This window comes from Panthera leo, chromosome F2 (assembly GCF_018350215.1).
Source record: "Panthera leo isolate Ple1 chromosome F2, P.leo_Ple1_pat1.1, whole genome shotgun sequence".
Lineage (NCBI taxonomy): Eukaryota > Metazoa > Chordata > Mammalia > Carnivora > Felidae > Panthera > Panthera leo.
Window position 1 is genome coordinate 82,777,801 of NC_056695.1, and position 272,306 is coordinate 83,050,106.

At 52.8% G+C, this 272,306-nt stretch overlaps 17 protein-coding genes and 2 long non-coding RNA genes across 67 annotated transcripts in view; 8 read left to right on the forward strand and 11 right to left on the reverse strand.

Annotated features, from left to right (window-relative positions):
• Positions 1-3,498: 3,498 nt before the first annotated feature.
• CYHR1 (cysteine and histidine rich 1) lies at positions 3,499-15,967 on the reverse strand. Of its 2 annotated transcripts, XM_042924027.1 has the most exons (7): positions 15,590-15,609; positions 12,955-13,076; positions 9,420-9,500; positions 7,916-7,983; positions 6,813-7,051; positions 5,860-6,071; positions 3,499-4,257 (listed from the first exon to the last, which is right to left on the reverse strand). In XM_042924027.1, the coding sequence occupies exons 2-7, from the start codon at positions 12,995-12,997 to the stop codon at positions 3,866-3,868; spliced, it is 1,035 nt and encodes a 344-aa protein (XP_042779961.1). In that variant the 5' UTR covers positions 12,998-13,076; positions 15,590-15,609; the 3' UTR covers positions 3,499-3,865. The 2 variants fall into 2 exon arrangements, with proteins under 2 accessions (XP_042779961.1, XP_042779960.1); XM_042924026.1 differs by lacking the exons at positions 7,916-7,983; positions 9,420-9,500; positions 12,955-13,076 and having other exon boundaries at positions 15,590-15,967.
• A 176-nt stretch (positions 15,968-16,143) lies between these two features.
• Positions 16,144-19,411, reverse strand: LOC122210989 (cysteine and histidine-rich protein 1-like). Of its 4 annotated transcripts, none has more exons than XM_042924053.1 (3): positions 18,546-19,411; positions 18,199-18,296; positions 16,144-17,987 (listed from the first exon to the last, which is right to left on the reverse strand). In XM_042924053.1, the coding sequence occupies exons 2-3, from the start codon at positions 18,289-18,291 to the stop codon at positions 17,502-17,504; spliced, it is 579 nt and encodes a 192-aa protein (XP_042779987.1). In that variant the 5' UTR covers positions 18,292-18,296; positions 18,546-19,411; the 3' UTR covers positions 16,144-17,501. The 4 variants fall into 4 exon arrangements, with proteins under 4 accessions (XP_042779987.1, XP_042779986.1, XP_042779985.1 ...); XM_042924052.1 differs by having other exon boundaries at positions 18,199-18,337; XM_042924051.1 differs by having other exon boundaries at positions 18,199-18,379.
• KIFC2 (kinesin family member C2) lies at positions 19,307-26,913 on the forward strand. 2 transcript variants are annotated; one of them, XM_042923924.1, is made up of 18 exons: positions 19,307-19,639; positions 19,882-19,963; positions 20,138-20,289; positions 20,408-20,546; positions 20,708-20,832; positions 20,916-20,981; positions 21,071-21,199; positions 21,634-21,711; positions 21,827-21,941; positions 22,019-22,128; positions 22,561-22,669; positions 22,779-22,936; positions 24,706-24,810; positions 24,893-25,014; positions 25,103-25,226; positions 25,362-25,491; positions 25,581-25,837; positions 25,923-26,913. In XM_042923924.1, the coding sequence occupies exons 1-18, from the start codon at positions 19,541-19,543 to the stop codon at positions 26,175-26,177; spliced, it is 2,355 nt and encodes a 784-aa protein (XP_042779858.1). In that variant the 5' UTR covers positions 19,307-19,540; the 3' UTR covers positions 26,178-26,913. The 2 variants fall into 2 exon arrangements, with proteins under 2 accessions (XP_042779858.1, XP_042779859.1); XM_042923925.1 differs by lacking the exon at positions 21,071-21,199 and having other exon boundaries at positions 19,526-19,639.
• LOC122210993 lies at positions 19,444-24,037 on the reverse strand. 2 transcript variants are annotated; one of them, XR_006198401.1, is made up of 4 exons: positions 23,903-24,037; positions 20,370-20,543; positions 20,096-20,280; positions 19,444-19,816 (listed from the first exon to the last, which is right to left on the reverse strand). It is a non-coding gene; the product is annotated as an uncharacterized LOC122210993 (long non-coding RNA). The 2 variants fall into 2 exon arrangements; XR_006198400.1 differs by having other exon boundaries at positions 20,370-20,540; positions 23,903-24,022.
• On the reverse strand, positions 26,889-31,071 carry FOXH1 (forkhead box H1). 5 transcript variants are annotated; one of them, XM_042924012.1, is made up of 6 exons: positions 30,642-31,032; positions 30,162-30,226; positions 29,060-29,139; positions 28,439-28,598; positions 27,977-28,081; positions 26,889-27,888 (listed from the first exon to the last, which is right to left on the reverse strand). In XM_042924012.1, exons 1-6 carry the CDS (start codon positions 30,694-30,696, stop codon positions 27,046-27,048), a joined length of 1,308 nt encoding a protein of 435 aa, XP_042779946.1. In that variant the 5' UTR covers positions 30,697-31,032; the 3' UTR covers positions 26,889-27,045. The 5 variants fall into 5 exon arrangements, with proteins under 5 accessions (XP_042779946.1, XP_042779945.1, XP_042779947.1 ...); XM_042924011.1 differs by lacking the exon at positions 30,162-30,226 and having other exon boundaries at positions 28,439-28,642; positions 29,060-29,150; positions 30,954-31,071; XM_042924013.1 differs by lacking the exon at positions 30,162-30,226 and having other exon boundaries at positions 28,439-28,642.
• A 22-nt stretch (positions 31,072-31,093) lies between these two features.
• On the forward strand, positions 31,094-71,676 carry PPP1R16A (protein phosphatase 1 regulatory subunit 16A). Of its 4 annotated transcripts, none has more exons than XM_042924002.1 (12): positions 31,094-31,176; positions 65,851-66,171; positions 66,270-66,892; positions 68,120-68,190; positions 68,268-68,413; positions 69,566-69,669; positions 69,760-69,884; positions 69,973-70,098; positions 70,187-70,262; positions 70,336-70,465; positions 70,618-70,783; positions 71,041-71,676. In XM_042924002.1, exons 3-12 carry the CDS (start codon positions 66,628-66,630, stop codon positions 71,413-71,415), a joined length of 1,584 nt encoding a protein of 527 aa, XP_042779936.1. In that variant the 5' UTR covers positions 31,094-31,176; positions 65,851-66,171; positions 66,270-66,627; the 3' UTR covers positions 71,416-71,676. The 4 variants fall into 4 exon arrangements, with proteins under 4 accessions (XP_042779936.1, XP_042779933.1, XP_042779935.1 ...); XM_042923999.1 differs by adding an exon at positions 44,063-44,196 and having other exon boundaries at positions 31,095-31,176; positions 65,851-66,892; XM_042924001.1 differs by lacking the exon at positions 31,094-31,176 and adding an exon at positions 31,277-31,294 and having other exon boundaries at positions 65,851-66,892.
• Positions 71,677-72,577: 901 nt separating this feature from the next.
• On the forward strand, positions 72,578-76,678 carry GPT (glutamic--pyruvic transaminase). Of its 2 annotated transcripts, XM_042924003.1 has the most exons (12): positions 72,578-73,340; positions 73,832-73,997; positions 74,142-74,231; positions 74,311-74,419; positions 74,601-74,734; positions 74,900-75,143; positions 75,272-75,351; positions 75,432-75,568; positions 75,672-75,846; positions 75,942-76,097; positions 76,211-76,323; positions 76,394-76,678. In XM_042924003.1, the coding sequence occupies exons 1-12, from the start codon at positions 73,297-73,299 to the stop codon at positions 76,482-76,484; spliced, it is 1,539 nt and encodes a 512-aa protein (XP_042779937.1). In that variant the 5' UTR covers positions 72,578-73,296; the 3' UTR covers positions 76,485-76,678. The 2 variants fall into 2 exon arrangements, with proteins under 2 accessions (XP_042779937.1, XP_042779938.1); XM_042924004.1 differs by lacking the exon at positions 75,942-76,097.
• Positions 76,679-78,316: 1,638 nt separating this feature from the next.
• MFSD3 (major facilitator superfamily domain containing 3) lies at positions 78,317-80,543 on the forward strand. Its single transcript, XM_042924022.1, has 5 exons — positions 78,317-79,315; positions 79,689-79,836; positions 79,922-80,046; positions 80,114-80,223; positions 80,325-80,543. The coding sequence occupies exons 1-5, from the start codon at positions 78,634-78,636 to the stop codon at positions 80,496-80,498; spliced, it is 1,239 nt and encodes a 412-aa protein (XP_042779956.1). The 5' UTR covers positions 78,317-78,633; the 3' UTR covers positions 80,499-80,543.
• A 176-nt stretch (positions 80,544-80,719) lies between these two features.
• On the reverse strand, positions 80,720-87,058 carry RECQL4 (RecQ like helicase 4). Its single transcript, XM_042923909.1, is given in 23 exon segments — positions 80,720-80,956; positions 81,045-81,153; positions 81,303-81,450; positions 81,533-81,713; positions 81,793-81,962; positions 82,044-82,173; positions 82,253-82,529; positions 82,627-82,889; positions 82,994-83,108; positions 83,181-83,360; positions 83,439-83,618; positions 83,701-83,784; positions 84,236-84,372; positions 84,450-84,542; positions 84,627-84,758; positions 84,863-84,976; positions 85,106-85,232; positions 85,304-85,477; positions 85,480-86,076; positions 86,321-86,464; positions 86,677-86,777; positions 86,866-86,899; positions 86,964-87,058. Coding segments are annotated over 23 exon segments (3,699 nt in total). The 5' UTR covers positions 87,048-87,058; the 3' UTR covers positions 80,720-80,831.
• Positions 87,059-87,246: 188 nt separating this feature from the next.
• On the forward strand, positions 87,247-91,316 carry LRRC14 (leucine rich repeat containing 14). Of its 8 annotated transcripts, none has more exons than XM_042923991.1 (5): positions 87,269-87,300; positions 87,709-87,845; positions 88,952-89,305; positions 89,487-90,071; positions 90,164-91,316. In XM_042923991.1, exons 2-5 carry the CDS (start codon positions 87,841-87,843, stop codon positions 90,729-90,731), a joined length of 1,512 nt encoding a protein of 503 aa, XP_042779925.1. In that variant the 5' UTR covers positions 87,269-87,300; positions 87,709-87,840; the 3' UTR covers positions 90,732-91,316. The 8 variants fall into 8 exon arrangements, with proteins under 8 accessions (XP_042779930.1, XP_042779927.1, XP_042779925.1 ...); XM_042923994.1 differs by having other exon boundaries at positions 87,291-87,300; positions 87,709-87,739; XM_042923996.1 differs by lacking the exon at positions 87,709-87,845 and having other exon boundaries at positions 87,247-87,300; positions 89,085-89,305; positions 89,470-90,071.
• Positions 91,317-91,459: 143 nt separating this feature from the next.
• Positions 91,460-96,833, reverse strand: LRRC24 (leucine rich repeat containing 24). 4 transcript variants are annotated; one of them, XM_042923950.1, is made up of 6 exons: positions 96,465-96,527; positions 95,068-96,037; positions 94,151-94,486; positions 93,717-93,995; positions 93,384-93,552; positions 91,460-92,704 (listed from the first exon to the last, which is right to left on the reverse strand). In XM_042923950.1, the coding sequence occupies exons 2-6, from the start codon at positions 95,137-95,139 to the stop codon at positions 91,776-91,778; spliced, it is 1,785 nt and encodes a 594-aa protein (XP_042779884.1). In that variant the 5' UTR covers positions 95,140-96,037; positions 96,465-96,527; the 3' UTR covers positions 91,460-91,775. The 4 variants fall into 4 exon arrangements, with proteins under 4 accessions (XP_042779884.1, XP_042779886.1, XP_042779887.1 ...); XM_042923952.1 differs by lacking the exon at positions 95,068-96,037 and having other exon boundaries at positions 96,465-96,833; XM_042923953.1 differs by lacking the exon at positions 95,068-96,037 and having other exon boundaries at positions 94,151-94,401; positions 96,465-96,784.
• On the reverse strand, positions 96,833-98,501 carry CF2H8orf82 (chromosome F2 C8orf82 homolog). Its single transcript, XM_042924047.1, has 3 exons — positions 98,340-98,501; positions 97,636-97,684; positions 96,833-97,368 (listed from the first exon to the last, which is right to left on the reverse strand). The coding sequence occupies exons 1-3, from the start codon at positions 98,499-98,501 to the stop codon at positions 96,923-96,925; spliced, it is 657 nt and encodes a 218-aa protein (XP_042779981.1). The 3' UTR covers positions 96,833-96,922.
• A 770-nt stretch (positions 98,502-99,271) lies between these two features.
• Positions 99,272-209,139, reverse strand: ARHGAP39 (Rho GTPase activating protein 39). Of its 9 annotated transcripts, none has more exons than XM_042923918.1 (12): positions 209,066-209,139; positions 159,837-160,002; positions 142,703-143,137; positions 125,411-125,494; positions 118,367-119,690; positions 116,294-116,855; positions 107,143-107,235; positions 103,827-103,900; positions 102,235-102,434; positions 101,395-101,486; positions 100,895-101,064; positions 99,272-100,804 (listed from the first exon to the last, which is right to left on the reverse strand). In XM_042923918.1, exons 2-12 carry the CDS (start codon positions 159,914-159,916, stop codon positions 100,610-100,612), a joined length of 3,309 nt encoding a protein of 1,102 aa, XP_042779852.1. In that variant the 5' UTR covers positions 159,917-160,002; positions 209,066-209,139; the 3' UTR covers positions 99,272-100,609. The 9 variants fall into 9 exon arrangements, with proteins under 9 accessions (XP_042779852.1, XP_042779851.1, XP_042779853.1 ...); XM_042923917.1 differs by lacking the exon at positions 209,066-209,139 and adding an exon at positions 208,539-208,613; XM_042923919.1 differs by lacking the exon at positions 209,066-209,139 and adding an exon at positions 200,422-200,550.
• LOC122210978 (glycine-rich cell wall structural protein 1.8-like) lies at positions 195,728-197,821 on the reverse strand. Its single transcript, XM_042924037.1, has 2 exons — positions 196,690-197,821; positions 195,728-196,659 (listed from the first exon to the last, which is right to left on the reverse strand). The coding sequence occupies exons 1-2, from the start codon at positions 197,180-197,182 to the stop codon at positions 196,229-196,231; spliced, it is 924 nt and encodes a 307-aa protein (XP_042779971.1). The 5' UTR covers positions 197,183-197,821; the 3' UTR covers positions 195,728-196,228.
• A 19,542-nt stretch (positions 209,140-228,681) lies between the features above and the next one.
• COMMD5 (COMM domain containing 5) lies at positions 228,682-231,195 on the forward strand. Of its 2 annotated transcripts, none has more exons than XM_042924042.1 (2): positions 228,682-228,753; positions 229,994-231,195. In XM_042924042.1, the coding sequence occupies exon 2, from the start codon at positions 230,047-230,049 to the stop codon at positions 230,719-230,721; it is 675 nt and encodes a 224-aa protein (XP_042779976.1). In that variant the 5' UTR covers positions 228,682-228,753; positions 229,994-230,046; the 3' UTR covers positions 230,722-231,195. The 2 variants fall into 2 exon arrangements, with proteins under 2 accessions (XP_042779976.1, XP_042779977.1); XM_042924043.1 differs by lacking the exon at positions 228,682-228,753 and adding an exon at positions 229,201-229,578.
• Positions 231,196-234,092: 2,897 nt separating this feature from the next.
• Positions 234,093-252,373, reverse strand: ZNF7 (zinc finger protein 7). 10 transcript variants are annotated; one of them, XR_006198396.1, is made up of 5 exons: positions 251,651-251,741; positions 249,766-250,305; positions 244,548-244,664; positions 238,098-241,080; positions 234,093-236,144 (listed from the first exon to the last, which is right to left on the reverse strand). XR_006198396.1 is itself a non-coding variant. In XM_042923937.1 (5 exons), exons 2-5 carry the CDS (start codon positions 250,287-250,289, stop codon positions 239,282-239,284), a joined length of 2,103 nt encoding a protein of 700 aa, XP_042779871.1. In that variant the 5' UTR covers positions 250,290-250,305; positions 251,962-252,346; the 3' UTR covers positions 234,093-239,281. The 10 variants fall into 10 exon arrangements, 8 of the variants coding, with proteins under 8 accessions (XP_042779871.1, XP_042779869.1, XP_042779867.1 ...); XR_006198395.1 differs by having other exon boundaries at positions 234,093-237,390; XM_042923937.1 differs by lacking the exon at positions 251,651-251,741 and adding an exon at positions 251,962-252,346 and having other exon boundaries at positions 234,093-241,080; positions 249,766-249,925; positions 250,263-250,305.
• A 4,621-nt stretch (positions 252,374-256,994) lies between these two features.
• ZNF517 (zinc finger protein 517) lies at positions 256,995-264,219 on the reverse strand. Of its 6 annotated transcripts, none has more exons than XM_042923961.1 (5): positions 264,202-264,213; positions 261,848-261,986; positions 260,405-260,531; positions 260,006-260,119; positions 256,995-259,219 (listed from the first exon to the last, which is right to left on the reverse strand). In XM_042923961.1, exons 2-5 carry the CDS (start codon positions 261,899-261,901, stop codon positions 257,880-257,882), a joined length of 1,635 nt encoding a protein of 544 aa, XP_042779895.1. In that variant the 5' UTR covers positions 261,902-261,986; positions 264,202-264,213; the 3' UTR covers positions 256,995-257,879. The 6 variants fall into 6 exon arrangements, with proteins under 6 accessions (XP_042779895.1, XP_042779897.1, XP_042779896.1 ...); XM_042923963.1 differs by lacking the exon at positions 264,202-264,213 and adding an exon at positions 261,208-261,271 and having other exon boundaries at positions 261,848-263,928; XM_042923962.1 differs by lacking the exon at positions 264,202-264,213 and adding an exon at positions 261,208-261,331 and having other exon boundaries at positions 261,848-263,928.
• LOC122210994 lies at positions 261,449-264,624 on the forward strand. 2 transcript variants are annotated; one of them, XR_006198403.1, is made up of 4 exons: positions 261,449-261,556; positions 262,635-262,744; positions 263,610-263,681; positions 263,880-264,624. It is a non-coding gene; the product is annotated as an uncharacterized LOC122210994 (long non-coding RNA). The 2 variants fall into 2 exon arrangements; XR_006198402.1 differs by having other exon boundaries at positions 261,450-261,556; positions 262,662-262,744.
• A 5,306-nt stretch (positions 264,625-269,930) lies between these two features.
• RPL8 (ribosomal protein L8) overlaps positions 269,931-272,306 on the forward strand; it is a 2,684-nt gene continuing 308 nt past the window's right edge. The window contains exons 1-5 of the mRNA XM_042924039.1: positions 269,931-270,022; positions 270,254-270,400; positions 270,480-270,621; positions 271,149-271,367; positions 272,071-272,186. Coding sequence (XP_042779973.1) covers positions 270,263-270,400; positions 270,480-270,621; positions 271,149-271,367; positions 272,071-272,186 — 615 coding nt within the window. The 5' untranslated portion in view covers positions 269,931-270,022; positions 270,254-270,262. The remainder of the gene's footprint in view (positions 270,023-270,253; positions 270,401-270,479; positions 270,622-271,148; positions 271,368-272,070; positions 272,187-272,306) is intronic.

Here is a 272,306-nt window from a genome sequence, read left to right on the forward strand (position 1 = left end):
CGCCTTCATATAAAAGGAAATGAAGGGATCTACGATCTAATACCCTTGAGTACTTGGATATGTGCATGTAATCAAATACGCCCCTTTTCACAGAGCCCGCGGAACAGCCGCGAATGCAGCCCCAGAGCCGTCGCGTTCAAGGACACAACCCCCCGTGTTTTGGGGGAAAAGGGGGGATGGATGTGTCTTCCAAAGTGAACAAAGTACTTCTTCCTCAGTGCGCACACAACGAACTCTTGAGGGCTTGGTGCACCCAGGCCTCAGACCTCTAAATGCCTGTCCTGTATCCACTGCTTTGAGGAACCAACACCTGCCATGCCTTAGAGGTTTCAGTCCCCACTACACAGCACATTCAGCCCCGGATGCAGGGTGATGAGACTGGTGTCCAAAGACCCCAGGGGAGGCCCGGAAAGAGTGTGAGGTAGCTGCATTTATTTTCTGTGGAAGTCAAAACAGACCCAATAGGGTAGAACTCTCAGCCAGTGGATGAACCATGAGGCCCACAGTGGAGGAAGTGAGAGAGGGGGTAGATGGGTCTGTGGGTCTAGGGAAGACTGCCCAGGACCGGTGATGAGGCTGCAAGGAGTGGGGGCAAGGGCAAGTCTGAGGAACTGCAGGAGATGGGAAGTTGGATCCAGGGAACCCTCTTCTCTTGGAAGGGTGAAGGGCTCTGCAGGTCCCTAGTTGGGTCTGGTGGGTGGGGAGCACAACAGGGAGGCCCTGAAACCAAAAGAGCTGCTTGGAGGGCAGGCTGCTGGAGTGTAAGGAGCACAGTGAGGGGTAAGTGGAGATGTGGTAGGGGTGAGAGAGCGAGGCCAATGGGGGTAGAGACTGGCTCAGCTCAATAGGCCAAGGGCAGAGACTGTGTTGGGGCTCCCCTTCCAATGTCAGCATTCACAAGACAGCCCAGAGAGGACCCAACTTCTCTATGCCTCAGCTTTCCCACTGGTCAGACAAGATGTGTATGTGGGGCAGTACTGAGCAGGGTCCAAGGAGTGGGGGCCGGTAGGGGCAGCAGCTGAGTCCTGCCCAGGATGCTGGCTTCACCCAGGGAAATGCATCCATGAGGCTGGCTTTTCACATAAGGAAACACAGACAAAACATGGTTTGGAATTTTTTTGAAACTATATAGTTACATACAGAAAATATCCAAAGAGAACGCAGACCACAATAGTGACATGTAAGTCATTTCCCACAATGATAAAAACACCTCTCGCTTTCCTCTTTAAAAAATTATTTTTATTATTTTTGCAAATGTCTCACTTGGGTGAACTGAGGGATGTAGTGCACATAGGGGAGTGGTGATGGCGGAGGGGGCAGCCTGCTGTGTGCCCCCAGGCCTCCTCCACATCTGCCAAGGTTGCACCCCCACTCTCTCTAGCTCAGAATGCCAAATGCCAAGGGGTCCTGGAGACAGACCACTGGTGTTCTCTCCTAACAAGGAGGTTGGGAAATCCCCAGTAAATCAATGACCCCGGTGAGATGCCACAAGTAGGTTTGTGGCATCAGCTTCCAAGAGTGGCCACGACACACTACAGTCTCCCAAGGTACCTGCCTCCACCAGGATGTAAGGCTCAGCTGCTGGGGTGAATGTCAGAGTGGGGGCTGTGTTGGGCAAGGCGATGCTGGGATGTATTACTACTCCTCTTGGGCACCCCCCAGACATGCCCTTGGGCTGCCAGAAATAGTGGACTGTATGCCCCCGGCAACCCGGGAGCCCTGGTGCTGCAGAGCCCAGCCCATCTACCACCCCCATCTAAGAGCTGCTAGCCCTAGGACTGTGGGGACAGGGCGCAGAAGGCCCAGCTGGCCTTGGTTTCTCCCTCCTGTGGCCCCTGGCCTGGTCCCCTCTGGCAGCCACATACCTGACCTGCATAGAGATGTTGCCTCCCACCCTACCCCACCCAGGAGAGCCTTCGGGCGCTGCTCCTCTGCCAACTCAAATCTTTCACACACAAACCTAAATTACAGGCAGACCAGGCAAGCCTGCCCCTACCCTGACTTCTCCCCAACATGGTCACTTAGAAATCCAGAACCCCTACACAGAGGGTGTCCATCCTTGAGAGATGCGGAGATCCAGGGACATGGGACCATCCCCTCTACACACAAGACCTAGCACACGGCTACCTGAATCTCATCCTCTGTATCTGCCAGGTGTGTGTGTGTGGCGGGGGGTGGGGGGGGTGGGGGGGGTGCGGTGGGCAGCACTTGAGGACAGGGGGACTCATGCCAGGGTGTGCTCCCAAGGATGTGTTGGGGGCCAGGGCACGGGGTCTTTGTGGAGGGTAAGAAACCAAGTGTAGCACCTCTGGGTGTCCTCAGTGGCCAGGCACAGGTGGCCTTGCAGGAGGGGGTTGCCCCATAAGCCCCACACCCTAGACTGGAAACAGGAAGCTAAATAGTCTTCTCAGTAGAACTAAGCGAGCTGCCCTGGGGTGAGAATTGGCTCAGAGGGCTGCCTGAGCTAGGCACTGGAATGAGACTCTCACTCTACCCCATGCATGGCTCCTTACCTCTATTTTTCAGCCCCCAACTCTCAGGCCAGGAGAGGGAGGGACCACAGGGAAAGGCCAGGCCTGCGGCTCTGCACGCTTACTGTCAGGGCTGCCCCAAGTGCTGAGCCTACTGGGCCCTGGAAATGGGGAGCGAGGCTGGTGGAGGAGGGCAGAGACTGCTCTGAAGCGTGGGGTAGGCCAGGCCTGGGTCAAAGGAAACGGTTCTTTGGTATTGAAGCAGCAGAACCCTATCGCAAAAGAGATGTGTCTCCCAAGCAAAGGAGGGGAGCCAAGCTTTCCCCTTTCCAGCGGCTCCGAGGGTCTCAGGGTCCTCCACACAGGGCTCCTACCCTCCCTGTGAGGCCCCCACACAGGGCCTGCTCACTGCTCACTGAGGCCGTGAAGAGCTCCCTCCAGTGAGGAGCCACGTCGCCCAGGGACTGACCTCTGGGAAGTGGCAGCCAGTTCCTGATAGCAGCACGGGGATGGCCAGCCCACTGGAAACCTCCCAGCCAGGCTAGCTCACTGCCTGCGGCCCCCACAGCTTCCCTCACAGGCTGGGGATGCTGCGCTCTCAAGGCTGAATACAGAAAATAGATTCTCTCTTGCTAAATTTACATAACTTATAGAAGAGCCTATGAAGAGTTTAATTTTGTTTTCCTGGAAAGAGACAGAATTTCACCCTGCATTCCGAAGCATCTGCTGAGCCCTGGCGGCCAAGTCCTATCTCTCTGGAGCAGCTGGGGTGTGTGTGTGTGTGTGTGTGTGTGTGTGTGTGTGTGTGTGGTTGCGCGCATGTGTGCGCTGGGGCTGCTGCAAGACCCGGGTCCTGCCTGCTCCCCTGCCCAGGCCTGTGACAGGGGGGCAGTGTCTCCGAGTCTCTGGCGGGGGGCGTGCATGGAGGCGTGATAACAAGGACCTGCGGGCTCTGACCCCCAGGCCAAACCAAAGCTCCCCCGATGTCCAATTACAGCCACACCTTTCCCTCGAACAAAACAGAAAGTAGGAAACAAGGGTGCCTTTTTAATTGCAATCAAATATGCCGTCTGAAGTCAGCGTGCTCCCTGAGCCCGGCCCAGGGGCCGGGCGCAGCCCAGAGCAGACGGTGCGCCTCACTGCGCCATGGGGGCCAGGGCATGGCCACGGGCTTAGCCCCATTGTGTCCCTGAGCCACCGTCTCCTCTGCAGGTGGCCCAGCCTCCGGTGCCTGGGACAGGGGAGGCGGGGCGGAGGGCGAGGTGAGAGCACTCACACCTTCGCACACGCATGCAGACCTTCCCAATGTTTGCATCTGTTCCTTCTCCTCTGCTAAAACGGTCAGACGGCACTGCGAGGCCGCTGCGGGGCAGGCGCGGGCAGCGCGGCGCCGCCTACTTCTGTATCTGGAACAGGAAGAGCCGCAGGTTGATGTTCTTGGCGGCTAGCAGCTTGTTGCACTCCACAGAGTCGACGATGGGCAGTGGCACGTAGTCCGTCTCGTTGCTCTCGTTGGTGAAGACAAAGTGGTAGATGACGGGGCTGATCTTTACATCATCGTACGGGCCCTTGAGCAGCAGGAAGGAGCACTCCAGGGGCGCCGTGACCTTGCTCTTGAGGAGGAGCTGGAAGGAGAGTGTGCGCTTGCATGACAGGTTGGGGTTCCGCTCCGAGTCGTTCACGCGTGCCTTCAGGACCCACGTCTGGTTCAGCACCGTGAACCTTGGCGTCTCGTAGTACAGGCGCGTGATGAAGTCATCTGTGCGGTATGGCCGAAACTGGACCTCTGTGGAGACAGACAGGCCGGGAAGAGCCGGCAGTCAGTGTGGGTGGGGCCGGGTGGCGGTGCCTTCCGAAGGCCGAGGATGCAGGCTCAGCCAGGGAGGAAGGCGACTTACCGGGAGGACACAGCGTGCTCTACTTGTCACAAGGCAAATCAAACGCAATTATGGCAAATGGAGGCGCACACAAGCTTTGGGGGAAACAACTACAAACAGAAGTAACACGCATTAGCTGCAGGGAGTCCAGAGGCTGAAAGAAGTGAGCGGCCCGACCCCCGCTGGCCTCCCTCTTCGCCTCCCCCAGGGCCCAGCCCAGGCAGAGGGAGGCCCACCCAGGGGCGTGGGTAAGCAGACACACAGACAGGATGCGTTCTGAGAACAAGTGCACTTTATTGGTTCTGATACAGAGCTGCCAGAAAAGCCGGCGGGCGGTCGGGCAGGCAGGCACGTGGCACGTGAGCCCGCACGGGGCGCAAGGCAGAGCGCTGGCGTGTGGCCCAGTGCTGGGCTCCTGTGCTGTCACACAGTTCTCTCAGCACAGCCCGGGGCCCACGGCCCGCGAGTCCCTCCATGGAGGTGGCCAGTCCTTCCTGCGTGGACGAGGATCCCTGCCCAGCCACCGCCACAATCATGATGCCTTGGCCTGCCCAGACCCACAAGGCCCGGCCCGGACTGTCTGTGCCATGGCGCCCACCGGGGCAGCTGAGGCTGCAACTAACCAGGGGCCGTGACCTGCTGCTGCTGAGGCTGCTGGCCCTCGGCCTCCCGGGCCTGTGCAGGCCTACACCTAGCCAAGGCCTAGTCCAGGCAGCATGGTGTGACCGGTTGCCTGCGACCGCCCTTGATGCTCTGAGCCGGCTGCCTGGTGTGGGCTGAGTAGTAGAGGGTCGTAGTCTCCCTGAGTGGCCCCAGTGGCAGCAGGTGCTTCTCGCTGTTCTCTGTGTCTGGACCAGGCTCTGGCCTGGTTCCTGCTCCCCAGCATGTCCAAAGGCAGTGGCCGTGGCCAGGAGAGCCCATGAGATCCAGTGGGCCTGAGTGCCGTCCAGCCTGCCCGTCTCTGGGCGTCCACTCCCGGCTCTGCATTTTGAGCCGGGCACCCTCAGCTCATTCAGGAGCCCCGCCCCTGAGCATCTTCTCGATGGCCTCAGGAAGCCCGTGGCCACTGCAGTAATTGCCTGCAGGCGGGACCGGATGTGCTGAGTGCTCTTCTTGCCTTTGGCTCCACAGGACAGGCCTCTAGCTCCCGGGCCCTCCAAGACACACCCACCTTCTGCTTAGACCCTGACTGTCCCAAGGCTGTGCAGCCCCACTGTGTGCAGTAGGATGCCACGTCATTAGGGTGGCAGGGCCGGGGAGGGGAGGACAGGTGAGAGGGCCTTCTGAGAGCCATGCAGGTGCCCCCGGGGTCCTGCCTCGGCCCATCCCCTGCTCGGCCTCTGGCACATCTTCGCCCCCAAGGTGTCCTCCCATTCGCCAAAAGCTTGTCCAGAGCCTGGCCACCCAGCATGGCCTGTGCTCGCTGCTCAGAGCCCACTGCTCCCCAGGCTCCCAGCGGCCGCACCCCCCCTCACCCCGTGTGGCATGCAGTGGGCCATGGGGCGCCTCACCTGTGTAACCGATCTTCTCAAAGCTGAGCAGGCTGAAGATGCTGTTGTAGAGCTGCATCTCCTTGCGGTGGCTCTGGTCCATCTCGTCTAGGATCTCCATCAGCTCGTTGCCCGTCTTGGTTGGGTGGGCGCACGCAGCCTCATGCACCGTCAGCTCGTGGAAGGGGCCATGCCACGGGCAGCCGATGCGCTTATATTTGCACTGGGTCACCCTAGGGAGGAGGCGAGCACCGTGGTCACGGCCTGCGCCCTGCGGGAGGTGGCTCTGCCTCTGCCTAGCCCTGCTCATACACAGACTACCCCCCGAAGGCCATTTTCCCCATGTGCCAGCTCTCAGGAAGGGGTCAGGGTGTGTGTGAAAGAAAAGTAGCCCATGAGAGCTGTGGCTACACAGGCCACCTACACCCTTTGCTGTGAGGACTCTCCTGCTTAATAACAGTGGCCACTGACCATGGTCTTGCACCCTATGCAGCTTCACACCAAGCAAGGCTCGGTGGCCTGGCCCCACTGGGCAGATGGCAGTGTCAACCAGCAGGGGCTGGGTGGGGGTGCCCGTGCAGCTTCACACCAAGTTCCTAGAACTTGTCATGCTCTCCTGGGCCCCAGGATGCCAAGGACAGATAGCCTCTAAGAGGCCACCATGCAGCCAGAGAACCCTGGAGAGCCAGGGTGCTGTCCAAACAGGCACCGGGTCCAGATCCAAGCCCCCTGCCCTCTGTGGGGCCCCGCCCCCACCCCAGCCCCCCCGAGGGCCTGGGTCCTGTGTAGCTCCACCCTAGCCCACTCCTTCTAGGCTGTCACCGGGCCATGTGTGCAGAACCCAAGGCCAGGGCAACACAGCCAGAGCATCCCACATGCTGCGGCCTCGCCTGCACCAGGGTGGCCTCCAGACCCGTCCTGGGCCCCACACGCGTGGCTAAGCCTCGGGTGGGCAGGCCGGCCCAGGCGGTTACCTGTCCTGGCACTCTTCTTTCTGGTGCCTCTCCAGGAGGGAGCGGGGAAACTGGCGCAGGCAGAAGCCACACTCGGAGGGCAGCTCGCTCACGGCTTTCTCCACAGCCAGGTTGCGGCAGCAGAGGCTCTTACTGATCTCACAACGACAGTTAGGGCACGTGGCCTGCTCCTCCTTCAGCCGGGCATCTGCTAGTAGGTGGATAAAACAGCCAGCGCACATCAAGTGACCGTTAGTACACTGCGAAGAAGGAAAGGGAGATGAGCTCACAGACTTGCAGGACGTGCACACACGCACGCACCAGCATGCCCCGCCAGCTCCAGCTGCAGAAGGGACTGCTGGCGAGGAGAGGCAAGGCACGCTGTTGTTTAGCAAACAGAGCCACTGCTCAGGTAGGACAGGCCTTTTTCCTGGAACACTGCAAAGACACGGCCGATGGAGCTCCTGTGGAGAGGTGGGTGACTCAAAAGTGGCCCCTGGTGGCTTACAGAGGTAACAGATCTCCACCGAGGCAGGCCCACTAGTGGTGATTGGTTTGGCCACACTGGGGCTTGAAGCCTGGCCTCTTCCCATCCCAGGAGCTAGGGACTGCCTCGAGAGTCCCCTAGAGGCCCTGATTTCGGGACGCCTCCAGGAACACAGGCTCTTGTCTGGGCATGGCTGTGGCACTTGGCCCGCAGCTGTCAAGTGGGGCAGGAGACACTGCTCCCCTGTGCTGGCGGTTGGGGGCCTGTCCCCTCCACTCCAGCCCTCCTTGGCCAGCACGGGTGAGAGTGTAGTTGCCACCCACGCAGTAAGGCTGGCTACCGGCAAGGGACTTCCTAAAAACTGCACAGAGCTGTGGCAGGTGAGGAGGCCCAGTTGGCCTGGGACAAGGATGTGTGGGCACAGTGCATGCCTGGAGGGGAGAATGGGAGCTACAGGCAGGACATATCGCTGAACTAGGTCGGTAGGAGCCGGGCCCCCTCCTTTTGTGAACCCGCAGATCTGAGGCCCAGACACTGTCTGCCAGCAACCTGCGCCTTGCTGGGAGTCCTTGCGCATGTGGGCAGTGGGCTGCCTGCTCAAGTCCTGTGTTGGGTCTCTGACTGATTCCACACATACCTCCTGAGTGCTCACTTGGCGCCGTCGAGAGAGATACACAGGCTGTGGGGTTGGCCCTCCAGGGGCTCCTAGTAAGAAGGGCAGGAGAGGCCCACAGAGAAACCAAGAGACACAAGAGCAAAGCCTTGAGCTGAGCATCCCCTGAGGGCAGACACACCTTCCCTAGACCTGATCCTGACTAGTAAAAACCTGCGGCAGCAGCAGATGGGGAGGAGCAGAGGTCAGGGAACATTGAGGGGACACGTGGGGGTTCTGCCAAGGGTGGCTGGATTTCCACTTGGAGACTCTCCCACAGCCAGCCGGGGGTAAAGGGGCAGACAGCGCCATCAGAGGTCTCGCCAGCAGCTAGCCTGGGCTCACCAGCTGTGGCAAACCTCCAGAAAGCCACTGGGCCACAAGCTTCCCTTGAGGTCCGGGACCCTTCTGGAGGGGGGTGCAGTGCAGTAACGGCCTGGCCACATCCACACACACGGGGCCCTCAGTAAACACCCACTGCCATCCCACCAGTTCAGGGGTCTGTGCACCCAGAGCTGGGGAGCTAGGGTAGGCTGTGAGCTCTTGGCACCCATATGCCAGGCCTGGGGTCTAGTGAGTGGTGGGACTTACGTGCTGAGGACCGGTGGGGGTAGGCTGGTTGGGGACAAAGGCCTCACACGTTGAATCCGCGTCCACACAAACGCCCCACAGATTATCTGCACTGAAATCTCAATTTCTAAGTCAGGTCAAAAATTAAAATGTGCAAGATGTGGAGGAGGCGCTGGCTGGGCTCAGGTTTGGAGGAAAAGGGTCTGACGGGGGTGGGCCTGTGCCAGCACTGGACACACAGGCTAGCTGCAGAGTGCTGCTGGCCCAGCCAAGGGACAAGCCAATACCCACATTCAGCCAGCACCTTGCCAGTTACCCAAGGGATCCGACAAGTAGTTGGGAAGGGCTGAGGCCTGCTCACAGGAGCAGCAGGCTGGAAAGGCAGTCTACCCTGTCCACCCCCAGAGGTCAGTGGAGAAGCCAGAGATGCGGTGACTGGAGAGGAGGGGGACACAGATGCCATAGGCCCCTGCCACCCTGTAGGAGGCACAGAGACCAAGGGCCTGGGGCATACCTTTAATCACAGCCCCCACCGCGGGCCTGAGCCCGACAGAGGCCTGGGTTTGCCAAACCCGAGCCCCAGAGAGAAGACTGCTGGGGTGTGCAGAAGGCACAGGGAAGCTGAACACGCGATCTAACTACTAACTCACAGGAGGGGGAGACTTCAGGCCGCCCCCTGGAAGGGAGGCCAAACCACAGAGAACCACATTCAGTGAAGCCACGACCAGTGCCCGGCACCCTCAGTGAGGAAGCCTGGCCAGATGCACACTATGAGACCCTGCCCCCCCACCCCAGGGCCCGGGGCCCCACACCACTCCATATGCACCCTAGTTCTCGATGCTGCCTGGTGAGAGGTTGCCCGGGCAGGGCTCAGCTCTGCAGTCACCACTGGCCTGAGCGGAACAGCGACAACACCCACCTGGCATCTCTTCTATTTCAGGGTGGCCCAGCTGGGGGTGTGTGGACCTGAGGGTGAGAGGCTTGGATGGCATCCTAAGACCTGAGGAACACCAAGGTTACCACGTGTGTGACTGCTCACCTCCCGGCACTGCCCTGAAACCCCGCTATTCTGAGGCAGAGAGAGGGGGCCTGCATACCCCTCCCAACAGGCCCCTCCTTAGAGTTCGGGGGCTGCAGGAACATCCAAGCTCTCACGCCAGCTCCCACCCCTCCTCCTCCTGGAGCCTCTAGACCCAACACGGGTTTAGGTGATAGGACTCCACAAAGAAGCACTGAAACTGGCCCTCCTTGGGGGAAGGTAGGGCCCCTGCCCCGTAGATCCCAACAGCTCAGGTGAGAGCTGGAAGACAGTGAGCCAGCAAGATGCTGCAGCCCGTCCAAGAGACAAGCTGATACCCACACACAGCCAGTGCCTCACCAGGTACCCACGGGATGCTCCTGGGTGGAAACAAGGTGGCTGGCCCGGGTCCAGCTGACACCCAGCCCAGGAGATCTGTCCACAGCAGGGCAGTCACCAGGCTCCAGAGCCCTCCCTGCTATCCAGGCCCTCACTGTCCTCCCAAGCAAGACCCTGACTCCACATGCAGGCCTGGCCACATGCTAATGTAGACCCAGCCTCCTCAGTGGCTAGGCTGGACTGCACCTACCCTGATTTGCCCAGCCAGAAGCTGAGTCCCAAAGGGCTTTGCACAGTATCAGCTGCCCGCCAAGCCTTTGATGGACAGCCCCAGCCAGAACAGGCCAGAATGTCCCACTCCACATGCTAGAGCCAAGCTCCCAAGAGCCTGGGTACCCCAATAAGCAGCTCCTGAAGCGCCCACCCGGGCTGCCGGTAAGATCCTGATAGGAGGAGGGGCAGGAAGAAGGGCCTCCCAACTCAGAACATTACAGAGCCTCCCAGGACAGATGGTGGCTTAGACTCTAGCCTATAGGTCACCAGCAGCATAACCCTGGCTTGTTGCTTCCCTCTCTGGGCCTCACTCTACTCAGGCACAAAGAATGACAAAGACCGACTCACTTCATCATGTGGGGTGAGACAACACGTACAACAGCATGGCTTGGCCCCCAACACATGACAGGCACAGAATAAACACTCACCATGGCCATCACAGAGCAGAGCCTGGCCGGCCAGTCACATGGCCACCACCTGCAGAGCCTCAGAAGGGACTCCTGGCACAGGTGTGCAATTTCAGCAAAAGCCCCTCCCTCACCCCTGAAGTCCCCAGCCGCATCCAAGCCACAGCAATCCCCTCCAAAGCGCTCCGCAAATGGCCCAGGAATGGGCATTTGTACCTGTCCCTGCAGGACATCACCCAGCAGTCCCTCCCTCTCTCTACCTGGGCACAGGCAGCTTACAGGCACCCAGGTCAGCTTCCCCCTGGGCTAAGGAGGAGCTGAATGTACCTTCCAGACTCATGAGTGGGGAGCCCTGACCCCAGGCCTTGGGCTATGAGAGGGTCTTAGAAAACACCCAGCCACCCCACCCTGTCTTCTGGAAACCAAGCCTTGGTCAGTCGGCCTTTCAGGCCCTCTTTCAAGCCTGGCATACATCGTCCCCTCAAATCCTAGGCCCGTGAGAGCAGCTCACCATCAAAAGCATAGCTGAGGGCACTAACCGCAAAACTGCTCCTTAGCCCAGCTGCAGGCCCCCCTTCATCATGCCCATCAGGGCTGCAGGGCACCCCACACCCCCCATGTTTGGCCTGAAGTCTCCTCAATCTCTTAACTCAGGTGGCCTAAGAGGGACCTCACTGTGTCCAAGGAACAAAGGGGTTTTAGGTAAAGCCAGGACTCTTAGCTCTCCGCCACATTTCCGGTTTTAAGCCCCGGACCTTGGGCTCCTGTCATCATGCTAACCCGAGTCAGGACTGAGGCTCTTGCTCAGAATGTGGATACGCCCTGGATCAAAAGGCAACTCAAGTGACAAACCACCACCACGAAAAAATAAAACTTCTCATGCGGCCAGAGTCCGGAAACTTTGCCCTTTCTATGCTCTTGTTTTAGATACCTAGGCAGATACATTTCTGTAGCTCTTTTCTGCTACCTTTCTCACCTCAAGGCGAGAGCCAGGAGCTAGAGAAGAGAATCCCAGGCCAGGTGGGCAGGCAGCCCTGCAGGGGATTCCTTAAACATCATTTAGAATAGAGCCTGCAGCATCAGGCATGCTGACAGTGACGGGATGCCCCCCAAGGCCTGTGAGCACACTGGCTGGAGCCTGGACAGAGGTGGACCCACCCCCGTTTCCTAGGTTTTTTTTTTTTTTTTTTTTTTTTTTAACCAACGTGACTGCCAATCAAGTATCCAGTCCCCTTGCGCCAGGGCATGAGGCAGGTCCTGGTGGAGACCGGAGGCCTGGGGGCGAGAGGCACAGCAAGACATCCCCTGTGCTCCCACAGGGCAGAAACTGGCAAGTGACCCGTGAAGCAAGGACAAGCATCCTGTAGCAGGGAGAGACAATGGCTACAGAACAGGGTCACGGCCTCTGTAGGGCCCCAGAAGAGAAGTAGGAGTGGGGACGGGGCACGCAGGCGGAAGGGGCACAGGAGCAAAACGCTGGAGTGGTGAGGTGTGTTGCTGGCAGGCCAAGGTCTGAGGCTAGGAGTGGTGGGTCAGAAAGCCAGTTGGGGCCACGCCCTGTGAAAGACCCCCCTGCCTACTCCTTCACCCTGATGGAGGTCACAGGGAACTTTTTCTGGCAGAGAGCCCAGCGAGGGGTTGGGAGACCTTGTGGCCCCTCCCTCCAGATGCTGGACCACAGCTGAGGGCCTCGGCGATGTCTGCAGGGTCACACCAGGTGTGTCACACAGAGGACACACTGGGCCTTGTGTGTAGGGTTGGGGGACAGCCTGGGAAGGAGATCAGGATAAGGTTGCATCTTCAATGCTCCAGTCACCAGAAAGGCTGCCTTTGTCTCCCCCAGAGGAGGTGCTCCCATATGCCGAGGGGGCCGGGTCACATCACCCTAGCACCACAGTTCTGTATCTACAGCAGGTGCCTGTTGCGCACTCCTGCATGAGTGTCCCTGTTGCAACTCCAGTCCTCCTGCCCCCACCTGGGTGCTGCCCAGGACTCTGGAGATGTCAGGCCAGTCACCAAGGACACACCCAACACCCACACAAAGAACATCAAAGCCAGCATCTGCTGAACCTACTCTGTCCTTGATCTGACCTGACCTACCTTAAAGTAGGCCATGGCGAAAACCATTTGCATGACTGCCTTGCTCTTATACGAAAGCAGGTTTCCCAGCCCAGGTGTGTGGTTTAATGTGCTAGATGTGTGGGAGAGCCAGCTGTGTGAAGCCAGGGGCTCAGGCTCCACAACAGCCGGAGACGTCCGCTCCGGGTGAGCTCTTGCCACCACCAAGGCTCCCCTGGTGGCATGGATGTGGGGGCTGGTGGCCACAGCACTCTCAAGTTGCCGCGCACTCAGCCAACTCCAGAGGCCCACGGAATTGTCCCCTGCAGACCCAGCCAGGCACAGTGCACTGGGCTCACCATGGCCACTGGTAATTCTCCTCACCCCAGAGCTGGGCACCATCTGAGACAGTCCCCAGACGCACAGCGTGGCTGGTGCCTGCTCCAAGCTGTGTGTCCTGGCGGAGTCAGGAGAAACGTCGCTGGTAGGAACAGAGAATGGAACACGTCACATGCCTGAGACCAGCCCACCAAAAAAGGACAGTCAACATGGCATGCCAAAGAAGACCCCCAGAAATGGAGGGGCTGAGCCCAGGCCAAGAGATAATGGTCAGTAGTGGGACCCAACCAGGGACATGAAGAAGGTTAGGAGACAGCATGTATAGGGCCTACGCCATTTAGGACCAGATCCTCCTGGGAGGAAACCCAGCTCAGATGCATCCAGGCTCGTCCCCACCCCTACCCTCAATGTCCCCATCCAGGTCACATGCAGCGGGGAGCCACCAAGAAGCCTTCCCTCCTTCCTCCAGCTCATCCCTCAGGCCCCTCGTGGGCACTGCTATGCATCCATGCCAGGCATGCCCCCACCCACGGCATGGCTTCCAGCAACCAGAGCATGTTCCGATCCGTGGCAGGACTCTAGTCAACCCTTCTAGAGCCAAGGGCTCTACCGCTGATCACATGTTCTAGAGCTTTCTGTAGGCATCCAGAGATGAGAGAGAAACAACTCCCTATCAAGGCCCAGCTGTCACTTTGGAAGAATGGAGGTAGGGCAGGGGCCGGTGCTAAAGCCTACAGTTCAGCGTCATGGTCTCTCCTTGCTCAGCAGGCCTGTTTCCAGGGAAGCTGCTGAGCAGAGCCCACTAGGTCATGGGAAGGCCACAGGTCAGGGCTATCTCAGCTCCTCTACTCTCTCCATCATCACAGCTGTTTAGCTGCCTGCCTCCAGTCTGCCCAGGACGGAGCTCAGCTCCCAGCACACTGCAGGCCGGTTTGAACCAGCCAGGCTCAGAGGCCCCATCACCGGTAGCTCTGGCCAGAGGCAGAGCTTTGGCTCTCTGTGCTGAGTGGACCAGGAAGCAGCACCATGTGGCCTGTCATCGTGCCAGGGCCAGGTCTAGCCCACTCACAGGATGGGGGGAGAACCCCAAATTCCCCTGGGACCCTCCCCCACAACCCATCATTGGCTTGGCTTTTTGGGGCTCTCATTTAAGACCCAAGAAAGGAAGACTTCTTCCACCTGAGAGGATCAAAAGGTCACGGGCAAGGAGAAAATGGGCTGGAGAGGGGACAATTCCTGAAGGGTCCCTCCAAGGCTGAGGGTCCATGGGAAGTGCTCCTCCAATTGGGTCAGAAGGCCTGTGGTATTCCTGAGCTAGGGCCTCTGGCCAGGAGGTTAGGCAGAGAGCCAGTGCCCTCATCCCAAAGAACTCAACCCACTTCCCTGCCAATGCCTTCTCTTTCCTCTGTCACCTGGGTACACCAGGGTCCTCCTAAGCTACGTCATGCCAAAGCAGGAAAGGATTTGGAGATCTAGAGGCGGGGGAGATGGCAACCCAGATTAGCCCGGTACTGCTTACTACAAAAACGGCCCTCTTGCCCATGGCCCCCTGTTTGAGTAACAGAACAAAGCCCCATCAGCCATCACCAGTCCTGTAAGTGCAAAGAAAGGTGACCGAGAACCTGTTCCATTCCTCAAAAGGATTCTGGGAGGAAGCCTATCAGAGGGGTGGGGGTGGGGAGAGAGACAGGTGGACAAAGAAGAGAGCACACTGTAAACTAATTCTAGGGCCAAGGTGTGGCCCCTGCTGCTCTGTGACGCCCATGTAAGATCCACCTGGGCCAAGTCCCCTCTCTGATGGCTGTGGCTGGTTAAGGATGGAGTCCAGCCAACATTCTGGATTCTCAGATGGTAAAAGGAGGGTGGACACACCTCCTGGAGTGCTGGTAGCCTGAGAAGCCAGGCCTGGTGTGGGTAAAGTAGAAAGGGGTGGGAATCTAACTTAAGGCATAGCATATACAGAAAGCATAAGGTCAGCCTGGGAAGAGAGGAGGGACCCAGACTGTGGGGTTTGATGCAGGTAGTTCACCCAGAGGAAGAAATGAGGGGAAGGGAAAAGAGGTGATCCACTCCTTTCAATTCTCTTCCAAAATGAAAGGCAAAGAGAGTTCTTTCAATAAAGAGGTAGAAGGTACACGACAAGAGCTTGAAGGCAGGTTTCGGGGGTGTGGCTACTAAAAGAATAGAGAAAGAGCTGTTGAGTGAAGAGGAAAGACCAGGGTCTCCCCAAGCCCAGGGAGCTCAAGAATGAGGGGAGCAGGCTCGGGGCGAGGAGGGGGGGGGGGGGCGGGAGGGGGCGGAGGGAGGAGAGCGAAGGGGCGCGGGATGTGGGTATCTGTCACCAGCTTTCTCTGGGGGCAGCTTGAGAGGGTGAGCTGGGGAGTGCTGAGGTGGGGGCAGTGGGGAAACCCGGAAAGTAAAGAAGCGAAAGATTCGGATCTGGGAACAAGAGAAGTCAGTACGAGAAGCTGGTTACCAGTAGGAAATAAAGTGCTAACAGAAGGAGAATGTAAAGCTTCCGAAGAGCCGCCGGTATCCCGACTGCTGGGCCCCGGAGCTCAGACCTGCCTTCCGAGGATACGCGGTGCCCAGGGAGGGGGGCGGCCGCGGCGGGGCTGCAGCCGGGCTGGGTCGGGGTCGGGCCGGCGGCCCTACCTGGTACACGGAGGCCTTAGGCAGGTCCAGGCAGACGGTGCAGCACAGCACCGAGTAGAGACGCTCCTCCAGCTTCCCGCTGCCCGCCGCCGCCGCCGCCGCCGCCGCCTCGGCTGCCTCGGCCGCCCGCAGCCGCTTCTTGGGCGGCGCGTCGGGGTCGCCGGCCGCCTCCTGCAGCTGCCGGGCGCCTGCCAGGCCCGCCTCGTCCGGGAGCCCGGGCCCCGCCGCCTCGCCCAGAGCCGCTGCCGCCGCCGGCCCCGCGGCCGCCCCTGGCCCGGCCCCGACCCCGACCCCAGCCCCGACCCCGGCCCCAGCTGGCACGGCGCCGGCAGGCCCCGCGGCCGGCCCGCCCCCGCCGGCCTCCTCCGCGCCGGACATCGCGGCCGGTCGGCCCGGCGGGCGGGTGCCGGCGCGCACCCGCGGCTGGAGGTTAGGGGCGCCGCGCGCTCCCGCCGCCCTCTCGCTGCCGCCGCGACCCCGCAACCCCGCTCCCTGCGCCGCCGCCTCAGTGGGTCTGGCCCGCGCGTCGCCCCGAAGCTGCCGCGGCCACCGACCCCGGCGCGGCCGCCATCTTTGTTTTCGCTGCTCGTTCCCCCTGCCGCCGCCACCGCCCCCTCGGTCTCCCTGTCACGTGAGCCGCGCGGGGCCAATGGGAGAGCCGCCCAGGGCTAGATGGCACGTCAGCCAGACCCAATGGGCGCGCAGGGACGCCCGAGGGCCCGCCCCTGCAGAAAGTAGGCAGGAAGAGGGCGGGGCCCAGGGCGACCTGCGGAGGGGCGCGCGCTCGGGGCAGGGAAATCCTAGGGTTGGGGGCGTGCGCGCCGCTTCCGGTCCGTCTAGGGTGCGGCCCACTAGCCGAGGCCACCCGGTTGGTGGGCATCCCTGGACCGCAACGTTGGGGTGTGCTTGCGCTTTTGTCCCCCAACACTCATGCTTGCGTGCAAGAAGCTCTGGTCTGGCTCGCTGGAGTGAAAAACCCCGTCGGCCACTCAGGTCCTTCTTGTGTGGGACCAGGTGTGCTTCCACAGGAAGCACGCATAGAATAGACGCAAGCATAGAATATCTCGAGAAAGGACTCTGGACCCCGAATCTAACCCACTGTTCTGCCCAAACCCATTTCCTAACCCTGGGGTTAGGAGCTGAGGAGGGGTCCATTGAGAAAAGTGAGGGTCTTGGGAAATCAGGACCTGCCTTACACAGGCGAGCGGGCAGATGAGTACATGTCAAGTCAGCTGAGTGGGATTGTGCAGTTCTGAGGACAGCTGTAATACAGCTGTAATACAGCCCTTCCCTGCCCCCACCCCAACAGGCAGCCCGTGAAGGTCACTGACCCAGAGTGCCACCTGCCAGGTTGTACCAAGGATATTCAGAACTCTACTATGTCCCAAGAGAGCAAGGGCCCAGAAATAGGTCTTCTCAATCTAGGGGCCCTCCTGACAAAGGTGACAGCAGGAGGTCAGGCTGGGTGATGCCCCAGGGCTAGTTCCAGGGCAGCCCCTTTCTTTGCACAGGGAAACCAGTTGCTGCCCTGGAGCTTTAGAAAACTCACTGGAGGACCCCTCCCTCGATCCCTTTCAAGAATGGGCAGATTCCATATTCCTGCTGAATCCCTAAGGTTTATTGGAGACCAAGCCTCTCTCTGAATCCAAAACCATGGCCTGCCCAACATCAGGCCCCAAAACGTGCCTGGGGCCCCATCTCCTTAATTCTTATCTAGGTGAGTCCCCAAACTCAGCCAGAGGAGGGACAGTGCCCAGACTCTGTCTCCTGGCCAAGGCATCCATCACCGTGCAGCAAGCTCTCTTTGGGAGGCAAGAGAGTCCATCCTTAGGGGAGGAGGCCCATAGGAGCAGGCCTGTGGGAGGGGAAGGTGGTAGCCAGGGCAGAAGCCCCACCTTGCTGTCTGCAAACATCACTCCCACTGCAGGCGCTGTGTGTGCAGGGCTCGGTGGTAGGCCCAACTGCCTGCAGCCAGGGCACAGCGACAGACATCCTCCTTTGGAAGCAGCAGAACTTTGTCCTCCTCCAGCCGGCTCAGGAGGCCTGCAGCCCCCAACATTGCGCCCCCCCACATTCCATAAGTGTTGGTCGTGAAAACAGCCACAATGAGGATCGTCACTGCAACCACCAGCACCACTGCCTGACCAGCTACAGAACGGCCCTCAGCACCAAGGTGGTCACCAGCCACTGCCAGCACCATTCCTCCTCCCAGGAGTAGGTTGGCAGAGGAGCGGTCCCCATTCACCCAGTGGAAATCGAAGGCCAGAAGGGGCAGCCCGATGACAGTGGCCACCCAGGCTCCAGCAAGACAGTCTTCATCTGTGCCCAGCCCTGGGGCCAGCAAGGTGGCAGAGGCCAAGGCCTGGAGCAGGAAGCCAGCAGCGGCCCCTCGACTTGCCTGTCAGCACAAGGATAGGAGGAGATGGGGGGGGGGGGGGAGGGTAGCCAGGACTTCCCTTTAAGGAGGGAAGAGTGTGGAAGTCTCATGCAACCCTGGCCCCCAGAGTCAACCTCCCACCACCCTTTCCCTGATCCGGGGAACTGGACCTGATCCAGGTCATTGCAATCTGGGAGTGGGATACACCCCTGCCTGGCCCCAGTGTACTCACCTGGGCAGTGCTCACCGCTGCATGCAGAGACACCACTCCCAGCGCTAGGTGGGACAGGGTCGTGCTCCACTCACTCCACGGCTTGGGGGCCATGCCACCTCGGGTGGTAGTAAATGTGAAACAAGAAGGGGATCCTCAACTTTGGATTGGAAGAAAACGCAGAAGCCGACGACCAGGAGCCCTAAGCGAGACTCTCCAGGACTACCAGTTTCCAGAGCCCCATTTCTAAATATTGGGAAAGGCTCATCCAAAACTTTCCAGAGCCCTGGGGCCACTGGACACAATTATGGGGAGGAAGAACCTAATTTGGCCGGGAAAAGAAGGGAAAAAGCGGCGCAGGGCCTGACCTGGTTAGACGTGAGTTCTGGGGCCCTGGAATCCAAGTCGGGGTGCCAGACCTTGGGGAGAGTTGCGCGCAGGCCCACTCGGCCTGGTCTCTGCGCTCTGGGAAGCGCCGTTTTCAGAACCTGGCCTGGAAGGAGCTAGGGCGCAGGCCCTCAGCGGTGGCTGAGCTGCGAGGCCCCACCGCAGGGGCGAGCTGTAGATTGGCGTCGCCCGCCACCCTGCCACCCTGCCACCCGCCGGCTGCCGCCGGGTCTCCGGCTTCCTCCCAGCGCTGTCCGGGCGCGAACCAACGAGAGGAGCGGAGGCTAGAGCGGCGGGTGGGGGGGGGGCGGGGCCTGGACGAAGAGGACGTTCTAGGACAGCAAGAAGAGGTTGTCAGGGCGGAGAGGCGACTAGGAGGAGGCCGCTCTGTACCGCGGCCCGGGTGCGATAGCCAAGTGGTTTGGAGGGACTCTGTGGTGAGGGGAGGAGCTGTGAAGGGATGGGCCCGAGAAAGGGGAGGGTCGTGGGCGGAGCCTTGAGGGGAGGGGATTGGCTGTGAGCGGTATGGGCGGAGCTGGGAGGGGAGGGATGAGTGGGGAGGGGCTGTGAAGAGATCTGGGCGGGACTGGGGCGGAGCTATGAGGAAGGGGTTACGTGGGGAGGGGCGCTTGGATTCCCCGGGGCTGATGGCTCTAAGGGGCGAGAGCTGTGGGGGCCTCCGCCGAGGGTTAGGAAGGATTCCGAGGAGGGGGTGTGTGGAGGCCGTGGGCGCTTTCAGCCCGGGGTCTCCGTGAAGTGGGAGTGGGAGGCGCGGGGCAGGTGGCCGGGTGCAGCCCCGGGGGCCCCTGTTTCTGGCATCCCCTTTCCTCGCGCGCGCGTCCTCCACCCGCGGGAGCGGGGCCGTGGGGGCGGCCGTCTCGAGCATGCGCACCGGCTTTGCACCGCGCGGGCGCGGAGTCGGGGCGCCGGGACGCGGGGCGGCGCGAAGCGGGGCCCTCTGCCGCCCCGCGCTCCCATGTACGCCTTCTACTCGCTGCTCATCTACATCTTCTACAGCCTCTTCCGTAGGGATGGCGGGGCTGCGGTGGCCAGCGACCCCGGGGACCCCGCCCAGGTGAGCGGAGCGGGCGCTGCACAGCCCGCGACCCCCTTCTCGAGAGCGGGTTTTGCGGGCCCGCGCAGCGTACGTTCCCAGGGCGCCGACGCTGGGGAGGAGGGCCGTGCCGAGGACCCCGTCTCTGTTCTGGTGTTGGAAGCGGAGACCTCAGCCGCAACTCCCTTGGCCAGGTTCCTGGGGGGAAGGAGCCCCACAGGCTGCCTACCCACTCCTTCGGGGTCTCGCTGCTCCCTCCCTAGAGTGCCGGTGGCAAGCCCGGGGGTCGCCGCCGCCCCGACCAGCCCACGGCAGAACTGTGGACCGAGCTGACAGGCCTGGTCGGTAGGTGCTGTCGGTGCATCGGGAGAGCTGCGTCCCCGGGACCGTGAGAGAACCCCGCCGTCGGAGAGAGGGAGGGGTGCCCGTGACCTCTTTGGGAGGGAGGAACACAGCTGGTGCCTTCTGGTGGCCTACCCTCCAACACGTGAACCGCAAGCCTCCCTTTCCCGCTATCAGGCCTCACAGGCTGCTCTGAGGATGGGCCGGAAGAGGGAGCCGAGGGCCGCTCTACCGAGGTCTCCCTGGAAGAGGCTCTCGTGCGTCTTGCTGAGTTCCTCTCCGTCCAGCTGGGGGCGGAAGAGAGCTGCCGGAACCCTGACCTGAGCAAGGTGAGCGGTTTGCCGAGCGTCCTTCCTCGGGAAACTCATACTCTATCCATAGTCCTGGGTCTCCCCATGGCTGTCATCACCTCAGTCTCCTTCGCTCCGATTCTTATCTCCTTTACAGCCGAGCGATGTCCCCCCACTGTTGACGGTGACCGGTCAGCTCTTGGCCCTCCTGGCATGGATTCGGAGCCCCAGGGGGAGGCAGGCCCTGCCCCAGGGTATTCATCCAGCCTCGGAGGTGCAGCCTCCCACACCTGCTGGTGCGTAAGGAGTAGTGAGTTGAAAAGGGAGTGGAGGGAGTGAAACCCAGCAGAAACTGAGTGGCTCGTTGTTCGGGGCCCATGCCCAGCCTTGCTCTCGAGGTGTCCCCTCCTTCAGGTTAGAGACCTGATCGGTCCTAACTGGGTCCACCCCACCCCAGGATCCCCACCTCAAGAAGAAAGCCCTTCCCTTTCACCAAGAGGTGAGGCCCAAGGGCAGAACCCTCCCCAGTTGGAGGAGGACCAGAGAGCTTGGCAGCGGCTGGAGCAGCTCATCCTTGGACAGGTGAGGGGCCCGGAAGGGCCCAGGACTGGGGTGGGAGGGAGTGGAAGGACATGCTCCACCCTGTGCCCCTCCCTCCTTCCCAGCTAGAGGAACTGAAGCAGCAACTCGAACTGCAGGAAGAGGAGCTGGGCCGCTTGCGCCTGGGCGTGGTAAGGCTGCTGGGGGTGGGGCTCCAGGAGGGGGACACGAGAGGGGGCCCCAGCTTTCAGGTGAGTTAGAGGGCCTCTTTCTCCGCCAGGGGGCGACAGACTCAGAGAAAAGGGTTCAGCATCTAACCCTGGAGAATGAGGCTCTGAAACAGAGCCTGAGCCTCACTCGGGACCTTCTGCTGCACTGGGGCCCTGGCCCCTCCACCAGGCCCCCCCAGGTATCCTCCTTAGCTGCTACCATTTTTGCAGTCTGGGGCTCCTGAACACACTTGGCTTCCTGCAACACTGCCCACGCTTCCTCAGGATCTAACGCTGCTGGAACGGAGGCAGGGAGACATCTTTGACCTTTAAGGGTCAGAGACTAGGATTGTGGACAGGCCCTGGGACGGTCTGTGCAAAGTTGCCCCAACAAGGTACCAATGCCCATGGGAGAATACCTCGACCCTGTCCCATGGCTTTCCAAGTGATGGACCCCAGAAGAGCAGAGGGACTTGGGAAAAGGAGTCCTGTCTGGGGTTGGGAGACATGAATTCATGAGCAGCTCTGCCCGTCTCCGTTTGACTTCCCCATCCATGAAATGGGGCTGCTGGAGTGCCCCTCCCTGAGTTCCCTCCTGGCTCCATAGCTGACACAGCTCTCACCCTTCCCACAGGAGGAGGCAGAGGCATTGGTGGAGCTCCAGAGTCGGCTTCAGGAAGCCCAGGACACCACAGAAGCACTTCAGGTCCAGGTGGGCGCCGAGCCCAGGGGCCGGGAAGTCTTGGTGCACTGGGAGGGGGGTATCTGAGGCAGGGCCTGGTAAGTGCCTATTTCCTCAGTGACAGGGGTGGAATTGGGTGGGACAGCTGGGGGTGCAGGAGGTGCAGCTGCAGGGCCTTCGGGGGGCCCTTCGGCAGCTCCAGCAGGAGACTGAGCAGAACTGCAGACGGGAGCTGCAGCAGATGCTTGGGCAGCTGGCAGGTAAGGGCGGGGTCCAGAGGGCTCATGGGAAGGCCATGTGGTCTGGGCTTTCCCTCACAACAAACTCTCCCTGCCAGGACTTCGGGCACGTATGGCCAGTCTGCGACAGGGCTGTGGGGACCTCCGAGGACTGGTCAGCACATTTACCCAGAGCTGTCAGTGTTCGCTCAGTGAGGCCCGGGGCCAGGTCAGGACCATCTGCCCTCTCTCCAGAACATGCTCTCTAGGCAGCCCAGTCACTGTTCTTCCATGGGGAGCCCTTGTTCTTTCTTCCTTCCCAGCCCCCGGGAGCTGCCTGCTCTAATGGAGGTTGTAGGCTCTGGAACCAGAACAGCTTGTGATCTCACACACCCTGGGTGTGATCTCATTTCTGTCTGTGCAAACTGGGGGGACTGTAAACCCCTCATAAGATGGCCAACCCCAGAGGAGACAAAGGTCTTCCCATGATCCTCCTGAGATTCTGAGTCTCCAACCTGGGCCCACTGTATGATGCCCCTAGGGGCTCAAAGCCACTGAAAGTTGTAGGTCACCACAGCTGGTGGTACCGTATTGCCCTCAGCACCCGCCCCACCCCCAGCTCCTTTGCTGCCCCCACTTCCTCGCATCCCTATTCCACCAGGTATCCTGGGCCCTTGGGGCTCTGTCAGCTGGAGGGGCTGGGACTCAGCTCCCTGAGGAGCAGCAGGGGCCCCCAACTGGATGCCCGGGGCGGCTGCTGGAGCTCAAGGGTATGGCAGGCTTGGGAAGTGGAGGAGTGGGGCGGCAAGCTGGAGGAAGTGGAGCCTCTGCACGCTTCGGGGCGTGGGAGGCAGCCTACTGATCTGATCTCCATCCCAGGAAATATCCGTGTGCTGTGTCGCCTGAGGCCAGGGACACCCTCCAGCCTGGTGAGCTTGGAGCCTGGCCCCAGCGGCACTGTCACCACCTGCTATCGAGGGCGCCAGCGTCGCTTCCGCCTGGACTGGGTCTTCTCTCCAGAGGCCAGCCAGGAGGAGGTGATGCTCCGCCCTTGCCCTGTGCTGACCTTCCCTCATACTGCCCCAGAGTCCGAAGAGGCTTCGGGTTCCCCCTTTCATCTGGCTTCCCCAGTGGCTGGACTTCAGCGAAGGGAAGGGAGCAGGAAGATCTGGGAGGCAGGAATGACAGCCTAGCTGGGTACCTCCTTTCCTTCCAGAAATTTCCCTCTGCATCCCCCCACCAAGCTCTGCAGTTCCAGTGGAAACAAGCCTTTTCTGATTTAACAGGAAGGTCAACATTTTAAAAAGTAACTTTTTTACCAAGAAACTAAGGAAGACGAACTTGTCTGAGATGATGGTTACTGCTCATGCAGAGCTGGCTGCAGAGCACAGCTAGGGTGTTGCTGTGGTGGGGACACTGCTGTGACCTCCTTCCCCCTCTTCCAGCCCTGGGGGAGTGGGCCAGCTTTGAGGGTAGGCTCACCTCCTTGCCCTGTGGCCAAGAAGGCAGTGAGGGCGTAAGGGTGAGCAGGTGGCGTCCAGCCCCAGTGCTCTCCCACTGCCTGGTGCAGACCCTGCTTCCTTCCCTCCTCCCCTTTCCTGCCAGGCCCGCCAGCCACCTGGCCTTCGCACACTCCCTGTCTCTGTCTACATGCTTCCCCATCAGAACTTCCAAAGCTCAGGAAATGGAGGCTCAGAGCTGGGAGAGGATTAGGGAAGGGGCAGCGCTAACAGATTCCAACCTGGCCTCACAGGGACACTGTGTGATGAGTATTTGGCAGGTGGTCGGGGCTCCCTCCCCCACTTCCTGGAGCACCACAGCTGTTTTTCACCTATTTCTCTATTTCACACACTTCCCCTGGCCTCAGCCTGCATCCCAAGCTTTAGCAGCCCTGTGCAGGCCCCCCTTGTCCGCTGCTTTCTGGGCAGCCCTCTGGACAGGGCTCTCCAGTTCAATGGGTCTGAATAAAGGAAACAAAGGCATCTTTCACTGAGCCCCCTCACCTGTGTTTCCCATCTCTGCAAGGGCACCACAGTCCCTCCATCACGGTTACCCCCAGTGCTTCCTTCCGTTCATGGAATCTTGGTGACCTCACTGGCAATTCTGGATTCTGCCCTCATTGTTGGCAGCCAACGCATGAGGCAGAACTCACAGGCTATTCAGTTGCCAGCCCCCCGGGGCACAAAAGCTGGCCATGTTGCTGCTCAAAAGGCTGCTGTTGGGGTCCGGTTGCCAACAGGATACAAGTCCCAGCCCCGCCTCCCCCTCAGTCGCCTCTCTGCACCCTTGCAAGGCCAGGGTTCCAGTGATCTTGGCTGGCCACCAACCTGCACACCTGTGGAGCCTTTCTGGGCTGATCATTTGTAAGCCAAATGCTGCTAGGCCTCTTGGTACATGCTCCCCTTTACTCCCTACAGGAGGTGCCACTATAGTCATCACATTACAGAGGGAAAATCTTGGCCTGAAAGGACGATATGTGCTTTGCTTCCACTCACACCTGGGGTTTGAACCTGGCAGCCAAGCCCACCATTTGGGCTCTTGGCTGCTGCTCCCTGGGCCTCCCTAGTGGACCTCAGAATTCCAGTGCCCTGTGTCTCCTGTTTCTTCTTTTGTCACATCCCTTCCCTTCTTTGCCTGGCAAATTCTTGTTAAATGCCACCTTCTCCAGGGAGCGTCTTCTACCTGTTGGGAGATCCACACTTCCACCATGCTCCCCTAGGGCCAACCTCCCAGGGGAATCAAGCTTCCTTCCAACTGTGTCTCAGGTCCTGGGGCTTAGGACTCCTCCCACCCCTCCTACCCCTAGGTCTTCAGGGAGCTGGAGCCAGCCGTGCTGTCCTGCCTCCAAGGCTACAGTGTCTGCATTTTCACCTACGGTCAGACAGGGACAGGGAAGACCTACAGTATGGAGGTGGGAAGGGGGGGACCTTGGGTGGCTCCTGGGGCCAGGGGCTCGGATGGGAGCCTGATGTGGCACCCCACCCTGTGCCCAGGGCCCACCAGAGGACCCTGGCATAGCTCCTAGGGCACTGCAGTCACTGTTCCAGGAGATGGGGACTGAAGGGCAGCACCGTGTGACTCTCAGCATGGTGGAGATCTACAATGAGGCTGTCAGGTCAGGGCCTGCAGCGCCTCCTCCGCACCCTGTGCCCTGTCAGTGACCCTAGGACCCTCAGAAACCAAGCCTTTCTCTTTCTCTGCAGGGACCTCCTAGCCCCAGGGCCTCCTGAGCGCCTGGCCGTGAGGCAGGGCCCAGCAGGCCAGGGGGGCATTCAGGTGGCTGGCCTCACCTACTGGGACGTGCCCGACCTGGAGATGCTTCACCAGGTAAGGCTGCCCGGGTGGCATTGCACTCACCCCACCCCCACCCACCGCCTCCCAGCAGGCCTTCAGGGCCCCGCCTGTGCTCCCACCTGGGGAGCAGACCCGGCAGCAGGCAGGCCCTATCGCTCCGCCCTCCAGATGCTGAGCCTGGGGAGGAGCAACCGGGCCACCGCCGCCACCACCAAGAACTCGCACAGCTCACGGTCGCATGCCCTGGTCACACTGACACTGCGTACGGCGTCCCCGCCGCGCGGTCCAGGCACCGCAGGTACCGCAGCGCGCGCCTGAGCCCTGCGGGGGGCCTCGCAGCACCCGAAACCAGGGCTCCCTCCACGACGGGCTCGCTCGCCCCTGCAGGCACACTGCACCTGGTGGACCTGGCCGGATCGGAGCGTGCCTGGAAGGCAGGGGCGGCCGGCCCGCCGCGCGGAGGCCGAGACGGCGCCCAGCGCCTGCGGGAGGCCCGGACTATCAACCGCTCGCTGCTGGCCCTGGGAAGCGTGATGGCCGCGCTGCGCGCCCGCCGGCCCCACGTGCCCTTCCGCGATTCGCAGCTCACGCGCCTGCTGCAGCCGGCGCTCGGGCCTGGCGCCACCGCGGTGCTGTTGTTGCAGGTGGGCGGCCGCAGGCGTGGGAGGGTGGTTTGCAAGCCCGGCGCCGCCCGCCCCGGGCCCGCCCACCAGCGCCGCTTCCCCGCAGATTTCCACGCGGCCCGAGGATCTCGGCGAGACCGTGTGCTCGCTCAAGTTCGCCGAGCGAGTGGGCCGAGTGGAGCTGGGGCCAGCCCGGCGCTGCAGGGCCCCGCGCTCCGGGACGCCCTCTTCGCTCAGCACCGACACGCCACTTACCGGGACCCCCTGCACTCCTACGCCGTCCCCCGGCAGCCCTCCGGGACCCGGCCCGGGCAGCGGCTCCAGCTCGGGCCTCGGGACCCAAAAGGACGCGCCCTTGTAGTTTAGCCCCTGGAGTTGGAGTCCGCCTCTGCCGGCAGAGGCAGCAAATCTCTTACGCCCTCACAACCTCCTCGATCTCTGGGGGGGCCCGCTGCCCCCTCCCCCCCCCCCCCCCAGAGTTGGCTCCCCTGCCCCCGCGAGGAGTATCAAGCCTAGGGGCGTGATTGGCCCTCCCTCCCCCGGGCCCTCAGTTCCCTCCTTATCACCATTTGCTGTTATCTCGGCCCACAGCAGGGGATGAGAGAGCCCTGGGAGGTAGACCCCCGACGACCAGACCCCTGACGACCAAGTGCTTAGCCTCCAGATCACCACCCCATCACCAAAAATCAGACTTGGCATTAAAATGTTGTCTACTCCTTTACTGTTATCTTCCCCACTACCACCACCCAAAACAAGTAGGGTCTTGATTTCTTTTCCCCAAAAAGGTGCTACCTCATTCCCAGGCAGATGAGGGAGGACAGGACAGGCTGGAGCCACCATTAGGTTCTCCCTCCCCCAGCGTGGAGCCAGGGAGAGGAAGTGACACATGGTGATGGATGGATGGAAGGAAGGATGGACGGACAGAGAGGGTCAGAGAAAGTGGGATCAGGAAGGGGCTACTGCAAGCAAAGCCCCCACTCTTTCCAGCCTTGCCTCTGGGGGTAGGAGAGGCATGACGGACCCTGGGGGCCAGGGTGGTGCCTAGCCAGACCACCACCTTCGTGGGGTAGTCCAATAAATATCGTGGATTCTCAGCATCGCTGGTGCCTGGTGTTTCAAAGCTGCTGTGGCCACAGAACACCTCTGGGTCCTCTTGGCCTTGGTTCCCCAACAAGCCAGTGGTGGCAGGAAGGGGTAGGAGAAGGAAGCAGCCCCTGCCCCGGGGGACCTCACAGGCTGTACCAGGAGAGTAGCCAGCCTGGGCTGGAAGCAGCTGGATCCTGGGAGTGGCTAACCCACACATCGTAGATGCTCTTGTTGGGTGGCACCCCCTGGAAGAGGGCATCTAGATCCCAGAGCAGCCCTGGCGGGGCATGGGTTTCAGGGGCCACCCCCCAGAAGGCTGGGTTAGTAGAAGGTGGGCACTGGGGACAAGATGTGGGTGGTAGCGGAGCCAAGGGCATTACCACATTGGGAGTGTAGATGGGCAAGTAGGAGGTGGGCAGCTGCCCCCAAAGTGAGGCCCTGTGACTCCCACTAGACAGTCCCCCAGCATCTGGGGAACCCTGCAGTAAGTGGAGGGGCCAGGCTCTGTGCTCAGGGGAGAGGGGTGAAGGCCTGCTGGTTCCCCCCTGCGAATTAGTCTCTCTATCTGTTTTTTTGGACCCGGGAAGGGGGCAGAGGGGCCACAGCGGCCTCTCAGAGGGCAGGGGTGGAGCAGGCACCACCTTCTCCCCACTGTGCCTAGATCCTGTGTGACCCGGACTGCTCTGTGGCACCCCCTCCCTGGGGTCCCTTAGCAGAGACTTTATGCTGAAGCCCTCACTGGGCGGCTGCTGAGGACTGGGTGGTGGCTGAGGACTGGGATGCGACTGAGGACTGGGCGGCCGGTAGGGCCAGCCGTGCAGCACGTAGGGGCCCAGGTCCTTGGCGAAGGCTCCCCGCACGCCCCTGCTCTGCCAGCGACGGCACAGGGCCGTGTTCTGCAGCCGCAGCGCCTCGGCCGGGATCAGGCTCACGTCGACCGCCCAGAAGTTGCCCTTGGCCTGGGGTTTCGCAGGATCTTTAGGCACCTGGAGGGGGTGGGGAGGCTTGGGTGGGGCCGTCCGACCCCAGATACTCAGGATTTCCGCCCCGGCTCCGACCCTCGCCCTACCCCACCTTGCGGAAGCATCGGTTGGAGGAGAGGTTGTGGCGGATGGAATCCTTCCAGCCCTCGTAGTCGTCCCTGAAGAAGGGGAATGCAGCCTGGACCTGACGGATGATCTGAAACACGGACCGGGGGTGGGTGGCTGGGCCGGCGCCCTGAACCGGGACGCAAAGTGGGGCAGCACCGCCCCTCCCCCACAGCCTGACTTAGGAGCGTCGCGCCTCCCCCCCCCCCCCCCCCCCCATTAACAGAACACCTCTGCGCCGGAGGGAGAAAAGGACCGAGGGAAGGGTCCTGCCCGAGCACCTCAACTCCTTCCCCCCTGGTGCCCAGGCCGGGACTGGCCCCACTGACTTAGCTGGGTAGGGTAAGGTGGGGTCGGAGGCCGGAGCCTGAGCTTAGGAATAGGTGGGGGACGGGTCTGGAGAAAGGTCCAATCACCGAGTGTGAGGGAGAATGGGGGTCCCTCTCACCTGGGCCAGCTTCAGCCTGCGGGAGGGTGCGGCCTGGATCACCAAGGCAATCATGGCCAAGTAGGTGTAGGGGGGCTTGTCATGACGCAGGTATCTCTTCTTCCTCCTCTTGGGGGGCTGCGATGACGACTCCGACCCAGGAAGCCCCAGGCGTGGGTTGCTGCAGGGCCCCATGCAGGGGAGGCAAGCAACGTGGGCAGGGGCCTGGCCCCGTGGACGGCACAAGGCAATGGGGCAATGTAGCCAGAGGCAGGGCTGAGGGCCTGAGGCCCGCGGGTCTGGCGGGCCAGACCCTTTATCATTCGGATGGAAGGGGGAGGGGAGGGGAGGCAAAAGGAGGGACGAATCGTCGGTGGGGGAGGGGAGCATGCAGAAGGCTGCCACAATTAGCAGGTTTCAGTTAATCTGGAAGGGAGGGGCAGGGAAGATTCCAGTGGGGGCTGCAGGCAACCACCCAGGGCCTCATTCCTCACCCCTGGGCTGCCTTAAGCACCCCCTACAAGCTGGGAGGAAAAGCCTTTGGAAGGGGCCAGTGACCCATAGTTACTTTATCCTGTCTGTCTGGGGTGGCCCTCAGGCTCCCATTTAATAGATGAGGGAGTTGATTTACTCAAAACTGACCTGCCAAGAATGGGTGGGGCCTGCCGGGAGTTCAAGGCTGAGCAGCTTCCAGGGCCTAGATGGTGGTCTGGGAGGGCTTCCTGGAGGAAACCTCAGAACAAAATAGGGAGATAGTGGATTCAAGAAATTTTCCCAGGGGTTGCTGCAGGGCCCCAGCAGATTCCCAAGGTCTTGGAGGCCGCTTTCCTCACCTCCATGGTGCGTGTTAACAGTGGGAACTGAACAGCTCTCATTGTTAACTGTGCACCCCTCTGGCCCTAGGTGAGCTGGACCTGCCTGGCTCCAGAGGACTTCTTGGAGGCAGGCTTGCCTCTCTCCTCCTCTTTTGGTCCTCTGGGTCCAATCCTCTTAAGGCTGCTACCAGGACGATGCCTCTCGTTCTTCTGGGGGCACTTGGGCAGTGCTCCTGGGTGTGTGTGTGTGCGTGTGGGGGGGAAGAAGTCTAGCTGGAGGGGTTTAGGGGTTTACTGGACACCTCTTGGCGCCAGACCTTGAGGATAGAGCTTCATGGGTCATAATTCCTGCCCAGGGCAGTGTGCAAGGACCACCTGGCTTCACTCTGGACAGGAGTGAGTGCAGGTGCATTGCATGAGTACACAGGAAGGGATTCTCAGACAGCCACAGGGCCATGAAGCTTAGTCTAGATAGAAGATCTAGGCAGGTGGAGGCTGGCCTGAGTGGAGATGGGGCACTCTAGGTAGGAGAGTGGAGGCTCAGGCTGGGGAGGTCTGAGGGGTCAGCACTCGCTGCTTGGGCCTGGCTAGAGCCTCTGAGGGTTTTAGCAGGCACAGGACCTTCCCTAGAAGTGCGGTTCCAGAAAAATGCCTTTGGCAGGTGCCCTGATACTGACTGGTCCTCTTAACTCCCAGATCCTATTCTTCTCTTCTTACTCTTTAAGTTGGCTCCACGCCCAACATGGGGCTTGAACTCATGACCCTGAGATCAAGAGTCACATGTTCTACTGACTGAGCCAGACAGGTGCCCCTCCCACACCCTATTCTGTCCCTTCACCTTCTCTCTGGCCATCTGATCTGTTAAGGCCTTTGAGTCCGTCAAGACCTATGCTCTGTACCATGCCCCAAGGCCCAGCCCTGCTCCTTACCAGCAAGTTTGCCCAAGGGGGTATCAGGCCCAGGACACTAGCAGTGGTGGCTGATGCTGGTATCACTATGATATGAAGTATATCACTACTTCAAGAATTCAGCTTTTCTTGGGCAGTCCCCCCCCCCCCCCGCCCACATTATACTCTTAAATGGTTGAAAATCTGCAGTAGGTACCCAACTGATGGAAGGTGCTGAGGGAAGGCATGAGTGGTAGAGGTGCACTGGAGGAGGAAGTTTGGGGCTGAAAAGGATGATGTAATGTGAAGTTCCACACACTCCCCTCATTCTCAGACTCTCCCTTCAGATGTCACATGGATTCCCTTGAACTCCGATGTCACCTCTTTTAAGTTCCCAGAGCTCTAGTTGAGGGGGTCCTTGTGTCTAACCATGCTGTTGCTATCTATGGCCTCCTAGCCTCACTCCATCAGCAAAGACGTCTTTCTCTCCTACAAGTCTTAAGTCACCCCTCCCTCCCTTACGGGTCCTCCTTTGCTTGGTTTGACGTTCAAGGCTCCTTGTGTCCGGACTACTCATATCTGACCATTCTCCTCCGCTCTTCCAAACCACCACCTTCCCGTTGCTCCCATGCACCGGGTCCTTCCACCTATAGGCATGCTTCCCCCTCTGTTCGTGATGACTCTGCTTTGTCGGGTGAACCCCGACTTTTCCTTAAAAGCTCAGCATAAACAGATGACCGCCTCCCGAGAGCCTTTTGACTGCTTGCCCTTTCCACCCTATCCGCGCCGAGGATGCCCCCGCTAGAGGTTCACACAACACCGCGGACCGCCAACCTCCAAGGGCAATCCCCGCCCCCTGGCAGCTCGGCCACGCCCCCTGGCTCCCAGGGGGCGCCGCGGCTTCCGGCTCTGGGCGGTGCGGCCCGGAAGTGTAGCGTTGCCATGGCGAGAGCCGGGCGCGGGGCCCGCCCCCGCGGCGCCCAGAGGAACGCGGGGCCGACTGACCGGTCGCCGGGATCTGATCGTCTACGCTGCGGCGGGCTGCGCGAGGCGGAAGGTGAGGCGCGCACTTCCGGGGCCTGCGGCGGTAGAGGGGACCCGGCCCGGGGGAGAGAGGGGCGGGGGGAGGGGGCAGAGCTGAGCGGGCAGAGGGGAGACGAGCGCGGTAGAGCAAGGTGAGAGGTACCGAAGGCAGGGCGCCGTGTCTGGCCGGCACACGGAGAGGCCAGGCCCAGGGCACAAGTCTGTCCAGGCTCCAGTCGGGTGCCGAGGGCGCCAAGGGGTCAGGACCGGCTTCTGGAAGTGGCCGCCTGTGAAGGCCGCCGGTAGGGCTTTTCACGTTTTGTCTGTGGAGTTTTCATTTTTGCAACCTGTTGGCCAGGTGGGCAGCGCCAGACTTATCTCCATTTGCAGCCAGGAAATGAAGGCCGGCGGGAGTGACACGCCCGGGCTTTGTGTGGGCTTTGGAGTTCGGCCAGAGGAGAAACTGGAGCCTCTCAGGGCTTCGGGTGACCTCACTCGTGGGGATCCTGGGCTCCTCCTCACAGACTGGGGTCAGAGTGAGAAGCTCTGCCGTGCGGAGAGTGCCGGGCCGTGTGCTCCAGGCCCGTGGCGGAGTATCCGTGACTGGTTTGGGCTCCTCTGGGTCCTGGAGCAGAGGCTGAGGCAACCGTGGGATTAATTTCCATGGGTGCAGAGACGAGAGGCGTGCATGGAGCCATGCCAGGCTCAGGGAAGCCTGAGAAGGGCTGGCCCTCCTCAAAGCTCCGGCCTTACTTTTCCTGGAGCTTTAACTTGAGGGGGGAGGTGGCTGTGGGAGCACCGTGCTGCCCTTGTCAGTCCCTGTCTTGGCCGAGCAGTGAGCCCTCGTGGGTGTCCTCCCTGGGCAGGATTGGTGTGTTTCCCTGAATCCCAGAAATGCTGAAGAGGCCTGTGTGCTCCTGGCTGTGCTGCCTAGTGCGCTTCAGGGGCACGGAGGGGAGCCCCTGCCTGGAGCTCTCGGGCCAAGTTACGGAAGGGGCTGGTGGCTGCCTGAAGGAGCCTGCACAAAGGCTACCTCTGGGCTCCTCATCGTGAGGCTGTGTCCCCCTTTCTCTGCTCCCCAAGCTCTTGCTCAGAGCTGGGATGGGGAAGCTTTAGAATGTGCTTCCTCCCTTCCCTTCCTGTGCAGGGGCTGGATTTCCTCCCTGTTGGCTGGAGCCTCCTCCCCTGGCTCCGCTGGTCGGTCATGGCCTCATCCCTCACCTGCTGGTCGGTCATGGCCTCATCCCTCACCTGCTCGGGGTGTGCCTGGACTTTGCTCTCCCTGCCAGGCACCTAGGAAGAGGGCCGCTGTGCCTCTAGGCTCTACACTGGGATCTGTGTTCTAGGGATTTGAGTCCTTGGTCTCTTCCGACAGCCTGTCTCCACTGTGTGTGTTTGGGAACTTCAGCCTATAGCACACCAAATACAAGGACGCATTTGGCGCGGTGGATTTTGGCGGCAGTGGTAACATTGATGTGTCCCCACTCTCCCTGAGAGCGCTGTCATGAGCACGCTGTGAAGGCACACACACGGGTTGTGTCTTTCCACAATGACGGCTTTATTCAGTCACCCGACAAGGCTGACACCATCATAGAGCAGGTTCTGGGTTCCAAACGCAGGGACATTTCGCCACGTGATTAACTTGGCTTCTTCCACGGCACCCGGAGCGGAACACGAGACAGGCCACACGACAGGCAAGGCAACGGAAGGGGGTCAGACGCCAAGTCAGTCTGCGGGCGCACAGTGGAGAGGAAGCCTCGGTCCCGTCCGAGCCAGCTCTCGGCACTCACTGCTCATCACGTTCAAGCCCTTGAAGGATCTCGGGGCTGTTCGGAGACCAGTCGGGCAGAGGCCTCGGCCGCAGCTGCCCTTTTGAGGTGGTCACACATAGAGGGGTCGTGTCTGAAGAGTCTGACGGTTTGCTGCAAAAGTCTGCCCCTTTTAAGGGGGTTTAGTTGGTCCCGGGGCCCCAGCGGACCTCCTCTGCTTCTGCTTGTCGTCGGTTCCGGGGTGTCCGCTGATGCTGGTCTGGCCGAGATCTCGTGGCGGCGGTGTCCTTCACCGCCTGTGTCGCTGCTTGACACAGGCCCCCGCTGGACCCGAGTGACTCCACCTTGCTGTCTGCAGCACCCCACCCTGGTGCCTGTGCCACGGTTTACTCGTTAGCCAAAGTAAGACATCTCGGAGGCTCTTCCCTCACCTCCAGGCTCTCTCAGAACTTCTTCCTAGATATTCTTGATTCTGGCTCTTCCTGTCCATCCCTTCCACCACATAGCCTGTCTCTGGGATTATAGCAGTTGCCCCTCACCGGCTTGGCTCTGTTGTAGCCCCTTGCCCCCCTTCTTCTCATCTTAGAGTGATTGATCTGAAATGCAAATCTGATTCTTGTACTTTGCTTCTTGAAACTTCCTCATGGACTTCTGAATAACACTCACCTGTCTGTGCAGACTAGTTCCCATCCTGTGCCCCTTCAGTTGACCCCTGAGCACTTTTCCATGTGTGTGTTATGCCGCCGCCATACTTAACTCTTGTGTGGTGGTGGAAGGGAGAGAACAAACCTTCCCCCACCCCTTCTGAGCTCTGTGACCTTGGGCAAATTCTCATCAACAGAGCGGCTGAGAAAGAAGGACAGAGAGATACGGGAATGTCCGGCTCTCCAGATGCCCAGGGGAGAGGGTCCCGTGGAGCAGGCACCCTGTTAGGGCAGGTATAAAAAGGTCCGACGGGGGATGTTGGATTCTGGGCTGTGTCCTTCCTTGGCAGCTGTGACAGACAAAGCACATTGGTGCTGGCGGAGAGCACGTGGGAGGTGGGGTCATGGAGATAAGGCCCGCAGACAAGTCTTCAAGGAAGTTTCTGTGTGAAGTAGAGGAGAGTGTGGGGGAGGTGGAGGGATGGGAGTTGGCTTGAATAGGGAGGTCCGCGGAAGTCCAGGAGGATTCGGACCTGGGCAGAGGAGTAACTGACGACTTCAAGGTCCCTGCAGAGAGAAGGGGGCGGGGCTGCAGAGTGGAGGTGGTTGCACTGAGTGCAGAGTGGCTTGAAGAGGCCTGTGTCTTCTCCACGCTCAGCCCCAACTTGCCATGCCAGGATTCCCTGAGGCCTGGGCCTTTCTTTGATAGGACCATTATGGTTTTGTTGACTTTGCGTGATATGCTGTGTAAGCTTCACCTCCCCCACCCCCCTACCCAGAACCTCTTCCTGTTTTGAAGGAAGGGAGGATGGTGTGGATGCAAGGGACTCCCTGGGAGCCTCCAGGCCTCAGATGAAGGCTCAGTCTCCTGCAGAGCCCTCCCGTTGTACAGGTAGGTTTCAATGTCCCTCCTTGTGCATCAGGGCCGGGGGCAGAGCCTTGCCATGGCTGATGAACCTCCTGACACACCCATATGCGCCGCTGAGTGACGGTCTCTTCCATCACACCAGCTCCCCGACAAGCTCAGAGTCTCCTGGGCTACCTTCGGTCAGGAAGTGCCAGGAACCCAGTTACTGAGCACTTCCTGAGAGTCAGGCATGAGGTTCAGTTCCAAGAACATGGGGGGGAAGGACATGTCAAACGTTAGAACAGAGTGAAAAGATAGGAGAGTGACAAGGTGACCACAGAAGACCTCTAAGGAGGTAACGTTTCAATTGCAGTCTGAGTTACAAAAAGGGAGTGAGCTACCTAAGATCTGGTGGAAGACCCTTCCAGATACAAGGAACAGCTAATGCAAAGTGGGACCGACGCTGAAGACGGACACATGCTAGACCAGAGGTTGGCAGGGTGGTGGTGGTTTTTTTCTGTGAAAAGCTGGATAGTAAATACTTTAGGCTTTGCAGGCATGTGGTCTCCGAGGCAGCTTCTAAGTCTGCGACTTTGTGGGAAGGGAGCCACAGACAGTACAAATGCGAGTGTTCTCTTTCAACAAAACCTTATTCGTCGATGTTGAAATTTGAGTTTCATATCATTTTCATGTGTCAAGAAATACTTTTTCCCCAGTTATTAAAAGATGTAAAAGTAAGTCTTAGCTCATGGGCCGTATAAAACCAGATGGCAGGAAGTAGTATGCCAGCCCTGTGCTAGACACCAAAAGTGCTGTGTCAACTCGCTGAATCCTCCTCAGGACATTGTGAAGAAAGGACTATTATCATTCCATTTATGGGTAAGAAAACTGAGGAAAAGAGGTCGAGAAACTTGACCGGTCTCCTCAGCTTCCCACTGCTTCAAACCCAGAGTTTGAGTCTGGTTCCTGAACTCAGCTCCCAGCCACTGTGGTCTCTGGAGCTGGAGGTTTCCGAGGTGTAGGAAGCAGGAAGCAGGAAGCAGGAAGCAGGAAGCAGGAAGCAGGTGGAGACTGGAAGGTGGAGAGGGAGGCGTGCAAGGAGATGGCGAGGCCAGCAGGGGCCAGACCACGTAGGGTGTAGAGGCCAGGATAAAACTTTGGGAATGGGTACTTTTTTTCACATCAAACTTTATTGAGGTATAACTTACATATAATAAAACATCTATTTTAAGTGTGGTCTGCTGGGTTTTGGTAGATGTACACATCTTTGTAAATCCACCATAGTCCAGATGTACAACATCCTCCCACCCTCAGAAGTTCCCTCATTCCCCTGTGGCCAGTCCTCCCTCCACTGGGCCCCAGGCAACTACTGATCTGCTGTTTCTGTAGATTCAGTGTCCCTTTTCTAGAATTCACGTAAATGGAATGCCATGGAGTGAACACTTTGTGTTTGACTTCCTTCACCAGGCATAATGTTTTGGAAATCGAGGTGGTACAGGTATCAGTAGGTCACTCTTTGCTGCGCGGTTCCATCGAATTGACATACCATTATTTGGGCTATAGGTACGTCTGTCGATGAGCATTTCGTTTCTCTCCAGTTTGGGGCTATTGTGAATAAAGCTGCTGTGAATATTCATGTATACAAGTCTATATGTGGATGTATGTTTATTTCTCTTGCTGAAATGATAGAAATGATGGGTCGAAGTGTATAAGTAACTACATAAGAAAGTGCCAAATTATTTACCAAAACGTTTGCTATCATTTTATGTTCCCAGTTGTTCCTTGTTCTCAATTCAGTGTTGCCATCCTCTTAAAGTTTAGCCATTTTCATGGATGTGAGATGGTAACTCGCTGAAACTTTAATTTACATTTCCCCAATGACCATGGTGTTGAGTATCTTTTCAAATGTGCTTATTTTACTGGCCATTTGTATATCTTCTTTTGTGAAGTGTCTGTTCAAATCTTTTGCCCTTACAATATGGATCATTTATCTCATCAAGTTTTAAGAATTCTTTACATATTCAGGATGCGAGTTCTTTGCCATATATACATATATATGTACATATATACATATACATATACATATATATATATGTATATGTGTATGTTGCAAATTTGTTCTCACAGTCTATGGCTTGCCTTTTAATTTTCTTACCAGTATCTTAAGCAGGGGACACTTTTAATTTTGATGAAGTCCAGTTTGTCAGTGTTTTTTCCTTTATGGTGTGAGTAGAGGTAAAGGGTCGTAGTTTTCCACATGTATATGCTGCCATTCTAGCACCATGTTTTGAAGACCATCCTCTCCCCATTGTGTTACCTTAAGATCTTTGTTAAAAATCAATTGAGATGGGAATGCAAGCTGGTGCAGCCACTCTGGAAAACAGTATGGAGGTTCCTCAAAAAACTAAAAATAGAACTACCCTATGACCCAGCAATTGCACTACTAGGCATTTATCCATGGGATGCAGGTGTGCTGTTTCAAAGGGACACATGCACCCCAGTGTTTACAGCAGCACTATCGACAAGAGCCAAAGTATGGAAAGAGCCCAAATGTCCGTCGATGGATGAATGGATAAAGAAGATGTGGTTTATGTATACAATGGAGTATCACTCGGCAATCAAAAAGAATGACATCTTGCCATTTGCAACTACGTGGATGGAACGGGAGGGTATTATGCTAAGTGAAATTAGTCAGAGAAAGACAAATATCATATGACTTCACTCATGAAGACTTTAAGAGACAAAACAGATGAACATAAGTGAAGGGAATAAAAATAATATAAAAACAGGGATGGGGACAAAGCATAAGAGACTCTTAAATATGGAGAACAGAGGGTTACTGGAGGGGTTGTGGGAGGGGGGATGGGCTAAATGGGGGAGGGGCATTAAGGAATCTACTCCTGAAGTCATTGTTGCACTATATGCTAACTAATTTGGATGTAAATTAAAAAAATAAAATAAAATTAATTTAAAAAAATCAATTGAGGGGCACCTGGGTGGCTAAGTTGACCATCGGTTCTTGATTTCAGCTCAGGTCATGATCTCATGGTTGGGAGATCGAGCCCCACCTCGGGCTGGGTGCTGACAGCAAAGAGCCCACTTGGGATTCTCTCGCTCTTTGTCTCTCTCTCTCTCTGTCTGACCCTCCCCTGCTCTCTCGCTCGCTTGCTGTCTCTCAAAATAAATAAATATTAAAAAAAAAATCAACTGACAGTTTTTTCGTGGGTGTATTTTCAGGAATTTTCTATGTTGTTCATTGATCCTATACTAATATCCCACAGACCTGATTATTAGAGCTTTATAATAATTCTTGAGATCAAGTAGTGTAAGTTGTCCAACTTGTCTTCTCTCTTTTTTATTTGAGAGAGAGAGTGAGCGAGCATGAATGGGGAAGAGGGGCAGAGGGAGAGAGAGAGAAAGAGAGAATCTTAAGCAGGCTCCATGCTCAGTGCAGAGCTTGATGTGGGGCCCAATCCCACGACCCTGGGATCATGACCTGAGCTGAAATCAAGAGTCGGATGCTCAACCAACTGAGCCCCCCGGGCGCCCAGCTTCTTCTCTTTTCCAAGTCATTTTGGCTCTTCAAGATATTAAGCAGTTCTATATAAATTTTAGAATTAGCTTGTCAGTTTTTCCAAATGGCTCTCTGAGATTTTGATTGGGATTGTATTGAAGCTTTAGATCTATTTTGGGGAGAATTGATATTTTAACAATATAGAAAATAGTATATTTCTACATTTATTTAGTTCTCGGTTGTTAACCATAAAAGTAAAAATGCCATTTATTTTGCCAGCAAAAATGCGTTTGTGTATAGCAGAGAATTGCAATCTGGGACAAGCAAGCCACAGGCAAGTGTACACAAGGAAGGGGAGGAATAGAGCAAAGCAGAGGACCGCCGTTTTATAGAGGAGAGGGGGGTTGGAGCAAACTGGGGGTTGTAAGTATACTGGCTTATCATTGGCTGGGCTGTTGCTGCAGGAGAATGAAATCTTCCTGCTAGGGTAGTAAAGCAGTAAGGCTGGGCACGGTTTGTCTCCTCCTAAGAGATGTGCAATTGACGAGGAGTGGGGCGGGGTCAGCGAGGGCTCCCCCTGCTGGCCTCCCGACTGCCTTCTCATTACTGATCCTCACATCCCCTTTTGATTAAAATCTCTCTTTGCAGGCGTCACTAATCAAGAGGCAGGTTCTCCACATTTGCTGGTTTTGCCCCTTAGTACCAGGGAAGACTTTTCCTGATCGTCATGTCCTATGTGAGAAGGAAACTGCACAGCATTTCACTTAAGGCCACATTTGAGTAACAAAGAAGGTTAGGACAGAGAACCCAAAGGTACTTCCCATCTGTCTTCCATATATATATTTTTTTATTAAAAAATTTGTTTAAGTTTATTTATTTATTTTGAGAGAGAGTTAGAGCAGAGGAGGGGCGGAGAGACAGGGAGAGAGAGAGAATCCCAAGCGGGCTTCACACCATCAGCACGGAGCCTGATGTGGGGCTCAAACTCATGAACCGTGAGCTCATGACCTGAGCCTTACACAACTGAGCCACCCAGGCGCCCCCATATTTTTCTAAGTTTTTTTTTCTAATGTTTATTTATTTTTGAGAGAGAGACAGAGTGCAAGCAGGGGAGGAGTAGAGAGAGAGGGAGACACAGAATCCAAAACAGGCTCCAGGCTCCAAGGTGTGAGCATGGAGCCCGAAGTGGGGGCTCGAACTCATGAACCGCGAGATCATGACCTGAGCCGAAGTCGGACACCCAACAGACTGAGCCACCCAGGCGCCCCCACATCTTCTTTATCCATTCATCCATCAATGGACATTTGGGCTCTTTCCATACTTTGGCTATTGGTGATAGCACTGTTCTAAACATTGGGGTGCATGTGTCCCTTCGAAACAGCATACCTGTATCCCTTGGGTAAATACCTAGTAGTGCAATTGCTGGGTCATAGGGTAGTTCTATTTTTAGTTTTTTGAGGAACCTCCAGACTGTTTTCCAGAGTGGCTGCACCAGCTTGCATTGCCACCAACAATGCAAAAGAGATCCTCTTTCTCCACATCCTCGCATCCTTGCCAACATCTGTTGTTGCCTGAGTTGTTAATGTTAGCCATTCTGACAGGTGTGAGGTGGTATCATCTCATTGTGGTTTTGATTTCTATTTTCCTGATGACGAGTGATGATAAGCATTTTTTCATGTGTCGGTTGGCCATCTGGATGTCTTCCTTGGAGAAGTGTCTATTCATGTCTTTTGCCCATTTCTTCACTGGATTGTTTTTTGGGTGCTGAGTTTGACAAGTTCTTTCTAGATTTTGGATACTAACCCTTTATCTGATATGTCGTTTGCAAATGTCTTCTCCCATTGTGTCGGTTGCCTTTTAGTTTTGCTGATTGTTTCCTTTGCTGTGCAGAAGCTTTTTATTTTGATGAGGTCCCAATAGTTCATTTTTGCTTCTGTTTCCCTTGCTTCCAGAGACGTGTTGAGTAAGTTGCTGTGGCCAAAATCAAAGAAGTTTTTGCCTGCTTTCTCCTTGAGGATTTTGATGGTTTCCTGTCTTGCATTTAGGCCTTTCATCCATTTTGAGTTTATTTTTGTGTCTGGTGTAAGAAAGTGGTCCAGGTTCATTCTTCTGCATGTTGCTGTCCAGTTTTCCCAGCACCACTTGCTGAAGAGACTGTCCTTATTCTATTGGATATTCTTTACTGCTTCGTCAAAGATTAGTTGGCCATATGTTTGTGAGTCCATTTCTGGGTTCTCTATTCTGTTCCATTGATCTGAGTGTCTGTTTTTGTGCCAAAAATGTTTATTTATTTTTGAGAGAAAGAGAGAGAGACAGAGTGAGAGTGGGGGATGGGCAGAGAGAGAGAAAGAGGGAGACACAATCTGAACCAGGCTTCAGGCTCTGAGCTGTCAGCACAGAGCCCAATGCGGGGCTCGAATTCCCAAACCGCAAGATCATGACCTGAGCCGAAGTCGGATGCTTAACTGACTGAGCCACCCAGGTGACCCCACCCCCCACTTTTTTTTAGTGTTTATTTTGAGAGAGAGCAAGTGCGCGTGCACATCCCAACACAGAGCTCAATCCCACGAACTGTGAGATCGTGACCTGAGCCGAAATCAAGAGTCTGACGCTTAACCGACTGAGACCCCCAGATGCCCCTGGAGGTCTCCACCTAGACCTTCATGAAGGCAGAGGAGCACACTGAGGAACTAACCAGGTGCATTTGAGAAGGTGCAGTGGCGGTATAAACATGAAGCGATAGCTGATGAATTTTGTGCAAAACAGCAAAACTTCAAAGATGGTTTAAAACAGAATTGTTATCTCAAAAGAATTGTTTGGAACCAAACGTGTTACAGATCAGATAGTATAGCCTATAGGGTTACAAATTCAGAGACGTGAATTTGAATAAGAATCCAAAGTCAGTTAATATTTCAGTTGAAAGAAGACTTTTGTGAATTCTGAACCTTCTAGCCCTTCAGAAAAAGCAAGTGAAAAATTAATTTCTCATGGGATCACGATGAGGTTGTTTCTGAAGGGCCATAATCATCGAAGTTTCCCCCTTTCCCAAGGGCTTGGGAAATGCAGACAAGGGCATTGTCTTTCCATGAAAAAGAGATAAGAAACAACAGGGAGAAAAAGGCACAGAGGCCTAGTCTGGACGTCTTAGGAAAGCTGTCTCTTCAGATGCCGTCTGCCTCAGTTTGGGGGGGTCTTTATTCCAGGTGACCAGATGTGCAGGGCTAGGCAGGCCCTGGTGCTTTCTTTAGATGTATCACGTGAATCCGAGAGTCTCTTCCGAAGACTTTGGTGAACAAAGGGTGGTTACAGGACCTGATAAGGGCCTTTTCAGAGAAGTTAGAGTCTAAAATGTTCAGGTTACAAGGTGTGATGCTCCAGGCCATTGTCTCCTGGGAATGCACGGTGAAGAGGTTATCAAAGCATGGTTACTTCTTTTTTTTTTTTTTTTAAGATTTTATTCATTTTTGTTTAAGCAGTTTCTACACCCAGTGTGGGGCTCAAACTCATAACCCCGAGATCAAGAGTCACATGCTCTACCAACTGAACCAGCGAGGCTCCCCAAAGCATGGTTGCTTTTATTAGAAGCAATTATAGCTTTACAATATTGAAATACATCTTCTTTTTTCAACTGTCAGTCAAAGGAGGGAGAAGCCAAGTGCACTGGATGTCTTATGACTACCTCAAAGGCTAAAAATTTGTGAGTTTCCAAGGGAGTGAATCTGAGGTTTAGAAGGACTAATGGCAATGCTTTTAGCCAAGGTACTTGGAGGGTCCCTACCAACGGTGCTAGTTGAGTTTCAATGCCACAGTTAGTACATCCAGCCAACTCTGAGGATTGAAGGTGGGGTACAAACTGAATGTGTTGTTGGACTGGCCAGTGAAATGAGTTCCCTGATGACTGCAAAGTTCAAGAGGAGATCCCTGGGTAGGGATAATCTTTTCTAATAGAATGTAATTTTTTTTTTAATGTTTATTTATTGTTGAGAGAGACAGAGCATGAGCAGGGGAGGAACAGAGAGAGAGGGAGACACAGAATCCGAAACAGGCTCCAGGCTCTGAGCTGCCAGCACAGAGCCCGACGCGAGGCTCGAACTCACGGACCGTGAGATCATGACCTGAGCCGAAGTCGGACGCTTAACCCACCAAGCCACCCCGGCGCCCCCAGGCGCTCCCTTTTCTAATGGAATTTTAGCCACAGAAGAAGCATTGGCCCGTCCAGAAAAGAAAGCTTTGGTCCAGTGAGAAACCATACAAACCATGACTAAAACATATATATCTATACCTGTGAGATGGGAAAGCTGTGTGAAATCCACTTGTGTGAACAGATTTCCCTGGATTACACTTTGGATTGGTGGGAAAGCAAGGTAGACGCTATGGGCACCCTTTCTTCTCTTTCTCCACAAATAGTGGTTCATGAATGCTACCATTCTGTCAGTAGACCATGATTTAATGCACGTATGGAGGGAGGTAGTGCGAACTTTAGAATTTCTGGGAAGGCTGGATTGTTATTTGGTTCAAACCAGAGTTCTCTTCTTGTTGAGCCAGTAATTACTAGATTTCCAATACTGTTTTTCATCTCTGGGGCCAATTCTTGGCTATCTCTTATCAACTTTTCCAAATCATCATTTGGGAGAACATCCTTTTGGACCATGACAAAGGTTTTGACCATTGGTTTCCTTGAAAGCAGCATTTTTTCTATGGAAAATGTTTCTGGTTTTGTCATGGATGAAGATACAAGCTAGAGTAAGCTGCAGAGCTCAGGCTGTCGTGTTGGAGTGGCCAGAGGTCAAGGTGCCGTCTCAGTGACTTCAAGAGGGTGCAGTAGTATACCCAGCACCATATTTACCATTTTCATCCTTCATCGTTTTAACATTTAAAAAAATGTTTCTTAATTTTTGAGAGAGAGACAGAGACAAAGACAGAAAGAGACAGAGCGCGAGCAGGGGAGGGGCAGAGAGAGAGGGAGACTCAGAATCCGAAGCAGGCTCCGGACTCTGAGCTGTCAGCACGGAGCCCCTTGTGGGGCTCGAACCCACAGACCAGACTGCAAGATCACGACCTGAGCCAAAGTCAGATGCTCAACCGACTGAGCCACCGACGCCCCGTTTTTTTGTTTTTTTTTTTTAAGATTAAAAAAAAATTTTTAAATACTCTCTACACCCAACGTGGGGCTTGAACCTATGACCTTAAGATCAAGAGTCACATGGTCCACTGACTGAGCCAGCCAGTCCCATTTTCATCCTTTAAGAACCATTAGTAGACTATGAAACATCTGTATTGGCTAAAGGAGTTTCCCGCAAATTGTCATGGGGGTCAGAAGGTGATCTGTCAGCATTAAGCAGTCATGAGGGGTTTTGTCTGGGTCCAAATGTAGTCTTTGCTTCAAGATCAGATGCCCAAAGTTTTGAACCCGAGTTTGAGCAAATTGAAGGTTTTTTGTGGGGTTCAGGGAGACTATGTCTCTCCCTCTCTCTCTTTTTGTTTTAATTTGGAGATTGAACAACATTATTTTATTTTACTTATTTATTTTTTAAAATAATTTACATCCAAATTAGTATATAGTGCAACAATGATTTCAGGAGTGGATTTCTTAATGCCCCTTACCCAATTAGCCCATCTCTCCTCCCACAACCCCTCCAGTAACCCTCTGTTCTCCATATTTATGAGTCTCTTATGTTTTATCCCCCTCCCTGTTTTTATATTCTTTTTGTTTCCCTTCTTTTATGTTCCTCTGTTTTGTCTCTTAAAGTCTTCATGAGTGAAGTCATATGATATTTGTCTTTCTCTAATTTCACTTAGCATAATACCCTCCCGTTCCATCCACGTAGTTGCAAATGGCAAGATGTCATTCTTTTTGATTGCCGAGTGATACTCCATTGTATACATAAACCACATCTTCTTTATCCATTCATCCATCGATGGACATTTGGGCTCTTTCCATACTTTGGCTCTTGTCGATAGTGCTGCTGTAAACACTGGGGTGCATGTGTCCCTTTGAAACAGCACACCTGCATCCCGTGGATAAATGCCTAGTAGTGCAATTGCTGGGTCATAGGGTAGTTCTATTTTTAGTTTTTTGAGGAACCTCCATACTGTTTTCCAAAATGGCTGCGCCAGCTTGCATTCCCACTTTATGTCTCTTTAAGGCCAAAAGTTTTAACATGTGGATGCTGTCTCCTGTGAAGTGGCAGGAGGAGGGGAGCAGAGAAGCAAATCATCTACATATTGCGACAAAGTAGAGCCTGCAGAAAACTTGCTGTCATCCAAATTGGCTTTTAAGGTTTGTGAAAAGTAAGAAGTCTCTGTAGGCCTAGGGCATTACTGTCCAGGCAGATTCCTGTTCTTCCCAAGTGAAGGGAAACAGATTCTGGCTGGCTATCCTTATCGGCTGGAAAACTAAATGTACTCTTGGGTCAATTACAGTGAAAAATTTGCTTTCATTGGGAATGGACGTTAGCACATGTGGGTTAGGAACAAGAGGGTGTTGAGGGATAACAGTGTTATTTATTGCTGGGAGGTTCTGGACAAACTTCCCTTCTGTGGCCATTGGGTTTTCTTACAGGTAAAATGGTATTACAGGGACTAGTGCAGGGGATGATGGGGCCCTAAGCCTCCTAACCTGTTATGGGCTTGATGCCTTCCAGGGCTTACCTATAGGTATTAATTCTGGGGAGAGGGTTTGAGGTGACCTATTTTTTTTTTAACATTTATTTATTTATTTATTTATTTATTTGAGAGAGAGAGAGAGAGAGAGAGAGAGAGAGAGAGAGAGAGAAAATGCATGAGTGCAAGAGGGGCAAAGAGAGAGGGAGACACAGAATCTGAAGCAGGCTCCAGGCTCTGAGCTGTCAGCACAGAACCCCACGCGGGGCTCGAGCTCACAAGCCGTGAGATCATGACCCAAAGCCCCCCAACACCCCTTGAGGGATCCATTGGAATCTTGAGGGGAGGTGCCTTGTGGATTCTGCCAATATCAGTTGAGGATTTTGCCCATAAACAGAGTGGCAGTGAGAGTCAGAAACAGAAAATAAAAGACAGCAAAGCGTGATTTAACTGCCCTGGTTGGCTATTTTGATTACTGTTGTAAAATCCTAGAATTATTTCCCTCCTTTGTGAGAAAAAAATTCTGGCGTGATACTTTTCTAAGACCTCAATCCAATAACTGAATAGGTTGGAAGAACTAAGGAGAAAAGGGTAGGTGTCTCTCAGAGGCCTAGACAGAGAGTGGGCTCAGAGACAGGTTTATTAGAAGTTTCTTAGAGACCCCCACTGTCTGAGCTGTTTGAGTACCTCAAGGCAGGTAGCCGGGCACCAGGATTGTAGCTGTGCTGTCCGTTAGGACAGAAACATTCATTCCTGATCTATGGAGTGGTTTCTCCAAGCTGATCACAAGAGGGAGGGCTGTGAAGAGCCTTGTAGTCCCTCAGAGCCCCACCATGGGGAATGAGGACTTTGCAAAGGCTGGCGAGAGGGCTGAGGGCACCTGGAGTGCTCTGCCGGTGTCCTGGCACTCTGCGGTGACAACAGAGACTTGAGGGGTTTGGTTTGTTCCGGGAGCTTCTTTCCCAGAGTTGAAAATTAAGAATTTTATTGGTCTTTCTTTTATGTGACTCATCTAGCATATGACTGATGTGGTCTGACAGATTAAATCTGGGGCTGACATAGTTCCATCCTGGTCCTTTTAACTAAAGGAGAAAGACCACCTTAGCCTGTTTGTAACCGCAGAGTTGAGCGCTCCCTGGGTGGATCCAGTTGCTGAAGGAGGACCAGAATTTTTTTTAAAGACAGTTTGGAGCCAATTGTAATTATGAACAGGTTCATCAGGCTTCTGTGTACAAGCCTGACTTTGATTCCAGTCTGCAGGCTTGAGAAAAGCTGTTGAGGGCCATCTGGGTGGCTCTGGCAGTTAAGAGTCCAAATTTGGCTCACCTGTCCTTGCTCTGTAGAGGTTTCTAGCTAGTGTGCTGGTATCTTGCCCACAGCTAGGGGTTTGTTTCTCTAAAATCCCTTCAGGATGTTCCCTTTTGGCTAGCTTTATCCTACATTTGGCCTGGCACTCACCAATATATGTGGCCTAATTGATAAAAATCTGCGAGACCAGGTAGAGAAGTTTGAATAACTATGTTAAACTCTTCAGCAAACCCAGGAGAGTCTTCAGTTACTTTACTTTTTGTTTTTAATGTTTATTTATTTATTTTGAGAGAGAGAGAACGGAGGAGAGAGGGTGGGGAGGGGCAGAGAGAGAGGGAGAGAGTGAGAATCTCAAGCAGGTTCCGTGCTGTCAGCACAGAGCCTTACATGGGGCTCGAACCCACAACCCTCGGATCATGACTTGAGCTGAAATCAACAGTCGGATGCTCAACCCCCTGAGCCACCCAGGCGCCCCCAGAAGACTTAACTTTGAAGGGCCAAGTTTTAATAGGTTCAGGAGAGGAGGGAGAGGGGAGAGGTTCAAAGGAAAAGGGAAGTTTGGCAGAAAGAGGAAAAAAGCACTGGGCGTAAGTAGCTGCTGCGTCTGCAGACAAAGAGGATGGGGAAGGGGCAGGAGGCCTCAGAAGCCATTGTGACTCCTGTTAATTGTTGGTTTGCCTCAGTTAACTTAGAAACAGTATTTTTCGGCGCGCCTGGGTGGGCCCGTCAGTTAAGTGTCGGTCTCTTGATCTTGCTCAGGTCATGGTGTCCTGGCCAGTGAGTTTGAGCCTTGAGTCGGGCTCCATGCTGACAGTGTGGAGCCTGCTTGGGATTCTCTCTCTCTCCCTCTCTCTCTGCCCCTCCTCTGCTTGTGGGTGCTCTCTCTCTCTCTCAAAATAAATGAATAAATTTAAAAGAGAAATAGTATCTTTCTTTTCTTTTTTGTAACGTTTATTTATTTTTGAGAGAGAAGGTGTGAGCAGGAGAGGGGCAGAGGGCGGAGGGCAGTGGGGGACAGAGGATCTGAAGCAGGCTCAGCACTGACAGCAGACAGCCTGATACGGGGCTCGAACTCTGAAACCATGAGATCATGACCTGAGCTGAAGCCAGACAGTCAACTGACTGAGCCACCCCAGTGCCCAAAATGGTATTTTTCAAAGAGGCAAATTTAGAATCCCGAAAACATTTGGGAGCCTCAAGATACCATTTAAAGTAGGCATCCCAAGGGGTGCCTGGGTGGCTCAGTTGGTTGAGCGTCCGACTTCAGCTGAGGTCATGATCTTGCGGTCTGTGGGTTCGAGCCCTGCGTTGGGCTCTGTGCTGACAGCTCAGAGTCTGGAGCCTGCTTCAGATTCTGTGTCTCCCTCTCTCTCTGCCCTCCCCTGCTCATGCTCTGTCTCTTTATCTCTCAAAAATAAATAAACATTAAAAAATATATTTTTTTAAATAATAAAATAAAGTAGGCATCCCTGGGGCGCCTGGGTAGCTCAGTCGGTTAAGTGTCTGACTTCAGCTCAGGTCATGATCTCACACCCTGTGAGTTCGAGCCCCGTGTCGGCAATGCTCTGTGCTGACAGCTCAGAGCCTAGAACCTGGTTCAGATTCTGTGTCTCCCTCTCTCTCTGCCCCTCCCCTGCTCATGCTCTGTCTCTCTCTGCCTCAAAAATTAATAAAAATAAAATAAAATAAAATAAAATAAAATAAAATAAAATAAAATAAAATAAAAATAAAGTAGGCATCCCTTCCCTTCCCTTCCCCTCCCTTCCCCATAATGGCCATTAAAGTTCTAAATTACTTTTGGTTAAGTCAGTCCATTTACTTATAAATGAGCATGTGGAGAGACCATAGTTTTTATTTTTATTTATTTTTTAAATATTTTTTTTAACGTTTATTCACTTTTTGAGAGACAGAGACAGAGCAGGGGAGGGGCAGAGAGAGAGAGGGAGACATAGAATCTGAAGCAGGCTCCGGGTATTGAGCTGTCAGCACAGAGCCTGACGTGGGGCTCGAACTCTCGAACCTGTGAGATCATGACCTGAGCTGAAGTTGGATGCCCAACCAACTGAGCCACCCAGGTGCCCCCCACCCTTATTTTATAAATTTTTTATTGTTTCTTTATTTTTGAGACAGAGAGACAGAGCATGAGGCGGGGGAAGGGGAGACACACACACACACACACACACACACAGGCAGAAACTGAAGCAGGCTCCAGGCTCTGAGCTATCAGCCCAGAGCCCAACTGGGGGCTCGAACTCACGAGCCATGAGATCATGACCTGAGCCAAAGTCGGATGCTTGACCAACTGAGCCACCTGAGACCATAGTTTTTAAATGTTTGTTTATTTTGAGAGAGAGTGAGCACAGCAGAGAGGCAGAGAGAGAGAATTCCAAGCAGACTCTGCTCTGTCAGCATAGAGCCTGACGTGGGGCTCAAACTCACAAACCGTGAGATCATGAGCTGAGCCGAAATTAAGAGTTGGATCCTTAACCAGGTGAGCCACCTGGGTGCCCTGAGACCATAGTTTTCAAACTTAAAACCAGTAGGGAGGACATTCTCAAAGCACTTATGATCCCTAGGATCCCATTTCTTAGAGGCTTTTCTCTAGAGCAAAGAGAATAATCCCTAAACAGCACACTTTCAGTGGGAACAGCCTGGCTCCAGAAGGAATCAGACCAAAGGCCAGCATGGTTCCAAAAGGAACAGTCTAGTTCCAAGTGGGAGTCGGACCGAGGCCAAATGGGTTATTCTCAGAAAAAAACAAGGCCTTGAAACAGACACTGAACAGCATCGAGAGCTCGAACAGAGAGCAGAGCTTGGAATCCAGGAGAAAATTTCCCCTCACACTTCAGGGTGGGTAAGAAAGCACTGAGCTCAGTTGGCGCTGTGGGTACGAGTACCTGCTTGCCCAACAGCCTCAGATTTGTTGGGGGTGTTCCGGGCCTCACTTCTGATCACCAAGTAATGTTAACCTTAAAGATAAAACTGCCACTTTTTTTTTTATTTTTTTAAAAAAATATTTATTTATTTTTGAGACAGGGAGAGACAGCATGAACGAGGTCAGAGAGAGAGGGAGACAGAATCTGAAGCAGGCTCCAGGCTCTGAGCTGTCAGCACAGAGCCTGATGCGGGGCTCAAACTCACAGACTGCGAGATCATGACCTGAGCCTGAGTCAGATGCTTAACCGACTGAGCCACCCAGGCGCCCCAAACTGCCACTTATTTTATCCGTGAAAATGGGTTTATTTGGGAATAGCAGGGAATTGCATCCCGGGGCAAGAAAGCTCTGTCAAAAGCAGAGGCAGGTCTGCAAAGCACAGGCTCTTTAGGGAGGAAAGGGGGTGAGGAGGAGGGGCTGTTGGCAACTAAAAGTCCTGAGGCAGGCAGAGGCAGGAAAGCAGTAGCCACCTGGAAGGTTCCTGGTGGGTGCGTAATTGACATGAGAGCTCCCTCTGCTGGCCGCCAGACTCCATTCTAAATAAGGTTTCGTTTTATTAATTTTCACACTGTATTGTCTATTGCTGTGTATCACGTTACCCTAAAAGATAGAGGCTTGAAACAGCAGACATTTGTTATCTAACAGCTGCTGTAGGTCAGGAATTCAAAAATGGCTTAGCTAGGTGGTTCCCGTTCAAGTTATCATGTGGTTGTGTTAGGATAGCCAGGGCTGCATCAGCTGAGGGCTGGACTGGGGCCGGAGGACCTGCTCACAAGCTAGGTGTCCCCAGCTCTCGCCCATGGGCTTTTCCATAGACTCCTCAAGTGCCTCAGCATACTAGCTAATTTCCTCCAGCCTCAGAGATCCAAGAGAGGGCAAGCAAGAGGCTGCATGACCTTTTATGACCTAACCTCTGAAGTTATCCACTGCCGTTTCTGCTTTTGTTTGTTTTCTGTTTGTTAGAAGTGAGTACCTAGGGGCTCCCGGGTGGCTCAGTTGGTTGAGTGTCTTGATTTCGGCTTAGGTCCTGATCTTGAGGTTTGTGAGTTTGAGTCCCACATTGGGTTCTGCACTGACAGTGTAGAGCCTGCTTGGGATTCTCTCTCTCTCCTTCTCTCTCTGCCACTGTCCTGCTCATGCTCTGCCTCTCTCAAAATAAATAAATAAACTTAAAAAAGAAGTGAGTAACTAAATCCAACCCATACTGAGGGAGAAGTGGATTAGGCTCTACCTTTTTTTGTTTTTAATTTTTTTTAACATTTATTTATTTTTGAGAGAGAGATGGAGTATGCATAGGGGAAGGGGCAGAGAGAGCGGGAGACACAGAAGCCAAAGCAGGCTCCAGGCTCCAAGCTGTCAGCACAGAGCCCGACGCGGGGGTCAAACCCACAAACCGTGAGACCATGACCCGAGCCGAAGTTGGACGCTCAGCCAACTGAGCCCCCCAGGCGCTCTCTAGGCTCTACCTTTTGAAGGGAGTTTCAAAGTATTCCATACTTTGTGATATTAATTTTGTAGGTAATAATGAACATTTTACACTTTCCAGTTGTTCGTTGCCAGTACAGACATACAGTTAATTTTGACATTGTCCTTGTATTTCACAGCCTTGCTAAATATACTTCTTTATTCTAGTATCTCTATTGTAGATACCTAAGGATTTTCTTAAGCTTATTTATTTATTTTGAGAGAGACAGAGCACGAGTGGGGGAGGGGCAGAGAGAGAGGGAGAGAGAGAATCCCAAGCAGGCTGTGTGCTGTCAGTGTAGAGACTGACTCGGGGCTCAAACCCCCGAACTGTGAGATCATGACCTGGGCTGAAACCCAAGAGTTGCCTGTTTAACTGACTGAGCCCCCTGGTGCCCTCCTAAGGATTTTCTACATATCTTCTACATACCTTTCTACATGCTTTCTGAATCTAAAGAGTCTTACGTTTTCCTTTCCAATTTGCATGCTTTTTGTTTCTTGGCTTAGTGCACTGGCTGGGACCTCTAGTACAAGGTTGAACAGGATTGGTGTCCCTGATCCTAGGAGGAAAGTGTTCGTTCTCTTCCCATTAGGCATGATATAGCTGAGGAATTTTCCTTCTATTCCTAGTTTTCAAAGTTTTTTTGTTTGTTTAATTTTACAGAGAAAGTGCAATTGAGGGAGAGAGAGAGAGAGAGAGAATGAATGAGAATTTTAAGCGGGCTCCACGTTCAGTGTAGAGCCTGATGCAAGGCTTGATCCCATGATCCTGGGATGGTGACTTGAGCTGAAATCAAGAGTTAGATGCTCAACTGACTGGCCACCAGGAGCCCCAAAGTTTGTTTGATTGTTATCATGATCAGATGTTGGATTTTGCCAAATGCATTCTCTACTTTTATTGATTTGATTGTATTTTGATTTTTAAAGTGTTAAACCAAATTTTTATTCTTGAAATATACCCGACTTGGTCATGACGTATTATTCTTCTTACATATTGCTGGTTTCAATTTGATAATAATGTTAAAAGGATTTTTGAAGCTATTCATAAATAAATTGGTGTGTAGTATTTTTTTTTTAATGTTTGTTTATTTTGGAGAGAGACAGGGTGGGGGGGAGTGGGGGAGAGTACGTGCACACACAAGCAGGGGACGGTGAGGAGTAGAGAGTGAGGGAGACAGAGGATCCAAAGCAGGCTTCATGCTGTCAGCACAGAGTCCCATGTGGGGCTCAAACTCACAAACTGTGAGATCATGACCTGAGCTGAAGTCAAGATGATTAAGCCACTGAGCCACCCAGGCGCCCTGGTATATAGTATTCTTAACTTGTTATGTCTTTGGTTTTAGTGTCAGGGTAATAGTGGCCTTACAAAATTACTTAGGGACGTGTTCCTTTCTCTTCTATTTTTAGAAAGGGCTTTTGTAGATTTGGTATTATTTCTACCTTAAGTGTTTGATGTAATTTACCAGTGAAACCATCTGGGCTTAGAGTTACTTTTTTGGGAAAGTTTCTTACTGTAAATTTAATTTCTTTAATAGATACAGGGCTATTCAAATTTTCTGTTTCTTCTTGAATTCATTTTGATAATTTGTTTCATTCAGGTAATTTGCCCATTTATCTAAGTTAAACATGGCAATTTTTTTCCATACAAGGCCAAATGGTAAATATTTTAGGCTTTTCAGGTCATGTGGTCTCTGTTGCAGCTACTCAACTATGTTGTGGTAGCACAAAACAGCCATAGACAATACATAAACAAGCTAGTATAGCTATATTCTCATAAAACTTCAGTTATAGTAACATGTGGTAGACCAGATCTGGTCTATCGGTTATAGTTTGTTGACCCTTGACCTAAGTTGTTGAATTTATTGTCATAAATTGTTCAGAACACTGTCATTTTAATCTTTTTAATGGTCTGTAAGATCTGTAGTGATGTCCACTTTTTCATTCATGACGTTGGTAGTTTTTGTCTTTTCCTTTCTTGATCAGTTGAGTAAGAGTATCAATTTTATTGAGATTTTCAAAGGAACAGCTTTTAGTTTCAACATTTTCCTCTGTTTGTCTATTTTCTATTTAATTATTTTCTGTTCTTATTAGTATTGTATTTTACTTACTTTGGGTTTAATTTTCCTCTTTTTTATTGCTATTACTACTACTACTACTACATTATTTTGTTTTGTTTTAAGTAAGCTTCACACCCAGTGTGGAGCCCAAAAAGGGGCTTGAACTCACAACCCTGAGATCAAGACCTGAGCTGAGATCAAGAGTCTGACGTTTAACTGACTGAGCCACCCAGGTGCCCCAATTTTCCCCTCTTTTTTCTAGCTTCTTAAGTGGAAGCTTAGGTTATTGATTTGACCTTCTTATTTAAACTTTCAAAGGTAAATATTTCCTTCCAAGCACTGCTTTAACTGCATCTCACATATTTTGATATGTTATGTTTACATTTTCATTCAGCTCAAAATATGTTCTAATTTCCATTTTGATTTCTACCTTAGCCTGTAGGTTATTTAGAAATATGCTTTAAAGCTTCCAAATATTTGGGAGTTTTTCTAGATATATTTTTGTTATTGATTTCTAGTTTAATTCCATTGTGGTTGGTAAACATATTCTGTGTGCTTTCATTCCTTATGAATCTGCTGAATCTTGGATTATGTCCCAGCATATGGTCTACCCTGGTAAAATAAAAAAAAATTTTTTTAGCTTTTACTAATGGAAAATTTCAAATGTCTATATATGTAGACAGGATATAATGGTCCCCACATATTCATCACCCAACTTCAACAATTACCAACTCATGACAGTTTTGTTTCACCTAAACTTTTTATGTTATTTTGAAGCAAATCTCAAATATGTCATTCACTCTGTAAATATTTTTTAAATCTTTTTGTAGAAAGAAAACTTTTTTTTTTTAAGTTTTTATTTATTTTGAGAAAGGGCATGCAAGCAGGGGAGGGGCAGAGAGAGGGAGAGAAGAATCGCAAACAGGCTTCGTGCTGTCAGCACAGAGCCCAACGTGGGGCTCGATCTCACGAATTGTGAGATCATGACTGGACCAAAATCAAGAGTCTGAGGCCTAACTGACCTAGCCGCCCAGGTACCCCCACATTACAAGTTTATATGGGGGCTTCCAGGTCATATATAGGACCACAGGAACTTTACCTCCTTACTCTTACGTTTGTATCTTTTTTCTCCCATGCCAGGAATCTTGGTTCTCTGTGAGCCAGGATGACAGAACTGTTATCTTATAAGTGATAGGTGTGAGCTACTTATCTGTTGCATCCCACAATAAGCCTAGGATGGTCTTAGGGTAAAAATACCAGCTTCACTGCCAGTAACATGATTATTGCAAACAGGATGTGGGGAACCTCCATCCTGCCCCAGCAGTTCTCGGCAGACTGGCCTGTCTCGTGCAAGGGGGGGTTTGGAGCTGGCCCTTTTCCTCCTCTTCCTCTAGTCCCCCGTGCCTTTTACTTTGTTTGTTTGTCTGATTTTCTTAATGCGGAACACCTGGGTGCTCAGTGGGTTAAGTGGCCAACTCTTGATTTGGGCTCAGGTCATGGTCATACGGTCAAGAGTTTGAGCCCCGCGTTGGGCTCTGTACAGATAGCGTGGAGCCTGCTTCGGATCCTCTGTCTCCCTCTCTCTGTCCTTACCCCACTTACACTTGCTCTCTCTCTCTCTCAAAAATAAATAATCGTTTTGAGAAGGAAGACAGAGGATCCGAAGCAGACTCGTGCTGACGGCACAGAGCTCAATGTGGGGCTCGAACTCCCGAACCGGGAGGTCATGACCTGAGCCAAAGTTGGATGCTTAACCAAGTAGACTACCCAGGCACCCCTACTGTTTTTTTCCCTTAATTGTGGTAAAATGTACGTAATATAAAATTTAACATTGTAACCATTTTTAGGTACAATTCAGTAGCATTGAGTACATTTGCAATATTGTGCAGCCATCATCAATATCCATTTCCAGAACTTTTTAACCAACTGAAACAGAAACTCTGTCATTAAAAAAAAAATTTTTTTTGATGTTTATTTGTTTCTGGGACAGAGAGAGAGAGACAGAGCATGAGTGGGGGAGGGGCAGAGAGAGAGGGAGATACAGAATCAGAAGCAGGCTTCAGGCTCCAAGCGGCCCGATGTGGGACTCGAACTCATGAAATGTGAGAGATCATGACCTGAGCTGAAGTTGGACACTCAACCGACTGAGCCACCCAGGCGCCCCAGAAACCCTGTCATTTTTAAACAATTCCCACCCCTGTCTGCCAGCCCCTGACAACCACCATTCTTTCTGTCTCTGTCTCTGTGAATTTACCTATTCCAGGTACTTCATAGACGTGGAATCCTACTACATGTGCCCTTTGGTCAGATACATTTGTAGCATGTATCAGATTTTCCTTCTTTTATTATGACTGAATACTCCCTTGTACGTATATACCACATTTGGTTTATCTTTTCTTTTGTCAGGGGACATTTGAGTTGTTTCTGCTTTTTGGCTATTGGGAATGATGTTGCTGTGAACATTGGTGCACAGATATCTGAGTCCCTGTCCTCAGTTCTTTTGCGTGTATGTCCTAAAGTGGACTATGCCACCACGTTTACAAGGCAAGTGTGGTAGAAGTTACATTGTCACGTTGTTCATAATCCTGTGTTGCAAAAGTTGGAAACGATGTCAGTCTTTCTGTTGCAGAGTTAGGCCAGATGCAGAACTATGTGCTCTTGTCTGTGTGTCCCGTCACCCAGGTCCTGTACCCCTAGAAGAACAGTGTTCTTGCTGGCTTCAGGCTCATGGGGATTCTGCTGTTTTATGTGTCACCTGTCCCCTGTATCATGTCCTTGAGTTTTTCTGACCTCCATTGTTGCATGGACACACCGTCTTGCCGTCCTCTCTGTTCACCATTCTTGCCTCCAGCTTCCAGGAATCTGTATGCTAATCATGAACTCCCTTTCTCTCTGATGCCCCTCTAGTTCTCCCACTGGGTTTATGGGGGGGGCGGGGTCTCACCCTGGGCACGTGTGTGCTCAGATCCGCACATCTCTTGCTCTAAGGCTGTGTGGCCCCCATGCCTCTTCCACCCCTCACGCCCCCAGCTTCCCTTACTTCCGAGGCGCAAGGGTCATTGTCTGTTGGGGAGAGGTTTGAGTCAGAGCAGACCCAGGGTTACAGCGTTGTGGTTTTGCCCTTATTGTATCTGACAGACTTTACTCTCCAGATCTGCATGTTTGGGTCCTGGCCCATTGGAGGGACTAGGCTAACCGAGGCTACATGGGACAGTGTGGCTGCTGAGGGACTGGAGCCTGTGTTGGCCTCCAGGTGACCTGGAGCTTCTGGAAGTCCTTTCTGTCTCCTAGCCAAGAGCTGGCTTTTCCCTTCAGTCCTCAGTGAGCCTCTTTTCAAGTGCAGATGCCTCCAGCCAAGTTTCTTTCATTAGGGCGTCTAGGCCCCTGACACCTTGCTGTTAGTTTATTCAGTTTATTTTGGAGCTGGGTGGCAAAGGGTGAGGAAAGGGGAGAGGGAGGCTTGGAGCCTCTGGTTTCTGGGGAGAGGCCTGCCGGACTCTGGCCCCTCGTAGGCACTGCCACCAGAGCTCGCTGTGGTCCCTGCCTGTGTCTAGAGCCTGCTCTGGCCCCCGGGGCCTCACTCCCAGGACCCCCTCGCAGGATTGTCACACGGCAGTTGTGACTGAGCTGAGTGAAATTTCATTCTGTGGGTTAGAATCCCGGAGAGCTTGCATTTTGTCTGGCTCTACAGGTCTGTGTCATGGTAGGGGGCTCCGAGGAGCACGGAGACCGCTGAGAAAGGATGTAGGCCCTTTGTGAGGGTCTCAGAGGAAGCTGAGACCGGGTGAGTTAGTCCTTGATGGGAGGCCGGGGAGCCAGAGAGGAGATGGGTTATAGAGCCACAGCATGTAGGACACCTCGTACAGGCTCAGGGACCAATAAACGGACCAGCGGAACAGAGTCGAGAATCTAGAACGGCCTCAGATGTGTGGGAACTTGCTTTATGTCCGAGGTGGCGCCACAGAGCAGTGTGCGGGGAAGCAGCCACCACACAAGCGGTGCTGGGACAGTTGGAGGTCAGGACGGAAGAAAAGTGAACTGGAGCGTGTACGGCCCCATAACGGACTGTTACAGTCATAAGAGGCCAACCCTTAGAGCCACAGAGCTCCGACTGGATGTGTCGTGCTCCCGTGCCTGGAAGGTGTGCGTGGACACATAGGTAGAAAAATCACACCCGAGGTAGCGACGGCCAGAAGAGTGAGGGGAGGCCCTGACCCCGTCCTGATGGGGTAGCGCTCGCATGGTTCTGTCTCCAGTTTAGGTGTGTGTTCGGTGTCTTCTGTATTTGTATCACACTTCACCGTAAAAAAGACTTTTCGGAGGGGGCCCCGACACACTGGGGGAAATGTTGGAAGCCTGTCCGTCCCGGGCCCAGGCACGCACGGCTGCCATGAGATCCAGGCTGGCCGCACAGTGGTGGGAGGGCGTCCCGCCGGGGTGACGAGCAGGGCTGCCGAGTGCTGGGGTGGAAACCTGTGCAGGCCCTGAGTCCAGGGCGTCTGGGCTGTGTGCCTGAGCCCTGGCCTTCCGTGGGGCTGTCGGGACCATGGGGGTGCTTCATGCAGAGGTGAGGGGGTTGAGGTTAGCGTTTTCAGTGCCCTGGGGCTGCAGTGTGGAGACTGGCTGGAGCTCCAGCTGGGAGCAGAGCAGCACCTGTGAAAGATACAGACCCAGTGGGAGTCAGGGCCCAGGGGTAGCTCCGGCCTTGCCTCTCGGGGCCTCCTCTCCCCTCCCTGGCAAGAGGGTCCAGCCACGCCGTGGGCCATCCCGTGGGCCTCCCCACTCCTGCTGTTGCCTGCTTCCTAGTTCTCAAACTCACCAGATGTCTTCCCTCAGGGCCTTTATGCTGACCCTTCACTCAGACTGGTTGCTCCTTCCTGCCCATGGGATGGCACCTTGTAAATGGTCATCTAGCGCCCTTCCCTTGAAGGCCAGCCTGGAGAGGCAGGAGCTGGACTGCCGCTTGTGGAAGAAACGAGTGAATGAGCAGGGAATGTGGGCTTTCTGGAGCCCAGGTCTGCCTTGGTAGCCGTTGTGGTGGCAGGGTTGTTGAGCCATGGTGGGGTTGGCTAGTGCCAAGGACGTAACCAGAGCAGGCACTCCCATCCTGGGGTTCTCCTGGGTGGTGGAGGCTGGTACCAGGGGAGTCTGAGGGACCGGAGGAGGTCCCAGGCCCCCCAGGCAGTAGCACAGGCAGAACTGGAGTTAGGTCCACCAAGGGGCTGCCCGTAATGGGTCCCTGAGACTGTGGTGGGAGACAGGCAGAAGGACAGAGGAACAGGCATATGCCACTCTGAGAGATTAGGACATGGAGGAAGGACGCTTTGAGAGTAGGAGGCCGTTAACCCCATTCCTGTGTTGGCTTTGAGAGACTTCAAAGCCTAGAATGACAGGTGACCGTGGCACAGTGTGGATGTGGCTCCTCCCCTGAGAATCCTCTGGTGCCCTGGGCCAAGTGAGGATGATGATCCCCCCAGCCTCACAGAGCAGGTCTCTGAAAGTCATCCTGATGCTGTGACAGGCGAGAGTTATGTGGCGGCCGATCCCTCCCATTCTGTTGGAGTGATCCTGGGGGTTCCCCACTGCCAATGGGGCCAGGTGCTCAGGGACCCATGTGTGCCCTTGACCCTTGAGCATGCGCTTCCTGAAGCTTCAGGGAGATGGACATCGATTGAGCATTTGAGCCCACAGCCCAGTGTCCCAGTTGGCCAGCTCTCCTGGGAATGTCCTGTACAGCCATGCCCCTGGAGCAGGTTCAGTGTGGGACCCGGGCACGCTTCCTCTAGGGCAGTGCCTGCAGTGGGGTGGCTGTTGGAGGATGTGGGTACCATTCCGGGACAGCCACAGGTCCCCTGTGCCTTCCCCAGCACGGGTCTCAGCTCTTGAGGGAGTGTCTCCCTGGTGGCTGATGGCCTGGCGGGCGGGGCGGGACACCTTCTGTGGATGACGTGAGGGGGTCTCGGAAGGTCTTTGGCCCATTCGCTGTTTGGCGGAAGGTTCCCTTTTGCTTTTTAGTAGTTCTTCTATCGATTGCTGGTTATGTATTGCCAACACCACTTCCTTCTCCAGGCCATCCTCTTTTCACTCTTTTTATTTTTAAACATTATTTGGAGATCACTGCAGGTTTACATTCAGTTGTAAGAAGCAGTTCAGAGAGACAGTCCCCTGAAGACGTCTGGGACACTAGCATCCACACTGATTTTTCCAGTTTTGTGTGCACCTGGATGTGTGTGCACACACGTGTGTGTTTACTTCTGCGCATTCTTGTCACACGTGTGGGTTTTTGTCACCACCAGAATCAAGGTGCAGAGCAGCTCCACGACAAGGACCCTGTGCTGCCTGGGTAGCCATGGCCATCTTCTCCCTCAGCCCCCACCCCACACCCTAGGATCTGACCACATCGAGGGTATTTTATCACTGGGATCACGTGGGGTGTGACTGTTAGGTGCCCAGTGCCCTTGAGACCACCCGGGCTGTGTGCATCCATAGTTGGACCCTTTCATTGCTGAAGAGTGTCCCATGATGTGGGTAGACCAGAGTTCCATTAACCATTCACCCATTGAAGGGCTGGGGTGTTTCCAGTTTGGGGCTATTACTAATAAAGTTGCTATGAAGTTCGTGTTCGGGTGTTTGTGTAAACTTGGATGTCATTTCTCTAGGACAAATGCCCAAGAGTGCCCCTCCTGGGTCCTATGGTAAACACACATTTACTTTTTGTAAGAAACTGCCGAACTGTTTTCCAGAGTGGCTGTGCCATTTTACCTGCCCATCGGCAGTGTGTGAGACCCATTTTCTTTAAACCCTTGCCATTCAGATAGACGTGCGGCGATATCTCACTGTGGTTTTAATTTGCATTTTCCTGATGGCTGATGCTGTTGAAGATCTTCTCATGGGCTTTTTTGCCATATGTATATCCCCTTCAGTGAAACGTCTGTTCGTACCTTTTGCCCACTTTGTTTCTTTTTTAAAAAAAAAATGTTTTAATTTTATTTTAGAGAGTGCAAAGGGGAGAGAGGGGCAGAGGAGAGTTGGGGGAAGGGGAGGGGAGGGGGGGAGGGGAGAGGAGAGGAGACAGGGGAGGAGAGGAAAGGAGAGGAGAGGAGAGGAGAGGAGAGGAGAGGAGAGGAGAGGAGAGGAGAGGATCTCATCTCAAACTGAGTACGGAGCCTGACAAGGGGCCCCATCCCATGACCCTGGGATCGCAACCTGAGCTGAAATCAAGAGTCAGACACTCAACTGAGTCACCCAGACGCCCTGATACAATTATTTTTTACATGACTCTTGTATTTACCAATATTCTTCTGTTTTAATTAATTTCAATAGTTTTCCTAGAGGATCTTTCAGGGCATCTGGGTGGCTCAGTCTGTTGAGCATCTGTCTCTTGATTTCAGCTCAGGTTCGTGATCTCACATCGGACTCTGCACTGACAGTGTGGATGGAGCCTGCTTGGGATTCTCTCTCTCCCTCTCTCTCTCTGCCCTTCCCCCTGCTCATGCATGCTCTGGTTCTGTCTCTAAATAAACATTAAAAGAAGAAAAAGACCTTTCAGGTTTTTATCCTACACAATGCCATTTGCACATAATGAGTTTTTTCCACCCTTCCTATCCTTATTCCATTTCTTTCTTTTTCGTGCCCAGGTGCACTAGCTAGAAGTTTAGTACAAATATGACTCGAAGTAGCGATACAAACGTCTTTGTCTCATCCAGCAGGTTTGTTGTTTTTCAGCTAGGTTGGGATGGACAGGACCCAGAGGCAGGAGAGAGCTGATGGTGGAAGACGGGTCCTAGAGAGGTCCACGGGGCATGGGTCCGGGTCTTTGCTGTGGGGTGAAGCACTGTGGCGGGGGGCCAGCGGCAGGCGGATTGTTGGGCCAGGTGGACATCTCTGTCTAAAGGCTTCTGTCTTCTCATGAAACGTGTCAGCAGCTGAGCATGAAAATATGGGAGAAGAGGCAAGGGAAGCTGTGAGATTTCTGGAAGAAGTAGTGCCATGGAGTGTGTGGGGCTCCCAGTTGGGTGGACGCTGGCCACCTGGACGGTGACACAGTTCATCCAAGACAGAACAAAGGAGACAGAAGTTTATTGAACACACTGCAGCAGGCAGGACAGCAAAGCGGAGACTGTCTGTCAGGAGCGGGGGGGGGGGGGTGTGGGGGGAGCTGTAGCTAAGTCAGGGAGTGAGGAGGTATGGAAACTATAGAATTTTCTTTTGGTAACTGCCGGGCTGTCAGTAACCCACTGTGGTCAGCTAGGACCTGTGGCTGCTTTGAGGCGGGTCGTGAGGGGCCTGTTCGTACTCAGCCCCGTGGGTGGTCGCCATGAGTGCCCTTACTTACTCAGGCTTCCATTGCTCAAGCCTGCTGCCTAAAAGCAGCCTCCACAGAGTGGGCCCTGCGCTTGTCTGGTGTGTGGCCTTTAGTCCCTGGCTCTGCTGGTTCGTTCGGAGCTGGGGCAGTGGTGCTGGACAGGCCGGGCTTCCCATCTGGGCGCTGTAAGTCAGGAGGACCACAGAGTGTGTGATGGCTGAGTACGGCCTGAAGCTGCAGATGAGGACGTGGGGGCTCTGCAGTGCTAGGGTCAGCAGGACTGAGCTGGGGCAGGTGCTGGTCTGAGAAGGGGGTGTTGAGCTGAAATGCCAGAGTGGGGGTCAGGGGACAGTTACTGGTGGTGACAGGGTCGAGGGCATGATTGGGGCAGAGGGCGAGGCCTTTGGCAGGAAGAAGAGGTCGAGACTGAGGGGCAGGGCGTTGAAGATGGTCACGGGAATATTGAGACCACCAGGAATTCAGGCCTGGCGCGGCGGTGGGGCGATGCCCACAGCAAGGGCTGGTGTGGGTGGCAGGCACAGCTGATGGCTCACGTCAGCTGGGACTCTTATGGAGAGGAGGGGGGAGGGGGCTGCAGGCCACAGCGAGAAATGGGGCGGGGGGGGGGTGGTGGCTGAGGTGGGGAGAGAAGGCTGGCGGGAAGGGAGCAGGGTGGAGGGGACCTGGGACTCCCAAGGGAGAGTGAAGGCCCAGAAACAGGGCCGAGGTCATTGGTGGCGAGGGTTTCAGAACTGGGGGATTGAGAACAGGGTCAGAAGCCCCCTCCTCGATGCTGCTCCCCTCATCCAGCCTGTCTCTGTGTTCCCTTCCATCTCAGCCGAGGTCTGAGGAGGTGGAGCCCCCACCGTGTCCTTGCCAGTTCTCCGAGGGGTCTTCTGCTGGGCTGGCAGTGGTGTCCTCACCTTTGTCTTCTGAGCAGTGGCAGGTGTATCCACAGGGAAGTATCTCGAACAGAGTGTTTGGTCTACAGCCTTTTATGCTCTCTAGAGGCCTCAGGTGTGTCCTTGGCCTCTGTGGTCCAGCCATGTGTGCTGTCCAAGCTCACATCCTACTGTTAATTATTAGGGAGGCGACTGTCTGACTGGATGTTTCTGATGGGATCTGTGTCCTTTGTCCCGTCAACTGCCTTGGACTTTGCCCCGCCACTTGACTTGAGGACCACTTTGTCATGTTTATTGTAAATATTTTGGCCAGCTGACCATGTGTTTTCTGGTTTTGTAGTTGTTGTTTTTTTTTTAAGTTTATTTATTTTGAGAGAGAGAGTGTGCGAGAGCAGGGGAGGGGCAGAGAGAGAGAGAATCCCAAGCAGGCTCTGTGCTGTCAGCATAGACCCCGACTCAGGGCTCGAACTCACCGACTGTGAGATCGTGACCTGAGCGGAAGTCAGGAGTCAGACGCTTGACCGACTGAGCCCCCCAAGGGCCCCTGTAAGGTTTTGCTTTGAGTTGCTTTGTTTTCCTGTGCATTTTGAACGTCTAGTGCAACTGGATTGATCAGTTTTCTGTTTTTGTTCCTGGGTTTTGCGTCCAGTCGAGAAAGGCTTTCCCCTTTGCTGGGATCACACAGATAACTCTTTCCTTCTTGTACTCCTGTGGCTTTAGTTTTCCTTAGGTCTGTGTCTCTGATGAGCCCGGAGTTGATTTTGGTGCGAGGACAGAGGTGGATCCTGCCCTCCGTGGCTGTGTGTTGAAGCAGCCTCCCCCCACCCCTGCTTAGTGCTGTGTGGCCCTCCGTGCTCCCTGTGTGGCCCCCCGTGCTCCCTGCAGTGGCCCCCATGCTCCCTACAGTGGCCCCCCGTGCTCCCTGTGTGGCCCTCCGTGCTCCCTGTGTGGCCCTCCGTGCTCCCTGTGTGGCCCCCCGTGCTCCCTGCAGTGGCCCCCATGCTCCCTACAGTGGCCCCCCGTGCTCCCTGTGTGGCCCTCCGTGCTCCCTGTGTGGCCCCTCGTGCTCCCTGTGTGGCCCCTCGTGCTCCCTGCAGTGGCCCCCATGCTCCCTGCAGTGGCCCCCCGTGCTCCCTGCAGTGGCCCCCCGTGCTCCCTACAGTGGCCCCCCGTGCTCCCTGTGTGGCCCCCCGTGCTCCCTGTGTGGCCCCTCGTGCTCCCTGCAGTGGCCCCCGTCCTCCCTGCAGTGGCCCCCATGCTCCCTACAGTGGCCCCCCGTGCTCCCTGTGTGGCCCCTCGTGCTCCCTGTGTGGCCCCTCGTGCTCCCTGCAGTGGCCCCCATGCTCCCTACAGTGGCCCCCCGTGCTCCCTGTGTGGCCCTCCGTGCTCCCTGTGTGGCCCCCCGTGCTCCCTGTGTGGCCCCCCGTGCTCCCTGTGTGGCCCGCCGTGCTCCCTGTGTGGCCCCTCGTGCTCCCTGCAGTGGCCCCCATGCTCCCTACAGTGGCCCCCCGTGCTCCCTGTGTGGCCCCCCGTGCTCCCTGTGTGGCCCCCCGTGCTCCCTGTGTGGCCCCCCGTGCTCCCTGTGTGGCCCTCCGTGCTCCCTGTGTGGCCCCCCGTGCTCCCTGCAGTGGCCCCCATGCTCCCTACAGTGGCCCCCCGTGCTCCCTGTGTGGCCCTCCGTGCTCCCTGTGTGGCCCCCATGCTCCCTGTGTGGCCCCTCGTGCTCCCTGCAGTGGCCCCCATCCTCCCTGCAGTGGCCCCCATGCTCCCTACAGTGGCCCCCCGTGCTCCCTGTGTGGCCCTCCGTGCTCCCTGTGTGGCCCCCCATGCTCCCTGTGTGGCCCCTCGTGCTCCCTGCAGTGGCCCCCATCCTCCCTGCAGTGGCCCCCATGCTCCCTACAGTGGCCCCCCGTGCTCCCTGTGTGGCCCTCCGTGCTCCCTGTGTGGCCCCTCGTGCTCCCTGTGTGGCCCCTCGTGCTCCCTGCAGTGGCCCCCATGCTCCCTACAGTGGCTCCCCGTGCTCCCTGTGTGGCCCTCCGTGCTCCCTGTGTGGCCCTCCGTGCTCCCTGCAGTGGCCCCCCGTGCTCCCTGTGTGGCCCCTCGTGCTGCCTGCAGTGGCCCCCATGCTCCCTACAGTGGCCCCCCGTGCTCCCTGTGTGGCCCGCCGTGCTCCCTGTGTGGCCCCCCGTGCTCCCTGTGTGGCCCCTCGTGCTCCCTGCAGTGGCCCCCATGCTCCCTACAGTGGCCCCCCGTGCTCCCTACAGTGGCCCCCCGTGCTCCCTGTGTGGCCCCCCCCGCTGCCTGCAGTGACCCCCCCCCCCCCCCGTGCTCCCTGCAGTGACACCCCCCCCCCCGTGCTCCCTGCACTGGCCCTCTGTGCTCCCTGCAGTGACCACCCCCGTGCTGCCTGTGTGGCCCCCCAGCAGGTGGACTCCCCCAGCCTCCACCGCCAGTCTCTTCCCCTCTCTGAACAAGGCCATGGGCGAGTGAAGCCATGGCTCCGGGCTCTTGTGGCACCATCTCTAATCCTCACCCAGACGCTGAGGGTGTGATGTGGTGAAGTAGTCAACAGGGGACTTTGGGTGCAAGCATGGCCTCAGTTTCCCTGTGTAGCAAATGGGGCCTGCTGGAGGCGCTGTGGGGGTTATGCGGCAAGGCTGCAGAGACACTCAGGCCAGCATGGGTCTGTTCACGCTGGGCTGGGCTCTGGGTCCTGCGCCTTCAGCCATAGTCTTTGGGGATGGCCCAGTGGTGCGGGCTGAGGGGCGAGGGCTGTCCTCAGGCTCCTCTTGTCTTTCCCATCTCACTCCCACACTCTTGTGCAGCTTACCTGGGCACAGAGCTGAGACCTGGAAAAAAAACCACTCAGATTCTCTCTGACATTCCAGAGAGACTTGGGGGAAAATTTGTAGACGAGGCAGGAGAAGCCTTGCTTACCTGCCCCCCACCACCGTCCCGCACCCCCCCACCACCCTGCAATGTGGGTGTGGCGTCGTGGCCATTCGGTGGGACTCCACTAAGCCATCCTGGCCTCGGTGGCTCAGCTAAGGGTCAACGCTTCTACTTGTGGCAGCTGTTCCTGGACTGTGGCTGGGAGGGGACTGGGGGCCAGAAAGCTTAGGGCTGAGCCTGGAGGGGCCAGGCACTGGGCACTGTCACTCCTTGGGGGAGACTGTCCTGGCATCCGCATCCACTGCAGTGTTGTCCTGGGACTCCCCGGGTCACCTTAGGGTCACCGGGGCTCTAGAGGAGACAGTCGTCAGCCCGAGGCCCTCCCAAGGGAACATGGAGACTGCCCTCGGGCATCTAACAGCCAGGAGTGCCGCTAGAGGGGCCCACAGCACACCGGGGCTTCAGGAGGCTGGGGCCACCAGAGTTGGGGGCTGAGGACCCATGTTAGCTGCGGGGTTCTTCCTGTTGTGGCTTAGTTGGGGGGAGGGGGTGCTCTCCAGATCCTGCTCCGTGATGAATTCTCATGGATGGCCTTTAAAATGAATAAACCAGAAGACATGTATTCGGTTTGCACAGCTGATTGCTCTTGGTTTTCTGTAGGACACGGGCATCAGAATCTTTTTGTCTGTAGAGTGATGGGGTGGATGATGCCTTCTAAATCTTGCTAAACGTGGCAGTTGGGTGGTGGCTCTGGGACTGGCGCCTGTCCTCGCTTTTGAGAAGTAAACCTGGCCCCTGCCGCCCTGTGGGGCCTGTAGGTGGGCCACCTTCCTTGTGGGTGGGGCATCGTCACATCCTCTGCGGGCCCCCTCCCCTGCCTTGCTCCTTGCTGATGGTCCCTTGGGGTGGGCTGTTCAGGTCAGCTTCCCTGGAAGGCCCAGAGAGGTGACAGTCACACCTTGTGGCCAAGTGTGTGTGGGGTGGCCTGCTTCCTGGGGGTGGGGGGAGCATGAAGGGAGGGGCTGTGAGTGGCCAGGAGGGAAGGATAATCTCGCAGAAGACGGGCGCTCGCCCTGGTTTGTAGCTGGCACAGCCCTCGGAGCACTTCCAGGAGAGCCCAAGGAGACCGTGACTTTGTGCAGTCAAGCCTGGGGCAGATAGGTCAGTGTGGCCGTGGGGACCAGGGTCAGAGCCTGGGGCCTTGAGAAACTTGCGGAGAACAACTCCCTGGAGGGGCAGCCTCGCGGGGAAGGCTCCGTTGTGGCTGTCAGCACAGCGGTCCTTGCTCTCTGCTCTCAGCTGCACTGCCCTTTCTGGGAACTCTGAGCGAGCCCCCTCACCCCCTGCCAGGAATGTTGTCCCATGTGTCCCATGGCGCTGGCTGGGACAGGGCAGGGCTAGTGTTCTTCCCTGCTGGCCTGCCCCACCTGGAGCCAGCCTTGATGTGTTTCCTGTTCCTCCTCCACAGGCTGGTGGATGCCACCTGCTGTCTGCAGCCTGATCAACTGCTCTTCCAAAAGGAGGCCCTCCTGAAGACATAGTCGCCAGGCCTGCCGTGCCCTTGGTACCCTGGCTGCTCACACAGTCTCACTCCTGGGCACTGGGGGCCGAGACCCCAGGACTCTGAGGGCACGCCCTGCCCCGGTTTCTCTGTGGCTGCGGGGCCTGCCTTCTGGCCACACCCCCCTGTTAGCACTAACGTACTGGCCCTGGAAGAGTGAGGGAGAGGGGAGGGGAGGCCAGGCTATGGCTGCTCCCAGGCCCCACCCAGGATCCTAAGGCCTGGAAGGTGAGGGGGCTTCTGGAACTCCCAGGGGCCTCTGCCCATTGCCCTGCCCCCGCTTTACCCTCATCCAAGTGCCAGGACGCTGCACCTCTCTTATCTAGGTAATTAGCTTCAGACCCTGGACCGAGGCTGGCCAGGTCGTGGGCTGCTTCCCACAGGCTGTGCACCCTGACCCCAAGAGGGAGGTGAGGCCCTGCCCGTTGAGTAGCTGAGGTGCCGGGGCTCTTGAGAGGCAGGGAGAAGGTGCCCTCCCACCCTGCCCTTTCTGCCCGGGCCTGGTCACGGCGTGGGGCCTCGTGACCCAGCCTTGCCAGGGGCGGAGGGCACCACTGAGCCTTGGGGAGGGGATGCCCCCAAGGGTGCCAGTCCAGCCAGCTGCCCCACCCCTCAGGCCCAGTCTGGCCCCGGTGCTCCCCCACCTGGTGCCCCGAGCAGTCCCCCGGGCAGGCGGCCCCCGCCATGGCCGAGCACCTGGAGCTGCTGGCAGAGATGCCCATGGTGGGCAGGATGAGCACACAGGAGCGGCTGAAGCACGCCCAGAAGCGGCGTGCCCAGCAGGTGAAGATGTGGGCCCAGGCTGAGAAGGAGGCCCAGGGCAAGAAGGGCCGCCAGGAGCGGCCGCGGCCATGGAAGGAGGCAGCCAGCGGCCGGCCACAGAAGCGGGTCCTTTTCCCTCCCAGCGTTGCCCTCCTGGAGGCTGCTGCCCGAAATGACCTGGAGGAAGGTGAGCATGGCTGAGCCCAAGGGAAGACCCTGTCCTCCACCTCGGTCCTGGAGAGATCTGCGGAGGGCACGGTGCTGTCCTGCGGAGGCCCCGGGGCTGGCCTGGTGTCCTCGGGCGCTTGCTCTCAGTGGTCGGCCACTTGAGGCTCACCAGTGATGGCGCAGCACACTGGGGTGCTGCTGCAGGGGTGAGGCTGATGGGATTGGGCAGGGGCATCGGGGAGCCCACAGGAGCTCGGGGCAGTGCCCGGGGCTTGGCTCAGGTGGGCTGGGAGTGGCCCATCCTCTTCAGTGCCTCTGGCCAGGGTGCTGGGCGATGACCAGGAGAGGCCTGGCCACCACCTGCTTGGGCCCTGTCTCCACCTGTGTAAAGGAGGGCGGCCACGCCCACCTCAGCAGGTTAGAGTGCGGGGCTGGGGGTCCCCGCAGGCCAGCCCTCTCGACACCTGCCTCTGCCCATCTTTGACTTCTTCCTCCCCATCAGGACCGCCCTGGCCAGTGACAGGCTCCTCGTTCCTCCCCTGCACGCTGTGTGCTCATGGCCCCTCTGCTGTCCCTGAGGGGCTCCTGAAGGCTCGTCCTGCCGTCCTCCAGGGCAGAGGCTGGGGTGCAGAGGGCAAGGAGAGGCGGGCAGTGCCTCAAGGCAGGGGCGGTAGAGGAGGGCGTGGTGGGTGTGCCGCTGGCCCAGGCTCAGGGAACTGTGGGAAGTGGGGTGCATCACCCTGCTGCCCATGGAGCATATCTGGGAAGGCCAGGCCAGTAAGGAGGTCTGGGATGACCTTGGTGACAGGCTAGGCCCCGGATGGGACCACTGAAGAGTGAGGACAGGGATCAGCTCTACTGAGGGAGACCTTGGAGGGGGTGGGCCTGGATGCCTGGGGCCCACACTGCAGGCTGCAGCTGGGCAGGGGGCCTGTGCTCACACGGGAGCCTGAGGGCTGGGAGTTCCCTGATTCAGGAGGGGTGGGTCCTGCTAGGTGCTGGGGGCAGAGGGCTGCTGTGTATGCCCACCTGGGGCCGACAGATACTCAGAGCCCCAACTCTTGAGCCCTCAGCCTGGACTCGGGTGTCCCTCTTGCCACCCACACCTCTGTCTTCCTCACCACTCTCTGCTCCCGGCTGCGGCACTGCAGTCCGCCCAGGTACCTGGCGCCCGGGCTGAACAGTGTTGGCCTGGCAGGACCCCTAGCCCTGCGTCCTGACCACGCTTCCCGCCCCCTTCTCACAGTCCGCCAGTTCCTCGAGAGCGGGGTCAGCCCTGACCTGGCCAACGAGGATGGCCTGACGGCGCTGCACCAGGTCAGCCACGCCGAGGGTGGGGAGGGAGAGGAGGGGGCGCTGGCCGGGGCGCTGGCCTCAGGCTGTGTGGTTCGTAGAGCTGCATCGATGACTTCCGGGACGTGGTACGGCAGCTGCTGGACGCCGGGGCTGAGGTCAACGCCCGTGACAGCGAAAGCTGGACACCCCTGCACGCCGCGGCCACCTGTGGCCACCTGCACCTGGTGGAGCTGCTCATTGCCCGGTAGGGCCCCGCTGGTGTGGCCAGAGCTGGGGAGGGGCTGCAGCCAGGCCAGGGGGCAGGGCCTTCCTCGCAGATAGTAGTTCTTCCTGAGACACGAGCCTGTTGTCCCCTCCACAGGAAGCACACTTGGCCCTTGGCCTCTTGTGTTCCCTCTCACCCTTGCTTACCCTGACTTCATGCTGGTGGAGATCAGGGCCTGGGCAGAGGCTGCAGACACTGATGCCAAGGGGACAAGCGTGTGCCCAGGGCAGTGTGGTTGTCTGCCCGGCAGGCTGTCGGCCTGGGCACATCCTCCTGCCGAGCACTCTTAGGGGTTTGGGAACTCCTTGAGGGCAGGCCTTGACCTCTAGCTCCGGTCCTCCCTGGGGTCTGCCCAGAGAACTGCCACTCTGGGCAGAATGATGGGGGTGGCAGCGGTGAAGACGGAGGTGGGGCCTTTGACAAGGAGGGCGGAGCAGGGCAGAGCTGCTTCGGACACAGGCCTTGGTGAACAGAAAGGGGCATCCAGGAATCCCCCCATAGGGACCCCTGTAGTAGAGCAGACGGTCAGGGGCCCAGGCTGTCCTCGGAGTGGTCCAGGTGCCGATGGTGGGTATGTGGGCGGGTGGCAGTCTCTCCCCTCCACACACAGATGCCACAGAGTAGGAGGGATGGCTGTGCACAGACAGCCCCTACCCCCTCCCTGCTCCTCTCCACAGTGAGCACCCACTTTTGTGTTCTGGGCTCCCTTCAGCTCCCTGTCTTTCCCTGGGGCCATGTTCCTGCCTGAGCCCCGTTCTCTGCAGCTGTCTTCTGTCATCTGGGCTCTCCTCCCTCTGTCTTTTGCTCCCCAAGGCTTCTAGAGTCCCAGCAGTGCCCCCTGGTACGTGGGCCCGTCGTGTGGGTTGACAGGGACAGATGGGTGTCAGGAACCTGGAGCTCAGACGTGGGTGGAGACTGGGGGGTGGCCTGCCTGGCGTGAGTACAGGATCCAGCGCTGAGGTCCACAGCCAGATGGTCCCAGGGGCACCGGGGGCCTGGGCCTCCTCCGCATTCAACCCACACTGTCCAGGAGAGCGGCCCTAGGCCGAGGGCCTCAGCAGAGGGTGGACCGGAGGCCTCCGTGGGGGAGAAGCGTTCTGTGGCCAAAGCCCCTGTCCATTCTGCTTGCAGTGGTGCTGACCTGCTGGCCGTCAACACTGACGGGAACATGCCTTACGACCTGTGTGAGGATGAGCGGACGCTGGACTGCCTTGAGACAGCCATGGCCGACCGCGGTGAGTCCGGCCCCACCTGCCTGCCCGGGTGCCCGGGTGCCCGGGTGCCCGGGTGCCCGGGTGCCGGCTCTGAGCCCCGCTGCCTTGCAGGCATTACCCAGGATGGCATCGAGGAAGCCCGGGCCTTGCCGGAGCTGCACATGCTGGACGACATCCGAAGCCTGCTGCAGGCAGGGGCCGACATCGACGCCCCCCGGGACCACGGGGCCACGCTGGTGACGAAGGGGCCGCGTGGGTTGCAGGTCGGGAGGTCGCTGCTGGAGGGGCGTGCCGGGGACTCAGGGCCGGGCGGTGTGCCTGCAGCTCCACATCGCTGCTGCCAACGGGTTCAGTGAGGCGGCCGCCCTGCTGCTTCAACACCGAGCCAGCCTGAGCGCCAAGGACCGGGACGGCTGGGAGCCGCTGCACGCGGCTGCCTACTGGGGCCAGGTGAGCGCCGGGGGCGGGGGCAGCCGCGCCCGGGCCGGTGGCTGCTGCCTCTGAGGCCTTCAGCAGCCCGGCCTCGCTGGCCCCGCAGGTGCACCTGGTGGAGCTGCTCGTGGCACACGGGGCCGACCTGAACGGGAGGTCTCTGACGGACGAGACACCTCTTGGTGAGCTGGGGCCGCCTCTGCCGGTTGTAGAGGGGGGGTGAGCGGGCACCGGTGACCACCCACTTCTCCCCAGACGTGTGCGGGGACGAGGAGGTGCGGACCAAGCTGCTGGAGCTGAAGCACAAGCACGATGCGCTCCTGCGCGCCCAGGGCCGCCAGCGCTCTCTGCTGCGCCGCCGCACCTCCAGCGCGGGCAGCCGGGGGTGAGCGCGCGGTCGACCCCGGTGTCCTACCCTCCGCTGGCAGACCCCCCTCCCGCCGCCGCCCCCCCCCCCGCCGGCGGCGCTCAGGCGCCAGCTGGAGCTCCGGGCAGTCTGCGGGGCGAGTGACAGCCTTTCCCCCGACCCTCCCCCAGAAAGGTGGTGAGGAGGGTGAGCCTGACCCAGCGCACCAGCCTGTACCGCAGGGAGCATGCCCAGGAGGCCATCGTGTGGCAACAGCCACCGCCCACCAGCCCAGAACCACCCGAGGAGGACGAAGACGGCCAGACGGATGCAGAGCTGCGACCCACGTCCAGCGAGGTGAGCCCTGCGCCGTCCACGTCCGGCATGCTGGCTGGGGGCCTAGGCCCTGCCCTCTCTGGGTGGTGACATTGGTGACTCCCCAGCCGGTGGGAGCAGTGTCCCTGTGCCCATAAACTGGGCTAGCGTGCCAGAGGGGCGGCTCCTGCCCCCACTCTCATTTCTGCCCCCTGACCACCGTGCATGCTGGGGCCCAAGGCCAAGGGAGGCCAGAGAAGGCCTTCCTGATGGCCTCTGGGCCTACGCTTCCCCAACAGGAGGAGGACCCCGAGTTGGCCAGGCCACACAACGGCCAAGTTGGAGGCACCCCAGGGCGACACCTGTACTCCAAGCGGCTGGACCGGAGTGTCTCCTACCAGCTGAGCCCCCTGGACGGCACAGCGCCTGACGCCCTGGCCCGGGCCAAGGCCCACCACACCCTGGCGGAGCTGAAGCGCCAGCGAGCTGCTGCCAAGCTGCAACGGCCCCCACCCGAGGGGCCCGAGGTCCCGGAGTCCGGCCTGCATGTGGACGCCGAGACCCCCCAGCCCGAGCGCAGCTCCAGGGCTGGCGGAGATCCGCCCCTGCTTAAGCTCACGGCACCCTCGGAGGAGGCCCCCACGGGGAAGAGGCCGTGCTGCCTGCTCATGTGAGGGGCTGACACGGAGAGTGGTGAGGGTCCCGTTGCCAGGCCCAGCCAGAGGCTGCCTCGGGACCCCGCTCCGGAGACCCCAGTGTGTGCCCGGTGCTGCTATTCAGGGGCGGCCGGTGCAGGGCCTTCCCTGTTTCCCGCATCTAGGATGCCAGCGTCTTCGCTCAGGGATGAGCCTGTGGCAGAAGCCATCCTGGGGGCTCCTGGCTGCAGTGACCTAGTTTCATCCTGTGACTCGATAAAGGGCTGTTTTGCCACCTGCCTTGTCGTGTGTGTCAGCTGGGCCGCTGTCCCGAGGGTGGGGAGCTGCCGTGTTGCTGTTCCTGGGTGTGCCTGTCCCTGTTCAGGGCTTGTAGGTGCTTGTGGCTGCCTGGCCCTGCGTAGGGGTGAGGCCCACGGCCACTGGGCGAGGAGCCTGGCCTATGCTGCACCCTCCTCCCTGCCTCCCAGCCTCCTGGAGGCTCCTCTGTAACTCTTCACTTCCCTGAGAAGAGCAGGGAGCTCTGGAAGGAGATTCCTTGGCAGGGGGCAGGGGGGCGGGGGGCGGGTCACAGCTGGGGGTATCCATGCCAGAGGGGCAGGGATCCTGGCTCGGAAGGGCGGGGGGGGGGCGGGGGGGGTGCGGTTTCCACAAGACTCGAGCCATAACCAGAGGGGAGAATCAGTACAAGGCCAGAGTCAGAAACCTCCCTGGGGGATGAGTCCCCTGTTCCTGGCCTGTAGCCCTGATCCCGGGACCTGGCCGCCAGCCTCTGCCTGGGCTGGCAAAGGGGGCCAGTGGTTGGCCGCCCAGATTCTGAGCTGGCTGGGCACGATGTGTCAGGGTGACAGGGGCCCTTTAGGGGCCTCGAGTGGGAGGGCTGAGGGCACTTCCAGCTCATTTGTCCGTGGTGGGCAGCTTTGCATGGCCACCAGTGCTGGGTGAAATGGGCTGAGGTCACCTTCTCCTCCCCAGTGGATATTGACCCAGTCAGCCTTGTGTCTGCAGGGCCCTCCCTTTCCTGAGCATCAGTGGTTGGAGGGGTGTCCTCGGCAGGGCTGGGGCGGGCCAGTGGGTAGGCTGCTGGGTAAATTTAGTGTGTGGGGCGGTGCAGCTGCCAAGGCCCACCTGCTAACAGCTGCCACTTGGGCCTTCCTGCCAGGGGCGGGAGGGGGCCGGCTCCGCCTGGGGCTGCTGGGTCCTGGAGGGGCAGGCCTGTGCGCTGGGGGCCCGAGGTAGCACAGAGCCGAGCCGAGGGGTGCGAGGTGAGACACTGGCTGGCTGCTTGGGGATCCTGTTCTTCCCTTTCCAGCCAGCGGGAGCCGAGGAGCCCGGGCCTGACCGGCTGCCCACAGCCCCTGTCAGAGGGCTGGTGCCTTGACCTTGTCAGATGTCAGCAGTTGGGGTAGCCACCCCTGGGCATGGCCTATCAGCTCCCTTCAGGGCCTGGGAAGGTGGGGCTCGGAGGGCCTATCACTGTTTGCTTCCCCTTGTCTCTACCAATCAGGAGCTCCAGGGAAGGGGAACTGAGGTCACCTGGCCTGTGGTGTGGATACCCAAGGGCAGCTCTAGGCTGGGGCCTGGTGAAAGGGCAGGACAGCAACCAAGAGCAGTGGAGGTGTCCTGGGTGTCCCAGGTGTCCGAGGGCCCTCCAAAGGCCCAGAGCTGCCCTGCCCCCACCTCCAACACTTCAGCCCGGAGACTCTGGCCTCTACCAGTTGCTGATCTGGGACCAAGGTCCAACCACAGGGCTCTTGCAGCCTATGGGCCATGGTTGCCAGCCCGGGAGGGGCCGGATGGAACCCTGCGTCTGAGCTTTTGCTCCCCTCCCCCGATAACCCCAGGATTCTATAGAGGCCTGGCTCAGTTGCCTGGGAGACAGGCCTGCTAGCCCAAGCAAAGATGGGGGGCCTGAGAGGGCTCGGCCCTGGCAGAGCCCTGCTGGGGTAAATCTCCAGAGGCCCCAGCTCCGTCTCCCCTTGGGGCTTAGCCCTGCTCAGCCCTGCCAACCCCTCAGGGCACTCAGCGCACCTCCCCCACCCCCACAGGCCGGGTCCCTTAGAGCTTCTTGAACCTTCTGTCTGTCCCTACCCCCCATGTAGGTCTCCTGCTCCCCCCATCGTGGGGACGCTGCGCACCACTGGGCGGGCACTGGGCCTCGCCCCAAGCCCCGCCTGCCTCCTCATGCACTCCCTATGGCTCCCTGGGGCAGAACTGTGCCCAGACTGGTGGGGCGGGGCCCAGTGGCCCCAGCTCCTTCTTCAGCCTTTTCTGTCCCGTTCAGTGGGGCCAGCAGGCTGCAGTGAAGAGGGTGCCCTTTACCTTGAGCCCCCCTGCCCAGGCTCCCTCTTCCCAGCCCCAGCCCACTGAGCCCGGACCCAGCTATCCCCACTTCCGAATCCTGCCGCATCCTGACCTTCCTGCCTGGTCTGAGTAGGGTCATGGCCATGAGGGCGGGTGACCACAGCCAGGTTGCAATGAACGGGCTGAAGGAGAAGGTGCTGACGCTGGACACCATGAACCCCTGTGTTCGGAAGGTGGAGTATGCGGTGCGAGGTCCCATCGTGCTGCGTGCCCTTGAGCTGGAGCAGGAGCTGCGGCAGGTATGGCTCTGGGCCCCACCATTGTCCTCCAGGCTCCACCTGGGCAGCTGAGTCGGCTCCATTCCTCCCCAGAGTCACCTAGGACAAGGACCTGCCAGAGTAATAAAGGCTCCGTTCTCACTGCCTGTGCCCCCTCCCTCTTAGGGGGTAAAGAAGCCCTTCACTGAGGTCATTCGCGCCAACATCGGGGATGCACAGGCCATGGGGCAGAAGCCCATCACCTTCCTGCGACAGGTGAGGCTGGCTCGCCATTGCCCCGGCGCCTCTCCCCCCTCGGCCCACGTGCTCGGGCCTCAGCATTCGCTCCTCCCAGGTCCTGGCCCTCTGCGTCCACCCCGATCTCCTGAACAGCCCGGACTTCCCCGAGGATGCCAAGAGAAGGGCTGAGCGCATCTTGCAGGCGTGCGGGGGACACAGCCTGGGTAAGTGCCAGTGCCCCAACCAGCCAAAGCCCCGGGGAGGAGCAGGAGCTGGAGGGAGGCTGTCCCAAGGGAGGGGTGGATCCGCCCACCCGCTTGGAAGGGGCGGAGATCTTTGGGAGGGCTGCTAAGGGACCTCACGTGTCCTCTCTTCCCACCCGCTCTGCCCCGCCTCCTGGCTCAGGGGCCTACAGCATCAGCTCAGGCATCCAGCTGATCCGGGAGGATGTAGCGAGGTACATCGAGCGGCGCGACGGAGGCATTCCCGCGGACCCCAGTAACATTTACCTGTCCACCGGGGCCAGCGACGCCATCGTGGTAGGCCAGGGCCGAGGCAGGAGGACACCGGGGCTCTTTCTGGGCGGCCGGCAGGACTCTGTTCCTCCTGGCACCCTGGCACCGGTTCCAGGCGGGGCGGGGGACAGGTGCAGCCCCTGGCCTCACCAACCTTGTCTTCCCTTCCCCTCCCCATCCGGCCTGCAGACGGTGCTGAAGTTGCTGGTGGCTGGAGAGGGTCGCACGCGCACGGGTGTGCTCATCCCCATCCCTCAGTACCCGCTCTACTCGGCCGCGCTGGCCGAGCTCAACGCTGTGCAGGTGGATTACTACCTGGACGAGGAGCGCGCGTGGGCCCTCGACGTGGCCGAGCTGCGGCGCGCCCTGGCCCAGGCGCGGGATCATTGCTGCCCTCGCGCACTCTGCGTTATCAACCCCGGCAACCCCACTGGTGCGCCGCCCGTTCCCCCCCACCCCCTCCCCCGCCGCGGTCAGTCTGCCCTCTCTCCCTGCTCCCCCTCCCCGCTGAGCGCCGCGCCCCGAGTCTGACCCGGACCTGCTGCATGTCCCGCGCCCCAGGGCAGGTGCAAGCCCGCGAGTGCATCGAGGCCGTGATTCGCTTCGCCTTTGAGGAGCGCCTCTTCCTGATGGCGGATGAGGTGCTGGCAGGGGCTCGCCTGGGGCTTGCGGTCGGAGGGCAGCAGCGGCTGCCCCCCGTGACGCCCGTCCGCCCGCCCAGGTGTACCAAGACAACGTGTACGCGGAGGGCTCGCAGTTCCACTCGTTCAAGAAGGTGCTCACGGAGATGGGGCCGCCCTACGCGGCGCAGCAGGAGCTCGCCTCCTTCCACTCGGTCTCCAAAGGCTACATGGGAGAGTGCGTGCAGGCCGGGCGGGCGAGGGCTCGCGGCCTCCATCCTCGGCCTGCCCCCCCCCCCCCCCCCCGCCGACCCTGCCTGAACATCTGTCCTCTTCCGCAGGTGTGGGTTCCGCGGCGGCTACGTGGAGGTGGTGAACATGGACCCCGCGGTGCAGTCCCAGATGCAGAAGCTGATGAGCGTGCGGCTGTGCCCGCCGGTGCCGGGCCAACTCCTGCTGGACTTGGTGGTCAGCCCTCCCGCACCCTCGGAGCCCTCCTTCGCGCAGTTCCAGGCGGTGAGCGGGAAAGGGCCCAGGGGGGCGGGGGCGCGGAGGGGGCTGCGCGACCGCGGCCCGCCCCCGCCTGATCGGCCCGCCCTCCGCCGCCGCAGGAGAGGCAGGCGGTGCTGGCCGAGCTGGCGGCGAAGGCCAAGCTCACGGAGCAAGTTTTCAACGAGGCTCCCGGCATCCGCTGCAACCCGGTGCAGGGCGCCATGTACTCCTTCCCTAGCGTGCAGCTGCCCCCGCGCGCCGTGCAGCGCGCTCAGGTCCGGGGCCTAGACCGGCGGGGCGGGGCGGGGCGGGGCGGGGCGGGGCCCCCGGGGGAGGGCGGGGCCTGGGAGCCGAGCCCTGACCATTCCTCCCCGCCGCCCGACCTCAGGAGCTGGGCCTGGCGCCCGACATGTTCTTCTGCTTGCGCCTTCTGGAGGAGACCGGCATCTGCGTGGTGCCCGGGAGTGGCTTCGGGCAGAAAGAAGGCACCTACCACTTCCGGTGAGGCCCGGCCCCGCGCGGCTCCTCCCCGCCGCCCGCAACACCTTTGCTTACCTCCCTCCCTTTTTAGGATGACCATTCTGCCCCCTTTGGAGAAGCTGCGGCCTCTGCTGGAGAAGCTGAGCCAGTTCCACGCCAAGTTCACCCGAGAGTACTCCTAACCATCCCCCTCCCCGCTTTGGAGCCAGGCTTGGCCGGCAGGGCCGACCCTGGACTTACCATGCCCAGGGCCCTGGGGGTCTCTGGAGCCCTCAGGACTTGCTCCTGCTGCCTGTGGGGCTGGGCCCCCTGCCTTTCTGCAGGCCCCCAATAAAGCTATGAAGCAGCCTGACTAGTTCAGGTGTGCGTACCTGTATGAGCTTCCCCTGCCTTTATCCACTCCGGAGTTCCTTTCTGAGCTGGGGTTCTGTGCCGGCCTGGAGAGCCTGCGCGGCGGGGCTGGGGGGTGGGCGGGCGACATTTGTCAGCCTTCAGGAGGAGTGGTCAAGGAGGGCTCCCGGAGGAGGTGACCTTACAACAGATGCAGTGCCTCTCATGGGCTGCGTTTCCACTCTGGTGTCTGGTCCCAAGGCAGAGAGTGGCCAACTTCACATAAAAATTAGGAAGAGAAGGAGGCGTGAAGGAAGGTACTGGGCCTTTCTGTTAGGGTTGGTGATGACTCTGGACAAAGAAACAGGGGAACTGAGTCCCAGGGTGGCCACATCAGAAACAGTAGCCTAAGGAAGACACAGAAAGCTGTGTCCCCTGGCCTGGCTCCCCTTGCTATACTGTCCACCTCTCCTGGCAGCAGTGAACTGTAGGCTGGAGCTGGCTGGATGGGTGGGCAGCACTCAAGGGAGGACGTCTTGGTCTTCCTCCTAAATGGGCAGATGGCCTGGTGCTGCCACCCGAGGCTGCTGGAAAGCAGGGGAGGGGAGGGGAGGAAGAATGAGCAAGCGACTCTTGCTTTGTTTGTATGCATTTGAAGTGTGAGATGTGATATCCTAGCGCAAATGCAGTCCTGGGGCCAGTGAGGGTGGAGGCCCCTCCCAAGCCCAAGCGCCCAAGCGCAGGGGCCGGGAAACACGAGTGTGTAAAATGCTGACAAAGGGGTACCCTGGGGAGGCCCAGGCCCTGACGGGTGTGCAGCTCTCTGTCCTTGCCACTGGAGCAAGGACTAGTGTCTACGGTGTGCGCACTCTGTGGGTCACTGCAGTCTTCTTACGGAGGGATGGCAGTCCCCTTTTTACAGACGAGGAAACTTGTCGAAGTGACAGGAGACCCACTCGGTGGCTGCACCAGCTGTTGCTCTCAGGGTTGGGCTGGCCTCGGGGTCAAGGGTTAGGAGCCAGTACTAGCACTCTAGCTCTGTCTGCTCTGGAGGTGGTTCCTAACCCTGGGCCACACCCGCTACCTCCTCTGGGCCTTGGGAGCCCTCTGGGATGCAGCTGTGGGCAGGGGAGAGAAGGCATGAAACGCTTGGAGGGGCCCCTGCCTCCACAGAGCCGGCTGGAGTCAGGCGGGACTTGGGCCTGCCTGCCCTCCTCTCCTGGCCTTGTCACTGGACGCTAGAGGGCGTCGCGGGGAGCAGCTGGCTGCGTCCCTCCGGCTGAGACCTTTCACACAAACCTGCCTTTCATGGTCCTCTGTGGCCACTGGCTAGAGGAAGGCACCGGAAGCACAGCCAGAAGGAGGCGAGGGTGCCAGCGGCGGAAGTAAGCAGTAGTAGACCGTGGGGGCTGCCGGAAGGACCCGGTGGACACTGCAGAGCCAGGCTCCAGGTGAGGCACCAAGGAAGCAAGCACTTCTGCAGAGTTAGGGTGTGGGTCCAGGGGGTCTGGGAGCCGGACCCGATAACCTTGGGAAGGACCGGGATGGGCCACAGACTCAACATCAGCCAGGCTGCCCGCGGCGCGTGCTCAAGGCTCCCCGGCCGCGCCCGGAGTGGCCACGGGGGGCGCCCGAGGGCGGCCGGCGCTCTGGCCCGCTTCTCAAGCTCTGTGGCCGCCGCATCTCGCGGCTGCGTAGAGAGCGGTCTATGGAGGGCGCGCCGCCTCCGGACCCGAGGGTAGCGGTCCTGACGCCAGCCTGCACAGCCCTGACCTGACTGGCCCAGCCCAAGAGCCATGACGCCGTATGATCCCTGACTTCATCCTGACCGGAGCGGGCCCCACCCGGAACCGCTTTGCCTGCCCCTACTCCAAGCCGTACCTCTGATTCCGATCCGGGCCCTGACCTGGCCTTGAACCCAGCCCAGGCCACCAGATTCCAGGCCCAGCCCCAGCCCCTGATCCCCCAGCACTCGCCCTCGGGCTCCCCGCGCTCCTGGCCATGCATGGGAAGCTCCTGCCGCTGGCCGGGCTCTACCTAGTGCAAGGCTTGCCCTATGGGCTGCAGTCCGGCCTGCTGCCCGTGCTGCTGCGGGCGCGTGGCCTCTCCCTGACACGTGTGGGACTGGCCAAAGTGCTGTACCTGCCGTGGCTGTTTAAACTCGTGTGGGCCCCACTGGTGGACACGCGGGGCTCCCTGAGGGTCTGGCTGATGCTCAGCACGGCTGCTCTGGGCCTGGTGTGTGGGCTGCTGGCAGTCCTGCCTCCTGCAGAAGGTGGCCGGGCTGGGCTGCCTGTCACCGTGGCAGGGCTGCTTCTGCTGCTGAACCTGGGTGCGGCTGTGCAGGACGTGGCCCTGGACACGCTGGCCGTACAACTCTTGGAGCCAGCCGAGCTAGGGCCTGGTAACACAGTACAGGTGGTCGCTTATAAGCTAGGGGCAGTGCTGGCGGGAGGGGGCCTGTTGGCCCTCGTGCCCACCCTCTCCTGGCCCCTGCTCTTTCTGCTCCTGGCTGCCATCTATTGGTTGGCTGCTGCCCTGGTCTGGGCTGCACCAGCCCTGCAGCAGTTGCCTGTATCTCAGCCCTCAGAACGACCCCTCCGCACCCTGCACCTTCTGCAGGAATTGCTGGCCATGCCTGGTACTCTGTGGACAGCAGGCTTTGTGCTCACTTACAAACTGGGTAAGTGAGGCCTTGAGTCAGGCAACAGCAGGGACGGGAGCCTGCAGGTGGATCCCCAGGAGCCCTGGAACCCGTTTTGTGGCCTTCTGGGGTACTAACTGTAGGCTGGAGCTCAGCCTGGCTCGGCAGCTGGGGTTTGCCTCTGGTCCTTCTCCAGCTCTGGCTGCATGGCTTCTGTGAGCTCCAGCCGTAGCCCCTTGGGTCTCAGATGCTGCTTCATGCTGACCCTACGCTCGGCTGATGCCCAGTCCCAGCTGTCTCCTGGCACCCGTGGCCCAGGACAGGGGCAAGGCAGGGGCCTGGCTAGGGGAAGGCAACTGAGGCCCCAAGTGAAGAGAGGTGGGCAGCCCCCCTGCTGGCGTTCTCCCCACAGGTGAGCAGGGCGCCAGCAGCTTGTTTCCGCTCTTCCTGCTGGACCACGGCATCTCTACTCCAGAGCTGGGCCTGTGGAACGGTGTGGGCGCTGTGGTCTGCTCCATTGTAGGCTCGTCCCTGGGCGGGGCCCTGCTGGCCAGGCACTGGTGAGCCCTCCTCAGCTTGCCCCACCCACCTGCTCACACCTGCCTTGCCCCACACTCCCTGACCTGCCCCATCTCCCCACCCCAGGCAACCACTGCCTTTGCTGAGGTCTGTGCTTCGCTTCCGTCTTGGTGGTCTGGCCTGCCAGACCACCCTGCTCTTCCACCTGGACACCCCGGGGGTCAGGCTGGGCCCCAGCACCGTCCTGAGAGGTGAGGGGCAGGCCACGGGAGGGGAGGAGTCCAGAGTCCCGGGCCCTACTGATCTTGGCCCTCCCAGGGGCAGCCTTGTTGAGCCTGTGTCTGCAACACTTCCTGGGGGGCCTGGTTACAACCACCACATTCACCCTGATGATGCACTGCAGCCAGCTGGCACCCAGTGCCCTGCAGGTAAGACGGTGTGGCTGGGATGCCCAGGGGCTGCAGGGCTGGGATCCAAGCAAGCCCTCATTTGATCTCACACCCCACCCCACCCCACCCCACCCTCGCAGGCCACACACTACAGCCTCCTGGCCACTCTGGAGCTGCTGGGGAAGCTGTTCCTGGGCACACTGGCTGGAGCCCTGGCTGACAGCCTGGGGCTGCATCTCTGCTTCTCCCTCTTCCTTGCTCTCTCAGGCATGCCCATTCTGTATCTGGGTCTGGCACCCAGCACCCTGGCCTGAGCTGGGTGGCCAGCCCACCTAATAAAGCTGAGCGTGCCCACGGCCTAGCTGTCTGGGATGTGTGATGGGCAAGGCTGTCCTCGGGCTGTGGGGGCTGCCCCATAAGAAAAGGGGGTTCCTAAGAATGACTTGAGCTTTTTTTATTCCGCGTTTTGGGGCCCCTTCGCCCCGCTTCTGGTGGTGGGCTTTGCCCAGGTAGTCAGTCACTGTCTTGGCCACAGATGTCCCTTCTCTTTTCCCTGATAAACTGCCGCACCTGGCTCCCTCCGCACGGTGGCCACACAGCCCCCTGTGCGTGACAGGGGGGAGCAGGGCTGGCCTGCGGCAGGGTGGTCAGTGGCCCCACAGCAGGATCTCCTCTGTAGCTAAACGCATCAGGGCACGGAAGCTCAGATGCAGGTGTTTTCTCCAGAAACGCCGGTCCCGCCCGTACACCTGGGCTGGATAGCAGGGGCTTCCTGTGGTGGAGCGGGAGACACGGCCCTGAGGACTCTGGGCCAGACCTGGCCCCTGCCCATGTCCGAACCCAGCCTCCCAGGCCCTCACCGATGCCATGGAAGATACGGGCCACAGCCCTGCCCGAGAACTGCTGGTCTGGCCACGAGGACAGGAGATGGCGGATGTCCTGGCGTATCTGCTCCTCCCAGTCCTGGATCTGTGGGTGGCAGGCACGTAAGGCCAGCCCACGCTTCCACGGCACCAAGCTCCGCACAGCCCACCGTGGTGCAAGGCAGGAGACAGAGTGTGTAAGCGTGTGCAGGCCTGTGTCCTCTCTTCAACCCCCCAGGAGGGGCTGGCACTCACCCTGGCCTGTCCTGGCTCTGGGCCCTGCTCGTCCTCCATGCCTCCTGGCCCCTCTTCCTCGAAGTAGCCGCTGAGCAGAGCCTTGAGCCTGGCACTGTGCTCCTCATCAGGCTGCTCCAAGCAGGGCCCGCAGCTGGGGAAGGCCACACTGGGGTGAGAGGAATCTGTCAGCGAGGTTCACCAGAGGGGGAAGTGGGGGTGGCCTCAGGCCCCGCCCACCTCTCCTGCACCTGTGAAAGGCCTGGAAGGTGCGTCGCAGGCGTGCCAGGGCCTCCTGCTCACGGGTTTGTACACGTTCATATAGGAAGTCACAGATCTGGTCCTTCTCGTGGGCTGTCAGGTCTCCGGGGCTGTGCAGACAGAAGGCGAGCCCCCGGAACTCCACCAGCACCCCTGTGTCCCGACGTGCACCTGCCAGACAGCTTGTGAGACACAGGCAGGAGGGCGGCGAGCAGGGCTGGGTCCAAGCAGGGTTGGGGGCAAGGCTCACCTGTCCTGGGCTCTGGGTGCCACTGCAGTTGACGGAGAGCCTGCTTTGCAGGGGCGAGCTTCCAGCCCATCGAGTCGGCCAACTTAACCACGTCAAACTCTACGGAATAGCTTCCTTCACCTATGTTTTCCTGTGGCTGCTGGGCTAACCAGACCGCCAGTGGAGGACACCTGCCCCAGGGAAAGGGACATGTGACTAGCAGCCCTGGTCCCGTGTCCCCGGCCCCAGCCTGGGGTGGGATGTGTGCTCACCTGCGGGCCAGGGCCTGGAGCTGGGGGAGGCCCCCAGGGCAGCGCAGGTGGCAGTAGGCATAGGTGGGTGCCAGCAGCTCCAGCCAGCGCTGTGGGTGTAGCTCCAGGTAGCACAGCAGGGTCTCAATGGCTGGAGGCAGAGCAGGGCTTAGGGGACACGGGGACGTGGGGATGTGGGGAGGTACCCGCTCCTGCCCCCAGTTCCTCACCCTCCTCAGGCATGTCCAGGGCCTGCACCAGCGGCTGCACTGGGAGTGCCCGCTCATGACCCAGGCACTGGGCTAGGCCTTTGTTGCTGGCTTGCTCGGCCTCGCTCGGGGACACGGTCACAGGCCTGTCTTGGCTCTTGGCTCCCTCCTGCTCTGGGGGCTGTTGGGCATGGGTGCAGGTGCAGGGCGGGAACGAGCACCGTACCAACTTCTTCACGGCAAGGAAGTCGGAGGCCTCGGCATGCACGTGTCTACGCAACTCCTGCAGGTCTTGACCCTGTGAAAGAATAGCTGTAAACGTGGGGCGGTGGGGTGGGGTGGGGTGGGGTGGGGTGGGGTGGGGTGGGGGGAGCTCAAGTGGGGCAAGTAAGAACCTGGGGCTGTAGAAAGAGGTGGCAGTGTGCGGGCTGGCCGTCCCGTCCGGCCCGGCCCACAGCCTGCACGTAGCTCTCAAAGCTGGGGGGCAGCCCCAGGTGCAGCACGGCCCGCACGTCTGGCCGGTCCAGCCCCATCCCGAAGGCCACTGTGGCCACCACCACCCGCAGCCGGCCCTCCATGAAGGCCTGCTGCACCCGCCGCCGCTCCCGGGCACACATGCCGGCGTGGTAGGCTTCGGCCACAGCTTCCGGGGCCCGGCCTGCAGAGAAGACACAGACAGTTGGGTAGAACGTGTTCCTGGGGCAGGTCCGTGGGGCACAGCCCTGCTGACCTCCCCTCTGGGCCCCAGGTCCCAGGCCTCACGCAGGCAGGTGCGGAGCAGCGCAGCAATGCGCTCCGTGTCTTCGCGTCTGTTGCAGTAGACGATGACAGAGTTCAGGTCGCGAAAACGATCACTCTGCAGCAGTGTCACCAAAGCCTGGTGGGCGACAGCGGTCAGCACGGGCTGTCAGAGGCAGTGCCTCTGCCAGGCCCCGGTGTGTCCACTCACCTGGTCTGGGTTCCTGTCCGTGGACACAGAGAGGTACAGGTTGGTGGGGATGGTGACTGGCCCTCTGAGGACATGCTCCTCAGCCACGCCTAGACGCTGAGCCATGTCTCTTGAGGTGCTGTGCGTAGCCGTGGCTGTAAGACCCAGAAAGCAGCGGACACCCATGTGTTCCCGCAGCACCTGTGTGGGAGAGGAGCCAGTGAAGGTGCCCCACCCACCCTCCCTTGCCCCTTCGCTTGTACCCCAAAGAAGACTCACCTTGCAGACACGCAGGTAGCAGGGCCGGAAGTTGTGGGACCACTGGGACAGGCAGTGGGCCTCGTCGACACAGGCAAAGGCAACGGGAGGCAGCTGAGGGAGGGAGCCAGGGGTCCCCGCCGCAGCCCCAACCAGTGCCTCGGGTGACAGCATCAGAACGTGCACCTGGGCCGCCTGAACCTGAGGACGGCAAGGTCAGGAGCATCATCGAGGGCCTGCCTTCTGTCCCTACCCATCTTGCTGTGTAAGGCCCCTCCCTCACCTTCTTCAGGGCGGAGTCCCGCTCCTTCCTGGTCATGCCTGAATGGATGCAGGCTGCCTTCAGGCATGGGGGCAGGCCAGACACCTGTGGGTACAAAAGGACAACCAGTTGCAAGCCACCCTCCCCCTGCTCTTCCTCAAACAGCGCTCAATGGTGCTTGGCCTGACAGCTGTTGCCATCTTCAACCTGGGCTCCCTAGGGAGAAAAATCCCAGCTCGTAGATCCTGTGACTAAGGATTCAGAGCCCCCTGTGAGCCTCGGTTCAGGAGTGCCAAGAGCAGACAGGCCCCACTGGGGACGTCCTCCCTCCCTAGAGCTGCTCCTCTTGGGGGTGGACTCAGGTCTGGCCAGCTGTGTCCCTGCTGCCCTTGGACCATTGCCAGGCCGGGGACCATGGACAGAGCTGGCAGGTTGAGAATAGCTGAGCTCTCTACAGCTCCGGCCAAGTAACTGACAGCAGCCCCAAAGGGTCGGAAGAGCCGTGGGCACTGGTTCCTGCCTTTCTGCATGTGCTGGAGGGGTCCCGTCTGCGCACCTGGTCGTCCATGAGAGACAGGAGGGGAGAGATGACCAGTGTGAGGCAGGGGCTCCGCCGGGCATAAAGCAGCGCAGGGAGCTGGTAGCACAAGGACTTGCCAGCACCGGTGGGCAACACCAGCAGTGTGGATATGCCTGGTGGGAACAAGGGTCAGTGTGCTATCCTGTGGCCAGGCCTTGGCCCTGTCCCATCCCCCAACAGCCAAGCTCACCAGAGAGGATCCGCATGACCGCATGCTCCTGTCCGGGGCGGAAGGCACGGTGCCCTAGCTGCTCCAGGGCCTGGAATACCTCAGCTGGCGTCTCTGTGGACACAGGTGTTGGTCAGCATGGCCTCAAGTTGCCCCCATCCCCCAGTAAAGGCTCTCGGCTGAAAAGCATCTGCTCACCTGCCACTTGCCCAGAGGGCCCTGGTGGGTAAAGTGGTGGCACGGTAGGGGGCAGGCAGGGCACCCGGGGCACAGGCTGTTCCACGGTGACCAACAGCTCAGGCCCAACAGGCTCTGGATCTTTCTCACTCACTAGAAACAGATGGAAAAGGGTGGTGTGGGAACTCCAGGCTGGGCTGGGGTCATTCTAGCAAAAACATACCTAGCTACAACCTGCCCTCCACCCCTTCATTCACCAGGGAGTCGGCAGCTGGCACTGCCCGTCCTCTGGACTACTTCCTCCAAAGTGAGCAGGGTCTGTGTGTCGTCTTCATTCTCACCACCTTCCTTCTGGGGGGCTTGGGTATGCTCTAGGTTAGGTAGAAGAAGCAGATAGAATCTTTCACTTGAGCTACAGGTGCTCCCCCCCCCCCCCCCCCAAGAGTACAAGTCCTCTCCAAAAACCTCAGCCCGGCCCACCACCAGAGCAGAGGTCTCACCTGGTTGGGGGCACTGGGATGACCAGTGGCCTAGCTGCCCACACCGGAAGCAAGAATTCTTGAGTGTGGCTCTGGGCCGACCACCTACAAAATGCTCCCCTTTCTTCTGCCACTTCTGCTTCCACATCTGGGGGCCATAAGAGAGGGTCACGTGGCAAGAGGCAGTAGGGGTGAAGGGAGTGCCTGCCAGCACCTCACCTGCTTGCGGAGGAGCCTTCCACGGAGAGCCGGGCCCCGCACGTAGCGTTTCTGCTTCATGTTGAGCCGCACGTAATTACCTCCGTTCCGCACAGCTACTCTAGAAGGGATGTACAAGTGGGCCATGCCCCAAGCCTGCCCCAACCTGGCTCGACTTAAGGTGACCCTACTGGGAGGCTGAAGCTGTGGTACCTGGAGGCTGTGGCGCCACTGGGGCGCTGTGCCCACAGGGGTTTTCCCGAAGGGTCTTCTGCATGTTCTGCAGTCCCAGCTTCCTCAGGCAGGGGTCCTATTTGGCCACTGTCTTGCTGGGCCTGTGCAGGGCTCCCCTCTGGCTCCCTGTTCCGTGTCCACCTCTTGCCTTGACTGTCGCCAGGTTGGGGGCTCCCTGCACTGACTCCAGCTGTCTGTAGGGCTTGAGCCTCAGGGCTAGTGCTGGGACCAGGGACAGGTGGGACACATGAAGTCAGAGACTGTGACTGCTCTACACCCAAGTTAGGCTGGCAGGACTTGGAAGCCCCCAGAAAATCTGGGGCCCCATTGTGACACCGCTCCAGCCAGCCAGGGTCTAGGGAGCCCAGTCGCAGGCTCAAGGATGCCTGTAGCTGCTGGAGGCAGCCCAGCCTCAGCTGGGGCCCAGCAGGCTGCAAGGGCACCTCACTGACTTCTTCTGGAGAGATGAGGGCAGCCCCTGCACCTGGTGGCCTTGGGGTGGGCATCTCGGACGAGGGTCTTCGTGGAGTCCGGGGTATGCGGCTCAGGGCTGGCCCAGCCTGGTGGGGGTGCGGGGGAACAGACCAACAAGCAGGAACTCAGGTCTCCAGGCTGCCGCCGACCTGAACTCCCCCCAGAAGTTTCCGCCTGATTAGTGCTGCAAGAGCGTACGTGTGCACGTTTGCACAGGCACATGTGCGTGGAAGGGTTAGCAGAAAAGGGTATCTGGGGGTCCGGTCACTAAGTGGAGAGCAGCTCTGGGTACAGGTTGGATGCACTGACTGCCTGGCTCTTAGCTCTCACCTGCAGGGTGCCCTTGAGGTTGGCCTTAAGCCTCTCTCCGTAGTCCCGCACAGACCCTGGCCGGCTTGGCCCAGAAAGAGGAGGATGTGGACTGTGGGTCGCAGCCCGATTCAAGTGGGGCCCCCAGCAGCTGGGTTCTGGCACCTGCAAGAAGAGGCGGTGGGAGTCCGAGCCGGAGAAAGGCTGGTGCGAGGGGCAGAGTTGTCCCCAGCTCCCTTCCCCAGCCCCCAGGCCCTCCTCCACCATGTCCAGTCCTCCCCCAATGTTCTGTGCCCCACACAGGCTCGTTCACGGCTCCTCTGGGCTCTGCCACGCAGGAGACTGGCCGGGAGGCTGGGGCGTCAAGGCCTGGGTACCTCCTCTGCCTGCACGGGAAGCGATTGCTTGGGGCCGCGGGGTCCGACCCCTTCTGCCTCCTTCAGGGCCTCCTTCAGGGCGCGGTACTCCCGGTAGAGCGCTGGGGATGGGGTGAAGGGTTACTGGGGGGCCGCCGGTCGCCCCACCCACCCTGCGCCCCTCCTTCCGCCCCGCGTCGGCGGGCTCACCCCGGGTATCCTCAGGCGCCGCCGCCACGTCCTCCTGTGAAGGGAGCGCGTCAGCCGGAGGCCGCACCCTCAACCCCCCGTCCCCGGACAGCCCGCACCTGGCCCGGCCGCCTCCCGCGCCGCCGCCGGAACGCGCTCTCCCAAGCCTGCAGCCGCTCCCGCACGTCCCGCAGTCGCTCCATGGCGCTCGCCCCGCGGCCGCGGGCCCCGCAAATCTCCCGCCGCGAGGGAGACGCCGGCCGCCAGCCAATGGGGGCGTCCCGCAGCGTCGGAGGCGGGGCGTCTGGGCAGCCTCCTCCGGGACAGCCAATCAGTGGGACCCTCATGGGAAGACCAATGGGTGGTGGCTACGTCATCGCGGTGCGCGGAGGCGCTGGGCGGGGCGCGGCGGACCGTGAGGCGGGGCCGGTGGCGGTCGTAGCGGCTGTGGGGCCGGTGAGCGCGGGCGGCCGGCTGGGGATGGAGCGGGGCGGCCTGCGCCCCCGGCCCTCCCTGGCTGCACGAAGCAGGCGCGGGTGCTCGGGGCGGGCGCCGCCCGGGAGGCGGGAGCGGGAGTCGGGCGGTTCGTTCGCGGGGCGGGGAAGGATCTGGAGCCCTGCGTCGGGCAGAGCGACCTCGGGCCCCGGGGGGCGACGCACCGGCTTCGAGGGGCATATCCCGTCCGGGAGGAGGAGGGCGTCGCATTGATGGTGTCCCTCGGCTCGAGCCCGGGAGGAGCCGGGCGGGGGGCGTCTTGGAGCAAACGCCGGGAGCCGCGGGCCGGCGGGAGGGGGCGGCGGCCACCACACAAGAGGCTCCTCCCATGGTGACCACACTGGCTGCTTTCGTTTCCTCTCGTGACAGGTGCTCGGTTGGTCTGTCCTGTCACAGCGAGGTATGAGTCGTCCTCGCGAGAATTGTCTACAGGCAGAGCAAGGCCGAGGGTTGACGTTCGGGGCTTCTCAAGAACCAGTGCCCTAAGGACTTTCGTTGTGTATGAGGTCCGGAAGAACAGGGACTCTGGGGCCCGACTGCTCCCTCTTCCCTGAGCTCATCGCCCAGGCTGTGACCTTGGCCGGGCAAGATTTAGGGCTTAGTTTTCTAATCTGTTTCTGGGGGGATGACTGGGAAGCAGTTTTGAGGATGAGATGTTTGGCCCGCTGAGAGTCCACTGGCTGTTATTGCTGCTGAAGTCAGTAACAGAGCTGATATCCAGGTACCCCCGGGGTCCCAGGCCTTTTTTATATGCCCCTCGTTAACTTGGATGCGCTTTCTGCTGCTGCCTCTACCCATCTGAACAATTCCTGGCCTGGGGTCTTATGAATCCTATAGGTGTGAGAGTCACTGTGGTTTTTTAGGGAAAAGGGAGGTGTTTAGACAGGTGACAAAGACTTTGGTGGATGAGGTTTGCTGTTTGTTTTTCTGTAAGTCTGCAAAGATCTCCATGCTTGGCAGTACTACTGGACCATAGTAGTTAGGACTGAGGGTCATGCTGAGGGCTTGGGTTACTCAGGCTGTCTGGACACAATGTTCCCTGGGTACCAGTGCTTTTTACCTATGCTGGTATTTATTAAGCTGCGTCAGTGCTTCCAGTTCCTGTCCAAGGACCACCTGCAAGAGCTGGAGGAGGGTGGGGCAGGTTCCCGCCCCTTGGGAGTATCTTAGCCCCTCTAGTGTTTGTGTGCTTTGTGAGCTTTATTCTGGTTTTGAAGAAGAGAGGATCTCTGATAAGCAGCTTTGTGAGGCCTGAAGTACAGACGTTGGGGGGGGGGGGGTCCTGCAGAGCAACCGTCATCAAAAGCACACCCAGGCAAGTGGTCATTTTTGGTGTTGTGCTATTTATGTACTGTTTGATGGCTAAGTTTTCCTAAAGAGGCACCATGCTTCTGGAAGTAGGGAACTGGGGGGGCGGCCCCGTTCCTAGTTTCATTCAGTTCAACCCATTGTTAGGCACCTAGCACTTGCTTTTTGGTGCCACGGTCCTCCATTGAGTGCGAACTCTGTGCTAAGCACCACGCTGGGTTTTCCCACCACCAGCGATGGAGGAGGCTATGGCCGGGTGGTGGCCTGGGGTCTGTCCTCCCCGCTGAAGGGCCCTTCCCTGCAGGTGGCTTCCTGCCTGGCCCGGCGCCATGCACACGCTTGTGTTCCTGAGCACGCGGCAGGTGCTCCAGTGTCAGCCAGCTGCCTGCCAGGCCCTACCCCTGCTGCCTCGAGAGCTCTTCCCCCTGCTGTTCAAGGTGGCCTTCATGGACAAGAAGACTGTTGTGCTTCGCGAGCTGGTGCACACATGGCCCTTCCCGCTGCTCAGCTTCCAGCAGCTGCTGCAGGAATGTGCTCACTGCAGCCGGGCCTTGCTGCAAGAGCGCCCCAGCACAGAGAGCATGCAGGCTGTGATCCTGGGGCTGACAGCCCGGCTCCACACCCCAGAGACCGAGGCTGGCACACAGCCTCTCTGCAGGTATGGGTGCACCTGAGGGGCTCTCAGGCACGGGGGGTACAGAGAGGGTTCCCCCCTGAGGTTCCAGGCGAGTGCAAGAGCTCAGTGCGGAAACAGGCATGTGGCTTCTGTCCCAAGGTGGCTGGGAGTGGGTGTGGGTTCTGCTTCTCTGTCTCCTGCTTCAGCCTACCCGTGCTCCCAGGAAGCATGCCCTGCGGGTGCTGGACATGACGGGCCTACTGGATGACGGCGTGGAGCAGGACCCCGGCACCATGAGCATGTGGGACTGCACAGCAGCTGTGGCCCGCACCTGCATAGCACAGCAGCAGGGCGGGACTGCGGATCCTGGGCCGGCCCCCATTCCTGTGGAGGTTCGTGTGGACCTGCGGGTGAACCGGGCCTCTTACTCGTTCCTGCGGGAGGCACTCCGGAGCAGTGTGGGCAGTCCCCTGCGGCTCTGCTGCCGGGACCTGCGGGCTGAGGACCTGCCCATGCGCAACACTGTGGCTTTGCTGCAGCTGCTGGATGCGGGCTGCCTGCGCCGTGTGGACCTGCGCTTTAACAACTTGGGCCTGCGCGGCCTGTCTGTTATCATCCCACATGTGGCCCGATTCCAGCACCTGGCCAGCCTACGGCTGCACTATGTGCACGGGGACTCGAGGCAGCCCTCTGTGGATGGCGAGGACAACTTTCGCTACTTCCTGGCCCAGATGGGCCGCTTCACTTGTCTGCGGGAGCTCAGCATGGGCTCCTCTCTTCTCTCGGGGCGGCTGGACCAGCTGCTCAGGTGAGCAAGCCCCACTATTGCCCTGTCCTTTTCCCCTCTTCCGAGACCCTGCCCTGGTCCTACTTGGTTGTGACCTGTGTCCCCTGTTATAGCACCCTGCAGAGTCCCTTGGAGAGCCTGGAGCTGGCCTTCTGTGCCCTGCTGCCCGAGGATCTGCGCTTCCTGGCACGGAGCCCCCATGCTGTCCACCTCAAGAAGTTGGACCTTAGTGGCAACGACCTGTCCGGCAGCCAGCTGGAGCCTTTCCAGGGTCTGCTGCAGGCAGCAGCAGCCACACTGCTACACCTTGAGCTGACTGAGTGCCAGCTTGCTGATACCCAGCTGCTGGCCACGCTCCCTGTGTTGACGCGCTGTACCAGCCTCCGCTACCTCGGTCTCTATGGCAACCCACTGTCCATGGCGGGCCTCAAGGAGCTCCTACGGGATTCAGTAGTGCAGGCTGAGCTACGCACGGTGGTGCACCCCTTCCCTGTGGACTGCTATGAGGGTTTGCCCTGGCCACCGCCTGCCTCTGTCCTGCTGGAAGCTTCCATCAATGAGGAGAAGTTTGCTCGTGTGGAGGCGGAGTTGCACCAGCTGCTACTGGCCTCAGGTCGTGCTCATGTGCTCTGGACCACTGACATTTATGGGCGCCTGGCCGCAGACTACTTCAGCCTATGACCTCCAGGCTGTCCTGGTGTTCAGGGCTGCTGGAGACCCCTCCCTGCCTTAGGTAGACAGAGCCTTTGCTGGGACCCTGTTGGAGGCCTGACACGGAGTCACTGGTCTCTGGTTTCCTTGCTCTTGGGCTCTCACAGCCTTCCGATGCTTGGTGGAGCACCTTGCGAGGTTTTGCCCTGTACCTGTTCCCCTGACTGGCTGACTGTGGGCTTAAGGGCTGGATGCCAGGCCTGTTAAGGCCAGGCTTGGTTTGGGTGCACTTGGCTGCCCTCTGGTGTCCTGGTCCTCTCTTTGGAATGTTTCTGGGGTCCCAGCTGTGAGCTGAGAGGGTGTTCTGTCTGGGCCCTTCCCAAGAACAGACTGCTCTGGGGTTGAAGCTGGAACAGGGACCTGCTTCAGGGTGGGTTGGGTCCCCACGCACTGGAGCCTTTCATGGTTCTCTCTGCCCTGGCACCCGGGAGACAACCTGGCTGGGCTTTGGAGCCAGCGGGTGTCATTAAGGTACAAATGTGCAGTGTGTTTGGAACTTAAATTTGTGGTGTTTTTTTCTGTCCTAACTGGTCAGAATGACAGGTCACTGGCTCTGCTGTCCCCTCCAGCGTAGCCACTGGGTAACAGCTGTCTTCCGGTCTGCTGTCCCCCTCCCCCTTTCCCGGGCACCTCCACAGCCCTTCGCGCCTCTCCCACCTTGGGGAGGCCCCAGGTCCTCCAGCAGGCTGGCGGGCCAGTGGCCGGACCTGCAGAGCTAGCGATTAGGGTGATGCTGGAGGGCTCTTTTCTGGAGGGCTTCGGTAGGGCCGTGGGGAGCCTCCTCGGCCACCGTCCCTTGACGCCTTAGGGCTTCTGTCCGCAGAGCTTGGGGTCCGCAGGTGCCTGCGCCCCGCCCTCGGGCCCCCAGATCCCACACACGGCTCGCCGCACACTGCGCAGCTTTTACCCTTTACTGACTGCGCTGGAGCATGCGCGGGGCGAGCCCGCGGGCCTGCCAATCCGCGGAGACTACGTCATCAGCGAGCGCCCGCCCGCCCCTCTGGGCCGCACTCTTCAGCAGTGGAGCTCGTAGGCTGCCGGTGGCTGCAGCGGGAGGCCCTGCGCCGGCCCGGTTGCTGCGCCATCGGCAGCCTCCGTCGGGCCCTCGGCGAAGAGTGGCTTGGAACGGTCGATGACGAACATCTCGTGGCCTCGCTCGTCGCGGAGCTCCTCGAGCTGCGCGAAGGTGCAGGGCCCGTCCGAATAGTCGTTGACGAACAGCGCGCCCTCCCCCGGCAGTCCCGGCGCCTTTTTTCTCTTGCGCCGCCGGCGGCAGATCATGGTCGCCAGCAGCAGCGCCGTGAGCGTAAGGAGCGCGATGGCGCCCGCGATGGCCGTCTGGGTGGCCAGGCCCAGGGCGCGGAAGGCCATGCTGCCGGCCTCTTGCAGGGGCTCGTGGCTGACGGGGCCGGCGGCCGGAGGCGGCGGGGGCGCCAGCTGCAGCTGCTGCTGCTGGGACAGGTTGACCAGGAGCTGGAAGGGCACGCGGGCGGCGCCGCCGGCGTTGGAGGCCTCGCACTCGTACTTTCCAGCGTGGGCCAGGGTGATGTTGGTGAGGAAGAGCATGCCGCTGCCCGTGTCAGAGGCGCCGGGCCCGCCGGGGCGCGGTGCCCCGCCTTCTGGCTGGATCTGGGCCCGTGGCTGCCCTTCACGAGGCTGGGCCACCTTTCTCCAGGTCACCAGGGGCTGCGGGTAGCCGGAAGCCTGGCAGGCAACGCGCAGGTCCTCACCCAGGTTGGCCGTCACCTCCAGCGGCTCCACGTGTACAGAGGGCGGGATGCAGATGAGGCTACTGCCAGATATGTCCAGGAGACTTTGAAGTGCCAGGCGCGGGGGCTCTGCACACATGATGTTCTTGTCCCTGGAGCTGAGCAGCCGCTGGCCCCCTTCCTTGATCCATGCTCCCAGCCAGTGCAGGGCACAGTCACAGCGCCATGGGTTCTCTGTGGGCAGAGCAGTGGCGGACGGGTAGCTCAGGAATGGTCCCAGAACAACCTGTGCAGTTGGGCTTCTGCTGGCCAGAACCGGAACCCCTTTCCCACCTCCCGGAGAGGGGCCCCTGCCACCTCTTCTCTGACCTCAAGCTCCCTGGAGTGTGGGCAAGCTCTTCCCTCCCCCTGCAGTTCTGTGCTGCGTGGTCCAGTTCACTAATTTCTAAGAAAGCCTCTGCTCCTTTGAAGTCTCTCCCTACAGCAAGTCCCATTACTTGGGTGGATAGTCGGTGTCCCCAAAGGCATCCCACAGCACTGAGACCTCACCAATCCTGTCAGCCTCGTCCTCAGGTGCTGTGTCCTGGAAATGCCAGCCCTAGTTTTGTCTTTCCAGTTTCTGTCTGTCACCCCCATAGCTCCCGAGTGTCCAATCCCTCAACCGAGGATTTCTACCTTTTCTGTCTTAGTCCTTAGGCCAAGTCCCTGAGCTGTGCCCCTTCCAGCACTCCCATTCCTATCAGCCGCCCACGGATGGGTCCAGGTGACGGTATGACCCTGCAGAGCGCTCCTGGATGGTCTGGGATTCAGAGCCACTGCCATCAAAGCCCACTCCACACCTGGGCCTGCTTCCCACTGCCACCACTGTGGCCGAGGAAGATACCTTGGCATGAGAACCTTCCCCAGGAGGTACCTGTGAGGCGCAGGACCTGCAGGCTGGCCAGGGGCTGTAGGGCCTCACGACTGATGGTGCCCAGTTGGTTCCTGCTGAGGTCCAGCAATGCTAGTGAGGAAAGCCCAGCCAGGGCCTGGTCCTCCAGCAGCTCAATGCTGTTTTCCTGCAGGTGCAGCTCCTGCAGTCGCTGAGGGAAGGACAGCACATCATCAGGGGAAGGGGCCCTGGCGGCCAGGTCCCCTTCTTACGGCGCTAACCTGGGTTAACTTTTCTCCCTTTCACTGCTCCAGCCCCGCAGGGCAGGTGGAGGTATCGGAGGACCCTTGCCCTTGCCCACCTTCCCCCCCTCACCGGTAGGTGCAGGAAGGTGAAATCCAGCAGCTGCACTAGCTGGTTACCAGCCAGGTAGAGTGCACGCAGCTGGGCCAGGCCCGCGAAAGCGCCAACTCGCAAGCCGCGTAGCCGGTTGCCGGTGAGCGCTAGCTCTAGCAGGCGTGACTGCGCGCGGAAGACGCCTGGCTCCAGGGCGCGCAGGCTGTTATTGTGCAGGTAGAGACGGCGCAGGGCGGCGAGAGGCGCCAGTACGCCCGGTTCCAGGCGCGCGATGCTGTTGTCCTGCAGGAACAGCGTCTGCGGGCCGGAGGGAGGGTGGGAGGGTGTTTACCCTGCTGAGGGAGTCTCCCTCCCCTGGGGCTCTCCAGCACCCACAGGGACATTCACACACCCCTCCCTCCGTGTCGCGGGCACCTCTAGCCCGCGGCCCAGTGGCCCCAAGCGGTGCCCACCTGCGTCCCGGGTGGGATTCCGGGCGGGACGACGCGAAGCCGCAGGGCGCCGCACTCCACCGTGGCGCTGTAGCAGCGGCAGGCGGCTGGGCAGCCGGCAGCGCGGGGCGGGAAGCCAGGGAACCACAGCAGCCACAGCAGCAGCAATGTGGGCGCCCCCGGGGCCATCTCCCGCGGGACCGGCCGCGGACCACGAAGCTGCAACCTCCTGACGGGCCTCCTTACAGTCCGCCCTGGATGTGATGTGCCTCCTGAAACACAGGTTGGCAGGCCTGCCCCTAACACTTGAGAGCCAGCGAAGAACATGGATGGAGGCCCACACCCTGTGTCTAATTTCTGAAAAGTTATAAATCAGTTCAAGCAACCGATAAAAACAAAAACAAGAAACAAACAAAAAAGTTGGCTTTTTTCCTTTGCAAAAACACAGTCACGAAGATTTGGAGCATCAGGTTCCAGTTTAGAATTTCCAGAGTTCTTAGTCTTACCACACTGGCCATGTGGGGAGAGCCAACACCACCCCAGCCCCCTTCTCTTCCCATCTATTTCCATCTGGCACTGTAAGGGATTTTGCACTCATGCATGTGGGTGTCCCTACTTTCTAGCAATTAGCCACTCCTTGACTCCAAGGTACAAGAGCCTGGTGCAAAGTGTGGGCTTGGGAACATGTAGGTGGTGAAGCCCAGGACCCAGTTACCCAAGTGCAGGCTAGAAGGGGAAGAGGCTCTAGGAAGACATTTCTCCTTGTCCACATGGAGATGTCCAAAAGCAGAGCCCAGAGCAGAAGTCTTGTGCCCCCAAGACGAAGCCCAAGGCCCCACACCACAAGTGTCCTTGTCTTCACCTGACCCTGACCCAGCATTGTCTAGTCCTTTTTTATCCCTAGAACTCATGCTCTGTCTCCTGACCCTGGGACCCACCTGATGTATGTTGATGGGAAACATGGGTAGAACCGATCCTGGGAGCCACCAGCCACAGGAAAATGCAAGCATAGCTTGGCCAGCCCCTGCCCAAGCCCTTGTGGGGGTGAGGGTGGGTGGAACAGCTTAGACAGAATTAGGGTTAATTCTCAGGAACTTGTTAGACAATTGGGGGTTGTGATACACAATAGGAAAGTCAGTTCACGAGCCATGGCCTATGTTCTCTCTGCTGTTTCCCAGAATAGTGCTTCTGTTTTGGGGAGTAGGAAGGGCCCTGGAACAGCTGGGTTGTAAAAGAGGGGCCTTGGGCCACCAGCTGGGTTTCTAGGATAGTTCCCAAGTGGGCTCTGGGAGCAGTGACCTCCTGGATGGTAAAGGAATATATAGTGTGTTGGGGATTTATGCACATGAACCGGTGATCCTATAAAGATGGGAAGACCTGTGTCTAGTTCCAGGCACAGTGAGTCCAGTTTTAAAGGTGGGGACATGGGCTGAGAAGCCAGCTAGTCTGGAGCCAGGGACAGCAAAGCTGAGGGTGTGCTGTCATGCAGCCTCCAGCCCTTCCTCAAATGGTCCCCACTCCGAATAACTGCCTGTTTTCCAAGTCTCTCTGCTAGCAAGAGTGAGTCATGTGGAAAGGGACCAAGTGCCCTTGATGTCTGTTCGAATCTTGCTCTAAATTGTAACTCATATGATTATTTAAAGTCACTAGAAATGAGGTAGGCACAGCAAAAGTTTTAATGGAATAGCTTTGGCCCAGGCAGAGTCAGTTCCCAGGTGTCTCAGGATGTGCGTGAAGCCCAAGAATCTAAAGGCATACTCTGGGCTCCTGGGATCCACTTCCCTGAGCATAAGGGCTGGTTCAGGTCTTGCCCAATCAGGCTCCAGCAGCCAGTCCTCTTAAGTAGAGGGGCTTCTTGGCTTCCTCCTCAGGATTCAAGGCACTGTTCACAGGGACACCCCCTAGACGCTGATTGGAATAAAAGGGCCGGCCTGAGCAGGGATGAGGGCCCAGGCGGGAAGAGCAGAGGAGGCCAGCCCAGAAATCCTTTTACCCAGCGGACAGCCCTCTAATCCGGTTGGGCAGGGGGCGGGGCGTCACACACAGGATTCTGCGATGGCTGTTACCGTCTCCAGGGCACCCATCTGTGCGGAGACTGGAGCGGCGAGGAAGCCCTGCGACCCCCTCGGGAGCAGTGCGAAGCCCAAGTCGCGTGCCTCGATCCCCCATGGTGTCACCTGCATCCCCTCCAGCTGGGTCTGTCCCGGGCCAGTTCAGGCCAGGGCGTGGTCCCCGCCAGGTCGCCTCCCCTTCTCGATGCGCGCTGGGGACATAGCCGGGAAGGCCCCCGATCCCACCCCCATGCCCACTGACCTCGGGTCGGGCGCCCCCTCACCTGACGCTCCCGCGGCGCGGCTCCCCCGCTGAGCCCGAGGCGCCCAGGCCCACCGAGCAGTGCAGGGCGGGGGAGGGGCGGACGCCGCTCGCGCACGCGTACTGGAGCCCCTGCGCCTCCAGCCGCGCCGCCGGGGCCTGCCCCTGTAGGCGAGGGCCGAACCAAAGGACGCCCCAGGCCCGAGGTGTTGGGGGATGGGGGGGGGGGGGGGGGGGGGGGAGTAGAAGGGCCCGCGACCCCGCCCCTCCTCGCGTTCGAAGCCGCGGCAGCACCTCGGACAGCGCCGAGCACCACGGGGCCGCGGTGCACCTCTGCCGCGCACGCGCATTCGGCCGGCGCGCTCTTTCGGTGGCGCGTGCGCAGCGATGCGCGGCCCGGGCCACAGCGGTGAGGGGAGAGGGGGCGGGACCTCGGCGGGGCCAGGGGCACCGGCGGCCGCCAGCCTTCCTGCCTGCGGCTCAGGGCCGCGAGGCGGCGAGCAGCAGCGGGGCCAGGTCCATGGTGAGGGCGAGGCGGCGGCCTTGCCAGCGCACGTGTGAGGGCAGCGCGGGCGCGCCGGGCGGGTACTCGAAGCAGGCGCTAAGCTCGAAGGCTAGGGCGGAGCGCACCAGACCCACGCCGCCCGCTCGCTCTGGCGCGGGGTGGTAGAGGCGGCCGTTGGCGGCCAGAGGCAGCAGACGCGCCGGCTCGAAGGGCACGGCCAGGGCCTCACCGCCGCCGCAATAGGAGAGACGCGGGGGCCCGGAGCCCGAGGCCAGCAGGTGCGTGAAGACCACCGGCCGGTCTTCGCAGCGCAGGAAATTGCGCTCTCTGCCGCAGGGCGAGAGGAACGGGAAAGAGGCCTCGTAGCGACCGCTGTGGTTGGGTCTCAGGCGGGAGAAGAAGGTGACCAGGAACTGTGGGTCTGGAGGAGAAGGACACGGTTGCTTACCATGCCACGCTACCCTACCCGGGGCCCTACTTCCCCAGGCAATCGGCGCGCCCTGGGCAACGCCACGGGCTGGCGCCGGATGTGGGCACACCACCTCGGCCTCACTCTAGACAGCAGGGCTCATGAGCACAGGATGCCCAGTCCTCTGCTTCGGACGGGCCAGTCGGCAGGCTGGGGAGCAGAGCCCGCCAGGGCCTTGCCGAAGGGAGAAGAAAGGTGGGGAAGAAGTTGCACCGGTACCTTTGAAGCAGGTGATGAAGTTCTTCATTTTGGAGTCATCCAGGAAAAGCTGCAGACAGAGGGGCAGGCCGTGGCCCATGAGTCCCAACTGGAAGCCCGACAGAGTCGGCCCCAGGGCGGGGAGGCTTGGGCAGGCCTGAGCCGGGGCCAGTGTCCACTCTCCTTGCGCTCCTGTGCACGCCGTGTGCAGGGAGGCGAGTGGAAAGTAAACCTGGGAACCCTGCCAACATTCCTGCATCTATCCCGCACTCCGGGCCGTGCGGGTTCCTGGGCTGCCATGCCCTCCCTGTACCTCTCCCTTCCTCCTTAAAAGTTTCTAATCAGATGTGTCACCTCCTCCGCGGAGGCTCCCGGACCTGCTTCCTCCCGGATATGCTGGATGATTCCCCTGCCAGGGCTTGCAAAACAGGCAGGGCGACCCGAAGCTGGGGATCACAGGGTCGGGCAGGATCTGGGGATGCAGAGCGCACGAGACGCAGCAACGGGTGGCAGGTTGGCTGCTGGGGGGCGGGGCGGGGGGCGACCTCTCTCGGGCTGAGACCGGGCGCCCCAGGCGGTCCAACTCTCGGTCCCACCTCAGCAGTCAAGTTCTCATTCTTTAGAGACCCCGCCCACCCATCCGGCCCCGCCCCTCTCACAGGCGCCCCCTCTCTGGCCCCACCTCTCTAACCGGTGCGCCCGCTCCGGCCACGCTCCCGGCCCACCTGGCCCTGATGATCCACATAATAAAAATACTCTCGCGTCTGGGGCTCTGGGGTCTGGCCCTGCGTGTAGGAGACGCCCCCGCCCCCGCCGCAGGCCCGGGTCCCCGGGGACCGCGCCAAGACCACGGCGCACGGCCGGAGCGCCCTGCATGCCCTCCACATCTTCCTCCCGCGCCGGAAGCGGCGCGCGGGTCACGCGGGACTGGCGCTGCGTGAACAGCCTTCCTCCCCGCGACTCCGCGGCCTCACACTTTGGTTCCGGCAGCTGTCGCGGAGCTCGCTTTCCCGGGTCGCGCGGGATTCCAGGGCCGTGGGCAGCCCCTACGCTGTTCATTCTCTGGCCTGCGGGAGCGGCCCGTCCTGCCATCCCGCCGGGGTGGGGGAAAGAGACCACCTGCCGGCGGGGTGCGCACGCGAGACGGACTGGGAACGGGGCCCTGGCGGGAGTGCAGGTTCTGTCCCTGTCCCTCTGCCCTCGGGGGCCGACCGCCGGCACTGGCCTCTCGGCCTACCGCTCAGAAAGTCAGCTTGGTGGGGCGGAGTCTGCGTGTTCAAGCAGCTTCGGAATCAACACTGCCTAGCCATCTATGGCAGATTGAGGGTAGGGAGGGTCGCAAAAAGCCCACTCCCCGCGCAAACAGGCCTTTATAAAGAGGTCAAGATACATACCCCGGGGGCCTCAGAAGGCGCAGGGCGGCCCAGCACCCACCTGGTGCCTCCTCCCTGGCCCTCATTCCCAGGAACCAGCCTTGCTTGCAGCCCACCGCTCCCCCCCCCCCACCCCCCGCATTCTCCTCTGGTCTGTCCACCCAGGTGACTGTGCCAGCCCACAGGCTGGCTTATGTGGTGGGCTGCCCAACCCCCAAACCAGCCCCCTGCAGCCCTGCTGCGACTGGAAGAACAGGAGTCGACAGAAAGTGACCATGGCTCTGAAGTGTCCATATGTATTTTATTCACACAAAGTGTTGTCACCTCTTGAGTCCATGCGTCAGAGCCAGAGTCTGTGGCCGGGCCACCCACCCCAGGCCCGGAGACCACCCGACTGAGGACGCTACCTCAGGGAACACCCGGGCCACGGCAGGGCTGGGCTTTTTTGTTTTTAATAAATAAAAACTCAACTCTAAAAAATATATATATATATATGTATATATATATAAACTGGGGAGAAATTAAGTTTTACAATTGGAACTCAAAATTCCAAAATGGAAAATGTACAAACTGAGAGTCTAGGTACTTCCTACCCCCAGCTCTGGCCTTGAGGAAGGGCACTCCTGGGCGCTCCCTGGTTCCCCAGCTTGGGGTTCCTTCCCTCTCTTCTACTGCAGGTCCCAGATGGGGATGGGGCAGGGTTTGGTTTTTGGTCAGGAGCCAAGAAAGTGGCGAAGAAAATGAAGGAGTGAGATCAACTTGCTCTGCAGAGGACAGGCTAGGACGGCTCAGAGATAAATAGCATTTGGGTTAAAACTATGTCATTAGCAAATTTAGTTCTTATATCTTTCCCTCTATATCTCTATACACAGGCGGGTTGGTGTGCCGGATAGATTCTGAATTTATAGTTACACGAAGAAAAAAATACTCTTGCCCCCCACCCCCACCCTGCCCCAAGAATGCCTGCTCAACCCTGCCCCCCACCCCAGAGGACTTTGGTTTGGGGGCCCCTCCCTACCTAGAGAGAGCCTGCCAGGCCCTGCTCTGGTGATGGGACAGCCCAGTGCCCTGGGGCCCCCAAATTCCCACGGTCTCCACGTTGGAGGCCACAGGTGGCAGGGGGCAGGAGGAGGCTGCAGGCCAGGAAGGAAACAGAGGGGAACCGGGGAGGGGCAGAGGAAAGAGGGGCAGCCGGGCAGGGTCCAGGCCAGGGCCAGGCTGAGCGCAGGAGCCCCAGCTCCAGGGGAGGGTGGCATGTGCTCTCGGGCCGGCCGGGAGGGGCAGTGTCACTTGGCTCCAGGAAACAGAAGGCACTTTCTCGGGGCTGACCGGCCGGTGGTGGGCGGGGCGGTGCCCACAGAACTGGCCACGAGGCAGCGGGGTGGGAGGGGGGTGTGCGGACAGAGACGCCCTTCCCAACCCCTCTGCCCTGGCTGCGACCTCAGGCCCGGGGCCTGGGTGGGAGAGCTGGGGGCTTCCAGGGCTGGGGCGGGCATGGGCGGGGCCTGGCATGCTGCCTCCGCGGCTGGGGCGTTCCCTCCCCCCTCCCGGCGTGCTCCCCTGCCCGGGCGCACACCCGAGCGTCGGCTCTGTCCCCACCCTCGGTCCTTGGGACCCACGTGCTATAGCACGCCCTCCATGAAGCTGGTGTCCAGGTGCTGGATGAGCACGCGTAGGAATGACATCTCCTTGCGAGTGTTCTCGAAGATGACGCGCGGGTCGTCCGACCGGCAGCGCAGGCAGTTGGGCGCCATGACCATGGCCAGGTTGCTGACATCCATCTTGGTGATGGCCACGTTGGCTGGCTGCACGAACACCTGCGGAAGGGAGAGGAGGGTGGGCCCAGGCTGGCGTGTTGAGTGCTCGGGGAGGGATGGGGGGGGGGGGGGGAGTGCCCCACCGCATACCTGAAGGAAGCGGATGAGGTAGCACAGCACCAGGCGGTTGATGCGGGGCAGCGAGTGCACCACGGCCACGGCGGCCTCAGGGCTCTCGTAATGTGCGATGCACTGCTCGTAGAACTCGTGCGGGATCAGGGGCTCTTCCAGCTCCCGATACCACAGCTTCAGCAGCGACGCTACAGACACAGAGCAGGGGGGAGGGGGAGGGCTCAGCCCAGCCTGCTCGACAGGCACCCCTGTAGTGGGAGCAAGGGCGAGGCAGGGGATGTGTCGGGGAGGGGAGGCAAGTGGCGTGACCAGACTGGAAAGAGTCCACCTAGCCCAGGTAGGCTGCCCAGGCCGGCCCTGGAGGCCTGGGGGATTGTGCAGGGAATGAAGGAGGGCTGCAGGAAGGAGGCCCCAGGGGAGACTCTGATGGGCAGGGGGTGTCTGTGCTGGAAACGGACCGGGAGCCACACTGTTCCAACGGCCCAGACCTGCTCCAGCTCCTAGGCGAATGGGCTCACCAGGGACGTGGGGGTCCTCCAGGCCTGTAGGCACCTTCCACTGGTCTACCTGTAGCTTCAGGGCGTTCACTTCATCAATGTCCCCAGGAACTCTGTGGAATACACGGGTGAGTCTCACCGAGTTGGAATCTGTCTTGCCCTTGATCAGGCGCCTCCCCATTAGACTGGCCTCTTTTCCACCAGGGAGAGAGGTGGCTTGGGGCTCCTACCCCATGCATGCTGACTGCTGTCCCTCCCCACTCTGCTAGCCACCCCCGTGCGGATGCCATTATCACCGAGGCCACTGAGGACCAAACCCACAAGCCTGTTTCCCCAGCTGTTCTCTTGGGGCGTGGGTGGAGGGCCTTGTACCATTCCCCCCGCAGGGCAGGAGCTATCATCCCTATTCACAGGCGAGCGGTCTGCTTGCTGTTGCTGTGTCTTTCTAGGCTCATGTCTTTGGCTCTGCCTGTGGTTGCTGTCCAAGTGCCTTCTGGGACCCTGGTGGCCATTTCTGCTCGGGAACGGTCTCTGGCTGACCCCCCTGCCTAAAGTCAGGCGTGCTGCCATTCAAGGGGACGACTCTCTGACTTGCTTCCTAAGGACAGGGCCCTGCCCTGCCTCTCCAGGCTACCTAGTGGCCCATTTGCCCCAGGGTGTCCCTCCCCACCTTCAGATGACGGCCTCCTGTGGAGGGCCTCTCTGGCTACTCCCAAGCAGGGGCATGGGTCTGGACCCCAAAACCCAGGGCTGAAGCACAGAGGTAGGCCCAGTGGTCCTGGTGTCTGACGGCTCCTGCCTGCCTGACACACAGTGCAGCCACCCGAGGCTCCCACACCCAGGGCCCAGGTTGCGGGGCACCTGAAGATGCCTTCCGTCTGGTCACCGTTGAGCGCTAGCACCTCCTCAGACAGACGTGTCTGTACCCAGGGCAGCTGCCGGTCAGGGTAGCGCTCCTTCTGCAGGCTCATGACCTCCTGCAGTGCGCTGCCAAACATGGATGGGCTGAACACAGCGTTCTTGGCGTGCCGGATCTCCTCCACGTTGGGCTTCTTCAGCCCCTGCCAAGATAGCCCAGCTCTCCGTCTCGGTGTGGCCCCACTGCCCTGCTCCCAGCCTTCCCTGTGCCCTGTACCCCTCCCAGGGCTGCCTCTGGCTCGGCCACCCTCCCTTCTCCCCTGTCCTCTCATCCCCGGTAACTCCAGACATCTGCCCAGTCAGAGCTGGCGGTACCCGCAATTCCCTGGTCCCCAAGTCACTGGGGGAGGGGCAACATGCTGGGCCACCTACACTGTCCCAAATTTTTAGGTGGCCCTTGTTGGTCACACAGGAGGAAGAGGGGAAGGACTCCTGGAATGAGAGCTGCCTGTGGCAGTGGGAAGCCCAGGCTGGCTGACCTGGACCATGTGAGACCACCCCGGGGTAGAGGTGAGGGGGGAAAGCCTGAGGTGGGTACGGGCAGCAGCTTCTAGAGGCAGGACTACGGAAGTGCATTCGAAGGGAGAAGGGGAAGGGACAGCCAGGCTCCAGGACAGCTGCCTTCAATAGTTGGGGAAAGGTCTGGCATAGGAGGGCCTGAGGGCTTCCTGGGTAGGGGTGGGGTGGTAGGCTGAAAGGGAGGAGGGAGTGGACAGAAGGGAGAAGATGGCCACAAATCCTAAGACCAGGGAACAAGGTCCAGATGTTTGGTGTGACTGAGGCCCCTCTACGGGTGCCGCAAAATGTGGGCTCAGGGCAGGGAAGATGAGAGGTTGTGGGAGGGGTGTGGCTGTCCAGCTCTGCCAGGCAGTAGGAGGCCCCAGCAGCAGAATGGGGGCCAGGGAAGTGGCTAGGGGAGCACACTACTGGGACCACCCGCACAGCTACCAGTGGGGGGTCTGGGCTCTTGGACCATCATGGCCAGGTGGGTGGCCCAGTGTGAGTGAAGGGGCACACGGTCGTCTTCTGAGCCCGCCCTGCATTCCCAGGCTGGGCCTCCCCTGGGTGCAGAGGCAGTCTGCCAGGGTGGGAGGGTCCCTTCTGGGAAGGGTGGTCTCTTAGCCTGCCCACGTGCTGTGCCTTTCTCTGCCCCTCACCCGCACCAGTATGACGGCGACAGGCCTGGGGCAGCTGGTGCTGCTGCGGCAATGCGTCCCACCCTCACTTGGGCCGGCGCCCTGATGCCCCGGCCTAGCCACACATGCCTTTGCCCGCAGTGGCTCCTCAACTTGCGGTGCAGCCCCTGCCCGAGGCCTTTCCCAGCTGCCTGCCTAGGTAGGCTCCCTGGAGCACTTTCTGTGCTGTGAACTGTCACACGCCCCACCCCGAAGCCGAATGTGCAGGCTGGGCTCAAGGTGAGCGGGACACTCAGTAGGATGTGAGGGGTGGCTTGCCAAGGCTTCCTTCTGGACCCTGCCTGGGGGTCACCGGCACAGCCTGCCACCCCTGCCTGGCTGCCCTAGGGGAGCTCGTACCTTTTTGGCCCCCGTCAGGGCCGCCTTTTGCAGCTTGTGGTAGCAGTACTTGGCGTATGTGCTGATCGCCACCCCTGGAAGAGAGCAGGTTCTGGTCGGCTGGGTGTGGGTGCGCGGGGCACAGAGGCTAAGAGAAGCAGCAGCAGGGGTGAGGAGAGGCAGCTTCCGCAAGAGCCCTGGGGGCCCGGGCCAGTGGGTCCTCACTTTTCTGGGCTAGGTCCTTGAAAGCAGAAACCCACATCGAGAGGCCAGAGGGACTCCCTCGCCTCAAGGAGCCAGGCTTGGGAGGCGACTCCTCTGCCAGCCCACCCACACTTCCTCACGGCCAGGAAGGGCAGGCTGGGAATGAGACTTATCCCCACTGAGTCACAGGCAGGATAGGGCAGGACCTGGGCCCCGGGGTCTCCAAACCCATGCTCCCCTTGCAAGTTAGCCCCGAGGAGCCCCTGACAAGGGTCATTTCCACAGGCAGCAGGGCTAAAGGAGCTTAGTGCCCTCTGCCTTGGTCCAGCACTGGGGACGGGGCTTTGGGCCAAAGGTCCTGCAGCCCTGCGTCCAGCCAGGGATGCTGTGTAGCTGTGGTAGAGGGGCCTCAGCCTGCCGCGCCCCATCCCTGTCTGTTGAGGGCTGTGTGGACAGGAGTCACGGAAAGGGAAGCCAAGGAGATGGCTGCAGTGGAAAAGGGGATGAATGTGGAGAGAATGCCCCATGTCCCAAGCTTGGGTGTCAGCGGGAGGGCCACGCCACAGAAGGACACCTTTAAATTCTGCCCGAGGGCTGAAGGCGGCTGGGAGAGGGCTTTTCTAAACTCTGCCCCTGGCAGAAGTTCTGGCTAGTTGTCATGGGGGTGATGGCTCGGGTGGCAGTTTGAGGGCAAGAACCTCAGGGAACTTGGCCATGAGGTTCTCCAGATACAGAAATGAGGGGAAGGAGAGAGAAGCACAAGGTGGGGAGGAGGGAGAGGTAGTGGGGGAGGAGATCCCACACAGGGTGGGTTTGAAATGTGTGCAGCATCTTTCCTGGTGAAGGGGAGGGGGGTGGTGGGGAAGGGAGGGAAAACAGAAGCAGCGACAAGACCACGAACACGCAATGGCACGGAGCCCAGAGGAGCCATCCAGGCATAGGTGCCAAGGACCAACAGACAGAAAAGCTGTAACGTGTGCCTCCAGGCTCAGGACTGGCCCCTTCTCTGGAAGGCCCTGCCCCTGCTGGGTCCACCTGCCCCAGTGCCTGCCGGCCAGAGGGAGGCCTCTACACCCAAGTCTCAAATCCAAATACCCCCATCTTCTTTTAAGGGAAGCAGTTTCTTGTGGACGTTCAAGCACATGGGGGTCTTTGGACCTCAGTGTGAAAAACATAAACATGGCTTAATGAAAATCTTTTTGAGTTATCCCAAGATAGTTTTATTATTGTAAGTGGTAAGGGGATTCTTTTTTAGAGTAAAGTGAAAACAAACATTTCTTATTCTCCCTGGAGAATCTGTTTCCCTATGGTCCCGGGGGGATCCACAGATCCCTGGCAGAGAATCCTAGCTGCTGCCTCTGACAGGCCAGCTCAGGACACAGCACCTAGAACCTTCTGCCACAGGCCGACCTGGCCTCTCTGGGCAGGCTGTCAGGAACCTGGAAGGCAAAGGGGGCCTTGGGCTTTACACTGGCCACCAGGAGCCCAGAGAGCACTTTGTAGCAGGCAGCAGACTGGGTAGGGCCTAGCGAATGCCTCCTGTCTCAGGGCCTCTCCAACAGACTGTGGTCTGAAGATCCTGAGGCTGCCACCTCTCAGTTGGTAACCCTGGTCAGAAGGCAGCCTTTCTGGGCCTTAGCTTCTTCCTCTGTAGGATGAGACAAGGACACCTACCTCACAGGTGCCCATAAAGGGCTGACCTTGGGGTCTGGTGCACAGCTCAGCAGCTGCAGGTATCACAGGGAGGACCAGGGCTGTGGCCATGTATGCCCAGAGTCCCAAGAGCCCCTCTGCACCCTGTACTGCCGTGGACAGAGCTCCCCAGGCCGGGACTGAGGGCTGTCTGCTGAGTGCCTGGGAGGATGTGCAGGGCCTACGGCCAACCCAGGGAGACTCTCACGGTGGTGTGGGGTGCTCTGCTTTGGGCCCACTGACCTGTCCTAGCCTTGCCAGGACACGCCATGCCCAGTCTTTATGTGGGGAGATGGTGGCCCCCAGGGGACTGACAGAAGCAGCTGAGTCTATGCTGCTATGCCAGGGATCCAGGCCTGCCCTGGGGCCTTAGTGCCCCTGAGCCCTGGCTTCAAGCCTCAGAAGCCGCTGGATCTGGCCAGAACCTGCCACTGCCACCTCTTGGCATGGACACTGCTGGGTCCCAGGGCTTCTAGCTCCCTCCTCACTACCCAACACCATCTTGGGCTGTAGTGTCCTGCTTAGCCCAAGCCCAGGCCCACAGGAGCCCATTCGCTGTGCCCCCAGGCCCACCTGCCTGTGGCAACACGACTCGTGAACAGGCTCCGGTAGGAGCTCAGAGCCCCTCCACTCCGTTCCAGATGGGTGTGGCCCAAGGGCAGTTGAAAATTGTGGACTGCAGCTTCCCCTTTGTGTCCAAGGGCAGCATGCATCCAGAGAGCTTCCCAGAGGAAGGGGTGTTGAGGTTGACTGGTATTAGAGAAACAGAAATGGGGCAAGTCTGGGGAATGAGTTATGTGTACCAAGGCTGAGGGAAGTGCCAGGGGTGGGGCAGGGGCTGGTCCCAGAGCCCCGGTGCCAGGAAGGGAAGCTGACAGGACAACAGTGAGACCACCAGCTCTCCCAGCAAGGAGGGTACAGTTTTGGGTTAACAGGGCTTCCGTGGAGCTTGGACAGCAGCAGGATGGGGGTGTGAATCTTGAGCCAGGCCCAGGAGAAGGGCAAGGCTGGTGGGGTTGGTTGGAAAACCCATGGGCTCCCACCAGGGAAGCAAGGCTAGGGTGGCCTGGGTTGGAGGTCAGGACTGGGCAGGCACTGGCCCTCAGGGCACTTCCTCAGCAAACACTCACCTAGGGGGGCTTTCGCAGGCCTTGCCCAGTTCGTCCTCACGCCCCTCCCCACTGAGAGCCCAGCGTGAAGTTGGAAATTGTTCTGAAGCACCTCGGAGAAAGGCGCAGGGCAGGTGTGGCCTCTCCCAGGACCCTCTTCAGTGACCTGGGGCCTCCGGCTGGCTCAGGAGGCCGCAGGCCTGATGGTTAGTGCCACCCCACCAACACCCCTTCCAGCCCAGAAGCGGTTAGAGAAAGGAGGCCAGGCGGCCTAGGCCGGAGAGCAGAACTGTGCAGACACAGCGCACAGGGGCTGTGGGGAGAGGCCCTACCATCCGGCTCCTCAACATAAGGCTTGGGTTTCTTTCTCAACTTGGACTTCTTCTTAGTGTTCCTTTCCAGGAGCGCTTTCATATGCTGCGTCACTGGGGAGCAAACAGAGCCATGAGGACCACAGAACACAAAGCCAGGAATGCATGCCCACGCGGGTCGAGATGTGGCTGGCGAGGAGGCCCCTGGGCCTGCTTGCGGCTGACCCCCATCAGCTGGGAAGGTATTGCACCCCTGCTGGATTCCTCAAAGGGAAACAGGGCCATGGCCAATGCCCAGCTGGGGCTGAGGAGCACCCAGCCCAGCAGTGATGTGGTGTGTGTGGTTGTGTATGGGAACGTGTCTGGACCATGTGACCCGGGTAGGTACTGGGGCCCTGCTGAGCACTGTCAACCAGAAAGCTGGCTCTGTTCATGCTAGAGGTGGGCAGGAAGATGCAGGGGAGGTGACCCTGGTCAAGAGAAGAGAGGCAGCCAGTGCCTGACCCTCTGGCTGGCTGGAGGAGCCCCCAGCCCAGCCATCTGGCTCCTAAATGGCTGCACTCAGGGGTCCCAGGCTCCTGAGCTGGTGCTGGAGAAGGTGCTGAGCAGCACAACAGGCTTCTGGGGTTGATCTGGGCATGCCTCCCACTCTGTGCAAAAAAACCTTACCACTGTTGATAGGGAGCCCTTCGCACCCCCTCCATCCTGAGCTCTCTGGAAGGGAGTCTCTATGCACAGCCCACACTAAGGTTGGGAGTTTCGCTCTTCTCTGACAGTGGACCATTTACACAAATTATGTGTTATTCTTCTGCACAGGAGATTGCTATCTTACCTATCATTTATTTTTATCACTAAGGACTTGTGGGCGTATCATTTCACACTCTGAGTTATAATCCAATACGACTTCATTTTCCCTCAACTGCTCCAGCTTTGGCCACTGGGAGCCCTTTCCGTTGGCTCCTGTGTCCTGACACACCCTGCCAACTCCCCGTGGCCCCACCAGCACTTTCTGACTTGGGCACTGCATCGTGTACACTCCCTGCACCAGCCCTAGATTCAGCTGTTTTTCCAAGGAGCCCTGGTTCCTTGCAGTGGAAAATGGTATTAGGAACCAAGATCTGGGTGTGAGGTGCGCTCATTGCTTTTGGGGTGCTGACAGAGCTAGTAAAGATACATTTGTACACTAGCCCCTGTATATGCACATCCCTCCAATATCCCCACACCAATACTTCCAACTGTGATCCGCCACCACAGGACCCTCTAGACTCCTCTAACTCATTTGTAACTGTTGTATCTTTTTACTCTCTGAACAGTGTCTTTTGAAGAGGAGATTTAATTTTGTTAAACTCCAATATATCAATGTTTTTCTCTTGTAGATAGTGCTTTAAGTATCACACATAAAAACCTTTCCCTAAGTCAAGAAAAACTTTCTCCTGTGTTTTGTACTAGTTTTACAGTTTTAGGGTTTTTTGTTTGCTTTTTAAATTTAGGTTTAGGACTTTCCTTTTTTGTTTGTTTTGTTTTTTAAAGTTTATTTGAGAGAGACAGACACAGCATGAGCAGGGGGTGGGAGGAGAGGCGGGTGAGAGAGAATCCCAAGCAGGCTCTGCACTGTCAGCCCTTGAACTCACGAACTCACGAACAATGAGATCATGACCTGAACCGAAACCAAGAGTCGGACACTTAACCAACTGAGCCATCCAGACACGGCTACAGTTTTTTAGGTTTTATATTCTGGTTTATGATCTGAGGTAGCTTTTGCATACAACATAAAGTATGGGTTGAAGCTCATCTTTTTATGCATTTGGACATCCACCTGTCCCAGCACCATTTGAGGAAAGCACTATCCTTTTCTTCACCGAAGTGCCTTTGTATCTCTGTGTAAAACTGGTTGATCATATATGTCTGGGTCTAGTTGTGGACTCTATTCTGTCCCACAGATCTACTATCTACCTTTACAGCGACAGCTTATTCTCCTGGCTACTATAGCTTTGTAGCAAGACTTGAAGTAGGGTAGGGTTAGTCCTCCAAATTTGCTCTTTTGTTTCAAAGGTTATTTTGGCTATTCCAGGTCCTCTGTATTTTCTATGGATTTCAGAACCAGCCTGTTAATTTCTAAATTAGGATTGAATCTATATATCAATTTGGGTGGAAGTAACATCTTGACACTATTGAATCTTCTGATTCATAACATGGTATTTCTCTCCATTAACTTAGGCCTTCCTGACTTTCAGCAATGTTTGGGAGTTTTCATTGTAGAAGTTTTAGAAATCTTTTGTCAGATTCATCCCTAACTTTATCATATTTTTTAAATGCTACTTTGGGTTTTTTTTTTCTTTTTTTAAGATTTTATTATTTCTTTTATTAAAAAATTTTTAATGTTTATTTATTTTTTGAGAGACAGAGACAGAGTGTGAGCTGGGGAGGGGCAGACAGAGAGAGACACACACAGAATCCAAAGCAGGCTCCAGGCTCTGAGCAGTCAGCACAGAGCCCAGTGCAGGGCCCAAACCCACAAACCGCAAGATCAAGACATGAGCAGAAGTCTGACGCCCAACCGACTGAGCCACCCACGCGCCCCAAGATCAAGTGATCTCTATACCCAATGTGGGGTTCAAACCCATGACCCCAAGATCAAGAGTCGCATATAACACTGAGCCAGCCATGTGCCCCCAGATGGTATTTTAAAAATGTTTATTTCCAGTAGTGTGTTGCTATTATGTAGAATCATGATTAACTTTTATATTGGTCTTATTTCCTACAACCTTGCTAAACGCACTTATTGTAGTATTTTTATGGATCTAATAGAAGATTGTGTTGCATGTGATTAAAGAAAATTGCACACTTCCTTTCCAATTTGGATGCCTTTTCTTTTCCACGACTTTGCACTGTCTAGGCCTCCAGCATGATGTATAGTAGATGCAGTGGGGTTGGGGGTTCTTGCCTTGTTCTTGATCTTGCGGGGAAAGCATTCAGTCTTTTATCATTATGTATGGTGCTGGCTAGAGGTGTTTCTTAATTGTGGTAAAATATAACCATGAAAATGTAGCCATAGAGCCATTTTAAGTGTACAATTTAGTGGTATTAGATCCATTCGCAATTTCACGCAGCCATCACATTTATTCCTAAAATCCTTACATCACCACAAACAGAAACCTTATACCTATTAAGCAAAAACTCTTCATTTACCCTTCCCCAGCTCCTCGTAACCTCTAATCTACTTTCTGTCTCTATGAATTCGCTTATTTTAGATATTTCATAAAGGTTGGATTATACAGTATTTGCCCTTTTGTATCTGGCTTCTTTCACTTAGAATAACTTTTCAAGGTTCTTCTGTGTTGTAGCATGTAACAGAGCTTCATTCCTTTTTATGGCTGAAAAATATTCCATTGTATCAACAGACCACATTTTGCTTATCCATTCACCTGCTGGACACCTGGGTTGTTTCCACTTTTTGGCTACTGTGAATAATGTTGCTATGAATATTGCTGTACAAGTATCTGTTTGACTTTTTACTTTCCATTCTTTTGGGTACTGAAGGGTTTTAAAAAATATTTGCCTTTTATCTGGTTGAAGAGGTTCCCTTCTGTTCCTAGTTTGTTTAGAGTTTATATCAGGAATGGAAATGTTGGATTTTGCCAAATGTTTTTTCTGCACTTATTTGGATGATCACATGGTCTTTCTTTTTCACTGTTGCTATGGCAAATTACATGGAATTTTAATGTTAAACCAACCTTTCATTCTTCAGATAAACCCTGCTTATTCAAGATGCATTATCTTTTTTTTATATATTGTTGGAGTCAATTTGCTAATATCATTAACAATTTCCGTGTTTAGGAGAACTGTCTGTGCTTTTCTTTTTTTGTAATGTCCTTTTATAAATTTGGTATGGAATGAACTGAGAGATAGTCCCTCCACTTCAGTTTTCTCAATAGGTTTGTAAAGAATTGTTACACAAACAATGGAATGTTTGCTAGAATTTACCAGGGAAGCCATTTGGGCCTTTAATTTTCTTTGTGGGAAGGTTTTAAGTAACAATTCAATTTCCTTAATAGATACAGGATTTTTTTTTTTTTTTCTTTTTGGTTGTCTATTGCTTATTGAGTGATCTTTGGTAGTTTGTGTCTTTCAAGGCATCTGTCCATTTCCTCTTTAAAATTTTTAATGTTTATTTAGTTTTGAGAGAGACAGAGAGAGAAACAGAGAGAGCAGGGGAGGGGCAGAGAGAGGGAGACACAGAATCTGAAGCAGGCTCTAGGCTCCGAGCTGTCAGCACAGAACCTGACGTGGGACTTGAACCCATGAAATGTGAGATCACGACCTGAGCCAAAGTCCAATGCTCAAACAACTGAGCCACCCAGGCGCCCCTGCCCATTTCCTCTTAATTGTCAAATTTACGGCATAAAGTTGTTTGTAACATTTCCTTTTCCTTTTACATGTTAAATCTGTCGTGATATCATCTCTCATTCTTGAGATTGATAATTTATATCTTCTTTTCATTGTGATTAGTCTAGCTAGATATTTATCAATTTCATTAATCTTCTCAAAGAATTAGCTTTTTGTTTCATTGACTTTCTGCATTGTTTTTCTGTTTTCACTTTTACTGATTTCTACTCTGATCTTCATTATTTTCTTTCTTCTGCTTGCTCTTGGTAGCATTTATTTTTTAAGTTTCTTAAAGCAGAAATTGAGGGGTGCCTGGGTGGCTCAGTCAGTTAAGTGTCCAACCTCAGCTCAGGTCATGATCTCGCCGTCTGTGAGTTTGAGCCCTGCATGGGGCTTTGTGCTGATAGCTCAGAGCCTGGAACCACCTGCTTTGGATTTTGTGCCTCTCTCTCTGCTTCTCTGCTGCTCATGCACTGTCTCTGTCTCTCTGTCTCTCTCTCAAAAGTAATTAAACATTAAAAAAAAATTAAAGTAGAAACTGAGGTCGCTAATTTGAGATATTATTTTAGAATAATCTCCCTCTAAGAACTGCTGTGGCTGCATCCCACAATTAATGTATGTTTTGTTTTCATTTTCTTTCAGTTTAAAATATGTCCTAATTTCCCCTTAGGTTTTTAAATTTTGTTAATGTTTATTTATTTTTGAGAGAGAGACAGACAGACTGTGAGTGGGGGGCGGGGGCGCAGAGAGAGAGGAAGACACAGAATCTGAAGCAGGCTCCAGGCTCTGAGCTGTCAGCAAAGATCCTGACGCAGGGCTGGAACTCCCAAACTGTGAGATTATGACCTGGGCTGAAGTTGGGCCCTCAACCGAGCCACCCAGGTGCTCCCCAATACCCCCCTCCATCCAGGTTTTTATTTGACCATTGGGCTATTTAGTAATATGTTCTTTAGTTTGCAGATATTTAGGGATTTTCCAGATATCTTAGTGTTAGTGACTGCTAATTTAATTGTGTTGTGACTAGAGAACACACTTCTATGATTAACCTTCTTTAGCATTTCTTGAGATTAGTTTTATGGCTCAGAATATGGCCTATCTTGAAAATGTGGCTGGGATTTGAGTCCAAATGCTCTGGGTCCAAAATCTATACTCCTACCTATTCTAATGGTGGCTGCTTTTCTTTCTTCAAAAAAAAAATTTTTTTTTTTTTTTTTTTTGAGAGAGAGAGAGCACGCAACATGAGCTGGGGAGAAGCAGGGAGAGAGGGGGACAAATGATCCAAAGGCCTGACAGCAGAGGCCTGGACACTGTGGGGCTCGGACTCATGAACTGTGTGATCATGACCCAACAGGAAGTCGGACACTTAATCAACTGAGCCACCCAGGCACACCTATGGTAGCTGCTCCGTTTCTTAAACAGACTTTCAACTAGTCCTTCTGTTTTCAGCTTCAAGGTCACACCCTTTCCAACCATTGCTAGAGGAAGCTGGCTCCACCCACTGTGGAGCTTTTAAGGGTTTGCTACCTACTTCAGCTTCTAAGCCTTGTCACTGTCTGCTTGGGATCCACATTTCTTGGTCTGCCACGTCAGCTTCCTGCCACTTGTTCATGTACTTTTCAGCTTCCAAAACATAGTGTTCATGCTCTTTGTCCTTGTGGGCTTTATTAGTTTTAATGCAGTGAAATATACACAAGATAAAATTTACCATTATAGCCATTTTTAATTGTACAGTTCAGTGGCACTAAGCACATTATTACTGTTGCGCAACCATCACCAACCATCTCCAGAACTTTTTCATCTGTCCAAATGGAAACTCTGTAGGCATGAAACAAGTCTCTACCTGTCCCTCCCCCAGCCTCTGGCATCTGCCATTCTTTCTGTTTTTATGAATCTAAATATTTTAGGGCCCTCTTGAGTTGACTCATACAGTATCTTTTTTGAATTGGCTCATTTCACTGAGCACATTGTTCTCAAGTTTCATCCATGTTGTACACGTGTCAGAATTCCCTTCCCTTTTTTTAAGGCTGAATAATATTCCATTTTATGTATGGACCACGTCTTATTTATCTATTCATCCACTGATGAACACTTGAGCTATTTCCACCTCTTGGCTATTGTGAATAGACTGCCATGAACCTGAGTGTACAACTATCTGTTCATGTCTCTGCTTTCAATTCTTTGTGGTATATACCCAGAAGTGGAACTGAGGGATCCTATCGTAATTCCATTTTTAATTTTTTGTGGAACTGCCACGCTGTTTTCCACAGTGGCTGCAACATTTTACATTCCCTTGTAAATTTTTTTTTTCTCATTTTAAAAATTCCTTCCCTGTTCATTAGTTCAAGGTGGAGTCCGAGTAACTGTATGTGTCAAAACTGACACCTTTACCTGGAAGCCCTAAGTCTTAGAGCATTAACAGTAAAGGAAACTCCTTAGGGTCTGCACCCTCCACGGTGCTGCTATGTGGAGCACGAGGGAGAGCTGTAATCGGTGATGTCTGCTGAGACCCTGCGAGGGAGGTCCTGAGGAGACAAGTGTCGTGAAAGCATTCTGCTGGTGGCTGGCACAAAGGTATGACCATGTATGAGACAGGAGACAGGGCTAAGCTGGGGGTCAGCAGACAGGTGAACTGGGGTTCACTGCACTGGCGCCTTGGTCTCGCACAGTGGTGACCACACAGATGTCACACGTGCGCTGGCACCCAGGCGAGCAACACAGCTCAGGGTGCGGCACCACCTGGGAGCCAGGCTTACTTCTGCCCTTGCCAGTGACCCCAAGACAAGGTGCAGTTTCCTTTCTCAAAGCACAGGCCACACCTCCTTGGCCGACGGGGCCTGCCTTCCTGACCAGCAGCCAGCAGCACCTATGTCCTCGATGCGCCAGTGGGAGGAAGCACAAGACCTCCCCTCTGGTTCAGCACTGAGCAGAGCGTGTAGCAGACGCTAACCCAGGAATGGTCCTGGGGCTGGTTTCTGGCTGGAGGGCAGCCCTGTGTCACATGTGAGATCAGATCCCACAGCCCAGAAGGTCCTTCCTGTTGGTGGGACCACACAGACCCCACCTCCTTCTCTGGGCTGAGACCACCTGGGCCTCCCTCAGTGTGGGTGGATGTTCAAAGTCATGGATGTCCAGGCTGACCACCAATTTCCCCATATACACCAGCCCTGTCCCCATGGTGCAAACACTAGGACGAAGGCCCACAAACCTCTGTGCCATGATGAGTGTCCTGCTGGGCCCAGCATGGGGCCCAGAGCTCAAGTTCCTCATAGGAGCCCCAGCTAGCTGGCTGGAATGGCCCCAGGAGCCTCTGGCCTCTGTCTGTTCACTGCTCACTCACCTTTTCACCTAGCAAGCCCTCCCTGGGCCTCCGAGGGCTATGTGTTGAGCAGTGGACACACACTTTAAGGCCTTTGTGGAATACGCTGAAGTGAACCACAAAGCTAATGGGCTAATGGCCCATCTTGTCCTAGAAAGGCCAGAGAAGACCGAGGCAGACCCAGGCCGCCCCGGGCCACCCGCCAGGTCGCATGTTCTGCATGTTGCGGGAGCCACCTGGGGAGAACCATCTGCTGTGTTCAGTGACCCTGCTTCAAAAACTGCATGCCTCATGAGAATCTCATGGCTTCTAAGATCTGCCACCAAATGGCTGATGTGCTGAATGGTGCCTGTGCTCGATCCGCCTTCCCTAAGACCCACCACTGCCCTGGTAGCCGCAGCCCCCATCATTGTGTGCATACATCCTGGCCTCACACGCCTGGGCTGGGGCAAGGCCCTGGCCAGATCAAGGTAGACAGTCGCTCCCAAAGAACAGCAGCCCATGGCATCTGACCTAGAAAGTGCACGTCTGTGCACGTATCTGCACACGTATGTGTCAGGTGCTGGTTCCATGCCATGCCTTGTGGACACTCATGACTGTCTGGGTGGTAGACAGCCTGCTGCAGGTGCAGGTGTTATCTCTGGCCCTGTCCCCTCTCTGCCTGGCCTAGGACTTGTGCCAGCTTTACAGGCACCGTCTGGCTGGCAAGACCATGGCCCCGAGTCCTCCCCCAAGCAGGCCAGGCCTGGGACCAGACAAACCTGATGCATGGCTTTTGGGATCCCTTGGCAGAATGTGGCCCCACACTTGGCCCCAGGCAGCCACCAGCACCTGGCTACTCATGCTGGTCAAACCTCTGATTCTTTGAGGTGGCTCAAGGCCAAGTCAGTTCGCAGTACCTTGGTGGCCTGGGGCTAAGCTGATGCAGGCCTGAGTCACCATGCTCCTCCCTATTCTCAGCAGCCAGAGCCCTGCTCTGGGACCCTCCAGTCTCTTCCCCCCTCACAACAGACAGCCTGAGTCCCCTGGGATGGCTACCCCTCCAGGCCACAACATGGCTGAAAGCAAATGCAGTTAAGCACACAGGGCTGCCTGATGGCTCTCCCATCAGGCAGAGCGACCAGCTATGAAGGCCTCAGCAGAGTGGATGCCCGCTGGCTGAGACGTGGATGCCAGTGCTCATCCAATCTCCTTCTTTCTGACCTGTTGGCCTGTGGCTGGGAACCCTGTTCTAGGATTGCCTGTGGTTCTTCTCAGGGCTTCAGTGCCAAGGAGGGGCTCCCCAAGGACCCCACATCCTAGTGGAACCCTAGGACATGGCTCCCAGAGGACACGTGTGTCTGCTTGGAAGTGCTGTGCCTGCCTCCACGTACCTGCTGCCAGCGCCTACCAGGACGTTCTTGCCACGGCCCTTACCTGAGCTGGTGGCAGAGCCTGGGGGAGCAAGGGGTCTCGCGCACTGAGTCTTACCTTTGGTGTCATTGACGGGGTCCATGTGCCGGTAGATGTAGCCCTCCAGGTAGGAGTGGAACTTGGGTGTGGGTGGGAAAAAGGCCAAGCAGATGGCCATGAGCTCCCAGCCGCGAGCCAGGCTCTCGAGGCGGAAGTTCTCCGTGGTCTGCCGGCACAGCTGGATATAGAGCTCATCCCGCAGGCCCTGCACGCTCCAGCCCTTGGTGGCTATCTCCAGGGCCACATGTAGCGGGTCTGCCTTGGCGCGCCGGTCGCCCATGTACATCTGGATCAGTTTGAAGATCTCACAGGCCTCCTTCTTCACGTGGCGGTCACTGGTCACAATCATGGGCTTCTTGATGGACTCACTGCTCCAGGCCAGCATGTTGGCGATGGACACTTTCCGTCGGAAGAGGCCCTGGGTATGTGTGTTGAAGTGCTTGGAGGCCCAGTTCTCGATGTCAGTTTCCGAGGACGGCTTGCGCAGAGTGAAGGTGGGGAACACACAGCTAGCACTGGGCATCACGCTGCGGGCCTGGCGGCTACTCTCAAACTGGGCACAGGAACCGAGGTCCTCGGACTAGGAAGGACAGAGGGGCCATGAGGCGGGTGTGCGCCCTACACGACCCAGCCAGGAGAGAGGTGTGTCCCCCCCCCCCCACCACCACTGTCCATGAGGCTGCTGGAGAGGCTTGTGCCTCATTTTGTTCTACCCACCTCATAAACACACAGCTGGCGAGGGGACCCAGAGAGGCCCTCCGTCCAATCTTTACCCTAGGGGCTCAGCCTCTGGGAAGTGTTCCCTACTCTTGCGACTAAGGGTTGTTGGTTGGGGCGGGGGGGTGTCCAGTGCAGGTCTGGGGGCAGGAGGAAGCCATGGGTGTGTTTCATTGGCTTTCTGGGCTGTGGCCTTAGGCGGGAAGAAGCTGGGGAATGCTGCCCCCATTGGTGGTGGAAGGATGCTGCCTCCTGCTGGCCTTGCCACTGCTGTTTGCCTCGGCTTCTGCTAGTTCTATGGGCTCTGAGGTTGGGAAGCAGATGAAAAGGGCAACCCTGCCAAGATGCGGAAAAGCCCACATGCAAAGTTCCACAGAACACGTCAATGTCACTTTTGGTCCCCTACACTGCCTGCCCCTTCCCATCAGAGCCTAACCCTTCCAACGAAGATCCTCGCATGGGATCATGGGCAGAGTGAGGTTGTGCAGTGGCAAGGTCGGCCTGCAAGGGGGCCTGCACTGCAGGCCTGGTCTCCCACGAAGCTGAAGAGGGAGGGTTTGCCCCAGGCCCCCTCCCTGCCTTCTTAATGGCCTCAGCACAAGTGTACAAGGTGTCACTGGGGTAACACCCCTTTCTTTTCTCAGCTCAGACAGAAATGATGCTCTGAGCTCTCCAGCCTGGAGGGGCACAAAGGCAGCCCTGCCCAGGGACACTGGCATCCCAAGGTTACAGGGCCCTTGGGCATGTCTTCCCTGGCAGGACTGGGGGTGGAAGTGGGGAGCCCAATACCGGGAGGCCCTCTGGCCATTGCCAGCTCTGGGCAGATGCCAGGCCTTGGCTTCATATGGCAGACTGGTCGGAAATGTCAGGGGTCAGGAGGTGAAAACTAAGATACTGGCCCACACAAAATTCTGGGACATCAAGCTCCAGCACATGATCTAGAAAGAAGATACACGTGGGCTCAGAGGGCCTGACTGACGCCAGCACCTGGCGCTGAGCAGGGAAGGACAAGCCAGACCGGGCCTCTGGACCAGGTATCTGGCCTTTCCTCTTCACTGGGAAGAGCTCTGAGCAAGGGTGCCCGACACTCCGCCTGCCTAGTTCCTCACCTGAGAGTCCATTCACAGGTGGGAGGACAGAAGCTCAGGGGCTCAGTGGTTGGGCGGCTGCCCACCCGTTTCCCCTGCCTTCCCTGCATCCGTGACCTGGAGGGAGTCAGGGCACAGCCTCTGACCCCCAGATACCTTGACAGCATCCTGCCAGGCCTTAGCAGGAACTGCGGTGAGGGAGCCCCGCTGCCTGTCCTCATGCCTGTTGGGAACGGAGTGCCACCTGCCCCGCCTCTGCCCGGGGACCCCGGCCACACCTCCCTACCTGTGAGGGGTGAAGGTAGGGCTCTGGCGACGCCAGGTTGGTCTGCACAGAGATGCTCTTCTCCAGTAGGATCTGGGGGAAAGCGAGCCTCTCTAAGGCGCCCCTCTGCCAGTGCTTGCTCTCCTGCTGGGCCAGCGCCTCATCCTCACTGAAGGCGCGCACCACAGGCCCAGGCATGGGCAGAGGCACCGCCCCATCGCTCTCATAGCCCGAGCCGTCCTGCTGGGAGTCCCAGCTGCCTCTCTGCTTCGTGTGAAAGCGGGCCTGCTGTGCCTCCCAGGCCAGCCGGGCCTGCGCCAGAAAGGGCTCAGCCTCGCCAGTCTTGCCCTCTGCGCGTTTCACTGGGGCCAGGCCGGGCCCACACAGGGGCCGCTCCTCAGCCGGGGGCTGCTCAGCGAGGAGGTCACGGTCCCCGGGGACTTCGGTGGACGAGGCGCTGGGGACATGGCACAGAGAGGGGTTCCTGCTCTTCCTCTTGCGGGTGCCCGGGGAGTAGCCTGTTGAGGACATGGTGTCCTGCTGGCTGGACCAGGACATAGCATCGTCTTGATGCCGCAGCTCAGGCCCCTCCATGCTGCTGTAGTCCCCAGAGGAGACCCCCAGGCGCTGATCCCGCAGCAGGCAGGGGCTGGGCTGCAGGGGCAGTGAGCCACCCCCGGGATTGGGTGCATACTTGTTCCTTGGGCCTGCACGCAGCTTGGGGCTTGAGCTGGCCTGCTCCACGTACACCAGCTGCCGCACGTATTCCTTGCCTGCAGGGCTATACTCCAGGCTCAGGAAACGCTCAGGGCACTTCTGCCTGGTCAGCACCAGCTGCTGGTAGGGCGAGGTGGAGCCCTGCTTGGGTGACTGTGGGAAGGGTGCTGGTTTGCGGCCTGGAGACCGCTGGGGTGAGCCAGCTTGATAGCCCCCGCCAGCCTCGTACTGGACGTCCATGGGCGGCTCATCATAGATAGGAGCCTGGTACTCCACGGGAGGCTCCTCGTAGAGGGGGGGCTCATAGGCGTAGCGTGGGGAGGAGGGCTGCGAGTCACTGGTAGGCTTGCGTGGCTGGGCCAGCAGCGGGGAGCAGCTCCCCAGCTCGGCCCTCTTCAGGAAGGGTGATGGCCTCCGTTCAGGGAAGAAGACGGGGCCATCAGATTCTGAGGCAAACGTCTGCAGGCTGGGTGAGTGCTGCCCACCGGAGGGTCTGCGGGAGCGGCCGCCAGACTGGCTGTCTAGGGCATAGCCATTGCCCTGGGAGGAGAGGAAGCTGGGCTCCCGGTCCGCAACTTTGATGAGCATACGCTCCTTGGTGCCCGAGTTCCACCGAAGTGAGGAGGTCCTGGGGGGAGGGGGGAGGGGGACAGGCACAGGTTACCTGGGGGAGGTTCTGGGTGGGTGGGGCACAGGCACACGTTTTCTGGGGGGAGGTTCTGGGGGGGGACAGGTTTCTGGGGGAAGGTTCTGGGTGGGTGGGGGTACAGGTACAGGTTTCCTGGGGGAGGTTCTGGGTGGGTGGGAAGACAGGCACAGGTTTCCTGCGGGGAGGTTCTGGGGGGGGGGGGGGGACAGGCACAGGTTTCCTTGGGGGAGGTTCTGGGGGGGGGACAGGTTTCCAGGGGGAGGTTCTGGGTGGGTGGGGGTACAGGCACAGGTTTCCTGGGGGTGGTTCTGGGGGGGGGGTCAGGCACAGGTTACCTGGGGGAGGTTCTGGGTAGGGAATAGGCACAGGTTACCTGTTGGGGAGAGGTGGAAGTTTGGCCCAGCTATCAGCCTGAACCCATTACCTACCAGTCTCAGCCTCATAGGTATCTGGGGTCATGGCCCAAGAGGTCTGGTCATTTCTCAGCGTCCTCCTCACCTCCTAAATGGGAGCTTCAGGCTTCAGGGGCCTGATACTTGCTGGGGGGGCTTCTCTGTAAATGACCTGTGCACGCTTCATTGCTGGGGCCCTGACTCCTGGGCAGTGCAGCCTAGAGTGGCTGTGCTCCTGTCCTGGGAGGTCCCTGCACATAGCTCCTCATACAGCCCTGCAGCCTTCCCCTCCAGGGGGCTCTCCTGCCCAGACAGCTTCCCCCAGGCCCGCCCCCACCTCTGGTACCCATCATGACACTCACTACAAGGGCTTCTGTGTGTGCATCTCTGCCCTGGTCCCACCCCAGCACTGGGCACAGAACTATTTCTACAACAGATAGCCAGGGTGGTCCTTCCAGCGGCCTAACTCTGGATTCAATATGGTTATCTCTCTGTAGGCCTCACTCCTGGGTTCAGTACCTGCCTGTGCTCCTATGGGGTGGTGGGCCACCTATCACTGCCCACCCCCTCCGCCCCCAGCATCTCAGGTCCTGTTTTTCAACCACACTCCCCTCCTACAACTCTGCCCTCACCCATAACATTCTGCACCTAGGCACAGACGAGAAAACTTTCTATAGCACTTTCAGGTTCCCAGCAGCACTGAGGGGAAAGTACACAGACTTCACATATACCCCCTGCCCCCACTCGTGTGCGATCTCTCCAGCTGTCAGCATCCCCGCCAGAGTGGTACCTGCGTCCCAGTCAGTGAACGGACACGGGTACCTGATCGTGATGCCTCGTCAGCAGCCGGCATCCACAGTTTACCTCAGGGCTCACTCGAGGCCCGTACAGTCTGCGGGTTTGGACAGACGTGTGATCCGTGTGCCCGATACCGAGAGTCACACGGAGTAGCTTCACTGCCCTGAATCCTCTGTCCCTCCCGTCCCCCCGACCCCCGGCCCCCACTCGTCTTTTACCGTCTCCACGGTTTTGCCTTTTCCAGAATGTCACAGACTTGGAATCGTACCGCGCGTAGCCTTTTCGGACTGGCTTCTTTTACCTCGTAATACGCATCTAGGGTCCCTCCGGGTCTTTTCACGGCTCGACAGCCCGTTCCTACTTAGTGCCGACCCACATCCCGTTGTCTGGATGGACCGCAGGTTGTCCGTTCACCTGCTGACGGACACCTCGGCTGTTCCAGGGTTTGGGGGCTCTGGGTGACGCCGCTGTGAACACCCGTGTGCAGGCTGTCGTGTGGACCCAAGTTCTCATCTCCTTTAGGTAGACGGCAAGGAGCGTGACTCCAGGATCGCGTGGCCAGAGCATGTTTAATTTTATAAGAACTCTCCAGACTGTCTTCCAAAGTGGCTGCCCCATTCCGTTTTCCCACCAGCCACGAGCCAACGTTCCTGTGGCTCCGCGTCCTGACCAACATCGGGTTATTCGGTGTTCTGGATTTTGGCCGTTCTAGTAGGTGTGCGGGCGGATCTCGTTGTCTTAATTTGCATTTCCCAGATAACGTGATGTGGAGCATCTTTTATATGATTGTTTGCCATCTGTTTATCTTCTTTAATGAGGTGTTTGTTAAGGTCTCTGGCCCGTTTTGTTTGTTATTTATTTATTTATTTATTTATTAATGATTTATTTTTGAGAGGGAGAGAGAGAGAAAGTGTGAGCAGGGGAGGGGCAGAGAGAGGGAGAAAGAGAATCCCAAGCAGGCTCCACACTGTCAGTGCAGAGCCCGATGAGGGGCTCAATCTCACAACCCTGGGATTGTGACCTGAGATGAAATCACAAGTCAGACGCTTAACCGACTGAGCCACCCAGGCACCCCACTGGCTCATTTTAAATTCTGGTTGTTTCCTTACTGTTGAGTTTTAAGAGTTATTTGTATATCTTAAATAACAGTCCTTTATCACGTCTAGCTTTTGCAAGTATTTTGTTCCAGGCTGTGACTTGTCTTCTCACTCTCTGACAACATCTTTCACAGAGAAGAAAATTTTAATGTTAATGAAGTTCCACTGTATCAATGATTTCTTTCATGGATGGTGCCTTTGATGTTGTATCTAAAAATCATCACCATACCAAAAATCGTCTAGGTTTTCTCCTGCGTCATCTTGTATGAGTAAGTTCTGAGTTTTATAGTTAGCTCTGAGATCCATTTTGAGCTAAGTTTCATGCAGTAAAATCTGTGTCTAGATTCATCTCCTTACATGTGGGGGTTCAGTTGTCCCAGCTCTGTTTGTGGCAAAGACCATCCTTGCTCCACCGAAGTGCCTTTCCCTATTGTCAAAATCAGTTTACTATATTGTTGTGGGTTTATTTCTCTATTTTCTTACACTGACCTATTTGTCTATTCTTTGCCAATACCACATTGTCTTCATTAGGGTAGCTTCACAGTAAGTCTTGAAATCAAGAGTATTAGTCCTCCAACGTTGTTCTCCTTGAATACTGTGTTAGGTATTCTGGATCTTTCACCTTTCCATTAAGTCTTAGAATCAGTTTGTTGATATCCACAAAATACCTTGCTGGGGTTTTTTGATTGAGGTTGCACTGAATCTATAGATCAAGTTGGAAAGAACTGACATTTTGACAGTATTGAATCTTCCTGTCCATTAACATAGGATATCTCTCCATTTATTTAGTTCTTGATTTCTCTCATTAGAGTTTTGTAGTTTTCCTCATATAGATTTCGTATACATCTTGCTAGATTTACACCTATGCATTTCATTTTTGGGGGTGCTAATGCAAATGGTATTAATTTTAAATTCCACTTATTCATTGCTAGTATACAGGAAAGAAATTGACTTTTGTAAACTTACTTTGTATCATGCAAACTTGCCATAATCACTTATCAGTTCTAGGACTTTTTTGGTCAATTCTTTAGGATTTTCTACATAGATAATTTTTAGACTGATATTCTAAGAACTACGTATGAAAAACTGTAGAGATAATTTGAGGCTCTGGGTTTATTTTTGTTTCTGACAGGCAGCTGGGGAAAGGGCAGATAACCTGAATCCCATGTCAGACTGAGCTGACGGGAAATCAGGTTTAGGTTTGAGGGCTGGTTTAGGTTTAGCCTTTCAGGGGTCCACATGGAATGTTAACTAGAGCTCCTTTTTGTGACTCTGACTTTGGAGTCATGGAACCACTCAAAGGTCGGCTCGGCTTCTCAACTGTCCTGGGGGAGAGGCAGTATCTTATGTGTGCTGGGTTGTACTGATCCCTCCTCAGCCCTCAAGTCCTCACACCTTAGTAGATCTTCAGGACAATTTCGTCTATTTTGTTTTCTGTGTTTAGGCTGGTCTCAGAGAAGTTAATCTACCGCTGCAAAAGTAGAAATCCCAAGTGTCTTAAACCAGTTGTATAGTTTGCCATCTCTGCCTCTGTCCTCTGATTACTGCTGGATCTTTCTGCACAAGGCCACGACTTCCAATTACTGGAGGTGGGTGAGGCAGCCTACTCCAACACGCCAGTTACATGGCCTACTCAGCACAGCCAGGAACCGAACCCACCAGTTGACGATGATGCCCAGCAGCTCGGCTTACTGTCCTGAGGAGAAGTCACACAGTAGCAGGACTCAGGATGCAGGCTCCCATTCCTGGGAACTCTGCTCCTGGTTGCTGGCTTTGGAATCCAGAGATCTGAGACTGGATGCCAGCCTGTTGCTCCCTGGTTGCGGGGCTTGGGAATATCACTTACCATCACTGACTTAGTGTCCTCCTTGGTTCTTACGAGAATTAAGTAACATAATGTGCATATGATAAAGTCCTCAGCTCAGTACTGACATACAGGAAACACTCAACAAGCATGAAGCATTATTTTTGTACTTTTTTTCATCACTCAGCAGGTAATGACACAACCCTGGTGCCAGGCCCCCCTCAGGGGCTATGAGGTAAAGAAAGATCCTTGCCTGGCAGAGGGTGCTGAGGGCTGTGGCCCGAGGAGGCATGGCGTGGCCTGTCCGTTGTGGGCCATCAAGACCGTGCTATAGGACGGGGCGCCTGGGTGGCTCAGCCGGTTAAGCATCTGACTTCGGCTCAGGTCATAATCTCACGGTCTGTGAGTTCGAGCCCCGTGTTGGGTTCTGGCCTGACAGCCTGGAGCCTGGAGCCTGCTTCAGATTCTGTCTCCCTCTCTTTCTGCCCCTCCCCCACTCATGCTCTCCCTCTCTCTCTCTTGATCTTTCTCTCTTAAAAATAAATAAAGATTAAAAAGAAGAAGAAGAGGAGGAGGAGGAGGTGGCGGTGGCGGCAGCAGCAGCCAGGAATTACTCTGCTACCACCTCCTTAGGAAGTGGGTATCACGTGTGCAAAATGCCTGCACTCCTAAAACTACAACTTGCTATTCTCATACCCAGCTCAGATGGCACCCAGGGTGGCAGGGCCAGCGCAGCAACAGGCCACCAAAGCCCAGGTGGTCACACGTACCCTGCAGAGTGTGGGGGGCTTTGATAGGCAGCCCACCAGAGCAGTGCTCAATGCACCCACACTGGTGCAGAACATACCCTCAGTCACACACCCACACTGATGGGCCCAGACAGGCTCAGATTCCATCCTCTATCAACAAACCCAGTTAGCACTTCCAACACTGACCTTTAAAACGTCGGAGCAAACCACCAAAGACCCCTCAGGGCTTCAAATTCCTCACTAACACTGGTATCACTCCTGTTGGTCTGTGCTGAGGGCACCTAGGCCACCAAGAGGCACGGAACCCCACCTGGAGCTATGAGTTGACTGAGGACGGCCCCTGCCCAGTCTGACAGATTCTGTGCCCTTGGGTCCTAAGGGTCATCTCTGGAACCTTCCAATACTCTGCAAGGCCAACCCATGACCAAGAGAGACCAATCAATGTCCACTTCCTTCCTTGTGATTAACACCAATCTTCCTGACTTTGCCTGGGGAAGCACTGTGACACACAGCCTAGAGCTCCAGGAGAGAACATGCTGAGGATCGCCCAGGGACTCACTCCTCTGTTAAGAGCAATGGGCTCCACAGCTCTCCAAACTGGGCAGTGACAAGCTTCTTCCAGCTTGCCCAAAGCTGCCACATGAGCCTGGAGGCCACTCCAAAAGGCCTCTACCCATGCGCTGGTGGCCCCAACAGCTTTTCCTCATGTTCCTCTGGCTAGTACAGGGCCCCACGTGCTGTATACACCTAGCTCATTGCTTCTTGTTGAGCCAGATTCTTCTCCAGCTCATCTAAGAGCTGCCAGAAACACCACCCTTGAGTCGGGAGACAGGGCCAAGTGTGACACAGTGGGTTCTACCTGTAGTGAAGAAGTTGTCCATCCACATTATAATCCCGGTAAACTTCATAGTCCTTCTCAAGGAACACTCCTGGTGGTGAAGAGCTGAAACACAACAAGATGAAAAAAAGACACGAGCATGACTGTAATACTTTTAAAATATGGTACACTCAAAACAATAAACCTTTCACTCTTAAGAATATAGGAGTCATTCTTTTAGTTTCTCAGGAATAACCCCAGTGTCCAGCCCACAAAGCCATCCCCCTCACCATGTCAAATGGATGTTTCCTCTACCCTAAGCCTGCCTCACTGCACATGGCCTGGACAAAATGGGCTGGAGACCCACCTGCCCTCCAGCAGGGACAACCCCGCTGTGGCCCCTTCCAGAAGCTGGAGGACAGACAAAGACTTCGACTGCTCTATCTTGGATGTTAGGAGCTTAGATGACTTGGAACTGGGGCTTCTACTCTAAGGCTATGGTGATGGGGTTAGTGAGACTTTGGCTAGATGACCTGAGAAAGAAGCAGGGTTAGAAATACTCTCATTGGGATGATAAGCTTCTTAAGAGTGGGGGTATGGAGCACAACAGGCACTCATTATCTGGGAAAGAAATCAGTGGGTGATTATATTGGCAGATGTTCAAAGGCATGTGGGCAAATTAATGTCTAGTTATGATTTAAAATCTCTGTAACCCAGAAGTAAAAGAAAATTTACTTAACCTTATCAAGAATATCCATATTAAACTCAAGGCCTGCATAATATTTAGTAGTAAAAGGCTGAAAGCATACTCATTAAAGTCAGAATAAGAACTTGTTCTCTTACCGCCAGTATGTCGTACTTTTGGAAATGCTAGTCAGTGCGGTAAAGACAAGAAAAAAAAAAGAGATTTAAATATTTGAAAAAGAGAAAATTGTCATTAGTTGTGAACTTAGAAAAAGTAAAGGAATCATGGGAAAAACTACCAAAAGGATTAGGGAGATTGTAATGTTGTATCACTCACATGAAGTGAGAGACGAGTATCTGTGTTTCAGCAGAAACTGGTTAGGAAAGAAGTTCATCCTCATCACAGCAGTAACCACCACAGAAAGAAACTAAAAATCCAGGAATTAAGTTAAAAAGGAGTATGTTGGGTCAGTATGAATAAAATTATAAATATTTGAGGTACTTAAAGAAATGTGAATACATACAAGTTTCCTTGGATTGGAAAATTCAATAATTATGAAGATATACCTTCTAAATTGGTTAATACATTTAATGTATTCTATTCTATAACATTTCCAATAGAAAGAAATGTTTTTAAAATTTAGAATGTTTAGAAAGTTAACCCCCAAAAATAAACACATAAGAATAACTAAGAAAAAGTTCAGAAATGATAATGGGAGTAATAATTTTTTTTTTTTTTCAACGTTTTTTTTTTTTTTTTTTTTTTTTTAATTTATTTTTGGGACAGAGAGAGACAGAGCATGAACGGGGGAGGGGCAGAGAGAGAGGGAGACACAGAATCGGAAACAGGCTCCAGGCTCCGAGCCATCAGCCCAGAGCCTGACGCGGGGCTCGAACCCACGGACTGTGAGATCGTGACCTGGCTGAAGTCGGACGCTTAACCGACTGCGCCACCCAGGCGCCCCTGGGAGTAATAATTTTTACCATTAGATACAAACAATATTATAGAGGCAAATAATTAAAACAGTACTGTACTGGTAGAGAACTACACAGATTCTGGAATGCAGCAGAAAACACAAATATTGACCTAAATGTACATAAGAATTTAGTAAACAGGAATTAAAAACTTCATACTTAGCAAGTACACTGGAAACAAATCATGTGTCTAGCAATGGGAACTCATTTTTGCTCAGTATTGTTCATACTGAGAAACAGAATGCAATTGTGGAAATACTGTTGTACTTTTTTCCAAATTCTTTTTTTTAATTTAATTTAATTTTTTAAATTTACATCCAAGTTAGTTAGCATACAGCGCAACAATGATTTCAGGGGTAGATTCCTTAATGCCCCTTACCCATTTAGCCCATCCCCTTTCCCACAACCCCTCTAGCAACCCTCAGTTTGTTCTCCATATTTTAAGAGTCTCTTATGTTTCATCCCCCTCCCTGTTTTTATATTATTTTTGCTTCCCTTTTGCTGTTGTACTATTTTTTAAACTGCAAAGGGGGCCGCCTGGGTGACTCAGTCAGTTAAGTGTCTGACTGGATTTCAGCTCAGGTCACGATCTCATGGTTTGTGAGATTGAGCCCTCCGTCAAGTTCTGCACTGACATCACTGAGTCTGTGTGGGATCCTCTCTCTGTGTCCCTGGCTGACTCGTGCATATGCACTCTCTCTCTCTCTCTCAAAATAAATAACTTAAGGGGCGCCTGGGTGGCTCGGTCGGTTAAGCACCCGACTTCAGCTCAGGTCATGATCTCACGGTCCGTGGGTTCGAGCCCCGCGTCGGGCTCTGTGCTGACCGCTCAGAGCCTGGAGCCTGTTTCAGATTCTGTGTCTCCCTCTCTCTGTGACCCTCCCCCCGTTCATGCTCTGTCTCTCTCTGTCTCAAAAATAAATAAACGTTAAAAAAAAGAAAAAAGATTTCTGATTAAAAAAAAAATAAATAACTTAAGAAAACAAAACTGCAAAGGTAAATGCCAGAAAACTGATACACAGCATTTAATGGGCTTCATAATTTTTCTTCTATGTAATTATATGTACTTTCTACAACTAATGTGCATTGCTTCTCTAATAAAAATGTTATTTTATTTTATGTTTTTAATGTGTATTTATTTTTGAGAGAGATACAGAATCCAAAGCAGGCCTCAGGCTCCAAGGTGTCAGCACAGAGCCTGAAGCGGGGCTCAAACTCCCAAACCGCGAGATCATGACCTGAGCTGAAGTCAGACACTTTACCAACTCAGCCACCCAGGTGCCCATACAAATGTGAGAATAAATGAATAGAAGTTGAAGTTGAATAAATGAACGGCAAATGCTGGTGGTATTTCCTAACATGTAATCATGCTACAGAACAAAAAGCTAGAAACATGAAGAGTGATGTGCGCAAACACATCTGTAAGGTGTCTATACACGTATCTACCTCAGTTGGTACATCCCTCCTCCTTCCGGCTGGCCACCAAAAGCCGACAGAGGTCCCGCAGAGCTGGGAGCACCTGGTAGTTGGCCCGAGTTGCAGCTATAACCCGTATGTTCCTGTGCTCATTGTGGCTTTGTCACTTGTACCCAGGCCAGGTTGACACACAGTTCTTTTTTCTTCAAAGCCAAAGCCAACACAGTTTTTCCACCACCAGGATGGCACCATTACCTCCTGGAGATATTCAGACCTCCTCCTTTTGAATTCTATGGTGTCACACTTCCCTGGGCCTTCAGGGACTCTGACATTTTCCTTTCCGTTTCTAACTCCAGCCACCGGTACCCAGGGCTCACCTCTCCTCCAGACTGCTGCCGAAGCATTCCATGCTGGGCCTGGGCTGGGGGCAGGGACACAAGATGGGTGAGGCAGACACACTTCTGCTGCCACAGAACTTGCACTCAGTGTGGGGCCAACACGGAATGAACCAGATCCTCAGGCATCTGCAGGACCCAGACATGGAGCAGGCCCAGGGAGGGAGGTCAGAGGCAGCTCTCTGGGAGGCGTGTTTGGGCAGTGAACAGGGCAAACGAGAGACCAGGCAGAGGAGCCTCAAGGAGGAAGAGTGTGGCACCCTCCAGGACAGAAATGAAGCCGCTGTGCTAAGGCGCAAGGAGCAGTGAGTGGGGGAACCGTAGGGGGTTCGAGCCAGATCACACATTTTCCAGTATCAAACTATAGTTCCAGCAGGACTTCCAGACCTGATGTAAGTGCCAGTGCAGACGAAATTTCCCTATTTCAAAACCTACTTTACTGTGTAACTGAAGAGCTTCCAAAAACTTGCAGTAGGAGTTATTAATCTGCAATGTAAGGGCACACTAAAAGGCAAATATCAAGAGGAGAATCTAAGAGAATTTTTTAATACGAAACATTATTTTTAATAACATCATTATTTAATAAACATTTATTTTTATTTAATTAATAACATTAAATTATAAAATTAACTATCTTATTTAATTAATAACATTATTATTTAATAAATAAACATTTATTTTTGAGAGACAGAGACAGAATGCGAGTGGGTTAAGGGCAGAGAGAGAGGGACACACAGAATCCAAAGCAGGCCCCAGACCCTGAGCTGTCAGCACGGAGCTGGCCGTGGGGCTCGAACCCACAAACCAGGAGATCATGACCTGAGTCAAAGTCAGACGGTTAACTGACTAAGCCACCCAGGTGCCCCTAAGAGAATTTGATAAATGCCTTCCAAGTGATGCTCACGGATTGATAATCAGTATTTAGCAGTAACCACCAGTGTAAAAAGAAACTTTCAAAGATGAAGTATGTAAAATCTCATCACAAGCCACAACAGATGAATACCTACAACCGGTTTGGAGGGTAGGGCAGAGCAACTCCCTATGATTCCTCTGAGCAGCCACACTAGCCTTCCTGCTGTTCCTTGAGCACATCAAGAGCCCTCCCTCTTCAGGAGCAGCCCCTCTCTCAAAATGAACTGTGAGGGGAAAATCCATCAATCAAAGCTGACCCAGAATTGACACAGATGACAGAATTAGTAACGAGAATGTTACAGCTTATTAAAACTGTATTCCATATGTTCAAAGGCTAAAAAAGGACCAATATGGTAAGTAGAGAGAAGGAATAGATAACAAGTCTCAATCTACATTCCAGAGAACCCTGCAATATCTGAAATGGAGAACACAGTGGAAGGGCTTAACAACAGGACAGGCATTGCAGAAGAAAGGATTAGCAGATTTGTCTTTTTGCTCTTGTTGTTTTTTATTTGAGACAGAGACAGAGAGGGTGTGTGTGCACACGCACATGCACGCACACAAGCAGGGAAGGAGCAAGAAGAGAGAGAGAATCTCAAGCAGGCTCCATGCTCAGTGCAGCACCCAACATAGTGCTCGATCCCATGACCCTTGGATCATGACCTGAGCCAAAATCAAGAGGGGGGCACTCAACTGACTGAGTCACCCAGGTGTCCCAAGATTAGCAAATCTGAAAGCATAATAGTATAAACTACCCAATGAAACAGAGAGAAAACAAAGATTAAAAGGAAAGAAAGAAAATAAAGAAAATTCGAGAGCATCAGTGAGCTGAGGCGTACTCTACATATGATTGGAGCTCTGCAGGGATGATCAAAAAAAATATTTGAAAAAAAAAAAAACCCAAACATTTCCCAAACTTGGTGAAAACTATAAACCTATAGGTCCAAGAAACCCCATGAACCCTGAGCAAGAAACATGAAGAAAACTACACTAAGGCAAATCATAAATTGCTTGCAACCAGCAATAGAGAACATTTTAAAAGAAGCAGAGAGAAAGGACACGATCTGTCCAGACACAAAGTGAGGAAGAGGACAGACCTTTCACCAGAAGTGACGCGGCTGAGGAGGGCAGTGTGGCAAGATGGGAACACCGTCCACCAAGAATTTGAGACCCAGCAGGGTCACGCTTCACAGAAGAGAGGGAAATACTTTCTAAGACACACAAATGTAAGAGAAGGTATCACCAGCAGACTCACATTACAAGCAATGTTTGGTGAAGTCTTCGGGCAGAGGAGGTCAACCACGTAAAAATCTACAACAGAAGTGAAGAGTACTGGAGATGGTAACTAGATGTTAATGTAAGAAGTGTTTTCCTTTTATTTTCATCTCTTTGAAACATAACTGGCTGCTTAAAGCAAAAATAACGAGCGTATTAAGTGGTTTACCTATGACAGCACCAGGAGGAAGCCTGGAGTGTGTTGTTGGCTCTCACACCACAGGTGCGGTGATGTATTACAAACTGCCTGAAGGCCCAGTCTGATCAGTTAATATGCACTATAAACCCCCAAACAACAACTAAAAACATAGCACAGAGTAAAAAGCAAAGCATAAAGTTGAATTTAAAAGATGTTCAATTAACCCCAAAGAAGAAAAAAAACCAAAAAAGCAAAGAACAGAGAGGACCAAAAACAAAAAAAAAATAGCAAGATGACATATCTAAACCTAACCATACAAATAATCACATTGAGGGGCACCTGGGTGGCTCAATCAGTTAAGCGTCCGACTTCAGCTCAGGTCATGATCTCATGGTTCGTGAGTTTGAGCCCCATGTTGGGCTCTATGCTGACAGCTCAGAGCCTAGAGCCTGGAGCCTGGAGCTGCTTCCGATTCTGTTTCTCCCTCTCTCTCTGCCCCTCCCCTGCTCACGCTCTCTCTCTGTCTCTCACAGATAAATTAACGTTAAGAAAAAATTAAAAAACAAAAAACAAATAATCACATTAAATGTAAGTGGTCTAAATCCCCAATTAAAAAGCAAAGACAGACTGTATAAAAAAGCAGGACGCGGGGCGCCTGGGTGGCGCAGTCGGTTAAGCGTCCGACTTCAGCCAGGTCACGATCTCGCGGTCCGTGAGTTCGAGTCCCGCGTCAGGCTCTGGGCTGATGGCTCGGAGCCTGGAGCCTGCTTCCAATTCTGTGTCTCCCTCTCTCTCTGCCCCTCCCCCGTTCATGCTCTGTCTCTCTGTCCCAAAAATAAATAAAAAAGCAGGACGCAACAATGTGCTGCCTGAGAGAAAATTACAATAAAAGCATAAAAACAGGTTAAAAGTAAAGGCTGGAAACAGAGATACCATGGTGACACTTCAAAAGAAACCTGGAGTGCCTGTATTAACACAAACAGATTTTGGGACAAAGAGCACTACGAGGCATCAGGGAGCACTGCTTGACGATAATGGGATCCGTTCGTCAAGAGGACACAACAGTGGTAAATGTCTGTGCACCGCACTGCAGGGTCACACAACGTGCCTGGGCACTTATTTGCCTGTGAGAAATCAAAGCGTGTGTGTGCACAGGTATTTACGTTAATGCTCACAGCAGCTTTATTTGTACCAACCAAACCTGGAAGCAACCGAAATGCCATCTCAAGGAGGAGGGCCCACACAACGGAGTACTATTCAGCACTAAAAAGGCAATGAGCTGTTGACATATGTAATGACTTTCAAGACAGTTACACCGAGTGAAAGATGGCAAAAAAGAGTCCATGCTGTTTGATTCCATTTACATAAACACCTGAAGAATGCAAACTGCTCCATAATAACACCAGGCAGATCGGTGGCTCCCCGGGAGTGAGTGGCAGCACCAAGAAGGGCTGGGGTGACGAGGGAAAGGAGACTCTCGTGGCCCACAGGCATGTGCACTATCACGACTGTGCAGTCTCACAAGTACACACACACACACACCAACATGTATCAAAATGCATGCTTTACACATGGCTGTTGATGCCTGTCACCTCCCCCTCTGAGAAGAAACGAGGTCAGAATCGTAACATTGAGCGGGATCTTGTCTTTTCATTATGCTTTCCTGGACTACTTCAACGGTTTTTGTGAAAATTTGTATCTTCATGATGGGGGGGCGGGGGGGAGGGGAAAGATCAGTAAAATACCACCAATTTGAAAAAGAAAAATCCACACCTGCCTCACCCCAAAACCTCCACCTCAGGAAGCAAAGCTGTTGAGGGGTTGTTTCTGTCCCTCTGGGAAGAGGAGCATCTTTTCAAAAATCAAAGTGGAAATCTAAGTCTACATAAAACTTACATCAAAGGCCCATTGGGTAGATGGCTGAGTCATTTTCCCTCTCGGCAACAACCAAGGTTAAAAGCAAAAAAACAGACAAAACTGATGGACTCAGAGGACAGCGAGGCCAACCTCAAGGCTCCACCGGGAGAACCTGGCTCCAGAACTCTGCAGGCGGCAGGGGAGATGTAGCATCCAGGCGGGCTATGGGCAGGCAAGACCGAGCGCCTGACCCAATGCCCCATCACGGAGGTCAAATGTCATTGATTCATATGGCTTGATCTGTTGTTATTAAGGGCACATTTGTAAGAATTTCATTGAAAGAGATGGATGGGACAGAGGTTAATTTCAGAATTTCAGTAAATTAGTGGGGGAAAAAAGATTAAGCAGCACAAAATTCTTGGGGCGCGTGGGTGGCTCAGTCAGTTGAGTGTCAGACTCTTGATTTCAGCTCAGGTCATGCTCCCAGGGTTCGTGGGTTCGAGTCCTGAACTGGGCTCTGCGCTGGGATTCTCTCTTACTCCCACTCTCTGCCCCGCCCCCACTCATGCATGTGCATGCTCTCTCTCTCAAAATAAACAAACATTTTTAAAAAGCACAGAATTCTTTTGCTTTCAACAAGAATAAAAATCTGTAATGATATCCTCGAATAAAAAAGGATGGATGCCATTCAAACTATGGCAAAAGTGACACACACATGCAAACAAACACTCCACACCAACAGAGAGAATGAAAACCAACACGGGTCGCTGAAGACAGCTGTCAGAAGCACACATGGGGTGACAGAGGCTGGGCCCTGGGCCTCCTGCCTTAAAAGGACAGCATCTTAAACTGGACCAAATAATAAAATCCACACTATGATGCTCTAGAGAGTCCTAACCAAAGCTAATTGGGAAACTGAAACAAAACAAAACAAAACAAAACAAAACAAAACAAAAAAAGGGCAAAACTACAAACACAAACAAGTAAACAGGATTTAGAGCAATGCCAGAGCATCACCTGAAGGGGATTCCATGAGAAGGAAAGTCTTTTTTTATTTGAGAGAGAGAGAGAGTGAGCAGGGGAGCAGGGGAGAAGGGCAGAGGGAGAGAGAGAGAGAATCTCAAGCAGGCTCTACATTCAGCTCAGAGCCTGGCACAGGGCATTCTCGAACCCATGAACCTGGGATCATGACCTGGGCCAAAATCAAGAGTCAGGCGCTCAACTGACTGAGTCACCAGGGCGTCCCCAGGAAAGTCCTTTTTTGACGACAGAGGACATATTCAATGCCGAAGATGTAACACAATTAAATCTGACACGCTGGCTAACACAGGGCAGCAGCACACAGAGCTACAATTGCACAGGCAGAACAAGGCACCCATAGGGCCTCGAGGCCCAGCCCGTGACATCAAAAGGAAAAAATAAGTCATTGATGCAGTGAAAATGCATAAATGAACATGGGATTTCATACTCGTAAACTAGGAAAACTATTTTTTTTTCTTTTAAAGTTTTTATTTATTTGAGAGAGAGAGAACACAAGCAGGGGAGGGGCAGAGAGGGAGAGAGAGAATCTTAAACAGGCTCTACGCTGTCAGCACAGAGCCCGACATGGGGCTTGAACCCACAAACTGTGAGATCATGACCTGAGCCAAAGTCAGACACTTAACCAACTGAGCCACTGAGGTCCTCTGGGAACACTGGTTTTCAAGTGTCCACAGAATATTTCCAAATTACATTATCACTTATATAACAAAAAAGCCCAATAAATTTTAGAATGCAGACATTTTAGATGTTATTCCTTAGACACAATATAATGATTAGAATATGTAACAGAAGCTAAATAAATTTACACTCTTGGAGACTAAAACAAGATTCACCTGAGTACAGCCAGGTCCGGGGCAGCCTAGCTGCTGAGCATGGTGACCCTTGGGAGAAGAGCTGGGGGCAGGAGGGGGGCTGGCAGGGCCCTCTTTCTGGGGGAGCAGGGTCGGGACCTGCAGACTGTACACCCCCAGACCCAGAAGCAGCCGAAGCCCCCCCATGCCCCCCACGCTGCAGGGACCACAGTCTAGGGGTCTGCTGCACCCTGGAACCCCAGCAGCCCGGAGGCCCTCGCAGCCCTTCCCAAAACGTACCAAACACAGCAGTCCAGTCCAGCTGCACCCAATCTGATTTGCACCCTAAACCAAGGCACCTTAACAGCTATATGTGGGGTGTTGTGTGAGACCAGATGTGTGTGCATCCGTAAGTGTGTGCACTGAAGTTGTGCATGTGACCTTCTGTCCTGTGGCACAACCACCACATAAAAGCGTGACTCTTCTGTTCAAACGTGGCACCCAGAGGGAAAATACCTCTGGGAGTTGTGTGACAGCTGCTTCTGGTTGAAAACAAGGAGATTTTTAGTGGATGACATTCTGCTGTGTAAACCGTCTGGACCCTCACCACAGAACTGCTCTTACCTGCCATGAACAGAAGTGGTGGCTGGTAATGAGCCAGAATAGTTTCAGGCAGGAGGCCAGCCCTGGGGAGAGGAGATGGGGCCAATGTCCCGGCTGACGTGCGTGGATTCAGCTAATTCTCAAAAATGAGGGAAAATGTGGTATATTTTCTATAAGATCAAGACAGCAAATTTACCATTAACATGTTCTTACAGAGGAGAAAGGAAAGAATTATCTAAAGAAGAATGAGGTAAGAAGGAACCATGGGCAAAGAAACAGAAAAGTGGGCAAATCTACACAGGGGCTAACTGAAAAAGAAAGGCCTCCTGGGGCTGGGAACCTTGTGGCCAAGGCAGACACTGGCTGCAGAGTCCTGGTAAGTCCCACATGCCCACAAACATTTTAAGTACAACCACAGAAGAAAAATTCCATGGAATAATAAGATACATGACAGAAGGGAAAATAAAACCAAATCTACTTAACCTAGTAAAAGGCAAAACCAAAGAGAAAGGCAGTCTACTAGTTCTCTGTAATAGTAACAGCCAAACATGAGGGGACACAAACTTAGGAACTACTCACTCAGCAGCAGCAAATGTAAGTGGCTGGGAACCAGAGACCGCAGACCTCTTGAGTGGCCCTGCAGGCACGGGAGACCGGCTACCTGCCAGGGGTCAGCACTCCTCAGAACGCAAGTCAATGGGTCCAATGAGAACACCCCCTGGATCTTCTGTAGCATTTATATGACGAAAGTAAGGCACATAACCAGCTGAGACAGTCTTTTTTTTTTTTTTTTTTGAGAAAGAGCGAGTGAGCGAGAGCACGTGTGTGAGTGCAAACAGGAGAGGGACAGAGATCAAGTGGGCTCCACGTGGAGTCGGACATGGGGCTCCAACCCACAACCCTGGGTTCATGACCTGAGCCGAAATCAAGAGTCAGATGCTTAACCGACTGAGCTGGCCAGGTGCCCCCAGCTAAGACAGTCTTAAAGATCAAGAAGAGAAGGGGGTTCCTCACCACCCAGGGCTCGGGGCACTGATGTGAGCAGACACACAGGCGTGACTGTGGTCTGGGGCAAAGTTGGGCATTTTGGAGATGAGAAGGAAAGTAGCTCCCCCCAGGAAAGTAGTTCCAGGCAGATGCAGGTCTCAATGTGAAGATAAACTGTAAGGAAAATGCAAGACATGGAAGGGAGCATCTCTGGATGTAGGCCAAGGAAGAACTTTTTAAATAAAACGTTAAAAGCATAAACCACTAGGCCAAAAGACTAATAAACTTGGTTGCATCGAAAGGACACAGGGACCAGTTAGCAGTCAGGTGACAGAGGACAGGACACTCATGGTATCTAAAAGCAATGAGGAATTGATATCAGGAACACAGGAACTCCTGCAAACTAACAGAGAAAGTAAGCCAGCAACGCCAGTGGGAAAATGAGCAAAAACAAATAAGTAACAAACACAAGAGAAAACTCGAGAGGCGAATGAACTCAAGAAGAAAGAATAAGAATCAGAGGCAAAGAAGAAACAGAAATCAAAGTGCTGGTGAGACGCTCCCCACCCCACCAACTGAAGCCCGGTGCCGGGGCTGCTGGTGGCCTTGCTGCACAGACCCCGGGGCCCCCACCCAGACCCCGGCAGTGGAGGGGCAGGGGCGGGTGCAGCGCCATCAGTGGTGGGAAAAGCAGTACCCGTGAAGAAGGCACCCAGCCTACGGCCCACACGTCACAGGAGCACATGGGACCCGCAAGACGCATGCCAGGTGCACAGAGTGGGAGCAGCATGGGGACAACTGGAGGAGGAGAGGGCAGCAGTGAAGAACACATACCTGAAAGGACACAAAGATGATAAACTAAATCCTTTTGCTGTGTCAGTGATCTAAGTAAACAGAACGGCAATCATCCCGTCAGACCAAAGGCAGGTGTCAAGTAAACCCAACAGCTATACGCTATTTAGAAGAAACACACTCAGAGCATAAGGAAAGGGTAGTAGTTTGGGGACTGATGTTAAGAGGCCAATACCAACCAATGAGAAACAGCAATGCTATGCCAGGATCAAAGCAAGCCAAATTCAAGGCAAAAACGTGATGACATAATGACTAAAGGAATAATTCCCCAGGAAAACGTAACAGTCCTAAATTCATGTGCAATCCACAGCTTCAACACAGAGGAAGCAGTGACAGATTAAAAGGAGACACAGGCGAATCTACCTCTTCAGAAGTGATACATCAGGCAGACAAAAAATCAGCAAGAAACTTGACTGATGCAACAGATTTGATGTGTTTGAGCCACATCTGGGTAAGTGGCCGACTCTTGATTTCGGCTCAGGTCATGATCTCATGGTTGGTGGGTTCAAGCCCCGCATCTGGCTCTGAGCTGACACTGCAGAGCCTGCTTGGGATTCTCTCTCTCCCTCCCTCCCTCTCTCTCTCTCTCTCTCTCTCTCTCTCTCTCTCCTTCCCTCTCTGCCCCTATCACTCAAAATAAATAAATAAATAAACTTAAACAACAACAACAACACAAACAACAGACTTGATCTAACGAATCCTAGACCTAACACGGAAAAGAAAATATTTTTGAAATTATTTTGAAATTTTGTAAAATCATTTACAAAAATTCAGGATTTAAGCCACAGCAAGTCTCAAAAACAAAAATAAAAACAAAAACCATGCTTTCTGACCAAAATGAAATTAAGTTGGCAATAAAGAACAAGAATGGAAAAAAAACCCTATAGTTTTGAAAATTAAGACATTTGTAAGTTATGAACAAGTCAAGGAAGAAATCTTAATTAAAATCAGAAAATATTTTGGGCGCCTGGCTGGCTCAGTCAGTGAAGCGTGCAATTCTTAATCTTGGGGTCATGAAATTGAGTCTCATGTTGGGTGTAGAGATTACTTAAAAAAAATTTTAAGTCAGAAAAGATCGACCATTGGGGACACCTGAGTGGCTCTGTCAGTTAAGTGTCTGACTCTTGATTTTGGCTCAGGTCATGATCTCAAGGTTCATGGGTTTAAACCCCACACTGGGCTCTACACTTACAGTGTGGAGCCTGCATGATGTTCTCATTCTCTCTCTCTCTCTCTCTCCCTCTCTCTCTCTCTCTCTCTCTCTCTCTCTCCACCCCCCCACTTCCTTGCTCACTTGCGCCCTCTCTCTCTCAAATATAAAAAAAAAAACCACTTTATAAACTTGGATTTGAGATGTCCAAAAACCTGCATATTCCTGTGCATATTAAAGACACTGAATCAGTAGTTAAAAACGTATTCACCCAGCCACAGGCCCAGGTGGTGTGTAAGTGTGCAGCCAGACAACCTGGAAGCAGGGCGTTTGAGAGGACACGCTCCCAAACACACAAGAAGGAAAGGACAGGCCAGTTTTACCTATCAACACAGGAAAAAGCCTCAAAAAAATATTAGCAATCTGAATCTATTTTGAAAATGACATAGACCGGGTGTTCTAGGAATGCAAGAAACATAGAATTAAATGCTGACTGCGGCTGGGTCCCGGGCCTGCTGTAACAAAGCGCAGCAAACTGGCAGCTTAAAACAACAGAAAGTCATTCTCTCCCAGTTCTGGAGGCTGAAAGTCCAAGCTCTGGCTGTGGGCAGGGCTGGTTCCTTCTGACCACTCCCGGCCTTTCTCTGGCTCCTGGTAGTGCTGGCGACCCTGGGCGTCCCCTGGCTTGCAGACGCATCCGTCTGTCTCTGGCTCCATTGCCAAGGGTGTTCTCCTCGTGTCTCTGTTCTCACTAGGACACGGGTCCTACCTCAGGCCCACCCTCCTCCAATGTGACGTCATCACAACTCTACTAACTACATCTGAAGAGACCTATTTCCAAATAAGGGCCCATCCTGGGGTCCTGGGGGTTAGGACTTCAACATATCTCTTGGGGGAAGACACAGTTCAACCTATGACACTGATATCAATAGACTCAAAAAGAATACTTGGTAAAATGGTACATCCACTCACAGTAAAGAACCTGACAGTAGAAGGTGGACTTTCTATGCCTGACAGTGTCACAGCATCACAGGTATAGGTATGCAGCCTGAGCGCTGGGACAAGGCCAGGCCTGGTGTTAGATCAGCAAGAGCCCAGAAATAAGACTGATATATAACAATCTGTATGTATGCTCCAGGAATGAGGAGAAGACAGGACTTTTTTATTTTTACTTTTTAAGTTTATTTATTTTGAGAGAGAGAGAGAGAGAGAGAGAGAGAGAGAGAGAACAAGTGTACGTGCAAGTGTCCAGGAGGGGCAGAGGGAGAGAGAATCCCAAGCAGGCTCCGTGCTGTCAGCACAGAGCCTGACGCGGGGCTCGATGTCACGAACCATGAGATCACGACCTGAGCCAAAATCAAGAGTCAGATCCTTAACGGACTGAGCCATGCAGGCACCCCAAGCAGGACTTTAAAAAGAAATGTAGGGGCACCTGGGTGGCTCGGCGGTTGAGCATCCGACTCGGCTCGGATCGCAATCTTGTGGTTCACGAGTTCGAGCCCCACATCAGGCTTGATGCTGTCAGCACACAGCCCACTTTGGATCCTCTGCCCCCGCCCCTCTCTGCCCCTACCCCACTCTCACTCTCTCTCAAAAATAAATAAACATCTCAAAAAACAAAGAAAAAAGAAATATAAAATAGATAAAGCACTTGGAAATAAACCTTAAAAAACATGCAAGCCCTAGGGGCGCCTGGGTGGCTCAGTCGGTTAAGCGGCTGACTTCGGCTCAGGTCATGATCTCACGGTCCGTGAGTTCGAGCCCCGCGTCGGGCTCTGTGCTGACAGCTCAGAGCTCAGAGCCTGGAGCCTGTTTCGGATTCTGTGTCTCCCTCTCTCTCTCTGACCCTCCCCCGTTCATGCTCTGTCTCTCTCTGTCTCCAAAATAAATAAACGTTAAAAAAAATTTAAAAAAAAAAAAAAAAAAAAAAAAACATGCAAGCCCTTTGTGGAGAGAAGTGTAACACATACCATCTTAACGTGGGAGAAGACAAGACAATGGAGACACCCATTTCCCCTAAACTGACCCATAAACTCAACGCAGTTGTACTCCAAATCAAAGAGGGCTTCTTGTAGAAATCCTGGCCCCACACTGACCCAGTAACCCCACAACCCCACAGAACATCCAAGGAACTTTTGGAAAGGATACTCCGGCCCCCAGCAGGTAGCAGGGTGCAGGGCAGAGAAGGGTGGCCCGCTTCTCCAGTCGGTGCCCAGAGTGTGGGTGACAGACACATTTGTGAACAGAATCCTAAAAAGAATCCAATCTGTCCACCTAATTACAGAGATGAGTCAGCAACCAATAGGATAAAGAGTTCAAAAGCACCACAATCCAATAAAAGTGAGACTTTATCTGATGAGCCCAGAGGCTGCTGGAGCTGCTGGGTCGGAGAGAGCTCAGGCAGGCCTTTGGGCTGCTGCACAGCGTGGGCCTCAGGGAGCCAGAGGTGGAGCCCACGCACCCGTCTGCTTTCTCCACAGTGCTCATGCCTGGGGTTCCTCAACCTCACCAGCGGAAGCGCCATTTTCTGGGGACAACCCCCAAAAGCCCCTCTGAACCTCCTCATGCCACCTGGCCACTGCCTCTTTGGCCTCTGACCTCTGGTGTGTCCAGTGCAAGGGCCCAGGGCAGGCCACCTCAAAATGTACCACGATGGCAAACTGATTATTATTTTTGCACCGAAGGTACTTGAGAAACCCCGGTGCAAGGTCATCAGACACACCTCTGTCTCCTGAGAGCAGGAAGTAAACCTCCCACATGAAAAATGCCCTCCCTGTACTAAGAAGTAAAAAGACACCCTTATCACCAGAGATATGGGCTTCATACCTGAGAAAGCTGGAGAAATAAACCCTGTTGGTGTTTTCACTAATCCACTACCCCAGCTCACGTTGTGCTTAGAATTCCTCACTGGCAAAGCTCCCAAAGATCTCTTTTTCTTTTTCTCTTTCTCTTTTTCTGTTTACTTATTTATTTTGAGAGTGGGAGAGAGACAGAGTGTGAGTAGGGGAGGGGCAGAGAGAGAGAGGGAGACACAGAATCCGAAGCTCCAGGCTCTGAGCTGTCAGCATAGAACCTGACGTGGGGCTTGAACTCACCAACCGTAAGATCATGACCCGAGCCAAGATCAAGAGTCAGATGCTTAACTGACGCTTAACCAACAGAGCCACTCACGCACCCTGCAAAAGTCTGTTTTAGCCTATCAATTCCTCACAAATTTATTGTCTCTTTGCCTAAAATATATAAAAACTACTGCCTTGGTTATTTCCTGGGGTCTCAATTTCATTACTGGACCTCTGTGTGCACCAAATAAAACTTTATTTTTTCTCCCGTTAATCTATGTTCTGTCAATTTAATTCCTAACCCATCTGGAAGAATCCTGGGAGGAAAGAAGGAAATTTCTGCCCCCCAGCACCAGCATCCACACTGGTCTGACCCCTGTACGTGCCCCATCTTCCCCAGCCATGTAGGAGCACCACAGCTAGCTGTCCGGCCCCAAAGAGCACCCCAAATCTGCTGGCACACCCACCTGACCATGCCACAAAGGAATGGAATGTCCAGTTCCTGCCAATGGCTGCCAACCAGCCCTGTTTCCACCCTTGGCCCCTTGGACATCCTTTCCACAGGAGCAACATGGACCTTGAGGCATAAACCACGTTTGGTCACTTTGTGGTTTCCACTGTCCTTGAGTGGAAGCAGCCTGCCCGGCCTTTGGCCCTGCCTGCCCCATTGCTACCTCCCTGTCCCTGCCTGGCCTCCAAGGCCAATATCGCATCCCTACATCCTCCCTGGTTTGTCACCTCATTGTCACCAGGGCACACACCGTCCCATCATCTTCCTGACCAACCATGCCTTCTGGACTTGGCTCCCTGAGTTCCAGGCTTGGAGCAGCGCCTGCTGGGTGTGGGCCCTGGGGTGTGGGGCACCTGGGATACAGGGCACATCTGGGGGGTGCTGATGCCATATTCATGCTTCCCACAGTGGACAGAACCCAATGATCTCACAGTCATTAGCCAGAAGAGCCCCGGCCCAATGCCTCCTGACAACCCTGTCTGGAAAAGACAAGCGTGGCAGCCCCCATCCCTCCAGAGGCCGCCCAGCAGGGGACAGACCTTGGCCCTCCGCATCCCCAGCAGAGGCTCTTGCCAAACGGAGACGAGAGCATTCTGGGGGCAAGGGTGGCAGCTGGTGCAGGCAGCTGTTTGCATGAGGTTCGGGCCCCACCTGGCACTTGAGGGTCTGGCCACCCACCCGCCTCACCTGCTGCTCTCTTCCTTCAGAGCCCCGAAAGCGGCCTGCCGGCTGGCCCTCCCCAAAGGCTCCTGCACCTTCTCGCCGGCGTCCAGCTCGGGCTCCAGGGAGGAGCTGGTGCTGCCCTCGTGGCTGACGCTGCTGCCCCGCCCGGGGCTGTTCTCCGCCGAGGCACGGGGTGACTCCGTGTTCTGCTTCAGGGTCTGCAGCTTGGCCAGGGGGATGATGTCACAGTCCTGCGGCCGGTGCCACACGGTGCGCTGAGTGCTGGCGTTGTAGTAGTAGAAGCGGGAAGTGTTGGGGTCAAACAGCTCCCACCACTGGTTCTCGCTGGTGCGCTTGATGCGGACGCCGGCAGGAGGGTCCCACACGCACTCGCCCGTGACCAGGTTGGCATACATGCGCTCTCGGGTGCGCGGCTCGATGATCTCCACCCACTCCAGCCTGAGAAAGAGCAAAAGGGGTGTCAGCGGGGTACGCTGGCTTCCGTGGACAAGGGGTTCCTGCAGCCTGGCTAGAGGGGGGTCCCGGCCTCAGGGCTCAAGGGGCTCCTGCAGCCTGGCCCAGGACAGGGAGGTTGGAGTGGAGAAGAGGGCTGCCTCCAACCCCAGGCCCACTGCACCTCAAGCGGTGCCCCCTGTGTCCCTAGCTACTGCACAGTCCAGCTGCTGCGTGGTCCACCCAATGGCGGGGGGGGGGGGGCGTGGTCTGTAGACCCTCGCACCCAGTATCAGACCCCTTCTCACACCACTGGCTCCCAAATACAAGAAATCCTATCACTTATACAAGAAACCCAAGCCAAACTGACGTCCCACTCCAGATTTTCCACATGCTCACTACTGTCCAGCCCCCAGGAGCCCTCTGGGGAGTCTTGTGCCAAGCTGGCCTCGGAGGAACCTGGACACAGCCTGGCTGCTCTCAGTCTGTCCATCCGCCTGCAGCAGGAGTGGACACCCTCGTCTCTATAGTGGGCCCAGCTGGGATGTGCCTTGGTGCTCTGGAGCCATTTCCTCCAGGGGCCCCCAGGGTGCCCCCACCCACCCCAAGGATACAGCTTTCATCCTGCTAAGTTTTTTTAATGCAAAAGAGGACTTGGAAAACAAGGTATGCAAACTGAAGCTATTCAGAACAAGGACATTTTATTGCTATTTTTTATTTTGGAGAGAGAGAGAGAGAGAGAGAGAACTCAAGCAGGGGAGAGGAGCAGAGGGAGAGAGAGAATCCCAAGCAGGCTCCACGTTCAGCAGAGAATCTGACACAGGGCTCAATCCCATGACCCCGAGATCATGACCTGAGTTGAAATCAAGAGTTGGACACTCAACCGACTGAGCCACCCTGGTGCCCCATGAATAAGGCAATTTTAATGCCTGTATGTGTGATATCAGGCTGTGTCTGGCTGACATCTGGCACATTTTTATTCTGCTTCCAGTTTTCACACCAATTAACAACCCTTTAAATGCCACAGACCTCTCTGCCGTGTGGAGGTTCTGTGTCTGTGAGTCTTTCCACTGCTCCAGAACCCTGTGATGGGCACAACCCTCATTACTGCTGGGGTAGTTGGGAGGCCTCCAGCTGGGAGCACAGGGGGGCTCGCTCTCTCAGGACTGGACTCCCCATACTGGGAGGAGCGTGAGCCACATAACTTACTGTGTACTCCCAGCAGCACTGAGGCTCTGTGGCCTCTTTCAGGGTCAGCAGATGCTTCCGGAAGCCAGTGGGGAGGGCCAGGCGGGTCCTGGGTCCCCATCTCAGCCAGCACCTGGGTGTGGGTGCCCGGCACAGCACAGTGTGGAGGCAGTCTGCGAGGAAGGGATGGGGCACCGCTGTGGGGCACACGAGGATGTCACTGCCTCAGAGGCAGGAGGCGGAGAGCTGGAGGGGGGCAGGGAGGAGGGCGGGCAGAGAGAGAAGGGAGCACGGCGGGGCCAGATGCGGGACCGGCTCGTGGGTCTCCACAGAAGGGCCAGATGGTGCGGGCGAGGTGTAAGCAGCAGGGCTCATGAGAGAAAGGGGGGCGGGGAGCAAGTGGACAGCCCTCCTGACCTGACTTCACCTCACCTGAACAGCAGAGGGAAGCCAGGAGCAGACAGGGAAGGTGGTGAGGCCATGGTGTGCGCCGTTCTGTCTCGAGAGAAGGATAAAGAGCAGCCATCTGGACGATGGAGGAGGACCCATCCGTCCTGTGGGTGCCAGGAGGTGCCAGGGGGATCGAGCCCAGACTGCTGCTCCAGGGAAAGGGGACGCCAGTAGATGGCTGGGTGAGTCTGAACCCACAGCATGGGGCCACCCCCTTCTCACGGGGCCCACAGGCTGCACCTCACCTCCAAGGGAGGCCAGTGGGGCCTCTACGACTGATCGCCCCGTTTCACTTTCAAAGTTTTAACTTTTTGTTTTGAAACCATCGTGGCCACGGAGGGTGCTGTAACAGAACACGGCGGAGCGGGCAGCACACAAACAACAGACATTTGCTTTTGCAGCCTGGGTGTTCAGGTGCAAGGTGTCTGCAGGGCCGGGTTCTGGTGATCTTCCTACTGCACGCGGCACCCTTCCCTCCACGACGGACCGCGTCTGAGTGTGCTGCTGGCTCTGTGGGTCGGTGTGAATCTGACCAGCACCCTGGTGTCCTCACCACGACAGCCGTGGGCAGTCTGCACTTCTGAGGTCCCCGCTTCCTCTTCAGGTGTGTCTTGCCTATTCCTGGCCCTTGCTCTTGCCCACAAACCCTCGAATCAGCCTGTCGGCACCTCTGCTGGGTCCACCGCAGGAGGGTTAGACGTGCCTTCCACCCAAACCGTGTACCCACTCATCCAGGTCTCCCTTAAAGGATGCGCACATCTTTCATCAGATTTATTCCTAGGCTTCATGCATACACACTATTGTAAATCGCATGTTCTTTTTATTGTCTTTTATTTTTTATTTTTAAAAATTTACATCCAAATTAGTTAGCATATAGTGCAGCATGATTTCAGGAATAGATTCCTTAATGCCCCTTACCCATTTAGCCCATCCCCCCTCCCACAACCCCTCCAGTAACCCTCAGTTTGTTCTCCATATTTATGAGTCTCTTATGCTTTGTCCCCTTCCCTGTTTTTACATTATTTTTGTTTTCCTTCCCTCATGTTCCTCTGTTTTGTCTCTTAAAGTCCTCATATGAGTGAAGTCGTATGGTTTTTGTCTTTCTCTGACTAATTTCACTTAGCATAATAACCTCCAGCTCCATCCACGTAGTTGCCAATGGCAAGATTTCATTCTTTTTGTTTGCCGAGTAATACTCCATCGTATACATGAACCACATCTTTATCCATTCATCCATCGATGGACATGTGGGCTCTTTCCATACTTTGCCTCTTGTCGATAGTGCTGCTATAAACATGGGGTGCATGTGTCCCTTCGAAACAGCACACCTGTATCCCTTGGATAAATGCCTAGTAGTGCAATTGCTGGGTCATAGGGTAGTTCTATTTTTAGTTTTTTGAGGAACCTCCAGACTGTTTTCCAGAGCGGCTGCACCAGCTTGCATTGCCACCAACAATGCAAAAGAGATCCTCTTTCTCTGCATCCTCACCAACATCTGTTGTTGACTGAGTTGTTAATGTTAGCCACTCTGACAGGTATAAAGTGGTATCTCGCTGTGGTTTTGATTTGTATTTCCCTGATGATGAGTGATGATAAGCATTTTTTCATGTGTCGGTTGGCCATCTGGATGTCTTCTTTGGAGATGTGTCTATTCACGTCTTTTGCCCATTTCTTCACTGGATTATTTGTTTTTTGGGTGTTGAGTTCGATAAGTTCTTTCTAGATTTTGGATACTAACCCTTTATCTGATATGTCATTTGCAAATATCTTCTCCCATTCTGTCGGTTGCCTTTTAGTTTTGCTGATTGTTTCCTTCGCTGTGCAGAAGGTTTTTATCTTGATGAGGTCCCAGTAGTTCATTTTTGCTTTGGTTTCCCTTGCCTCCAGAGACGTGTTGAGTAAGAAGTTGCTGCGAGCAAGATCAAAGAGGTTTTTGCCTGTTTTCTCTTCGAGGATTTTGGTGGCTTCCTTACATTTAGGCCTTTCATCCATTTTGATGTTATTTTTGTGTCTGGTGTAAGAAAGTGGTCCAGATTCATTCTTCTGCATGTGCTGTCCAGTTTTCCCAGCCCACTTGCTGAAGAGACTGTCTTTATTCCATCGGATATTCTTTCCTGCTTTGCCAAAGATTAGTTGGCCATACGTTTGTGGGTCCATTTCTGGGTTCTCTATTCTGTTTCATTGATCTGAGTGTCTGTTCTTGTGCCAGTACCATACTGTATTAATGATGACAGCTTTGTAGTATAGCTTGAAGTCTGGGATTGTGATGCCTCCTGCTTTGGTTTTCTTTCTGAAGACTGCTTTGGCTATTCGGGGTCTTTTCTGGTGCCATACAAATCTTAGGATTGTTTGTTCTAGCTCTGTGAAGAATGCTGGTGCTATTTTGATAGGGATTGCATTGACTATGTAGATTGCTTTGGGTAGTACTGACATTTTAACAGTATTTGTTCTTCCTACCCAGGAGCATGGAATCTTTCTCCATTTTATTGTGTCTTCTTCAATGTCTCATAAGCTTTCTATAGTTTTCAGCATATAGATTTTTCACCTCTTTGCTTAGATTTATTCCTAGGTACTTTATGGTTTTTGGTGCAACTGTAAATGGGATTGATTCCTTGATTTCTCTTTCAGTCGCTTCATTGTTGGTGTACAGGAGTGCAACCGATTTCTGTGCGTTGATTTTATACCCTGCAACTTTGCTGGATTCATGGCTCAATTCTAGAAGTTTTTTGGTGGAATCTTTTGGGTTTTCCATATAGAGTGTCATGTCATCTGTGAAGAGTGAAAGTTTGACCTCCTCCTGGGCGATTTGGATGTCTTTTATTTCTTTGTGTTGTCTGACTGCAGAGGCTAAGACTTCCAATACTATGTTGAGTAACAGTGGGGAGAGTGGACATCCCTGTCTTGTTCCTGACCTTAGGGGGAAAGCTCTCAGTTTTTCCCCCATTGAGGATGATATTAACGTTGGGTCGTTCACATATGGCTTTTATGATCTTGAGGTATGCTCCTTCTAGCCCTACTCTCTTGAGATTTTTATCAAGAAAGGATGCTGTATTTTGTCAAATGCTTTCCCTGCATCTACTGAGAGGATCATACGGTTCTTGTCCTTTTATTGATGTGATGAATCACGTTAATTGTTTTGCGGAGCACGTTCTTTTTAAAAACAAAATCGGGACATATAACATATACAGACAAATGTACAAAACACAGAGATAAGTTTAATGAGCAATTATGATTCAACACTGGTGTCGCCATCACTCACCAACAAATAAAACGAGGCAGCATCCAAGACACAGCCACATCACACCTGTTCGCCCCGAGGACACCACGATCCTGAGTTTTAAGGCAACCGTTTTCCTTGCTTTTATAGTCCAAACATCTTTTTTTTTTTTTTTTTTTAGTCCAAACATCTTTGAAGATAACCCTAAACAAATTTTTTGAGGTGTGTCTATTTTTCAATCACACATTCACGCAATAAAACTATTTTTTTGTGTGTCTCGTTTCTTTCACTTGCAACCGAAACCCAGTGACGCTGTCTACCTGGCTGCAGCCCGCCCAAGCGCACAGTGCACAGTGCTGCACTGCCTGAAGCTGTCACACGGTTTTGTGTGTGTGCATGTGTTTTTTTTAATGTTTTTATTTATTTTTGAGAGACAGAGTATGAGCAGGAGAGGGGCAGAGAGGGAAGGAGACACAGAATCTGAAGCAGGCTCCAGGCTCCGAGCTGTCAGCACAGAGCCCGACGCGGGGCTCGAACTCATGGACTGTGAGATCATGACCTGAGCCGAAGTCGGACGCTTCACCGACTGAGCCACCCAGGTGCCCCTGTGTGCGTGTGTTTTTACGTTTGTCTGTCGGTTTGTCTGTTTAGGTAATTTCTATACCCAACGTGGGGCTCAAACTCACAATCCCGAGATCAAGAGTCCACTCAGGTGGACTTGAGCCAGTCAGGTGCCTGGGTCACATGTTTTTAACATCTGAGTGGTTTTCCATCTGGGACTATGTTTCACAACTCTGCTATGCACATCCTCACCCATGAGCCCTGCGCAGGGGCTGCAGAAGCCTGCAGAGGTAAGACGCCGGGTCCCAGGAGTGCACACCAACTGTCCAGAGGACCCCGACTTGCTCCCCCCTGAAGTGCGCCCAGCAACACTGCTTGCTCCTCACCCTCACCTGCTGGTAGTGTCCAATTTTTACATTGTTAAATTTATAATTTTCTGATTGGTGATGGTGTACAGAAACACATTTTGTACATTACTTAAAAATTTTTTTTTAATTTATTTTGAGAGAGAGACTGCAAGTGAGGGAGGGGCAGAGAGCGCGGTGGGGAGAGAGAGAGAATCCCAAGCAGGCTCTGCACTGTCAACACGGAGCCTGATGCGGGACTCAAACTCGTGAACCATGAGATCGTGACCTGAGCCAAAATCAAGAGCCAGACGCTTAACCAACTGAGCCCCCCAGGTGCTTCTGTATATTACTTTTGTATAAGTAATCTTCCTCAATTTTCCTATTGACTCTAACAATTTACTACAGATTCACCTGGGAATAAACAAGGAAGAGCCCTCTCGTCATTTGTGTGTAATGTAACGGAACTGTCTTTGTAGACGATGTTAACGATTTGGCAAATAAACAGAACAAATAACTCACTGTGACATATATTCAGGTGCAAGTTCACTTTCAATTAGTGAAACGCAGGATCTGGGGGACTCCTGGATCTGAAGGTTGGCATCTTTAAACAATTCTGGAAAACCCTCCGTGGCCACACTCTGAAGCAAACCTCCCAATGCTCTGCCTCCTTCTGGGCCCCACGGGGCCCTCACTCGTGTTGTGGAGCCTGCACATCCCGCTCCATCTTGCCTGCCACGCCAGATCGCCCCTTCAGTCCCTCTTCCTACTTCATTCGTTCTCTCTTCATCTGTGTTAAAGCTGCTGGTCCTTCTCCAGGGTCGTTCCTCAGGGTCCTTCGTTCTCCACTCACGCGTGCAAGTTCCTCACGGTTCTGGAAACCCGGCGATTCTGTAACTGATGATTCCGGTATAGGCATCTTTAATGGGCCTCTCCCTGCCAGTCTCACTCCGGATGCTCTGTTTCCCTAGATGTCTGTCCTCTGACTCTGACTCCTCTGCGCTCCCTCTCTGTGCCTGCAACAGGGCTGCTCAGCACTACGGGAATAAATCTGGCCCCACGGTGCGACGTCTCCACAGGGTCCACACCTGCCCTCACCTTGCTGTCCACGGGATGCTTCAAAATGCTCAGCGTGCTTCCCAGGCCTCCCATCACCCTCCTGTCCACTCCTTCCCACAGACGTCCCTCAGCTGCCCCATAGAGAACCCAGAGATTAGGTGTCCCTCCTCCCCAAAGATGTCCCTCAGCTGCCTCACAGAGAGCCCAGAGTGGAGATGTCTCTCCTCTCCACAGACGTCCCTTAGCTGCCCCACAAAGAAGCCCAAGTTTAGGTGTCCCTCCTGTCCACAGACATCCCTCAGTTGCCCCACAGAGAGCCAGAGCGAGGAGGTGTCCCTTCAGTGCAGCTTCCCCTTGACACCCTACATGAGCACACGGCCTACCCCGCATCCCATCCCACACTCCCGTCAACAAACTTTTCACACCCAACATACAGGCTGGTAACCCTGCCACTGGCTTACAGAACCCCGAGTACCCCCTTCAGGGAATCGCTGCTCTGCTGTGGGTCACTGCACCCAACAGGGACATCTTGAGAGCCCAGCACAGGGAGGAGTCCCCTGTCTTTGTAAGCTCCACCTCTCCTCCTTCTTGCGCCTGCAGTCAAACTGGGCTGCTCTCGGGGGACGGACTCTGTGGTTTCCTGCGACCCCCACCCACCACATGTCAGTCATCCTGTGTGAGGAAGAACAGAGTGTCCTGGGGACAAAGGCTGGGAGAGAATGTCCCGGAACCGTGAGGACAGGAGGCAGGCCTGCAGGCTGTGCCGTCCAGGCTGCAGCCGCCCCTCAAGGCCAGCGGCTGTGGAAGACGGGGCAGGAGTCCCCTCATCAGCTCCCGGTCTGCCCCTTCCAGGGCCATCCTCCACCACATCCACCGGTTTGCTGCTCACGTGAAAATCTGCTTCCCCAACTGCCCCACAGCACTGAGTGGGACTGCGCCAGCCCTGCTTCTCCACGCGACACGAATGTGCCAAGTGGCCCTCTTCCCTGCCATGAGGCAGGTCTTGACCTAGCACAGAGACCCTCACCCCGGCTCCAACTGCCTTCACCTGCTTGCAGCACCCGGCTGGCTGCCAGCTGGCCATTCCCCTCAGTGTAGACACAGCAACATTCTAACCCTGGGAATTGGGTCGCCGTACCTGGGAAACCCGCGGCGGCTTGAGCCATCCCAGGGACAACACGCGCTCCCAGAAAACTCACACTTCCCACTCTCGGCTTCCTGATCTGGCCAAGCTCTCCTCACAGGACAGTCGGCCACTTGTGCCTCCACCCCCAGAGCCACTTACACAGGCACCTCCTCTCAGCTACCTGGCAAATACTGGGGCACCAAAGGATGGCATCCTGTACTCAGAGGCACCCATGCATACGGGCCAAAGAGCATGAAAGGGACCCGCAGATGCTTCAAAGAAGACAGGCCGGCTGACCAAGGGCTATCTCCACCCAAGGCAGGAAAGGAAGTAAGGGACGGAGTGGGGGGACCCCCAAGAAGACACCTGGATGCAGAGGCCTGGAGGCCAGGGCAGGAGCTTGCTTGAGTGAAGGGCCAGGGCAGGAGGCTTGAGTCTTGCTTGAGTGAAGAGAGAAACCCTGAGAATGGCTCTCGGCAGGGCTGACATGATCTCACTCAAGCTGATTCATAGGGAACAAGGATGGAGACTTCTGGAAGGCCAGGCAGGAGCCAGCCCCGAGGTCAGGTTGGGCACGGGGCACGGACCCCCCGACGGGTGAGAGGCTGCTGGAGGGCGGGAATGGAAGGTCGGCTGCGTGCTGGGCTCCCTGAGGGGAGGAAGTGCGGCACCCTTGCGCCCCCAGGCGGCCACCCCACGGTGGTCCCTGCACCCTGCCCCTCACACAGCTGTGCTGCTCTCCCATCCCGCCTCACAGTGATGGATTTGACCAGAACAACGTCCACAAAAGCCCCCAAAAGACTGTTCTGGCAGAAAAGCTCCCAAAGGGCTGAACTGAACATTCTAAGCCCTAGAGAAGCAAGACCGACTCTTATTTTTGCTTTAAATACACTTTCAAGTGAATCTGATGGCTATAACTCTCTCTAAACAAAGAATACCATCTGTTCCCTTTTTGGCACACTCCTGTGCGTGCGTGGGTAGAACCCCACTTTTTCAGAAGAATGTTCTGGTCACCCCTGGGGTACAGCATTGAACCAAGACCCGTGGGGAGCCAGAGGGCAGAGAATGCATATAGGATCCCTGCACGGAGTAAGGAGGAGACACAGCAGAGTTGGGGCTGGGCCAGTGCTCAGCTCCCCCACCCAGACCCCTGCCAGGCAGGCTGGGGAGAGGGAGCTTTGTGCGGCCTGGAGATAACCACCTCCTTGCTGGAGTAAGTGCTGTCTATGCCCAGCGCTCGGCCCGTGGGGCCGGCATGGCGCATGGACACGCAGTCACCAGCCATGTGACAACGAACTGTGCTCCAACTGCCCCTGTGGGCTTCCCTGCCAGAAGAGGCCCAACACTGCAGGCGACAGACTGGCAGTAGTATCTGAGGTGAGTCAGTGAAAAGGAGCGGCAAGCTGGCCTGTGGTGCCCTCAGTGTGCTGGGAGTGGTGCGCACGAAGTCGACCCAGAGGGCCCTTCCAGCCTCCCCGGTTCTTAGAGATACTCACTTGCAGACAATGATGTGTTCAAGTAAGTATTTCCTGAAATAACTTAATGAGCGTCAGGTATGTGCCAGGCAACTGACCAGGTGAAAGGGACACAACAGTGACCAAGCACATTCTCTGCCCTCCAGATTCTCATGACAAGTGCCGGACCCACTCACTGGGGAAAGGAGTGTTTTCAACAAATGGGGCTGGGACAGCTGCATGTGCACATGCAAGAAAAGGAAGCTGGACCCCTACCTCATACCACACAAAGTTAACTCAAGATGGATCAAAGACCTAAATGTAAGAGCTAAAGCTATAAATCTTGGAAGAAAACATAGGGGTAAATCTTCATGACCGTGGATTTGGCCATGGATTCTTGGACCTGACACTAAAAACATGAGCAACAAAAGAAAAATCGATAAGTTGGACTTGATCAAAATTTAAAACTTTTGTGCTACAAATAATACCATTAAGAAAGTGAAGGGGCGCCTGGGGGCTCAGTCGGTTGAGCATCTGACTTCGGCTCAGGTCATGATCTCATGGCTCGTGGGTTCGAGCCCCACGTCGGGCTCTCTGCCGACAGCTCGGAGCCTGGAGCCTGCTTCGGATTCTGTGTCTCCCTTGCTCTCTGCCCCTCCCCCACTCGTGCTCTGTCTCTGTCTCTCAAAATAAATAAATGTTAAGAAGAAACCAAAAAAAAAAAAAAAAGAAAAAAAAAAAAAAGAAAAGAAAGTGAAAAGACAGCCACGGGGAAGGGGAAAATACATTTGCAAATCACGTATCTGATAAAGGACTTGTATCCAGAACGCATAAAGAACTCTTACAAGACAAATGCCCAATTAAAAAAATGGGCAAAAAATCTGAAGAGGCATTTCTCCAAAGAAGATAAACAAAAAGCCAACAAGCACACAAAACGGTGCTTGACATCAACAGGCAACAGAGAAGGGCAAACCCAACCACGATGAGACTCCACACCGATGAGACTGTAGAATGGCTACAGTAATTTCTTAAAACCATAACGACAAGTATTGGAGGAGATACGGAGAAACTGCGACCTTCATACTCTGCCGGTGGGAACTTAAAATGGTACATCCACTCTGACAGTCTGGCAGCTCCTAGAAAGTCAGACAAAGTTACCACATGCCCCGGCATTTCTCTGACCCAAGAGCAACAGAAACCTGCACAGAAGTGTTCACACAGCGTGAGTCATAATAGAGAGAATGTGGAAACAACACAAATGCCCATCGCCTGACAAACGGATCAACATGTGGTGCAGCTACACGAGAGGATGTGCTGTGACGTGGATGAACCTTGAAAACATTACTTTGAGTCAAAAAAGCCAGTCATAAAAGACTACCTGTTGCGTGATTCCATTTATTTAAACCGTCAGGAGCAGAAAAATCCATAGGGAGATGGCAGATTAGTGGTTGCCAGGGCTGGGGCGGGGGGCGGGGTGGGGTCAGCTGCCAAAGGGGTTTCTTGGTGGGGTCGTAAAAACGCAGACAGTGGTGATGGCTGCGTAACTTCTCGAATGTACTAAAAACATTGTACACTTTGAAGGGTAAATTAATTTATGTGAACTGTGTATCATTGAAAAAAAAGGACTGCCACTTCAGGGGAGCCTGGCAGGTCGAAGCAGGGGTTGCATGGTGGGGTGCTCGCCACAGAAGGTAGCGGGGAGGAGCGGAGGCTTCCCAGGTCACAGCTGGTGCTGCCCAGACAGACAAGCACAGAGGCTGACAGGGCGGGACTGACCTCTGGGCTCCAGTGTGAGTTGGCCACGACCTGAGCAGGTACCAGGACATCAGTAAGTGCTCAGCTCCTAGTTGCCCCCCCACCAGCCCCCTGAACGCCCCCCGCCCCAGGCCATCGGCCCTCCTCGGCACCAGCCCCCCTCCCGTCCTACGCACGGGCGTGCCTGCCCACCTCGGCGCCCCGTGCTGCCCCTGCTCTGTGCCGCCTTCTCGCCCGCAAAGCCTGCCGTTGCAGGGACGTCACCCATGTTCACATCAGCCTCTTCCACCCTTTACAGGCTGTTGGCACCCAGGAGAGATATCGCCTGTCCTCAGACCTCACATTCACACTCTGTCCCAAACTCCCATCGCCCCATCGTCGGACAACGTCCTCTTGTGCGGCTGCGGCCTTGTCATTCTACTGCTTTCTACCTGTGGCCAGTGTGGCCACAAAGACTCCCACGTCCCAGACCCTGGCAGACACCAAACCCACTCTCACTGCTAAGCGAATTCATCAATGCAGACAGCACCCTAAGAGCAAAACCAGGGGATGGGCTGGAACGCCCACAACGTCCCCCAGCAAGAAGTGGCTGTGCATGCCATGCCCTCTTGTCCCCTCGCTCCACTGGCCTCGCTGCCCCGTCAGCGTCTGCCTTCCTCCTGCAGGAGGGCCAGATGATGCTGAGTCCCCCGCCCGACAGCCCTGCCTAAAGGAAAAGCCCTCTGCATCGCCTGACCAAGGGCTCTGTCCAGTGTCATGGCCCAGTTACTGAACTGGGGCCTGGGCCTGGTGGTCCCTCACAGAGGGAGCAAGGGCTGCACATGTGGAAACTCGGTTAGAGCACGAGCACCACCCGGGAAGGGGAGGGCAGCAAGCACACGGCCCTGCCCACCTCCAGGTGCTGCTCTGCACACGGTGTGCATTTCTACGTTTCAGGAAACACGAAGCTCACACCTACTGAATAAAACTGGCAATGAAGCATACCCGAGGAAACAGCACAGGGCTCAAACCTCACAGGCCTTGTCTGCTCCGCTGACAGTGCCCTGGGCAGATACTGTTGGACCCACCACGATGTCCAACCATTCTTCCAGACCTGTAGCTTCAGCCTGAGTCTCTTTGAGCGTCTGTGTCCCATGAGCACAGGGGGAGGCATGCATGCCCTTCCTCACACAGTCTTCCCTTCCAGGCCTTGGCTCAAGGGATGCCCCAGCAAACTGCCTTGGCAAGACCCAGGGCCCCAGGACACTTGCACGTGCTCATTGCTGAGCCTGCCCAGCGGCACTGGCATCAGCAGCTCCTTTCACACTGTCCCAGAGCCACCACGGGGTGAGGCGCCAGGTCAACACAACACCACACTGAGACCAGTATGTGAGCCTGGGCTGCTCGTCCACGACCACAGCAGCCACAGTCCTTCCTTCAGAGCCACAGCAGAGCCAACACACCTCTCAGTCCTCAGTGCGCAATCAGGCCCCACATGAAACGGAGAAGTGACTGGGCAGATGAGAATCAACTCCAAGCCCCACTCCCTGTGCCTGGCAGGACCGGCACTCTGAGCACCAAGGACATCAGGAACATTAGCACCTTGGGAAAGGACGGGACAAGGCAAAGATGACAGACAGTGCCACAGGAGCAAGACACCAGCAAGAACATGGTCCTGGGCACACGTCCAGCAAGGCACTCGATCTTCACGGGTGAATGAACGAATGATGGGCCTCTGTCAGGGGCCAGAACACATCACAGCCGGCATTTCCCCCCAAATTAGCCTACGGTCTGGATACACTGCCAATGAGAATCCCAACAGGACATCTTTTCTGGGTAGGGGACAGACTGACTACCATTTATACCAAGAGGAGGCAAAAGCATTTTGAAAAGGGCTGGAGGGGGCATATGAAGGCCCAACAGGAGGCCAAGGCAGGCTGTGTGCTCAAGTGCACACACAGACGCATGGATGGAAAAGAAAGCCCCTCACAGATCTGTCCCCTTGGGAGACAGGTGACATTCACAACCTAGGCCAACTGTCTATACGGAAAGCAGCCCAGTTGGATTCACACGAATCCAAACCTTAAAGTATCCAGAGGAGCCTGAAGACCTCAGTCAGGAAAGGGTTTATGAAATCAGACAGAAAAGACGGGAAGGCACAAGAAACCCAGTGAGACAGATGACATCGGAGTTTAACATGTTTGTTCATCAAAAACCAACCAAATAACACGAAAAGTAAGTACAGAGAAAAAATATTCCATGCGTGTAATCCAATCACATACCTAGGGTACAAAGGAAAGCCTACAAATCAGAAAGGTTAAGACAAATGATTCAGCAGAAAGAAAAGGATGAGAGATTATTCTCAGAGGAAGAAGACTGAGGAGACGACGCTCCCTAGGTGTCAGGTACGGATGCTGAAGCCACAGGCCAACCACCAACCACGAAGGAACTTCTGGTGGAGCCGGCACACGGCAGTGGGGCAGGGGGGATCTGGCATCTACGCTGCTTTCAGTGCAGGGATAGCCCTTGGGATCCAGCGGCACAGGCACCACGGGAGGGAGAGCTGGCTGCTATGTGTCCTGCCCGGTGCTGACCGCGCCCTAGGAGGTACGTGAGCCGCGGGAAGTCAGCTGCGAGGAGAGTGGGCCTGAGAGGAGCAGGCACATGCGGTCTGTGGGTCAGAATGTGGCCAGGTCAGGACATGCAGAACACACGCAGAGGTCAACGGAACCGGCAGAAGGGCGGAGGCAGACTTACGAAGCCAAGCACAGACATCGCGGATCAGGGCCTTTAATGAACGGTGCTGGACAACTGGACAGCATTTGGTGAACCGAAAAGGCAGGTCCATACCTCACAAAACACAAGAATGAGCTCCAAGTGGACCTGAGCTCTACACACAAGAACAAAACGATACCAGCACCATGAGAAAACTCTGTCTTTCCCCATAACCTCAACCAAGGGGAAGATTTTCTAATTGTGACTAAAAGTCCAGATGCACCAAAAGAAAAGATTAATAGAGTATAAAGTGAAAAATATTGTTTTTTGGGACACATTTGATGAAAATATTAAATATTAAAAAAAATGTCTTTAATGTTTGTTTATTTTTGAGACAGAGAGAGACAGAGCATGAACTAGGGAGGCTCAGAGAGAGAGGGAGACACAGAATCTGAAACAGGCTCCAGGCTCTGATCTGTCAGCACAGAGCCGGATGTGGGGCTCGAACTCACAGACCATGAGATCATGACCTGAGCTGAAGTCGGATGCCCAACCAACTGAGCCACCCAGGCGCCCCAAAAATATTAAATATTTTAATATAAATTACAGACAAAGGGCTCTAATCCTTCATATATGGATTTGAACAAAAAAAACCCATAAAAATACCATAGAAAAATGGGAAAAGGAGACATTCCACTTCTCCTGGTATTAGACATAAAACCCAAGTTGAGTGGAGACCCATTGCCCCTACCCCACACGCCATCCAAGGGAGGCAGTGGGCAGACGGGCACAGCACACAGGACTCCACGGAGGGCATGCAGTGGCCAACACATCTATGGCCCTGCGGCCCCTCGTCTGGATGTACCTGGAGACATACCTCTGACAACACAAAATTACAAAGCACAGGCTTTGCACTGCAGCACCCTTGTAACTGCACAATATTGGAAGCTGCCAAGATACGCAACTCAAGACTGGCTGAACACTACGGTGGGCATGCACAGAGTGATCCAGGGATCCTCACAAACACAGGAGGTAAACCAGAAAAACCACCGGCCAGAGGCCTGCACAGAGGTCTGGGAAGGAGTGGTCCTTCTCTGAATGTATGTGCTGCATAGTTTTGTCTTTTAGAACCACGTTAATGGTCTATGTGTTTACAAAACAAAATTAAAGCAACAGGAAGAGAAAGGAGAAGGAAAAAACTCAATGGAAATGGAAACAAATGAATCCAACTGTATTTCAATGAGCATCACAACCACAACCAAGGGGAAAGAACTAATCCAAGGGAGAACAGGACTAGACTCTGTATTCAGTTTTTGAGCAGAGTGCACATGGGGGGTGGAGTACAAAGAAATTCTGACCTTATTTTGAGTGTTTTATATGTGTGTGTATATATATGTATACACACACACACACACACACACACACACACACACACACGGAACAGGTGAAGCAATTCCGAAATGGTTTGCAGATAGGCTATCAGATGAGCAAACGAGTACACATGCTGATGCTCTTGGGAGCAGGCGGCTGCCGAGAAGAGCAGACCCTCGGGGAAAGCGCTGGAACTGGAGGAACTGGAGTGAACTTAGCACTTTTAATGTGTGTACATAGATGCACACACACATTTTCTCGTCTGCTTAAAGGGCCAAGAAGCAAACACAGTGCCAGAGCCGCAAGTATGCCAAGCCCTCAGACTGGCCCTCCAATACCCATCTTCCTGGAAAGGAACCAGGGCTGCTCAGAGAAGCAGCTGCCTGCAGGCGGGGCGGCAGCACAAGACGTGCCTGGAGCCAGAAGGAAGGAGCATCCAAGAGGCACGGACACGTAGCAGAAGGAACCTCACCGGCCCCATCTGGGACAACGCAAGCACCAAAGTAATTAAGTGCAAGAACGAACTACAGACCCTGTAGAACAGAAAGGAATTTCTGAGTCCGTACTGAGAATGAACAGAGGAATCCACGAGCAGGGACAAGGGGTGCAGAGTGCCGGCTGTAGGCCCCCCGTAGCAGGGAAGTCAGCGCTCTGCACGCATCCCAGGAAAGACTGAACTGTGTAAGAAACGAGCAGAACGCCCAAAGCAGTGAGGGGCAGGGTGGCGAGGGGAGAGCGGAGGAGCAGTAGGTGGCCGTGTGTCTGCAGAGGTGAGACCCCGGGACCGGCAGGACACGGCTGTGCGGCATCTACTAAGAAATCGGCAAACACAAACCAGCGCTCCGTTTGAAAGGGCAACTATTGCCTTAAAAAGTGTCAGTGTCACAAAAGGCAGGGAACCTTCCAGATTATAAAAGGCGAAGGGGCCGCACAGCAGCAGCAAGTCCGGTAGGGCGAGTGTCTCAGGAGGGGCTGGAAGCACCGTGAAGGGTGACAGGAACCAGCTGCCAAAGGCTGGACCACGAGGCAGAGGAGATGGGAGACGTGCCCCACATGCCCCCCATGCCCCCCAAAAACGGCACCGTGCCGAGGGAGGGGGTGCACAGAGGCCACAGGGTGAAGGGCAAGGTGGTGCAAGTATCCAGTGTACCGCTTCTGCTCTTGCAACTTTTCTGTAAGTGTGGGATTATTTACAAATAAAGCTGAAAACGAGAAACATTAAAACGATGAACTGCCTTGGTGTGGACTGATGCCCGGAGGGGCGCACGGAGTTGGGTCCACCGCTGGCCTGCAGGGCATCTGGGCCCCCTCCCTCTGCAGCAGGAACCCAGGGGCGGGGCTTCCAAGGGAGCACATCAAATCCCGAAGAAAGCAGGGCTCACCCCTGGCAGCAAAGCCCTGGCAGCCCGCCGGCTGCTGGTCCTTCTCTGAAAGGAAGAAAACCAGTCCTCTGATGACTCGGCCCGCACAGACGGCTTCCGCTTACCTCGTGCTCGACCCTGAAATCCGGGGCTCCTGCACGCCAGCATCATGGCTGTCACATTCATAATCCCTCGTCTGGGACATTGCAGTCTTTTCCGGAGGCCCCAGGCGGACAGAAGTCAGAGGATCATCGGGACTCTCCCTCCACTGTCAGTCAGGAAGGCACCGCCCTGTGAGAGAGCAGAAGCCTCTAAGCACATAAACTCGGAAAACATCTTTGGGTTTGGGGAACCCGAAACGGCCCAGCCCAGCCCCTCACAGCCCAGTGTGCTGGCCAGAGTAAGGAACATCCAGGCCCGAGCGCAGTTTCTCTGCTCCCTGTGCCCGGCCCCTGAACCCCAGCCCACAGGAGGGCACCCAGGCCCCTTGCCAGCTGACCCTGGGGAAGCTGCTGCCACCTCTCAGACACAATGTCCTCGGCTTCCAACAGGGACAGCACCACCCGCCTGGGGCTGCAGTAGCGCTGTGCACAAAGCATGTGGCATGGCCCAGACAGGAAAACGCTCACGAATAGGCAACACTCACACAGGATCACCTGATTGATGACAAAGGGTGGACTTTTCTTTTTAAAATATTTATTCATTTTTGAGAGAGAGGGGGGGGGAAGGAGGGACAGAGGATCTGAAGCAGACTCTTGTGCCAACAGCAGCAAGCCTGACGAGGGGCTTGAACTCACGAACCATGAGATCATGACTTGAGCTGAAGCTGGATGCTCAATCGACTGAGCCACCCAAGCTCCCAAGAGTGGACTTTTAAAAAATGGTATTGTCGTGACTAGATACACACATGGGAAAAAATGGATCCTGACCCCTATCTCATCCAATACACAAAACTCCATTCTAGACGAATTATAGTTCTAAACATTACAAGTAAAACAATAAGGTTTTTAGAAAAAAAAATGTAGAAGTTTTTTAGTCTTATAGCAGGTTTGGGTATCTCAATCAGACATAAAAAACCACTAAGCACAAAGAAAAATTAATGAGTTGACTATAATAAAATTAAGAGCCCCTGTTTATCAACACACCATTAAGTAAAAAGACAAGACCAGAAAGGGAAATATTTGCTACAGAGAACATGCACAACACAGGACACACGTATGCGTATCTAATCTAACTAGTCCCAGGACATATACAAAATTCCTAGGAAAAGGCAGATAATCCAACAGAAAAATGGACGAGGACTAGAACAAACACTTTAATGTTTATTTTTTTTTATTTTTGAGAAAAGCATGCACGGGGAAGGGTAGAGAGAGAGGGACAGACAGTCCCAAAGCAGGCTTCGAGCTGACAGCAGAGAGCCCGGGTTCAAACTCACGAACCATGAGATGAAGACTTGAACTAAGTCGGATGTTCAACTGACTGAGCCACCCAGGCACCCTTTAACAAATATTAAAAAAAAATCCATGTGGCTAATAAACACATGGAAGTATGCTCAGCCTCATCAGTCATCAGGGAAATGCTTACGCCATCAAGAGCCCAATGGCTAATTAAAATATAATGTTAATGAAAAAGCATAACCAGTACACCCACCAAAATGGCTAAAATGGGAAAGGAAACCCATCACATGCTAGCAAGGGCAAGGCAGCTCATCAGGGCTTCAAGAGATGGGTCAGCCTGCTCAGGACCACAGCTGGCAGTACTTCCTAGAGCTGCACGTACACCTCGGCCCCCACCGAGAGCTTCCACTTACAGCGATAAAGGCTGGCAGAGGACGGACACACACACACACACACACACACACACACACACACACTTACCTGGACCTGCACACAATGTTCCCAGCAGCCCTGGTCACAATGGTCAAAACAAGAAACTCCCGAATGTTCACCACAGTAGAACAGACCCTCAAAGTTCCTCCAGGAGCCTACCCACAACCTAGGTGAAGCTCCCAGAGGGTGAAAGACAAAAGCCAAACACAATCAGACGCATATAGTACGATTCCCTCACATAAATACGTTCAAAATCAGGCTGAATCAGTCTCTGCTGTCAGAAGTCAGAAGCAGCCACCTCCAGTCCAGATAGTGAGGGGAGGGGCCCAAAGGGCAGTGTCATTTGACTTTCAGCTTGGCTCCACTTACGAGAGTGTTGGTTTATGAAAGCTCAAGAGTGTCCCGCCTGTGCCCTCAAGCTTTTCTGTACGTACATGTCTCAGTTTCGGCAGAAAGCCTGCAGAATGAGGAGCAAGAATATCGCTAGGGACACTGTCCCTGACTCTCCCCAGCAGAGGCTGGTCCACAGAACCCAACTATGCTATTCAAGGGGAAATAAAACAGATTCAAAGCACCAGATGGGGTACAGCTAGCCAGAAACCCAAGGGCGGGAGACTACAAGCCAATCAGACACTTTCTCCAAGGCTCAGAGGGATGGTGACAGCACAGATCAACCTGACGGTGCTTGGCTCATGAGCTGAGATCACCTGCCTAGAAGAAACGCTCCCAGCCTTCTCCTTTCTGCCATATGAATATCCATACAAATTTTACTTAAATACTTAAAACTACTGGGAATGCCATTAAAAAAAACGAAACTCAAGTATTTCTAACTCTTTGCCCATCTGGGTGAAAACAGGTGGCCTTCCTTTATGGCTTCAACATTAAAAAAACACTGAGCAGGGGCGCCTGGGTGGCTCAGTCGGTTAAGCGGCTGACTTCGGCTCAGGTCATGATCTCGCGGTCCGTGAGTTCGAGCCCCGCGTTGGGCTCTGTGCTGACAGCTCAGAGCCTGGAGCCTGTTTCGGATTCTGTGTCTCCCTTTCTCTCTGACCCTCCCCCGTTCATGCTCTGTCTCTCTGTCTCCAAAATAAATAAACGTTAAAAAAAAATATTTAAAAATAATAAAAAAAAAAAAAAAAAAAAAAAACACTGAGCAGTGTTAGTAAAATTCTGAAAAGCTAAAACATATCTACCATAACCTGAAAGCAACTCAAATCAACCACCTGCACCTGCGTATCCCCTTTCAGTTCTTGTCCATCCTTTAAGGCTGGTCCAGAGCAGGGGGCACAGTGGTCGCTGAAGATCACCTCTGAGATGCCTGACTGGCCCTCCTTCCTCAAGTCCTCCCTGGATCAGTCCCTCCATCCAGAAAGGCTCTCCGATCCGGGACAGACACCACGTCCCACTGACTCCAGATGCTCTGGGTCTGACACCAGACAGTGACGGCCCTCCCAACTCTGCTCTTCATTCCTGAAGTTGTCTTCGTTCTTCTAGATCCTTTGCATTTCCACGTGAATTTCTTCTCATATTATCTTTGTCTGGTTTTGGTATCAGGGTAATACTAGCCTAAGAAAATGAACTGAGAATATTCCATCCTCTCAATTTGCTGGGAGAGTTTGTGCAGAATCGCTATTATTTGTCCCTCAAACGTTTGGCGGAATACGCCAGTGGAACCATCTGGGCCTGTCCTTTTCTTTGCAGGAAGGTTTTTAATTACAATTTTAATTCGTTCAGTGGATACAGAGCTAACCAGTTCTTAAACTTCTTCTTGAGTCATGTTTAGTGGTTTTGGCCTCCCAAGAATTTGTCCATTTCATGTAAATTGTGTCAGATTTATTGGCACAAAGTTGTTATGCCATTCTTTTATCGTCCTTTTAAGATCAATATAATATGTAGTGATGCCGTCTCTTTTGTTCCTGATATTGGTAATTTATGATCTGGCTAGCCAGAAGTTTGTCGATTATACTGATCTTGAATAAGAAAAAGACAGTGTTGGGCTTCATCAATTTTTCACCTATTTTTTTTTTTTTTGCCTGCTTTAATTAATTTCCACTTTGATCTGAATTATTTCCTTTGCAGTCCTTTGGATTTAATTTTTTAATTTTAATTTAAATTTTTCTAGTTTAAGGTAGAAATTGAGTTTAGTGCTTTGCGACCTTTTAAAGTTTCAATCTGAGTCAGGCATTTAGTGTTACAAAGTCCCCTTCAGGGTATAGCTTTTGTGGCATCCAACAAATTTTGATTTTCATTTTCATCTAATGCAAAAACCTGCCAATTTCCCTTTTGATTTCTCCTTTGACTCATGGATTACATAGACGTACATGATTTACTTTGCCAGTAGCTGGTGATTTTCTAGATATTTTTATTGGTTCAGAAAAACTTATGATGCAGACAAATGGTCCATCCTGGTAAACAGCTCATATGCACTGGAAAGCACGGTGTTGGGTAGACTGCTCGATGAATGCCAACCGGGGCAGGTGGGCTGACGGTAGCAGCATTCATTTTCTGTCTACCTGTTTTACCAATTTCTGAGTAAAGGATACCAAGAACTCCAACTTTATAATTGCAGATTTATCTATTTCTCTTTGCAGTTCTATCAGTTCTTTGTTAAATTTATTTTGAGAGAGAGAGAGAGAGAGAGAGAGACACAGAGAGAGGAAGGAGAAAATCCCAAGCAGATTCCATACTGTCAGTGCAGAGCCCGACGCTTGGGCTTGAACTCTCAAACCGTGAGATCATGACCTGAAATGAAATCGGACGCTTAACCGAGACCCTCAGGCACTCCAGTTCTATCAGTTTTTGTTTCACGTGTTTTGTCGCTCTGCTATTAGGTACATAAAGTTTATGTTGTCCTCTTGGTGAATTAACCTCTTTCCCATCATGAAATATCTTTATCTGGTAGTTTTCTTTGCTCCGAAATCAGTATATTTGACATTATTACAGCAAATCCAGCTTTCTATTAGTGTTAGAATTGTACATCTTTTGCCTTCCTTTTACTTTTAACCTGTTTGTGTCTTTACTATTTAAAGTGGGTTTATTGTAGCCAGCATATATTTGGGTACTGTCTTTTAATGCTGACAAATTCTGCCTTTTAATTGGGTGTTTAAACCATCTAGATTTGTGATTGTTGACATGGTTAGGTTGAAATCTACCATTCTGCTACTTTAATTTTTTTATTTTTATTTAATTTTTTATTTGGGGGGGGGGGGGAGGCAGCGCAAAGAGAGAATCCTAAGCAGGCTCCACGCTCAGTGTGGAGCCTGATACATGGTTCAATCCCACTACCCTGAGATTATGGCCTGAGCCAAAATCAAGAGTTGGACACTCAACTGACTGAGCCACCCAGGTGCCTTCATTTTGCTAATTTAAAAAAATTCGTCTCATTTATTCTTTATTCCCCTTTTCCTTTTTGGATTAAGTATTGTATGTGATTCAATTTTATCTCCACTGCTAACTTACCAGCTGTATGTAATTCATTGTTTTACTATTTTAGTAGATGCTTTTGGGTTTATAGTGTCCATATTTAATTTATTATAGTCTGCCTTCAAGAGAAATCATACCACTTCGAGTACATGTGTCTGGCATTTCTCCTCTCCTGGACCTCGTGCCATTCTTGCCATATCTTATTCTATATATAACCGCCCCCCTCTGCTTCTGCTATCTTATTACTTTTCCTCAAATAGTTATCTTCTAAAGAGATTTAAATAATAAGACAGTATATGTATATCTAGACATGCAGCTGCCATTTCCAGGAGTCTTCACTCTTTTGGGTAGACCTAGATTTCCACATGGGTTCATTTTCCTGTAGCCTGAAGCCTTTGGTGCCACTCCTGTAACATCCGTTGTGGTGAAGGTCTGCTGGTGATGGATTTTCAGCTTTTCTACATCTGAGATATCTTTACTCCACCTTCATTTAACAACGTGTTTACACGGGCAGAGTTCCAGGCTAGCTGCTCCCTGGCCTCTTCACCCACACTTTCCAAAGAGAAATCTGCTATCATCTGCACTGTTGTTCCTCTGTATGTAGTCTTGTTTTCTGGCCGCTTTTTTATTTTCATTAAGAAAAAAATTTTTTTGATGTTTATTTATTTTTGAGAGAGACAGAGCATGAGTGGCAGAGAGAGAGGGAGACACAGAACTCATAGCAGGCTCTATCTAGGCTCTGCATTGTCAGCAGAGACCGACACGGCGCTCAAACCCACAAACTGTGAGATCATGACCTGAGCCAAAGTCAGACACTTAACCAACTGAGCCACCCAGGCACCCCGTTTTCTGGCTGCTTTTACGACGTTCTCTTCATCACTGATTTTGAGCAATTGGATTATCATGTGCCTTGTGTTAACAGTATTTGTGTTTGTGTTTAGGGTTTGTTAAGATTGCTTAAGTTGATAGTTTTCATCAAATTTGGAAGCATTTCAGCTAATATTTATTCAGATAGTGTTTCTGCACTCTTCCTTCCCCACTGGGATCTACAATTACACAAGTGTTAGTCCTCTGCCAGATGTCCCACAGCTCAGTCCTGCTCTTTTGCTTATTTGAGAGTACTTTTCCTGTCCTTGTTTTACTTTGCATAGACCTTACTGCTTTGTCTTCAAGTTCACTGAGCTTTTCTTCTGCAGCGTGTAATCTGTTCATCCCACCCAGTATGTTTTGCATTCAGACATTTTAGTTTCAACTCTGTGAGTTTAATTTGGATCTTTTTGTGATTCAGTCTTTACTTCATCTTGTCTCTACTCAACGTATCCAGTGTTTCCTTTAGCTTTTTGAACACATGGAATATAGTTATAATAACCTTTGTATTCCTATAAATATTCTTGAGCTTTGTTTTGGGACACAGTTACTTGGAAAATGTGTAAAACCTTCAGTTCTTGCTTCTACCACTGGTTAGGGGCACCAGAGCACTATTTATTCTATGGATAATTACCCTCCACTGAGTAGTCAACCCAGTGCCCTGTGAATTATGAAGGAAGGTTCAGTCTGCCTCATGACAAGACCCCTTTCACAGTGTTCTGAGAGCTCTGAGCATCATTCCCTCTAACTCTTCTGGGGGATTCTCCCTGCCTCTACCAGCTTCCTCACACCCACATACTGAATGGCACTCTCCCACAGGCCTCCAAGTTCTCTCCACTTGCAGCATTCCACTCTGCTGCTCTTCCCTACATGCTTCATCACCGTGGCCACCCCAGACTCTAAGTTCCATCTCCTGAACTCAGGGGCTCTGCCAGACCCTGCATCCCTGCAGCACAACCTGGAAACTCTGCTCATGCAGGGAGCCAGGAAATCACTGGACTCACCTTGTTCGACTCTCATCTCACAGGAATCAGTATAGTTTGTCGTCTTAGACCCACAACTTAGAAAACCAAGGTTTCATAAATATTGTCCAGCTTTTTTGAAACTGGTCAGAGAAAGACAAATATCATATGACTTCACTCATATGAGGACTTTAAGATACAAAACAGATGAACATAAGGAAAGGGAAGCAAAAATAATATAAAACCAGGGACGGGGGCAAAACTTAAGAGACTCTTAAATAAGGAGAACAAACAGACGGTTGCTGGAGGGGTTGTAGGAGGGGGGATGGGCTAAATGGGGGAGGGGCATTAAGGAATCTACTCCTGAAATCATTGTCGCACCATGTGCTAACTAACTTGGATGTAAATGATAAAAATTAAACAAATTATAGAAAGTAAAAAAAAAAATGTAACTGTTATACATTAAATATAAATATATATGGTCCAGCTTTTTACTAGTTCCTTGTGAGAAGGTAAATATGACCCCTGTTGCTTCATCTTGGGAACAGGAGGAAGTGCAGGTACTCTTGTTCAGCACTGCACAATTACACAAATAAAGTATTACAACTGTGATATTTAATTTCCCTTCCTCCCCAGAGGGTAAGCTCCATGAGAGCAGGGATGATATTTGCTTTGTGAACCACTGCATCCTTGGCACGGAGTAATCAAACATTTACTGAATAAACACATTCCATAATCACCTGGAATTTACCTTGGCATAGTGTATAACTAAGGACTTAAAATGTTTGTTCGAGGCTATGCGACGTACGGTTCCAAATATATGAGAGTCTGGAAAACACTAAACTATATTAATGGTACAAAGACTGGCTACCAGTGATCCAGGGGAGGGAGGAAGGTTGAACAGGGGATTTTTTAAAGTGGTGAACATATTCAGTACAATTTTGCCATTGTGGATACCTGACACTATGCATTTGTCAAAACCACAGAAATTTATAGCATAAAGAGTGAACTTTAACATATGCAAGTTAAAAAAAATAATTTAGGAAGTCAAGGTTTCTCAAAATGCAATGCAGCATAGGACAAAACAATCTACCTGTATCGCAAATGTATGAAACAACCTCAAAGGAGGTGGTGGAAAGGTGCTAACCTGAATGACTTTGGAAATGAGCAAGGGTAGAAGACTCAACACAAAAGGAACTATATACAGGCACTGTCTCTAGTTGATAAAGTCACTTCTCAGGAGTATGGGTCTCCAACTCTGATACCACTACATGTGTACATGGGAACTGAACAATTCAGCAAAACGATGGCAGGTTACAGGTAAGCGTGGGGAGGAGGCTAGGACGACCCCACATGGGGATCGGTTAGGGTGGAGACAAAAGTCAGAACCCATGAGAGATGGGTTCCTCAGAACCTGGAGAGATCTCTGTGTGTATGTGTGCACACACATACACCCACACACAGGCCAGCGTGCACGCACAGATTTCCTGGTTCCGTGAGCTAAGAGAGCCTAGAAGCAACAACAACAGCCCCCAGCGAGGATCATACCCAGTGCCCAGCTCTGGGCTCTGACAGCATTCTCCTCGGAGAAACGGCTGAAATCCCTGGGGCAGAAAAAGACAAGGTGAGTTTGAAGGGGCCCACTGAGGCAGTGAGGAAGAGCTAAAACAAAGACAAAGCCCCAGAGTGATGGGGTCTGTCAAAGGGACAACGAAGCCAACTGAAAGAGCTCTCAATGACCAAAGCTGGTGCAGTGTGAGGGGGGAAGTCATATGAGATGATAATCCAAAGTATAAAATATCTGAGCCCATACTGATATAAGTGAATAACCAAATAAATAAGTGAAGTGGGGAAAACAGACACATCTCTCCTTGAAAAGAGCAGTCTGTGTAAATGCTCTGCCTCCAAGGACACGGCTCTCCAGCACGCCCTTCCTCTCAGAGCCGCACAGTGCAGCACCTGGCAGACACAACTCCACCAGGTGGGGTGCCTGTGCCGAGGCCACGCCGGCTCAGAACAAATTCCTGGGGAGCATTTCTTCACCCCTCACCTTGCTGCCTCTGCTCCACTGCCGTCCACAGCAGAGGATGAGGTGGGCTGGGCCGGTACAACAGACTCAGTTCACCGACCAGTTTCTGTTCCAGTGCCTGGTCATGTCGTATCCATTTTTTCCAGAAACGTGATGCACCCTTCTCACTGTACACAGCCGGCCTCCCTTTACTCTCAGGAGGCCTTGGTCTGCTTGTCCCTTGCACCCTGGACATCATCTCTCCTCTGGACTCCCCACACCCCTCCCGACCCACAACGGACCACCCTGCAGCCTTCTGGCTCAGGCACCTTCTCTCTGACCACTTTCTGATTTCTCCCCACGCAGCATGTTCTTTCCAAGCAGCCTGTCCTCTGGAGGACTAATTCCTCCTAGGAGTGTCCATCCCGTTTTGTCATTGCTAATGGGGCTCTCATGTTGGTAATGGATTTCGGACTTCAGTTTCCTTTCTCAGTTCTGCCAGCTCACTTCCTCTCCTGCTATGTCGTCTTTTCTTTGAGCTCTTTTTTATGTGTTTTGAATTTTGTATTTTTAGTATACAGAAAAAGTTCTATCTAAACTTTCCATCTGTTAATTCTTCTGTTTGCTTCACCCACGGTTTAATTGTGCTCATTCCCTCTTCTCTTCTCCTTCTTCAGTCTGTACATAAGGTCTGGCTCCTGATTATTGCTCATCTTTAAACAAGGAATGAGACAGTCTCAAACCGGGTGTATCATTCCAGGATGCTCTATTGCCAAGTTTTCTTACAGGCTCTGCCCTGGAAATGAGTTTCTGGTATTAGGACATCTTTGGTTGCAAGTGACGGAAACCCAACTCCAACCGAAAGCAGACCTAACGGGGCTGTCTGGGTCGAGGCCCCACCGACGCAGGGGTCCCAGAAAGGCCTCAGGGCCACCTCCCCCCGGCGCTCTGCTCAGGCTGGCGGCACTTTCAGGTGGGCTGTCTCCGCGCGCCACAAGTTCCTGCCCTCTGGTCCAGCGAGGGTCCCCCAAAGGCTCTGGCGACCGCCGTGGCCTCGGCCCAGCTGGGGCTCACAGGGGGCCTGCCTGCACAGCCGCTTCAGGGCCGGCGGCAGCCCAGCACCAGAGCTCACTCCAGCTCACCTCCCTCACCACATGCCTCCCACATCTGGTCTGTCCCACAGCCACTGCTGTGTCACGTAAATGCCGTCAGTCGTGTCCCTAAATCCTCTTTGTGCATCAGGGCTTTGGCTCTTGCCGCCCTCTCCCCGTCTCTTCCTCCTCCGGCTATGGCTCTTCCTTGGGTTCATTGTAGATTAAATCTCGTTCTCTATTTCTCATTCTTTCTGTTCATTTCAGTGAGTTTCAGGGAGGGAAGTAGAATAAACAAGTCTTTAGTCAGCCATCATCTCCAAAAGGCCTAAGTTCCATTCTCAATGCTGTTTTTAATAAGTTTTCCAAGTTCTGAACAATGAGTGCATCTCAGTTTCATGTTCTGAAAGCTTGGCTCTAAGCAGGAAGCACAATGGCCCATTCTCTACACTCAGTGACCAGGACAGGCTGGCATTTCCCGCTCGCGCCTCCCGCAAGGCTCTTCTCATCGACCCCCTCCAAAGGTTTCAACCGTGACCCGACCTGCCAGTCATGGCATCAAGTTGTGGGTCAGGACCAGCTTTTCAAACTTTTCTGGGAAGGATGTTGGACCACAACCCACACAGAAAGGATGCTTGTTTGGAGACACTTGGGTGCAGCACAGAGTGAATCTCTGAGGGCGCTTGGACAGCTGCCGCCTTGGGGACAGCACTTGGCCTCTGGTCGCGGGAGGCTCCATGACAGTCAGGACACCCAGACACGCTGGGCTGCACAGTCCCTGCTCCTGTGGTCCTTGCTGTTCGGGGCTTCTCTCACCAACAAAACTGTACCAGGACCCCCGCGGGACCACATAGAGAACAAAATACACATCACACATTCAGAAGACGCATCACACATTCAGGTGCCAGAGGTCAGAAAAGAGAAGCCAGCCTGTGACCAGAACAGCCCCACGCCCGGTCCTGCTTGTTCCCCAAACCCTCTACAAGCATGGCATGACCCCACCAGGGTCTGAGAGAAATGAGGGCAGCTGTGAGAGGGTATTGTGACAAAGGGGTGACAGCAGCTCTGGGTCCTGCGGTCACCTTTCCCAGAGCCCACAGGCTGGGGTGCCGGCCAGCCTCCAGCTGGTGGGAGACTCCACCCAATTGCCTCAGCCTCCGAACTGGCAAGTTGGGGGTATCAGCCAGAGTCTGAGGGCAGGACCAGGATGGAGGGAGACTCGGGTCTCTGCAAAGAAAGATGTAGACGACGGTTTTCTTATTACTTTTATCTCGATTGTTTAAAAATGCTCTGATTTCAGGGGTGCCTGGGTGGCTCAGTCTGACTGAGCATCCAAAGCATCTGACTTCGGCTCAGGTCATGATCTCATGGTTCATGAGTTCGAGCCCCGCATCGGACTCTCTACTGACAGCCTGGAGCCTACTTGGGATTCTGTATCTCCCTCTCGCTCTGCCCACCCCCCGCGCATGCTGTTCTCTCAAAAATAAATAAACGTTTAAAAAAAAATTTTAAATGCTCTGAACTAGAATCATGCCTTCTGCTCGCTACTGTACTAGTGCCTAGACCTCTGCATTGTGAGTCAACACTAAATAAAGTAAAATAACTGGCTGGTTTCTTAACAGAAGCCTCCTTTTGAGTGAAAAAAGGGCTTAAGAGTGTGACAGGCAGAGGAGCGGGGGAACCTGGTGGGGGGGAGGGGGGAGGTGTTAAGGGAGCTTCTCACCTGTCCCTCCCCTTGGGGGCGCCAGGGAGGTAGCAGCCAGCAGGGCAGGGCACGGCAGTGTGCAGCCCTCAGGCCACAGACTCCGGCGCAAACAGAAGAGCCAGGAGGAAAATAAGCTCCTGCAAACACTGAGGGACAACTGGAAACACAGACAAGAGCAGCCCGCGGCCTGGCCCTCATCGCAGGGGCACGGCTGCACCTGGTCTCTGGAGTGCAGGGGGCCTCCGCCTTGCGGTGGTGGGGTCTGGAACCGTCTCCTCAGGCAGGCCGTTTCCACACCTGCCTTCATTTGTTTCATTTCTCTACTTTCACGCTCTGCTTTTGTCATCTGCACTTATTTCCAAAACGGTATTTTCAATAGAACAGAATGTTTTTATTTCTATTAGAGGCTACGGCAACGTTCCTCAGAAAGTCCTGAACCTGTCCCTCTGCAGGTCCCAGCCGCCCGTGGGGCAGAGTGGCCTGCACACCTCGGGGGTGGGAGGAGCAGCCAACACCCGGCCCTGCCCCTCTCCTCTGCTCGGGACGTCGTAGGGACCTTCAGAAGAGCTGACTTCACAACTTCCTCATGCATTCTGGGACTGTTTTCAGGAATATGTAAAGGGAGGCTAGGAAAGGGGGCTCCTGGCCCTGGGTCAGCCTGCGGTCGAGTCCTACGTGTGAGCTCCCTGCACTCTGTCCTGAGAGATGCCCCCCTCACTTGCCACAGGTCCTTTACCTTGAAAGTCAGCGCAGGCGCACCTCGGCAAGGCCCCAACCCTCCTCACAGCGCAGACGGAGGGCCAGCTCTCCTCCCTGCGGCAGAAGGCTGCCCCCTGCTCAGCAGGTCCCGGGGGCCAGCTGGGGCAGGTTGCAGCCCGGGTGACACGTTCCCCAGTAGGGAGGTGGCATCTGAGTGGAGAAATGGTGCCTGGCTCTCACTGAGGCTACTGCCAGGGCTGCCCCCCTCAGCCTGGACTGTTGGGTCCTGATCCTACTCAGGTGCCCCCCAGCCTCACCTCTGGAAGAGCACCAACACAGTGCGGACAAGCGAGTGTGTGTGAAGACACACGGTGACGTGGCGACAGCTGTCCTGGGATCAGTCCCGGGGAGCTGCATGCGCGTCCGCCCTCTGCAGACCCTTAGCCGTGCGGGCCTTGGCCATCTTCCCCTCCACCTCAGGAGTCAGGTCCTGCTCAGGCCTCGCCCCACGGATGAGCAGAGGGCAGCCCAGGGTCATCTGCTGGCCCAGACCTGCCCTGTGCCGATGCCTGGAGCCGTGGTGGGGCAGCTAGGACGGCTGCTGGGCAAGGGGCACGCCCAGAGCAGGTCTGGTGTTGTGGGGGAGCCCCAACTGCACTGCAGGCCTCGAGCCAGCAACCCCCACCCCCACCCCAAGGGCAGCAGCTCACTGCTCTCCGCCTCACACTGCAGGAAAGTTCCGGGCATGAGTGGGCGACAAGGTTCTTGATTCCAACTTCCTACACGAGCCCTAGAACAGAAGACGCTCTGTGCTGGCTCCTAATGGGGGCTGTTTGGAGAAGGAGTCCCAGGAAGCTGCAATCTGCTCCTGGTGCCCAGCAACTCTCCTCACTCCAAGCTTGGGCACCCCCACCCCCGCCTGGTGTCTGAGAGGCGGCCCCACACAGGCCAGAATGGGGCTCGAGGCAAGGTGGACCTACCCACTCCCTTAGGGTACATGCTCTGCTGCCCTGGATACCCCCATATCTGGCTCTGCCCTCAGCCTCTCCAGAAGCGACTTCTACACCTGTGTCCTAGGAAAGGACAGGGACCACGGCAGTGATGAGGGAGTCCCGAGACTCCCCACAGACACGGACACCATTGGCACCCTCGGGTCAGGGTGAGCAACTGGGACGCTAAACAGCACCCTCCATTCACTGGTTCTCGTCTAGACAGAAAATGCCAAAGATCGGAGCCACCTCCCACTTCCCACCTCCCTGCCCCCGCCCACCTGGCCCGTCCCACTGGCAAGGGCACCTTGATGGCACTAAGAACCAAGCAGGCCACCACCCTCCCGTCTGCATGGGACAGCCCCTCACACTCAGTCTGAGCTCTAGAACAAAAGCCTGCCACCTCCTGAGTGCTTCATCCTACGGCTGAAAGGCCAGCAGATATTCCCAAATGCCAAGGTTGCCAATTCCTGTGAACAGATAAACCCACGCAGCTAAACACGGCCTAGCAAAGGAGCAATTCACTCGGGGAAACTAAGCATTTTGCGAGCGGCCGCCACAAGGGGCCCGCGTCCGTGTGGTGGAAAAGTTTACACAGAACTGAGAGACGGATGAGCAGCATGAAGTTCTAAGGTCCTGAAATTACATTTCAGGAAGGGAAGTAAAGTCAAGTCCTTTTCCAACACAGAAACCATAGCAGACTTCCCACCCACAGACACCATGAGCGTAACTGCTGAAGAGTGTTCCTGAGCAAGGAGGGCGGACCGGGGAGCAGGAAAGCACGTGGGGGACACTGACCATTGGCTAAAGTATTTTTCAAAGTGATAAAATGACATTTTCAGTCAAAACCACAACAGCTAGTATGATGGTTACGAGAGTTATTCTCAAGCCCAAAAGGAGAACAAAGGTGCTGCGTGACCACAAACTTCCTTCTTTTAATGGATTATTTCAGGCGGCGGTGGGGGGGGGGGGGGGGGGCGCGGCGGACAGACAGAGAAGGGGAGAGAGAATCCCAAGCAGGCCCTGGGCTGTCAGTGCAGAGGCCCACGAGGGGCTCAAACCCAGGAACCGTGAGATCATGACCCGAGCCAAGATCATGAGTCAGACGCCTAAATGACTGAGCCACCCAGACGCCCCATGAACTTCCTTATTGGGAGGACCCAGAGGGAGCATATGATAAAATGTTAATCAAACACCAGAGAAAAATAAAACAGAAAAATTTTATCAATCCCACAGAAAGCAGGATAGAAAACATCAGGAAACAGACGTAACCAGCACATGGAAGATTTGAGCCCTGCACACCTGCAGACTGGTGCCAGCAGCCACTGGTAACAGATCCCACTGGGGTCTGCAGAGGGCCCTGAGCACCGTGAGGCCTGGGAGCCACACCCTTCTGTCACGAGTGCGGTCTTCAGGGCTTCTGTTGTCTGTGAGGGAGTCCCTTCCAGTTACTCACTGGAGGTTCCAGAAAACTGCAGATAAACTTGAGAAACATTTCACCAACTCTGACTATCAGAGGCTCCTTTCTGCCCAGTCCCCGCTACAGAAGGAAAGCAACTTCCTGGAACCAGAAGGGCCAGGCTGAGCCGAGCGTGGTGCCAGTGCCCTGGAGAAGGAGCCGTGCCCCTCCTCTGACAGAGGAGACCAGCCCACAGCACCCACTGGAAATATTTTGGAGTAAAGACTTCCATTTCTGTCAGAATAATGAACCAGACAGCTTGCCCAACCCTCTAAGAGAGAACAAAGAAACGACATTATGAGGGTTTTAAACAAGGTGAGTCACATGCATCCAGTTTTAAGACGCTGGTCTGACTCTTTCCATCCAACAATGGAAGAGCATTCAGTGGTTAAAACTCTTGCTGAGGACAACTAGAAAACCAAATTAAAAAAAAAAAATGGGGGGGCCCTGGGTGGTTCAGTTGGTTAAGTGTCCAACTCTTGATTTCTGCTCAGGTAATGGTCCCAGGGTCATGGGATTGAGCCCCATGTTAAGACTGTCTCTCCATCTGGGGTGCCTGGGTGGCTCAGTTGGCTGAACATCTGACTCTTGATTTTGGCTCAGGTCATGATCTCACGGCTTCATGAGTTCAAGCCCTGTGTTGGGCTCTGTGCTGGCAGCGTGGAGCCTGCTTAAGATTCTCTCTCTCTCTCTCTCTCTCTCTCTCTCTCTCTCTGCCCCTCCCCTGCAGGAGCTCACACTCTCTTAAAAACAAAAAAGTTTACATCTATTTGAAGGGGGTTCCTGACTCTTGATTTCAGCTCAGGTCATGATCTCACAGGGGTCAAGCCCTGCGTCAGGCTCTGCACTGGCAGTGAGGAGCCTGCTTGGGATTCTCTCTCCCTCTCTCTGCCCCTCTCCCACTTGTAATATCTCTGTTTCTCTCAAAATAAATAAACAAACCTAAAAAAATTGTTTTTAAAAATAAGTAAATCTATTTGAAGGCAAGGGAATGCTACAGTATAGCCAGGAGCCACAGGGCCAAGACCCGGGGAGGCCACAGGAGAAGGGAGCCTGCTCAAGAGGGCCTGGGCATTGAGCTGAGTGTCAGCGTGGCTGTGCAGCACATCGGGCACCTGTCCAGGCCACGCTGCCATGCAGCTAGGACTTACAGGGCAAGGCACTGGCTAAAGGCAACGGTGACGAATGGATTACATAGATGACAAGATTTAGAATTTCAGGAGACAGAGTGAAGAGGGGAGCTGCAGGTACCAGCCCCACTCCCCACAGTTCCTGATGTCCCCACATGATGCAAGTGATGTGAAGGCTCCCAGATGGCATTAGCCATTGAAACTGTCCAAGAACTCAGAAACTGCCTCATCCTTCCTTTCCTGGAAATACTGAGATGCCATCAGAGAATTTGCAAAAAGGAGATCTAAGAACAGACCTGGGTCACCTCAAGTCTCACCTGTACTTCTGTGCACAATCCATTATGCATAGCACCTGCTAGCTCTCTGCACCTTCTTCTTTAATCAAACTATCCACACACACGGTTTACAGGACCGAGGCATGCTCTACCCCCGGTGCCCCACTGTCACCCGCCACACTGTCATTCCCACACCCCAGGGATTAGCTTCCCCATTCACTACCTTGTTTTGGTAAAGAATATCTCAGTCACTTCCAGGGAAGGAAGGATGAGGCAAATTCTGAGGTCTCTGAAAGTTACAATGGGTAAAAGATAGTATACTAGAAATCATCTTCCATCAGATTTTTTGACATTGCTTCACGGACTTCTAAACTCCAGAATTGCTATTAAGAAGTCCAAAGTCATCCTGATCCTTGATTCATGAACTGACCTGTTTCTCTCTGTCGGAAAGCCTCAAGAGTCTTCTGCTTGTCCTGTTCCAGAATTTCAAGGTGATGGGTCTGATTTCATACACTGTGCTGGATGTCTGGTGGCTCCACAGCGTTTTCTTCAATGACTTTGTGGGTGACTTTCTGTCATTGATGTTTCCACTCTTCCATGCCCGCAACTTTCACTACTGGCTACTGGACTCCCCAGACAGGTAGGTCCTCTAAATGTTCTTCCCTCCTATTTTCCAGCTCTATGTTCTACATCCTGAGATCTCCAACTTCATCTTGTAACCTACCGCTGTAATCTCCCTGTTTCTGAGCCCTACAGAGGGCAATTACGCCAGGCGATGCTTAGATTTAGAGACATGGTTACCACCTGTTAACCATTCCTTTTCACAGCTCATTCTTTCCTTTCAAAATCATTTCCCTCCTTCTTGCAGACTATTTAACAAAGCACCTTTAACAAAGTTCTGTGGATAGTAACCTACTGTGGTTTATTTGAGAAAACCTTCATTTCACCTTTGTTCTTAAAAGATAATCTGGCTGGACGCCCAGTCTTCTCCCAGCATCTCAGACCCCTTCCACCACCTTCTGGCTTGCCTCACTGCTGCAGAGAAGGCAGCCAGCAGCGTTGAAACCATTACTCGGATGGCCTCTCTCTTACTCCTGAGTGCACCTTACTTATTTGTTTGTTTGTTTGTTTATTTTTGAGGGGGGGGGAGGTGCCAAAAGAGGGGGATAGAAGATCCAAAGCAGGCTCTGTGCTGACAGCAGAGAGCCCAATGTGGGGCTGAAACTCACCAACCGCAAGATCGTGACCTGAGCCGATGTGGGACACTCAACTGACTGAGCCACTCAGGCGCCCCTGTTTATTTATTTTTCAAAGATTTTATTTTTAAGTAATCTTTACACCCACCATGGGCCTCGAACTCACAGTCCTCAGGTTGAGAGTCGCACGCTCCTCCCACTGAGCCAGCCAGCAGTCCCCCTACTGGTTACTTTTAAAATCCTCTCTTGAGGGGTGCCTGAGTGGCTCAGGTGGTTGGGCGTCCAACTTTGGTTCAGGTCATGACCTCACGTTCTGTGAGTTCGAGCCCCACATCGGACTCTGTGCTGACAGCTTGGAGCTTGGAGCCTGCCTCAGATTCTGTGTCTCCCTCTCTCTACCCCTCCCGTGCCCACGCTCTGTCTCTCTCGTTCTTAAAAATAAATAAACAAAAACTATTTTTAAAAAATCCTCCCTTGGTCTTCGGTGTTTTGGAGCATCACTATGCTGTGTCTCAATAAAGACACTATTAATCCTGTTTGAAATAAACTATATTTCCATCATCACATCTTTTATCAATTCCAGAATATTTTTCAGCCAACAGCTCTTCAAATATTGCCTCTCCTCCCTTCTATTTTCCTTTTGGGGGCTGAAATCAAATGTATCTTAAACTTTTGCTCTGTGTCCTCTACCTCCTCTCCATCACCTTCTCCATCCTATTTTGCATCTTTTTTTTTTTTTAAGTTTACTTGGGGGGGGGAGGGGGGGAGTATGCATGCGTACATGCACAACAGGGGAGGGGCAGAGGAGAGAGGGAGAGAGAGAATCCCAGGAAGGTTCCGTGTTGTCAGCATACAGCCTGACTCAGGGCTCAAACCCAGGAACCGTGAAATCATGACTTGAGCTGAAACCAAGAGTCAGAACACTTAACAGAGGTCTCATCCTATCCTGCATCTGACTAATTTGCTGTGTTAATATACTCCTTTCAGTTTGTTCACAAAGTCTCTCTTTAACTGCGTATAATCTGATAACTGTTAATTTTTTTAATTTCAAGTATTTATTTCTAGAGATTCCATTTGGTCTCTTTCAAATCTTCTGATGCTTCCAGTTTTCTGCTCATTTTCATAGTTCTGTTTTACCTCTTTAAAGTCCCCGGAGCCTCTAAATTCTGAGCTTTTTGAGGGTTCTGTAGTGCAAATAGGATTAGTTCTCAAATTTCCTCACTGCCAACATAGAATCTGGCTTTCTCATATCTGCCAAGTGAATTATGACTTATCCATCTGCTTTCAGCTTCCCAAACTTTACTGCTATTGTCTCCCTCGCGCTTTACCCGACCTTCTAAGTTTGACTTTTTAGAACACCACTTTACTGTTCATTTAGCAGGTATCTGGGAGAGAGTGAAATTGTACACCTGTGTTTAATCTTCCACCCTTACCTGAAAGTCAATATGCTTTCTTTAAAGGGGTGCCTGGGGGGCTCAGTTGGTTCAGCGTCCAACTTCAGCTCAGGTCACGATCTCACAGTTCCTGAGTTCGAGCCCCATGTCGGGCTCTGTGCTGACAGCTCAGAGCCTGGAGACTGTTTCAGATTCTGTGTCTCCCTCTCTCTCTCTCTCTCTCTGCCCCTCCCCTGCTCATGTCATGTCTTTCAAAAATAAAAATTTTTAAAAATTTAAAAACTACCCTCAGCATAAAAAATTGCAATTGGACCCTAGAAATAATTTTTAATTAATTTAAAATTTCATTCCCACCCTATAAATTATTTCTTTTTTTTTTTTTTTAATTTTTTTTAACGTTTATTTATTTTTGAGACAGGGAGAGACAGAGCATGAACGGGGGAGGGTCAGAGAGAGAGGGAGACACAGAATCTGAAACAGGCTCCAGGCTCTGAGCTGTCAGCACAGAGCCTGACGCGGGGCTCGAACTCACAGAGTGCGAGATCGTGACCTGAGCCGAAGTCGGCCGCTTAACCGACTGAGCCACCCAGGTGCCCCAAAATTATTTCAAACACAAAGGAAATAACTTCTTAACCTCATCATCTATTAACATTAGTCATATTAAAAATACAGGCATACGCCATGGACATCTTCCTGGTTAACATTTCTTGGTGGCATGTCTTTTGGTTCTTCATAGTTTACAAGTGCATAAATCATATTATTCCTCTAAAATATATTCCAGTTACTGGTTATAGGTATACATCTGTATTTAAGTCAGAAAACCAAATCGAAATTTTCCCTAAAGCAACATGCAGAAAAAAGCTGCAAGTTGCATTTCTAGCCCAACGAGAAGTCATAATTGCCCGTGCACGTCTAAAAAGTATGCCACGTGTCAACTGGGCATGTGCTGCACCAGTGCTGCAGACAACAGCATCTGGGTTTTACCACAGGGAAGGAACAGCAAATGTTTCAGTTGTCTGGAAATCTAGAAACCACTTCTGACATCCTAACATCCTAACATGATAGCCTATTTCTTATAAAAAGGTGTTTTACCATTGTTTTAAAGAAACTGGTTGGTTGATACAATGAATTAATTTTCCCATTTAATATGATGGAAAAGACTTGGCTTTTTCATGCAGGATGTCTGATTTTCTTTCCTTTTTTAACGTTTATTCAATTTTGAGAGACAGAAAGAAACAGAGTGTGAGTGGAGGTGGGGGGGGGGGGGCACAGAGAGAGAGGGAGACACAGAATCCGAAGCAGGCTCCAGGCTCTGAGCCATCAGCACAGAGCCTGACTCGGGGCTTGAACCCACGAGCCATGAGATCATGACCTGAGCTGAAGTCAGATGCTCAACCGACTGAGCCACCCAGGCGCCCACAGAATATCTGATTTTCAAGACGGGTTACCAATGTTAAGTGAAAAATACTTGGCTACTTGTTCTTTGTAGAATACATTACAAGTGTTATGTGAAAATATTGAAAGCTTTTTCTGCTAAAAGGAAGATTCAAGAAATCTATGCCCTATTTGAGGTTCCCTGATACCAAGGATTTGCTAAACTCAGACAAGTTCGAATAAGCTGCCCCTTGCTTGCTTTTCTGCCTCTGACCCTGCTCAGTTCATACACAATGTGATTCAAAGAAGGCAGTTTTCAGGGCAAAATTACAAAACAACATTTCAATACAGATTTAACAACAAAAAAAAGTGCTGAAGTATTGCAAGAAAGAACAGCGTTTTCTTGATAGTATCCACTGAGGCAGATAAACATTCCACAAAATATTGTTAAAAATGTAGCCAAGGGGCATCTGGGTGGCTCAGTGGGTTGAGCATCCAACTCTTGATTTCAGCTCAGGTCATGATCCCAGGGTGGTGGGACTGAACCCCATGTCAGGCTCCCCACTGAGCACGGAGCCTGCTTAAGATTCTCTCTCCCTCTGCCCCTCCCCCGCTTGCTAGCACTTGTGTGCATGCACTCTCTCTCTCTCTCTCTCTAAAATTTTTTTTTTTTTAATTTAGCCAAACTTTCCATTTCACTGTTGTCAATTTTAGCATCTCCCACTGTTTTGTTCTGGTTTTTACCTCATCAGGCTTTGGCGCATAGGACAGATGGTGTGCTGACATCATTTTTCATCTATATTGGCATTACTCTAGTTCTTTCTTATTTACGAAAGTAAAATTCACATTTAACTCCATTTTTTAAATCTCAGTAATCTTTGTATTCACGCTAGTAAGTACAAAAACGCAAGACACAATTCTTTTAATAACATATTAACCAGGCAAGCCTCGGAGATACTGAGGGTTATTACTGACCACCAACCACAACAAAGTGACTATTGCAATGAAGTGAGTCAAATGAATTGTTTTGTTTCCCTGCACATATAAACATATTTACACTACACTGTCATCTATTAAGTGTGCAACAGTATTACGCCTAAAGAAACACTACACAGATCTTAATTTAAAAAAATACCTCATTGCTGGGGAACCTGGGTGGCTCAGCCAGTTGAGCATCCAACCTCAGCTCAGGTCACGATCTCATGGTTTGTGAGTTCAAGCCCCGCGTCGGGCTCTGTGCTGTCAGTGCAGAGTCTGCTTCAGATCCTCTGACGCCCTCTCCCTGCCCCTCCCCCACTCTTGCTCTCTCTCTCTCCACCTCTCTCTCTCTCAAAAATAAATACACATTAAACATATTTTAAAAAATACTTCATTGCTAAAAAAATGCTAACCACAATCTGAGATTTCAGTGAGTTGTAATCACTGATCACAGATCATTGTAACAAGTATAATAACGGAGAAGTTTCCAATACTGCGAGTATTAACAAAATGGGACCAGAGACATGAAGTGAGCAAATGCTATGGAAAAATGATACTGATAGATCTGCTTGATGCAAGGTCGCTATAAACTTTCAATTTATAAAAAATATAATATCTGCAAAGTGTAAAAAGTCAAAGCGCGATAAAACAAATTGTGCCCACATATGTGGTTTTGGAGACCCCCTTCTTCACCAGCTCAGAAGCTGGTTCCCCATTAGTGTGGGCATCTCAAGAGACTTCTAGGTTGGGGTCATTTGTCTTTGGGGTCTCCTTGGGCACCAGCCCTCACAGAGGTGACCTGGGATGTGGTACCTGAGAGGTCTCTGGCCACAGGGTCACAGGTAGAAAGGTCATGTCGCTTTCAGTTCCTGGGGCCAACCTGTGAGCACCAGTTCCCGGGCCCTCCAGGCAGCAGAAACAAGAGAGGTGCCAATGAGCACATCAAAAGCACCTTCCAGCAAGAAACCCCTTCCAGGAGGAAACACCATGTGGCCTCCAGGCTTGCCTGGCGCTCACAGGAGCAAACCCCGGCCTGTGCAGACACCCATTTGGCCCCTCTACCTGCAGCACAGGCACAGCCAGCTGTCCCTACTGACATCTGCCATGCACACATGGGCACATTGCCTGACCTCACTGCTGCCTTCCCATCAGTGCCCAACCCCACATCACTCAACTTCCCCTCAAACATGTCCTTTGTTTGCTCCTCCAAAAGCAGGCTTGGGAGGGGTTATTTAGGAAGTGAACCCAAGAACCAAGCTCCTGCTGTCTGTATGGGGACCCAACAGTGTCCCCCAAGGCAGGGAGCTGGGTGTGCCCAGGGTGCGCAGGGGAGCAGAGGCCCGAGGATACCACCGGCCACAGCTGCGGTCTGCGACCTGGAGGGGCATGGGCACAGGCCCCCACGTGTCACTGTGATGCCTGTGGCCACCCAACACCCTTGCCCTCTCCAGTATGTGTGTGTGTCTTCCACACAGCCAAGCAGCTCTCCAATCCTTGCAGACACTGACCAGTGTGCCCCACAAATGTGACTCGATTCTGACTCCATCAACCTGGAGTCAGCTTCAGCTCCCCCAGATTAAGGGCTCCGTCCCACAAGACTGCCCCCACTTCAGATGTCAGTTACAAGTCCAGGTTGTCGCTGGCGCTTCTGACCAACCGGCTGTAAACCGGAGATTCCCACACCCCCCTTCTCAGGTCCCATTAATTTGCTAGAGTAGCTCACAGAACACAGGAAATGAGTTTACTCACTAGATTACCAGTTTACTACAAAGGATATGAAAGGGTATGAATCAACAGCCAGATTAATAAGAGATCCATAAAGCAAGGTCCCAAACAAAGGAGTTTCTGTCCCCATGGTCTGCGGTGTGCCACCCTCCCAGCACACAGATGCATCCTGGCTCACCAACTCAGAAGCTCTCCAAAACCTGTCCTTTGGTGTTTTAATGAGGCATCATTAGTAGGCATGACCAATGAAGTCACGGGCCACCGGCCACTGCACTCCATCTCCGGCCGCTCCCCACCCCCCTGAGGTCAGGGGGTGGGGATGAAAGTTCCAACTTCCTAATCCCATGGATGGTTCCCTGACCACCATCTTTAGGGGCTCTCCAAAAGTCACCTCCTTAATGCGAGACACCCACTTCACCTTGATGGCTCTGAGGACAAAAGACCAAAATGAAACAAAAGATGCTTCCACTTCTCTTATTGCTCAGGTGGGTTTTAGGGGCTGTGAGTCAGAACCTCATGGAGACCAAAACTTCTTTAGTTACAAATCACAGTACCAGCCCTGGGTCCCTCAGCACGTTCACACACACGCCCAACCCTACAGGGACTGAACTCCTTCAGCACCACCAGTGCAGTGCCGTCTCAAGCTGCCAAATCTGTGGTAACTCGTCACAGCAGCAACAGAAATCTAGGGAGCACTCCCTCCTCCTAGGGAAGCTTTGCGTTCTCATTCCTGGTTTCTACTACGTGCTCTCCCTCTCCCCTTCAGATTTCAGTCAGGCCCTAATTTCCCCATATTAACAATCGCAACTCGGAGACCCTTGCCCTTTGTTCTGGTCACCGTGCGGTCTCCACCTCCTCACTTCCTGTGATCCCAAAAACCTGAACTGTGTCCCCACCACTCTGTGGGTGCCATGACTTCCAAGCCAATGACTGGCACTAATACTGCTGAAGGCCCAAGACCTCTTAGACAGGATGCTTAAAGCACACGTGACAGAAGAGAAAATTGGTGGAAGAGACTTTGTCAAAATTCAAAACTGTGCTTCAAGTGACATCATTAAGACAATGAAAAGACGAGCCACAGACAGAAAAAAAAAATCTGCAAATCATATATCTGGTAAAGAACCTGTAGCCACAATGTAGGGAAAAAACTCAATAACAAGAAGAAAACAACCCAATTAAAAATCAGGCAGGGGCACCTGGGAGGCTGAGTCGGTTAAGCATCCGAATTCAGCTCAGGTCATGATCTCACAGTTCGTGAGTTCAAGCCCCACATTGGGCTCCGTACTGACAGCGTGGAGCCAGGAGCCTGCTTCCGACTCTGTGTCTCCCTCTCTCTGTGTTCCTCCCCCACTCGCAGTCTCTCTCTCTCTCTCAAAAATAAATAAAGATTACCAAAAAATTTAAAAATTAAAAAAAAAAAGAGGGGCACATGCCTGGGTGGCTCAGTCGGTTTAAGCGACTGACTTCAGCTCAGGTCATGATCTCACAGTTCATGGGTTCGAGCCCCGCGTCAGGCTCTGTGCTGACAGCTGTGAGCCCGGAGCCTGCTTCAGATCTTGTGTCTCCTCTCTCTCTGCCCCTACCCTGGTCGTGCTCTGTCTCTCTCTCTCTCAAAAAAAATTAAAAATAAACATTAAAATTTTTTTTCTTAAATCAGGCAGAGAATGCAAACAGACATTTCTTCAAAGAAGATACACGGATGGCCAGAAAGCAAATGGAAAGATGCTCGTCATCACTGTCATCGGGGAAATGCAAATGAAAACCACAGTGAGATGCCACTTCACACCCACGAGGATGGGCACTACCGAGAAGATGAACAAAGACAAGTGTTGAGGATGTGGAGAAATGCGGGCTCCCGTTCATAGCTGGTAGGCATGCAAAGCAATATAGCCTCCTTAGAAAACAATTTGGCAGTTTCTTAAAAAGTTAAAACATAAATTTACCAAACAACCTAGCAATTGCAGTCCGAGGACTCTACCCAAGAGAAATGAAAACAGGCGTTCATATGAAGCCCTGTGTGGGGGCATTGACGGCAGCACAACCCCTAAGAGCCAAAGCCTGAAAAACACAGAGAACGGACAACCAGAGCGTGGATATGCACACAGCAGGATGCTCAGGCAGTAAAAGTAACCCATCAGCAAGAAAGTCACGCACGGGGCACCTGGGTGGCTCAGTCGGTTAAGCGTCAGACTCTCGGTCTCGGCTCAGGTCATGGTCTCGAGGTTCGTGGGATAACGCCCGGCGTGGGGCTCTGCGCTGTCAGTGGGGAGCCTGCTTAGGATTCTGTCTCCCTCTCTCTGCCCCTCCCCCAACTTGCACTTGTGTGTGCTCTCTCTCAAAATAAACATTTAAAAGCATTATCCTTCCTTTCTTAAAAAAAATAAAGTCACACACTAAGATATGTGTATTGTGATTCCACCTATACCAGATGTCCAGAACAAATGAAGTCTGCAGAGACAGAGAGCAGGTGAGTTGCTACCTGGCTGGTGGTGGGAACAAAGGCCAACTGAAATGAGTTCCCAGTATCTCTTTGGGGTCGTGCAGATGCTTTAAAATTGGATATGGTGATGGCTGCACAACTCTGTAAACGTACTAAAACCAGTGAATTGTATTCTTAAAACAGGTGAATTCTGTGTTATGTAAACTATACCTTAATAAAGCAGTTAAAACATTATAGGGTGAATGCTGGCTCTCGGCAGCCTCCCCCCACTTTCACCACACATTTTGGGGCTCCGTATCACTCAGCGCCAGTATCTGAGGCCTTCTCTCCCTACAAGGAGCCCGAGAAGGGGTCAACTGTGCCAAGCACGCCCCATCTGAGACCTGGTTTTTCTCTGAGCACCACCTGCCTGCTCAGCCGTCTGCCAGCAGCTGCACCCTACACCTGCCCCTCTCTGCACCCAGGCCAAATCTGAGATAACCTAGACTCTCCTCACAACTCAACTCAGTGTCATCGGACTCTGTCCCTCGCGGTTCCCCTGTCATAGGCTGCCACACCTCGCCCAGAGAACCAAAACAGGCCCTGGGTACAGTATGTCCTCTAAGCCTCCTCCACGAAGGGTCCACTGTAGCCCCGCTTCTCCAACAACGAAGCAGAGGCAAACTCCAGCCAGCCGTCACTCTGCTCAGCATCAGACTGCAGCCGCCCCACACTGCAGATGCCCGTGTCCTGCAACCAGAAAACAGCACAGCAGAATGCACATGGGGGGGCAGCCGCCCTGGAAGCTGAGGGACACCACTTCCGTTCAGGCATGAGAAAGGTCGGTCCAGGGTTAGGGACCCGGGCTGGAAACTCTCCTCAGTGGGCACACTCTTCACTGCCTCTGTCTCTGTGTCTGCACTGCAAGAGTCCCCAGGCACAGTAGACCTCAGGACCTTTACCCATGCTGTTCCTCCTACACACAACAGTGGCACATGATCAGGGCACGGCGGCACTTCTTTAGAGAGTCCTCCCAGGAAATACACGTCCTGGCTTCCCAGGAGTCACAGCCACTGCAGATGCACATTCCCAGGACCAGGCGTGCCCAGAACACCCCAGCACCCCTGGCCAGGATGGCAGTGTTCATCTGTTTCCCTCTTGACAGGGAACAGTTTGGAAGCCTTTGTGCTGATCCTTCTAAAAATGTGAAAATTATGCATCCGTATGGTAGGGAAGGGAAGCAGTGTGTCCATATGTTAAATTTCATAGTCACCATGCTGAAGGTGGCAGTGTGCCAAACACTATCACCTGTCCTCACTTTCACTGTTACGGACCCCCAGGGATGCTCCCCCCACCCCCTGCCCAGTGCCACCATGCACATGAGCTCCCTGCTCACTGTTCCCCCTGGACCTAGCATGTTGCCTCTCCGCAGCCCACAGTCGCCCACCCGCTAGCCTGCAGCTGTCTGCGCACTCAGTATGTGAGAATGGAGGGAGGCATTCCACATAAAACAAAATAGCAACACGGAAACAACTTTAAATTTGCCAGGTTAGGAACTTCAGTGGATGAGGGGAAAGAATGACACCTCGAAGACTATGAAAACTTAAATGAACCAGAGGACATTAGTGAAATTCATGCAGAATACACAAAAACCAGAGGGAAGCTCTGTGCCCTCCAGAGAGGACACACAGGCAGCTGCCACATACCCAGGGGGACTCCAAGAGAAGATGCAGCCAAAGCAGTGCTGGCTGGTAGTTTTCCAAAGCAAAGCAGGATAAACACGCACAAATCCACCGCTAGCCTCACTACTGCGAAGAACCAAATACCCTACAAGCTACCACAGAGAAAAGAAAGACTTGTGGTCTGAAACATGCTGGAGGGTTCCTGGACACCAGCCCTTGACCACAGCTGGCCTTACCAACCGTGTCCTAGTGTATGGGACGAGGAAGAAGAGACCACTGAGGCAGGCTGCAAAAGGCACCACGGTTCCACCACACACTCTTGAGACACGGGCTTTGGCTGCCGAGTAAGACGCCCAGCCACCGAGGTGCCATGCCATGCTGGAGAGCCACAGGGGATGGCCAGCACCTGCGGCCTCTCCAGCCCAGCTCCAGGTACAAGGAAGATGGCCCAGCCCCAGGTGACAATACACGATTGTTATAGGCCCTTAAGTTGTGGGGTGATTTGTTATAACTGGAGACAATCTACCAAGAAATACCAAAGTCGTATCAGATTTTGGCACTCACAGACCCTCAGTGTAAAAACTACCAAAGGATTCATTTTGGAAAGAAAACAGGCTGGAGGGAAACAATGCCAAGCAAGGAAAACATGAGACAAATTCAATTACTGCCTGTTTAAAAAGCTTTTTTATACTAAAAGCTGGAACAAGTCTCACTCAACAATAATAAAGACTACCCAGGAGGGGCAGTTAGTGAATGGCCAACGTGGACTGGAAAATAAATGTACAATATGTACATTAAAGAACAATTCGCAATCCTGGCTGCATATTTAAAATCACCTGTGAACTTCAAAAAAATTCATTTTTAAGCGTAGCTGGTGGCAAAGTCCAGTACATTTTTTAAAGTCCTTAAGGTGGTTTTCATGTGCAGCCAGAATCAAAAATCACTGATAAACAAAATAGAAATTAAGGCTGAAGTACTAATAGGAAACTACAGAAACGAGAAATAGTAACTTACAAACACACAGCACCAGGCCTGCCGCCTAACTGTGCGGTAAAAGTTGCCGAAACGGGGAAAAAGAGCCTCCATCCCTAAGGAAGCACAGCCCCCCACGCTGTGTTCTCCCAACATGCAAAATCCCCACAGGGTGACATCACCAATACTGATCATTAGAGACTCTAAAAACATGGACACTTAACCTCCACATCTGCACTTAATCTGCAAAGACCTCGTGTGCAGAAAAGCAACCTAAAAAATCTAAGGGACGGCCTTGTGTTCAGTGGAGCCAGAGTCACGGCCGGACTGGCCTTGTCCTCCTGCTGCAGCAACGAGACGTACACCAGATGTCTGAAAGCACTCTTGTCAGATGCTAGGCAACAGGCAGCATAGGACAGTGGCTGCTAGGAAAGGGAAACAAAGGGGTGAGCCCTGCCGTCCCCCCACTTCTGTCTTGAGCCATTTCGAGACCATGGGGGCAAGGACACGGTCCCAAGCATGCAATTCACTGAGCCAAGAAGAGTCACTGGAAGCAAATGACCGCACCTTCAACTCTGTGAGGAGGAAAGGCAGTGAACTTGAAGAGAGCAGAAGCAGCACAGAGAAAACAAACAGGTTATCAAGCAGCCTAGCATCATTGAACTCCCCCTGAACAGAAAGAGGAAAAAAACTGTAACAGTTAGGCATAACAAATAAGCCAACAATGGCAACAAGCGTATACAAAACCTGTGTAGCTGATATGAAAGAATAAAGGAAAAGAAGGAAAGAAAACCAGATTGGGGGGTGGGGGTGGCGCCTGGGTGGCTCAGTCAGTTAAGCATTCAGCTCTTGGTTTTGGCTCAGGTTATCATCTCATGGTTCGTAGGTTTGAGCCCTGTGTTGGGCTCTGTGCTGATAGTGCGGAGCCTGCTTGGGATTCTCTCTCTCTGTCCCTCCCCTTCTTTCTCTCTCTCTCTCAAAATAAATAAATAATAAATAAACTTAAAAAAAAAAAAAATGGGACAAACAGAAAGCAAACCATACTGATAATTACATTAGTGCAAATGGTCTTAAAACTCCAATTAGAAGGCAAAGGATTACCAGACTATATGAAAAAAAGCAAGACATGCTATTAAAGGAGGCCATTGTAAGTGCAATGATACAGATAGTGTAAAAGTAAAAAAAAAAAAAAAAAGACACACTATGCAAACACCAATCATAAGAAAGCTGGAAGCCAAGGGGCTCCTGGGTGGCTCAGTCAGTTAAGCATCCAACTTCAGCTCCAGTCATGGTTTTGTGGTTCATGGGTTTGGGCCCTGCATCGGGCTCTGTGCTGACAGCTCGGAGCCTGGACCTGCTTCAGATTCTGTGTCTCCTTCTCTCTCTGCCCCTTCCCAGCCTGTGCTCTGTCTCTCCCTCAAAAATAAATAAACATTAAAAAAAAAATAGCAAAAATTTAAAAAGAAAGCTGAAAGCCTATATATTATCACATAAAGCAGATTTCCAGAAGAGAAATACTACCAGGAACAAAGAGGGTCAATTCATTAAGAATGCATAACAACCCTGGGGCGCCTGGGTGGCTCAGTCGGTTAAACCTCCCACTTCGGCTCAGGTCATGATCTCACAGTTTGTGACTTCAAGCCCCACATCCGGTTCTGTGCTGACAACTCGGAGCCTGGAGCCTGCTTTGGATTCTGTGTCTCCCTCTCTCTCTGCCCCTCCACTTGCAGTCTGTCTCTCTCAAAAATAAATAAACATTAAAAAAAAAAAAAAAGAACGCATGACAATCCTCATTGTGTATGCATCATGACAGAGCTTCAAAACACATGAGCAAAAAAGAAGTACAGACCTGAAAGAGTAAGAGACAAACTCAAAAATTTGGTCTAAGTGCACATATGAGTCATATTAACCCACTTACCTTATCAATCCACTTACACTTACACTTGGTATGAAATAATACCAACTATGTTCTCTAAATACAACATAATTATATTAGAAATCAATAACACAAAGATAGGTGGAATATTTCCACATATCCACTTAAATAACATACTTCTACATAACACATGGGCCAAGAAGAAAGGACATAGGAAATTAGTATATTAAATTGAAGGAAAATGAGAATGCAAAAAAAAATAAAAATTTGCTGTATGCAGCTAAAGCAGTGCTTACAAGAAAATGCACAGCATTAAATACTTAATTTGGATCTTCAACAAACAATGTGGTTATGTTCCCATAAGCCCATCATAAGTTGAAAATGTTGTGACAAACACATTTAATACACCTAACCTACTGAACATCATAGCTTAGCCTAGCCTAAGCTAAATTGTGCTCAGAACGCTTATATAAGCCTATAGTTAGGCAAAACCATCTAACACAAAGCCTATTTTATAATAAAGTGTTGAATATCTCATTTAATTGATTGAATATGCACTGAAAGTGAAAAACAGAATGGTTGTCAGTGTATTGATCTATACCCTTCTGATTGTGTGGTTGGCTGTGGCTCACTGCCACTACTCAGCATCACGAGTACTGTACTACATATTGTGAGGCCAGGAAAAGATCAAAATTCAAGATTTGAAAAACAGTTTCTACTGAATAGGTATCACTTTCACACCACTGTAAAGCTGAAAGATCATAGGTCAAACCATCATAAGTTGGGGACTGTCTGAAGTAGGGGGAAAAAAAAGTACTAAAATCATTATCTCAGCTTCTACATTAAACACCAGAAAAAAGAACAAAATAGGGGCACCTGGGTGGCTCAGATGGTTGAGCACCCAACTTTGGCTCAGGTCATGATCTCGCAGTTCGTGAGTTCGAGCCCCGTGTCAGGCTCTGGTGCTGACAGCTCACAGCCTGGAGCCTGCTTCAGATTCTGTGTCCCCTCTCTCTCCACCCCACCCCTGCTTGTGCTCTCTCTCTGTCTTTCAAAAATGAATAAACATAAAAAAAAATTTTGTAATAAAAAAAAAGAACAAAATATCAAAAGGTGTGCAAAATATCAAAGTAAACAGAAGAAAATAAAGAGCAGAAGTTAATGAGACAAAAAAAAATAGAAAAATAGAGGAAATCTATTAATCCCAAAGCCAGGGATTTCTGAAAAAATCCATGAAGTGGATAAACCTCTAGGAAAATTGATGAGAGAAAGAAAGAGAAAGAGAGAGAAAGGGGACACAAAGTAACAAAAATACCAGGAATTAAAAAAAGGGACATTACTACAGATCCTACAGATATTAAAAGGATAATAATGGAATATTATTAGCAACTTTATACTATTAGAGTTGACAAATTAGATGAAAAGGAAGGATAAATTCCTGGAACACCACAAAATACCAAAGATCACTCATAAAGGTAGATAACTTGAATAGCCAATGTATCTATTAAAGAAACAATTTATAGGGGCGCCTGGGTGGTTCAGCTGGTTGGGTGTCGGACTTCGGCTCAGGTCATGATCTCGAGATTTGTGAGTTCGAGCCCCACATCGGGCTCTGTGCTGACAGCTCAGAGCCTGGAGCCTGCTTCAGATTCTGGGTCTCCATCTCTCTCTGCCCCTCCCCTGCTCATGCTCTGTCTCTCTCTGTCTCAAATATAAACATTTTAAACAAAAATTTAAGAAACAGAATTTATAGTAAAAACCTTCCTACAAAGAAACCTCCAGGCCAAGATGGTATTAGTGGTGAAATCTACCAAACAATCAAGAAAAAACATTTCTGTACAAATTCCTCCACTACTTCTACTTTCTAGAAGCATTTCTCAACTCATTTTATGAAGCCAATATTATACTGATATCAAAACCAAAGATATTACACACACACACACACACACACACACACACACACACACACAAACCCATAGACCAAAAGCCCTCAGGACCATAGATTTTTAAAAATCCCTCAATTTTTAAAAAGTTTAACAAACTGAATTCAGCTTTAAAGGATACTGAATCACACCCAAGTGGGGTTTATCTCAGGACTGTAAGGTTGGTATAACATTCAAAAATTAATAAGTGTAATTAACCACATTAACAGACTAAAAAAGAAAAAAACACATGATCATCACACTAGAGGCCGAAAAAGCATTTAACAAAATCCACCACTCATTTTTAATAAAACCTCAAAGCAAAGCAATAACAGAAGGAAACTTCCTCAACCTGATAAAGGGTATATATACAAAATCTACACACACACACACACACACACACACACACACACACACACGATAGTGAAAGGCTGAATGCTTTCCCCCTATGATCAGTAACAAGAAAAGGACATCTACTCTCAGCACTTCTGTATGACATTTTACTGGACGTCCTAGGCAGTGCAATAGGCAAGAAAAAGAAATAAAAGATCCTCAGATTGGAAATAAGAAATAAAACTACCATTATTCATAGACAAAATGATTGCACATATTAAAAAACATATTAATGCTTAGTATTATTGATAAATTTTAATATTTAATAAATATTAGGGATAAATTTGGCAAAAGATACACAGAGGACTACAAAGTACTGATGAAAGAAATTTAAATGGATCTGAACTTATGGAGAGGTATACTAGATTTATGAAGTAGAAGGTTCAATCTATCTAATCCCATGCAATTTCCTCTCCCCACAGGTGTTGGATCTCAAAAGCACTCCCCAGTAAACTTCCTGCAAATCTCCATCCCAAAGTCAGTTTCTCAGGGAACGCAACATGGACTGTAATTAATACAGCTGACTCTTGAACAGTGTGGAGTCAGGGGTGCCAACCTCCACACACTTGAAAATCTGCATGTAACTTCTGACTATTGACCGGAAGATTTACCAGTAACATAAACAGCTGGTTATCACATATGTTGTATGTTATATGTATACTCCATACTCTTGTAATAAAGTAAGCTAGAGAAAATGTATTAAAATCATAAGAAAGAAAAAAAAGAAAATCTTAAGGAAGAGAAAACACACTTACAGTATCATACTATATCCAAAAAACCTGCATGTAAGTGGACCCATGTAGTTCACACCCAGGTTGCCCAAGGGTCAAATTTATAAATTTGTAAAGGAAAGGAGACAAAAGTATGTGATATAATAATTACAGCCAGAAGGCAGATGTCTAGATAACTAGCAATATGCCAACGCCGACAGTTACAGTATAATGAACATAAGTAGATTAACACAGTGAAGGCTGGAGGAAAACCACCAGATTAACTCCCTACATGTGCTTCAAAGCTGCACATCTGAAGAGTGCTCTCGTTATACAGTAGATAAAATCATATATAAAATTGCTGTTTTTTAACAGTTTTTCTAACTTACAAAAATTGCAATTTCACATGGTTCAACTTTGTATTGTATTTCCACTGAGTCTTACCTCAATCACAACAAAATGTCCTTCAGGCTAGTAAATGCCCCCTTTGTGAAAAAATTTTTTAAGTTTACTTATTTATTTTGTGAGAGAGAGAAAGCAGAGAGAGGGAGGGGGAGGGAGGATCCTGAGCAGGCTCCACCCTGTCAGCACAGAGCCTGATGTGGGGCTTGAACCCACAAACCATGAGATCATGACCTGAGCCAAACCCAAGAGTCTGGTGCGTAACCATCTAAGACATCCAGGCGCCCCTGAATGCTCCATTTTCAGTCACCACTAGCCCTAGAATAGTCTAAGTATGGAGACACAAGAGTTATCACCAAGTCAAGTTCAAAGTTCAAGAGTCTAAAAATGTAAGACATCTTGTAGAATATTTCATGGGGTCTAAACCAAGAGACAAGAGAATTCCAAACAATCTTCCAAGGAATCCTCTGGCTTTGGGTCATTCTCTGGTTTCAGTGCTCCCCATGTTGACAGCTACACCTCACGACCATACTCCCTCCCTGGAGGTTTCCCAAGCACTGAGCCAGCCTGCTTCTCTCCCCCACCTTCCCTAGCTGCCCCACGCACATCTGCTTGTCCACGCCCCTCCAACTGCGGGAACTCCCTCCAGCACTCCACCCCCCCCCCCCCCCCCCCGCAACCCCGCCCTCCGTCAATCAAGGCTCTTTTTTCCCTCTACACCCTATCCTTTCAACTGCTGGTTCTTTTCCCAGTTTCCACTATAATCTCTCTGTAGCTAAGTCCAGCGTCTCTGCCCTGACCACGTCTCTCCCAAATGCTGGGGGAACCTGCCCTGAATGGTGCTCCCAATGGAACTCTCCTCCTCAGATCTCTTTCCCAACCACAGCACGCGCTTGCACTGCGCTGCATACCTGCTTCAGTTTGTGACAGCATACTGGTCTGCCCCCTGGCTCAAGGGTGTGTGATGCTCCCTTGCCCCTCCCCCAGCATCATGTCCCCACCACTGCCTATCCGGTCCGCGGTTCTCAACATTTGCCACCAGTCACCTCTTCCCACGTCTCACGGCCTCACACACACACTCGGGACAGAATCCCCTCTCTCTGCGTAAATACAGAAGACTCACTTGCTTTCAGCCTTCCCTCCCCCAATCCATCTCACCTCCACTGCCACACCGAAGAATCTCCCAAAAGGCCAGCCAACATCACCTCAAATGGTGCCCCCAAAATAAAGGACACTCCTTACACTAACATCTTCTGGGGATGGCGCCTGGATGGCTCAGTGGGTTAAGCATCTGACTCTTGGTTTCCGCTCAGGTTATGATCTTGCAGTTCATGAGTTCGAACCCCATGCTGGGCTCTGCACTGACAATGTGGAGCCTGCTTGGGATCCTCTCTCTCTCCCTCTCTCTTCCCCTGCCCCCCGCCCAAATAAATAAATACACAAATACATAAACTTAAAAATAATAAAAACATACAAAAATAAACTTTAAAAACTAATAATTTTAAAATAAAAAAAAAATCTTCCAGAACTTGCCACGCAAAACGGTTGCTACTGGCCATTATGGCTATTTGAATTTAAATGAAGATTAAAAAAGGTTTAACATTCAGTCTCACAGGCCACTCTTCAGCACTCAATAGCCATTCACGGCTAGTGGCCGTTGTGTTCCTGGACAGCACAACTCGAGAGTGTGCCTGTCTTACCCTCTTGGCCCAGAATCATTTCCTATTTCCACTCTGTTCCAATAAAAACATCTCACTAACTGCTCCTCAATTATGCTTCCCACTTGCCAAGTCCCACTCCTACCTGAGGAACATTGCTCTTCCTCGCAAAGGCCTCAAGGGGTCCCGCAGGGTGATCGTCAGTCCCCCCCGTTTCCAGACATCCCAGTCCAGCTAGGCTTCAGGGAGCCCTCCCAACTCCGCCTTCAGAATGCACCCAGTTCAGGGGCACCTGGGTGGCTCGTCAGGTAAATGTCCGACTTTTGATTTTGGCTCAGGTCATGACCTCATGTTTTGTGAGTTTGAGCCTGGTGTTGGGCTCTCTACTGTCAGTGTGGAGCCTGCTTGGATCCCCTGAACTCTCTCGGCCCCTCCCCTGCACACGTGTTCTCTCTCTTCTCTCTCTCTCTCTCAAAAAAAAAAAGAATGCACCCAGTTCAAACACAGGCACTCCTGAACCACCACAGCCCCCTTCATGCACACAGATGCATATGCACAGACATACACACGTGTTCACACACTCACACGCATGCTTACACACTCACACTTGCTCACACACTCACACACATGCTCATACACATATGCTCACATACGGCCACATGCTCACACATACGGCCACACACTCACACACATGCTCACACACATGCTCACACATCCACGTGCATACTCTACCTTCCCACAGCAGCCACAGAGAGTTTTCCAAAGTGTCTATTCAATGAAGTTGCTACAATACAACGATTTACAAGAAATATATATTTGGTCTTCATCCACAATTCCTAAAAAACTGCTTCAGAGCTATAAAGGTGAGATGGGTGTCTTATTACTAACAAAGGTGACTTTTGGACCCCATGCAAGGGGGCGCTGGTTGCCAAGAGGACCAACCAGGTGATTAGAGGATTATGAGTCCCACCCCCTGAGATCTGGGGAGGCGGGGGCTGGGGCTGAGCCCTGGGCTCACCTACTCCCCTCCCAAAGCTCCAAACAGCAAGTCTCCCACCCTCATTCTCCACAGAGAGCCTGCTTCCTACTCCCCTAAGAAAAGTTTCGGAAGAGGACTCCCAAGGCCACCATGGACCACCACACCTCTCGGCCCTCTTGCCAACCACCCCCCAAACGTGTGCAGCAAACCTGACACACTCCAGCAAGTGTCTCCTCTACATCATTTCTTCCTATCTAACGGGTTAGCCCCATCAGCACATAAATTGGGTGTAATTTCCTGCAAAAACAGAAGGTTTTCTGTTACCCCTTGGCAGCAAAAATCCTTGAAAAAAGGTGCCTGTACTCACTACCTCCAATTTCTTTTCATTTTTTCCCTAAGTCTACATCAACACGTTTGGCTCCCCACCACACACACACCTCAGAATCTTCTCTTCCAAGTCACCAAGGACCTTGATGTTGAATCCAGTGGCAGTTCTCATCCTTGCTTCTTTAACCTTGCAGCCCCGGGTACTGAAAACCACTCCTCCTCCCCAGTGACCACTTGGGTCAGCCCATGCTCTCCACTGCCCACCTGGATCACCCACTGTTCCCCACTGTCCACCTGGATCACCCACTGCTCTCCACTGTCCACCTGGATCACCCACTGCTCTCCACTGTCCACCTGGATCACCTCCTTCTCCCCACTGTCCACCTGGACCACCCACTGTTCCCCACTGTCCACCTGGATCACCCACTGCTCTCCACTGTCCACCTAGATCACCCACTGCTCTCCACTGTCCACCTAGATCACCCACTGCTCTCCACTGTCCACCTAGATCACCCATGGTCCCCCACTGTCCACCTAGATCACCCACTGCTCTCCACTGTCCACCTAGATCACCCATGGTCCCCCACTGTCCACCTAGATCACCCACTGCTCTCCACTGTCCACCTAGATCACCCATGGTCCCCCACTGTCCACCTAGATCACCCACTGCTCTCCACTGTCCACCTAGATCACCCATGGTCCCCCACTGTCCACCTGGATCACCCACTGCTCTCCACTGTCCACCTAGATCACCCACTGCTCTCCACTGTCCACCTGGATCACCCACTGCTCTCCACTGCCCACCTGGATCACCCACTGTTCCCCACTGTCCACCTGGATCACCCACTGCTCTCCACTGTCCACCTAGATCACCCATGGTCCCCCACTGTCCACCTAGATCACCCACTGCTCTCCACTGTCCACCTAGATCACCCACTGCTCTCCACTGTCCACCTAGATCACCCATGGTCCCCCACTGTCCACCTAGATCACCCACTGCTCTCCACTGTCCACCTAGATCACCCATGGTCCCCCACTGGCCACCTAGATCACCAACTGCTCTCCACCGTCCACCTGCATCATCCCCTACTCCCTACCATCTACCTGAATCATCCCTCGCTCCCTACCGTCCACCTGGACCACCCACTGTTCCCCACTGTCCACCTGGATCACCCACTGTCCCCCACTGGCCACCTAGATCACCCACTGCTCTCCACTGTCCACCTAGATCACCCACTGCTCCCCACTGTCCACCTGGATCACTCACTGCTCCCCACCGTCCACCCTTAAAGAAATTAAAGAATCCCTACAGGTAAGCTATCCCATGTTCATGAAATGTTTATCTTAACATTGTTAAAACGGCAAAACACTCCAAATTGATCTACAGACTCTACAGACCCTTGTAAAAATTGAGCTTACTTTTTTGCAGAAATTGACAGGCTGAACATGACATTCATATGGAAATTCAAAGGACTCAGGAAAAAAAAAATCTTGAAAAGGAAGATCAAGTGGAAGACACACTTTCTGGCTTCAAAACTTGTAAAACTTCAGTAATCAAGAAAGACAGGGTGGTACTGGCTTAAGTACAGACATACAGACCGATGGAACAGAATTGAGAGTTGAAAAATTTAACCCTCCAATTTACACACAGATATTTCTAACAAGGGTGTCAAGATGACTCAATAGAGAAAGAATGAACTGTCTTTTCAACAAATGGTGCTGGGACAACTGGATGTCCACATGCAAAAGAACAAAGCTGGACACTTACCTTACACCTTACACAAAAATTAACTATAAAACTCTTAGAATACAGCGTAAGAGTAAATCTTCATCACTTTGGATTAGGTATCGGTTTCTTAGCTACAACACCAAAATACAAGCAACAAAAGAAAAAATAAATTGGAATTCATCAAAAGTTAAATTTAAAACTTCTGTGCTAACGATACCATTAAGAAAGGGAAAAGACAACCACAGAATGGGAAAATACACTTGCAAATCACGTATCTGATCAAGGGCTTGTATCTAGAATATACACGGAACACTTACAGCACACTAACAAAAAGATAAATAACCCAATTAAAGAATGAGCAAAGGATCTGAACAGACTCTTCTCCAAAGCTGACATATAAATGGGCAATAAGCACACGAAAAGATACTGAACATCACTAGCCACCAGGGAAATGCAAATCAAAACCATAATGAGATAGTACTTCACACCCATTAGGACAGCTATAATGAAAAAGACACACAGTCACAAGTGTTGGAGAACATGTGAAAAAAATGGAACCTTTATACACTGGTGGCAAGAAGGTAAACTGATGCATCCACTTGGGCATTTCCTCAAACATAGCCCTTTAGCTACTATAAGATGTAGCAATTCTAGTCCTAGGCAAATACCCACAAGAAATGAAAACATATGTCCAAACACTGGTTCTGGAACATGCACATTTATTCACAAATGTATACAAACAGCAGCATTAGTCACAATAGCCAAAAAGTGAAAACAACTCAAATGTCCATAACAGATAGATGGAAAAACAAAATGTGGGGACACATGGGTGGCTCAGTCTGTTAAGCATCTGACTCTTGGTTTCAGCTCAGGTCATGATCTCATGTTTGGGTTCATGAGCCAGAGCCCCAGGTCAGGCTGACAGTGTGGAGCCTGGTTGGGATTCTCTCTCTCTCTCTCTCTCTCTCTCTCTCTCTGCCCCTCCCGAGCAAGCACACACGTGCGTTCTCTCTCTCTCAAAATAAATAAATGATCAAACATTTTTTTTAAAAGATAGAAAAACAAAATGTGGCACTCAGACAACGGACTATTATTCAGCCATAAAAAGGAATGCAACTCTGATGTGTGCTACCAGACACTGAGAAGCAGGACAGCAGCGTCAAGACCAGTGGCCACACTCCCTCCTGTCACCCTCCACATGTAACCCATCAAACCCCACCAATGGGACACCTCTGCCCACCTCTTAGCCTCTATCCCAAGTTCACTCACGTGAACCTACTTCTGTACTTTCATCTTAATTCATTCTGATATGACAGCCCGGGTGATGCTTCAAAAAGATCAGCTGTTCAGGTCAGCCTTTTGGCAGCTCCTGTAGTTGGTACGATCTGGTTGGCTGCCTGCCTTGCCCCATCTCTTCCCCTGCTCCAGGCTCCCAGTCCACAGGGCCCTGCTGCCCCAGGGGTGCCACATGGCTGATTCTCCTCCCCACTCTGCATCCATACTGTGGCCTCAGACTCAATCTCATACCCAGAGGCGTTTTCCCTGACCCATCATCTGAAAAGGGTGCCCTAGATTTGCTCTCACAGTCTCACCCCCATCTTTCAGGGCAGGGCACCACAATCGGGCAAGTGTATGTCTGTTTCCTGCACTGGCCTCTGAGCTCCAGGAGGCAGGGGCCTCACCCCTGCATTACCAGCAACCAGCAGCACTGCCTGACACTCAGTGGATGAAGAGAAAGGAATGACCACCCGCCTCCAACGCCAACAGTGCTGCCGGTGGTGCTCCCTCCTCCCGCACAGGGACCCTGACCAGGACAGGCTTCATGCTCGGGAGGAAGCACAGAGCTTTACGAAGCCCTGGGGCAGCCAAGCTTCTCCAAATGCCCATCAAGGTCCTCCATGTCCTGAGTAAATGCCAACTCCAGTTTGTAAATTCCTAACGCTGGCATTCTTTAGGGACTACATGGGTGACATGAAATGAGGCCCCCATAAGGGCCACCACACAGGCTCAGAGGGGCACTGATGAAGCCCCTGCCCCACAGCATTCCGCAGACAGCTGTGCACTGTCACCAACAGGCATGTAGTCCCACCCTCACACGCGATTTTATCATGTAAAATACATTACAGTGGATCAAGGCAGATAATACCTTTATGTAAGTTCTGATGTCTTCTGGAAAGGAAGTGAATGGCTATAGCTAAGGCTAAAAAAGATTCTTGCGACACTCCTCACTGAACTTAATTGCATTCTGACTACAGCAGGCGGGTCTAGATGAGGGGGCTGCCCCTCCAGGAGGCACCCTCCAAGCTCTCAGCTTTGCAAACATGCCCCCAATTGCTGACCTCCTGCCCTGCCCACCCTGCCTTGGCCACAGAGTGCTACTAGAAGCTTTCTACACACCTGCTGTTTCCTGCCCTTTCCTGCTGGTGCTGCCCTTTCCACCAGGGGCACTGTTCCTGTGCCTGGCTAACACCCTTGAAGACTCAGTCACAGATACCCCTCCTTTTTAGATGAGATACCCTTTCCTCCAAAAAGCCTACCTAAACTTTGTTCATTCTAGGGTAGGCTAACAGCCACCACAGGGCTCTTCCCAAGATCCCATAGATGCGTCTACCACTGCTGTCCACATGAGGGTATCACAATCCATTCCCATGTGTCCCCCACCAGGGGTCTGGTCTGTCTCCATCTCGGGTCACCTGACTGACAAGTGGCTGGCACATAGCAGGTGACAGGAGAGACCAGGAGCAGGATAAACATGGGTGGGCCTGGAAGACAGAGAAGCAGACATCAAGTCTTAACAAACCAATGGAGAAGGGCTCTACCCCTGAGCAATGCCCATCCTGGGCCCCAGTGGCCACAGGCAGGAAGGCCGACGCTATTCCTAGACAGCCACCTGTGGTCTCCACACATCCCTACAATGAAGGTCTCTGGGCTGGGACCCACAGTGTTATTCCCTCCCAGCTTTTGGGAACAGAGGCTGCTTCTTGGACTTCCCAGAGTTGGAAGAAATAGGAACCCTAATAGCACAGCTGAATTGTGAATACAGAATATAATGGCCAACACCACAATTAAATAGAAAAACAATACAGTTCAGAAGCTGCTTCCCCTTTATTGGTAACATATGCAAAGCGATGCACAAGTAACGTGAGAACTGTGGACTGGGGAAACGTGGGCTGCAGGTGCTTCATCACAATGCCAACTGCTCTGAAGAACATACTGGCCATCACAAAAATCCCAGGGAATGGTTGGAGGGACTATAATAGGAAACCACCAGCAGTGTCTTAGGGACAATATTACTGTAAATCTCAACCCATGAAGGAAGTATCAGCCCCTCTGATTAGTGCTGGAGACTCTAGGGTCACAAGAAAAGCCCAAGAGAGATCCTCCTGCCCAGCCTCCTGACTGGAAGGAGGGGATCCAGTTTTGTCATCTGTAAAATGGGGGTAATGAAGGGGGCCTCAGTGGACTGCTATGAGGACTGAAGGAGTTGACACATACTGTAGCACTGTGAGTATTACAGCAGTCCCCCACATCCACGGGGATATGTTCCAGGCCCCCAGTGGATGCCTGAAACCCCAGGTAAAAACCAACTCTAAATATACAAAGTTTTGTCCTATACATACGTACCTATGATAAAGTTTAACTCATAAATGACACGAGATTAATAACCATAATAATAAACTACAACAATTATTAATAATACACTGTAATAAAAGTTATGTGAAAGAAAGACAAAGAGAGGAAGCAGGATGGACATAAGAGTACATTCAAAAAGGAAAATCAGCTTCAATACCAGGAGCCAGATGAGGGCTTTCAGGTCTGAGCCCCAGCACCCTGGCTGGGGTGGCTGGTTTACACTGCAGCCAAAAACTCTTGCGCTTTTGCTGGTCTTCGACTAGTGTTCACGAGGACAGAAGAGGGGCTCTGCTGACTCATCAGCCTCTTGGTGTTAAAACTAAGGTTTTAAATCCTTCATGCCTATAACACTCGGTATTTTACAGGATCCTCTAGGACTCAGTCATGCTTCAGCCTTACAACACCCCTGAAAAATAAACAAGATAGATACGATCTGAGCCACAACCAAAAGCGGAGGCGCAGATGTTAAGCAATTTATCTGTGACCAGCAATTTATCTGTGACTGCACTGGTCAGGGATTGAGTCAAAGCTTAACTCAAGTGGGACCAGTGCTGCATCCGGTACACCCGGCAGCTCCGAAGATCAGGAATTTACTGCCTCACTTTCCATGCTGCCCCCTGGACTTCTCCCCACAACCCCAGGACTGCGTCAACACCAAGACTCCCTGTGGGCTCTCACCTTGGAATGCTCCCTCCTGAAAAATCCTAGTCACTCTTGTTTTTAATAGCTTTATTGAGATAAAATTCACACAGCATACAATTCACCCATTTTGGGGCGCCTGGGTGGCTCAGTCGGTTGAGCGTCTGACTTTGGCTCATGATCTCATGGTTCGTGAGTTCAAGCCCCGCATCAGGCTCTGTGCTGACAGTGTGGAGCCTGCTTGGGATCCCGTCTCCCTCTCTCTCGGTCCCTCTCCTGCTGGCACACGCGCTCCCTCTCTCCCTCTCTCTCAAAAATAAAAAACATTAAAAATTTAAAGTGTACACTATACTGATACCAGCATATTCAGATCCACACAGTCTTCACCACGATCACAGGATGTTTTCATTACCCCCCAAATAATCCCATGACTCTTAGCTGTAATCCCCCAGACTCTAGCAACCACTAATCCACTTTCTATGGATTTGCCTATTCTGGACATTTCATGCAAGTGAAATCATATCATATGCGGACTTACATGTCTGGCTTATTTCACTTAGCACAATGTTTCAAGATCTACCCACATTATAGTATGAATCAGTACTTCACGTGTATTTATTGCCAAATAATATTCCACTGCACAGACAAACCACATCTTGTTTATCCATTCATGTGTTGATGAACATTTGGGTTGTTTCCACTTTTTGGCTATTATGAAAATGCTGCTGTGAATATCTGTGTACAAGTGTTTGTGTGGGAGTGTTCTAGTCACTCTTACCCATGAGAACACATGAAAAGTAAGCCAGCTTCCAATTGAGAACCCCATTTAACCTGACAATACTGTATTATTTGAGATGTAGAGAACTGGGAGAAATAAATGACCAAAGGAATTGGACAGTTAAATAAAGAAACAAGAGCAAAACTCAATCTAGTGGAATAAACATGATTAAAGAAAGAAGTGCTATTTCTAGGGATGGGTCCTACAGGCATATTCCCACATCACCAAACGCTGTGCCTTCAAAGTTACTTGTAACTGCACAAAGTATGATATTCAGCAGTAGGGGCTGGTTAGATAAATCACACCACCTCCACGGAGCCAAACACGACGCAGCCATGAGAAAGAATGAACTGGGAAATGCACTGATACAGGATGACCTCCCAAACATATTTAGTTTAAAAAGGCAAGGTTCAGAAACTTTTTGAAAAGGATAGGAAAAAGAAAATAAGTGTATATATTTGCTTTTATAGTTACAAAGTATCTCTCAAATGAGATACAGTGGGTGCCTCCAGGGGACCACAGGCTCCTGGGGGTAGAAACAGGACAGACACAACACTGTGCCCAATCATGAATGTGAATAAATTATCTATTCCAAAAAAGATTTCTTTTAACTTCTTAGGAAGCAAAAATAAAGACAATCTACGAGAATAAAAAAATTATACTTGCAATCCCTATCAAAAAATAACACCAGCATTCTTCACAGAGCTAGAACAAACAATCCTAAGATTTGTATGGCACTAGAAAAGACCCCGAAGAGCCAAAGCAATCTTCAAAAAGAAAACCAAAGCAGGAGGCATCACAATCCCGGACTTCAGCTGTATTACAAAGCTGTAATCATCAAGGCAGTGTTGTACCAGCACAAAAACAGACACTCAATCAATTGAACAGAATAGAAAAACCCAGAAATGGACCCACAAACGTACGGCCAACTAATCTTTGACAAAGCAGGAAAGAATATCCAATGGAATAAAGACAGTCTCTTCAGCAAGTGGTGCTGGGAAAACTGGGCAGCAACATGCAGAAGAATGAACCTGGACCACTTTCTTACACCAGACACAAAAATAAACTCAAAATGGATGAAAGGCCTAAATGTAAGACAGGAAGCTGTCAAAATCCTAGAGGAGAAAGCAGGCAAAAACCTCTTTGACCTTGGCCGCAGTAACTTCTTACTCAACACGTCTCTGGAAGCAAGGGAAACCAAAGCAAAAATGAACTATTGGGACCTCATCAAAATAAAAACCTTCTGCACAGCAAAGGAAACAATCAGCAAAACTAAAAGGTAACCAACGGAATGGGAGAAGATATTTGCAAATGACATATTAGATAAAGGGTTAGTATCCAAAATCTATAAAGAACTTATCGAACTCAACACCCGAAAAACCAAATAATCCAGGGAAGAAATGGGCAAAAGACATGAATAGACACTTCTCCAAGGAAGACATCCAGATGGCCATCAACACATGAAAAAATGCTCAACATCCCTCATCTTCAGGGAAATACAAATCAAAACCACAATGAGATACCACCTCACACCTGTCAGAATGGCTAACATTAACAACTCAGGCAACAACAGATATTGGTGAGGATGCAGAGAAAGAGTGTCTCTTTTGCACTGCTGGTGGGAATGCAAGCTGGTGCAGCCACTCTGGAAAACAGTACGGAGGTTCCTCAAAAAACTAAAAATAGAACTACTCCACCACCCAGCAATTGCACTACTAGGCATTTATCCACGGGATGCAGGTGTGCTGTTTCGAAGGGACACATGCACCCCCATGTTTGTAGCAGCACTATCAACAATAGCCAAAGTATGGAAAGAACCCAGATGTCCATTGATGGATGAATGGATAAAGAAGATGTGGTTTATATATACAATGGAATATTAATCGGCAATCAAAAAGAATGAAATCTTGCCATTGGCAACTACGTGGATGGAACGGGACGGTATTATGCTAAGCGAAATTAGTCAGAGAAAGACAAATATCATATGACTTCGCTCATATGAGGACTTTAAGATACAAAACAGAGGAACATAAGGGAAGGGAAGCAAAAATAACATAAAAACAGGGAGGGGGACAAAACATAAGAGACTCTTAAATATGGGGAACAAACAGAGGGTTACTGGAGGGGTTGTGGGAGGGGGGATGGGCTAAATGGGGGAGGGGCATTAAGGAATCTACTCCTGAAATCATTGTTGCACTATATGCTAACTAACTTGGATGTAAATTAGAAATTAAATTTTAAAAAATTATACTTAAGAAAGCAAGCTAGCTCTAAGCAGCCAACATGGAGGAAACGAAGAAAGGGCCAGTCCTCTCCAGGGTGAAACCTGCCCAAACCCACCATCTTTACTGATGTCAATGCACTAAGAAAATGTTGCAAGGAGACACTGAGAGCACAAACATCTCTTGCCCTCAAAGACCTCCCAGTGCAGAGGGGAGACAACTCTCATCTGTGCAGTGACCAAAGAAAGGCATAGCTAAGAGCACCATGGGATACAGAAGGAGAACTTGATGTGCTAAGTAAGGGAGGGATCAAGACAGGTTCCTGCTGGGACAAGCCCCACTGAGGGTCAAAGGAGAGGAAGGGGTCACTCAAGCTTTGCCTGTTTTCAGGGGAGGAGGGAACGTGGAGTAGGGCTCGGCCTTGTAGCACTGGCTGGTGTCACTGGAGAGCAGAGTGCGAGTCGGGGCACACAGGAAAGAGCAGTGTAAGAGGCACGGGAAGCCAGAGAGGAGCACAGCCTGGCATCCTGCCCGGGGGGGGGGGGGGGGGGGGGGGGGGGGGGGGGGGGGGTTGCCGGGTACATCGCAGGGTGCCCTAGCAGCAGTGCTGGCCTCCACACATTCAGTGCCAGGAGCGCCCGCCCCCAAGCTGGGACACCGAAAAACTTCAACAGACAAATCACCGCTGGGTGAGAACCAAAGCTCTGAATACGTCACCTGAGCCAGAGGAAAGGGGGCCGACCCAGAAGGGGCAGCCATAATGCGAGAGCGCACAGGCCCCGGAGGATCAGTCTGAGGAAGGATAAATTTGGTAACTACTCGGCGGGTACAATGAGTAGAACCCGCAGCAAGATGTTGTGGTTAGGGGAAGACCTAGGAACACCAGCTGTTCCAGGTAGAAACCAGCCAGATGACGGTCGCAAAGCACCAAAGGGCTGAGGCCAACGGTGAAGAAGGATGCAGGGTCTGAGAAGCCTAAAGGGCTTCTGCATCCGGAGGCTGGCAGCCAAGTCTGAGGCTGAGGGCACCATCACCCTGGTGAGACCACCCAGAGTACAAAGCAGACCCTCTATTTCCTTGGGGGGGGGGGGGGGGAGAGTCCACCCCAGCACACGTGCAGGAGGAAAGGCTAGGTAGGATAGGCATTTTTATCTCTATCTCAGAGATTTTAAACTTTGCTCACATAAGCTATTGCGTCACCATTTGTTCTGAACGTTAAACATTCTCACCCTTAAACCCCACAAATGTCCAAAGACTCTACTTAAAGTAGAAGGATCCCCCACCCCCCGCCCCAGTCTTAGTGTCACAGATTTAAAGGAAATGAGATGCAGTTATCTACGGTAAATCTAAGAATCTAAGATACTCTCCCTAGATCTGAGAAAGAAGATCATTTCCTTGGGAAATGAGGAATTTTCCTGCTTTGCTCTGAAGCACGTTAAATCACTTCTTCCAACAGCTTAGCAAGACAGAATGTTACAGAACTGGTAATTCCAAGTTCTTATTCTGTGGCTTGTGTCCTGTCATTTAAGTGTGTTAATAAATTATCTTTCCTATTACAAGGATAACACTGTTCAGTGAAGTGTGACAATTGCTTCAGTGGTTTAACTCAGAGAATTAAATCTCACTTCTGTCTACAAGAACCCTACCTGCCCCCAAGGACAATAAATAACTACCACAGGACTGAGTGGCTCGTTAGCAGCTTTCTTCTTCTCAAAACATTTTCATAACGTATACATTATAAATACATAATAGATATATATTTTATTTATACAGAATAATGTATCTAAGTTCATGAGATTTGTTGTTTACCTTTATAAAGACTATGACCCCAGCTAGCTCGTGTAGGAAAAGAGAGCCAAAGACTTCAAGTCAGTGTAAAACCAAGGCGGTGCCAGGAGTACACAACTAAAGAGCCAGCAGCCAAGCAACCAGGCCGTGGAAACCAGATCTCGGCAGTGACAGCTCCTAACTCTGCCCAACACATACAATGTACGGGGCACAACGAGTTTGTGTCTCCATTCACTGAGTCCTCACGACCAACCCTAGGGAGCCAGTATTACTGGTGTTCCCATTTTACAGATGAGAAAGCAAAGGCACAGAGTACAAAGCCAGTAAACAGAAGAGTCAGGACTCAAAGGCAGGCAGGCAGTCTGGCTCCAGAACCCGCCCTCTTCTCCACTCTTGGCAAGACAGCTGACTAGACAAAGTGCAGGCCGAGATCCACTGGCCTCTGTTCACTCACTGAGCAAGCGTGTGAGGGTCATCAAGTCTGCGCCCAGGACGCTTTATGCAGTCTCCTTGTTTTACAGTCACACCTCCTATCGAATCTCCTTCCCCTCCCCCAGCGAGAAGAAACACACCTAGCTCATTGTGAAAGGGGAGCCGCTGCCCGGGAACCACCTGCTGTTTACAGAGGCACCCTGGACCCACAGGCTCTAATTCCTCTCACTGGCTACGAAGACAAATCTCCTATTGTCTGCACCATGGGAGGAACACGAAGCCTCGCAACTGTAGGTTTCTGCAGAGGTCACTGGAGGTTTGGTTAAACCCTACGACACCGAACGGAGGGCGGGCGGGGGGGGGGGGGGGGCGGGCGCTGCATTTTTGCTGCTGAAGGTTGCGCAGCGCCCACAGCAGCTGCTGGTGGGAGCAGCATGTAACACACCCACAGCTGCCGCGGCCTCGCAGCCGGCCGCACGTTTTAAAATAAAAGACGTCCTGACCCCCAGATGCACAGCCTGCCTCACTCGTAGCCCTCGACACGGAACACGCGGCCTCCACCCACACCACTCCCGCAACCAGGAAGCAACCGAGAGAATTCCAGCTCCAGGAGGGCTGCGCCCCGGGGCGCCCCAGCCTGCCGCGCTGCAGAGGCCAGGTCTGCGAAGCCCTGCGGACACGGCCCGCACCCAGAGACGCGCGACACGACTCCCCGCGCCCGGACAAAGCCCCCACCCCGCACCCCGCCCCGACTGAGCCCCGCAAACCACGCCGACGCCCCACACTCGGGCCCGCCCTCAGGCCGGGCGCACTCACACCCACACCCACCCACGGCCGAGGCCACTCACGCTCACCGTCAGTGGGCCACACTCACGGTCACCCACGGGCCGGGCGCACTCGCACTCACGCCCACCACGGGCCGGGCACATTCACACCCACCTCACACACCCTGCCCCCCGCGCGGCCTCGACCCCCAGCGCCCCGCGCCCCCGCCCAACCCGGCCCGGCACACCCACGCTCCCTCCCCTCCCCGCCCCGGCTGCAGCCCCGTCCGCCCTTTCGGAGGCCGCGGGCCCGGACCTCGGCGAGGCCGGGCGGGGGCCGCAGCGCCGGCCCCTCCGCCATCTTCCTGGCCCGCGCCGCCCACCGCCCGCGCTCTCACCCGCCGGCTGCTCGCGGGCCGCGCCGCCACAGCCCTTCATCCCGGCCTGAGCGCCGCACCCGAGCTCTCCGCGGCTCTCCCGCCGCAGCCGCCACCGCAGGAGCAGGAGCAGCGGCAGGAGCAGCCTGCTCGGTCCGCGTCCTGCGCCGCCGCCGCCGCCGCCGCCGCAGCTGCCGAAGCCGCCGCTGCCGCCGCCGAAGCCGCCGCCGCCGCCGGCCCAGTGCGCCGCAGCCGCGCGTCCTCCCGTCACCAGCGCAACCCCCCGCCTCCGGCCCCGCCCCCGCGCCTCCCCGCTCCCGCCGCCAGGGGGCGTCTCCGCGAGCCCGGTGCGCGTGCGCCGGCGTGCGGCCCGCAGGGAGCCAGAATCCGGCCCGAGGGCGCGCGCGGCCTGCCGGGAGTCGGGAGTGCGGTCGAGCCGGCTCCGCCCACGAGGCGAGCGGGCAGGTGAGCCCCGCGGAACCCGCGGCCCCCTGCCCGGGAGACGCCGCAGCCCTCCTGGCAGTCCCACGGCCCGCACCCTGGCCGACCTTTCCAGTGTGATCGCTCCGGAGACTCTCCATGTCCCTTTGGTGGGTGCAGTTGACGCTTCAGACGTCTCGCTGTGGAGTTGGTGTCATTTTACGTCCGGAAACCATATCGGACCCCCCTGAATCTCAGATTTCCCTTTTCCTGGATTCTGGAAAGTTATCAGCCTTTGTCTCTTTAAAATATTGGTTCTCCTCCATTCTCGTAGTCTCATAATTTGTTAGCCAAGTCGGACGATCTGTATCCTCCGTGTCTGTATTGTTTTCTATCATTTTGCTCTGTCATTCCTAACTCTTGGTAATTGCTCAGTTTCATCTTTACTAGTGCTCTCTTCAGCATTCTCTAATGTCTCTAGCTAGCTTCAAGCTTTTAAAAATCGTTATTACCCATATCCATTTCTAAAAGTTGCATTTGACTTCTATTTCTAAGCTAAACAGCCAGAAACTCTCTCACAACGAACTACAGAAGCCCACACCACTCGGTCCCTGGCCACACCCTGCATCCCACCATCGGAGAAACCGCAAAGGGCCGGAAGCTCGATTTAAAAAAATCCTCAACTGAGTTCCATTTCCTGTGCCGCAGCTCACTCCTGCTGCGCTCCGCTGCTGCCATGTCTCCTCCGGAGCTCTCCGACCAGGAGTGTGGCACCACTCGTGCACCTCCCTTTTGGGCCATCCTCAGACTTCACACCCAAACGCGTGGACAGCTGGTCTCTGCTATTTTGTCTGGAGCTCCGTCTCCATTGTAGGCACCTGAGAAAACCCACCCTGGATGAACCCAACCGTTCTCCATCATGACCACTGGAGAAACATCACACACCCAGGCAAGGTGGTTTCCCTTTAAACTTAAAATGAGTACTTCACACTCACCTGCAATCTTGTGATGTTCTCAGGTAGCACAAGTCCCTCACTCTCCAAGTGGCCACCAGAATTTCTCAGGCCTCTCTAGTTGAACCTCCCAGATGAGACCAAAACTCTTATCACCAAACCCAAAGGGCCACCCATATCCATCCTCTGCCCTTCACCTTCCTTCCTGAAAATGTGCAAGCATTATTTCCCTGCTCCTACCTAAGGCAGTCCCTCCCCTGGAGAACTGGAACCTGCTCCCTCTTAAATTTTCAAAGATTGTGCGTAGCTATCTCCTCTCCTAATCGTCTTTCTCTATTTATTTCCATGAGCATACAAATACACTCTGATATTTTTCATTACAAATAGACCAAAAAAAAAAAAAAAAGAGGGGGGCTCCTTTAACTTCATATCCTCCTCCCAGGTCTATGCCGCCCCTCAGCCTCCCTGGTGGCTGTGCTGCTCAAAAGGCTGCCTGCAACTCTTACCTCTTTCTCCTCTCATCCTCCAATTCCATGGAACACATCCCTATTTAGCTCACTTGTTGCTGACTCCAGTGTACTTTTTTCTGTTGTCATCTGGTAATCCTATCAGGAACATCCCACATGTTGAGTCTGAGTTCCTTTTGTTGACGGGAGCACTGGATGTACAAGTTCAGGGCTCCAATGACTTCGTGTGTCATATGCATGTAATACCGCAGGATGTCAGTTGTTTTTTTTTTTTTTTTTTAATGTTTATGTTGGAGACAGAGCATGAATGGGGTTGGGTCAGAGAGAGAGGGAGACACAGAATCTGAAGCAGGCCGAGCTGTCAGCACAGAGCCAGATGCGGGGCTCGAACTCATGGATCATGAGATCATGACCTGAGCCGAAGTCCGACGCTCAACCAACTGAGCCAGGCAGGCGCCCCACACAGGCTGTCAGTATTTTGGCTAAGGACAGCAGGTAAGACATGTCCACGTATTCTAGAAAGATGCAAACACCTATATTCAGGGCTTCTAGGATGCTGCCAATGACTGCTCCATGATTCTTTGCCCTTCACCATTCCAGGTACATGTAAACTAGGAAGTGAGAGGATGAATGAAGGTTTCCTTGGAAAAGATGTAGACCTACTAGTGTGTTTCCATTCTCCTTTCCCACCTCCTGCCAAACATAGGTGAAAGTGTTTATATAATGGAAAAAAAATAAATATGGGAAAATATATATTGGAGAAGTGATCCAAAATAAAACCCAGGTGGAAATTTAATATCACTGAAACAGTGAAATAATTGAAGTGAGAAACATTGCCAAGGTAAAAAGGAAATTACATTCTGTTAAGAGAGTACAAATAATTAACAATATTGGTCACTTTAGAAATAAAACTGCCAGTTATTTTGCCAGCAAAAATGGGCTTATTCGGTACGAGCAGAGAATTGCAATTCAGGATAGACAAGCTAAAGCAAAACTGTAGGCAAGTCTTCAGAGCAAAGGAGAGCAAAACTCTTTCGTAGAGGAAAGTGGGCAGTACCTACCTGCACGTGAGTCCGGTGCACGGAGTTGTATTAGGCTGCAAGGAGTGGTGGGCTCCCTCTGCTGGCCTCCCAACTCCGTCTTAAACGAAGTTTACTTGATTCCGTTTCACAATGTATCCAGTTGGTCCCTAAACAACATAGCTCTGAACTGTGTGGATCCACTTATATGTGGATTCTCTTCAATAAATATATTAGAAAATGTTTTGGAGATTTGTGATAATTTAGAAAAACTTGCAGTGTCCCTTGGGTGGCTTGGTTAAGTGTCCGACTTCAGTTCAGGTCATGAGCTCATGGTTTGTGGGCTTCCTCCCCTCCCCCCTCCCCCATGTGGGCTCTGTGCTGACAGCTCAGAGCCTGGTGCCTGCTTCAGATTCTGTGTCTCCCTCTCTCTCTGCCTCTCCCCCGCTTGCACTCTCTCTCTCTCTCTCTCAAAAATAAATAAACATTAAAAAATAATAATACAAATTTTAAAAACTTGCAAACTTCATAGCCTAGAAATATGAAAAAATAATTTTAAGGTTAGGTGTGTCAGGAATGTATAAAATATGCAGATACGAGTCTACTGAATCATCTACTACTGTAAAATATACACGAGATTATAAAAAGTTAAAATTTATCAAAACTTATGCACACAAATACTCACAGACCACATATAGCGCCATTCGTAGTCAAGAGAAATATAAGCAATCTAAAGATGCAGTATTAAATCATAACTGCATAAAATTAGCTGCAGTCTTTTTCAAAAGAAAGCTACAGGGTCTCCTGTGTGGCACAGTTGGTTAAGTGTCCGACTCTTGATCTCGGTCAGGTCATGATCTCCCAGGTTTGTGAGTTCGGGCTCTGCACTGATGGTGTGGAGCCTGCCTGGAATCCTGTCTCCTTCTCTCTGCCTGTCCCCCTCTTGTGCACTCGCGTTCTCTCTCTCTCTCTCTCAAAATAAATTAATTTTAAAAAAATTTTTTAATGTTTATTTTTGACAGAGAGAGAGAGAGACAGAGCATGAGCGGGAGAGGGGCAGAGAGAGAGGGAGACACAGAATCCGAAGCAGGATCCAGGCTCTGAGCTGTCAGCACAGAGCCCGACGCGGGGCTCGAACTCACAGACCGTGAGATCACGACCTGAGCTGAAGTCGGACGCTCAACCAACTGAGCCACCCAGGCGCCCCTAAATTAATTAACTTAAAAAAAAAAAGCTACAGACCCAAAATGACATCACTTAGACCAAGTCACCAAACCAGGGCTTAATACCTAACCTAATTGCTTTTTCGCCCTGCCCCAGAAATGTAGTCTTAGAAATTTTCTGGTCAGCACCAGGAAGGTAATCTGACACATGGGCCTCTCCATCTCCCAAAGGAAGATGAGATAATCCACCTTCTAAGGACTTTTTGTCCCCAAATGAAGGTGACCTCACCTAAAATAATCCTTTTTTTTTTTTTTTTTTTTTCTGGTTATGACTTCCCTGTTCTGCTTTTAAAAACCGTTCCATTTCTGTGGCCTTTTGGAGCTCTGCTCTACTTGATACATGGTTGATTCATGAATCACTTAATAAAGACAATTAGATCTTCAAATTTACTTGGTTAAATTTTGTTTTTTTCACAGCACATAATGTACTACTGTGATAAATATCAGCCACCTCCTGTTGCTATTGTGAGCTCCAGTGTTTTAAGGGTCCACTGAAAATGCCTTGTGACGTTAATTACCCCATATCAGCATTTTGCCTCTGCAGTAAATTGTGTATCACAATACAAGTCATCTCTCATGGTTCTCATGTATTTTTCATTGTATTTAGTGCAATAGTATAAACCTTGAATAACACTATGGGACCCATACGAACTGCCACTAATGATGCCAGATATGCTCCCAGGAAGCAGGAAAAATGATGTTAAAAGAAAAAGTTGGATTGCTTCATATGTGCTGCAGATTGACTTCTGCAGCTGCAGTTGCCTGCGATCTCAAGATAAATGAATCCAGCCTAAGAACCATTATAAAAAGAGGAAAAGGGACACCTGGCTGGCTCAGTCAGTAGAGCAGGCGACTCTTGGTCTCAGGGTTGTGAGTTCAAGCCCCACATTGGACATGGAGTTTACGTTAAAAAAAAAAAAAGAGAGAGAGGGAGGGGTGCCTGGGTGGCTTGGTGGGTAAAGTGTCTGACTCTTGATTTCAGCTCAGGTCACGATCTCATGGTTTGTGGGTTCAAGCCCCATGTCAGGCTCTGTGTCGGGCTCTGGGGAGCCTACCTGGGATTCTCCTTCTGTCTCTCTCTGGCCCTCCCTCCTTCCCTCTCTTTCTCTTAAAATAAATAAACTTAAAAAAACTAAAAATAGAGTGAAGAAAATTCATGGAGCTGTTGCTGCAACTCTGCCAGGAGGACTGAAAACCTCACAATTATTGTAAAATACCTTTTTATCTCATACTGAAAATGCAGCTTTTGTGTGGGTGCAGAATTGCTATAAGGCATACCCGTAGACCCCGATATGATTTGAGAAAAAAGCCACGTCGTTCTGGGACAACTTAATATAAAAGGAAGTTGAAAGATCTAAAGCTGGAGAATTCAATGCCAGCAAAGGATGATTTGACAATTGTTGAAAGAGGTTTGGCTTCAAAAATGTCAAGAGACGCAGCTTCAGCTGCCAACAGGCAGCAGGTGAGTGCCTAGATGCCATTAAGAAAATCATTGAGAAAGGACGGAGCGCCTGGGTGGCTCAGTTGGTTGAGCGTCCCACTTCGGCTCAGGTCATGATCTCACAGTCTGTGAGTTTGAGCCCTGCATCGGGCTCTGTGCTGACAGCTCAGAACCTGCAGCCTGCTTCAGATTCTGTGTCTCCCTCTCTGCCCCTCATGCACTCTGTCCTCTTGCTCTCAAAAATGAATACACATTAAAAATAAAAAAATCATTGAGAAAAGACATCTGCCTGAACAGGTTTTTCATGCAGATGAAAGTACCTTATCATGGGGTAAAAATGCCACAAAGAACATTTATTAGTAAGGAAGAGAAGTGAGCGCAAGGCCTTAAGGCAGAAAGGGAGAGGCTAACTCTACCGTTTTGTGCAAATTCATTCTCATTTGTGATTGGGGCTGTCCTTATCTATAAAGCTGCTGACTCCTGAGCTTTGAGGGGAAATAATAATCACCAGCTGCCAGTCTTTTGGTTGTACAAGAAGGCCTGGATGAGAACCCGTTCCCTGGATTGGCTCCATCAGTGTTTTGTCCATGAAGTCAGGGAGTACCTTGCCAGTAAGGGAAGTACGTTGCCTTTTAAAGTTATTTTCATATTGGACCATGCACCTGTCCACCCAGATCTCCACGAGTTCAGTCCTGAAGGCATTGGAGTGGTCTACTCGCCCTCAAACAGTGTCTCTAACTCTGTCTAGGTCAGGGGGCCATGAGGACCTTTAAGGCTCATTATTCATGGCACTCTCTGGAAAGGTATGTCAATGCTGTGGAAGAGAACCCCAGTATGAACTCACAACATGAAAACCTGGAAGGACTACACCATTGAAGATGCCATTATTGTTATAGAAAGGGTTGTGAAAGCCATCAAACCTGAAACAACGAATTTTTGTGGAGAAAACTGTGTCCAGGGGCTATGCGTGACTTCACAGGATTTACAACAGAGCCAATCAAGGAAATTACGAGATTGTGGATATAGCAAAAAAGGTGAGGGGTGAAGGGCTTCAAAATGTGGGTCTTGCAGAAATTCAAGAGCTAACAGACACCAGACCAAAGGGACTAACAGAGGACAACTTGATGAAGGTGAGTGTTTCCAACCCAGTGCCAGACGATGAGGAAGAAGATGTACAAGAAGCAGCACAGAGAGCAAGTGGACATTAGGCGATCTGGCAGAGAGATAGTGATTGCTCAAGACTGCTTTTGACTTCTTTTACAGCACTGACCCTTCTGTGATATGGGCACCGAATTTAAACAGTGGAGGAAGGGTGAGCACCTATACAATACATTTTAATAATTTAAATTTTATTAACTTTGAGATGGGGGGGCGCAACGTGGGGATAGGGGCAGAGAGACAGGGAGGGACAGAGAGAGAATCCCAAGCGGGCTCCACATTGTCAGCACAGAGCCTGACTCGGGGCTCAAACTTCCCAATCGTACAATCGTGACCTGAGCCAAAGACGGATGCTTAACCAATTAAGCCACCCAGGCACCCCTGAAACATTTCTAGAGAAATGAAAAAGCCAAAAAGTCAAGATAGAAATGATGATGTATTTCTGCAGGGTTACACTGAGTGTGCCTCCCTCCCCTCCACTTCCCCTCCTTCTCGGACCGCTCAGTGTGAAGTCAAGGAAGATGGAGAACTGTTTGAGGGTCCGCCTCCACTCAATGAATAGTAAATAACCATCAAGCAGTCCGATTAACAAACTTGCCTCTTGTGTGTGTGTCCTTGTGTGGAAATCTAGTAACCGTATGGCAAGAACTTCATGAGATATTTTGTGTCATCACCATCAACTAGGCATAACTGGGCATAACAAAGGCATAACGTGAGTGATGTTCAATACAAAACTCATGCGTTAGTTTTCTTACTATTTTATAACATTGCTTTCAAAGAATTACATTACTGTACAATATGTCTCTCTCTCTCCTAATTGGAGAAAATGTGTATCAGCCTATCACAGGTAAGCGTGCTTTTTTTTAAGTAGCAGTTTCTAATGCTATATTATGAACATGACTGTAATACTCTATGCCATACAAATTTTATAGCAATTCATTTATTAGTACATAGGGTAGGCTACTGTGTAGCAATAATATTAATTACACTAAGCTACCATAAAGCAATCCCATTACTGCCCGTATCAATGCATGGATTGTTATACCTGTCAATAAATATGAATTTCTTTTTCACATTATCTTTTCTTTTTTGATGTCTAGTGTTAGTAACACCTATAATATTTACAGTGTTTTATATCATATAAGACAGTATTGACATAGGTACTGACAGACGATTCATCTTGTTAGTGGACAACGTAAACAGAATATCAATACAGTACTGTGAATTTATTCTCTCTTCCTTATTATTTTCTCTTTTTTTGCTTTTTTCTTTTTAAGATTAACACACAGTATTATATTATTTTTGGGTGTACAACATAATGATCTGACAATTCCATACATTACCCAGTACTCATGGTGATAAGTGTACTCTCGATGCCCTTTGTCTACTTCACCCGTCCTCGCCACAACTCCCCTCTGCCAACCACCAGTTTGTTCTCTGTATTTGAGTCTGTTTTTTGTCTTATTTTCCTTTGTTTGCTCTTTTTTTTTTTGTTTCTTAAATTCCACATAGAAGTGAAAATATAGGGTCTTTGTCTTTCTATAATTGATGTTTCACTTAGCATTATACCCTCTAGGTCCATCCATGTTATTGCAAATGGCAAGATCTCATCCTCTGCTATGGCTGATATTCCACTGTGTAAATACACCACATCTTCTTTATCCACTCATCTATTGGTGGGCACTTGAGTTCCTTCCATATCTTCGCACTGTAAATAATTCTGCGATAAGCATGGGGTGAATATATCTTTTCAAACTAGTGTTTTTATTTTCTTTAGGTAAATACTCAGTAGCGAAATGACTGGATCATATGGCAATTCTATTTTTAATTTTTTGAGGAGCTTCCATACTGCTTTCCACAGTGGCTGCACCAATCTACATTCTCACCAACAGCACATGAGGGTTCCTTTTTTTCTGCATCCTCCCCAACACTTGTTATTTCTTGTGTTTTTCTTTTGCTTTAAGTTTATTCATTTTTTTGAGAGAGATAGTGACTGGGGGGAGGGGCAGAGAGAGAAAGACAGAGACAGAGACAGAGACAGAGACAGAGACAGAATCCCAAGCAGGCTCCATGCTGTCAGTGCAGAAACTGATGCGGTTCTCGATCTCACAGCAGCGAGATCATGACCTGAGCTGAAACCAAGAGTCAGAGGCTTAACCAACTGAGTCACCCAGGTGCCCCACTTGTGTTTTACATCTTAACCATTCTGACAGGTGTAGGGTGGTATCTCATTGCCATTTCGATTTGCATTTCCCTGATGATTAATGATGTCAAGCATCTTTTCATGTCATACGGTCTTCCATGAAAAATTGTTCAGGCCTCTGCCCATTTTTTTAATGGGATCATCTGGGCTTTTTGGTGTGGAACTCTATAAGTTTTTAAGATATAGTTCGAATAGTAATCCCTTTACCAGATATATCATTTGCAAATATCTTCTTCCATTCAGTAGGTTGCCTTTTTGTTTTGCTGATGGTTGCCTTCACTGTGCAAAAGCTTTTTATTCTGATGTAGTCCCAATAGTGTAACCTTATGATTTTCTTAATGACGTTTTATTTTCTCTAGCTTATTTCATTGTAAGAGTACAGTTTATAATAATATAACATACAAAATATGTGTTCGTTGACTGTTTATGCTATAGGTAAGGCTTACGGTTAACAGCAGACTATTAGTAGGTAAGTTTTTAGGGTGTCAAAAGTTATATTCAGATTTTCGACTGCATGGGGAGCTGGTGCCCCAACCCCTGTGTTGTTCAGGGTCAGCTGTATAAACAGAACTTTTCATTGTGTTTACATTTGGAACATTCCTTCCATCCTTTCATTCATTCATGCAACAAGTGCTTTTTGTGTGCCACCTGTGTGCATTCTTCTAGATGCTGAGGGTAAGAGCAAGCAAAGCAAAGTCCTTGTCCTTGCCTCTGCGGCCTTTGCATTTTGGTTTGGGAGAACATTCCAGTTTTCAAAGGCAATCTCTGTCACTACCTGGTCTGCTGTCATATATTTATTCGTTTATTGTCAGTCTCCTCATTAGAATGTCAGTTCCAGGGGGCAGCGTCTTCCTCATCACCAAATCAATATTACAAATGAAGTCAAGTCTGCGGACTCAAGTCTGTGGAGTTGCACCATGAGCCTTTGCGTGAAGCTCTTTCTGGGGACAGCGTGGGCTTTTGTGTCAAAAATATGTCTGTCAAAGGTGTTCATCACGGCAATGCGGATGGTGACAACAAAACTGCTCCATCAATGGAATCCCCCAGCGTCACGGCTCAGGCGATAATTTTGAAGTATCTAGGCCAAATCAGTGCTGGCTATGCGCTTGTGTGGGGTTGTCACATAGCTCATTGCTTGCAGGTCTGCTGAGCTGAAGAAGACTGATCACCATTCTGGGGAGAAAGCTGGAAGAGGACCCCAAATTCTTGAGGTCTGGTGATGCTGCCATTGACATGGCTCCGGCAAGCCCGTGTGTATTGAGAACTTCTGTGACCATCTTCCTCCAGGTTGTTTTGCCATTCTTGACGTGAAGCAGACAGCTGCTTTGGGTGTCATCAAAGCAGTGGACAAGGCTGCTGGCGCTGGCCAGGTCACCAGTCTTCTCAGAAAGCGTGATAGACTAGATAAATATTGTCCCCGATATCGGCTACCCACCCCCCTTTTTAACGTTTTTATTTATTTTGAGGGGCGCCTGGGTGGCTCAGTCGGTTAAGCGTCCAACTTTGGCTCAGGTCACGATCTCACGGTTCGTGAGTTCAAGCCCCGCGTCAGGCTCTGTGCTGACAGCTCAGAGCCTGGAGCCTGTTTCGGACTCTGTGTCTCCCTCTCTTTGACCCTCCCCTGTTCATGCTCTGTCTCTCTCTGTCTCAAAAATAAATAAACGTTAAAAAAAATTTTTTAAATAAAGTTTTTATTCATTTTGAAAGAGAGAGAGAGAGGGGGCGTGCACATGCACGAGCAAGCAGGGGAGGAGCAGAGAGCAGGAGAGAGAGAATCCCAAGCAGACTCCATGCTGTCGGTGCAGAGACTGATGCAGGGCTTGATCCCACAACCATGAGATCACAACCTGAGCTGATATCAAGAATCGGACACTTAACCAACTGAGCCACCCGGGTTCCCCACTGCAACCCCACTCTTAACCAGTGGTGGAAGAATGGTCTCAGAACTGCCTCAATTGGCCATTTAAATTTAATAGTAATAGACTGGTTCGTAATAACAATGCACCATAATCTTCAGAAGGAAAGGAGAATGTTTTGTGGACCATTTGGTGTTTTCAGTACTTTTTAATGGAAAAAAAAACTTGACCAAAACTCTGTCACAAAATTTTGAGACCCATTCAAACAAAGTTTAATGAGAGAAAAAATAGCTTCAGATTAGATTTCCCCCTTTAGGCCCAATCCTAGGAGAAAGGAGGAAAGCCTTTGCGGGGAAACCTAAATGTGAAATGCATCTGGCCAGCCCTCCTTCACCACCAGGCAGAGGCACAGACTGACCAAGTGCACCTGTCTTCAGAGGCCTCATCTTGACAAGCCCAGAAGTGTGGATAAGAGCAAGCAGGCCCACACATGCTTCAGGGCTCCACATGCCCAGCCCTGGGTGGAAGGAGTAAGCTGTTGTCTTCCACTTGTCAAAAAGGGAGGGGGTATCTCTGGGTCTTGCCCTCAATTCCAGGTTCCTCATAGGGAAAGGGAGAAGCAGGAGGTGTTGTCACAAAGAGGCACTTCCTTGGAGGCCTTGCTCACTCCCCTCCATTTGTCCTGTTGGGTGTACCACAGGTACCTCCACCACAGCGCGGTGGAGGTATGGCTATAGTCAGGAAGGCTTGAAGAGGAAGAACTGGAACCAGGCCTTGAAGTACAGGTAGGACGATGGCAGAAGGGGGCAGAAGTAGCACAAGCAAAGATACGAAGTAAAAAGAAGCCCGCGATGAGTGTGGCTAAAGCTTTAAATACAGTTCAGATTTTATTCTACATCAACAAATTCATACTAGAAGAAAGTCCCACAGGTGCCCTGAATGTGGGAAAGATTTTAGTTGAAGTTCAAATCTTGCAGGACGTAAAAACATTCATACTGGAGAAAAGCCATATAAATGCAATATATATTTGAGACCTTTGTAGCTCATGCTTTATTCAACATCATCTAATTCATAGTGAAAGGAAACTTTAAGGGTGTAATGGATATGGAAAAGCTTTCAGTCTTAACTCACAACATAATGCCAGAGATCTCACCCTGGAGAGAAGCCATTTAAGTGTGGAGAATGTAGGAAATACTTTAGTCATTTTCAGCATCAGAGAATTCATTCAGTAGAAAAACCTTGTGGCTGTAATGAATATGGAAAAGCCTTCAGTCAGAAATCACAACTTATTTTATATCAAATAATTCATATTGGGGGCAACTGGGTGGTTCAATGATTGAACTCAGGCCATGATCTCACAGTTGCTGAGTTCAAGCCCCACATTGGGCTGTGTGCTGTCAGCGCAGATCCTGCTTCGGGTCTTCTGTCTCCTTCTATCTGCCTCTCTCTCTCTTTTAAAAATAGACATTATTTTTTTTATTATTAAAAAATTTTAAATAAAATTAAAAAAAATTTTTTTAATGTTTATTTATTTTTGAGAGAGAGAGACAGACAGACAGACAGAGCATGAGCATGGGAGGGGCAGAAAGAGAGGGAGACACAGAATCGGAAGCAGGCTCCAGGCTCTGAGCCGTCAGCACAGAGCGTGACGCGGGGCTCAAACTCCCGAACCGTGAGATCATGACCTGAGCCGAAGTCAGACACTCGACCGACTGAGCCACCCAGGCGCCCCTAAAAAAATTTTTTAATGTTAGTTTTTTTAATGTGTATTTATTTTTGAGAGAGAGAGACCGATGTGAGCAGGGGAGGGGCAGAGAGAGAGGGAGACACAGAATCCAAAGCAGGCTCCAGGCTCTGAGCTGTTAGCACAGGACCCGACACAGGGCTTGAACTCATGGACTGGGAAATCATGACCTGAGCTACAGCTGGACACTTAACCAACTGAGCCACCCAGTGCCCCCAAAATACACCTTTAAAAAAAAATTCATACTGGAGAGAAACCCCATAGATGTAATGAATATGGAAATGTTTTCAATCAGAGATCACTCCTTAGTAGACGTCAGAGAATTCATGCAGGAGAGAGGCCTTACACATGTAAAGAGTGTGGGGAAACCTTCATTCAAAATTCACATTTTATTCTACATTATAAACTTCACCCTGGAGTGAAGCCCTGTGAAGTAATGAATGTGAGAAATCCCTTCAGTTGGGGCTCATGCCCTATTCAACATCAGTTACTTAACACTGAAGAAAAGCCCAATAAATGCAGTATGCGTGGGAAAGCCTTCACTCAAAGCTCACAGCATATTCAGCAACAAAGAATTCAGACAGGGAGAGACCTTATGCATTTAGTGTGTGGGGAAACCTTCAACCAGAGCTCCCAGCTTACACTACACAAGAGGGTTCATTTATCCTGGAACAAAATAGCACAAATGTAGTGAATGTAGAAAAGCTTTCAGTCAGAGTTCACTACTTACTCATGAGAGTTCACACTGGATAAAGACCACACAAATGTAATGAATGTAGAAAACCTTCAATTAGAGTGTGTATCTTATTCTACATAAAAAAATTCACCCTGATGGACAAAGCCCTGTTGATGCATTACATGTGAATACCACTCATGTTCCAAACTTCATTAAATGTCAAATTTATTCTAGAATGGAGCTGTATGTACACAATGGATATGGGAAGACCTGTAGTTGGGGACCACATGTTTTCTTATAGCTACAATTAATACTGGAAAAAAAATTAAATCAATGTCATCATCATATACTGCGTGCTTAATGGATTATCACTAATTCTGGAAATGTGGATAAGACTTCAGTTTAAGCTCTCAGCCATTTCATGTCAGTCTTTATCTTGCTGTAAAATCCTCAAAGTGTTGGAAAGATGTCGGGAAAAGCTTGTTTTTACACTTAGAGCATTCAAAATAGTGTAAATCTGTTTGTACAAACCTTGTCTTATAGACCAGTAATGGAGATTCAAGTTAAGCAGGTCTAGAACACCCTCTTGGAGACACAACATGGAAATTGATACAACGTGAACTTCCTAACGCATGACCCAAACACTGGTTGATGGTTCCCAATAGAGCACCATATACGTCACAGGAGTAATCGTCAGGCTTTCAGAAGCAGGCCCTAGGTAATATGAAAAACTGTAACCAGGGGTAGGTGGACTCAGCATTCCAGGGAAGCGCAAGAGAAAAGTAGCCCCAAGTGTTGTTAGAAGAGTCCTGTCAGCATCAGGTGGAAATAAGGCCCTAAATGAGGAAGTCCCAGTGAGAAGAATGAGACCAGTCCCATCCAGTGGACAGGGTAAACGGTGACGAGAAAACAGCTTCCTGTGTTAGTCAACATGCTCTAGGAAGCAGGTGCCAAGACGAGATTAAACACACAAGGGTATTCCTAGGAGAAGTATCTGTGTAAGACAAAACACCGTATTAGGACAATGCAAGTTTGTTGCAAACTGAGTATGCAAGGAAGTATGATTTAATGCACCTGTCCCGAAGGATGGTGTTTTCTCCAAGCTTGTGCTTCAGCTGACCTATTAGAAGGCCAGTCCAGCGTTCCATGAGGCCACCTGTCTTTGGATAATATGTTACAGGATACAACCACTGGGTCTCACACTTCCTTCACTATAAATTGGGTCCCCTGTTTGGATACCATGCTACTATGTGAGATTCCATGCCTGTGGATGAAGCAAAGTGTAAGCCCTGAGTGGTACTGGCAGAGGTTCTGCAGGAAAGACATACATACTCATGCCTGGAATCAGTATTCATCTCTGTGAGAACAAACTGCCGGCCCTTCTAGGATAGAAGGGGCCTGCCTGATGTAGTCAACTTTTTTCCTCACATGCTGGATAGTCAGAAGGGGGCAGCTGTTATATAGACAGGCCCTGTCACAGGGGGAGGGTCATGCTGGGGGCCCACGTGGAGTCCATTTCTTTTACCACAGTTACTTCTTTCAGGTACCCACTATATTGACTCCAAGGTGGCTGATTATGAAGGCTGGCTAACATTCCATGTTCTTTTGACTTCTTGGTTGTTTGGTGCCTCTTCTGCAGTGGATGCTTTCTGATGGGTGTTCACCTATAATACAAAAATCTGCACACTCCATGCCCCCTCCCATGTCCATACACGTGTCTCTACCACAGACCTCCTTGTTCCCAATCTCCCTTTTCTTTCTAGGCCCCCGACCAGACAGCCAGGATACTGGCACTGCCGAGGAATCTGTATATTCTCACCACAAGCCACTTCGGTTTCAACTCAAGGTGGAGGAGCAGGTGCACTGCTTGAAGCTCTACCCATTGAAATATCCTCCCTCCCACTGTCTTCCAAGGTCACCCTTGTGTGTGTCCGTAATGCGGCAGCTGTTGCCCATTCTTGACATGTACCGGTGTACTGATCTGATCTATCTAGAAACCAAGTTCAGACCTTTCCTTCCTCCATCAGCTGGTCATGCAGAACCCCCCTTATGGCCATAACTGTGAGCTGGGGGGTGGGGTAGAAGACATGGGAGACTGGGCTATCTGCTTACTCAGCTTACTTGTGTCCCCTTGGCCCTACTTGGGCACCATTCTGGATGTACCTACCATTTCCACCTTATAATGGACTGCTGCCGGGCCTCCCTAGCTTTATGCCTTTGTAGGTCTTATGGACCTCACCTCATAATGGGAGGTGCATATGGACAGGTGGCTCCTTGATGTTCCAGGATCAGCGCAGTTTTCTCCCCCACCAGGGCCCAGGAATGTGCCAAGACCTGGTTCTTAAATGGCATATAATTCTGTTCTGCAGATGGCACAGCCATACATACTCCAAAATCCCAAGATTCTGTCATTCTGTCATTCTCCCCATATTTTCCAAATGCCTGCATCATTGCACCTCTCACGGCATTTCCTCCCCCTGGGTCGTTTGGCCAGGTCACCACAAGTGACATGCTTAGCAATTGAGTCACCATTTTGCTCCAGGCACCAACTACTAACCAGGACAGTGTTCTCCTCACCAGCCAGACAGTGGATGAACCAGTCCCAAATGTCCTCCTGACCACCCACTTATGGTTCATTTGTGTTAGTCTGGATCCTCCAAGAAGCAGACACCAATACAGGATTAAACATGCAAAAGTTTTATTCGGGAAAGGGTTGGCATGAGTCAGGGAAGATGGGGAGAGCTATCAGATCACAATTCAAGTCCAACCCAGGGAGAGAAGTTTGGGTGGAATCATTCCAGACTTGTGCCATCTAAGCAAACTTACTGAGATGAAGTCAGCCATCTTGGTATTCTGTGCGTTCCAGGAATGGGCCTGCCTTAGTGTCCCTGCCATGCTCAGTAGATGGTAGGGATGAGCCCTGGGAGGTGGGGCCTCTGTGCAAACATGTTAATAACTTTCAGAGCTCAACCACTGAACCATTAATTAATGAGGTCTCTGAAATTGCAGTTGTGTTAGGAACATTCTCCTGGAAACCACAGTTGCCAACCAAGATATCTGTTGCCTATGTTGGGGGAAAGGAAAAGCATATGAGTTCAGGAAGTTGCTAATGAAAATATTTGCTAATGAAATTCTTGCTCTCCCCCCTCCCCAACCAGTCCGAAAGATAAAAGTCAGGGGAGTAATTAGGGGCCTGTGCACAGACATGTTTGGGAAGTCATCACATGAGGCTTGCATGAGAATGACATGTCAGAGCAGGGCAGTGTGGGTAGTGATGGGCATGCCAGCCTTGTGCAAACGCAGAGGACAGACAGGGGAAGTAGAGGCAGCTCCACAAGTTAAGGACTCAGTCCTCCTTCAGAGGCTAACTGCCAAGACCAGGTTGTCACCAGCACTTCCGACAAACTGGCTATGAGTCTGAGGTTCCATGACCCCTCCTCAGTCTGATCATTTGCTAGAGTGGCTCACAGAGCTCAGGAGAACACTTCGCTTACCAGATTCCCGGTTTATTATGAAGAATATAGCTCAGGAACAGCTAGATGGAGGAGATGCACGGGGGTGAGGAAGGGGGACAGGGCCCTCTTTGACCTCTCAAGGCATGACACTCTCCCTGCATCTCCACGTGTTCACCAACCCCAAAGCTCACTGAAGCCCCTTTTTTTTGGAGGGGGGATTTTTATGGTGACTTCATCACATGGGCGTGGTCAATAACTAACTTATTTTCCATTTCTCTCCACTTTGGAGGATAAGGGAGTAGGACTGAACATTCCAAGCTTCCATTCAGACCCACTCAGGAGCACACTGAGAGTCACCTCATTAGAACAAAAGACACTCCTATAACCCAGGAAATTCCAAGGGAGCTAAGGGTCTGTGTCAGACACTCCTATCACTTTGGAAATCACAAGGGGCAATTCTTATAACACCAGCATTCTTCACAGAGCTAGAACAAACAATCCTAAGATTTGTATGGAACCAAAAAAGACCCCCCAAAATAGCCAAAGCAATCTTGGAAAAGAAAACCAAAGCAGGAGGCATCACAATCCCGGACTTCAAGCTATACTACAAAGCTGTCATCATCAAGACAGTATGGTACTGACACAAAAACAGACACTCAGATCAATGGAACAGAATAAAGAGAACCCAGAAATGGACCCACAAATGTATGGCCAACTAATCTTTAACAAAGCAGGAAAGAATAGCCACTGGAATAAAGACAGTCTCTTCAGCAAGTGGTGCTGGGAAAACTGCACAGCGACATGAAGAAGAATGAACCTGGACCACTTCTTTACACCAGACACAAAATGACTTCCAAATGGATGAAAGACCTAAACCTAAGATAGAAGCCATCAAAATCCTAGAGGAGGAAGCAGGCAAAAACCTCTTTGACCTCAGCCGCAATAACTTCTTACTCAACATGTCTCTGGAGGGAAGGGAAACCAAAGCAAAAATGAGCTACTGGGACCTCATCAAGATAAAAGCCTTCTGTACAGCGAAGGAAACAATCAGCAAAACTAAAAGGCAACCAATGGAATGGGAGAAGATATTCGCTAACGACCTATCAGATAAAGGGTTAGTATCCAAAATCTATAAAGAACTTATCAAACTCAACACCCAAAAAAACCAATAATCCAGTGAAAACAATGGGCAAAAGACATGAATAGACACTTCTCCAAAGAAGACATCCAGAGGCCATCAACACATGAAAAAATGCTCAACATCCCTCATCATCAGGGAAATACAAATCAAAACCACAATGAGTTACCACCTTATACCTGTCAGAGAGGCTAACATTAACAACTCAGGCAACAACAGATGTTGGCAAGGATGCGGAGAAAGAGGATCTCTTTTGCATTGTTGGTGGGAATGCAAGCTGGTGCAGCCGCTCTGGAAAACAGTCTGGAGGTTCCTCAAAAAATTAAAAATAGAACTACCCTACGGGGGCTGAGTCGATTAAGCATCCGATTTCCGCTCAGGTCATGATTCAACAGTTCGTGGGTTTGAGCCCCATGTTGGGCTCTGTGCTCACAGCTCAGAGCCTGGAGCCTGCTTCGGATTCTGTGTCTCCCTCTCTCTCTCCCTTTCCCCTGCTTGTATTCTCGCTCTCTCAAAAATAAATAAATAAACATTTAAAAAATAAAGAACTACCTTACGACCTAGCAATTGCACTACTAGCTATTTATCCAAGGGACACAGGTGTGCTGTTTTGAAGGGGCACATGCACCCCAATGTTTATAGCAACACTATCAACAATAGCCAAAGTATGGAAAGGGCTCAAATGTCCATCAATGGATGAATGGATAAAGAAGATATGGTGTGTACACACACACACACACACACACACACACACACACACACACACACACAATGGAGTATTACTCAGCAATCAAAAAGAATGAAATCTTGCCATTTGCAACAACGTGGATGGAACTAGAGTGTATTATGCTAAGCGAAATTAATCAGAGAAAGACAAATATATGACTTCACTCACGAGGAATTTAAGATACAAAACAGATGAACACAGGGAAGGGAAGCAAAAATAATATAAAAACAAGTAGGGGACAAAACATAAGAGACTCTTGGGGTGCCTGGGTGGCTCAGTCGGTTAAGTGTCCGACTTCGGCCCAGGTCATGATTTCACGGTTCGTGGGTTCAAGCCCTGCATCAGGCTCTGTGCTGACAGCTCAGAGCCTGGAACCTGCTTTGGATTCTGTGTCTCCCTCTCTCTCTGCCCCTCCCCAGCTCATGCTTGCATTCTGTCTCTGTCAAAAGTAAATAAACTTAAAAAAAAAATTTTTTTAATGGGCTACAGGCCTGAAAAGACATTTCTCCAAAGAAGACTTATACATATGGCTAACAGGCACATGAAAAAGTGTTCAATATCACTAATCACCAGGGAAATGTAAATCAAAACCTCAGACTTGTTAGGGTGGCTATTACAAAACAAAACAAAACGAAACAAAACAAAACAAAAACCTAACAAGTGTTGACAAGGGTGTGGAGAAAAGGGAACCCTTGTGCACTGTTGGTGGGACAGTAAATTGCTACAGCCGTTATGGAAAACAGTATGAAGATTCCTCAAAAAGTTAAAAATCCCACTTCTGGGTATTTATCCAAAAGAATTGAAAGCAGGATCTCTAAGAAATATCAGCACTCCCGGGGCGCCTGGGTGGCTCGGTCAGTTGGGCGTCCGACTTCGGCTCAGGTCATGATCTCACGGTCTGTGAGTTCGAGCCCCCACGGCGGGCTCTGTGCTGACAGCTCAGAGCCTGGAGCCTGTTTCAGATCCTGTGTCTCCCTCTCTCTCTGACCCTCCCCTGTTCACGCGCTGTCTCTCTCTGTCTCAAAAATAAATAAACGTTAAAAAAACTAAAAAAAAAAAAAAAAGAAATATCAGCACTCCCATGTCCACTGGGGCATTGTTCACAATAGACAAGATATAGAAACAAACTATCAACCAAGTGGATAAAGAAAATATGACATATATATCACATTTATATATATGCAAACTATATGTGCTATATATATTTGTGTATACACACACACACACACACGCGCGACGGAATTTTATTCAGCTTCAAAAAAGAAGGAAATCTTGCCATTTGTGACAACGAGGATGAACCTAGAGGGCATTATGCTAAGTGAAATAAATCAGACACAGAAAGACAAATTCTGTATCATTTCCCTTACATTTGGAATCTAAAATAGTCAAACTCCTAGAAACAGAGATTGGAACGACGGTGGCCAGGGGTTGGGGAAAGGGAGAAATGGGGGAGGTGATGGTCAAAGGGTACAAACTTGCAGTTTTGCAAGGCAAATAATTTCTAGAGATCTGCTACATAGTGTAGTGTCTGTAATCAACAATACTGTATCGTATACTTAAAATTTGCTAACAGATTAGCGGCTACGACGCCCTCAGCGTCAGCACAGATGCCCGGATCACAGAGGGCCGGGTCCTCCCGAGGTCCTAGAGCTGCCCGGAAGTGTCTCTGGATCGCTTCTGAGGACCTGGCCCTGCTTCCGGCGTGGCAGGGGTCCCGCTCTCCGCCAGGCCGCTGTGTGCCGGATTGCGCGTTCAGGTGCGGGGAAGTCTCGGGGTTTTGGGGTGCGGGGAATGGGATCAATCTTCCCGGGAGGGGACCGCGGACCGCGACGCGGCCCCTTGGCCGCCACATCCGGGGAGCTCTAGAGGCAGATGTGGTGCCGTTTGGGGCGGGGCCGGACAGCGCCTGACTCTCGGGCGGCTCTTGGGCGGCCAGGGCCGCCCCGGCGAGCAGGGGGCACGACTCCAATCGGGCCGTCTCCGTCAGCTCCTGCCCCGGGCCGGTGGGCCGAGAGGGTCAGCGTGGGGCAGCACGCCGGCCTCCGGGGAGCAGGGCCTGCGCAGCGCGGCGGCCGGGGCGAGTGGAAGGCAGTTCCTGATAGTGGCCAGGCAGAGGGGGACGACCCCTTGTTTGTCAGTGGATGATCTCTGACAGGCAGGGTGAGGGGAGGCCCGGCCTTCCGAGGAGAATGGGCGCGATGAACCCCGCAGAGGGCTTTCCGTGCCCCCGGGGCTTCCCCAGCGCTCCGCGGTGCCGCATCTCGCCCTGGGCCTGGTGGGAGCCTTGGGGGCAGGATCTGTGCCCGGCTGAGCTCTGTTCAAGCACTTGGAGCTGCTGAGGTGGGCGGTGCTCCCTCGTCCTGTATAAGCAGGTGTGTGGCTCGGTCACCTGCGATGTGTCATGACATTATACCGTCCCTTCAGGTAATGACACAGACCTTTCTCCAGGTACCTCAGCCCCTCCTGCCTGAGCGACTGTCTGGTTTCCCCTGTGCTGTGGAAACAGTGAGAAGTTTCGATAGACGGGCCTGGTTCTAGGCCCTGGCAGTTGTGTTTGAGCCCCGGTTTCCTTATAGACAAGGTGAGGATAGGAACTGGCTCTGGCAGAGCTGTTGTGAGAATTCAAAGTTGAATGATCTTACCGTGGGCAGTGGCAGCAGCCATGGCTGTGTGTCCCTGTGTTCTCTGGACTTTTCTTCTCCTTCATTCTTTTCTCCATTGTGGATTTGGAGATCTTATGTGAGCTCTCTTGTTTTCTGGTTCTCTTCTCCTCCCCACTCCGTCTCCCTTCCCTGCCCACTCCTGGCTCTCCTCTTCGCGGGATTCGAGTGGGCCCCTCTGCCACCTGCTCTCAGGGAACCTCCCGTAACATGGGCTGTCATCAGTGGTTCATGCCGTCGGCCTCTCCAAGGCAGAGACCGTGTCAGTCCTCATTTGCTGGCCCTTCAAAGGACAGAGGAGTTACTGGGCTTCTCTTCCCCCTCCGCCCTTGGCAGTTGCAGCTGGGACCTTTCCTCTGGGCTGCCTGATCACGAGGGAGGAGACCGCGATGTCTGCCGTGGGGACCGCATCTCCATACCTGCATTACCCTGGTGACAGTCACAGCAGCCGGGTGAGTTTCCTGGGGGCCCAGCTCCCCCCAGAAGTGGCAGCAATGCCCCGGCTCCTGGGGGACCTGGACAGGGGCACATTCAGAAAGTTGCTGAAGCTGGTGGTCAGCAGTCTGCAGGGAGAGGACTGTCGGGAGGCTGTGCGGCGCCTCAGGGCTGGCGCAGACCTGCCGGAGGAAAGGCTGGGCGCCCTCCTAGCCGGCACCAACACACTGCTCCAGCAGGCCCTCCGGCTGCCCCCAGCCAGCCTGAAGCCCGACGCCTTCAAAGACCAGCTCCGGGAGCTCTGCATCCCCCAGGACCTGGTCACGGACTTGTCCAGCGTGGTGTTTGGGAGCCAGCGGCTCCTCCTCAACTCTGTGGCCAGGCGGCGGGGGACCTGGCTGCCCCACGTCGCCAGCTTGTGGTGGAGGGTGGACGTGGCAATCTCCACCAGTGCCCTGGCCCGCTCCCTGCAGCCGAGCGTCCTGATGCAGCTGAAGCTTTCAGATGGGTCAGCATACCGCTTCGAGGTCCCCGCAGCCAAGTTCCAGGAGCTGAGGTACGGCGTGGCCCTCGTCCTGAAGGAGATGGCGGACCTGGAGAAGAGGTGTGAGCTCAAACTGCAGGACTGACCCGTGCTTGCAGTCCCAGTCCAGTCCCTTGGGGGCGGCTGGCCCCGACAGGCATCTCCAAAGTGAAGCCTGTCCTTCCAGGAAGCATTTTTCAGGGAGCTGTTTGAATGTAATGACGTCATTCTCTGTTTAATTAAGAAAGACAACTTTTTCTTCCCTTTGTACTGGAAATAAAGCAACTATAAAAAAACAAAACCAAACACGTTCCCCTGGGTGGGCACCAAACTGCCACCCGTCCCCTGGCTGCTGCTCGTGTTGCTGGGTGAGGGCACCTGCTGCTCTGGTGTGGCCACATGTGGTCCGGTTATCATCTGGGGTCCAGGCCAAGGCCTTGGTGCGGACACTGTGGTCACTCGGCCTGGCTCCATGTAGCATTTGAGCTCTCCGCTCATTTGCTTTTATGAACCTTATGTCTTAGGGGGGGACAATTCATTCTCCTGCCTTAAATCTTGGACCTCGTGGAGCCAACATTCTAGTGCTGAGGGGGTGACATTGTAAAATGCGTAGTAAAAAATGACCAGTATCTTGTCAGAGAAGGGTGAGAGATGCAGAAATAGAGCAGGGTCCCTGTGAAGGGAGGCAGGGTTATGGAAGAGCTGGGCTGTCATCTTAAATTGGGTCATGGTGTGGGCCTTCTTGAGGACATGGTCTAAGAGCAAAGATCCGAAGGAGGTAGGGGAACAGAGCAGTCTGAGGAATGGGGGCTCTGGGGAGGGGCAGCTGGCAGTGCATGACCGTGGAGCTGCGGCTGGGTGAGGGGCTGTGGAGGCCCCCAGGGCCTCAGTTCTGAGCAGAGTGGGTGGGCTCTGACAATTGTTTTAATAACTTTTCTTTCCCAGTTTTTTTGAGAGAGAGCACACACGCACGCAGGGGAGGACACAAGGAGACAGAATCTCAAGCAGGCTCCGTGTGAGGTCATGACCTGAGTGGAAATCAGAAATTGACGCTTAACCGGCTGAGCCACCCAGGCGCCCTTGACAGTTGTAAAAGAATCTCACGGGGGCGCCTGGGTGGCTCAGTTGGTTAAGCGGCCGACTTCGGCTCAGGTCATGATCTCGCGGTCCGTGAGGTCGAGCCCCGCGTCAGGCTCTGTGCTGACAGCTCAGGGCCTGGAGCCTGTTTCGGATTCTGGGTCTCCCTCTCTCTGACCCTCCTCCGTTCATGCTGTCTCTCTCTGTCTCAAAAATAAATAAACGTTAAAAAAAATTAAAAAAAAAAATCACAGGGGAACACTTTAAATCATACATACACACACACACACACACATACATACATACATAAAATTAAATAAATAATCTCACTGGATGCTGTGTTGAGAGCAGAGCACAAGGGCAGGGTCGGGGAGCCTGGTGGAGAGGCTGTTGCCAGGGCTGAGTTGGCATCTGGAGAGGGAAACGGGGGCCTCTCCTGGGATCCTCTAGGTGGGTGTCTTGGGCAGCTCAGGTTGCCATAGCAAAATATCATAGATTAAATGGCTTGAACAGCATAACTGTATTTCCTCACAGTTCCAGAGGCTGGAAGTCAGAGATCACAGTGTGAGAGGCTTCTGTCCCTAGTCTGCAGACAGCCTTTCCTCAGGAAGCGTGCGTGTATGAGAGAAGAGAGCTCTCTTACTGAGGACACCAGTCCTGATGCATCAGGGCCCCACCCTTATGACTCCATTTACCCTTAACCCCCTCCCTAAAGGCACCATCTCCATCGACAGTCATACTGGGGGTCAAGGCTTCCACACGAACTTTGGCCGGGGGACACGATTCAGTCGTTAGCAGTGAAAGCGTGCAGGGTAGAGGGGAGCGGGATCTTTCCTGGGTGACTCTGTGGGAATGTTCAGGGCCCATGGCCACCTTGCACCTTCCAGCATAACCCCTCCCTGCCAGGTAGGGGAACTTGGGGTCCTGCTCTTTGCGTAGACATTTGCTGTAGGGCCTTGTTCCCCTTGCAGTGTCCCTGCCTTCACGGTCTGCTTTCTCCTGGGCGACCAGGTCACACAAGTCTCATGGAAAAACTTCCTCTGAAAACAGCTAATGATCTTGGGGTGCCCATCAGTCACCCTGATGCATCTGTGTTGGAACCCCTGCCCTTACCCAGCACCCCCTTCCTGCCCCCCTGCTCTGTGTCAGGCTCCATCAAGATCGGCAGTGCTTGCTCACTGCCATTTACAGAACACTCCCGCCATCTCCGTTGAGTCTTTTCCCTGAGACAGGGTCATGGCAAGTTAGGTGTGCACCAAGGGCAGAGAGAGGAGGCGGCTGCATGGGAAGCTGACAACAAGGTGGGGTGGTGCTACACACTCAGAGTTAGGGTTTCAGAGGCCGAGCCCCCCAGGCAAGGCCCAGACCTGGCTAAGCAGGGATGCACCCTGTGTGTCTCATTCAGCATCCGCTGCCATCTTTCGGCCCTGCTTCCCCAAGGATGCGAGCTGGACTGGGCCATCCAAACTGCTACCTGGCCCACCCTAGAAGCATGTGCTAAGTGCCAGGTCTGCCCAACCAGTGGAGGCTTTCTATGCTAGGTGTTTCTTTCATGACCATCAGACATGTTCAGGCAATATGTACTCATGAGACATTTGGAGAAACTCAAAAAAAAAAAAAAAAAAAAATTTAAAAGTCCCTTTGCCCATAGACAGCCATGGAAACTGTGTTCATCAGACTTCACACTTGTGCTGTGTGTCTGTGTTAGCTCTGTTCACTTAACCCCTCCTGAGCATGACAGTCGTGGCTAATGGCTGCAAAACCTGCCATTCCCCTTGGTGGATGTGCTGAATTTTACCTAGACAAACACACACCACAGGCTGGGTGGCTGAAACATCGATTTCCCATAGCTCTGGAGGCTGGGAGGCTGGGATCAGGATGCCGATATGGCTGGGTTAGGGCCTTCTTCAGGGCTGCAGACTTCTCCCTGTGTCCTCACAAGGTTAAAGGGGTGAGGGAGCTCTCTTGGGTCTCTCTGTAAGGGCACTAATCCCATTCATGAGGCTCTGAACCCATCCCAATCACCTCCCATATGCCCCAAACCCTCATAGCATCACATTGGGCATTAGGGTTTCAATATATAGATTTTGGCCAGGGGGGTGGGGGTGGGAGGACACAGACCACAGCAGCTTTTGTATTCTTTTTTTCTTTTAAAACTCACAGTGGGGGTGCCTGGGTGGCTCAGTCAGTTAAGCGTTCGACTTCAGCTCCGGTCATGTCATGATCTTGCAGTCCGTGAGTTCAAGCCCTGCACAGGGCCCTGTGCTGACAGCTCGGAGCCTGGAGCCTGCTTCGGATTCTGTGTCTCCCTCTCTCTCTGCCCCTCCCCTGCTCACGCTCTGTCTCTCTCTCCTACAAAAATAAACATTCAGAAAATTTTAAAAAAAAATCACAGTGACATTAGTGGTAAAACCATTTTATATTGAAACTGTTTAGAAGTGGGAACAGATGAGGCAGAACATTTTAAAGCCCTTGATATTATTGCCAAAGCACAGCCTCCTCAACCTTCACGGGCCAGTCCCTGGTGATGCACAAAGAAATTACAGGTGTAACCAACAGGTGCTGAGCAGTCCAGGTACAACTTTAACTCACAAGTGTGACGTTCCCCCGCTTCACAGGTGATAACGCATAGAGGTTAGAGAGTTGCCCGATGTCAAACAGCTGGTGGGGGTGCTGTCCACCTTCCCTCCCCACCTGGATGGGGCTTCCCTGTGGCAGTGTCCCTGGTCTACTGACTGGGCAAGTGACTGGGAGGGGTAAGGAGATTCAGCCGGGGGGGGCTTCAAGAGGCTCTCCCTGCTGGCTCACGTGCCTTGAGTGGCTATTGGCCCCAGGAGGACACACGTTTAGGGCTGAAAGCCATGGAGATTCAGGGGCTTCTGCTGTGCAGGATTCTTGGAATTTGGTAGGTGCAACCAGGAATGGAGCCCTAGGATCTGAGCCAGGCTTTTATCCCCCAGCAGGAAGCTCCACGCTGTAGTGCCACCGAAGGGCCACTTGGCTGGGCCCCCATGATCCTCAATAATACACCTGAGCAGAGAGAAGCACTTCCCAGGCCACCCTACTGTCGGCATCTATGAGAAACACACACAGCCCCTTCCCAAGAGGCCCTCGCAGGGAGGACAGAGCTCTCACTTGGAGCCCCTCAAGCCTCTCAGCAGTTCTTGCAGGTAGAGGACACTTCCACTCACAGGCCGATGGAGGCTCAGAGTTACAGGAGTCAGATAGTGGGCAAGTGCCCAGATCTGCACACCCTTGCTCCGCCTGTGGGTTGCAGAGACCACTCCCTACCCCATCCTTGTGCAGCGGACCGACCGGGATTGCTTGGCAGTTTGGTGCATTGGTGTGTCCGCTGTGAGAGTCAGCAGACTCTGGGAGGGCCCTCAGCCCCTTGCAGGCAGAGCACCTGGTCACATGCGATCTGCTCCTGCTGGGCTCCAGACACATGGGGGTGTAATGTTCTGCCCACTCACCAGCCGTTTACCAGAAGAGACACTCTGTGCTTTTTGTCTTTCAGTCAGTAACAGTGGGGTCAGAGCATTGTTCTCCATCCATGGTGGGCTGGACAAGGCAGCCCTAACCACGCTGTCCCTCCCACAGCACCTGCAAGGTGGCCTTCCCTCCGTTTCCCACTGCTGCTCCGCAGAGCTGCTGCAGCAGGGGACGGCTGCAAGGGAATATTTCAGCTTTGCAGGTCACAAGGGTTGTCGGCTCTGCCAATGTTGCTTGCAAGCAGCCAGACGCTACGTAAATGAACGGGCACAATTACTTTCTTACTGGCACTGAACTTTTAATTTCATAGGTCACAAAATCATCTTGTTTTCAAGCATTAAAAACCATTGTCAGTCTCTGGGGACATGCAAAACCAGGTGGCAGGTGGCTCTGCCATACCGCCCTCAACCCAGCCAGGCTGGGGTGGGTGGATCCTGTGTGCCCAAAGGACTCCCCTAGGCTACAGAGCAACTGTCTACCCTCATCTGTAGTCAGTCCTTACCACTCACAGGCCTTGAGGTCCACCTTTGTCTCCAGCCTGCACAAGGTCTTGTACAGAGAATGGACACTTGTACTTGGAAAAATTTCCCTTTTCCATTTTCTTGATCTTATTTAGATCTCTGTGAAAAGAGTTTTCAAAAATAATCTCTACACTCAACATGCATGGGGCTTGAATCACGACCCCGACATCAAGAGCTGCATGCTCCACTGACTGAGCCAGCCAGGTGTCCCTCTTGGAAACTCTTGATGCTCGTGCATTTCCTCTTCTGACAGTGTCTAACATCCCAACCTCAAAGCTCCCCAAACGCAGCATTCATTCGTGCGACAAAAATTTCCTAGGTTCTGAGTGCACGCCACGCACACTGTGTAAACTCACCTGGGCTCTGCACCCCCCACACCTTTGTGAAGCTTCCAGGAAGCTTGGTGGTTCCAATCCAATGTCATGAATCAAAGCTTAGCCTGATTGAGTAAAAAGTAGTTTCGAGTCAAAATTATGGGCTTACTGCTTCAAAAAAAAAAAAAAAAAATCCTATGTATTTTAATATCTACTCTGAAATAGAGTTCTGGGTATTCTTAAAAACGTTCACTGTTACATCTACTGAAGCCCATGTTGGAAAATACCTTTTAAAGTAGAACAGAATGCCCAAAACCTTGCACTATCCCACCGGTGGCCCTCCTCCACCCCCTCTGCCAAAGGGCCACCAGCTCACAGGACACACACAGATGCTCTTCATGGGCTCCAGGCATTTTAGGTGCTGAGGCAGCTTGATTTCACAAAGTCTTGCCGGGCAGGCCAGTGTCACATGTCTCACGTGGATGCACCTAAGGACTCCTCACCCTACACTTGTGCAGGGGAGGCTCTAGACTGGAATGTAAACTCTAGAGTGGTTTCTATTGAATTCCTGGTTGTATTGGGACATTTATATGAACAAACCGCACTAAGAGTTGAGAGGAAAAGTAATTCCTCAAAGGTTGGAGGGCATGAAGATTTTACCCAAGTTAACAAGGCGAGACCAGCAAGTGTGAACTTGGCCCTTGAATACAAGAGTGGGCAGAGCCAGCCTGCACACAAAAGGGCCAGCTCTGTTCCAATAAACTTTATTTGGTCACACTGAAATGTGATTTCAACATACTTTTCAAACGTCATAAAATAGTCATTTTTCCCATTTAAAAATGTAAAAACCCTTCTTAGCTTTTAGGCCTTTTAAGAGGTAAACTGAGGTACATTAAATTTTTGAAGAGTTTATATTTGAACAAACACTGCCTGGAGCCAGGCAGGACCACACTGAAAAATCAGGAGTGCTGTGCTGGCAGGAGAAAAGGGAGAGGTGTTTATAGACGCAGGAGCAAAACTGGGAAACTGTTTGACTGGTTATGGCTTAAGCAGGTGCCTTATTTGGGCAAATCTAGTTGACTGTGATTAGGTGTTCTTAAATTTCATTTTCTCAGATAGGAGTGCATTTACAGGAATGGACTCTGGCTTAGCTTTTGATCTGCTTGTGTAGTTCCCAAGGCAAGAGAGTCACCCAGTCTAATGGCATCGTACATATTTTCACAGGCTGCATAAACAGACAGCAAACTGCATTTTGCCCATACGCTATAATCTGTCAGCTCCTGATCTAGAACCGTATCAATCCAAAGAGAGAATCCAGGTGAAGAAGACTTAGGTTGAATCCTCTGGCCCTTTTCGACTGGCCTGTGGTTGCTGTTAGAAGACAGAAAGCACCATGCTCAGGCTGGAATCTGGAAGAGTTCATGTAACTTTCCACCCCTCTGTCCCATCATTACCCAGAAGTGGCAGAGACGGGTTTCCTTTCTGGGAATGGCACATTCAGTGACCAAACTGCCTTCCTAAGGGACGTGGGCCCACGAAAAGTCCCTGGTCCTCTGGCAATGACCCTTTTGGACACACTTCTGGGTGCAGTAGGTACAGGTGGAGAGGCGGTTACAGCCACTGAAATGGGCACAATGATTTCATGGCGTCCTGACACCTGGGCTGGGAACACCACTTCCGAAGGGGCAGGTACAGGCCAGGGGGACAATCTTCACTCCTAGGACTAGCACTGTGGCCTAAGAACATATCACGCGTTGTGCCTGGCTGAGCAGCAGTGGGTGGCAACTGGGCTGACCTGCTGTGGGGCCGAGACCCCTGTCCATGTATTAGAAACACAAACACACAGACTTGACCATCCTGAACTCTGCTGTTCCTAATGCCAGAAAGTTGGGGAATTCCCAATGCAAACACAGGGATCAGCCAGCCTGATTTTCACCTAATACAAATCCAGAACCTGCTGTTGGGCCATACCACACATGGCCATTGAGGCTGTGTCTCAAGGACCTACCCACAGGCTTAACCATACCAGGTGATGGTGACCCAAATCAAGTGTTGCAATAAATCCTGAAGTGACTGACCTGTGTCCCTCTGGGTTACCTTTCTGTATGTGGGAGAAATGGGCCTCTCCATTGGGACAAGGGGGAGGGGTCCCCGGCCCAAATTTCACCCCTCCGATAACTGTCAATGACACCAAAGATCGGCAGGTCTCGAGTGAGTGGTCGTGGGTAGTAGCCAGTCTAAGACTTCTGGTCCCCTGGAACTTTTTCACAGTTGGCAGGGCCAGGACCCTGAGGGCGGGGCCACCATCAACACTGTTAGCCTCATTCTGCGGGTCAGCAGTCTGTCTCCACCTCCACCAGCATCCGGGAAAAGGCAATGGGCTCACATGCAGCTTGCAGACCCTCCTGGTTCTGGCAGTTTGTGTGGCAGGAGCGGTTCTGGGGAGTCTGGTAAGCAGCCTGGCCTCCGGGTAGCTCCGCTGGGCTCACATGAGCGGTTTCTGCAGTGCCGAGGCCAGGTCTGCCCTGGGTCCCGCTAGAGATGCCGGCTCGGGGTCTCAGTGTGGGAGCAGGGAGCTCTCCCACATTCAATTCTTATGGTCACCCTGTAACGATGCTCAGATAAGCAGACAGACTCTGGATTTCACGGAGAACAGTGACATCCAGAGTCACAGAGCAGGTCCCTGGGTGCAGGTGCTACTCCTGGAGTGCCTGCACTGATCCAAGCTCCTGTCTGAAGAGGCTGGTGCCAGGCCCTCTGGCTGTAGCCCCGGGTTGCTCTGATGGGGATGGAGTTGGAGGAAAAGGAGTCAGGTGAAGAAGGCAGCTTCCTCTGGGCTTCCACTAGCGCAAGCTAACACATCCTTCCTGCTGAAGCCAGTCTGAGGAACTGACTAAGGAACTGCTAAGGGAAGACGCTTTGGGCAACTTCTCAGCTACTTGTCTGGCAGGGCTCATGGGCCTTTTCCCATGACACTTCCTCATCCGCGGGATGTGGTGTCTTTCTTCTGTGAACTCGAAAGTCTACACATGTGCGCCCTGGCTTGAGGGACACAGGCTTTGCTGCGCGGGATAAGGTCACACGTTGCAGCAAAGATATATCCACTTTGAACGAATTTGGACATTTTCTTTCTTAAGGGAGCAATTCTGAATCTATCCCCACCTTCTAAATTCTTGTCGGTATAAATGATCCCATATAAAATACGTTAAGGTTAAGGCTGCAGGTTTATTCACATTTATACACATTTATAAAGACAGGTGGTCTATCCCATGTGAATTTTCTGATGCTGAGTAAGCCGTGAGCTCCGATTAAAAGCTTTGCCACATTCGTTACATTTGTAAGGTTTCTCTCCAGTGTGAATTCTCTGATGAATGATTAGATGTGAGCGCCACCTGAATATTTTCTCACATTCGTTACATTTATGCAGTTTCTTTACGGTGCTGACTTTTCTACGGCTCACATGGGTAGAAGCTTCCAGGGTATTCCCATATTCATGATACCACTGGGCACGAGTGTGGATCCTCTGGTGCTCAATAAGATAGGAACTCCGGCTGAAGGCTTTCCCACACTCACTACATCCATACGGCTTCACTCCTGCGTGAATTATCTGGTGTTGGAAAAGGGTTGAGTTTTGACTGAAGGCCTTCCCACATTCAGTACACTTATAGGGTCTCTCCCCAGTGTGGACCCTTTGATGTATTGTGAGCTGTGTGCTCATACTGAAAGCCTTTCCACATTCGACACACTCGTAGGGCTTCTCTCCCTTATGGATTCTCTGATGGTAAATGAGACTTGAACTCTGGCTGAAGGCTTTTCCACAGTCACTACACTCGTAGGGTTTCTCTCCAGTGTGAATTCTCTGGTGCTGAATTAGGTGTGAGCCCTGGACAAAGCCTTTCCCACACTCATCACACTTGAATGGTTTTTCTCCAGTGTGAGTTCTCTGGTGGCGAATAAGCCGTGAGCTACAACCAAAGGCTTTTGCACACTTGTTGCATTTATAAGGTTTCTCTCCAGTGTGGGTCAGCTGATGCTGACTAAGGCGAGACACCCACCTGAAGGCCTTCCCACACTCATCGCACTTAAACGGTTTCTCTGTAGTGTGAATTCTCTGATGGGCAACATGGCTGGGACTACCTGGGCTTCTTGGAAGTTGAGGCTTCTCCCCGGCATGCATCCGCTGGTGTTGAGCCAGGGTTGAGCTCTGGCTAAAGGCCTTCCCACACTCCTGGCACTGGTAGGGCCTCTCTCCAGTGTGGGTCCTCTGGTGTCTGACCAGCTGAGACTGTTGGCTGAAGGCCTTCCCACACTCCCGACAGCCATAGGGCCTCTCTCCCGTGTGGACCCTCTGGTGGTGGATGAGGCTGGAGCTCTGACCAAAGGCCTTTCCACACTCCTCACACCTGTAAGGCTTCTCTCCAGTATGAATTCTTTGATGCTGAATAAGTTTTGAGCTCAGACGAAAAGCTTTTCCACACTCAATGCATTTGAATGGCTTCTCTCCAGTGTGGATTCTCTGATGCTGATTAAGCTGCGAGCACAACCTGAAGACCTTCCCACATTCCTCACATTCATACGGCTTCTCTCCATGGCAGTTACTTCGAGGTTTCCCCTGCAAGCAATCAGGTAATTTTTTTTTACACTCTGGACATCTGTTAGGTTTCTTCGGTGTATTAATTTCCTGATGCAGAGCAATGTCCGAAGTTGATCTGAAACTCCTGCCACACATATCACATCTTCGGGATGTCCCTTCTGCAGCACCTCCCTTACTTTTGTCAGGGTGACAACCCAGTACGCCAATGCCCTCCAGCTCGCCACGTCCCTGGGCACCCTCCTTGGCGAAGGTCTTCCTGGGAACCACAGTGCCAGTGTTCAAGCAGTTTTTCTGGAGGAGGGAGCTTGGCTTACTCTCTGACCAGACCTCAGAATCAGCGGTGTCTCTAAAGCCAGAACTCTGAGGAAAACCTTGTGGGGAGCTTCTGACCATGGCCACACAGGGTTCCGATTTTAGGGCATCCACGTCCTCACAGGCCTGCTCACTTGCCATCCCAACTGCAGAATCTGAAATAAACAGGAAATAAAATGGTTCTTATCCCCTGTGCTCAGAGAAAGGACAGAGACCAGGGGCAGTGGCGGAGGCTGCATCAGGCAAGGATACACCCACATGGAAAAACACTACCAGAAGTTGGGCCTTGGACAGTTCTCAAGATTTAGCTTCGTTGACACTTTTACTTCATGCGTTCAACTACCGTGTGTTCCTGTGGGGGGGGGGGGGGGGGGGACACGGCAGCAGAGGCTCGTCCCGTGGGGAACCGGTATGAGTGAAAATCCATAAGGAAGTTCTGGGCTGGAGAGCCTGGCAAGTGTGGCAAGAGGCAGGTTGGGCTTGAGGTGCCAGAGGCTCCTGGATCCAGAGGTGTGGTGAGGGGAGTTAACGGACAGGTTCCGAGGAAGATGAGGCTGGACAGCTGCCGTGGGGCACACCCTGGGTGAGCCTGAAGGGGGGGGTAGTACTGAGCAGGACCCCAGACCTGAATTTGGCTTCCTCCAGCTGCTGCTAAGCCACCTTCTCTGATACACACCCGATCATGTACGTCAGCCCCACAGCTTCCAGAAGGCCACACCCGGTGGCCTATACTGCCTTCTCATTCCCTTGGGGTTCTGGTCAGTCCACTCACCCCTGACTGGCCCCCACGAGGCCTTCCTGCCATCTGCCTTCCTTCTGGACTCTCCAAATAAGTGTCAGCCCCTCTCCTACTCGGCAGTCCCAGAGAGTACCCTTGCTAAACTCACACACCTCCTTGGTGTCTGTGATCACACCCAGGGTCATAACTAACATCACAACCAACTTCATAACCAGTGCAATAACCACTGTTATAACCAGTCCATTTCTACCCCACAGAAATATCCTCCAGGGGCCCAGTTCCAGGGTTCCTGGTGGCTCTTAATGTCAGTCCCCTCTCCAGCTCGGTGATCTGAAGTTCTCAGTCAGTCCTAGGGTGAGGAAGAGGCCATCACATACTGAGCATCTTCTGGGCATAAGGAACACTTAGTTCCTGGCCGTTCCTCAATTAGTCTTTGTGACAATCCAATGAGATCAGTAGTGAGTCAGAGAAGGAGCTTGTGGTTCCCCAGTCACACAGCTAATTACAGAATCAGGAATGAACCCAATTCTGTTCCCCCAACACATGCCCCTTCAACCTCTCTGTGCTCTTATGACACAGGGCATCTCCTACCTGGCCTCTGGGGCACAATCACACAACCTTTCAACAGGACAGGAGTGGCCATATGGTGCCGGCTCACTCAGTCCTCTGCCCAGGCCTCCCTCCACTCTGGAGATGAGAAAGTGGACACGCACTGCTCTCCTCTCCCTCCTGCTGGAAAACAAAGGCCACCGTGGATGCCAAGGAAGAGCACAGTGGAAACGTCCATAGTTGTGAGCCTAGAACCTCCCGCTGCACAGGAAGGAGAAAGATAATCCACGTGGTTCAGCAGCCACAAACCTACCCAACTCCTCTCTGGAGTCTGCCTCCATCTGGCTTTCTGCAACCAAGTCTATGAGAAGCCTCCTGACGCACCAGGCTTCCCCTCAGGCTCAGCTAGCCACATGGTCCCTCTCCTCTTTGGGCCCACGTCACACTTGTACCCAGCACGGCCCATTTTTACGTGACCCTACTTACTAGTGACACCTTCTCTGACAAAGGCCCTCTCTTGACCAGCTCAGCCAGGCTCCTCTGAGCCTTTCTCCACCAGGCCTCATCCCTGGCCCGTAAGGACAAAAGACTAACGTCGCTACTTACAGCTAAAGGTTTCCTCCCTAGGATGACCCTAGCCCTCCTTAAGGTGTGTGCCTGAGAAAACTCAAGGCTGTCAGAACGATCTGTTTATTCCAGCCACACCTGAGGGACAGGTCGTCTCCCAACTTCTGTGGGAGGGCAAGACCCAGATGCCACAAGCAGAGGTCAGCAAGCCCAGGTAGGTGTCAGAGGGTCCACTCCCTTCCGCTCTTGTAATCCATCACTTCCTGGCTCTAGCTGAACCCCACTCGCCCCCTGCCTGCTCTGATCATGTGTGAAAAATGGAAGCCGAGTTCACTCACACTGGACTTTCTCCATCGCAACTTATCACTATGGATTAAGAAAAATCTATCCTCACCGTTTCAACTAGTGCCTCGCTGTGTGTATCCATGCATGACACCGCCCACGGGGCCCCTCGGGGACTCATAACTGAAGCCTAGAGTTCTCATCCTACCCCAGAACTCGAAAGCCCTTCTCTGTAAGCTCTGAACAACCTGTGAGAGGATACAAGCACGTGTTAAAAAACAGAGCCTCCTTCTGGAAGTGGTTTTCCCTCAGACAACAGATGTTGTCCCTGCAGGCTGACAGGCACTAAGGTCTCTTGTGCCGGGGACAAAGGTAGCTGTGGTGGTGGGTTAGGGGTGTGGCTCTGCAACCTGCTGCCGCTCTGGGCCACTCCTCAGTTACCTGCTGCACTAGCCAGGCACAGATAACATCTCTGGGTACTTACATTTTTCTGACATGCTCCACATGTTTTCATCTGTGAGGCCGTACTCTTGCCCCATGTCTCAGGCTTGTGACAAGTCTACATTTATTGTGGGGAGGTTTTCCTTGCTGCTGCCTCATCACCATAAAGACCACTTGCTGCGTACAAACCCACGGAAAAGCTCCGGCTAGCTTTTCCGCCACGGCACCCTCTTTGAGATCTCTCCTCCACCTTGGAAATACTTAGTAGGAGCTGGGTTTTAACTGGGCTAGCCTACAGCTTTACCTCCTTCCCAGGAAGGATCAAAAAGGGGTCTAAGCAGGAAGGCAGGGCCTTCAATTATAGAGCCAAGGAGGCTGGGGGCTGGGGTCAATGTTCCCAACACTCCTGCCCATACACTCATACCTCAGGACACGAACCTGCTGATGCCTCGATTTTGGCCGTGTGGCTTCCAGAACTGTGAGACAATTAACCTCTGTGGTTTTAAGCCTCGAGTTTGTGGTGCTTTGGTACAGCAGCCCTAGGACCCAACACAGCCCTGAAGCCTGATGTGAGAGGCTGGGGTCACCCAGGAGCCCAAGCAGTTCTGGAGGAGCTGCTGGCAGGTGGGAGGCGACCGTCTCAGGGATGACTGATGTTTGCCTGAGAGGCTGCTCAGAGCCAAGCTTAGTGCTTCCCTTGGATCATTACCTTTGCACTTTGCTTAACAAGAACATCAGTAAAATTGGAAATTGAACCTATGCCTGAAAAGCAAACTCTGGTTTTGCTAGAACACGTAAGAGTCTCATGTCCCTGCTCTTCTGTAGTTCAGTCTCTCCCAATACAACCCCACGACCAGGCGACAGTTCTGTCAACGGGCCCACCTGTGGCCCCGTGGTGCCCCCAGGCAGCCCGGCATGCCCTCTTGGCTGGTCCCTGGGGTCTGCCTTCAGCTTCCCACCCTCAACCCTTGCTGGGCATGGGTTCCCCGAACATCTCCTCACTCCTTTACCTGGAAACCTCTTTGCCACAGGCCTAAGCCTCACCTGTAAGGGAGGTCCTTGCCACCTCTCTCCCCTCGACTCCCTTCAGGTCAAGGACCCATGGCTCCTGCCCCTGCTCCAACCGGGAGATCAGCTCAGGCTTGAAGACCAGGAATCCTGCTGTGGGGATGGCAGAGAAGGGGACCACGTCAGCATGGCTGAGGGTACATCCCAGGGCCCAATGCTCTTGGTTTCCAGGAATTAAGAGGCAGGGGGCTGTTGGAGCACAAGCAGAGCTTCCAAAGGGAACATCAGGGGGAGGGGGTCTGGACACAGTGGCCCTCTCTGTCCAGCTCAAGTTGGACAATGAGAGATACCTGGACTCCCAGCCCATCCCCGTCCACACGAGGGCCAGGATCCTCAGGGGATCTATCACCAAAGAATCTGCAAGGAACAGGCCAGGTCTAGCTTTAGGAGAAAGCAGCCAGGCACTGCCAGCACCTCCCTCAGCAGAGATGGCCTGTCCCTCAGTTCAGAGGGCAGGAACATTCCAGGAGATAGGAGTGGCCAAGAAGCAAGACAGAAACAACAAAAGTAAGCCGACAAATGAATGGATTTTAATTCGGAGGGTGCCGAGCCCTGTGGTCAGGGTTTCCCTCCCCCAGGTTTCCGGCTGTGGGGGTGGGGAAGGGCAAGCAGAGAGACCCTGCAGGATAAAGGCCTCAGGTGCACATAGGACTCCATGCTCAGCAGGAAACGTGCTCTCTCGAAGAACATGTGGAATGTACAAAGAAAACAACTCTAGGCCAAATGTGAAGGGAGTCATGTCCACAAGACAATACAACACTGTGCCCCAACCCAAAATATAATTGGATGTGAAGGTTATGACAGCACGGAGCTCAAAGCTATTAGGTACTTGGGGCGCCTGGATGGCTCAGTCAGTTAAGCATCTCCCTTCGGCTCAGGTCATCATCTCGCGGTTCATGGGTTCGAGCCCCACATCGGGCTCTGAGCTGACAGCTCGGAGCCTGGACCCTGCTTCGGATTCTGTGTTTCTTTCTCTCTCTCTCTCTCTGCCCCTCCCCCCCCCCACACCACACACACACACACACACACCACACACACACTCTCAAAAATAAACATTAAAAAACTAAAAACAAACAACTACTTGAAAACTAAATAATGAATTACTAAGTAGCAGCTCTATTTACTACAAAACTCATGGGATGAAGCTGAAACAGTATTTGCAAATAAAATTTTACATTTTAAATACATTTATTATAGAAATGAGCATAGTAAAACGCAAATGAGATAAACCTTAAACTCAAGAAGTTAGGAACAAAACAGCACAGCAAACCCAAATAAATAAAAAGGAAGAAAATAATAAAGGTGGGGTGGGATTCAATGAAATAGAGAACAAAGGCAACAACACTATCCCCCACCCCCAGAGAAAGATCAGCCAAACCAAAACCTGGTTCTCTGAAAAAATGAATATGACCGCTCTTGTGGCAAAATTGATTGAGGTCAACACAGTGAAAAAATAAAATAAATAAGGAAAACAACTACACACACAATGCAGACTAAAAATTAAAGAGTATTATGAGGGGCGCCTGGGTGGCTCAGTCGGTTAAGCAGCCGACTTCAGCTTAGGTCACGATCTCGCGTTCCGTGAGTTCGAGCCCCGCGTCGGGCTCTGGGCTGATGGCTCAGAGCCTGGAGCCTGCTTCCGATTCTGTGTCTCCCTCTCTCTCTGCCCCTCCCCCGTTCATGCTCTGTCTCTCTGTCTCAAAAATAAATAAAACGTTAAAAAAAAAATTAAAAAATAAATAAATAAATAAAGAGTATTATGAACAAACATGCTAAAAAACTTGGAAATCTAAACGAACACATCACTTTACAGGAAAACTAAAAATGACAAAATCAGCACAAAAGGAAACTTGCAAACTTGACAGATATTATTCACTAAAAAACAAAACCAGGGGCGCCTGGGTGGCTGAGTCGCTTGGGCATCTGACTATGGCTCAGGTCATGATCTCACGGTTTGTGAGTTTGAGCCCCGCGTCGGGCTCTGTGCTGACAGCTCAGAGCTTGGAGCCTTCTTCACATTCTGTGTCTCCCTCTTTCTCTGCCCCTTCCTTGTCTCTCAAAAATCAATAAACATTAAAAAAAGAAAGAAACAAACAAAAACAAAACTAAAAGCAAAAAACACTAGCGCAAGACCTTCCTTTCCCAAGGGCCCAAGGCCCCAAGGCCCAGACAGTTTTACCGGTGAGTTTTACCAAACACTGTAATTCCACCTACATAAATTCTTCCAGAAATTAAAGACAGCAAAATGTGCCCAGTTCATCTTATGAAATGCATATGCCAAGGGCCATTTGCCAAAAAAATAGAAAATTCACAAAAAGAAAACATATAGGGGCACCTGGATGGCTCAGTTAAGCAAATGACTTCAGCTCAGGTCATCATCTCACAGTTCATGAGTTCAAGCCCTGTGTCGGGCTCTGTGTTGACAGCTCAGAGCCTGGAGCCTGCTTCGGATTCTGTGTCTTCCTCTCTCTCTGCCTCTCCCCCGCTCACACTCTTTCTCTCTTCCTCAAAAAAAAAAATTTTTAAACCTTTTTTAAATTAAAACACAAAAACAAACAAACAAACAAAAAACAAACAAAAAAAACCCAGGGGTGCCTGGGTGGCTGAGTCAGTTAAACATCCAACCTCAGGTCAGATCATGATCTCACAGTCTGTGGGTTCAAGCCCTACATTGGGCTCTGTGCTGACAGCTTGAAGCCTGCTTCAGATTCTGTGTCTCCCTCTCTCTCTTTCCCTCACCCACTCATGCTCTGTCTCTCTGTCTCTCTCTCTCTCAAAAAATAAACATTAAAAAAAAAACAAAACAACAAAAAACAATAAAAAGAAACATATTAAAAGTCAATTTTGCTCATGAACAGGGAAGCAAAACTCTGAAACATAATACTGCCTAGCTGAATCCAAAATAGTACTGAAATTTATATGTAAAATATAATTTAAGTAGAGTTTACTCCAGAAATACAAAACACGTTACTAAAATTTACTAGACTAATAAGGTGAAAAAATCATACAAACACTTCAATTGATGCAGAAAAAGAATTTGTTTACGATTATGATTAGCCAACTTCTGATGTTAATTAAATGTATTCCTTTTAAAAAAAAAAAAAAAAAGGGAGGGTCTTTTTATTTAGTTATTTTTTAATTTATTTTTTAAGTCATCTCCACACCCAACGTGGGCTGGAACTCACAATCCCAAGATGAAGGAGATGCACGCTCCACAGACCAAGCCAGGTGCCCCTAGAAATCTTCCTTTTAGATTTTTTTCTATGTTTATTTTTGAGAGAGAACACAAGCGGGGGAGGGGCAGAGAGAGAGACCAAGAATCCAAAGCACAAAGTTTGACATGGGGCTCAAACCCACGAACCGTTGAGATCATGACCTGAGCTGAAGTTGCACGTTCAACCGACTGAGCCCCCCAGGTGCCCTGAAGTATTCCCTTTAACACGAGGAACAAAGGGCGCCTGGGTGGTTCATCTGGTTGAGAGACCAACTCTTGATTTTGGCTCAGGTCATGATCCCAGGGCTGTGGGCTCGAGCCCCAAGTAGGGCTCCTTGTTGAGCATGGTGCCTGCCTAAGGTTCTCTCCCTCTCTCACTCTACCCCTCTTCCCGACTTGCACACGTTCACTTTCTCTCAAATAAAAAAATTAAATAAGGAACAAAACAGGCATATCCACATAAGTCCTGTCTGACACACCACTGTGGCTCTGGGCACAGCTAAAGGCCAGGACACTGGGGGCACCAAGGGGGAAACCACCACTGGTTCAGCTGCAGGTGACTCCTCCTAGAATACAGCACCAGAGCAGCAGGAAGTTCAACAAAGTTACCAAATACAAGCATTTCTGTAGAGCAGCTATACTCAGTTAAAGATATAGCAACATAAAAAAAGATACATTCACAAAGCAACCAAAAATAAAGCATCTAGAAGGGACCAGACCACTCTGGAGAAAATCTAATAAATTTCTAGAATCCTTTTTTTTTTTTTTTTTTTTTTAATTTTTTTAACGTTTATTTATTTTTGAGACAGAGACAGAGCATGAACAGGGGAGGGGCAGAGAGAGAGGGAGACACAGAATCTGAAACGGGCTCCAGGCTCTGAGCTGTCAGCACAGAGCCTGACGCGGGGCTCGAACTCACGGACCGTGAGATCATGCCTTGAAATGAAGTCGGACGCTTAACCGACCGAGCCACCCAGGCGCCCCTAAATTTCTAGAATTCTAATAAATTACAGAGAATAAATGGAGACACATTCCATGGTCTTGGGTGGGAACAGTTAATGAGGAAGAGATCAGTTCTTCTCTTGTTAGTTCTAGAAATTCAAAGCACTCCCAATAAAAATTCCAGTTCCAAGTATTGAATAACTCACTTACTATAAACTTATATGAAAGAATTACCTTATTACCCACGAGTAGATAAGCAAAGTTTTATGAAAGAATAAAAAGGGGAAGTTGTCCTACCAGGCTTTAAGACACACTACGAGGCCAGCTCAGAAACACAGTCACACACATGAAAAAAGGTGGCTCCACAAATCAACGGAAGACAATGGGCTGCTTAGGCGGTGATACCAGGAAATGGCTCAGTGTATAAACAAAAATAAAGCAAGACTCCTACCTAACTCCAGACACAAATGTGGTGCCAAGATCTAAACAAGAAAGATAAAGTCCACAGGCGAACGTACAAACTGTCTCTATGACCTTGGAGAGGAAAGAACTTTTAAATAAAATTTCAAAGATACAACCCATAAGGCAAAAACTAAAGGATTTGATTCATTAAAATCTGACCTCACAAAGTTAACAAACACAGGGACACCCGATTCAGTTAAGTACCTGACTTCGGCTCAGGTCATGATCTCATGGTTCGTGAGTTTCAGCCCCACGTGGGGCTCTGTTCTGACAGCTCAGAGCCTGGAGCCTGCTTCAGATTCTGTCTCCCTCTCTTTGCCCCTCCCCTGCTTGCATTCTCTCGCTTTCTCAAAAATAAGCATTAAAAATTTTTTTAAAAAAGGTAACAAACACAAGAGAACGGGAAAAGTTATTTACAATGCACAAAACTCACCACAACACCTCCCAGGGTCAGCTCTTGACCCACAAAGACCCACGGCCCCCATAACCACAGCCCTGACAAGGGCCTGGCTAGGTGGGTGCTGACCAACGATGCGGGGGGGGGGGGGGGGGGGGGGTCCCAAGATGCAGCCTCACCTAGTCCAGCCACACTGCTGTGGTTCTCCAGCATCACTTCCTTGTAGAGGGCCCTCTGGCCAGGGTCCAGACACTGCCACTCCTCCCTCGAGAAGTGCACGGCCACATCACCGAACGTCACAGCCTCCTGAAAAAACATACACCGGCACCCCAGGGAAACCTGGGTGCCAGCCCCATCCTGGCTCCACCTCATGGTGCGTCTCAGCCACATGTACCACAGGGCTGGGCGAGACAGTCACCAAGCCCCTTTGGCTCTAAAATCAAGGGGAGTGGCAGTATGAAGGAGGGGGAAGGAGCCAGACCTACAAACCTCCCCCCACAAGAGCCTCAGATGGGCCCCAGTCTGGGCAGAGGATGGGCTTGCCTGAGCTTGGGAATGGCCACAAGGGGCCAATGGAGGGTCTAGGCCAAGGCCCAGTGGGCAGGGTGGGTTCTCAGAAGAAAAGGTAGGGGCCCTCACAGAGCAAGTGAGGGAACGGAGGCAGTCAGACTCCTACCATGAGGCTCGGTGGGTGGGCATCCATGTGTCCTGGATGAGACCTGTTGGCAGTTGTGAAAGGATCAGAGGTCAGGGTACTGGAGGACCCCTAGCCCTGACTTCCTGGCTAATTGAGAGGGTACTGTGTTCTCCAATCCTTTGCCTTTAACCCCAGATGTTCATTAGCAAGGACATAAGGTGGAACCAACATAGCCACAGCACTTAAGTATCTTCCCCCACTCCCCACCAAAGCTTCATCCTTCAGAGTGTGTGGTGTGTGGGAATCACTCCAGACACAGAAGGGGTGGTTGCCACACGTGGTAAGTGCTAGACTAAGCAATGGGGATGTAGCAGTGCACAACGCTTGAGAACTTTCCCATCATGAAGCACAGTCTAAAGGGTTAACGATACAAACACAACATCACAACCATGACCAGTGCAAGAAAACTCTGAAAGCATTTAAACTAGGAAACTCTGGTTTAATGATGAGTCACTTCCCAGGGGAGCTAACTAGGCCAAGAGGATGGAGGTAGGGAGGGCGCTAAAGGCAGCAGGGAAGGCATGTGCAAAGGGACTGAAGCAAAACAGAATGGGCAGAATGAGTCCATGGAGCTGTTCACAAGCAGCAAGGGGAAGTGGTGGTGTGACTGGAGGATGACGCCAGAACAGTGGATTACACTAGGAAAAGGAACGGATTCAGAATCCCCGCCCCCCCCCGCCCCGCCCCAGCAATCTACATAAACTTGGCCCCAATCCCAGGCATTCCCCTAGGCAGTCTGAATGAGAAGTGGGCTTCCTAAGGGAGCTTCTGGCTCAGAAAGTGGCTTGTGGGCGGAAGCTCCAGGCCGTGGGCATAGTGAAGCTGACCCAGGCAGTAGTGAGCACTGTCGGGTGGGCCCCCACCTGCGACGGGCCAAGAGTGAACCTGGAAGCGCTGGATCCCAGGTTCCCAGTAGAAACGGACAGGCCCTGAGAAGGGAAACACCCCACCCTACCCTAGGCACAGCCCTTTTTTTACCACTGTCCCACGGGCAGTAAATGAGGGGAAAAGACGACTTGAGAAGCTGTAGTTGTGCAGAAAGGAGAATCAGGGATCCCCTCTCGAGCAGGCCTACACCTCGTGGGAGGCCGCGGGTGAATCCCGCGCCGGGCCTGCAGGACTCGCCCAAATGCCTCCTGCCTCCGCGGGCCAAGGCGGCCGCAGTTCGACCACCTCCCACGCCAGGCGCCCATGGCCTCCCCAAGCCGCTCGCGACATCCGCGCTTCCCAGCGGGGAGACAGGGGATCGCCGGGCCCGCAGTGCCGGAGGCGGGAGGACGCGGGGGTCGGCCGGTTGCCACTCCGTCCGAGGGCGATGAGCACGTAAGGTGCCCCAACCCGAGTCCGCGCCGGACGCGCCCACTCACCCTCCCCGTGGGCCGCCCGAGCCTCGAAACGCGGGACAAAACCGGAAACGGGCCTCGGGCTCACGCTCCCTCTTCTTCTCACAGACTTCCGGGCGTTCTGGGCGGCTCGGAGGCTCGGCCGTCTCGATGGTTCCCAGCCGCCCCGCCCCGGCGCTGGGGAAGGGGCGGGGCTGGGGTCAAGGGAGGGGCGGGGCTGGGGTCAAGGGAGGGGTGGGCCCGCGGAAGGTGGCGGAAGTGCAGGCCAAAGGGCGGAGGGGGTCCTGGCGAAGCGGGTGGAGAGCCTGAGGTGGCCCGGGCCCGGCCCCGCCTACCTCTTATCACCTCGGGGACGCTGGACCCCGCACCGGATCTGTGCCCGGGCTTTTCTACAGAAGGCAGCTCCCGCTGGGCACGGTCCAGGCACCGGGCAACGGAGACGCCCCGACCACGGGCGGAGTGGGCACGGGGGAGCGGCTAGCTTGGGAGGAGGGCAGAGGAGCCGAGTGGAGACAGCAGGTATTGTCTGGGTGGTTGGGGCACGTGGTCCAGGCCGCGGACACCGCTGAAGCTGGGCGGGCGGCGCAGGGCACCTAAAGCGGAAGAATGCGCCCCGGCGGCGGCGGGAAGGGCGGGGCAGAGAATGCGCAGAACTTTTTCGGTAGAAGAGACCTAGCACTCGACTCGTCGACGACCCAAATATCGGGGTCCCTGACAGCCGCGGTGAAGTCTGGCGCAAACCCTACGGGAGGAGATGGACTGAATCAGCCCCCCGCCCCGACCCCGAGGGGAGGTACTAGGGAAAAGCGGGCCTTGCGGGGTTCTCCGGCGAGATCAGCTCCTTTCCCGAGCCTCTCGGTCCTAGCGCTCACAGCCTGCAACACCGCCGCTCCTAACTCAACTCTACCAGTCCCACATCCTCTCTGGTTACGCACAGGGAGCATCTGTGCAAATGATGAATAAACGAGTGAATAGAGAATTGGGAAGGACAGGGAACATACCTGCTTCCCAGCCGCCCTCCAGGTACTAATCCCCAACCAAAGCGCTTCCAGAAAGAAACCCGGGTGCGCTGAGCACACTTCTGGTCCCACCTACCTACTGGGAGCCTTCCAACTGGAGTCTTCACACAGCAGCATCGAAAGCTGGGGGAGTCCTGGCCCCAGGCTAGCCTGTTCTAGGTAGACGGGTAGGGTCATTCTCAAGATGACTCAAAGAGCAAGAAGGGGAGGCAAAGACCCTTAGGATAGAGCTGTTTCAGCCAGCACGAGAGCCTGGTCCAGAGCGTCCACCCACCCCACACCTGGGCGGTGTTGGGGGTGCAGATACCAGGGTGCTAAGGCCCTGCGGGTGCTGCGGGGGCGGGGCAGCAGTGATGGGGATTTCTTCTATCCATTGCAGGCCATTCCAGGACCTCCATGCCCCAGTCCCACAATCCTCACTGAACCTGGGCCCAATGAGCAAACAAACCAACTGTTCATAGCCAGAGGCCTAAACACTATGAATGGTCAGTGTGTCCCTTCTCTGAGCCAGCCCAGATTGCTTTCCAGCTATTTCCAGCCTGGGAATAGGATTCCACATCATAAATGTAACTAGGGAAAAAGTCTACCTTAATCACTTACAAGAAGACATGTTTCTAAGGACTTTTTCTGTATCCTAGTAGGTAGTCCAGAGCAATAATACTTTCAACAAACTGGAACAGAGCTTCTCCACAGGCCATCCTTGGGCACTCAGGAGTCTCATGATATACTACAATATACCTAGGGCTTGTTTTAGTCTGGTATGGTAAGACATGCAGACTTGGAAATGATTGTCATGAAGGAAGATAATTATACTCAGTTTCTCTAGAAGGCAGGGCACAACATGAAGGGCCACACTGGGAAGCACCAGCATAAGTCAGGAGGCAGGAGAGAGGGAGGGTACAGTGTGGCCCAGAGCCTTTATTGGGGTTTCTGCAGGAAGGAATGGGCAATGCAGGGCAGGTACACTAAGTAAAATTAGGGTCAGATAGTTTGAATAATTTCAGCAAGCTCCAGGGTAGAAATGTGATTTCTAATCGATAAGCGGCTCTGGGATGAATTAGGGCAGGAGGAGCTTTGCCTTGGTGTGTGAGTTTGATAAAGGAGATAGTTGGGAGTGTGGGCTCTGGATTTGTTGGCTTGTATCAAAGCCTTGCTCTAAAGGGTTGTTTGCTATTTCTAGGAATGTCTTTTGGATCTAGGCCTGCTTGGCTCCAAAGCTGGTGGGAGGAACCAATAGACCCAAGGGCCTTGCACAGAAGCAGAATTTCCCTAATCCCCCAGCCTGAGAAGGTCAGGAGCTGGGAATCCTGAGAACAAAAAGGGAGTTGGAAGTAGGGCCAAGAGGGCCTGAGGAGGTTGGTGACAAGGGCCTGTGTCCAGCACAGAGAGACCTTGTCCCCACCCCTGGGCTGTCTGTTGGCACCAGGCTCTTCCTGAGGCCCCATCTCCTCCCTCTCCTGTGTGACTCCTTTTCTCCTACTCAGGCCCAGGTCCCTCAAAAGCAGAGCCTGTGATGTTTCCATCATGCATCTCTTCTGTGCTCAACAAGGATCACATGCTCAATAGAAACCTGTTTGAAAGACTGAGTAACCTGAGTCAGCAAACTTATTTTTCTTTAAAGGAACATAAAAACTGAAAAATAGGATTTCCAAAAATTATGTGGATTTCCTGCACTCAGAACGGGAGTTCAAGTTTAATTAGAATGGAACTGAAATATGGCTGAAGTGGTACTCAGAGACACACCTTTTACAAAATTCACTCTACCAGATGTCACTGATACTTTTGAATTCTTTTTCAGAGGAGAGCTGCTTCCTGTTAGTGTCCATTTGAATACTGCTGTTTAAAAAAAGTCAGGGCTCACACCCATTGGGATTGCTACTATCAAAACAACAAAAAACAAGTGTTGACGAGCATTTGGAGAAAGGGAACCTCGTGCACTGCTGGTCGGGGTGTAGAATGATGCAGCCACTGTAGAAAACAGTAAAAAAATTAAACACCATTACTTTATGACCTAGCAATTCACTTCTGGGTGAATACACAAAGGAATTGAAAGCAGGGTCTGGAAGAGATGTTTGTACACCCATGTTCACAGCAATCTTAGTTACAGTCGCCAAAAGGTGGAAGCAATGCAAGTCTCCATGACAGATGAGTGGATAAGGAAAATGTCCAACCATACAATAGTAAATATTACTCAACCTTTTAAAAGGAAAGACATTGTATCACATGCTACAACATTGATAAATTCAGAGGACATTATACTCTGTGAAATCAGCAGGCACAAAAGGACAAATACTATTTTACTCCACTAAGATGAGGTTCCTAGAGTAGTCAGAAATCATAGGGACATGAAGTAGAATGGCAGTTACCAGGATCTGGGAGAAGGGAATGGGGACTTGTTTAATGGGAATGGTTTCAGTTTTACAAAATGAAAAGGGTTCTCAAGATGGATGGTTGTGATGGGTCCACCGTATGAATACACTTAATACCACCAAACTGTATACTTAAAAATGGTTAAGATGGCAAACACTGTGTATATTTTACCACAGTTTTTTTAAAATTTTGGAAAAAAGTCAGGGCTGAAAACTGGCTTTGTGCTTTGAAAAAGGGCACCTCTTCAAGTATATTCTTAGTTTACTTAGTGAGAAAACCACATTTTGCAAATACTTCGAGGATTTGCTGACAAGATCACCAGCTGATGCTTTTCCACAGGCTGGAGGCATGGGGAAACCTAAGCTTGTTTGCTTGCTTATTTAGTTAGCTAATTTATTTATTCTGAGAGGAATGAGAGAGAGAGAGAGAGAGAGGTGGGCAAGGGCAGCTTGGAGCCTGACTCAGGGCTCAATCCCACAAACCAAGATCATGACCTGAGTTGAAATCAAGAGTTGGACGCTCAACTAGCTGAGCCACCCAGGCGCCCCAACCTAAGCTTTTAAAGGCCTTCTAACTGATTACTCCAGACCTACCAGGATACTTAAAATCAGTTGATTAGGTGCTTTAATCACATCTGCAAAATCACAACAGCCTTTGGGTTAGTGTCTAAGTATTAGGTAGGTGTGTGAGCTACAAATGACCGCCATTTCCTTCCTCCTGCATAGCCTGCCACTCAGGAATTCAGCTGAAAAGGAATTCTGGGGGCAGTTTAGCCCGGTGACTTGACACACTAAAAGTCCTTTCAAACACTAGAGTAATCCTGTTTGTAAAAACACAGGCACACATATGCTGAATATTTGAAATGTAGAGAAAAAAGTCTGGAAGGAACTACCCAGACTTAACAGGTGTATGTCTGGGGAGTAAGGTGGGAATGTGGGACAAGGGAAGAGGGAAATATTTCCTATTTTTGTATTGAGATTTCGTTATTGTTTTACTGCAAATATGTAGTATTTCTGTAACTTAACCAAAGTAAAGAAAGTGTTTTATAAAATCCTGGGGTGGACAAGGCCTTCCTAATCACAACAAGACAGTTTTGCCCATAGGGAACATGTATTTTCTTATTAAAAACCTCATAATTAATAGCAAATAAGGAACTGGGAAAAAATATTTGTAATATATCACTTCCTCAAGTGTATGACGCAGTTTCTGTCCCATCTCTCCCATGCTCACCCACCACCAAAAGACCTGTGGTTTGTATCACAGTTGAAGAAACAGGTATTAAGGGAAAGGGATTGGAGCTCAACACAGAGGCTTAAAAACCTAATAAAAATAGGTACAAGAGCTTACAGGGAATTTACTCACGAAAAGGCCAAGAAATATAAATGAAAACAAGACTGGCATTTTTCATGATTAATCAAATGGTTAAAAACAGTCCCTCCACATCTGTAACCCTGATGGGGAAAGTCCACCTCAGCCACAAGCAAATGTGCACAGGTCTGCTACGGGGCCAACAAATACAGTGAAGGTGTGAGGAAAGGACAGATGTGTGACAGTAAGGAAGCTGCTACCTAAACCAGTCAGCAGGGACACGGTTCTAAGCAAAGTAAACCCCGATTTGTAAAACAAATACCATACATGTGCATTAGAGTCAGTGGGTGGGGAGGCACCTGCGTGACTCACTTGGTTAAGCATCCGACTTTGGTTCAGGTCATAGTCTCGTGGGTTCGAGCCCCACGTCGGGGTTCTGTGCTGACAGCAAGAGCCTGCAGCCTGGGTTAGATTCTGTGTCTCCCTGTGTCTCCCGACAATAAATAAACATTAAAAAAAATTTTTTTTAAGAGGCTAAGGGGGTGCCTGGGTGGCTCAGTCAGTTAACTGTCCAACTCTTGATCTCGGTTTTGGTCATGTCTTGTGATTCATGAGATCGAGCTCTGCTGAGAGCGCAGAAACTGCTTGGGATTCTCTCTCCCCTCTCTCTGTGCCTCCCCAACTCATGTTCTCTCTGTCTCAAAATAAATAAATAAGCATTAAAATTTTTAAAAAGAGGCTAAGAAAACACACCAAACATCGCTGTAGTGATCCCTGAAGAGTGAGACCAAAGGGCAGTTTTTTACATTTCTAAGTTCTTGCATTTCCCAAATGTCCTAAAATAAATTTATATTTGGGGGAAAAATGATTAAAAAATACACATTCACTGGTAGTTCTGCTTGGGGCTGGTGGGTTCCTTTCTGGCACACCTTTTGTAAGATGCTGTAGAAGCCCCTCAGTGTTCTCAGGGCTCCTGGGGTCGGGGGGCTGATGAAGAAGAAGGGTCACTAAGAGATGGCCCCTCTCACCAGCGGCCACCCAGGGAAGCTTCTCCCCAGTGAATACCTTCTGCCGACAGGCCTGCTGAGGGATCACACTTAGCCTGGCTGGGGCTCCCAAGGCACTGCCTGGGAGCCTGCAGACCCCACTCCCGAGTCCTGCTTCAGCCACCACTACCCCTCCAGCTTTGCCGTGGCTTGTCAACAAACCCTGGGTCTACCTGAGAGTTCCCAACATCTCCATGGCAGGTGCTGTGTGGATTCTAGTCCTCTGCCCCACTAGGTGGCTGGGTCCCCTGCCAACAGTCTGATCTTGGTCAATTCTAGTAACAAATGAACATCCAAAAAAAAAAAAAAAAGCCAACAGATTCCGCTCCCCTCCCCCCATCACAAGTCAATATTTGGAAAACCGAGGAGTGGAAAGAAAACGAAACCCACCCCCAACCCCCACTCGAGTTGGAGCCCGCGTGTGCCTCCAGGCGCAGACCTGGACGGTTGAGAAATGCCGCTCTCCCGCGGGCATCTGGGCTCAGCCGTCGTGGGGGGACCCGCTCTGGCTCAGCCTTCCTCACTGCCCTTCCCCCGGGCTGCTCGAGCACAGCCCTGGCCCTGACCCTTCTCACAGCCAAGCGGGGAGGACCGACAGCCTTCTGCCTTGGGGCCCCCTCCTGGATGAGTTCTCCGCCTGTCATCAACCCAACGGGGAGCCCAGTGGGGCACCCGTCTGTCCTCCCCACCCTCCCGGGAACACGCGGGCCCGTGGGCTTTCTGGTGTTGGACGGGGGCTGACGGCCGGCCGCAGGCCCCGCCACAGGCCCGGCACCGGTAGGGCCTCTCGGCGCCGTGGAGCCGGTAGTGCTCATTCAGCGTGTAGCTCCTGCGGAAAGCCTTGCCACACTCCGTGCAGGCAAAGGGCTTCTGCTTGGTGTGGGTCTTCTGGTGCAGAGTGAGGTTGGACTTCCGGCTGAAGGCTTTGCCGCATTCCCTGCACTCGAACGGCTTCTCGCCCGTGTGCAGCCTCTGGTGCAGGAGGAGCAAGGAGTTGTGCTTGAAGGGCTTCTGGCACACGGGGCACTCGAGCGGCCTGTCGCCCGAGGCGGTCTTCTGTGCGGCGCCGGGCTGGGGGTTCCGGCGGCCGCTGTCGTCTCGGGGGCCGTCCCCGGCGTGCAGCCGGTGGTGTTTGAGGAGCGACGACCCGCGGATGAAGCGCTGCCCGCACTGCAGGCACGTGTACGGCCGCTCCCCGCTGTGGATGCGGCCGTGCTCGTTGAGGGTGAACCTGCGGCAGAAGGCCTTCCCGCACTCGCCGCACTCGTACGGCTTTTCTCCCGTGTGGAACTTCTGGTGCTGCCGGAGCCGGGAGCTGCGGCCAAAGGCCTTCCCGCACTCGCCGCACTCGTAGGGCTTCTCCCGCGTGTGGACCCTGTGGTGTGCGGTCAGCTGAGTGCTCTGCCGGAAGGCCTTCCCGCACTCGCTGCACTGGTAGGGCTTCTCCTCAGTGTGGATGAGCTGGTGTCTCAGGAGGATGGAGCTCTGCTTGAAGGCCTTGCCACACTCGGTGCACTGGTAGGGCTTGGCCCCCGTGTGGATGACCTGGTGCCTGAGCAGCAGCGAGTTGTACTTGAACGCCTTGCCGCAAGCACACCTGTACACTCTCTCCCCAGCAGCCTCTGCAGGGCCCAAGCCTGGCTGTTTTTCCTCCAGGGTCCCCAGGGATGTGCTAAGTTCCCCACCAAGGCCGCCTGCCTGGGGGTCGAGCTGTCGTTTATCTGACCCATCTTTAGGACGGCCATTCCTCTCCTCAGGGAGGCGCCCCCAAACTGTGCCCAACAGTCCTAACTGCTTAGAGGACACTCTCCCCGGAGAAGACTCCTTGACCCCAGCCTCCATCCTAGAATCTGGAAGAATGAACAGAAAATGGAAAGGTGACCTCGCCTCTACGTTCACAAAAGGAACTCTGATTTGAAGACAGAATCCTCATGTCAAAGTGGTAGAGAGGTTTGGAAACTTCTTGCAAGAAAGAAACTGTAAAATCAGGGTTTGTATAAGAGGACCCAAAGGAAGGTTCATTAAGGGCTTAAGCACTGTGGGAGGTTAGCTCAAGAGGGGAACTCATGACCAGGGAGGGGCATCAGGAGGACAGGGGAGGGCAGAGCTTTGCCCAAAGTACTGGGGCAGAGGTTGGGGGGTAGGGAGCAGGCCTGATGCAGGAGTGGGTCCTGCAGGGTGTGGGGTACTGCTATCCTTTGCTCACCTCTTCCTCCCGGCACTCACTCACAGGTCATCCACTCAGTAGACAGGTCAGAGTCCTGCCCATACAGGCCCCATGGACCGCAGGCCACCTTTCCTCCCTTTCTGCAGCCTGTGCAGTCCCAAACTCAGGCCTTGGCATGTGAGCCACAGGGAGCTGGAAGGATCAAAGCAGCTCAAGGGTCTTCCCTGCTGGGTCTTCCTCACACACCCACTGCCCCCACAGATCTGGCCCGACACCTCGGGGCACCAGGAAGGATGTTCATGCACTTGGGTTTCTTGTACAAGTTAGTCCTGGGTGACCTCGGATGACAAGCAAGGTGTTTAGTAAGAAATTTGGCCATGCTGTGAGGAACTAAACGTACAGCCTTCCAAGCACCAGGGGGCTACAAGGAGCTGTGTGAAGGCCAGGCCTTGCTGTGCCTTGCACTTACCTGGGCACAGGTTGGCCACAGTCCCTTGCTCCTCAGCCACCTGCAGAATCAAAGCCCCTGGTTCCTCCCCTTGTTCCAAGAGGGAGATCAGCGCTGGTTTGGCAACGAGAAAGCCTACGTGCAGGGAGGAGAGCAGCATGTGTCAGGGAGCAGGAGGAAGGGTGTCTGGCTGCCTGGCTGGAGGCCTCAGAGGAAACACACTTGGGGTGGGTTGGAACACCTACTTTCCCAGGAGCAGGGCAGCTGGGTGGCCATGGAGAGATGAGGGGGAACCCCTCCAATTTCCCCTCTGAACATGTTAGGCTTTGAATTTGGAAAGGAACCAACTCCCCCAGGAGGCCGGTGGAAGAAGCAGGGTTGTGTCTGAGCCCAGCCCCAGGATGGAAGGGGAAGCCTCACCCAGTGAGGCCACGTGCCCGTAGTTCTCCAGCATCACGTCCCTGTACAGTGCCCGCTGGTCGGGGGCCAGGCAACTCCACTCTATTCTCGTGAAGTACACAGCCACGTCCTCAAACACAACGGCCTCCTGCAACCACAAACTCTGCTGTCTGGGGCTATCTGGGCAGGAGATGCGGAGACCATGTCAGGGATATTTAGGACACCTGTTCAGCTCTGGGAAGTCAAGGCTTCTGTATGGTCACTGCTGCATTCCTAAGGCCTGGCATGGGGGGGAGGGGGTACACCTCAACACTCTCCAAGGAAAAGTGGAACAGCCCTATTGCCAAAGCCACGGGAGAAGTGAGGGTCTCAACCTTGGCCTGGGTAGGGGCACCCTCGAGATGCTGGTGGCCGAGCCTCCACACTGGTGGGGAGAGTTCCTGTCCTGTTCTCTGGTTCTCCGCTCTTAGTGGAGAAGCCAAAGGCTGTGTGCACCAAGAAGGTCTGACCATTCACACCAGATGGAGGCGGGTGCTGGGGAGGGACAGGGCCCCTGACCTTGCTTGCTGACCCTTGAAGCTCAGGGGCTTCAGGAGACTGTGGGCAGCCTACTTCTGCCCAAAGCCTCAGGAAGGAGTTGACAGAGCCATTGTGAGTCTTCGAAGGGAGGAGGCTGACCCTTGGCTTACCGAATCCATCCCTGTGACCCACCTGCAGGAGTGGGAGCTACATGGGTGGGCCTGGGGCCCCCTGGGGAGGTCCTCAGGGCTGAAAAGCTGAGGATGGGGATGAAGGCAGCCTAAAGGCTCAGAGGGGACACTCACCTGGAGTCTGGGCGTCGCAAGTGGCACCGCCATTCCAAGGTCCCCTTCAGGGGAAAGGCAGGCGCTGGGGACGGTGAGTGTTGAGTAGGAAGAGCCCAGGCCTAAGGCCCATCCACCCCTGTCCCTGTCTCCCAGAAGGACCACCCAGATACAGAAGAGACAGGAAAGCGTGAGACATGAGGCAAGCACATCCCGGTCAGCCCAGACGACCCCTCACATCCCAAGAAGCCACAACCTGAGACCTGCTCACCCACAAGCCTCCACCTCTCACTCCTGGTTTTCCCAGGGATGTCTTCTGGGACCATCCTACTTCAAATGATATTCCCGGGTGTCTGGATAGCTCACTCAGGTAAGAGTGTGACTCTTGATTTCCACTCAGGTCACGAGCTCACAGTTTGTGAGTTCAAGCCCTGAGTCAGGCTCCATACTGACAGACTGGAGCCTGCTTGGGGTTCTCTCTCTCCCACCCCCCACCCCCCCCCCCACCCTTCCCTCACATGTATGTGTGCTCTCTCTCAAAATAAATAAACTTAAATAAATAAATAAAATGCCATCCCCACCGCAGAATCCCTTCCCTATCCTCATTCCGTTTTATTTTCATCCATAGCACCTGTTATCGGACATAATGCAGTCAACTTACTTGCTTCTTATCCACCTTCCCCCATGAGATGAGGCCTGAAGTCTGGTTATTCATGCTGTACCCCCAGGGCCTGGGGGAGGGCCTGATACACAGCAAGGATTTGTGGAATGAATGAGTGGTTCCCTGACAGTGGGTGATTCTGCAACCAGTAAAACCATGTTGTGGAACACCAGAAAACATTGTTACTGCATTACCACGTGAAATAAGCAAACTCTAAGCAAAAAAATAAATCTGGCAGCACATACCCCAGCCCATTAGCCTTAGTTTCTTCCAAGGTAGTTTTTATTTTCCTTCTTCTCATTTTTCTGATTTCTCTAAGACTTATTGCTTATTTTGAAATATGTGTCGCAGTTGAGGAAAAATTATTTATAGAAGCCAGTAAATACGATCTGCTCTGGCTAGGTGCTCAGAGTAGACTCTGGTCTCTGTGTCCCCTCCTCAATGGACACTTGAGCTCCTGTGTATTGGGTGGAGGTATCTAGAGTACCCTCTTCTGTGGGGCTTGAGCCTCCTAAGTAGCTGCCGCTTTGTAAAGCGATGTCCCTTTTGGCAACAGCAGAAATCCTGCAGTTATGATGCTATGAGGTTAACATCTGGCAGGAAGGCCCTTTTAACGTGAGAGTATAACAGGCTACAGAAGATGATCTGAGAGGCTTGGTGAGTCATCTGTGCCCGGACAGCACAAACGGCAAATGCAAAGAGCAGGGCCACACCACTACTAGACACCGCACTGGGCTGTCTGTCCAGGGCAGTCTGCGTGGACCATTGCTGCTGCCCCTGTTGACAGAGCTATTGTCCTCCTCACCCCGACAAGACAGCCACAGCATCTTAAGAGGAGGAGCATCTCAGAAGACCTGGCTGTCAACTCAACACATACCACTCTCCACAGTTAGGAGGGTAAGTTACCATGCCTGTCTCTTTGCTTATTTCTGGGGAATGCATGTCCTCAGGGAGGGGCCACCTGGTTAGAGGGGAAAAGACCTGATTTTAGTCCTATCTTTGGAGCCAGGGAATGAGTCTTTAATGTGAGAAAAACAGCGCTAAGTTGAAAAAAGTGGAGGAGAGGATACAATGATAACAAAACAGGTTCCTGCTCGGAGTCCTGAGACAGAAAATATCAAGGGGAAGGGGAGCGCTAACTTACATGGGGGATCAGGGAGGGCTTCTTGAGGGGATTACATTTAATTGGGGCCTGGAGGACCAGCAGGAGTCATTCTTTCCCTCCAATTTTGAATAAAACCTCTGTTCCTCAGGGGACTGGGGCACCTTGCTCCACTCCCTCACCTACCCCCTTGCGTACTACACTGCAGCCAAGCTGGTGTTCTCTCTGTTACTCAAATTAGCCAATGCCATTCTGATGCACTTTCCTTTGCTTACAAGGGCTTAGCAAGGCCTGTCAGCCACCAGGTTTCAGTTCAAATGTTAACTTCTTGCAGAGACCTTCCCTGCTCACCTACAGCCACCCCTAACTCTTTAACTCTCACAAACCTATCCTCTTGGTTCATTTTCTTCATAGCCCTTGAAATCATCAAAAACTATTTTCTCAGAGCACCTGGGTGGCTCGGTTAAGCATCCGTCTCTTGATTTCAGCTCAGGTCAAGATCTCACGGTGGTGGGATTGAGCACAACTGGGCATGGAGCTGGCTTAATTAAGATGCTCTTTCTCTGCCCCCTCCCTCACCCGATTACACTCTCTCTCAAAAAAAATTACTTTCTTGTTTGTTGCCTCTATTGCATTAATGCCTCACTTCTATTACAACAGATGCTTCATGAAGTCAGGGATGTTACCCCTTCACTGCAGTATCCCCAGCACTAGAAGGGTCCTCAGGACAAGGTAAGTATGCCAGTTGTCCGAATGCTAGTCGTCCAATGAACGAGGCAACTCCGCGAAGAGGGGGCGGGGGCGAAGAACCGCACAGGGTATAAAGCAAGGGCGTCGGGCTGACAATTGGTTGGAAAACGAGGGTGCAGGGGAGAGGCAGCGCATGGGGTGGCCAGCCGGCACGAGCTGCTCACGAGCGGGTGTGCTCAGGCAACTGCAGGCGCGAGGGGGACGCAACCCGGACAGAACCGGTCCTCCCAGGTCTCCCACCACTGCAGCCTCAGCTCTGCGCAGCCACCCAGGCTCTGCGGGACCGGCCCGCACACTTGCCGCGCCAGCCGGTGGGAACCGGACTCCGGACCCTCCCTAAGGCCCAGAACGAAGGAAAAACGAGGGGGCGGCGCCGGCTGCAGGTCAGCGCCCCGCGGTGCTCAGCGCGGCCTCTGTGCGGACCACAGCCTCAGCCAGGCCGGGTTCAGAGAACCGCACTCACCCCACTCCGGTCCCCGCCCCGCGGCCAGGACCTACTCACCCTGGGCCACTATCCCGGACCGCGCGCAGAGGGCGCCGGGAGCAGGCGGTCCGGTTCCGGCCCGCCCCCGGAAACGGGTCTCAGCGCCGCTCTAGGAAGCTCGGAGGACCACGCGCCTCGGTGGGCGCCTTTTGGCTCCTACGGCGCGAGGCTGGTGATGGAAGAGGGCCGCTGAGGGCGGGGCGCTGTTCTGGACCTGATCTCCCGTGAACCCCCAAATCCGAGGGGCGAGCCCGCTGCGGGAGTCGGGGATCCCGGCGCAGAGCCCCCAAGCCTGAGAGCAGACGCGTCCACGCGAGACCTCGAGAAAGGCAAATGGAAAAGTCGAGCATCATTCCAGACAACCGGGTGCTGAGGCAGCGTCCTTTCTCTTTCAACTTTTTGTTGTTAGATAATTATAAAATCATGCAAGTTGCAAAGGCAGTACAGAGAGGTCCTGTGTATCCTTCACCCTCTTCCCCTACAGTTGAAAAAGCTGCTCTACGATCGTGTCTTTCAAACTTTTGTGACACAGTAAAAAATGCTTTACAGTGTGACCCAGCACACGCACAAATCTATGCTTATGAATAAATGCTTACACATATAGTAATTTTAAAAGAACTTAAGCAAAACTATTTAGTCTTATGCGATGAAATCTCGTATATTTTTCTTTAAATGTTTTCTTATTTTTATAAAGGGGAGGGGGGACAAAAGCAGAGACCACCTTTTTGAAGAGGGACACAATAGCCAAAATCTACAAGGCAGCAAAGGAGGCATCTATATTTTAAATATTTTTAATGTTTATTTATTTCTGAGAGAGAGAGAGAGAAAGAGACAGAGTGCGAGTGGGGGAGGATCAGATAGAGAGGGAGACACAGAATCCGAAGAAGGCTCTAGGCTCTGAGCTGTCAGCACAGAGCCTGACCTTGGGCTGGAACTCACAAGCCACTCACAAGCCGTGAGATCGTAACCTGAGCTACCCAGGGGCCCCGGGAGGCATCTATATTGCAAGTAATTGGCATCATACAAACTACATTATCTGAAAATAAGATATTACATTTAGATATGGCTAAATAGTTTAAACAAATATGCTTAGAAACTAAACAGCAACCTGCAAAATAACTCACGGGAGGAAGAGAAAATCATACTTGGAATTGAAAGAAAATGAAAATACTTTGCAGGATACAAATAAATTTACATATATATACAGGCATACCTTGGAGATATTGCAAGTTTGGTTCCAGACCACTGCAATAAAGTGAATAATGACAATGAAACAAACCAAACGAATTTCTCGGTTTCCCAGTACATAACAAAGTTATGTTTATGCAGTAGTCTATTAAGCATGCAATAGCATTAGGTCTAAAAAAGCACCATACATACTTTAATTTTAAAATATTTTATTGCTAGGGGTGCCTGGGTGGCTCAGTAGGTTGAGTGTCTGACTCTTGATCTCGTGGTTTGTGAGTTGGAGCCCCACATCAGGATCCACGTTGACATCACAGAGACTGCTTGGGATTCTTTCTCTCCCCTCTCTCTGCCCCTCCTCTGCTTAAGCTTGTGCTCTCCCTCTCAAATAAATAACTTATAACTATATGTATATGTATATATATGTATATGTGTATGTATATCTATATCTATATCTATGTTGCTAAAAAATGCTAACCATCATCTGAGCTTTCGGCAAGTCCTATCACTGATCACTATAACAAATAATAATGAAAAAGTTTAAAACATTTCGAGAATTACCAAAACGTGACAGAGACATAAGTGAGCAAATGGTGTTGGAAAAAGGGCACCAACAGTCTTGCTCAATTCAGGGTTGCCACAGACCTTTAATTTGTAAAAAACACAGTATCAGCAAAAAATAAAATGAGGTATGCCTGTTTACATACACTTAGAACCTTTCAGCGCATATATGCAGATACTAAAAACATGAATGAAAGAACTGATTCTTCTTTTTTTCACTTAAATTTTGTTTGGTTTGTCTCAACATGTATATTTTCCTCATTTTTGTTTTGCTTTGGATATTTATATATAAGAATTATCCTTTACTCCAATTTTACCCCAGGTATTAGCTGGGCTCCCCTTTTCTGCTTGGAGGTACGGAGTTGGACACCACCCCTTCCACAGCTTTTGGAGGTCTAAAGACATCCCAAGAATTTTTACTAGTTTTCATGCACACTTACAAAAAAACAGTATTTTTAAAAGTAGAATACATAGGAAGGAGTTACAAATACCTTTTGCATACTGCCAGATGAATTTTCACACCCTGAATATCCTGTGAAGCTAGCACCCATGTCAACAAGCTGATTTTGTCTGGGTACCTCAAAGCCTCCTAGGGCTCTCTTCGGGTCGCTCTCAAAACACCTCTCTGGTTGGTGTCCAAGTGTGCCCACTCTGACTTCTCTAGCCCTGATGACTTTTGTAGGCATGCTTTTTGTCCTTGGTGTATATCCACTCACTTAACTCCCACAATAACCGTATGAAAGACAGTATTATTGTTCCCACACGAAAGAATAGAAGCATAGTGTTGTTATTTGCCCGAGGGCAGCTGATGTGGGGGCGGGGAGCCAAGTGCAAAAAGACAGAAGAGAGTCGTGGTCGTGCATGTTTAAACCAAATTACTCTTGGGGCGCCTGGGTGGCTCAGTCGGTTGAGCGTCTGACTTCAGCTCAGGTCATGATCTCGCGGTCTCGCGGTCCGTGAGTTCGAGCCCCGTGTCGGGCTCTGTGCTGGCAGCTCAGAGCCTGCAGCCTACTTTGGATTCTGTGTCTCCCTCTCTCTCTGCCCCTCCCCAGCTCATGCTCTGTCTCTCCCACTCTCAAAAATGAATAAATGTTAAAAAACAAAACTTTAAACCAAATTACTCTTGTGTGTACATGACAAAAAAAATATTTAAAAAGCAACTTTAAAAGAAAATAAAGAACTAAGAATAAAGTTTGAAATGCTGGGAAGAGGTAACCTTGGATGGCATGGGAAAGGTGGCTGGCTCACCAGCATGAGCAAAGGCAGATGGGCCCCTCTTGAAGGCTTGAGAACCCCCATGCCCAGTGTGGCTGCCCCTGGAGAGGTCCCCATCATCAGGTGACCCAGATTTGTGGAGTCCCTGCTGTGTGCCGGGCTTGGTGGCCCCTCACATGGGGACTAACATTCAGGCTAGCGAGATGGAGGCAAGTCAGAGATCTCTGGACTTTGAAGGGGGAGGGCACCAGCCAGGATCCCCATCTCTGCAAGAACAGATGCGCTGAGCTTGAGGCAGGGGCACAATAAATATCAGGCAAGTGTCTGCACCTCAGAGAGCCCCAGAACTGGCTGCCCTCCCTTAAGTCAGTCCATGCCTGCCATCTCCAGGTGGGCCTTCAGGAGGAAGCATCCAAGCAAGCAAGCCTCCCCCGCCCCCAACTGCACTTCTCGGGGCTTCCCTGGGCCCAGAACCTTCACTGGGGGCTCACAGCTGCCATTCATCCCCTGGAACTCTTGGGCTGGCATTACTGACCATCTGCCTATGGCAAGGCTCTGAACACATGTTCTGCAGTAGGCCTGGTTAGCCACCTTCTGGCTGCATTGAGCTCTAGGGCAAAGAGAAAGTGGGGGCCCTCCTCCACCATATCTCATCCCAGAGATCTGAGACCTTCTTAGGGACCACATAGCCTGAGTGTCCAAGTACCGTCCCCACCTCCCTGCCACTCCCTGTGCCTTTCTGGTCCTCTGAGCCTATCCTGGGCTGACCTCAAAACCCCTCACTCTGCCCCAAGGAGGCCCAGGTGCCCCTTGATGAGGTTTTTTGGGGTGATAATGGGGTTCATGGGGTTAGGAGCCAACAGCCAAGAAAGAATTCTTGAGATGTCTTTGGTGCAAAAAGGTAATTTTATTAAAGCACGGGGACAGGACCCGTGAGCAGAAAGAGCTCTCCTGGGAACCATGAGAGACTGGTTATACCATGGAGTCAGGGGAGGTAGAGTCCAGGGGAAGTTCCCAAAGAGATTTTCATGTGCTAGAGAAGACTCACAGGATACTGGAGGCCTAGCTATTGTCAAACTAAGGTTGTTTTTCCCTCTAGCAAAGCATTACCATTAAGACAGTAGGGAGTTCAAGGAGAAACATTTTACTCTGCCTGCTTCAAGTATTTGCCAATGGGCTGTGGCTTATAAGGAAATTTAACTTCATCTGCCATTTCCTTCTGCCTTTGTTTCCCATATCACCCTCAGCCCCTGGCCCTGCCAGGGCTGCGATGCCTCCTGAGTCCCCAACCCTGCTGACCCAACTGTTGCCTCTCTTGGGGCCTCACGAGTCCCCTCTGCTTCTTCGCTTCAGCATGTGGCCACGTGGCCCCCTTCTTACTTTCTCACGATGTCATTCTTGTCACCGCCCCTCCAAGGCCTACCTGACTGCACTGCTGCTAGCAAACACCCTACTGCAAAGTCCTGAGTGCAAGTCTCTGTCCATTGGGACCCCTGTCCTCACTCCCCTTCCCTTGCGACCTCTCCCGCTACTGGTCTCCCCTGCACACCCACAGCCCTAGTCAAGAAGCTCTACCTGGACCTGCCTGTGGGCAGTTCTCACTCTGTGTGACCCCCAGGTCTTACCCCTGGCACCCTTTCCTGAAGGCTCCTCCCACTCCTCTGGGGCGGAACTCCGGAAAGTCCTCACTCAGCAGCATACGCCCAGCTGGGGGCTCCCTGCCCTGGCAGACTTGATCTTTGTCTCCAGCTCACACTCCAAGGGTCCCCCACCAGCTGTTCCCTTTCTCAACTCCAACCTCACCCACCCCTCCCTATAGGGTTCTGAGCAGGCTCATCCTGTTCCCTCACCTCAGGGTCATTTGTCCAGTCTCCCTTTCCTCATTCTCGCAGCGGTGACATGGTTCACTCTCTTCTTCTCCCCCTTCCCAAGCCCCCAGTTCTGCCCTCTCCATTTCCTGGCCTCACTTTCCCTCCTCCACGTGCCCGGGAGGGAGTGGTGTAGGGAGCAGGAGGGCGACACTCCTCCTCCCCGGAGGTCCCACCATCCCAACTGAAACTCCCGCACCTCTACTGTCGCCCAGTCTGTCCGTGGCAGCCTCCTCGACCGTCGCCAACCATGCCCTGCCCGGGTCGTCCAAGCAAAGACCAGGGTGCCCCCGTCTCTCTCCCCAATACCCACATCCGGGTACGGCCACTCTGACCTCTCCGAAAACCTACCAGTGCACAGAGTCGCAACGTGCCCAGAACGGCCGCACCCGCGGTGGTTGAACATTTGCTATTTTTCGTCCAGACCCCCGTCTTCTGTAAGCCACCACGTTCCCCCAAACGGTCCACCCATTTTAAAAGGGGGCCCACAACCCTACAAGGAAGGGCCTCACCCTAGAAAGCGGCCCTTGCCCTAGACGGGAGCCAGTAACCCTGCAAGGAGCTCTAGCTATATAAGGGGGCATTCACCAGGCCAAGAGAGGACCCCTGCGACTCCGCGCCCGGAGTAAGTCGCTCTATCCGGGTCCGCGTAACCCTGGAAAGTCACCCAACCTCTCGGGGGGGGGGGGGGGGGGGGGGGGGGGGGAGTCTCCTCGGCCGCTCAGTGGGCGACGCTCGTCCTCCGTGAGACTTCTGTGAACTCCGGACATCCCTCCCGCCTCCTCCCGGGCCCCGTCCACGGGGACCCCGCTGCAAGAGATCCGGTCACCTGCATGACCTGGCGCCAGGCGGCTGGGTAAGGGCCGCGGGCACCCGCGCGATGACTACAAATCCCGGCGTGCACTGGGCTCACGGCCGTGCCGGAAGGTCAAGGGGCTCTCGGCCCCGCCCCGGAAGATAAGGCGGCTCTCCTCCGCTGTGTCTCCTCTTCCGGCCGCGCTCGGCAGCAGGTAGGACGTGTATGTGGCGTGGCGGCTCTGGCATTATCCGCCGCCATCCGCTGCCCTGGGGTCAGCTAGGGACCCCGGCGGGATTCCTGAGAGAGAGCTGGGGTGCAGGGCCAGGGATGGGGGTGGGAAAGGGTCGGGACCTGGAGGGAGGATCCTGGGGACCTGGGACCCTGAAGCTAGGGTGGTGGGGCTGCCTGGGCCGCCCGGGCGCTGACCGTAAGCCGCCTCCAGACAGCCGCCATGGGCCGCGTCATCCGTGGGCAGAGAAAGGGCGCCGGCTCGGTGTTCCGCGCGCACGTCAAGCACCGCAAGGGCGCTGCGCGTCTGCGAGCCGTGGACTTCGCTGAGCGACACGGCTACATCAAAGGCATCGTGAAGGTGCGGGGATCCCGTGCGGGCGGGTGGGGACACGGGGCGCCCCGCCGGGACCCGCCACTCATGCCACCTCGGCCCGCAGGACATCATCCACGACCCGGGCCGCGGTGCACCCCTCGCCAAGGTAGTCTTTCGGGATCCGTACCGGTTCAAGAAGCGGACGGAGCTGTTCATCGCTGCTGAGGGCATCCACACCGGCCAGTTCGTGTACTGCGGCAAGAAGGGTAAGCTTCGCGGACGCCTGGGTTGCCCGTCTCTTAAGCGTCGGATTCTTGATTTCGGTTCAGGTCTTGATCTCGGTTGGAGGCGTCGAGCCCCGCGGTGGCCCTGACGCTGACAGTGTGGAGCCTCCTTGGGATTTTCTCTCTCCTCCTCTCTCTGCCCCTGACTCGCTTGCGCGCACGTTTTTGTTTTTACTTTTGTTTTTCTTCTCAAATTAAAAAAAAATTTTTTTTTTTTTTTAAAGGGTAAGCTTTGCGTGTGGTGTGGAAGGTCGAGATGGGGAGGGGATTGGACCTGTGGTTGCTGGGAGGAGGGTTACATCGTAAGTCAGGAGGAACATCCAGGCAGAAGTCTCACTTAGAGCTGTTTGGCTAAACACACGAGAGGGGATGCCCAGAGAGCTGTGTAGGAGGAGGCTGGATGTTGTGGGCTGTGCTGGCCTTCTTGGGGACTTGGGTTTGCATTGCTTCCGATCAGCAGTAGTTAAGGGGGACCATTTTGCTGTACTGACCTATGGTGCTTCTTGCAGCCCAGCTCAACATAGGCAATGTGCTCCCGGTGGGCACTATGCCCGAGGGCACTATTGTGTGTTGTCTGGAGGAGAAGCCTGGTGACCGGGGCAAGTTGGCCCGAGCCTCCGGAAACTACGCCACTGTCATCTCCCACAATCCAGAGACCAAGAAGACTCGAGTGAAGCTGCCTTCCGGCTCAAAGAAAGTAATTTCTTCAGCCAACAGAGCTGTGGTTGGTGAGTGGCAGGCAGCAGTTGAACACTGTGTGCCTGTGAAGTCAACAGCGAGAGCTGGGCTTTGGGACTTGTTGGTCAGACTTGTCTGTAGTGTGGCCTAATCTGCCCTTCCGTGATTCCTGCTGTCATGTCCGTGTAGTTAAGAGCTTTTTCAGGGATGTGTAACTTTTTTTAAGCTACTAGGAAATGCTTTAAGGAAGATTTGAGCCCTGGTTCACTTTACTGTTTGGGCAACATTTTTTTATTCTCGTGGCAAACCCAAGGGATGCTGTTGAGTGTATGTTTACTACGAAGTAAGCAAAATTGGCCAAGATGCGAGTGTCAGGCTGGGTTAGCCATCCTGTTGGTGTTTGGAGGTTAGATTGAGTGATCCGCTCCGACACAGCAAAGTGGGAGCTTCCCTGGAGAATCATGGGTTGAGGTCGACATTACAGATGACGTGGGGAAAGGCTTGGCTTGGCTGCCTGAGAAATCCAGAAAAATTTAATGTTGGCTACTGGGTTGCGAAGGGTCTTAATGCTCAGTGGTAGTTTTGGGGCGTTAATGAAATTCTGGGAACTGTGTGATGGTGTAGGACTGTAGTGAGAGGGTGGTTGGTGTGGGGGTGGGGTACTGGCAAGGATGCTCAGAGCCTGATAGGGCCCTGAAGTTCTGGGAGGGAGGGTATGGTGCACCTCCCTCAGGTGCCTGATTTCCCCAACAGGTGTGGTGGCTGGAGGTGGCCGCATTGACAAGCCCATTCTGAAGGCTGGGCGTGCTTACCACAAGTATAAGGCAAAGAGGAATTGTTGGCCACGTGTGCGTGGTGTGGCCATGAATGTAAGTAACCCAGAAATCGGGCAGTTGGGGTGTTGAGAGATTTGGGGGCTGGGAGGCTGGATGGACAGGTGCTTTCCTGGAGTGTCTCCTCTCTGTGGTAGAGGGTACGTAACGTGAGCC

What these genes read in the sequence shown, in the direction of transcription:
- CYHR1 (XM_042924026.1), bottom strand. Translation starts at nt 15,967, where the DNA reads ATGTCCGGCGCGGAGGAGGCCGGCGGGGGCGGGCCGGCCGCGGGGCCT. An exon ending in AAAGAAGAGTGCCAGGACAG is followed by an intron (nt 6,072 to 6,812) that starts GTAACCGCCTGG and finishes CCTCCTCCCTAG; the next exon opens with GGTGACCCAGTGCAAATATA. An exon ending in TGAGAAGATCGGTTACACAG is followed by an intron (nt 4,258 to 5,859) that starts GTGAGGCGCCCC and finishes CTGTCTCCACAG; the next exon opens with AGGTCCAGTTTCGGCCATAC.
- LOC122210989 (XM_042924053.1), bottom strand. Translation starts at nt 18,291, where the DNA reads ATGGCCCCCAAGCCGTGGAGTGAGTGGAGCACGACCCTGTCCCACCTA. An exon ending in CAGCGGTGAGCACTGCCCAG is followed by an intron (nt 17,988 to 18,198) that starts GTGAGTACACTG and finishes TTGTGCTGACAG; the next exon opens with GCAAGTCGAGGGGCCGCTGC.
- KIFC2 (XM_042923924.1), top strand. Translation starts at nt 19,541, where the DNA reads ATGTACGCCTTCTACTCGCTGCTCATCTACATCTTCTACAGCCTCTTC. An exon ending in GATGCTTGGGCAGCTGGCAG is followed by an intron (nt 21,942 to 22,018) that starts GTAAGGGCGGGG and finishes TCTCCCTGCCAG; the next exon opens with GACTTCGGGCACGTATGGCC. An exon ending in GCGCGGTCCAGGCACCGCAG is followed by an intron (nt 25,492 to 25,580) that starts GTACCGCAGCGC and finishes TCGCCCCTGCAG; the next exon opens with GCACACTGCACCTGGTGGAC.
- FOXH1 (XM_042924011.1), bottom strand. Translation starts at nt 31,063, where the DNA reads ATGGCAACGCTACACTTCCGGGCCGCACCGCCCAGAGCCGGAAGCCGC. An exon ending in GGCGGGGATTGCCCTTGGAG is followed by an intron (nt 29,151 to 30,953) that starts GTTGGCGGTCCG and finishes TTTTGTTCTGAG; the next exon opens with GTTTCCTCCAGGAAGCCCTC. An exon ending in GCAGGCTGAAGCTGGCCCAG is followed by an intron (nt 28,082 to 28,438) that starts GTGAGAGGGACC and finishes TCCGTGTTTCAG; the next exon opens with ATCATCCGTCAGGTCCAGGC.
- PPP1R16A (XM_042924002.1), top strand. Translation starts at nt 66,628, where the DNA reads ATGGCCGAGCACCTGGAGCTGCTGGCAGAGATGCCCATGGTGGGCAGG. An exon ending in GACAGCCATGGCCGACCGCG is followed by an intron (nt 69,670 to 69,759) that starts GTGAGTCCGGCC and finishes GCTGCCTTGCAG; the next exon opens with GCATTACCCAGGATGGCATC. An exon ending in TGCGACCCACGTCCAGCGAG is followed by an intron (nt 70,784 to 71,040) that starts GTGAGCCCTGCG and finishes CTTCCCCAACAG; the next exon opens with GAGGAGGACCCCGAGTTGGC.
- GPT (XM_042924003.1), top strand. Translation starts at nt 73,297, where the DNA reads ATGGGGGGCCTGAGAGGGCTCGGCCCTGGCAGAGCCCTGCTGGG. An exon ending in CCTGGCAGAGCCCTGCTGGG is followed by an intron (nt 73,341 to 73,831) that starts GTAAATCTCCAG and finishes TGGTCTGAGTAG; the next exon opens with GGTCATGGCCATGAGGGCGG. An exon ending in GGGCCAGCGACGCCATCGTG is followed by an intron (nt 74,735 to 74,899) that starts GTAGGCCAGGGC and finishes TCCGGCCTGCAG; the next exon opens with ACGGTGCTGAAGTTGCTGGT.
- MFSD3 (XM_042924022.1), top strand. Translation starts at nt 78,634, where the DNA reads ATGCATGGGAAGCTCCTGCCGCTGGCCGGGCTCTACCTAGTGCAAGGC. An exon ending in TGTGCTCACTTACAAACTGG is followed by an intron (nt 79,316 to 79,688) that starts GTAAGTGAGGCC and finishes TTCTCCCCACAG; the next exon opens with GTGAGCAGGGCGCCAGCAGC. An exon ending in TGGCACCCAGTGCCCTGCAG is followed by an intron (nt 80,224 to 80,324) that starts GTAAGACGGTGT and finishes CCACCCTCGCAG; the next exon opens with GCCACACACTACAGCCTCCT.
- LRRC14 (XM_042923990.1), top strand. Translation starts at nt 87,668, where the DNA reads ATGGTGACCACACTGGCTGCTTTCGTTTCCTCTCGTGACAGGTGCTCG. An exon ending in GTCTGTCCTGTCACAGCGAG is followed by an intron (nt 87,740 to 88,951) that starts GTATGAGTCGTC and finishes CCTTCCCTGCAG; the next exon opens with GTGGCTTCCTGCCTGGCCCG. An exon ending in CGGCTGGACCAGCTGCTCAG is followed by an intron (nt 90,072 to 90,163) that starts GTGAGCAAGCCC and finishes CCCCTGTTATAG; the next exon opens with CACCCTGCAGAGTCCCTTGG.
- LRRC24 (XM_042923950.1), bottom strand. Translation starts at nt 95,139, where the DNA reads ATGCTTGCATTTTCCTGTGGCTGGTGGCTCCCAGGATCGGTTCTACCC. An exon ending in TCACCTTCCTGCACCTACCG is followed by an intron (nt 93,553 to 93,716) that starts GTGAGGGGGGGA and finishes TCCTTCCCTCAG; the next exon opens with CGACTGCAGGAGCTGCACCT. An exon ending in GCAGGTCCTGCGCCTCACAG is followed by an intron (nt 92,705 to 93,383) that starts GTACCTCCTGGG and finishes CTCTGCCCACAG; the next exon opens with AGAACCCATGGCGCTGTGAC.
- CF2H8orf82 (XM_042924047.1), bottom strand. Translation starts at nt 98,501, where the DNA reads ATGTGGAGGGCATGCAGGGCGCTCCGGCCGTGCGCCGTGGTCTTGGCG. An exon ending in ATGTGGATCATCAGGGCCAG is followed by an intron (nt 97,685 to 98,339) that starts GTGGGCCGGGAG and finishes CTCTGTCTGCAG; the next exon opens with CTTTTCCTGGATGACTCCAA. An exon ending in CTTCATCACCTGCTTCAAAG is followed by an intron (nt 97,369 to 97,635) that starts GTACCGGTGCAA and finishes CTTCTCCTCCAG; the next exon opens with ACCCACAGTTCCTGGTCACC.
- ARHGAP39 (XM_042923914.1), bottom strand. Translation starts at nt 144,972, where the DNA reads ATGCTGTGGGTTCAGACTCACCCAGCCATCTACTGGCGTCCCCTTTCC. An exon ending in CTGAAGGAAGAGAGCAGCAG is followed by an intron (nt 125,495 to 142,702) that starts GTGAGGCGGGTG and finishes GTTGTGTTTCAG; the next exon opens with CTCTTCACCACCAGGAGTGT. An exon ending in TTATGTTGAGGAGCCGGATG is followed by an intron (nt 103,901 to 107,142) that starts GTAGGGCCTCTC and finishes GCTCTCTTCCAG; the next exon opens with GGGTGGCGATCAGCACATAC.
- LOC122210978 (XM_042924037.1), bottom strand. Translation starts at nt 197,182, where the DNA reads ATGGGTGATCTAGGTGGACAGTGGAGAGCAGTGGGTGATCTAGGTGGA. An exon ending in GAGAGCAGTGGGTGATCTAG is followed by an intron (nt 196,660 to 196,689) that starts GTGGACAGTGGG and finishes TGGGTGATCTAG; the next exon opens with GTGGACAGTGGAGAGCAGTG.
- COMMD5 (XM_042924042.1), top strand. Translation starts at nt 230,047, where the DNA reads ATGTCTGCCGTGGGGACCGCATCTCCATACCTGCATTACCCTGGTGAC.
- ZNF7 (XM_042923931.1), bottom strand. Translation starts at nt 249,976, where the DNA reads ATGTGGCTGAGACGCACCATGAGGTGGAGCCAGGATGGGGCTGGCACC. An exon ending in CAGCAGTGTGGCTGGACTAG is followed by an intron (nt 244,665 to 249,765) that starts GTGAGGCTGCAT and finishes CCATCCCCACAG; the next exon opens with CAGGATTCCTGGTCTTCAAG. An exon ending in GGCAAGGACCTCCCTTACAG is followed by an intron (nt 241,081 to 244,547) that starts GTGAGGCTTAGG and finishes TGTTTATTTCAG; the next exon opens with ATTCTGCAGTTGGGATGGCA.
- ZNF517 (XM_042923960.1), bottom strand. Translation starts at nt 262,027, where the DNA reads ATGTTTTCTGGTGTTCCACAACATGGTTTTACTGGTTGCAGAATCACC. An exon ending in GGAAGGTGGATAAGAAGCAA is followed by an intron (nt 260,532 to 261,847) that starts GTAAGTTGACTG and finishes TTGTGGTTGCAG; the next exon opens with GAGGCCGTTGTGTTTGAGGA. An exon ending in CGGGCACGTGGCCTCACTGG is followed by an intron (nt 260,120 to 260,404) that starts GTGAGGCTTCCC and finishes CCCTGCACGTAG; the next exon opens with GCTTTCTCGTTGCCAAACCA.